General features: G+C 42.7%; 7 protein-coding genes across 33 annotated transcripts; 3 read left to right on the top strand and 4 right to left on the bottom strand.

Moving 5' to 3' along the window:
* Positions 1-54,796: 54,796 nt before the first annotated feature.
* On the bottom strand, positions 54,797-76,622 carry TAFA3 (TAFA chemokine like family member 3). Of its 6 annotated transcripts, XR_011073566.1 has the most exons (7): positions 65,129-65,476; positions 63,838-63,895; positions 61,647-61,762; positions 60,899-61,048; positions 59,850-60,013; positions 58,601-58,747; positions 54,797-54,859 (listed from the first exon to the last, which is right to left on the bottom strand). XR_011073566.1 is itself a non-coding variant. In XM_068540527.1 (6 exons), the coding sequence occupies exons 3-6, from the start codon at positions 61,759-61,761 to the stop codon at positions 58,736-58,738; spliced, it is 441 nt and encodes a 146-aa protein (XP_068396628.1). In that variant the 5' UTR covers position 61,762; positions 63,838-63,895; positions 65,129-65,476; the 3' UTR covers positions 55,151-58,735. The 6 variants fall into 6 exon arrangements, 5 of the variants coding, with proteins under 5 accessions (XP_068396628.1, XP_068396629.1, XP_068396625.1 ...); XM_068540527.1 differs by lacking the exon at positions 54,797-54,859 and having other exon boundaries at positions 55,151-58,747; XM_068540528.1 differs by lacking the exon at positions 54,797-54,859 and having other exon boundaries at positions 55,151-58,747; positions 59,850-59,974.
* PPM1J (protein phosphatase, Mg2+/Mn2+ dependent 1J) lies at positions 68,793-74,308 on the top strand. Of its 4 annotated transcripts, none has more exons than XM_068540518.1 (10): positions 68,793-69,132; positions 70,733-70,847; positions 71,311-71,598; positions 71,883-71,995; positions 72,271-72,355; positions 72,942-73,060; positions 73,264-73,327; positions 73,484-73,591; positions 73,703-73,798; positions 73,999-74,308. In XM_068540518.1, exons 1-10 carry the CDS (start codon positions 68,807-68,809, stop codon positions 74,095-74,097), a joined length of 1,413 nt encoding a protein of 470 aa, XP_068396619.1. In that variant the 5' UTR covers positions 68,793-68,806; the 3' UTR covers positions 74,098-74,308. The 4 variants fall into 4 exon arrangements, with proteins under 4 accessions (XP_068396619.1, XP_068396618.1, XP_068396620.1 ...); XM_068540517.1 differs by having other exon boundaries at positions 73,703-73,854; XM_068540519.1 differs by lacking the exon at positions 73,484-73,591 and having other exon boundaries at positions 73,703-73,854.
* RHOC (ras homolog family member C) lies at positions 76,420-83,086 on the top strand. Of its 3 annotated transcripts, none has more exons than XM_068540522.1 (5): positions 76,420-76,439; positions 80,323-80,486; positions 81,027-81,147; positions 81,482-81,612; positions 82,476-83,086. In XM_068540522.1, exons 2-5 carry the CDS (start codon positions 80,331-80,333, stop codon positions 82,647-82,649), a joined length of 582 nt encoding a protein of 193 aa, XP_068396623.1. In that variant the 5' UTR covers positions 76,420-76,439; positions 80,323-80,330; the 3' UTR covers positions 82,650-83,086. The 3 variants fall into 3 exon arrangements, with proteins under 3 accessions (XP_068396623.1, XP_068396621.1, XP_068396622.1); XM_068540520.1 differs by lacking the exon at positions 76,420-76,439 and adding an exon at positions 76,619-76,725; XM_068540521.1 differs by lacking the exon at positions 76,420-76,439 and adding an exon at positions 76,914-77,295.
* A 396-nt stretch (positions 83,087-83,482) lies between these two features.
* MOV10 (Mov10 RNA helicase) lies at positions 83,483-106,220 on the bottom strand. Of its 3 annotated transcripts, none has more exons than XM_068540512.1 (21): positions 106,173-106,220; positions 105,851-106,068; positions 93,314-93,517; positions 92,829-93,064; positions 92,375-92,633; positions 90,925-91,059; positions 90,127-90,295; positions 89,202-89,356; positions 88,768-88,944; positions 88,510-88,657; positions 87,951-88,109; positions 87,593-87,696; positions 87,282-87,379; positions 86,964-87,180; positions 86,039-86,156; positions 85,630-85,821; positions 85,328-85,402; positions 84,290-84,415; positions 84,120-84,208; positions 83,744-83,865; positions 83,483-83,665 (listed from the first exon to the last, which is right to left on the bottom strand). In XM_068540512.1, the coding sequence occupies exons 2-21, from the start codon at positions 105,985-105,987 to the stop codon at positions 83,580-83,582; spliced, it is 3,006 nt and encodes a 1,001-aa protein (XP_068396613.1). In that variant the 5' UTR covers positions 105,988-106,068; positions 106,173-106,220; the 3' UTR covers positions 83,483-83,579. The 3 variants fall into 3 exon arrangements, with proteins under 3 accessions (XP_068396613.1, XP_068396614.1, XP_068396615.1); XM_068540513.1 differs by having other exon boundaries at positions 105,851-105,998; positions 106,173-106,198; XM_068540514.1 differs by lacking the exons at positions 83,744-83,865; positions 106,173-106,220 and having other exon boundaries at positions 83,502-83,665; positions 105,851-106,166.
* Positions 106,221-110,911: 4,691 nt separating this feature from the next.
* Positions 110,912-159,529, bottom strand: CAPZA1 (capping actin protein of muscle Z-line subunit alpha 1). The gene is made up of 10 exons (XM_068540511.1): positions 158,851-159,529; positions 136,401-136,464; positions 129,028-129,079; positions 127,786-127,849; positions 122,898-123,104; positions 119,678-119,757; positions 118,639-118,717; positions 116,129-116,200; positions 113,158-113,220; positions 110,912-112,449 (listed from the first exon to the last, which is right to left on the bottom strand). The coding sequence occupies exons 1-10, from the start codon at positions 158,887-158,889 to the stop codon at positions 112,309-112,311; spliced, it is 861 nt and encodes a 286-aa protein (XP_068396612.1). The 5' UTR covers positions 158,890-159,529; the 3' UTR covers positions 110,912-112,308.
* A 45-nt stretch (positions 159,530-159,574) lies between these two features.
* Positions 159,575-250,101, top strand: ST7L (suppression of tumorigenicity 7 like). Of its 14 annotated transcripts, none has more exons than XR_011073561.1 (16): positions 159,597-159,813; positions 161,532-161,614; positions 164,724-164,886; positions 170,041-170,095; positions 172,745-172,860; positions 178,786-178,864; positions 186,505-186,659; positions 188,147-188,244; positions 188,678-188,792; positions 191,015-191,087; positions 192,022-192,124; positions 212,675-212,825; positions 215,824-215,916; positions 221,036-221,175; positions 249,883-249,965; positions 250,053-250,101. XR_011073561.1 is itself a non-coding variant. In XM_068540499.1 (16 exons), exons 1-15 carry the CDS (start codon positions 159,606-159,608, stop codon positions 227,302-227,304), a joined length of 1,668 nt encoding a protein of 555 aa, XP_068396600.1. In that variant the 5' UTR covers positions 159,597-159,605; the 3' UTR covers positions 227,305-227,331; positions 234,695-235,472. The 14 variants fall into 14 exon arrangements, 9 of the variants coding, with proteins under 9 accessions (XP_068396608.1, XP_068396600.1, XP_068396599.1 ...); XM_068540499.1 differs by lacking the exons at positions 249,883-249,965; positions 250,053-250,101 and adding exons at positions 227,269-227,331; positions 234,695-235,472; XM_068540498.1 differs by lacking the exons at positions 249,883-249,965; positions 250,053-250,101 and adding exons at positions 227,269-227,331; positions 232,677-234,607.
* On the bottom strand, positions 239,286-258,177 carry WNT2B (Wnt family member 2B). 2 transcript variants are annotated; one of them, XM_068540510.1, is made up of 5 exons: positions 258,074-258,177; positions 245,449-245,669; positions 244,143-244,420; positions 243,178-243,442; positions 239,286-240,141 (listed from the first exon to the last, which is right to left on the bottom strand). In XM_068540510.1, the coding sequence occupies exons 2-5, from the start codon at positions 245,573-245,575 to the stop codon at positions 239,912-239,914; spliced, it is 900 nt and encodes a 299-aa protein (XP_068396611.1). In that variant the 5' UTR covers positions 245,576-245,669; positions 258,074-258,177; the 3' UTR covers positions 239,286-239,911. The 2 variants fall into 2 exon arrangements, with proteins under 2 accessions (XP_068396611.1, XP_068396610.1); XM_068540509.1 differs by lacking the exon at positions 258,074-258,177 and adding an exon at positions 251,599-251,922.
* Positions 258,178-288,358: the final 30,181 nt, after the last annotated feature.

Genomic DNA, 288,358 nt, shown 5'->3' with positions numbered 1-288,358 from the left:
CCGGCCAGAACTCCCCACTAGGCAACCTGGCGTGTGGCCTCAGGTGACTGAATGATCATGTGTCTGTCAGGCTCTCAGGCTCCATTCAACCCTGGGGGACTGACAAGAACAAACCACTACAAGTTCACCGAGGTGGTGCCGCCCAAGACGGCCTCCGGGCCTGGTGACACCTCCACCTCACCATCTCCCTAATTTGATTTTGCACTGGTCACTTAAGTGTTTCTCCAGACACTGCTGAAGGGCTCCATCCCTGGGAACTGACGCGGTGCGCAGACGGCTTGGCTCTCAGCAGCCTCCCTGCCCCACACATCCCACAGCCCCAGCCTCAGGGTCACTCCCCAAGAACCTGAGCCGCTTGTGCGTCTCAGGAAGGAACAGACACCTTGGGGACCTGCTCAGGACCTGCCATGGGCATCAGCCCAGCCCACCGCCTAAAGCTCACCGGGCCTCCTCCCACATCCGGCAACACCAACACATATTCACCAGGCAAGATGGTGCAGTGGGCTCGGGGCTCAGAAAGACCTGGGTTTGGAGCCTGGCCCTACCACCCACTGGCTGTGTGGCTCTGGGAAGATCACTTTGCTTCTCTGTGCCTCGGTTTCCCCATCTGTAATATAAGGATAACAGTTGTATCAGCCAGAGTTTAGCACAGGAAACAGGAACCACTCAAGGTATTTTGAGCAGAGAGTGACTTGATACAGGGGGTTAGGTGCTAATGGGATGGTTGGATGGCTGGACGGGGGAGGGGAGGAGGTAAGGCTGAGTCTCCAGAGGGTCTGCTCCCTCGCTGTGGGCAGGAGAGGAAGGTGAGCATCTGGAGGTTGCCCTGGCACTCCTGAATTCAGGATACAAGTGTATCCTGGGGATCCAAGGAGCAGGCAGGGCCTCCACTGCTGCTGCCGGGGGTAGGGACCACACACTGGACAGCACTGCAAGAGAAGATGCACATCTGTATGACCCTGTTTGCCAGAAGGGAGCAGCCAAAGCATTAGGAAGGTGGCCTCTGGCTCCCTTCCACCTTCCAAATCCCATGTGAGGGTCTCAGCGTTGCATCACAGGATGCTTCACCCCCACCCCAACCTCCCCAAAAGGCCTCTCCCCCACCCGCGCTTCCCTCCTTTCCTGCCACCCCCCAGGCTGGATGTGGCGGTGTGGGGTGCCCTCGTGTGGTCGAGAGCGGCCCTGCAGCCCCGCCGCCAGGATCCCAGGCTGCCCTCCTTCTCCTCCTCCTGCACCCGCGCTGCCCTCCTGCCGGAGCCCCGGGCCCCGCTGTCCCACGGACATCATGGCTGTGCCACCGCCCACGCCCCCTACTCCAACTGGCCTGCCTCCAAGCTACATTCCCTCCTTCTTTTACCTCTGAATGTTTTCTCACTTATATTTTAAAATTCAATGTTCTATTCATATCAAAGAGTATGTATTAGTTATCTAACCCTATGTAACCCATTACCCTAAAATGTAGCAGCTTAAAATAGCAAACATTTATTACCTCACACAGTTTCCGATGGTCAGAAATCCAGGAGCAGCTTAGCTGGGTGGCGCTGACTCAGGGTCTCTCATGCAGGTGCTGTCAAGACACTGGCTGAGACTGTGGTCATCTGAAAGCTGGGGTGGCTCCACTTTCAAGTTCACTCACACTGGCTTCCTCGAAAGCCCTTAGTTCCTTGCCTTTGGGCCTCCCCATAAAGCTGCTGGCGACATGTCAGCTGGCTTCCCCCAGAGCAAATGCTCCCAGGGAAAGAGAGCAAGAGAAACCAAAATATTAAAACCCAACCTCAGAAGTGACCTACCAGGAGTTCCCTGGCAGTCCAGTGGTTAGGACTTGGTTCTTTCATTGCTGGGGCCGGGAACTAAGATCCTGAAAGCTGTGTGGCACTAGAACAAAGTGGGAGGGAATATGAATTCCAGGAAGTGGGGATCGCTGGGGTCCTTCTTAGAGGCTCGCTATCACAAAACTTTTTTTCTTTCTTTCTTTTTTTTTGGCCATGCAGTTTTCGGGATCTGAGTTCCCTGACCAGGGATTGAACCTGGGGCCATGGCAGTGAAAGCACCGAGTCCTAACCACTGGACCACCAGGGGACTCCCCCCCCACCAAAATTTTTTTAATGTTAAAAACAAAATTTTAAAAAACAACAAAATATGATCAACACCCATGAACCCACCACTCACACAAGAACCAGAACATCATGTCTCCTGTCATCTACCCTCTGCCTCCCTGTGTGAGAGGCTAACCCCATTTTGAATTTTGTGTCTATCATTCCTTTGCTTTTCAAAAAGTTTTGCCACATAGGCACATATGTCTAAATAATATGTTTGTTTCATTTGCTTTTTTGATCTTTATAGGAATGATTGGCTGTAAGTAGTAAGTGGTGCTCCCTCCTCCAAGATTCAAGCTTCTATAAAGCTCTTCTTTTCCCTTTTGTTCCCCTCCTCTGGAGGGGTAGCTGCTTCCTGGCATTCTTATTTCTGGGTTGCCTCAGCATTCTTTATTTATCCATTCTCCTGTGGATGGACATTTGGGTTGTTTCCACTCCTGTTTGAAAAATGATGCTGTCTCTTGGGTCCATGTCTTCTGGTACATGTGTGCAAGTTTCTCCACATTTATACGTAAGCATAGGATGCTGCGTCCTAGGATATGCAAATAAGACAACGTCAAATTATTTTCCGAGATGGTTGCACCAATTTTACACTCTCACTTGCAAGTTACACAAAATCCTATTGATCCACATGTTCTCCCTCAGGTATGTGCTGTGGGGAGGTGGACCCAGCGCCTTGGGAGAGAAGAGAGGCTCCCAGGCACTGAGACTGGCAGTGGGAGGACCCACATGCCCATGGACCCCAGCCCAACTCAGCCAGAGGAGCTTTCAGGCCCTGTGATATTGTGATTTATGATAAGAAACATATATTTGGTCTTCATACCCATCCCTTTTCCGGCACAGACCTCCTAAAACCCTTGGAATTTCCTAACTGAGGAGGGCAGACAAAGGTGTCTTTTGTTATGTTAATGAGATGACTTTTGAACAGCACCTAAGGTTGGCTGCTGGTTACCAGAGGAGCCGGCCGCGTGAATAAGGGTTGGAACTTTCAGTCCCACCCACCGACCTCCAGGGAGGGAAGAAGGATTGGAGGGAGGGTGAATCAATTACCCACAGCCAATGATTTGATCAATCATGAATGTGCAATGAAGCTCTATAAAAACCCAAAAGGAGGGACTTCCCTGGCAGTCCAGTGGTTAAGAATACTGGCTTCCAATGCAGGGGACGTGGGTTCGACCCCTGGTCGGGTAACTAGGATCCCCATATGCTGTGCAGTGCAGCCAAAAAAAAAAAAACAAAAGAGAGGGTTTAGGGAGCTCCTGGGTTGGTGAACACATAGAGAGCTGAGGAGAGTGGCACTTGGAGAGGGCATGGAAGCTTCGTGCCCTTCTGCCATACCTTCCTTGCCCTACGCATCTCTTCTATCTGGCTGTTCCTGAGTCATATCCTTTCATAATAAACTGGTAATCCAGTGAGTAAAATGTTTCTCTGAGTTCTGTGGGCCTACCTAGCAAATTAATCCAACCCAAGGAGGAAGTCTTTGGAACCTCCAGTCTATAGCTTGTTGTCAGAAGTCCAGTTAACAACCTGGGCTAGCAGCTGGTGTCTGAAGGGCAGGAGAGTGGGGTGACGTGGGGGGAAGTCATGTAGGAGCCCTTAAGCTGTGGAATCTGATGCTGTCTCTGGGTAGATAGTGTCAGAATCGAGTTCAATTGTATGTAGGACACCCACATGGCCTCGGAGAATTGCTTATTGGTTGGGAGATACCCCACACACACACAGTCCCCCACATGCTGCAATTGGGTCCAGGAACCAATTTAGGCCCCCAGGAAGCATTCGGCTGGCCCCTCTTGAGGGAAAACTCACTTAGATAGGGACACCTTTGTGCTCAGCTGCTCAGCTGCTGCAGGGAAAACCGTTTACACCCTCCTTGTTGTAAGGATTCCATGTTGTAAGGACTTCATGAGAATCCTAACAAAGAGTCAGCTGCACAGCAGATGCTCACTAGAGCATCTTTCCTTCTTCCCCCTGCTCCCTCCCCTGCTGCAGCTACTTCTTCTGGAAAGTAGAAGTAAGTGAAAGAAACAAACTCCCAAGCAAATCACAGCGCTCTGACCTCCACCGTCACTAACACAGCATTGATTAATTGCTTACCCACAGAAAGGAAAAGTTAATTACCTACCAAGGAAATTTTAAAAAGAAAAAAGGAAACATGAGTTTAAATCTTAATTAGGGCCCCTGCATGGTGAGAATGGAAATGAGCTGATTTCCCTTGGATCTAATTGTTGGCAATTAAAGCGAAGGCCTCTGATCCCTGGGCAGCCTCTTGCTCCCACTGTCTCCCCCCAGACCTCCAGCCACACCTCCTCTCAGAAGAGGCGGAGAAGAGGAGCGTGGAGGGGAAGACCACTGCCTCCAGGACTCCGGCCATCGCCCGCAGGGAGATGATCCTGAGCAGAGGTTAGAAACACTGGGCAGAGTCCGTTGCCCCAAATCCACCATTCTTGCTTGGTTCACTGCTGCCTAAAATGTCACCACAGGAATAGTGGTAGATGCTGTGATGCCCTGTGGCCCAGGTTCCGCCCCAGGCATGCAGGACACTCCCCAGCTGCTGGGATGGTTACCAGCAGACAGCCTCAGCTGTCGCCCTTCTGGATTGCCCAAGGTCACACCTTGGCAGGTGTGACCAGCCAGCCTACACCCAGTGACAATTAACATGGGGTCCTAAGGCCCAGCATTCTCACCTCGATTTGGGTCACCTCTGAGAGCTTTGTCAGCTCCTGTGCTCCCGGGAGGGTTGGCCGGGCAGGTGTTCAGACTGCAGTGCGGCTCATCTCCCTCTGGTCAACCCTGTTGCCAAACCCTCCTCCACAGGTGACAGTCCCAAGAGAACTCCCTAATGAATGTCCTGCACACTTATCTCCATCTCAGAGTTCGCTTCTCGGGCATCCCAACTTGTGACAGAGATTTAAATTAAGCAAATTTAAATTTGAATGTAATTTTACAAATTAAGAATGTAAAATTTTACATTCTATAGAATCATAAACTAAAGGAACCTCAGAAGACATCTAGCTCAGCCTCGCTCCCAGCGCGGTGGTACGGTTAGCATCTGACCCGGCTGAGGCGGCCTTGGTGGAACACTGACCGTGACAGGGACTTGTCATCTCAGAGAGTGGCCCTTTCGGTGCCTGGACCGCCTAGACTGCTAGAAGGCTCTTCTCATTCTGGTCAGCTCCTGCCAGGCAGAGCCACAGAGCAAGGGTCTATGTGGTGCCAGGATGGTGCCAGGCTGTGGGGAAGACAGGATGGTGCAGACCCTGCCCCAGCACCTCAGCAGTCCTGACGACGTGTACTTGTCCCACAGCTGAAGTGCTGCACTGCCCTCTGGACAGCGGAGCACAGACACACAGTAGGACAGCCACCCGATGGCCCGGACACTCCACTTCTGTAAGCAGCCTGGTCCCCAGCTGGCTCAAGTCAGACATTTCCAGGTGCTTGCTTGCTTGCTTGCTTGCTTGCTTGCTTGCTTTTTGGCTGCATTGGGTCTTCATTGCTGCGCACGGGCTTTCTCTATTTGCGGTGAACGGGGGCTACTCTTCGTTGCGGTGCGCGGGCTTCTCATTGCAGTGGCTTCTCCTGTTGCGGAGCACGGGCTCTAGGCGCGCGGGCTTCCACCAGGGAAGTCCCTTTCCAGATGCTTTTGATAAGCCTAGTCCCCACCTGGGGCTCCTCCAAGGGTATCCTCAGTCTGACCTGGGTCCCCCTTTCAGCAGCACAGGTCCCCCAGCTGAGGACCAATTAAGCTGAGGTTGTGTCACCCCCTATATGGCAGGAAAGGCCACTGGTCTGCTAAAGAATTGGCCAGTGCCCAAGGATTCCCTGGAGGACGTCGCTTGACTGAGCCAACTCTAGGACCCTGTTGTTGCTCTGGTCCCAGGTGCAGCTAGATGGCACTGTCCCTTCATGGTGGCACCTGCCCTGGCCTGACCAGCCAGCTCACCCAGCACACACCCACATGACTGCATGGATGCAGAGGGGTCCACACAGTTCCTGGACCCCAGCCCTAGGCCTTTATGGAGGCCATGGTCACAGCCCATTGGAGACACTGCCCACTCCTTCCTCCAGGGCTCAGAGCAATAATTGTTCATTCAACAAGTATTGGTTGAGGGGCCGGGGGGGGGTGGGAGACACCCAGAAGAGGTTTTGGGGAGGGAGGAGGGGTGTGGGGTGGGCAGACCAAAGCCTTCTGCAGGCTGGGCCCCGGCAAGTTGGGGTGGAGAGGAGGGCTGGACTCTTGGCTAGTCCAGGCAGGACCCACAAACAAAGGCGTGCCAGTGAGATGCGCAGAAGCAGGCAGGAGCCCCTTCAGCTCAGCTGGACTCTCCTGAGCCCACACAGCACAGCCCTTCATCCTCTGGGTCCCGGCGCCGGAGGGCTTTCCCTTCCTGACCCCACCCCACAATGGTTCTCCCACCCTCTCCCTAGGCTCTTCCTCTGGGGCCTCTAAACAACCAGCACCTTCCAGATAGTCCACACAGAAGTTTCCCCAGGACTGATGCGGACACCCAAGCATTAACCCTCTGGGCCTTAATTCCCTGGGCAGGAGATAGGGGTGGGAGTCGGGGCAAGACAGAGCTGCAGTTAACAACTGTCTACGCATCTGTCTGCACCAGCCTGAGAGCAGAAGGGACAGAATGGCCTCCTGGGGAGCCTTCTAGCCCCAGGACTGCCATGGGCTGGCTGGGAGAAGGGTATTAGATATTCAGCGAGTTCTCGGCAGGCAGGGATAGATGGAAGAGCTCAGGCCAAGGGACGAGTTCAGGGCTGGGCTGAGAGCCGGGCCTGTTCCCGAATTAGGACCCAGGTGGAGTCCATCACCATGATCCGCAGCCAAGGGGAACGTGGAGATGAGCCTTCTCCACGGTGTTCTGGTCTCTGAACAGGGACAATAAGGAAACGCTGTCTCCTAAGCCAAGGCCCAGGCCTATTGAAAGGTTTAATGTTGTCAAAGGTCTGGGGCTGGGTTGGGCAGGAGAGCTCAGTAATTCGGGGAGCAAGTGGAGGAGTGACTTGCTGATGCCGATCGAGGTGGGCGCCTGGCCGCACTCCGAGCATCGCCCTTGGCCTCCTGGTGGTGACTTCGGGGCAGGCAGAGGAGGCAGTGAGCACAAAGCCAGCCTTTCATGCAGTTTTGTTAGGGGAACCACTGACAGAACCTGCCCACCCGGGCCAGGCACCACAGTAACCGTTTGCATGAGTTTTCTCGTGACAGGAGGTCCTGGTAAGGAACGCGGAACTAACAAGCCACCACCAACCGGAAGAATTCAGGAAAGGTCAATAAGAGAGAGGAGACTCCAGGCCGTATGTCCTACCAACCTCCCAGAATCCTTCTCTCTGGAATCCATCTTGGCTGAGCGATGTGCGCGCCATTGGGAAGGACCCCGAGTCAGAATGATTGGCCAGAGACAACCCGGAAACTAATCCCATTACCATAAAATCCAAGACAGCGAGTCACGTGACAGAGCAGTCCTCCTGGGTTCCCTTACCCTCCTGCTCTCCACCGGGCGCCCCTTCCCAGTAAAGTCTCTTGCTTTGTCAGCACGTGTGTCTCCTCGGACAATTCATTTCCAAGTGTCAGACGAGAGCCCACTCTCGGGCCCTGGAAGGGGTCCCCCTTCCTGCAACAGTTTGATGGGCTTTTTTTCTTAAGGCACTTTCACAAGTCTCCTTTCTCACCTCACGCCCTCTTCCCCAGGACCCTGTGAGGTAAGCGGGGCAGGTCATGAGACTCAAGGGGGCCGAATGAGCTGGCCATGCTCGCATGCCTGGTAGGTGAGGCTGGAACCCAGGAGACTCCTGAACCTCCTCTCTCCACCCCCCATCCTCACCCCCAGACAGGAACCCCTCACCTCTGCGTGGAGTGTCTCGCTTTTCACACCACTTTATCTTCTCTCTTTCACTTTCTAAGGTCCCATGATAATCCTTCGAGGTACATCAAGGATCACTGAGCCTTGACCAACCAAAAAAGACCTGGGTTCTGAGCACGGCTTTGGTACAGCTGAACTGTGTGACTTTGGGCAAGTTCCATCCCCTCTCTGGGCCTCCATAGCTGTATGTTTTCCTCTATAGGGTAAAGGTGTAGGCATCGATACACCTGAGGTCCCTTTTAGCTCTGACATTCTTAGGTTCTAAGCTCCATATAACGGATAAGAAAATCGAGGCTTAGTATGTGGTTGGTGTGCATGGGAGAAAGCCCTCCTCCTGTTGTCCCACGGGGACCTGCCTTTCCTCTCCCCTCAGCTCAACCCAGGAACAGGCGAGGGAAGCACCTGCATCCCAGGGACTCATTTAAAGGAGAATCCAGTTTTTTGGCTCCTTTTCTGGTCTGGACCCAGAAGCAGGAAGCTTATCAGTGTTTAATGAAGCCAGGACCAACCTAATTATCAAAGGCACTTTCAATAAGCAACTTTCACTCCATGTAGGGAGCTAGCACACTCAGAATAAAAAGAGAAGGAAAGCCATTATCTTGAAATGCCTGGGCGCCTACCTGGGCTGAGCCCTGTGAAGTCATTATGAGTAATTACGGGCTATCGTCCCAGCACAGCACACAGTCCTAGCTGGTACAAGTAATGAGAGGGAGCACGAGACCCCTGACAGGCAGGGAGGCTGAGGTCATCCAAAAGGGCAACTTTCCCTTTTTAGTTTCATTCCATCCCACTTCTTACGAGTGTCCCCTCCCGGCCCCTTCATTTCATAGTTCTGGTTTCACTCCCAACAGATTTGTTATCCCAAGTTTCTTTTCATTCAGGGAGAAAGTCACTGTGCCCTGAGACTCTATAACTGTGCACTCTAGAAGCTTTACTGCAAGAGCTTTCCTAATTTTCTACCCAGCTCACTCTGAGCTGAGGCTTGCTTATACTGGGGTGATGTAGTGAAGGTGGTGACGTGTGGTCAGTTGAGATGAGGTGGACAAAAGGAGAAGCTTGTTTGGAAGAGAAGAAATTTAAAATTATGCTTGGACATTTAAATTGAAGATGCAGACTACACATCTAACTTAAATGTTAGACTTACACATCTAACATTTCAAATATGGAGTATAGGGAAGGGTCAGTGCTAGAGATACAGATTTGAGAGTCATCAGAATATCTGGCACATAAATCCATAAACCAGCTGAAATCATTCACGGAGAATGTGTTCACAGAAAATGATGGGCATGCAGGACTGGACCCCTGAACCTGGAGCACCCAACGTTTAGAAGGTGAACAGAGGAGGAGCAATTGCAAATTGGAACCAACGGCTGCTACTGAAAGAACTGCCTCAGCTGCTGTGAAAAAGCAAGACTAGGTGATGCTGACAGAAACAGGAAACAGAGGAAAATTATATCCTTTCTGCCTTCCAGTCTACCTCTGGCGAGCCCTACTGGCAGAACCTAACAGGGTGCTAGATAGTTGAGCAGAAAAGTAGTTTTCACAGTTCTTGCCCCAGCATCACAAAGTAAAGGACAGAAGGATAGGATTGAAGCTGAGAGACAATAGCTGAATAACTGGCACGCATTATGGTTCTTGCCTACTGTCTAAGGCCAGTCCAACTACTGCTTTCTCTCATATTCACCTCACGGTCTCTGAGAGATAAGAGGTGGTTGAGTAAAGCAAAGATCGGGGGAGCCGGCATCAGCTGAGAGAGCTGCCATATTGGGGAAAGTAGATCGGCCTATTAGCATCGAGATCAGAATGGAGCTGCTGGGAGCTGGCAGTGTCAGAAACCCATAGCACTTGAGTGACCTAAGCTGATGGAAGGATGGGAGGAGAGGCAAGAGTGAGGGGAGGTCAGTATTCCCTAGGAATAAGGATGAGAAAACGGGCTTTCAGCTGGGATTCAGAGAGTAGAGCTGGGAGAGCTAATTCTACCTCTGAAGCCTCCTTTCCCCACATCCATCTCTGTTCGGGGTAGGGAGGAGCAGGGAACACTTAGTGGAACTAAATAACCCTGTCCTTCCTTTCAGATCACTTTGGATTAGGTTCTTAATGGACTTCACCAGGGGTGGGGCAGGGTGGGAAACCAGAGGTCTGAGAAGGGTGTGGAGATATTGGTGTCGGGGGCACCTAGGCAATTCCGTTTTCTGTCTGGAGAGCTCTCCCATGCCAACAATTCTTTACCTCTAATTTAATGTCCTAAAAATTAACAAGAGAGGCAGGAAGTACTGCTGCCCCACTAGGTCCTGACTGACTCACTTCTGTCACCTCACCCTTCAGATTCCTCCCATGCTCACCACCTGCTAAGCAGGACCACAGCTCCAAAGCAAACATGATTTATAGACCTGTCAACCATCTCCATATTGACAGGATATCTGAGCTTAACCTTCTGAAATCTCTGGCTATCCAAAGTTTCCTGTGGAGGTCCTAACGCTTGGTGATTTGAGTCCCACTCCCAATCTATGTGGTTATATAGACTCCCCCTCTCTCCCATGTTCCCTCTACTGCCTCAGGAGACAGAAGGCATTTTAAGTGCTTACAATCAAGGACTGGGGAAGACATCCTATAATGCTCCAATCTGGCTTCCCACGACCCCATGATGACCAGTATGATTCCCATGACCCCAGTATGATGACATTGAAATCCTGATGGAGTAATCATAGTTCAGGCATCAAAAATGGAGTTGGGTGGCCATGGAGGATCTGGTCTGACATGTCCCTGCACCACTAAGAACTTGAACTTTCTGTGAACTGTACCAAACCGAAGAACACCAGCCATTTTACAACATCTGCTAGCTGCAACCTTGTGTCCCAAGGTTGTTCCCCTTTGTAACTATGCAACCATTTCAAACCCCAACCATCCTTGCTAAATAAGCACCCTTACTTCTTGCCAGCTCCAATTATACTTCTTGATAAACAACTCATGTAACTAACTGTGACCTTGAGGCTTTTGCCCTTATAAACTTTCTCCATTTTGTAGTCTAGCAGAACACAATTCAAGTGCTGCTTGAATCTGTGTCTCCCGGGCTGCGGTCCTAACAAATCCAAAATAAATGCCTCTTTATTTCAATCAGGTCCCTGCTTCTGAAATTTTGGTTAACAAGTCCTTCAGTGCAGCCAGGCTAGGACAGGAGTCCTGAACCCCAAGCAAGGATTCTGGCCGTTCCCCCATCACATCTTCTTGCACTGCATAGCCCCCTACCTTCTGCAGAGGTTTGGCTCCTTGGTGCCTTTTCCTGGAACCCTCAGCCTACACTCTACATCTGATCTCTGCAGAAAAAGATGATAGAACCTAAGCTCACCACTGATTTGGACCAAAGCCCTGGTGATGATTTAAACTGAAATGCATTAATAGCTCTGAATATTTCATACCAGGTACATTAGAACAACCAGCATTATTTATTGGATGCTGATCACCCATCATGGGTATTAATACATTTTGCTTCACAGTGTCAGCCAAAGGGAAATTAGCTGCAGGAAATAAGGTAGGAGGCTTTTGGTAGGAGGTTTTTGCCTCAGGAAATAAAAAAATAAATCTTGCATGGATGGAAGGTGTGGCCTAGTGGTGTTATCCAACCTCACCCTGGCTTCTAGCAAAACTTCTGCAAGGCTCACAAAGAGGGTTTTTAAACCACCATGTGAGTAGTAGTCCCACCATCATATCCCAGACAAAACCAGACTGGGCTGAGCCTCCGCTTTCTCCAGCAGATATTAATTTCCCAATGTCTGAAATGGAGCCCAATGTCTAGCGCTTCTGGTTTTCTGCGGAGGATGATAAAGGAGTAAATGGGCTTAATTGATTAAGTTGATCTGAGAGAGAAGCTCACAGCAAAGGGCAGCTCTATTCTCTCATGCAAGATGCAGTTTTCATCATATCGAGTCTCTGGCACTGCTCCCTTTGACCTGTGCTCTCAAACCCATTTATCAGTCCGGGTCTGCCCAAGAAACAAACCACTCTAGCTATTTTAAGCAGCGAGAAATTTAATACAGAGAATGAGGTGCTTATACACCTGCTGGAAGGTTTGGAAGAGTGAGCTCTAGACTAAGCCTCCAAGGGTAACTCATGGAATTTCACCCAGCCGACCCACCAGAAGTATTAGTCTAGCCTTATCTTTTCCTTATTTTATGGTCACGCTGATGTTAATTCACTGTTAAAGAAATAAACTATAAAGAAAATATATTTCATTTCTAAAGCAATGTAAAACACTTTAGTTTATTTAAAATTTTTTTGTCATAAGTATATGGCTCTTCAAGCCTATTGGGGGTGTGGGGAGCCAATTAGAAAAAATTTCCTAGGAGCATTTTATGGGATCTTTCACTCACAGGACAATTTCACTTGTATATTGCACCCTGCCTGTTTACCTGGCCTTGCTCTGATCATGTCCCCGTTCTCCTTCCCTCAGCATTCAGCCTCTCCATCAGATCCAGCCTGTTAACATCAACAAGGATGGGGCCCCATGTTCAAAAAGCAGGGAAAAAGTGCCATTAAAATTACTAAAATATGAAGCCCTTTTCTTTTTTCCCTTCCTTTCTCTCTTGATTTGTTATGGTGTTTATTTGTTATTTAACGTCATTCTAAGTAAAAAAAAAAAAAAAAACTTTAAAAAATTTTGAATTATTAACATAAATTTTACTGTTCATCTTTATTTTGCACAACTCCAGTTTAAAATGCAGATGTAAGGTCATTTAGTTCATATGCAGAATCACCAAAGTTACATAATTCACATTTCATAGTTTGTACATCTACACATATTTTTTTCTTACCAAAAGAGTAGAAAGGCATAAAACTAACTCAGCTGTTTTCATTTGACTTCCTGATATGTGCACATCCTACCAACACTTCCTACTTACAGCTTGTCGATGACTAAAGAAGGACAAAAAGTGAAAGGCACTATGAGTGGTCCTGTTTTACCCTTTCCTTCTGTGTCATCATTTTCAGTATTAGAGGCTGGCTAATTCAAGAAAGTCAAAGAAGAAAGAAAATGGCATTAAGTAGCAAATAAACATTGTAACAAGTCAAGAGAGAAAGGAAAGAAAGAAAGATAAGGGCTTTCTATTTTAGTAACTTTAATGGTACTTTTCCCTGCTTTCTGAACAAGGGGCCCCATCCTTGAGGAACATCCGATGTCAAAGGTGGGGGAATTGTCACCACACTGACTTAGCAGGGCTCCTTGCTAAGACTGGGCTAGGCAGGGCCACAGGGCAGGACACAAGATGGGGGCCAAGGTCAAGGCCTAGTTGAGAAAAGGCTTAGAGGAGCCTGACTAAAGTTTGGTCGAGAGAGCCTTTGTCAGTTCTCAGCACTGTGCACATCTGTTTATTGCTGAGGCTGTAAGAATTTCTTTGGGTACAGGGAGGGACGTGTGTGGGTGGCAGGAGGAGGGGTAATTCAAAAACACACAGGCCCCAGGGCTGGGGATCTGGTTCCAGGCCCTTAACCTTCAACTGTAAGAATTTCTTCTGCCTTGGGACGGGTGGCAGAAACCCTCACTCTACTGAAGCAGGGGGCTTATTTGTGCCCCAGTGTGAAGCCAGCAAAAGCTACAGGGTTCCCATCCTGGCCTCAATATCTCGATGTCCTACAGTCTCATTTCCAGTGACTGAGTGTAGGTGTGGGATGCAAGAGCTGGGAGGACTAGGACAGAGAGAGGGTCTAGGTGAACCTCGTGCCTGGAATCTTTTGTAGCCCACACTCCCACCCTGCTCACTCAGAGAGATACCAGCCAAGTAACTGAACTATAAAACTATGGTGGGGTTGGAGTGTGCTTCGGGGTGTTAAGAAAAATTATCCAAAACTTGTAAATAAGGCAAAAATATTGCTGCATACAGTGGTTAAGAATCTGCCTGCCAGTGCAAGGGACATGGGTTCGAGCCTTGGCCAGGGAAGATCCCACATGCCGTGGAGCAACTAAGGCCGTGTGCCACAACTACTGAGCCTGAGCCCTAGAGCCCGCAAGCCACAACTACTGAGCCCACGTGCCACAGCTACTGAAGTCTGCATGCCTAGAGCCCATGGTCGCAACAAGAGAAGCCATGACAATAAGAAGCCCGTGCACCACAACAAAGAGTAGCCCTGGCTCACCGCAACTAGAGAAAGCCTGCACACAACAACGAAAACCCAACACAGCCAAAGCTAAAAAATAAAATAAATAAATTTATAAAATATATATATATATTGCTGCATACACTTTCAAATTTATACTAGAGCATTTACCAGCAAGCCTGCCTATGCATCTCCTGACTCCCGAGGGACTATACCTTTGTCTGATGTTGATAGGGACCCACACTCTGTAAAGTTAGATGTTAACTTTTACATGATTGATAAGTTGTAAATGATTTTTTTTTTTTTTTGTCCAGTAGAGGCTCAAATATATTCTATCCAGTAGAAAAGATAGGTCCAAACATTACAGTATTCTTGCCCTGAGGAAATTAACCAAGTTTTGTAGTTAACTTAGCAATCTTTCTTTCTCTTGCTATATTTACTGCCTCACATACTTTCCTTTGAAATGGCTTTACCATTCTGCTCCTTCCCTCATTAATGAATTAAATCAATGCTCACTATATATTTACATGAGAGTCATGTCTTACTTTTTGAAAATTATATTTTGACAAGGGGAACTTCTCCTGACCTGCAGTTTCTATCCCCTCTAAGACTCCCCCATAGATAACCACATCATCTAAATACAACCAGGGAGAGAGACCACAGGATGCCTGAGTGATGATAGTAGTGGTGGTGGTGGGGGGGGGGTTCCTAAGGAGGGCTCCTCTCATTTTCCCAGGGGATAGGACGTCTTCCCGCATTTATCTCACAGCAACCATTTCACTCTGGAGTCTCTGAATCCCACAGGCCTGAGCCTGGGCACACGAGATGAGTAAGATGCCCACCCCCTCTAGCCACACACACAGCAGGCTCTATAGGTCCCTGCTCCACTTTTCTCTCTTCCCCACCTCCTCCCAAATGCTCCTCCTCTTTTTTTCCTAAATGCATTAAAGGACTTGGAGTTAGAATGAGAAAGATAAATGGCAAGGACCCACAGCCAATTTGTTTTAATATGCTATTGAAGCATGTGCTGAAACGTATTATTTTTGCATACATTACTTTGAAATGCAAATTACAAGATCTGTCAGTAACTATCTCGATAATCTCCTGGGGTTAAAGGACAAAGGGGAGAAAATTACTTGAAAACTCATTTGCCAACACTTTTGTTAACAGAGAAACCTCTGCCATTCCCCAGGGCTGTCTTCTACTCCTACTAAACAGAGTGAAACCCTAGAGGTCTCTTCACACTAAAGTGAATGTGTTACTTTCACAGCCAGTGGCCTTGCAGGTAACTACCAGCCTGGGGGACAGATCTGATAGTCAGAATGTAAACATAGTCACCTTGTTTCAGTTATATTTTCCTCTCTATAACTCCGAAAGGAAAGGGACCAAGAAGAGTCAGTGAAGGGTGTTGATGAATTAAACTCTCCTAGCAAAGCTGATTAGAACTCCAAATTCAGAGCCCAGGCTAACTCATTCACAGCTCAGGCCTCCTGTTTCTAACCTTAACATACACTGGCCCAGCTTTATAGTCACAGAAACATTGCTGGTCTGACATTCCTTTATCAGGTACCTTCTGAGGAGTCGGACTCCTGGTTAAAAACCCACGTGTGATTTTTCAGGCCTGAACTTGGGCAGTTACAAAGGCTTTACCTGGCAGGTCTACGGGAGAGGCTGCCCTGCTCACAGCAGACTTGGCCCAGTCAGTGTGTTACACTGAAACTCTAAGGGGAGTTTCAGTCAAGGACTCCGGCCCCTGGCCGGTCACGCTCTTTCACACATTCACATTCCTCATCCAGTAACTTCATTCCCAGGTCTCTTTATCTGAGGCCTTGGGCCAGGTCCTCTTCAGGCTCTTCTGCCCAGGTCTCCTTGTAGGGGAGGAGGGGAAACCTTAAGACTCTTTTCCCTACCCTGGCTCAGTGCTCAGGACTTTTACACTCTTCATACTTCCTCCTTGCTCCCCTCCCCCTACCTCTCAACAGTGAGATGACTCCACACCTGTGCTGAGCCACCTTTCCCTCCACTGGTGGCTCCACAGGGGAAAATGGAACAGAGGGAGTCAGCACTTCCTCAGTTTTGTTACTGAACCTGATGCACAGAAAGGTTTATTGCAGAGCCAAACAAGGAGAATGGGTGGCTTGTGCTCAAAAACCCTGAGCACCCCAGAAGGGTTTCAGGAAAGCATTTTTAAAGGCAACGTGAGGGAGACGCATCCCAGGGTATGTGATCAGCTTGGTGTGCACAATTCTCTGACTGGTTGGTGGTGATCAATCCTTAGGCACCAGAAGGTCATGATCATCACGTAGTTAATTACTTCCTTTTGGTGGTGGTTTTAGCACCTGAAAACTCAGGAAATATGCATCAGATACCATTATCTAGGTACTTCAGAGAGGAGCTACAGCAGAGGATATGGGGGAGGAGTCTGTCCCGGGAAGGCCCCATAGGGTCCTGCTCAGTTACAGTTTTAGCCTCTTCTGCCATCATAGTAAGTGGTTAGAGGCTTAAGGTTTTCATTTTTGGCTGGTTATATAGGAGGGCAAAACTTGCCACCCCAAAATGTCTCTTCAGCATGCAGATTATTTTGAGCTGAAAACAATCAAGGCCCAAAAGCCTCAGGAAGAAACTTTGAACTTCCCCCTAACTGCCTAAAGAATATAGATAGAGGACCTGTTCCAGAAAGGCAGCCATCACCACAGATAACTGTAGCATGATCTAGGTGTGTAGACTGGGAGAAACCTAGAGAAATCTGTTAAAATTCTGTGTCCCATTGCCTCTGCATGGCTCAGCAAACAATTGTTTACCAAACTTTTTCTTTTCCAACTCCATGTCAATTGCCTTGCTTACCTTCAAAATCCCAAACCCCTACCCCCAACGTTCTCTTTTGTCTTTAGCTGAAGATGGTATTTAAGGTGAGAGTCTGGGCCATTTGGGCCAGTTACTCAGTTTTTCTGGGTCTCTCCCATGCATACATGCTATTAAACTTTTGAGTGATTTTCTCCTGTTAATCTGTTAATCTTCTTAGACCAGCCAGAAGAACCTAGAAGGGTAGAGGAAAATTTCTTCTTTCCTGACAGTTGTGTTAGGGGAACCACTGACTGAAACCGCCCACCTGGGCCAGGCCCGATAGTAACCACTTGCATGAGTTATCTTAACAACAGGAGATCCTGGTACGGAACACGGAACTAACAAGCCACCACCAGCTGGAAGAATCTGGGAAAGGTCAAAAGGAGAGAGGAGACACCAGTTCACGTGTCCTACCAACCTCCCAGAATCCTCCTCGTTGGAATCCATCTTGGCCGAGTGATGCGCATGCCACCAGGAAGGACCCTGAGTCAGAATGATTGACCAGAGACAACCCAGAAACTAACCCCATCACCATAAAACCTGAGACTGTGAGCCACGTGACAGAGCAGTCCTTCTGGCTTCCCTTACCCTCCTGCTCTCTGCCTGGGCACCCCTTCCCAATAAAGCCTCCTGCTTTGTCAGCACATGTGTCTCCTCAGACAATTCATTTCCGAGTGTTAGACAAGACCCCACTCTCGGGCCTGGAAGGGGTCCCCCTTCCTGCAACAGCTGCTACACACATAACTGACTGCTTAGCTACCGCTCTGTCTCTTGTCTGTCTCTATCTATTCCAGCTCAGCTGAGCTCCTAACACCCTTGCTGTTTTCATAACCATTAGACTAGGGTACCTTAAGCTCAAAAGTATTTTTTTCCTGATGATAACAGGTAACATTTTTTTTAGCATTTGCTGTATGCTAGACACAATGCTATGCACTTTATATGCGTTATCTTCACTAATCCTCATGAGAACTGCCTTTATTATTGATGATTGTGTGCCAGACACACTCTTCTACTTTTTTGTAAGATGAGAAAACTGTGGCTTAAAAACATCAAATGATTTGCCCAAGGTCCCACAGCTAGTAAGTGGCAAAGTGGGAACTGGGACATGGATCTGTATGATCTAAAGTCCGAGCATTAATCACCCCACTTTCTGACTGTGCTCCCAGGCACCTCTCCACCTGGCACTTACCTGAACTCCTGGCATGTAACAGGGGCTCACTAAAGGTTCCTTATGTGAATAATTCTCAATTCTCTATCTCTGCCCTAAATGCTCAGTCCTATGCCAACCTTTAGTGCGGGACGTTTCAGTTAGTTGCCCCAAAGCCACTTCTCAGTGTGCCCAACCCTGAGTTAATCATATTCTCACCTAAATGTTCCTCCTTCCCAATGGTTCCATTTCTCATAATACCACCATTTCCCCCTCCCCAAGCTAACAACCCTACAGTCATTTTAGACATATCATTCCCCAATACCCCCAGCCCCATACCAGATCTGATATCAACTTTGATTATTTTTCTCTTTGCAGCAAATCTTAACCTCTCTGAAAGCACTCTGGCCTTAGCTCTCCTCACCCCGGCTGATGACCAATACAGCCCCCTGTCTCAGAGCCCTGCCCCTGAGGACACTTTTCCCCCTGGCTTCTCAGATCCAAACTGCACACGTGCACACATTCCCAGATGATGATGTTGGTGAAACTGAGCAGGACCCTGTGTGGGCAGGGGTGGGGGCTCCTGGGCACAAAGGTCTTTGTGTCCCCCATTTTCTTGTTAGCAGGAAGCAGGCTTCATTCAGCCTCCATGACCTTCCCTGAATTCCAATGGGCACGTTCAAACAGTTGCTGATTAAGGAAGGGAGGGGATGCAGAAACATGGGTGGAAGAGTCAAGAAACAATAGTGCGGCCTTGGGGCAGGGTCCCGGTTCCACCTCAAGGGATATACATTACAGTATCTTTGAGCTGTTTTGCAGATACTAAAACCCCCACCAGGTGGGAGAAGTTAACTGTGTGCTGCCCACAAGCACATAGACCCCAGACTGGTTGGAACCGGAAGGTTGATGATGCAGACTCCCACTTACCTCACCACCAACCAATCAGAAGAATGTCCACGAGCTGATCACACCTTCTTTGAACCATTACTCTAAAACTCCTCACTACCCCCTCCAAGTCGGGGCACACAGTTTTGAGGGCATTAGCCAAGTGTGGTCCCCTTTGCCTGGCAAAGCAATAAAGCTATTCTCTTCTACCTCACCCAAAACTCTGTCTCTGAGATTTAATTTGGTGTCGGGGTACAGAGAGGCCAGATTCAGCTTTAATGAGCCACAGAGAATTGCATTTTATAGTAAAATATTTAGGCTTGGTTTTGATTGGAGTTGGGGGTCTGTGTTTTTGTTTGAGGAAAGGAGATTGGTAGTTTCATGTCATCATAAATAAAATATGAATTCATGCCCTCCAGACCTTGTCATGCTACAAGGAGCACAAGTTGCCCCAGTTGTCCTCCCAGATCCTAGTTTTCCCCTTTCACCTCTAACTTCCCACTATTTGCTCCAAGAATCCAGTTCCCATTGTTATAAGCAAACAAAAAAATACCAACTATTTCTAAGAGGGATAGCTCATGTTTATTACGCTTATTCTATTTATTATAGTTGTTACTCATGGCAAGTTTTCTAGGCATGAAAAAGTGCATAGAATAAGTATTTTTATGTCTTTAAAATAAAACAGAAATAATTTTATTAGTAATTGGAAAATTATAAAAATACTGGTAAGAATCAAGTTTGCTGCTACAGGGACTGCAAAACAAAGATTTTTAAAGGCAATACTCTTGGCTGCTTAGATCAGGAATCACTGGACAATTAGACCTGGGGACAGGGGGAGTAACTACCCTCTTATCCTTAAGATACCCCTGCTCCAGGCCACTATCAGTCCCACTCACCAATGGGACCCTATCAGCTTTGGAGCCAGTCGATGAGGAAGGGGTAGAGTGAAGGCCTGAGAGTGGGGGTCCAGAGAAAAAAGCAGGTCTGTGCACCTCTTTGGTCGCTAAAACCAAGGTCCTCAACAGCCCACAGTCTCTCCTCTCCTATCCTGAGATGATAGCACAGGCATTTTAAAGACCATATCTGTCAAGAGATATGAAGCTTTTGCAGACTATTATGAAAGTTTACACAAATCTGATTATCCCCCCAGTGAACCAAATTACAGTAAATTCTTCCAACAAGATTAGCATCAAATAGATTTGCTGAGTTTATTGCCAGCAGCCTTGGCCAGTAATGGAGAAAGAGCAGAATAAACAGAGACCTCTGTTTCTTTTTTTAGTCCTTTCCTTCATTCTCCTTTCCTTTCCCCACTCTCTGAAACTTCTAGATCTTCAAGGGTAAGAGCATGTAAATCATACATGCCATTCATTCAATGATCTGCATCCATTGGGGCAGCCCCTCTTTATCTCAGTAGCTTTGTCTCTCTTCTCTGGCATTTTCTGCCCACTGGGGAGTACTAACTGAGCCAAGAATTGAAGCTGAGGACTTCCCTGGTGGCACAGTGGTTAAGAATTTGCCTGCCAATGCAGGGGACACAGGTTCGATCCCTGGTCCGGGAAGATCCCACATGCCGCGGAGCAACTAAGCCTGTGCGCCACAACTACTGAGCCTGTGCTCTAGAGCCCGCGGGCCAAAACTACTGAGCCCGCGTGCTGCAACTACTGAAGCCCGCACACCTAGAGCCTGTGCTCCACAACAAGAGAAGCCACCGCAATGAGAAGCCCTTGCACCACAATGAAGAGTAGAGAACTAGAGAAAGCCCGCGTGCAGCAACGAAGACCCAACGCAGCCAAAAATAAATAAAATTAAAAAAAAAAAAAAGAATTGGAGCTGAGATGAAAGTGATTTTTTCCTCCCAGATGTCTGAGTATGGGTTGGGTGTGAATTGACCAGTAATTGGGCACAGCCTGGGGTGGTCCTGCCTCCGTCATTACACGACTCAGAAATTTAATCAAGATCTAAATCTAAAGCCATCCCCCCCTTGGAGTGACCTGCCCAGCTTTCGCTTTGGCATTTGATTTCTAAATCTTTCTTTAATGTACTAGAAGAGCAGGACTTGTCATTAGTCATAACTGTCGATCATCACCTTGTAAGTGATGTCACATAACTTCATCTCCTCTAACTTCACCACAGCCCAGCTGGGGAGGTGGGTTGTTACCTCGATTTTACAGAAGATTAGGATGAGGCTCAAAGGACACCAAGCCAGGCTGGGAGCCTGATGAGACCTCAGTGGGCTCTGCCCACATACCCTTAGCATTCACCTCCATACTCCAAGGCTGCCACTTAGAACATCTGCATGCCTGGCAAACCAGAAGTACCAGAGAGTTGAAGGAGCACCCCTTCACAAATGACAGCAGGGTCGGGCATAAGCACGTAGCTTCCTCGCCCTCAGTTGAGATGACTCTAAGGCATGTCTCACGCCACCTCCTAAGGCTCCCTGGCAGGACAGGGCTCCAGTTGTCCACAGTGGTAGCTGGCTTGATAACATCTCTTTATTGGCTTTCTTTTTTTCCCTATCTCACTTTCCCACCCCCATGAATGTTTCCTGGGATCACTCCCAAAACACTCTGCATTCACATCTATGTCTCAGGGTCTTGCTTCAGGAAAACCCAAGCCAAGACAAGTCACTTCAATTTTTGTTGCTCTAACTTCTAGCCCTGCAGTGGTAGCAATAATAGCAGTAGTTGATGGGCTTCCCTGGAACATCCAGCTAGGGTTTACATGGTGGGCTCCAGGTAGAATGACCTGCCCTCACCAGGAGGTTCAAATCCCACTACTGGACAGCATGGGATGGGTGAGGTGCACTCATGAGAGGGCAACGGAGAGAACGTAGCACTGGAAGTCAGGACAACTGGTATAAGATAGTGGAAAATACTTAGCAAAAACCTGAGTTCATAGCGTATTTATTCAACTTTCTAAAAATGTTTTGCTTTTCAGTTGATAATCCTTAGCTGAGTGACCTCAGGCAAACCACTTAACCACTCTGCATTGTTCATCCATCCATTAATTCCTCAGACATTTCTAAAGCTGTGTGCCAGGTACAGTGCTAGGTGCACAGATGCAGAGATGCCCCTGCCCTCTGGGAGCTTCTAGTCTGGAAGGGCAGACCCACACCGGGTCTGTGCTATGAGATTACTGGATCTGTAAACTCAAGATGCAGTGAGGAGTGCATGGAGGGTCTTCCCATAAATCAGACAGAGCAGCATTAAACATAATCCTGTGTAATGGTATTCGACAGCTGATGAGACACAGTTACAATGATTTATTCAGCATGTGTTTATTGAGCTCCCATGCTAGGCACTCTTCCAGGTGCTGGGAACACAATAATTAAGAGGTAAGACATACTTCTGTCCTGTGGAGCATGGAATGCGTAGGTCAGACAAGTAAACAGGAAATTTCCACAATCACATCTCACCCTCACAACACCCATGTGAAGTAGACAAGGCTGAGATTCTGTTCCCAATTTATAATTTAGGAAACTGAGTTCCGGAGAAGAGTGATGACTTGCCCAAAGTCATAGTTAGATCATGGTGGAACCAGGACCCACACAAAGGTTCCACCCTGACTCGAAGCCATAGTCTTTCCACAGAGACAAATGTTACACCATCTCTGGGCTGGTGAGAGTTAGAATAAAGGAAGCCAACTGGGCCTCAGAAGGTGTGAGGTAGATGGGAGAGGTGGTCCTGAATGCCCCAGCAATGCCCCCCAAGCAGCAGAGGTGGAGCAAATAGACAACTGAGCTTGGAACTCTCTAGGCCAAATTCAGGAGGGTCTTCGTTTTTCACATTAAGTCCCTTCCACTGTCTCCAGCCCTTCCAGTAAGGCTTGACTCAGGCTTCTTCAGACACTAATTAATTTGTTCTGAGAGGAAATAACCCAACCTTGGACCCCCTTTGTGATCCTGCCTCCCTCCATGGCTCCCATCTGCTTCCTTCATGCCTAGAAATAAGAAGACTGAGGGGATAAAAACAAGCCTGCAGATAGGCTGCCGATGATCTGAAAGTCCCATATTGAAATCTTCCCTCTAAACATGGCTTTGGGGGCAGTGGAGAAAGGTTGACAAAGCCTCTGATGAAAACACAAACAGCTGTGGGATGTGGCTTTAACCAGAAATGCTGAATGGGAGTCAGAATAATCTGGCTTTTCACCAGGCAGAGCCAGATGTTGGAGCTGGTGGAGGGGGGCTGGTGAGGAGCAGGAATGATAGATTAGCAATCTCTTTTCTAGGAGTGGGAGGCACAGGTTTCCAGGTACAAAGGGAAGATCTCAGGCCAGGTTCAGGGGAATGACCTCGGGTACCCTCTGTCCAGACAGCCAAAGTCCTTGGCTAGAGAAGCTCAATAACCTGCTAAGGGGCTCTGAACCCAATTCTACTCTGTGTGTGTGTGTTGTGGGGGGGGGGGGTGGATCTCCCCACACCAGCAAACAATAGAGTCTTTGCAAATATAATCAAGTTAAAATGAAGTCATACTGGATTAAGGTGGACCTTAATCCAATGACCAGTGTCCTTATAAGAGGGAAATGTAGACACAGAGACAGAGAACCCCAGGCCATGTGATGACAGAGGCAGAGATTGGAGTAATGCAGCTCCAAGCCAAAGAATGCCAAGGATTCCACCACCAGAAGCTAGGAACAGTCAAGGAAGGGCTCTTCCTTGGAGAAATCAGAGGAAGCACGGCCCTGCCAACACTTAGATTTCAGACTTCTAGCCTCCAGAATTGTGAAAGGATAAACAAATTTCTAAGCCACTCAGTTTGCGGTACACTTTGTCACAGCAAACCTAGGAAAGTAATACAGAGATATGAATACATATATATATAATGGCTTATGTTTTCAAAACAAAATAATGGAACCATATAGCTGTTGGCTGATCTAGGAATGACTTCTTGGAATGACTGGGGGGACTTGGCTCTGCTCCACGTGTCTCTAGCAGGCTTGACCAGGCATGTTCCCAGGCACAAATGAGTAAGCAGAAATAGCTAAGGAGCCTTAATGTCTGGGCCTGGAACTGGCATACCATCACTTCCGCTTCATTCTATTGGTCAAAGATAGGCACAAGACCAGCCCAGATTCAAAGAGTGGTAAAACAGACTGAACTTCTTTAGGGAAAGACTGAAAAAGACACGTGGCAAGCGGTGTGTATGCAGAAACACATAGAGTGAAAAATTCGAGCCACTAATGCAGCCTACCGTGCATATAGATAGATATAGATAGATAAAGCAAATGAGTCATTATATTCAGTTTTTTAAAAATTTTTATTTATTTATTTATTTTTGGCTGCCTTGGGTCTTCGTTGCTGCCCACGGGCTTTCTCTAGCTGTGGCGAGCGGGGGCTACTCTTCTCTGCTGTGCACTGTCTTCTTATTGCTGTGGCTTCTCTTGTTGTGAAGCATGGGCTCTAGGTGTGTGGACTTCAGTATTTGTGGCATGTGGGCTCAGTAATTGTGGCTCCCAGGCTCTAGAGCGCAGGCTCAGTAGTTGTGGCGCACGGGCTTAGTTGCTCCGCGGCATGTGGGATCTTCCCGGACCAGGGCTTGAACCTGTGTCCCCTGCATTGGCATAGGATTCCCAACCACTGCGCCACCAGGGAAGTCCCTATATTCATGTTTTTCAGATAGAAAATTTTCAGAATAAGAGACGAGAGATACAAACCCAATGAGATGCAAAAACAAAAATCCAGGAAGTTAAGGGCAAGCTCTGTCATATATATTTTGAGTCAGAAATAACAGTATAAACTCTAATATAGAGAAAAAAATAGATTTTATTTTTTAATTTAATTTTTAAGAAATATTATATTTTTTCTTTTCTAAGAAATACGTATTTCTCAGCTCTGTTCAAAAAGACGTAGAAGAAATGACAAGTCGGTAGCACGGAGCACTGCTACATGCTGTGTTCTCAAATACCATTTCCTACTAAAAGGAACCAGAATTAATTGGAGAAATGGCTAATGCAGTCTGGAGCTGGAAATGTACAAGATAAGCCCAAGTCTTCTTGTCTTGCCTGAAATCAAGTCTTGAAGACTTCAGGGGTTATGTCAAAATGACACAGCAGTCAACTTGATCAGGCCCCACTAGCCAAAGTTGAGAAAATATAAGCATCAAAAAAAAAATAGTGACAGAAGTGGATAATAACATGTCAAAAGTTTAAAAATCAAAGAGTTCATAATTATACTTTAAAATAAAAAACTCATCATTTGTCACCGTTGAAGGTTTCTGGGACACTAAATCATTTTTCTAGAAACTGATAAAAAGAAAAATGTCAGGGACTTCCTTCGTGGTCCAGTGGCTAAGACTGCAAACTCCCAATGCAGGGGGCCCGGGGTTCGATCCCTGGTCAGGGAACTAGAATGCCACAACTAAGAGTTCGCATGCCGCGGCTAAAGATTCCGCATGCCGCAACTAAGACCAGACGCAGCCAAATAAATAAATAAATATTTAAAAAAAGAAGAAAAGTCAATGAAACATTTATCCTGCATTTCTTGTAAAAATTGTATTCAGGAAAATTCCCTGGCTGTCCAGTGGTTAGGACTCCATGCTTTCACTGCCCAGGGGCGCAGGTTCAATCCCTGGTCAGGGAACTAATATCCCTCAAGCCACACAGCATGCCAGAAAAAAAAAAGAAAGAATCTAATTGTCTTGATTTGTGTAGCCCTAGAAGCAGACCCTGAGACTAGGATTCAATTTAAGGAGTTTAGTTGGGAGATGTCTCCAGAAAATGCCAATAGGGGAGAGAGAAAGTGAGAGAGGTACAGCTCAACCTCACTGGAGAACGTGGACAGCAAAGAACAAATTTCAGAGTTATCCCAACTGAGGGATGAGGAAGCTGGGGACTTCATTCACCAACTCTTGGTTCATTGGTTGAAGGTTGCTACTGTGGACATTGATTCTCCTGCATTCCTGACTTGCCCAGAGCACAGGTAAGCGTGCTTCACAGTGAGACAAAAAGTCCTTAGGCAGCAAGATGCCAACCTTTGACACATAGTGATCTCGGGTGGCCTCGGCCTTCAGTGTCTTGAAGCAGGGTTTCAGTTCCTGGCCAGTGATTGAGGTCGGGTTGTAGCGGTGAAAGCACCGAATTCTAGCCACTAGACCAGCAGTCAGTGACAAGGCCCTGGCCCTACGGCTTTGCAGAAAAAGAATTTCCACAAAGACGGAAAGTAGTGAAACAAGTATTTATTAGGAGAAAAAAAGAGTACAGTATGTGTGGACAGACACATGGGCGGCTCAGAGAGTGAGTCGTGTCCCCGTGGCAGTTTAAGTCACTTATATGGGGCATTTCTTCTGGGTTTCCTTTGGCCAATCATTTTGATTTGCCTGGTTCAAAGTCTGTATTTGGTAATTCTCGGGATTTTCCCAGGTGTGCGTGCACATCACTTAGCCAAGATGGATTCTATGGCAGAGGCCTATGGGTAGATTTAGTCGCTTGGCATCACTCCCCTTTGGACCTCCAAGGAGCCTTTCTGCGCATGTGTAGTCCGAGAGGTCTCCTGACTTCCAAGAATGAGGAATATGTGGTCTCTTATCTTCTATCTATCTGGGCAGGGCCCAGCCTCCTCTCTCAATTGTCCTGTTATTCTTGTCTCAGAGTATGGGTCCACAGGAACGAACTCAAACCATTTGCCCTGGGGGCCCATCTACCTCCTGACTCAATAGGAATGAATGCTAAGGGGAGTGGAGAAGCACCCGCAGCTGTGCTACAGTAAGCAGTGTGCCAGATCTAACTTCTGGTTTACAGCACAGTAACACGTTAAACAACACCACCAGAACATGATCAGCAAATCCAGAATATGGGAAATACTGTGGGGAAAATGACTGTGTTTCTTCTACAAGTTAATGGCTTTAAAAAACGGGGCAAGAGATATGGGAACATATGTATATGTATAGCTGATTCACTTCGTTATAAAGCAGAAACTAACACACGATTGTAAAGCAATTATACTCCAATAAAGATGTTAAAAAAACAAAAAACGGGGGAGTGCTATTAATTAAAAGAGACTTACACTGATGTGTATAAAATTGATGACTAATAAGGACCTGCTGTATAAAAAAAATAAAATTCAAAAAAACAAACAAACAAAAAAAACAAAACAAAAAAATAAAATAAAAGAGACTCAAGACTTGTATCAACCAAATGCAATGTGTAAACTCTGGATCCTTATTTACATAAAAGAACTGTAAAAAAGACATTTTTGCTAGGATCAGAAAAAAATTGAGCATGGGCTGAGTATTAGATAATATGAAGTCATTACTGTTATAATTCAGTCGAGTGTGATTATGGTGTTGTGGCAATGTTAATTTTTTAAGTCCTTGTCTATTAGAGGTTTTAAAAATAGCTGAAGCAAATATGGCAAAATGTTAGCAGTTGGTTAAAAATAGGTGATGAGTGTATGGAAATTCATTATACCAGTCTGCCAAACTTTCTGCCTGTTTAAAACTTTAAAAGAGAGGAAAAGGGTGATAAATGGAATATTGCTGCCGTATCAGTAAACAAAGGATGTCACAGTCATCAGCAGTTACAACCACTGCCTGTGGTGAGCTGGTGAGCCCTGAGGGAACTCAGAAAGGCAAAGAATACCTGCCATCTAGCAGCCATCAGACTGCAGTCACTTCCTATGGTGAGCCCTAAGGAAACTCGGGATGTAAAAACAGAGGATACCGGCCCCAGATAGCTGAGGTGCATTTCAAAGGACTGATTTCAGTGAGCCCAGACTCTTGCATCTTCCCATACATAGAAAAGCACTAAATTCCTTAAACTTAGCATATCTGGTTTCTTTAATTAACAGTAATCTTTTGATGTTCCCGACTACCTGCCCTTTGTTGCAAAACTCCTATATATCCTAAGCTCCCCCCTCGCCTCTTCGGACCAGTTTCTCAGAGCTATCTGAAATGCTGTCTCCCAGGCTGCAGTCCTCATTTTGCCCCAAATAAAACTTAACTCGAAACTCTCACGTTGTGCATTTTTTTCTAAGTCAACCAGGGGAAAGAGGAGGGGGAGAAGGAGTGAGGAGGGAGGGGGATGCCAGACTACCTGGGTTTGAATATTGGCTCTGCTACTTTCCAGCTGAGTAAAGTTGAACACATTACATAAACTCTCTGCCTGTTTTTTCATCTGCAAATTAGGCTAATAACAGTGCCTAATTCATAAGATTGAAATTCATAAGGATTAAGCAGTTAATATCAGTAAAGTGTTTAGAACAGTGCTCAGTAAATATTAGCTATTATTAGTACTCCATCAAGAGAGAATTCTAATGTACTACATGCCGGGAAAGCTGACCTCTGGACCAATCAAATCTGCCTGGGAGTGTGGCTCAGTAAACAGGTGGCAGCTCTCCCTGGAAAGGCTGAGTGAAGGGGAAGCAGTGTTCAGGGAATAGTTATCTCAAGAGAAGGAAAGTGCAGTACTGCACAGACAAAACATTTGGAGAGGAGGTGCATTTCACCACCAGGAAAAAGGTAGCGTCATACTCACAAAATGCATTGTGGGAGGGAGAGTGAAGCAAAGCCCCAAGATTTCTGGAGTGTCCCTGGGAGGACACCAGGGAGAGCAGTGGGGGAGCAGTTGCTGATATTTCTTCCACTTTGACTGCCACAGGGGACCCAAGGGGCTGGAACAGGGAGCATCAGGTGCAGCATATGCCCATTAATGAGGCCCTGCGGGTGACTGTTGTTGTGAATGCCCATAAGTGAGGCCCGTCATGCGTCTTCTAATGCTTCATTCTGCAAGATGAGTGGAATACAAATTTCAAAAAGCTTATAAGGCCAACTTTATATCTTCCTGCCTCAACTCAAGCCTCTGAAACCAAAGGAAGCATTAATGCCCCACCCTGAAAAAGAGGTTTATGTTTTAGTTCCTCCCCAGCAGACTAAAGACCCTTAGCCCAAGTGAAAATAGCTTTTGCAGAATGGCTTGAGAGTAATCTGGTCTCCTCTCCCTCTCTCAGAGCTCCTGGCAGGTGGAAAGCCCTCCTGACTCCTGGAAGGAGTCCTGGGTTTGCTAGGTTCTGGCGAGAAAACTTACTAACACTCCCCAAACAGCCTGCTGGGCCCTTCAGAGAATTCTCAGGCTGGAGGAGGCAACTGCTGATGCTTCCTCCCACCCTCCACCCAAAACTGACCACTTTCAGTCTGTCTTGGACTTGAGTGCCTTCTGGGTGAGCACCAGCCTTGATGCACACATTCCCAGGAGCTTGGGAATGAATAGAGAGGACAGCGTGGTATAATGGCAAGAAGTTTGACTTTGCAGTTGGGAGAACTGGTTTCAAGTCCCAGCTCTGCCTCCTAATTGCTTATTTATTCACTTGTTTATTTATTTATTTTCCTTGGGAAAGTTAGTTAACTTCTCTGAGCCTCTGTTTCCTGATTTGTAAAATGGGAATAATAATGAAACCTTGACTATCCATGGCTGCTGTGAGATCAAATGAGATAATGGGAGAGCAGAGGAACTCTTTTCAAAATTTAATTTCATGCAGAGCCCCAATATATAAAACATTGATATGAATTTATACTTTCATATTTTATAAGAATACATGTGCTTTATAAGTTAAGATTTATAATATTAACACACACTTATGGTCAATTAATCTACAACAAAGGAAGCAAGAATATACAAAGAAGAAAAGACAGTCTCTTCAGTGAGTGGTGCTGGGATAACTGGACAGCTACATGTAAAAGAATGAAATCAGAACATTCTCTAACACCATATATAAAATAAACTCAAAATGGGTTAAAGACCTAAATGTAAGGCCAGATACTATAAAACTCCTAGAGGAAAACATAGGAAGAACACTCTTTGACATAAATCGAAGCAATATTTTTTTGGATCCCTTTCCTAAAGTAAAAGAAATAAAAGCAAAAATAAACAAATAGAACCTAATTAAACTTACAAGCTTTTGCACAGCAAAGGAAACCATCGACAAAACCAAAAGACAACCTACTGATTGGGAGGAAATATTTGCAAATGATATGACTGATAGGGATTAATATCCAACATATATAAACAGCTCATACAACTCAATATTAAAAAAAACCAAACAACCCAATTTTAAAATGGGCAAGAAGAACTGAATAGACATTTTTCCAAAGAAGAAATGCAGATGGCCAACAGGCAAATGAAAAGATGCTCAACATAGCTTAATCATCAGGGAAATGTAAATCAAAACCACAGTGAGATATCACCTCACACTTGTCAGAATGGCTATCGTCAAAAAGTCTACAAATAACAAAATGTTGGCAAGGATGTGGAGAAAAGGGAACCCTTCCACACTCTTGGTGGGTATGTATATTGGTGCAGCCACTGTGGAAAACAGTATGGAAGTTTCTCAAAAAACTAAAAATACAACTGCCATAGACCCAGCAATTCCATTTCTGGGTATATATCCAAAAAAACCCTCAAAACTACTAATTCGAAAAGATACATACACCCCAATGTTCCTAGCAGCATTATTTACAATTGCCAAGGCATGGAAACAACCTAAGTGTCCATCAACAGCTGAATGGATAAAGAAGGTGTAGTGTATATAGATACAATGGAATACTACTCAGCTATAAAAAAGGACAAAATTTTGCCATTTGTTGCAACATGGATGGACTTAGAGGGCATTATGCTAAGTGAAATAAGTCAGAGAAAGACACATACTGTATGATACCACCTATATGTGGAATCTAAAAAATACAACAAACTAGTGAATATACCATAAAAGATGCAAAACTCACAGATATAGAGAACAAACTAGTGGTTACCAATGGGGGGGGGAGGAGCAACATAAGGGTGGGGCAGTGAGAGGTACAAACTATTGGGTGTAAGAATAGGCTCAAGGATGTATTGTAGGGACTTCCCTGGTGGTCCAGCGGTAATGAATTCTCCTTCCAAGGCAGGGGACGCAGGTTTGATCCCTGGTTGGGGAACAAAGATCCCACATGCCACGGGACAACTAAGCCTGCGTGCCGCAAACTACAGAGCCTATGTGCTCTGGAGCCTGCGCGCCACAATTAGAGTGAGAAAAGTTGCATGCCACAACTAGAGGGAAGCCTGTGTGCTGCAACTAAGACCCAACGCAGCCAAAAATAGAAAAAATAAATAAATATATTTTTTAAATGATGTATTGTACAGCATGGGGAATATAGCCAACATTTTGTAATAACTGTTAGTGGAACGTAACCTTTAAAAATCATATAAAAATTTAAAAGTCAAAAAAAGATTATAACATTAACTTACTAAAGGCAATAACTGTAATAATCAAGAGATTGCTTTGATGAATAGAAAGATTTGAAATTGAGATATTGGCTGATAGTTGCAATCTCATGTATCCTGTTTATTTCTCAACTTTATTTTGGATACACAGAATAAAAATCCTGATTCACAAAAATTAATAGTTGTAAATAGCAGCAGTGTTTTAAGCCTTACAATCTTAGGGTCCTCTTTAATCCTCTTAATTCCAGAAGTCTCAAAGAAGAATAGAGGGGATTTCCCCTCAAACAGAATCAATATAACAATTTCCAACAGCAACTTAAATTGATTGGTGGGCTCAGTCTGTTCTAAGGAAGCCAGTAGGCAGCTGTGGTGCGGTGAAAAGAGCAGTAAACTCAGAATAAGGAGACCCTTAGCTCAGAATTACTGGCTAAGGGAGACACCTGGCCTCTTAGACCCTCAGTTTCCTCATCTGTAAATGGACACAGTACCTTGCAGGGTTGCGGTGAGGATTTTGCAAACCTTATGTGGAGCACCTAACACTGAACCTCAAAAATTATAACTTAATCCCAAGTTTGGGGTTAGCAGATGCAAACTATTATATATAGAATGGATAAACAACACAGTCATAGTATATAGTACAGGGAACTATATTCAATATCCTGTGATAAACCACAATGGAAAAGAATATAAAAAAGAATGTATATATATGTTTAACTGAATCACTTTGCTGTACAGTAGAAATTAACATAACATTGTAAATGAACTATACTTCAATAAAAAATTATTACTTATATCTAGATATAATTAATAACATACCTCAATAGGACACAAAGCCTTTAAAATATGCTAACAGTTACCAGGAGTAGGGGAAGGAGGAAAGTGTGAGGAAGTATATAAGAAGACTAAGGTCACTATCTAAGACATCTTAGGTATCCAGTCAATAGGATCTAGTATTATTTCACCTTTGAGAGTTGAAACGGACCTGAGGAGTTATCTAAGCGGCCCAGGACAGAAGAACTGCTCAAATGACCACAGAATTGTGAGGAATTGTGTGCTTATGTTTAGCTGCTAAGCTTGAGGGTGAATTTGCTGTACAGAAAAAGTTAACTGATACAAAATATAATGGGCATCTTTCATTCTTGCCTCCCTAGCGTCCATTTTCCTTTTATGTTTACAAGCACCCATTTTTCTTCCACCAGTTGTGGTCCATGTGATTGTGGGAAGGCAGTCTTTTGTAGCTCCACCGGTGGACATGTGAACCAGGCCTGGCCAATCAGAGCATTGCATCTGTGGCAGACACCATTGATTGGTGAAACCCAACTCCCATTCCCAAGCCCCTTCTCCCTAACCCACTTAGAGAGTCTCGAAGAACAAATTGTTCTTCCCTAGCCTCCCTTAAAAGTAGGAGTAGTTTTGTGACCCAGTTATGGTCCATAGGTTGTAAACAGAAGAAATCTGCCAGGAACTTTTGGGAAAGCCTTTTCTTTTCTCATAAAGAAACAGATGATGCTAGTGCCTTGCCTTCTCTTCTTATTGCCTTGAACCTGCCTGTGATTTTTGGAGCTGCAGCAGCCATTTTGTAATCATGAGGCAAAGGCTAAGAACATTTTCAAATGTCAATCCGCTGCTGAACCACTAAATCAACAGTGGCAATTGTTCAGACTTCCTAATATACAACAAACAAATAAAAAACCTCTTTTTAAACACATCTTTGTGCTGGTAGTCAAGTTGTCTGTTTCTTACAGCTGAAAGCATTTCTAACAGAGCATCTTACTAGTGACAATAATTATCAAAGCCACAAAGAAAATAAAAAGAAAATAGAGATCACTATGGAGTACTAATTATTTTTATATTCTTTTTTGTAAGTTTCAGTATTTTAAAAATGCTTTTAGTAAGCATGTATTTACTTGGTAATCAGAGGGAAAATGAAGATTGAAACAATTAGATAGCAACAAACCAAACTTTCAAGACCCAAAGGCTAGAAGCAGCCTGATCCACTGTCGGGAGTCAGACCCAGGTGTGACCTTTTGATATTCAATTTCCTTATCTATAAAGTGGAGATAATATTTCCTAAGTATCTACTTCATATGGATATGTTAGAATTAAATAAGATAGTATTTATAAATGTACCTGGTGCTAAATAAAGATTCATTTTTTTGTGCTTTCTATTAAAGCAGGAGTTCAGATATAAGTGACTGGGGATTAGTGGGTATAGGAATGAAGGACTGGGGATGAGAGCCTGAACAGGTACCCTCAGATCACACCCCATACTCCTAGTGCCTATCGCACCCGATTCTGGGCGGTCTCTGCTGTCTTTGTGAAGGGGACAGCCCAGCCCACTTCATGAGCCTCTTTGAAAAGGGAAATTCCATTCCAGCTCCATCTCTGGTCTTACTTACTCATCTCTGGGATCAGATCCTTTTGTTGTTGATACTTGGCCTTTTTCACCTTCATGAGGCATGTGTATCCTTAAGGTAATTTTACAGAATTCAAGGAGTTACTCCCTTTCCCCCTGCTGTCCCTGCAGCAACTTTCTGGCCTTCTACAGCAACTTTCTGGCCTTCTACAGCTCTGTGTCTATGTCTCTCTTCCATCCTCTTCTTTCTCCCTCTCTGGAGGCTAATTAGCATTCACAGATATGTTCTTTATAGTTTTGTCTTCGATGTTTAAAAAATGTGAATGGCAAGTGAGGTTTCTAGTCTGAAGTTTCTCCTTTCAAGCCTTTTAACAAGTCACCGGGGACTGATGAAGGCGTAGAAGTGATGTCTAGACTACAGGATCTGAGAGCTGGTGCTGCTGCAAGGAAGGGGGTGTCGTGCCCCACAAGCCTCAGACAACCCTTAAGCAACCCCCTCTGAGGTTTCCACCCAAGCTTGTCTGGAGACCTCTACAAGAAGGATGGAGAATGCGGACCTCATCACCTACAGAGAGATCACGGCCACCCAGATGCGCAGACCTCCATTGACACAGAGCTGCACTCCACACACTCCCCCTCCCGCGTGGTGCACTTACCCCACCCGCACACAGGTCATATACTCTGCTCCACACACTCACATATCGGTCTGTGCTCACACTCAGCCCACAAACCAGAGATACACACTAGCTATTCGTTGCATGCTACACGTTGCTCTTGGATCATTGTATGAATTGTATACAGTAGGAGTTATTAACTACCATTTCATGGGTGAGGAAACTGGCTCAGAAATGTGAAGTCACTTGCCTGAAGCCACAGAGCTGGTAAGTGGCAGCACCAGATTCTAATCTCAAGTCGGTCTGGTCCTTCTGCTGTGGGACCAAAGTTGAGCCCTAACATGGATTAGTTAGTGTAAAGAACACTCAGGCTGATGGATCTTGATGGGAAGAAGCTATTTTTCTGTCAAGCAATTTGATTTTCTGCAGAAAGGAAGCATGGTGCTTAAATAAGCTTCATCAGTGTTTTCTCTCTCTCCCTCCTCCTCTTACTATTTGCTGGAATTGAATTTTGATTGAAAAAGAAGCTTTAACCGTTCACTTAATTAGACCGTAGAAATCATTTCAGTCAAATGGCAGAGAAAATATCCGAAGAGAAATGCGGAGCTGAGCCACTTCCTTCGGCGCCTTGTCCAGCCCAGGAGCAGCTCCTACAGCATCCATGGAGCAGGGAACTTCACGACCTCAGAGGAGGCACAGCCTTCACCAGCTGGCAGCAGCTACATTAAATCTAAGCAAATGTTTCCTCTAGCTCCAGACTGGGGAAAGTCATGTTTCAGAGGTGAAGGAATAGACATAATTATTTGATTCATTTTCTAATAAAATGAAGTTTAAAAACTAGCAGAGAAAGGAGAAGCACAACTAACTTTTTTTTTTTAATATAAATTTATTTTTGGCTGAGTTGGTTCTTTGTTGCTGCACGCGGGCTTTCTCTAGTTGCGGTGAGCGGGGGCTACTCTTCGTTGTGGTGCGCGGGCTTCTCATACTGGTGGCTTCTCTAGTTGCAGAGCACGGGCTCTAGGCATGCGGGCTTCAGTAGTTGTGGCATGTGGGCTTCAGTAGTTGTGGCTCACGGGCTTTGCTGCTCCGTGGCATGTGGGATCTTCCCGGACCAGGGCTCGAACCCGTGTCCCCTGCATTGGCAGACGGATTCTTAACCACTGCGCCACCAGGGTAGTCCCCTAACATGTTTTTAACACCTAGTCTTCCACAGCTGCCACTCCATAAATCGTAGAATGAAAGAAATGGAAAGGCATCTATCAACGAGGGCTGTTAGAAGAAGGTCTCCTGTGATGTTAAATACACTCATCACCTGCAGACCTGTGTGCACGTGCAACACACGCACACAGACACACACACTTCAGAAAGACACGCAGAGCCTTGGGTATATTCCTCAAAACATGGTAGTGATTCAGCAAGCATTTATAGGATTAGACTCTGTCTGTAAGGAAGACAAAAAGTAGAATGAAAGCAAACAAAAATCCATTCTTTGTTGAATAAACAAATAAATGATCAAATAAATATTTGTTCCTGTAACAGATATGCATTCAGCAACTATTACATGCCAGGCACAGTGTTTGGGGCTGGAGCTATGACAGCAAACAATAAATGGTAAATAAAGCACAGCCCCCGGCCTCAATGTGTTTACAGCCTGTTGGGAGAGAAAAACAGTAAACAGGCAACTTCAAACCCCTGTGATAAATGCTGTAATATCAACTCCGTTCCGGCTTACATTCCACCTACTTGTCCCCAAATTGATTTACAAATCACACACAATCCCAATCAAAATCCCAGCAGGGCTTTTTGTAGAAATTGACAAGCCAAATTACAAAATTCATCTGGAAATGTAAAGGACCTGGAATAGACAAACAACTTTAAAAAGAAGAACTAAATTGAAAAACCAACTCTATCTGATTTCAATACTTATTATAAAGCTAAGGCAATCAAGACACTGTGGTCTTGGCATAAAGTGTGCCTGGGGGGTGGAATATGAGTGGTTATGGAGAGAAGAGAGATGACATAGGCAAGCCGTGCCACAGTCTGGGATTCAGTCCTGTTTCTATCTCCAGCTAGCTGTGGTCTCTGGGCTTCAGGAGCAGGGGGTAATTAGATGACAGCTAGGTTTTCTTACAGCTCTGAGAGGCCGTGTCTCTGAATCGGGCCAAGTGTAAGGGGGTACAACTACAGTCTACACTTGAATTGAGAAGCTGTGTATTTCACAAATGACTTGAGAACAACTCTGGGCAGTCACAAACAGGGGAAGGAGTCTACACATTTCGCCTAGCAGATAGAGGTGAGAGAAGGGAAAAGGAAGTGGGTGGTTTCACAGTGTTCACATCACCACTTGCTCACACACACTCACACTCAGAGCCCTGAAAACGAGGCGGGTAGTAGACTAACCCTTGCTCAGACCAACAGGAATTGGCCAGTTCCTTCCTCCTCACCTGCTGCTTCTGGTCAGAACAGCCAGCTGCCAATGCAGTAATCCCCAGGGCCCTCTCCATGTGAACTTTCCCTCCTCCCCATCAAGCCACAGGCTTCCCTCCCATAAGCTTTGAGGGCTGCTTTGGGGAGAGATGGAGTCGGCCTGCTCCCAAACCGCTGCTTCTCATCGTGTGAACTTGGGCAAGTCCCTCAACCTCTCTGTGCCGCCACCGTGTCGTCTCCTGGGCAGTGGGGATAAGCGTCGTACCTCCTGGGGTTGGGTGGTGGTGGGGATTAAACAGTCACTGCAAGTAAAGTGCCTAGAACAGCACCTAACAGATGGTAGGCACTCTGCAAGTGTTGCTATTATTACTAATTGGCTTATTTTATTTTCCCAGACTGGGTGCGGCAGAGACCACTGTTTCTCTCTGAGAGCCAAGGAACCCACTGGGAGGGACCAAAATAAGAGACAGGCTCACCAACCTTCTCACTCCCATCCCATCTGCTGCGAATCCATCTTTCCTCTCTTCCACTCTGCCCAGTGCCCCAGCCCTCTCCACCCTGACTCATCTTTCTCTTCCCTCTGAGTTAGGAATCAAGGGGAAGGGGAGGGAGAGGAGGAGGGATTGAGGAAGGGGAAAGAAAAGGGGAGGAAGGGAGATTTCCTTTCTTTTTCTTTCCTTTCGCTTTTTTTTGGGGGGGGCGGGCGGGGTGGTGGGCAGACTTCCAAACAGGGGCCTAGATCCATTCCAGCCCTACACTTTGGTGAAAAGAAATGTTACTGTGTTGTAATCCTTCTGTATTAGGCAGGTTCCTCGTCCTCAAGGTCAGGCCGCCAGATGCTAGCCCAGGTCAGCCTTACTCTGAAGTCAAAACTCTTTCTACCTGGGACTTCCCTGGTGGCGCAGTGGTTAAGCAACCTCCTGCCAGTGCAGGGGACATGGGTTCGAGCCCTGGTCTGGGAAGATCCCACATGCCGTGGAGCAACTCAGCCCGTGCGCCACAACTACTGAGCCTGCGCTCTAGAGCCTGCGAACCACAACTACTGAGCCCACACACCTAGAGCCCGTGCTCCGCAACAAGAGAAGCCACCGCAATGAGAAGCCCACGCACCGCAACTAGAGAAAGTCCGCACGCAGCAACGAAGATCCAACACGGCCAAAAATAAATTAAAAATAAGTAAATAAATAAATTTTTTTAAAAAAAGCTCTTTCTACCTCCCCACACTGAGAACCAGCTGGGAGTGTCCACCCCACCCAACTCCCTTGGGAGAGCATGTGTCCTGACGCCAGCCCCAGGCAGGGAGCCCTCCCCACTTTCTCTTTATCCTCTGCTCCCCACCCCCATCTGCCCCCAGCAGCCTGCCAAACCTGTCCTCTCCACTAAAGCAGCTTGGCTTGCTCCACTCCTCCTCCCCCCCATTTCTGTCAACTTGTCTGCATCCAACGTTTGACATTCTCAGATGTTTTCTGACCTTAAGACAAGGATTAAAATTTTAATCGGCAAATTACAGCAGTCACTGAGTTCCTGACTTTGGTGAATGTCAGCCATGGAGCCCACCCCCCCTCCCCTCCGGTCCCTACCCCAGATTAATAAAGCCTGTGTCAGTGGGGGAGAGAAGGACTGGGGTGGGACTTCCCATCAGCTGGAGAGGTTGTATGCCTCAGGTGCCTTCCCTGAGCCCAGGGCTGTGTGCAGCCCCTATGAGCAGAGGCACCTGGTGCTCTGTGTGTCCTGTGTTACCTGTCGTTACAGGCGCAGTGACATTTCAGGGCCTGAGTCTGCCTGTCTACCTCTTTCAGTTTTAATGTTCTACATCTTCCCACCAGAGCTCACTTTCTCCTCTCCTCTCTTCTGTCTGGGTCAGAATCATATGATGGCTCTCTCTCTCTCACACACACACACACACGCACACGCACACACACACACACACACACTCCCCAACCCCGAGCACATAGAAGCCCAGAACAGGGAGTGGAGTGGGAGAGCTGAGAAGTAACAGAGATGATTCCTATGCTCCCATGAGCACCCCTCCCCCCATGCCATGTGAGTGAACTTGGGGAGGGAAAACAAGAGGCTGTTCTTCCCAGGGTCCTCCTGGTCTGACAGGGGATAAATCCTCACCTCTAAGCACACATCTAATGCCCCAGAGGCCATGCAGGAATGTATACAGTAGATATTGGGCCAGCATGTGTTGGAGGGCTGCATCAACCCAGGACATTAGCCTGAAGGTTGGGGGTCAGGAGAAAGAGGGGGCATTGCTTCAGAGGAGACACCCGGGGACACAAGTGGGCCAGGGGAACGAGGAGGAGGCTTAGGCAGGAGCAGCTGGGTAGCCCTGCTGCTTCTGCATCTCCCTTAATGAAATGTTTGCCACAGACTAATTTCTCCTCAAAGGAAACTCATTCTTAGACCCTTCATCTGTGTATTATTTCAGAGCAATTTAGTTTTCCCTGATCCAGGGACAGGAGGAAATACTGCAGAACAGCAACCCAGATGTGGTATTTATTCTTTGGTGGGATAGCATGCTCCCTTCAGCCCACGTCCCCATCCCTACCCTCTCCCATCCCAGGAGAGCAGAACAGCAAATGCTTATTTCATGCCAATTGCGCTTCATGGACTCATGTGTTCCTTGTAACACCATTGTGAACATACCGTTATTAACTCTACTTTAGCAAAGAGAAAACAGACACACTGAGGTTAAATAATTTTCCTAAAGGCACTCAGCTAATAAGTGGTGTGACCTGGGTTCAAAGCCTAGTGACCTTTTTCCAAGGCCACAGTCCGAACCACTGTGCATCACTGCCTCTTGGATAAGCCACAGTCTACTTCCTCTATATAGAGGTCACAGCAAAGCCCTCTCTGGAAGCCTGGGGCCTTGGCAGTTCCAGAAGCCCTTGTCAGGGGCTGAGGGAGGCCAGGACTTGGTTTGAGGCACATTGAGTGACAGGTACAAGAGTTGAGGGGGACCTGGAGAAAGCGGACTCAGAACTACCAGCAGCCGTGAGGTACCGACCACGGGACGTCAGCCTAGAGGAACCATGGGAGCCATTCCCTCTAGCTCTCGCTTCTCAGACAAGGACTCCCAGTCCAGGGCACAGCTGACCTACCCAAGGCTGCCAAACACAGGGACAAGGGAAGACTCCAGGCAGCGTGGCTCCCAAGAGAGGCTGCTATGATCCTCTTTGACTCTTGGTCTCATTCCCACTGCTCTCTCTGCCCCTCTTGGTACTTCTCCTCCCTAGGCAGTAGCTCTGCCAACATGGGACAGCTGTCCTTCCTACCCACCAGTCTCCACTTTGACTGCTCAGGGTGAGGAGGCTGGCTGAGATCTGAGATGCCAGGCAGGCTAGGAGGTTGAGGGAGAGACAAGCTGCAGCCAGACCAACCTACTGAGAGACTTGGTAGGCCCTCAGCCCGCGAGGCCCTGGAACTTGCGGATCAGAGAGAGAATCACATGCTAAGTGGGATACCTTGGGTTCCTTAGTCTATGTTGACTTAAATTTCAGGTCTGTGTTTTTTTTGTTTTTTTTTTAAAGAGCTAAGGGTCTGGCTTTTTTTTTTTTTTAATTTATTTATGGCTGTGCTGGGTCTTCGTTTCTGTGCGAGGGTTTTCTCTAGTTGCGGCAAGTGGGGGCCACTCTTCATTGCGGTGCACGGGCCTCTCACTATCGCGGCCTCTGTTGTTGCGGAGAACAGGCTCCAGACGCGCAGGCTCAGCAATTGTGGCTCACGGGCCTAGTTGCTCCGCGGCATATGGGATCCTCCCAGACCAGGGCTCAAACCCGTGTCCCCTGCATTGGCAGGCAGACTCCCAACCACTGCACCACCAGGGAAGCCCAGGTCTGTGGTTTTCACAAGACTCAGGTGTGCAGCAATGCCCAAGGCCCTGATGGCTGAGCACCAGGTTATGGGTCCAGCCACTTAGTAGCTATGTGGTTTGTGAACAAGTCCTATTCCTTTATCTGAAGAATAGGATTATAATAACCCTTTCCTCAAAGAAAAATAGGTGCTGACACTGATTTTGGAAAATCACAAATCCCCTCCTTTCCATCTTTCTCCATGTCAGTCCCCCTCTCGCCTTCCTTATTCCCACTGGCCTGTCAACTAAGAGGCAGTCAGGTTGTGATCCTTTATACCCAAGTATAAAGCATGTCCTCAGCCCACTGCTCCCTCTCCCTGCCCCACATTGTTGTAAAGACCTAAAAGACAAAGCATATAGAAATGCTTTGACAATGGCCAAATGTTTTGCAAGCAATAAACATGTCCAAGTTTTTGCAAAGCCTTTTCTACAGTGTCAGGAAGTCAGTGAGTTCTCAAGTCTTTGTCTTCTCTGCCAGAGGAGGGGGAAGGAGATTGTAGACCTCCTGCTATGGACTGAATTGTACCCCCCCTAAAATTCATATGTTAAAACTTTCCACAGAGTGGCTTAAGTATCCAGCTGGCTTCCCCTAGGTGAGTGATCCAAGAGAGTAAGGTGAAAGCCAATGCTTTTATGACCTCGCATTGTAAGGTATACTCCCTGATTTCTGCAATACTGCTATGAACTGTGTCCCCGTAAAATTTATATATTGAAGCCATACTCCTCAACATGATGGTATTTGGAGGTGGAGCCTTTGGGAGGTAATTCAGTCCTGAGGGTGGAGCCCTCATGAAAGAGATTAGGGCCCTGAAACGAAGAGACACAAGAGAGATGATACGTTTCTCCATCACATGAGGATACAGCAAGAAGGCATCCTTCTTCAAACCAGGAAGAGGGTCTGCACCAGAAACTAAACTGGCTGGCACGTTTATCTTGGACTACCCAGCCTCCAAAACTGTGAGAAATAAATGTCTGCTGTTTAAGCCACACAGTCTATGGTATTTTTGTTATAGCAGCCCAAACTAAGACAAGCATGATATTGGTTGAACAGATCAGCCATATTCTGTGTGAAAGAGGAGTATACAGGAGCCTGAATAAGGAAGATTTTCATTAGGTGCCATCTCAAAGGCTAGATCCCACAAGTGCCAAGGTAATTTAATAGGAAAAGGTTAGTCTATGCAACAAATGGTACTGGAATAATGGGATATCCATATAGAAAAAAATGAACCTCAACTCCTCACACCATATTTAACTTGAAATGGATCACAGAGCTAAAACTCTTATGTTTAGGATAGGAAAACAAAGGAGAAAATCTGTGCAGCCTTGCATAAGGCAAACATTTCTTAGATAAGACCCCAAAATCACAAGCCATAAAAGAAAATATTGATCATTGAACTTCATCAAAAGGAGAACACTCTTTGAAACACAGAGTTAAGAAAATGTAAAGACAAGCCACAGATTGTGAGAAAATACATGCAAAACATATCAGATAAAGGATTTATGTCTGAAATACATAAAGAACTTTTACAGCTCAATAATATAAAGCAAATAACCTGATAAAAATGAACAAAAGATTTGAACAGACATTGCACTAAAGAAGGTATATGAATATTTAAAAACATGAACACATGAAAAGATGTTCAGCATCATAAGTTATTACAGAAATGAAATTTAAAAATACAATGAGATACAGCTGGACCTCTACTAGAATAACTAAAATTTAAAACACTAGCAATACCAAATGTTGGTGAATATGTGGAGGTGACTGGAACTTTCATATACTACTGATGAGAGTGTAAAATGGTTCAACCACTTTGGAAAAACAGTTTGGCAGTTTTTTTTGTTTTTTTTTAAATTTATTTATTTATTTATTTATTTTGGCTGCACTGGGTCTTAGCTGCGGCACACGGGATCTTCGTTAAGGCATGCAGGATCTTTAGTTGCGGCATGCGTGTGGGATCTAGTTCCCTGACCAGGGATTGAACCCAGGCCCCTGCATTGGGAGCGCAGAATCTTACCCACTGGACCACCAGGGAAATCCCCGGCAGTTTCTTATAAAATTAAAAATTCATTTTTCATGTAACCCAGCAATTCCATGTATAGATATTTACCTGACAGAAGTGAAATCATATGTCCACACAGACTTGTTCAAATGTTCATAACAGCTTAATTCAAAATAGCCAAAAACTGGGGAAAAGTCCAAATGTCCATGGACAAGAGAAAGGATAAACAAATTGCAGTGTAACCAGATAATGCAAAATTGCTCCGCAATAAAAAGGAGTAAACTACTGATCCTTCCAACAATATGGATGATTCTGAACAACATTATGCTAAGACACATTTTGTGTCTGAAAGAAGTCAGACACAAAAGAGTTCATACTGTATGATTCCATGTACATGAAATTCTAGAAAATACGAAAATATAATATGTGGTGACAGAAAGCAGTCCAGGGGTTGCCTGGAGCCCAGGCGTGGGGATGGGGGCGAGGGTGGGAGCGGGATGAGGTGTGGCGGAGAAGGTAGCCTGGAACAAGGCACAAAGGCACTTTGGAGGAGATGGAAATTTTCTGTATCTTGATCATGGTAAGGGGGGTACAAATGTGTCAGACTGCATCAAAATGTCCACTTTAAGTGGGTATTTTATTGTATATAAACTACCTCAGTAAAGTTGATTTTTTTTTTTAATAAATCCATTTATTTTTGGCTGCGTTGGGTCTTCGTTGCTGCGCGCAGGCTTTCTCTAGTTGTGGTGAGCGGGGGCTACTCTTCGTGGCGGTGCGCGGGCTTCTCACTGCGGTGGCTTCTCTTGTTGCGGAGCACGGGCTCTAGGCGCGCGGGCTTCAGTAGTTGTGGCACGTGGGCTCAGTAGTTGTGGCTCATGGGCTTAGTTGCTCCATGGCAGGTGGGATCCTCCCGGACCAGGGCTTGAAACCGTGTCCCCTGCATTGGCAGGCAGATTCTCAACCACTGCGCCACCAGGGAAACCCCAATAGAGTTGATTCTTAAAGGTAAGGAGGCACAGCATTTAATTGGGCTCCAATTTGCACAGACAATATCTGCACCCTTCGTACCTCTCCATTTGCACCCACAAGGCCCTGGTCCTTCTGCCGGTAGACTTTCCACGAGTGCCTCACCTCCGGCCACCGACAGGAATCCAAGAGTTAACATCTTCAGCAGCTCTGGGGTACTCCTGGGCCGGGGGAGGTGGTGCGCGAGGGCCTTCACTGTCGCAGCCTCGTCGGATGTGGGGCTAGGGGTGCGGAGGCCAATCCTGCCGCGAGTGCGGAGGGGGTGTTGCGCGCCCAGCCGGAGCCCCAGACCACTCAGCCGAAACGGTGACGTCTCCCGGCACCTGCCCCCGCGAAGGCGAGCGGACACGGGCTGAACCCAGAGGACTCCGAGCGCGCGTCCGCTCGGCGGGGACCCTTGCGTTCTCGAGGCCTCGGGATTGCACCGTCGCTTCCCGAGACCTAGGGTGACCTGACTCGGCGGGACGCGAGCAGGATGCCATCCACCGCGGGCCACCCGGCGCCGGGGGCAGGCGGGAGTGGGGCGGGCGTGCGCGCCCCACTTAACCAGGGCGCCGAGGGAGGTCGTCCGGGCAGGGTAGAAAGGAGACGCCTCTGCCTTGCGGGGGGTACCTGAGGGGGAAGAGCCCAGCCTGGGGATGACCCGCTCTGACCCGTGGAGCCCCGCTAATCGGCGTTGGGGCTCAGCCCTCCGCCTTCCGCGGTGAAGTCGCTTCTCCGCGGGCCCCCTTCCCGAAGGCAAAGCCCTCACTCGGGACCCGACCCGCTGCTGGGACTGGCCAGCAGCCTTCCGGGCCCACTGATCGCCCACTGAGGCGCATCTCGGCGATGCAGGGGGCTCGCTCTCTCGGAGTCGCTACCTGCAGCCCTCCTCCTCCAGGTTCAAGGGCTCCAGCTGGGGCACCGACAGACCCTTCCCATCCCGCCACCGCTGCCCGCAGAGACACACCTCCCTCCGCAAATCTTGCACACACAACCTTCAGTCTCCCGGACTCAACACACACACACGCACACGACCCGGGACCCCACTCTACCTTTCGCTCCCTCTCCCTCTCTTACATCTTTTTTTTTTTTTTTTAATTTTCCTTTTTTTAAAATACAGCAGGTTCTCATTAGTTATCTATTTTATACATATTAGTGTATATATGTCAGTGCGAATCTCCCAGTTCATCCCACCACCCCGCCCCCTGCTTTCCCCCCTTGGTGTCAACACGTTTGTTCTCTACATCTGTGTCTCTATTTCTGTCTTGCAAACCAGTTCATCTGTACCATTTTTCTAGATTCCACATATAGGCGTTAATATATGATATTTGTTTTTCTCCTTCTGACTTACTTTACTCTCTATGACAGCCTCTAGGTCCATCCACATCTCTACAAATGACCCAATTTCGTTCCTTTTTATGGCTGAGTAATATTCCATTGTATATATGTGCCTCATCCTCTTTATCCATTCATCTGTCGACGGGCATTTAGGTTGCTTCCATGATCTGGCTATTGTAAATAGTTACATCTTCTAATTGACTAATGTCTACAATTGTAGACATTTGCTCCTGTGTAAACTTAATTAAAAGATTTTCCTGGAAAGATTGTTGATGTTCACTCGGCTTACTAGCAAGCAGTTTAACCTTTAAAAATCGGCGACTAAAAGCCAACAGCATTTGCGCATCTCACTGACTGGTGGCCGGCTACCCAGCGGGTGCTCGTGCAGGCAGCATGGTAAACTCGACTTCCCTGTGCTGAGCGACAGAGCGAACCTCCAACCTCCAGCCTTGAGGACTGTCCTGGGTATCACTCCCAAGGAGAAAAATTCAGCGTTCCTATCCCCTCGGCCATTGATCCCTCTTGGGAAGTCCTTGGCTAGCGCTTAGGGATGGTGCAAGGCGGGACTTGGGGGGCAGCTACGCTGCTCCTGCAATTTGGTCTGTCAGCTTCCGGAGCTCTGAGGGGCCCGGGGCTGCCTTGGTGGCGCTTGCAAGTCTTCACCTGTTAAGAACAGCTTTTCAGGGACTTCCCTGGTGGCGCAGTGGTTAAGAATCCGCCTGCCAATGCAGGGGACACAGGTTCAAGCCCTGGTCCGGGAAGATCCCATATGCCACGGAGCAACTAAGCCTGTGCACCACAACTACTGAGCCTGTGCTCTAGAGCCTGTGAGCCACAACTACTGAGCCTGTGTGCCACAACTACTGAAGCCTGTGTGCCCAGAGCCCGTGCTCCACAACAAGAGAAGCCACAGCAATGAGAAGCCCGAGCACCACAAGGAAGAGTAGCCCCCGCTCACCGCAACTAGAGAAAGCCCGCGTGCAACGACAAAGACCCAATGCAGTCAAAAATAAAAAAATAAAAATAAAAAAAAAGAACAGCTTTTCAGCGTCCACCTCCCAATCGTCCTTCAAAAACACATCAGAGAAGGTGCTGCATCAGGTGCCTTCTTGGCTTGGCCTAGGCTCTGGTTGGTACAGACCAAGCTAGGTCTGGGAATCCATATGCATAAAGAGAAGTTAAAGAGAAACTTGACCTGTACCAGAGTGAAAGGGAAGACCAATGCCCTAAACTTCCTGAGAGCTAAAGGACAGGAATTCCTTATGGCAGGGACTCCCTGTCCCAACCCAGCAGCCCATCCCTCCTGGGCAGTGTACCCTCCTCTCTTACCCTAGAATTCCTGGGCATGGTCCCCTGGACTTGCCACAGTCCATGTCCAAATTCCTCTTCCAGCCTTGCCTTGAAATTAGCTAAGTTTCAAATTGTGATCCCTTAAAATGTCATTAACCAAAAGCACCAACTAGTGCTTAGTAAATGTTTGTTTTATAACATATGAATACAGCCCCCAAAAGGGACTCCAGTGGAGGGGTTACAGGCCCTGGAGAAGGCTGCATGTTGGGATGCTGGGCTTTTCGTGTCTTTCAAGCAGCATATAGGCAGTCAATTGTCTTGTGAGTGGGGTCAGTGCTGGCACTCAGACCTCTGCGATGGTGGAAGAGGAAAAGCAAGCATCCATTAGGGAATGGAGAGAGATTTCAGAGTTTGAAAATATACTCATCTTCCTCCCCTCTCCCCTCTCTGCACTCCCAGGCAACCACTGCTTTTGGTTCAAGGCCTTATTATTTCTTACCTGGATTGTTGCTAAAACTGGAAACTAGTTTCCCTGTCTGCATAGTCACACTGTCATCTGGTCTTACAGCTGTCTAAAGTGGCAACCTGCCTCTTCCCTTGCCCCTGGGCCCTTGTAAGGTCCTCCATTGTCTTGAAATAGAACTCAAACCACACGGTGTCCAGCTTCTTTCTGAGCTCGCTCTTGACTGACTTTCAGCCTCATCTCTCACCATCTCTCCTTATCCCTTATATTCCAGCCACAGCTAGCTATTTACTTGAACTTGTCTCAAGCCTTCCTCCTTTGCAAATGCTTTTCCTCAGCCTTTATGCCTCCTTTCCTTCCAACACACACACACACACACGCGCGCGCGCGCGCGCGCGCCCCTTTCACATGGTTGATTCCCACTCAACTTTAAAGACTTGGTCCTCAGAATGCCTTCCCTATGCTGGATTTAGTTTCTTTTCTAGATAGTTCCTCCTGTAGCACAGAGGACCCACCTCTACCATGGCGCTTATTACCCAGTCCATCCTCTGGCCCCTCTCACCTTCCCTAAGCATTAATTGTAAGGTATTTGGAGTCTGAGCAGCTCAGTCCCTGAGGAGATGACCAGAATACAGTTCATGTGTGGTGAAAGGATATGAGCTTTAGAAGTAAGCAGACCTGGGTTCAAACTTCTGCTTTTTTGCTGTGTAATCTTTAGCAATTTACTTAACCTCTCTTAGATTCCTTGTCTGTAAAATCGGAATAGTAATACCTACCTTATGGAATTGTTGTGAGGATTAAATGAGACAATTCACATAAAAAAATGTCTGCTCCTCGATTCTCACTTACCATGTGCTTTTTCCTGGTCCTGACCTCCCAGCTAGTGAGACAGCTATTGAAGGCCCTCAGACTTTTTATTCCTCTCTGAGCATCTGCATCTATAAACTGCTGTTAATAACATTTACCTCACAGGGTTTTATGGAGATGAGATGAGTCAAGGTATGTGAAACCAGTTTATTGAATTAAAATGATGTGGTAGGGCTCAAGCAGGAAACACTTTTATTCTTTATCATACCTTAACCTTTAACATCAACATACGGATTGATTTTTGTGGTTCTGGATGAAATCTCAGGCAGTTTCTAAATAGTTTCCTGTTTGCCTTCAAGTAGTAAATAGTCCTGATCACTTTCATGAGTGGGAAAATGGAAGACAATAATTGGTTAATATTTAAATTAATACATTCATATTAACGTAAGGCAGAAATACTTGTAACTACTACAGTCTTCATTTCTATAACTGGTCATGTAGTCAAAGTTGGTTTTTTTTTTTAAATTTTTATTTATTTATTTATTTATGGCTGCGTTGGGTCCTCATCGCTGTGCACGGGCTTTCTCTAGTTGTGGCGATCGGGGGCTACTCTTCATTGAAGTTCGCAGGTTTCTCATTGCGGTGGCTTCTCTTGTTGCGGAGCACGGGCTTTAGGCGTGCGAGCTTCAGTAGTTGTGGCATGTGGGCTCAGTAGTTGTGGCTCACGGGCTCTAGAGCGCAGGCTCAGTAGTTGTGGCGCAGGGGCTTAGTTGCTCCACGGCATGTGGGATCTTCCCAGACCAGGGCTCGAACCCATGTCCCCTGCATTGGCAGGCGGATTCTTAACAACTGCGCCACCAGGGAAGTCCCAAAGTTGGTATTTTAAACTTCTTTCTCTGCTATTCATTCCATATTCCCTTTGCTTTCAGGAAATACCTCACCTAGTACAGTCACTGAAAAGTATATATATTAACATATTTTACTTATATATAACTAACCTAGGCAGACAAATTATTTTCTAAACCAGCAGAGCCCAAAGTTGGGTCTGGGAAGCAAAAATTCCCCTAGTGGATCACTAGGAGTTACAATTGAGGAGCCATTTCCATTTCAACCCCTTGATTTTCAGATTCATGAATCCTGGCTATGGGAGGACTACAGCACTACATATTGGTCACTGATTCAGGGCACATACAGCATCCTAGGGACATTACCCAAGCCCTGCCCAGTGCTGGTGCTCAGCTAGTGCTGTAACTGAATTGCAAAAAAAATCATTCTACCATTCTTTCATGCCATTTAATTCAAGGTGATCAGGCATATTATAAGACCGGTGAATTCTATGTTCATGAGCACATTATTTCATTTGCTGTTAAATGAGTTCCTTGGTCAGAAGCTATGTTTGGTGGAATACTGTGAGAATGAATAAGATATTCTAGAAGTCCATAGGTAGTAGTTTTGGCAGAAGCATGTGAGCAGGGAAGGAAAATTCATGTCCAGAGTTAAGTATTTACTAGTGAGAAGAAGCTTTGCCCATTCCATGATGGCCTGTGGCTGGCTGTTCACCCTGGGAAATGGTGCCACACTTACGGTTCAGTGTTGGTCTCTGCTGGTGGTGGGCTGGGCACTCAGCAGTGGCTGTAACCATATCAGACTTGATGAATGGAAGCTCATGTTGCTGAGCCATGCGTAACTTCTATTCTTGCCACCATGTACACTTTGTTTTCTGAGACAAACTTGGCGATCAATATTTATTTAATACAACAGGATAAAAACAACTAAGACAGGGAATGCCCTGGAGGTCCAGTGGTTAGGACTTGGCGCTTTCACTGCTGTGGCCCAGGTTCAATCCCTGGCTGGGAAACTAAGATCCGGCAAGCCGTGCAGCTCAGTCAGAAAAAAACAAAAAACAAAAAAAACTAAGACATTGAAAAGTTTCTAATTTTAAAATCTTAGACTGTGTACACTTTGATCACCAGCCATTGGGCCAAGACAGGGATGACTGGAGAAAATGGTTGGTGAAAGAATGTGGCATCTTGGTGTCCTGACTATTAAGATCCTCTTCTTATGAGGTTGCCCTTCGGTGAACATTCACATAGGACATGAGTATCTTCACAATTTGTGTCAGTTTAGAGTGGTTCATCCACATACCTCTTCTGCAGACTTCCTTATCACCAATTTTCCAAACACATTCTCTCCAGTACCCTGAACATCAAGTCAAATTTTTAGCCACAGCACGCACACGCGCTCACACACACACACACACACTTTTTTTAGTGTATGTCTATACCTCTGGCCATCTCTCCCTCCAGGCAAGATGAGCAACCATGTGTACTGCTCAAAGGTTTACACACTGGATGATTTTCCTTTACCATTATTCTTTAGGGCACAGGTCCCCAACCCCTGGGGCCACACAACAGGAGGTGAGTGGTGGGCGAGCAAGCGAAGCTTCATCTGCCGCTCCCCATCGCTCGCATACGGCCTAAACCATCCCCCATCCCCCACCGTCCGTGGAAAAATTGTTTTCCACGAAACGGTTCCTGGTGCCAAAATGGTTGGGGACTGCTGCTTTAGGGTCCTCTCTGAGCGGGGCAGCAGTGCTGCAACTTTCCCTCTGGTAGAAATAATTCAAATCCTGCAGAACCAACTCATACCATGCAGAACCAGCAGTCAAGCAGGTCAGAATTTTTTCATTCCTCAGTCAGCTGGTCATAGAGAACTTCTCATGAGGCCATAGGTGTGAGAAAGAGGAGGCAGTTTTGCAGGAATAGGGGCCATGGGAACCTGAGACACTTGTTCCTGCAACTTACTTTTGCCTTTAGGTCTTGCTCAAGTCCAATCATGTATGAAGTCCACTTCCACCTGATAACAGAATACTGCTGTGAATGCCCATGTTTATGCCTTTATAGCCAAATAACACCCTGTTTATGATGGGCAGCTCAGGTCACCCGGTAACTTGGTGATTCACGGTCAAACATCCAGTATGTAGTAGAGCCCAATAAAATTGGAAGCTATCTGTCAAAAGGAAAATAGTTATCCGAGGAGAATGGCATAGTTTGATCCAAAATCCTAAGGGTTTGCTCTGTGATTCATCTTCAGAGGCTGCCGAAAGCTCCACACAATGCAGACACTGTGAGAGTTCACGTGGCCTGTGGGGCAGATAAGTTTGCACGACAGCCCATACCTACTGTAGAGCCTTCTCTTGTTCTGGGTCCTACTCAAAACTTGCAGACATTTGACTTTTCTGATAAATGAGAGCAGCATGTCCAAATGAAGTTTAGGATATTTTCAAATTTGAAGAGGCTTGCTAAGCACTTAAGCTCTTTTTTTCTGGTAAGAGAAGCCATAGGCAGCAACTTGTCTTTCACTGTAGAAGGGGTATTTTGACATAGCCTCAGATCACTGGGTCCCTAGAAAATTTACCAGGGTGGCAAGCTCCTAAATTTCTGTGGGATTTATTTCTCACCATCTGGCATGCGTGTGTCTTGCCACAGTGTTTAGAGTACTAACAACCTTCTACTCACCAGATCCATCTAGCATGATAGCATCCGTGTAGTTGATAAAGCCTTGAGGAGGGAGAGTAAAAGTGTATTGCTGGCCCTGCCAGTTGAAAGTAAACCGCTTTGGGTGATCTTTATTAACAGGTGTTGGGGAGGAAGGAATTTTCCTCTACCGTTCTGCCTTCTTCTGGCTCATCTAAGAATTAAATTGACATGAGACAGATTAACAGGAGAAAATCACACAAAAGTTTAATAACATGTATACATGAGAGAGACTCGGGAAAACTGAGTAACTCACCAAAATGGCTGAAACCCTCACCTTAAATACCATCTTCAGCTAAAGACAAAAGAGGGTGTTGGGGATAATGGTTTGGAACTTCAAAGGGGAGGAAGGAGATGGAAAAGCAAATGTTTGGTAAACAAAAGTTTGCTGCCCTCTGCAGAGAATATGAGACTCTGATCTCTAAGAGTTTCCTCCACCATCCCTAGCCCACGTTCTCTGCAGACGTCTCAGTGATAACTCTATTCCTATAACAGGCCCTCTATCTAAATTGTTCAGGCAGTTAGGGGGAAGGTCAAAGATTCTTCCTGAGTTTTTTGGGCATAGATTGTTTTTAGCTGGAAATAATCCACATGCCAAAGAGATATTTTAGGGTTCAGATTTTGTTCCCCTACACAGGTATAAAGAAAAAACATTTGCCAGGTCAATAGCTGCCTACCAGGTGCCAAGGGATGTCTTCTCCAGTAAAGAAACCATGTCTGGAACAGAAGCTGAAAACGGAGTCTGCCTGGTTATGATAACTCACTGTCATTGCCTAAGATCTGTCTGTTTTCTGCAAAGAACAAATAGGCAAGTTGAAAGAGGTAAGAATCACCACTACTACATCCTTCAAGTTCTGAAGGTGATACTAATCTTTGCAATCCCTCTAGGAATGAAATTGCCTTGAGCTTACCATTTTGGTAGGCCATTCTAGAGGTTTCCACTTGACATTGCCTACCATAATAGCCCTCATTGTGTGTGCTGGTGAACCAGCATGGGGTAAGTGGGAGTGGCTCTTCTCATTCCTATCTCTAATGATTCACTAGCCAAATGTTATTTCCTGTTCCTAAAACTTTGGGCATGGCTGGTTTAAAGGTGTTAGTCCTCAAGGGAAGAATGTCTCCACCAGGGGACACAACAATGATTTTACTAAAATGAAAGTAGAGACTGCCACCTGACTACTTTGAGTTTGGGTTTCAAAAATCTCAACCCTGCAGCTATAGGAAATAGGGTTTCTTTTCAGGTAATCGTAGAACTATCCTACTCCTTTACCCAGGACTTCAACTGGGAATTTAAAGACCTGAGCTCATAATTTTCTTTCAGAGTTCTTGGGTGCACTTACAAGAAACCAACTAACCCCGTTATACTCTTTATTTCCATTAAATTGTTCGGTGGCAGCAACTACTTGGTTACCCAAAGCCTTGCCTCCTATAGGTATTTGATTATCGTTGTCTACAGGTGATAATTAATGTATCTGTCTTGCCGCTGCTGGCCATGGTCTACCAGTGTCACTTTTACCATTAGCAACAGGGTCATTAATGCCTTTAAACAGATCAATTTCAAGAGTCCTATCCTTAAAGTTCTGTTCCTCTGGAACAATTTCCAGTACCTATAACGGTATCTGATACTGATTTGATACTGATACTAATGATATTAGAAAGGGTTCAGTCAGGGAAGGAGAGACACTAAGAATATGATGAAACAAGGGATTTATTTTAGGAACAAGGCTTACACATTTTTGGAATAACTGGGGAAATCAGAGTCTGAATGGAGAAGTTGGAGGATCAAATAATAGTCACTCATCAACCCTTCTAAAGTCAGGCATGCCCAGTTGTTAGAGCAGGATCCTAGAGAGTTGGTGAAGTTTACATGGAAGCCTGTTGCCTCTGCATCTGGGGGTTGGCCTGGGGTTGCTCTTGGTCAGAAGGCCTGGGGGTTGCTAAGAAAGCATGTTGTGGAACGAGGGAGAATGAGTACAGCCTGGAACCTGGTGGCACTTCTAACCATGACAACCTTCAGAGAGTAATTACTACCACTGCACTTCTCTCTTCTAAATCATTCACAAATTAATCTTTTGGCCAACTGTGATCAGAAACCATCAGGGAAGAGGATTCTGGAAAATGTAGTTCTAGCTTACCCAAGTCAACACAGTATAAAACCACCACCTGCCATTTATTAGCTGCTTGATCCTGAGCAAATTATTTAATGTTTATGAGTCTAAATCTCTTTCCATCTCAGGTTTGGACATTGTCATCTAGGACATTTTCCTGGGTTTCTGGAAGATGCCCTGTTGCTGGGGATCCCCCACTTACCGGTACGTCCTCTCTCTGGCCACTTGTGATTCCCTCTCAGCCTCATGGCTTCTGGTAGTCTTTCCCTACGTGGGGCACCTATCCATTCCAGGCAACCCTCTTGGGCAGTCCACATCTGGCCCTTGGAAAACATACAAACACCCATGCTCTGCTAAGCTCTGGAGGTACAGCTCACACCCAAGGCAGTTTTTTAGACTCACTATCCAGGCCCACAAGCCAGCCACAATCACTGCTAGATTATTTTCAGGCCTGAGTCCCTCTGTCCCTCATACTCCAATAGCTCTTGGAGTTCTTTTCTGCAATTCCCCTCTTAAATGGGTGTAAGAGAGAATCGACACCTAAACCTTCCCCTTGGCTGGGGGAGGAAGGAAGTGACAACTTACTCCAGACAGACCTTCAATACCACCTGCCTTTCAGCCTCAGCTCTTAGCCCTCTGTTATACAGTTTGGAGGGGAGTAAAGGCCTATGGACCATCCGTTTTACAAATCTGAGGTATAGTCTAACATCTTTTTTACTTATTTATTTATTTTTGGCTGCATTGGGTTTTCGTTGCTGCGTGCAGGCTTTCTCTAGTTGTGGCGAGCAGGGGCTACTCTTTGCTGCGGTGTTTGGGCTTCTCATTGCGGTGGCTTCTCTTGTTGCAGAGCACAGGCTCTAGGCACGTGGGCTTCAGTAGTTGTGGTGCGTAGGCTCAGTAGTTTTGGCTCGCGGGCTCTAGAGCGCAGGCTCAGTAGTCGTGGTGCACGGGCTTAGCTGCTCCGCGGCATGTGGGATCTTCCCAGACCAGGGCTCGAACCCATGTCCCCTGCATTGGCAGGCAGATTCTTAACCACTGTGCCACCAGGGAAGTCCCTAGTCTAGCATCTTGATTTAGAATGTGGTAGCTGATAATAGCTGATCCCTATTATTCTTTTCCTCACCTTTGAGGCCTCTGCCCAAATCTTGAGATGGAAAGAGTCCCATTTAATATACTGTTACCTATATAAAGAGCCTAATGTGCTTGACACAAGGTAGACATTCACTAGTAGAAGTGATTGTGTACTGCCAATCACCCAGCATGGAAGTCAATCCAGCCTTTGAAAATGGTTGGAATCCTATCCCTCGAAGCCAGACTAAAGGGGAGTGTGTACCCTTATGTAAGGCTTGAAAGGCAGTTGCCTGTTCTTCCTTATGCCCAGTCTATATGTCTATTCCAAATACAATGTTTATAGCCATCTGAGTCCAGTAGCCTCTGGACCCAGACTCACCCTCAGTGACACATCACAAGACCAAGGAAATCAAGAACCAGCTTAGCTGCTCCCCTACTCTGAAGTCCCATCTCAGCCACAGCAGGTGGAATGGAAACGCGCTGGGCTTTGTGCAGTTAGCGTGCCCTGGTCTGACGTACAGGTTGGCATTTGCCTTGATTAGTCAGTCTCTGTGGTGAGCTAGTTTTTATATATTTTGAATATCAGCCTTGCTTTTGAGCATGGAGTTGCTCAAATCCACAGATGCACAGAAACACCAGCAGCATACATGCGTACACAATTACATCTTTACACATGGGTGCACTTGCAGTTATTTCCCTGAGGTTTAAAAGTAGAAGTTACATGACCTTGGGAAATGTGAACTTTGCTGATCTGGGGTGTGACAACATATCAGGGAAGCTTCCATCTGTTCCAAGTCTTTTTCTTGGCCTCTGTCTTAGTCGTTGTTTCTTCGTTTCTTTGGTTGTTAGAGCTCACAAGTGGCACTGGAAGGGGTTAAAGGGGACACAAGCACAGACTCAAAAAAAAAAAAAAACCAAAAAAAAAAAATCCAAACCTAGAAATTCAACATACAGTCATCATTTTCCAAATTGTCAGCGTGTATTGAGAAAGACTTGATAAAAACGCCAGGGCAGGGGTTGGCAAAAGTTTTCTACAAAGGGTCCAACAGTAAATATTTTAAGCCTTGTAGGCCATATGGTTTCTCTGCAATGACTTAGCTCTGCTATCTCATAGTAGGAAAGTAGTCACAGACAATAATAAACAAATAAGCACGGTTACATTCCAATGCAACTTTATTTACAAAGACAGGTGGTGGACCAAATTTGGCCCATGGGCCTTGGTTTGCAGCCCCTTGCACTAGGCTCTAAAGAATCCTGAAACCATCAAAACTGCTGCACAGGTTTCCCAAAGATTGACAGGAGCTCCATTCTGTCTCTTCCAAGAAGGACAAAAATCAAGTTTTATTCTAATTATTTTGTGTGGTGCTTTGGTGTTTTGATGTTCTTCTGAGTGATCTCAATTCCCCCCTTTTGTCCCTTCTCCCCTCTTTCTGTGTATCTATCTCTAAAAGCTTCCCATTCTTCTTTATTCTGTCCTTTGGAACTCACAGGGTTGGGTGATTTTAGAGTGAGGCTCTTTCACATTCATCCTTGCTGAAATTCTGGCTTCTTTTCAGGGCTCTCATCTATACTAGAGTAAGAGGCAATGCGCAGTAGCGTAAAGAGCACTTGTCTGGATTACTGGGCAGCACATGCCACCAGCTTGCTGTGTGACTTTGAGCAAATTACCTAACCTCTCTGAGCCTTCCTTTTCACATCTGTCAAATGAGGGAATTGGTTAAGGTCTCTTAAATCCTTTCTAGCTCTAAGCTTGTGATTTTAGGAAGCTGCGGCTTCAACTCTAGCCAACTGTCTGGAGCCATTAATTAGGATGTCACTCACAGACCTTAATGAAACTGCCAGGAGGCCACAGAAAGTAGCCACATGATCTTCTGCAGTTGGCAACCTTCCGAAGCTGGTTGGGTAGGGTTACCAGCTAACCTCAGGAAATCTGAGAGCCCATCCCACTAAGGGGAGAAAAGGAACACAAACGATCCAGGACCCCTATGCTCCAAGAAAATTAATTTGCATTCCTATACTGCCATTGAAGCAGCTACAACATGTGTACAAATGTTGACTTAGTTGGAAGCAGGACCTGAGGGAGCTTCTGTTGGGAGGTGAGACGCTTTCCCTTCTCCATCAGATCCTCTCGTGTGGGGCTCTCCTGGCCATATAAAGAATACCCCTCAAAGCCCACCAAATAAATATATGATTAGGTCAGAGGAAATGGAGGCTTTGAGGAGTTAAAAAAATGAATTAGCAAATTCCAGCATGTGCCAAAGGAAGGAGGTCTTCTCTGAAGCAGGGATGAGGGAAGTCAGGGAGGATCAAGGAGCCTGGCTGGGGCAGGGGCGGGCGGTGGTTGGCAGCTTGGGGGGAGTTTGTACAGCATAATCCCCCAGCTCACAGCCCACTGGCTATGGATGCAGCAGATGTGCAGGGGGCTGGAGCCCTCTCCCTCCCTCCTGGACATAGTCTTGAGGGATGGGGAGGGAGTAGAGAAGCCTGCATCCTGGCTTGAAGGAGAGCAGGCTCTTATTGTCCGACTCTGCTAAAGCTGTCTCATTTGTAGCCTAAATAATTCACTCACCAGTCTCTCAAGGAACATTAGAAGAAAAACAAAACCCGACCCACCCCTCACGCTCAGGTTCCCACTGCACCAAAGGCAGGCTGGGAGGCAGACCCAAGCTGCAGAGATGGCCTGCTTTCAAAGGTTTATTGGGGTTGGCAACCTTCCAAAAATTGCCTGGGGCCTGGTTTTGTACAGCCCTTGAGCTAAGAATGGTTTTTACATTTTAAAAGGTTTTTTAAAACAACATGAAACAAAATCAACAACAACAAAAACAAAGAATATACCAGAGACTGTATGTGGCCTGCAAATATTTACTATCCTTTCCAGAAAGAGTGCCAATCCCTTAATCCACTCCCCAACCTTGAAGGAGGTGATGACAACCTTTGACCTACTCCTTGACTACCCCACCCTGTGACCCCACTATGTGCAGAGATTCGAAGTTGTCAGAGTTCTGACATCTACAGTCTAGTGCGAAGCCGGCATCATTGGTCACCCTGTTACCAAAAACAACAAAAAGGCAAACAAGAAGATAAACCCTGGAGTGGGGTGAACGGTCTTGATTCTACTGCATGGGGAGGGAGGGAGAGAAACAGGAAGGGACTGAGACTCAGCCTCAACCCGTCATCTGATCTATCTTCTCTGAGGGTCAGAATTCAGCATTGTCCCAGTTGGTCTCTACTGACACCCCTCCCCTCAAGGCCCCATCACACCCTGCAGTCCTGGCAATCCCAGCTGATCCTAGCTGATCCCAGCTGATGCCAGCAGTCACTGAGGCTGTAATTCTCTTATCGATGAGACATCCAAGTAATTCGCGTCTCTGAGTCCCTGAGGCCTGTGTGTCATCCGCAAACCACCTAGGGTGCCAGCCTGACTGGCTGACCTTCAGTCCTGGACAGAGGCTCCATCCAGCCCAGCAGGGGCTCCCCTGTTGCCTAGCAGGGGCTCCCCTGCTGCCTAGCACGGCCTTTGAAGGAAGAGGAATCTGACTAGCCCTGGACGCCACCCAGACTCTCTGTTGGAGCCAGAGCCTCTGAGAGGCACAGCCTAAGGACTCCGGAAGAGACGGGTTAGAGTGGACAAGGCTTCCAGCTCAGAGTGCTCAGCTGTAACTGGGCTGAGTGACCTCTGGGCTGTCATGGGTTCTGTATGGAAGTTTTGGGGCTGAGGGCAGAGTGGAGACCCAGTGGTCCTGCATCCTGGTGGGTAGGTATTCTGGATTATTTCAGATAGGAGTGAACTTTGTAAAAGTTCTTGCTCAAAATCATTGAGCTGTCCATCCAGTTCTTTGCAGGTTCCTGTTCTTGAGATAAAAACAGCATGGAAGGCCCAGGCTGGAATCCCAACATCCAGGCTAAGTGAAAGGTCAGCTGTCTTAGAGATTTGGGAGCCCAAGCTGTGACACCTTGGGCAAGTCACCTCATTTCTCTGGGACTCAGTTTCCTCATCTGTTAAAACAAGCAAGCAAACAAAAACCTGGGGTGTTTGGGTGGGGGTGATTTTACAGTCCTGTCCAGCCCATACCCAGTGTGTCCAAAGCAGGCAAGGCCTCTGCAGAAGCTTTTCTGGAAAGTTGTTTGGCTTCATCTCTACTTTCCTTCCCCAAGTCAATTCAGCCCCATCCAAATGAGATACAGCCGGTCTGGCATCAGGGGAGAGTGTTTTCCTTCAGTAGGTCAGCAGCTTGCCGGCGATTCGGACCTATGTGAGGTCCCACTGAAGTAGTGGGTGGTGAATATGACCTACTGTCTTTGTGCCCTGTGGCCAGAGGGTGGCTGAAGGGCTATGGGAGTCTCCTCAACTGGAGTGGGGTGAACGGTCCCCAACATGCTCACAGCATATGGGCCAGAAACCAGTCTGATACTACACACTTTAATCTAAATTACCCAGATGGCCTTTCGTCAGCTCTTCAACTTGACTGAACATTCCTTACGGGTAGGGATTCTATCTTGACCTTCTTCTGTGTCCCCCAGGGAGAGCCCAGCACCACAGGTATGTGGCTAGAGATTGGCCTGGAGATATGAGGACATATCTGCTGAGAAGCTTAACTGCAATACCTCTGGAAAGAGTGCTGCTGCACTTTGCACAGGGTGTGGGTCCAGGGAAGTGAATCTCCATATTTGCCAGCTGGTAACTGGACACCATTCTCCAGTGGGTGGCTCAATCAAGCTGTCAGGTCATGACCCCAAGAGCTATCGTGTGACCTACAGAGCAAGTGATGCGGGAAGGTTAGAGAAGGGAATGCCTGTCCCATGCCAGTGTGCCCGAGATTCCCCAGGATATGCAGGTCACTTTCCCCTAAAGCAGTCCAGACTGGGAAAGTGTGGCTGGGTGGCCCATGCAAACATAAATCAGCCTTGCGTCACCGCTGTTTGCTTCAGAGTAGCTACCAAATTGCAAGCACAGTGATCTACAGGCTACAAATCCAAACCCATACAAGAGTGACAAACGTCAGAAGCTCTGGGGTGGGTCTCTTCTAGTCTTAAATATACTCAGAATGGCTGTGTCCCTTGCCTGCCTGCAGATAGGAAGCTCTACTTTAAATCCAGCCACACTTTTTCTTGTTGTAGCTCCTGTTTTGTGCCTTATGAAAATGTTCTCTTCAGAACTCCAGAGCCCGCCTTTCCTTCTGTATTGTTTTCTTTGCTTGTTTGTTTGCTGGGTGTGATGGTGGGGAGGGAAGGCCGGAGGCAGAGTTCTGGCTTGCCCCACAGTGTCACCCATCTGTACAAACGGCTGTGACAGAGCAATACAACTGATTAACCGTGACACACATGGAACTGCTAACGAGTTCGATACAATTTTGATTATCCCTTGTTCTGTGGGGCAGGCAGCAAACCATGGAAATAATAATCCTCTCGGCTGGTGTCAGCACAGCAATTCAACCAGAGAAAGGCAGGTGTGAGCTACAGGGAGTAAATCGTGGGAGTGTGGGGTGGGCCTGCAGCAGGGGTGGGAGGGCAGAATGGCTATTGCAGAGATTCCCCTCTCAATTATCTAGATAATTCCCTCAATTCTCTACGTTCTTCTATGGACCTGACATGTTCTGGAAGGCAAACTCACTCTTGGCAGAGAAGGAAACTAAGGGCTCAGGAGCATCAGGAATTTGCCCAGAAGGACACCTTGGATTTCAGTCCCCAGAGTCTAGACAAACCCAGGGGAGACTGTCCGGGGATGAGCCCACATGGCTTGCAGATCTCACCCTGGGAAACCGGCATCCTAGACCCCAGGGTTCCTGTGCCCGCTTTTCCACCCCCAGCGAAGGGGGAAGAGTAGGGCTGGGATGAAGTGTCTCTCCCTGGATACCTTGGTGGTTTTGACTTTGTGTCCGTTGCTGCAGCTCCATCCCGAGAGGTCCGGGAGCACTTTACACTCCTCGCCCAGCAGGCAGGGCTCCATCTGGCACCACCACTTCTGCAGGATGATGGAGGCTGTGGGAGCAGGAAGCAGTGAGGGCAGCTCTAAGTTCTCTGCAAGTACAGCATGCAGTTGTGGGCGTGGGAGTGGTCTGTGCAGAATAAGGGCATGTTTCCACACACCCTGGCTTTGAGCCCTGCATTTCCCTTGTCTTTTTCCTACTCCAGGCTGCCCGGAAGGGCAGTACTCAGGCTGAGGCCTTGGGACACAACCATACCAACCTCAACCCCACTGACCCCTACATCTCACCAAAGACAGAGAGGGGTGAAGGCAGGGGAAGTTGTCTCTAAGGCAACCCTTGAGTTGAGCCACCACGTCATTAGCAGAGAGGCACAGTCTTCAACATACCCCTTGGTGTACGTGAGCAAGCGTGCAGGCCATTTGAGTGCACAAGCAGGTGTGTGCGTGTGAGCACAAGTGGGCACGTTTATGGCGCTGCCATGTGACAGTAAGAAAATAAGCATGGGCGGGGCCGTGGGAAAGGGGTGGATACGAAGGAATTCATGGCCAAGCGATACACGTGTGTCCATGTGAGGGGAGGGTAAAAGCCGGCTTGAGAACGAGAGGAGGGGATGTGTAAGAGGCCTGGGAAGGAGCTGCAGGTGAAGAAGTCAACGTCTGGAGGAGTGGGTGTGAGGTGATGAGGCTGACGGGAGGCCTGAGAAGATCGTGGGAGGAAATGAATCCTCGTATGTGCCAGGCAGTAGGTGTGGCCAGGAGGGAGGGCGTGTGCTTGTGACAGAGCTTTCCTCATCTATGGGATGGGGATGGTCACATCTGTGCCCCTCCTCCCAGAGGTGGCCCCATCATTTGAGACTCCAACAGTGAAAGCCCTGAGCTGGGCATGAAATTGTATCCCCAGCAGATGGTGAAGCCTGGACAGACCTTCTTATCTCTCTGACCAAGCCCTCCCTGCCGGGTCCCAGCCTCTCACTCACCATCCACGCAGGAGGGCTTTGCCCGGGTGGTGCCGGCCACCTGGCCAGAGAAGCAAGAGCATTTGACAGTCTGGGAGCGCTCCTCGATGCGATTCCGGTTACAGCAGCGGTGAGCAGCAATCACCTCGCAGGTGCCCTGCTTCACGGGGACTGAAAGGGCCAGCACACCATCAGATGCCCGGCCCAGGCCAGCACCCCTGCTCCCCTCCCACCCACCCTAGTTGTCCTCCAGCCCCTCCTCCCAGCTCAGGGCAGGGGGAGGTAAGAGATTTCCAATTGCAGGGGAGGAGGAGACGGATGACATCTTCCTGCCACATCAGTGTTCCTATCCTTCCTTCCTCCCCAGTGAGGCCACACTCATCACCCTGGCAGAGTCTGGCCCTTGGGCAGGAGAAAGATGGAGTCCACACCATCCCCCATCTCCTGGCTTCCTCTGGGTGAGGCCAAGGGCCCCGAGGGCTTACAATGCGTGGGGAGGATCATCCGATTACACCGGCTTTAGCCATCCCAGAAGGAAAACCACAGAATTAGGCCAGGAGGCTAGACTTAAGCCCTGACCCGGGGGGCTCCTCTCCCTGCAGAACACCTTCCGGCATGGAAGGGAAGGTGAGAATGGGTCTGCCCTTGAATCTGTGGGTTTTACTCTGCCTCAGAGATCTGCCTGCTGTGGAACGGGGTGCAGTGGTGTCCAGCTTTCCAGGCATCCTGGAAAACCGCCCGCCCCAGGGCCCCACCATCTCCCCTAGACCTGTAGGAGTTGGAGGCTGCAAGGAAGCCGAGGCCAGGTGGGTCCACAGCCAGACCAGGCCAAGTGCCAGCAGCCAGCCGCCCGTGCTCCAGTTCTGTGTGGCCCTCTCACGCATCCTGCAGAGAGAAGCACACACCCTGCTTGACTCCAGGCAGGAGCCCTCCCAGTGCCCAGTGCCAGCACCACTGTGCCACGTGCTCTGGGGGGCACAGAGGTGGGCAGGGTGCACGACTTGTCCCCAGGCAGCTCTCGGCCTGGCACAGACTCACTGTAGAAAGTGGTGAGTACTACAGTCAGAAAGGGGAGCAGGAAGGGAGACTGTTCTGCTGGGAAAAACATGGAAAGCTTTGTGGAGGAGATGACATTTAGGAGGGGTCTTAAAGAACGAACCGGGCATGGTCCCATGGAGGGCTGTGACATGGAAGGAACAATAATGCTGACTGCCATGTTTTGAGCACTTGACCCTGCAAACATACTCTTGAATCCTTCACGACTGTCCTACAAAGTAGGATTATTTGTACCCATTTTACAAATGAGCAAACTGATACTCAAAAAGCCTGGACACAACCTAAACAACCCTGAGTAAAGGGCTGGCTAAATACACTGTGGGCCATCTGTGCAATGCCCATCCAGACAGCTGTAACAGAATGAGGAAATGCTTTATGTACTGAGGCATGCAGTGATCTCCAACGATAATCCATCATTTAGGGAAAAAAGGCAAAGTGCCGGGTGATGTGTATTCAATGTGTAAAAGGGAGGGATTATATATGTTGCTCAAATATGGGTTAAGCTAGCTCTGGAAAATGTACCAAAAGACCCTAATAACATTGTTGGCCACCAAGAAGGGAAACTAGTTGGCTGGGAGTGGGAAACTGGTTGGCTGGGATACAGAGGTAGAAGGGAGACATTTTTCTCCCTATTGCTCTTTTTTTTTTTTTTTTTTAAGATTTTTTTTGACGTGGACCATTTTTTTTTTAACATCTTTATTGGAGTATAACTGCCTTACAATGTTGTGTTAGTTGCTGCTGTATAACAAAATGAATCAGCTATAGGTATACATATATCCCCATAACCCCTCCCTCTTGTGTCTCCCTCCCACCCTCACTATCCCACCCCTCTAGGGGGACACAAAGCACCGAGCTGATCTCCCTGTGCTATGCAGCTGCTTCCCACTAGCTAGCTATTTTACATTTGGTACTGTGTATATATGTCGATGCTACTCTCTCACTTCATCCCAGCTTATCCTTCCCCCTCCCTGTGTCCTCAAGTCCATTCTCTACATCTGCGTCTTTATTCCTGTACTGCCCCTAGGTTCTTCAGAACCATTTTTTTTTTTTTTAGATTCCATATATATGTGTTAGCATATGGTATTTGTTTTTCTCTCTCTGACTTACTTCACTCTGTATGACAGTCTCTAAGTCCATCCACCTCACTGCAAATAACTCAATTTTGTTTCTTTTTATGGCTGAGTAATATTCGATGTGGACCATTTTTAAAGTCTTTATTGAATTTGTTACAATATTGCTTCTGTTTTATGTTTTGGCTTTTTGGCCGTGAGGCATGTGGGATCTTAGCTCCCCAAGCAGGGATCGAACCCGCACCCCCTGCATTAGAAGGCAAAGTCTTAACCACTGGACTGCCAGGGAAATCCCTCTCCCTATTGCTCTTTAATCTTTTGGGATTTGAACCACGGGAAGGTACTAGCAATTCAACTTAAACAAAATTTAAATATAAAAAGGAAGAAATGAAATGGAGGCTAATAGAAGTCAAATGACTTGCCCAAGGCCAGGCAGCATGTGGGTAGAAGACCCTGAGCCCAGAAACCTGCCCTGTTCCCACTGGACCACCTTGCTTCTGCTCTCTTCCCCTTTCCTTCTCCTCCTTCATCCTTGATGGTTCGAATCTCCCAAATCTATCCCAGAGAGTGGACTAGAAATGGAGGGAACCCCAGTAAAGCAGAGGCACAGAGCAGCTGGGAGCCACCCAAGCACAGAAGGGGCATGAACCACCCCCTCTGCTGCACTGCTACCCCTTGGGGCATCACTGGGCTCCCTCAGGTGCCAGCTTAGTGCTGGGAACACTAGAGGCCAAACTAAATGCCAGGACCCGGCTGCTCCCTTGGAGAGGGTGCTTGATCTCTGTCTACGCACCCCTCCCCCAACTCCCCCTCTTCAACTGCCTCCTCACTCACCTTTTTTGGAATCTTTTATCTTCTGTCAGTTCATCCACTGGGCTCAGACTCACTCTTCCTAGACAAATAGTAGAGATTCTTATGGTTTGCAAGGGACAGAGGGAGCCCATGGCCCTGCAAGGGGTGGAGGAGGGCCTGGGTGAGGGCAAGTGGGTGGACTGGGCACTGAAGTAGTGCCTAATTCTGAGGTTGTTCCCCAAGGTGCCAGGACAGGGGGCAGAGTCCCTCCTCTGCCCTGGGAATTCGCAGAGGTCCTTGCAGACTCTGGGAACATGTAGGTTGGTAGGCCTGAGAAGAGAAGCCGGAGGGAGCTTCTCTGTGCCGGGAGTGAAGCAGGGTTGATGGTAGGAGGTGTCTAAGAACCCACACTGTCATCTCTCTGGCCTTGGGAAGGGGCTGAAGGCCGGGGAAGAGTTCCTGAGCAGAATCTGACAGCCGCTGCTGGGAAGAGGCGCCTGAGAATAATAACCCTTGAGGTCCCGAATCCTCTTTGACTCCTCTCCTCCTAGCCCCATCACACCTGCTTCCTGGACTGGCCAGAAGCTGGCTCAACTCTGCCGCCCTCACCCCCATTCCCACTCTAGAGGGCTAGAACGGGAGTCCTCCAGGTCTCTAAGCCTCAGCGGCCTCAGCCCCAAAGCATCTCCATTTTTCCCAAGACCTCCCCTCCCTCAGCCTCCAAAGGGAGGTGGAACTGAGGCAGGTAGGATGGTGGGGCTCCAGAAGGACCAAGAGCCATGTGTCCTAGCTCCCCAGCGTGAGAGCCCAGAAAAGACTGAGGGGGCAGATGGAGGAAGTGATGCCAAAACCCCTGGGATGGGTGTGCTCCACGGGCAGAGAGCTTCTAGAAGTACCTCTTTTCTGAGTAGGTATCTCCTCTCCCTGCCCCCTTCAGGAAACTTTGCTTTGATCATTACAAAGGCAGCTGTGCCTTTTCTCTGGCAGTCTCCCAACCCATTTCTCTCTGAGCTGCCACACCTCCAACCCAACTCTCCCATCTCTCCTATGAACCCCAAGACCCAAAACACCCGGGAGTGGGCATTTGGGGTGCCTTCTCTGGCATTCTATTCCTTCCCTCAGAGAGAGCTTGAGAAAGAAGCTTCTGGGGTTTGTTCTCAGGCTGCCACACTCCTGCCTCAGTTTCCCAGGCTGTTTTCCCCAAACCCCTGCCTACTAGCATGGGGTTGAGAATGTGAACCACAAGATCTTTTAACCTTTCCCTGCCTTCTCCCGCCCCTGCCCCGCGCCCACTCAGTCCTCCCAATTCTGAGCTCCCACGCCTGGGACCTACCTGCCCCACGGCGGTACCCACGGGTTCCACCCGCCGGCCTGAGGTTCTCCTCGCCTCTGAGCCCGGGATCGAGACTCCGAAAGGCGGACTGCAGGCGGGAGCGGTCAGCTCCGGTGCTGTCTAGTCCGGAGTCCTGTCCGCCTCACCAAGTTGCTGCGTCCCCGAGGCGGAGGGGCTGTGGCCAAACTGGCATCACGGTCGTGCGGGGCCCGCCCTGGGCACCGGGGAGCTCCGGGCCCGCTCGGCCAGCTCTGCAGAGCTCAGCCGGAGTCCCTCCGAGGCTCCCGCCCGCAGGCCTGGGAGCTCGCGGCTGCTGCCGCCGCCGCCTCCTCCTCCTAGCCCGGGGCCGCCCCCGCTTCCCCAGCCCCGCGCGGGCGTCGCCGCCGCCGCCTCCCGGACAGCGCCGGGCACCGCGCGCAGCGCTCCGCCGACCCCGCGGACACAGCGACCCCTGGCGCTCGAGGCAAGACCGGGGAAGAGAGGATAGCCAGACCTCGCGATGTGGTCCCTGGTATAGGCAGGTAATTCAGAGAGGTCCCTCAAGACTCTGGAGGTCTTGGGGCTTGGGGTGGGGTGCTGAGTGTGAGGAGTGATAGCCCAGACCCTCACGGGTTTTGAGCCTTGAAGATTCCCAAACTGCACTGTCCAATACGGTAAATAACATCTTAAATTAAGTTTCTCATTTACACTCACAACATTTCAAGTGCTCAATCACCACATGCAGCTAGGGACTACTGTATTGGGCAGAAAAGATATAGAACATTCCCACATTGCACAAAATCCTATTTGACAATGCTCTTTTAGATTGCTATGGTAGCCCTTCAGTGTTAAAATGTTAAAATCCAAGAGGAAATAGCAAATGATCTCTACCCCAGGAGTGGTGTCCTCTGGGGCAGGAAGGACCAGGGGAGGCATGTGGGTAGGGGCCTGGCAGGCAGGAGGGCTTTGGTAGGCCTGTGGATGATGGGTATGAACCCCAACTTGGGAACAAAACTCTGAGACCCAGTTTCTTCACCATAAAAATTGCAATGTAATTGCAATTGTATATGTGTAATTTTTTACAGGGTGAGATTCTGGATGTGAAAGTATTAGACAAATGAGAGAGGAAGTGGTGGTCTGTGAATGTCTCTTGATTGAAGGACACTCCTCTTAGTTTAAGAAGGCTTTGGGAATGGAGTAATGGGGAGGGGAGAGGCAAAGGGAAGAAGCCCAGTTCCTGGCTCTGAGCCACTGCATGTGGCCCAGGATAAAGGGACTTCTCTCTCTCTGTCTTTTTAAAATTAATTAATTAATTAATTAATTAATTAATTAATTTTGGCTGTGCCCGGTCTTAGTTGTGGCATGCGGGATCTTTTTTATTTGCAGTATGAGAACTCTTAGTTGCGGCATGCATGCGGGATCTAGTTGCCCCACCAGGGATCAAACTCGGACCCCCTGCATTGGGAGAGTGAAGTCTTACCCACTGGACCACCAGGGAAGTCCCTAAAGGGATTTCTCTTGAGGATGCCCATTTCCCACCCTTAGCTGAGGCCTCACACACTCCTGGCAGGACCAGCCTCTGAGCAGTTCTCAGCAAAGAATATCCTACAAGGCTGCTTCTTCCCACTCCATCTCCCTTTTGCCTCTCACTCTGTGCTGCCTCAGGGATGAGTAGAGGTGGTGACCTTCTCACCAGGTTCTGGGGCAGTCTGAGGATGGAGGAGGTGTGATGATGCCAGGAATAGGAGGTGAGAGGTTCAGGGAGAGGAGAGTCTTAGGATTTGGGTATGGTCAGAGGGCTGTTCTAGAGCCCAAGGGAGCTGTTGACATCCCTGCTGACCATCTGTTGCTGGAACTAGGGGGTCTCTGGGCCCTGGCTCTGTGGCCCTCTTGCAGTCACACCATGATGGGTGTTGTGAAGAGCAGGGATTATGGAGCTGGATGACACGGAGAAGTGGTAAGCAAACTGTCCCAGAAACACTGAATAATAAAAATAGCCAGGATGTTATATTTTTTCTTCTGTCTATGGCTTGCTGCTGCTGTTTATGCCATTTATCTGTGAGCTGGTTCCAGTTTTTCTCAAACAGGAGGGAAATACCCATAGCAGCAGCATGTTCTTTATCTCCCTGTCTGCCTTGCCACTCTATGTGCCTTTGGGTCTGACTGTTTCTGGTTTTCTTTTCTTTTCTTCTTTTTCCTTCTCTCTGCCCAAAGTGCAGGCATAATTATAGAAGTCTACAAACCTGAATGACCATTGTGAGATTTTTATTTGGAAGCTACCAGAAAAGACACCCCTTCTGGGGGTACAGTCTAGCCAGGAACAGAGAGGGTCATGGTCAGGAAGCACCCAGCTGACAGAGTCCAGAGGTGGAATCCCCACCATGAACTGGGTGCCAGTCCCTGAGGACTACCCTGACTTGCATTAGAACCATAAGGGCCTTGTCCCCATTTGAACCATGTGTGGGGTAGGAGGTGTCTCTGGAGGCCTAACAATCAATTCCCAGGCTTAGGAACATAGCTGTTCCAGCATCAGGTCAGTACCACCCTCCCCTCTCAGGCAGGGACTTAGCCTGGCCTCTGTCTCCCCCCGGTGGCAGCCACAGTTGTTCACCTGGACTGTTCTCAGCCTTTGCCTTAAGAGGAGGAGGGTGGGAGAGGAGGAATCCCCCCCCCCCCCCCCCCCCCGCCTTCTATTCACCTACCTCTTAACCCTTCCTCTCTGATCTAGATAAATCAGCTTGGTTCTTAAGATAGAATCAGTGTGGGTGGCTGGGGAACGGACATGGGCATGAATTTCCCACTGGCTGTTGACCTCCTGGAACAAGTCATGTAAAATGACAGGAGCGTCCAGTCCTGCGTCATCCATAAAACGAACATAATAAAACCTACCTTGCAGGGTTAGTGTGCAGTGTAAAGGGCCTAAAGTATAGAAAGTGCCTTGTAGAGGGCCTATTATTAGTAAGTCCTCAATAAATGTAGTTATTGTTATCCTTACTAACAGTTCTGCTGTGGTCAGGGGAGGTCCAAATATGGGCGGAAATTGGGTCCTGAAAAAAAAAAAAAAGTGGAGTCGGAGTGGTAACTGTTCTGCCGGATCTAGCGGTGGTCTTCACGGGGCACAGCGCCCTAGGGAATCCAGGAACTTACCCAGCTCCCTAATTCAGGATGATTGGCTCCAGCCTGCCTTGTTACCACTTCCACACCACCCCCAGCACCAGCTCGCTGGCCCTCACTCTCATTCCGGCAGCCCCAGCCAGAGGTGTTACCACACCTGGAGCTTCACACCCAGCGGTCGCTAACGGAGATCATCAGCTCCATCACCCTCTGGGCAGGCTAGCCACAACGAACCCAGGGCGAGGAGACACCACCCTCCCGTCACAATGGGGAAGTTCTAGCTGATGAATATAGAGCAAGGCTGAAATAAGATTTCTGTCCCCTTCCTACAACAGCAGACCCTTCTTCCCCCCAAAAAGCGGAGGCGGGAGAAGTCGGAACGGGGAGGGGGAGAGGCCGCAAGCCGGCGGGGCTGTTCCCGGGGTAGCCCAGAGCCGCAGGTAGTTTTCCCGGGGACCGGCCCTGGGGGCCGGGAGCCTATGGTGGGGCCGAACTGACCGGAGCGAGCACCGCCCCTCCAGAGCCCTAGGGGGCGGGGCCTGTCCGGGGGCGGGGCCACGGCTGAGGGCGGGGCAGGGAGGCAGCATGCTAAACCGGGTGCGCTCGGCCGTGGCGCACCTGGTGAGCTCTGGGGGCGCCCCGCCTCCGCGCCCCAAGTCGCCGGACCTGCCCAACTCGACCTCGGCGCCACCCGCCGCCCCTCCACAAGCTCCCAGAAGCCCTCCGGCTAGGGCTGGGAGCGGGAGTGCGGCGCCCGCGAAGACAGTGGAGGTTCGAGCAAGCTTCTCCCGACCGACCTTTCTGCAGCTGAGCCCTGGGGGCCTGCGACGCGCCGATGACCACGCTGGCCGGGCTGTGCAAAGCCCCCCGGACACCGGCCGTCGCCTGCCTTGGAGCACGGGCTACGCCGAGTGAGCGTCCCCGGGGGGCACCCTAACCAGGATGGGACTCCCATTCCCAACCTCCTCCCCACCTCGGCATCCCGGGCGCTGGGACGCATCCCCTCTCGCCGCTTTTGGTGCCGGGAGTTCTTTTTTCCCAGGACCGTTGCTGTCCTCTGGGCCTCGGGCCGCAGCCACTCCCAGCCCTTTCTCAAGTCGGGTGCAGCTTTTCTCAGGACTTTCTAGCTCGCTGACTATCCTCACCCGCACCGCTTCAGGACCTTGTTCTCTCCCAGAGCCCGGAGAGTGGAGGGCCCGTGAACGATGAGTTGGCCAGTTCTCCGTCGCGGCCCGGTAGTTTAATGGCTAAGGGAGGAGAGGTTTCAAGGAGCGGGGGTCCCTTTTAATATAGGAGATGGCGGCTGGAAAAACTCCTTGGGCTTCCCGACGCCAGCGCCCCAGTTCCCTGTCCTCTTACCGTTCCCCTCCCCCTCCACACCCAGAAATAGCCCGCGACACCAGGCGGCCGCCGGCTTCCCCAGGGGCGGGGGAGGGGGCCGCCAGGGGAAGCGGGAGGGCCCCCTTTGAACACCCCTTGGTGGGTGGACTTGCCCCGGCCAGGCAAGGAAGTGGACCTCCGGGCCAGAGCGGTGGGAGTGGCGGCAGCAGCCGGCTTGCTCCAAGCTGCGTGAATTTTTTTTTTTTTTTTTTTTTTTGCTTGTTTGGTTGTTTGTTGGCAGTGCAGGATCTTAGTTCCCTGACCCGGGGACCCGGCAGTGAGAGCGCGGAGTCCTAACCACCGGACCACTAGGGAATTCCTACAGGGCCGGTGGATTTTCAATGCATCTGCTGGGAGAGCAGAGCACTGAGGGAGATGAGGCCACTGAGGGGCTGAGGGTGGTGGCTGGTGGACCCGCGGCCCCACTACCGGCTCCTTTAACTTCCTGTTTGGGAAGAGTTTGGGGTTATGTGGCTCCTGCGCAGTCCAGGGAGGCTTCCACTCCTACCCTATTTCAATTCCTCTTTCCTGATCTGTGCCGGAGCACTTACTCATTGCCAAACAGCAGAAACTGGGACTTCCCTGGCGGTCCAATGGTCCATGCTTCCAATGCAGGGGACGCGGGTTCGATCCCTGGGGAGGGGGGAACTAAGATCCCACATGAGGCCAAAAAAGAAAAAAAAAAAAAAAAGGCAGCAGAAACTTTCACTGGATGATTTTAGGATAAAGGTGGGTGTGCTCATGAGGGTGGGGTGGGGTGTTGTGGACAAGGCGCTAGAAGAGTTTTTTGGGGGTCAGAGTGGATACAGGGTCTTGGCAAGCCAGGAATTAAAACCTCCTTCCCTCCATCCAGGTCCTCCCCCAGTGGCACCATTAGGGAAGGGATGGGAGACCTGAGGTGGGAGAGTGCTGCTGTGGCCTTCCTAGGAGGTGGTGGAGCCCAACACCCAGGCAGTACTCCTTGTGCCTTGCCCTGCCTCCCTTCTCCTCCTCCCTCTGGCCTGGTTCCCAGGTGGCTGTGACCTTTCTCAGCTTGGCCAGCAGGCCAGAGACGGTATGTGCGTCTCAGGTGGGAGTTATTCCAGGACCTGGTCTGGTGTCCAACCTGATGTGGTCACTTTGGCCTGACAGGGTCATCAACGCTGGCAAGAGCCGGCACAATGAGGACCAGGCTTGCTGTGAAGTGGTGTATGTGGAGGGTCGGAGGAGTGTTTCAGGGGCACCTAGGGAGCCTAGCCGAGGCCAGGTAAGCTCCCCACCCCCTTTCCTAGCCTTCACAGGAGACAACTATCCCCAGGGATTCTAGGCATTCAGTTTTAATCTGAGCCATGTGATAGACCTAACTCCTAACTCACTAGCTTTCTACCTTAATGGCACAGAACCTTTATCTGGCATTGATCAGGTAGATTCTACCATGTCAGTATGAATATTTAGTTTTCCACTTAAAATGGAGATGCTCATGTATTTATTGATGATTTAATAACTACCATTGCTTATTTTTGCATCTTTTATCCTCTGAGTTTGACTTTTTTGATGCTTTGCTTTCAGACAAATAGTATGCCTTTGGTGAATGAGTGAATAAATCTAATTTGCCTTAAATACCAAAATCTAATCTCCTCTCTATAATGTTTATATGGATGCCCAGAGTCTTGCTCTTCTCCCTGCATAACACACACACACACACTTACCTCCAACTTTTCCTCCACCAGGGACTCTGCTTCTACTACTGGGGCCTGTTTGATGGGCACGCAGGGGGCAGAGCTGCCGAAATGGCCTCTAGGCTCCTGCATCGCCACGTTCGGGAGCAGCTAAAGGACCTGGTGGAGATACTCCAGGACCCCTCGCCACCTCCCCTCTGCCTCCCGTCCACCCCGGGGGCTCCAGGTTCCTCTGATTCCTCTCACTTGGTTGGTCCTCAGTCCTGCTGGTCTTCGCAGAAGGAAGTGACTCATGAGAGCCTGGTAGTGGGTGCCATTGAGAATGCCTTCCAGCTCATGGTAAGTGGGTGGCCCGGGCCAAGGTCCTGCCAGGCAGACACTTTGGTCAACTGTATGGGAGTCAGGTGGCCTGAGGAGGTGACGCTGAGAACCCATAACAGCTTTGAGAACCTGAGCAGAACTTGGTTCAGAGGGAGGGAGAAGTGGGTGTTATACCGATATCTTCCCTACTGTCCACCAGTGTGGCTTGCTGGGCCAGTTTATTTCTGCACATGTGGGGCGGGTGGCTGTGTGTCTGGAGCCTCTTCTTCATCCACCCCCTTTGACCCTTCCTCATATGGCAGGATGAGCAGATGGCCCGGGAGCGGCGTGGCCACCAAGTGGAGGGGGGCTGCTGTGCACTGGTTGTGGTCTACCTGCTAGGCAAGGTGTACGTAGCCAATGCAGGTGACAGCAGGTATGGGGTGGGAGCTTTGAAAAAGGCTGTGCGGGGGAGGGGTCAAGCTTCTGGGATGGGGGAATAGAAGAGAGTGACGTGGTGGGGGTTAAAATTCAGAGACTGGAAGGGGTCAGGAGGGATCAGAGACATAAGGAAGGGCCTGAAATAGCTATGAGGGGAGGAAAACTGGGGGTCTGGGTGAGGGACTCTGAGGGAGGGCCTTGTCTTTTTGGAACTCTTTATGTGAGGGGGTTGCAGAGAGCTGAGCCCAAACCTTTTGTTTCTCTGGGCAGAGCCATCATTGTCCGGAATGGAGAAATCATTCCAATGTCGCGGGAGTTCACCCCGGAGACTGAGCGCCAGCGTCTTCAGACGCTTGTAAGTAGGAACTAAACTCCCTACTCCCATTCCTTACTAATCTTGTGCCTCTCTGTACCCTGTGTCCCAAGGACTCTCCGACCCTCACCACACAGACAGACCGCTCCTTACTGGGAGCTTACTGGGAAGGCCACTCCACAGACTATGGAGTGCAGGGCTGAGCTGGTGTGGAGGATGTGGCAGGAAAGAGCGTGGGCTGCTCCAGTGCCTCCCACTGTGGCCCCAACTGAGGAAGGAAGTGCGGTCAGAGTGTGGGAAGGAAACAGCAAAGGCCCCTAAGGGGCAGGATAGCTTAGTGCTTTAAAGCAATGGCTCTGGAGCTGGGCTGCCTGGGATTGAATCCTGGTTTGAGTACTTTGTGTGATCTTCAACAGTTCCCTGAACTTCTCCATAAATCAAGAGTTCCTGCCTTAAAAGTTGTTGTGAGGATTAAATGAGCTAATATATGTTAATATTAGAACAGTGCATGGTACACAGTAGACTCCATTTAAGGGTCTGCTATAATTAACATCACCTCTACACCAGGGTGTACTGTAAACCTAATGCCCCCTGGCCCTCTGCTCTGTCTGGCCGCTCCCAACCCCAGGGCTTCCTGAAACCAGAGCTGCTGGGTGGTGAATTCACCCACCTTGAGTTCCCCCGCAGAGTTCAGCCTAAGGAGCTGGGGCAGAGGATGCTGTACCGGGACCAGAACATGACTGGCTGGTAACACTTCCCTCAGAGCTGGGGCCCGTTTCCATGGCAACACAACCAGTCCCTCGCCAGCAGCAAGGTGGAAGCTGGAGGCTGGGCCAGGCTGGGAGCTGGGGGAATGTGGCCCTTCTAAGGGGTTTGTGTAAGGGGTGTGGCTCCTAGGGGAGAGGGACTTTCATGCCTGGGTGATGCCTCCTCTACTCCCCCCTCCCCAGGGCCTACAAAAAGATCGAGCTGGAGGATCTCAGGTTTCCTCTGGTCTGTGGGGAGGGCAAAAAGGTAAACTCCATGGTAGAGGTGGGAGAGGGCAGGAGGACCCACCACAACTTGTCTAGGGAGGTGGAGGTTCTACCCGAGGGTAGGGGTGGAAAGGGTCCACGGTCCCAGAGAGACTGGAAGAAGGCTATAGTAGTGCCCCCTCCTCATTTCCTTTAGGCTCGAATGATGGCCACCATTGGGGTGACCCGGGGCTTGGGAGACCACAGCCTAAGGGTCTGCAGTTCTACCCTGCCCATCAAGCCCTTCCTCTCCTCTTTCCCTGAGGTGAGCCACATGGGAGCCTCCTTAGCCTTCCCTGCTCTGGGGGTCTCAGGCCAGCTTTCTCCCAAGGTCGCTTCATCCCCAAGCTCCCTCTGCACCCTCTCTCCCCACCAGGTACGAGTGTATGACCTGACGCAGTATGAGCACTGCCCAGATGACGTGCTAGTCCTGGGAACAGATGGGCTGTGGGATGTCACCAGTGACTGTGAGGTAGCTGCCACTGTGGACAGGGTGCTGTCAGCCTATGAGCCCAATGACCCCAGCAGGTAGGGGTTGTGTGGCGGCAAGGGGATGACGATGGGGAAGGAAGGGACACAGGGAAGAAATGCTTGGGGACCCACATGAGGGCCTGTGTATCCATCTTCCCATATACATGTTGGTACATGAATGTGCACATGTGCTCCTGACAGGTACACAGCTCTGGCCCAAGCTCTGGTCCTGGGGGCCCGGGGCACCCCCCGGGACCGTGGTTGGCGTCTCCCCAACAACAAGCTGGGTTCCGGGGATGACATCTCGGTCTTCGTCATTCCCCTGGGAGGGCCAGGCAGCTACTCCTGAGGGGCTCAGCCCCGAACCTCCCACCACCATCCCAGCCTCTCCATGCTTACCCCTCTCCCAACCCAAATTCTGAAGTTGTCTCCTTGACCTTCTTTAGTGGCAATTTAACTGAAGAAGGGGTGCCAGTTAGATCCAAAATTTTAGCTCTTGGCAAATAAACCAGATGGATAAATATGTGTGTCTTTATTTACTTTGACTAAAAACTGTCCCAGTTGTCTCCCGAACATCTCCTAGACATCTCACAGGCACTTCAACTCAACATTCCTCCAACTGAATTCATTACTTCCCCCACAAATATGTCCTCTCCCTGCTCATCATCTCAGGGGGCACCAGCTCAGCTTCTCAAGTTAGAATTCTTGGAGTTGAGCACCTTTGGCTTCCGTTTCTTCCTCATCAAGCTAATCAATCACTAAGTATTGTTGATTATATATTTTTAAATATATTTCTTTAAAAACAATTTTTTTTTTAGCTTTTGGCCACGCTGCATGCGGATCCTAGTTCCCCGGGGGACCAGGGATCGAACCTGTGCCCCCTGCATTGGAAGCGCGGAGTCTTAACTACTGGACCGCCAGGGAAGTCCCTTAAATATATTTCTATCTGTCCATCCCTACAGTCACTACCTTAGTCCTTCAGTATATTAGCCTCCTAATTGTCTCCAAGCCACTCCCCTGCTTTCCCCAATATACAATATACACAGCAGCCAGGGAGCCCTTTCCACAGGGTGAATCTGAGTTGGTGATTCCTCTGAGAAAATACTTTGGTGGCTCCTTGCTGCACCTAGACCAAAATTGACACTCAACTCTTGAGCGTGGCATATAAGGACCTTCATGATCTGGCCACTGCTTCCTTCTCCGGCCCTGTCTTCTGCCCCACCCCGCCTTGTGGTTTCCACAACTCTGTGGGTCTGGAGTAGCTCCAACTCATTTAAAATCTACACATCACCTCATCCTGAACACTTCACCTGTCTTTCCACAGCCCACGCATGCCCCCACTACAGCGCTCGCCTCTTGTACTGCAACTGTCTGTATGAGGAGTTGGTGCGGAGTAGCAGTCAAGGAACAGGGGCTTGAAGGTCCTGCTGTTTGGGTCCTGGTGCCAAACCCAGCACTAGGTTTGCAATCTCTCTGAGCCTCAATTTGCTTTTTGGAAAAATGGAGATAACAGTACTACCTCAGGAGGTAGTTGTAGGACTAAAGTAGTTTATGTATGTAGAGCCAGGTCCATGTAATAAGGGTTCAATAACTATTACCTATCTTTACGTTGTCTGCATTTGGAATTTAGATTGTAAGTTCTTTGAAGGCAGAAACTGATCTGAACTGAGCACATAGCTCAGTTTATTGAGCCAGTTAAGAGGCCTGGGACCAAACCGCACTGGACCTCAGTTTCGTCATTTAGCAAATGTGTGGGTTGCTCTTCAGATCTTTAAAGTCTGTATGACTTCTAACATTCATTCATTCAGCAAATTATTTGTTGAAAATCTATTATGTGCCACACACTGTGCCAGACAGTGGGAAGGGACAGGTTGGAGGATCACAGTGGGCAGCAGGGAGAGAGGCCAGCTTTGGAGCCAGACAGGCCTGACTATTAGAGTTCTTGCTCTGCCACATACAAATGGCAAAAGTAAGCCACTTAAGTTAAGCCACTTAATTTCCCCCGAGCCTCAGTTTCCTTACAGGCAAAAGGGGATGGGTACACTTAACCTAGAGATCTGTGATGACTATTAAAAGCTATGTAGTGTGCCCTGCACAAGCTAATAAAATGTGAGTAGACTTCCTCATCCTCCATCCACCTCCTCAGGTACCTTTCAGGGAAGAAGATACACGTGTTGGTAAATACCCAAAGCACAAGTCAGGCCCGGCTAGGTGTCCCTAGAGGCACAGAAATAATACAACGGGGGTGGCAACTGAATTCCCAGCTGGGGATCCAGAAAGATTTCCAGGATGGAAGGGTGGGTAGGAGTTGGAAATTCCAGCTAGGGGGAAGGAAGGGAATTGTGAGGTGGAACCAAGTGCCCTGAATCTCAAAGGTTCTGAAAGGTCTCCAGGCCTGGGGGGATGATGGTGGGTTGTACTTACTCCGCAATGATCCTAGGAGCAGAGGGTGGGCATCTTCCGCGGCCTCCTCCTCGGGCGTCCCCGAAGCCGCCTTTTCCAGTCCCGCCTCCCGCGAAGCCCCAGGTGATGTAGGCGCGGGTGGCCGGTTGGCCACGCGAGGGCAGCAGCGGCCCTTTCCTGACCCCACCCCGGGCGCCTCTCAACTTTCCCGACGCCGGTCCGCCACTAGGAGCTGGAAGGTGGGGCAGAGGCAGAGTCCTCAGGGGTCCCGTTCGCCGCGCCTCCCCCCGCTGCCCACTCCTCCACAGTCCCGGCATCTCCCCCAGACGCCGGGGGCTCTCGCTGGGCGACCCTCTGGGGCCGTGAGCGGGGGCCGCGGGCGGGCGGAGCCAAGGGCCGCCCGGCCCGCCCCTCCCGGCGAGTCGCCCCTCCCCGCCGCGGCGCTGGAGGAGGGCGGGGCGGTGCCCCTCGGGTCAGTCTCTGCCTCCGGCACCGGCCGCGCAGCTGGAAGCGGCGGAGCGGAAGGTATCCCGGGTTGGGGCTCTGGGCGGCGGGGTCGTCCTGGGAACTCATCCCCAGGAGAGCACTTCCCCCCTTCTCCGCCTGGCAGGAGCTCGGGGCGCCGGCCGGGGAGGGGCTTTGGTCCGAGCGCGGGCCGCCTGTCCTCCCTCGTACGCGGCGTCTAGGCGGTGCGGGGGTCGGGCCGGCTCGGCCCCTCCCTGCCCTCCTGGGCTGCAGTGAGGGGCCCCGGGAATTGCCCCGCAGGGCCTCTCGCCTCTTGGTGTCCGAGTCGGAGTCAGTTCCCTTCTCCTCCCGGCTTCCCGGAACCTGCCCGGCCGGGCGACGGGAGAGACGGCAACTTGGGTCTCGGCGAGGGAGCCCCAGCGCAGACGCTCTAGCTCCCAGGCCTGGCGGCCCGCTGTGGACCTGGGCTTGGGTGTGGGTCGGGGCCCGAGTCCGGGTTGAGGTGGGAATCCCCCCCGCCGGGCCGGTGGAGTGGCGGGAATAGGGGCGGGGTGTGACCGCGGGGGCTGCCACTGCCCCGGGGTTCTGGACGTCGCCCTAGATGGTTTCTGGAGCCGGCCTGGAGTGGAGGTACGGGAGACTGGGAAGGATCCAACGTGTGTGTGTGTGTGTGTGTGTGTGTGTGTGTGTGTGTGTGTGTGTGTGTGTGTGTGTGTGTGTGTGTGTGTGTGTGTGTGTGTGTGTGTGTGTGTGTGTGTGTGTGTGTGTGTGTGTGTGTGTGTGTGTGTGTGTGTGTGTGTGGTTTTCAAGTTGAGGAGGAGGTATCTGATTTCTTCCCTAGACCTCAGGGGTGGTGGGCAGGGTACAGCAGAACCTGGTTCATCCGGAAATCTAGAGAATGATTGAGGAGACGGCAGCTGTTTTATTACAGGGAAGATCCCAGAAGTTCATTCCAGGCCCCGTGTGGGGTTTGGTTGCCCCTCTTAGGGTCAGTGGGGCAGTTCCTCAGGGGCTGCCTCTCACAGGGAGCTGTTGTTCTTGCCATCTTGGCGTTGGGCCTGGTGGCCTGGCCTGGCCTGGGCCAGCTACTCTTCTGAGCCTGAAGGGAACGTCTTCTAACTGAGCTCTGGGGCTCTAGGTCATTTAATGCATGCCCTTGCCCTGAAGTTCTGGCCTCTGCCCACCACCGTCTGGTGCCACCTAAACTGCCTTGCCTGGGGTGGGGAAGGGCAGCGGCATACTCATGCCTAAGCCTTTGGTATTCACCCCAGTGGTGAATGCTCTCCATCCCTCCATCCACACTGCCCATCCCAGGTTGAGGCTACCCCAGCCTGTCTTCCCACAGTTGGACCAATGGAACCTGTGGGAGTAGGTCAGGGAGCTGGTCACCTGGGTGGAATTTCCAGGGGACCCCCTTTTTTTTTTTTTAATTAACGTATTTTATTTATTTTTGGCCACGTTGGGTCTTCGTTGCTGCGCGGGGGCTTTCTCTAGTTGCGGTGAGCGGGGACTACTCTTCGTTGCGGTGCGCAGGCTTCTCATTGCAGTGGCTTCTCCTGTTGCAGAGCACGGGCTCTAGGGCGCATGGGCTTCAGTAGTTGTGGCACAGGGACTCAGTAGTTGTGGCTCGTGGGCTCTAGAGCACAGGCTCAGTTGTTGTGGTGCACGGGCTTAGTTGCTCCATGGCATGTAGGATCTTCCCGGACCACGGCTCGAACCCGTCTCCTGCATTGGCAGGCAGATTCTTAAGCACTGCGCCACCAGGGAAGCCTGAGACCCCCTTTTCTGAAGGGTGGTTTCTGTTTTTGGAGGGGATCTGCTGGCAGGGTGAATGCCTTCTTGCCTGTTTTTGGGGTATCAGAGAGAGCCCCTGTTGTGATGGGGAGAGTGTGGCCGTGCCCTCAACTCCTATAAATTCCCTCTGATTCATATCCACTTGCCCTCATCCCACTGTTGTGCATGTGTGTGTGGAGGGGAGGGAGGCCACCCGGAATCCCACTGCTGAAGAGAGCTTGCCTTGGGCTGGAGTATTCGCTCCCTAAAAGGCAGACCAAGGCAGGGCTGTGAGGTGGTGGTGGTGTGTGGGGAGTAAAGGAGTTCAGCCTAGTTTGACAGGATGTGGGACTGAGAAAAAGCCAGGTTTGGGGCAGAGATCAGGTTACCATCCCCTTCTTTTTTAACTACTCCCTGTGTGGTTGGTGCTGGGACTGGCCCTCATTTGTCTCTTTTTTTGGGGCTCCTCCCAGCACCGGCTCCAGCCCCCGCTTCTCCCAACAGCCTCGACTTCATCTCAGGCCCAGAGCCCGCCCTCTCTTCCTCCTGGGCTGTAGGCCTGGGAACTCCAGCCGGCTGGAGGTCAGCTTCTCTCCCCAGGGAAGGAGGAAGTGAGGCTCAGCTTAGGCGCGGGGAAGCTGGGAAGGTGTGATGCACTGTGCAGATGCTCTTTGGTGTGTGTTGGGGGCAGGGGACACATGGAAACCCTGGGAAGCTGACTCCTTGCCCTGAGTCACAGGGAGGGGTGGGCAGGGCCTCAGGGTGAGCTGGACAGAGTGGAGGAAGGGGCTGTTCCAGGGAGTGGGTGGAGGTGATTCCCTGGTGGATTATTCTCAGTTGCTCTGCTGTGGTGGATGTGTGGCTCCCTACAGTGTGGTCATTGTCCCCTGCCTGGGGCTGAGTGACTCAGTGTAGCTGCCAGGCCCAGGAGGAAGCAGGGGGAGGAAGGCAGGCTGCCCGAGTGTGGGCTGTGGGCACTGCCTGGACTGAGCCTCCTTTGTGTGACTCGGGGCTCTGGGGACCGGGCCAGGGTGGGCCAGGGAAGCCTGCTGGCTGCTGCCGCTGCCCTCTGTCTGGGTTTCCCTCCCTCTGCTCTCCTTCCCACCTCTGGGGTGATATGTAGAAAAGCAACAGACTCTAGAGTCACACAGCCCTGCTTTGAGTGCCATCCCTGCCACAACTCTGAATTCGTGTCTTAACCTCAATGAATCTCACTTTCCTAGTTTGTCAAAATGGGGAGCTCACTACCGACCTTCCAGGCTTCTGGGGACTGAGGGAGGTGATTTTTGACCAAATGCCCACCATAGTGCCTGGCACCTAGGGGTGTGATAAATATTCTTTCCCTTACCCACCCTTATGGGTAGGGACTCTTCGTTTTTCGCTGGGCAGGCATGACTTGTTCTGACTGAGGGACAATGTGTTCCAGATTGGACCTTCACAATTATTAAACTTTAAAAAGTATCGAAATTCTGGTAACAGATACATCTGACTTGAAACCCTGATATGTAGAATAGATAAAAGCTTGCTCTTCTCGACACGTCACTGGTCCCTGAGCACCCCTCTAGGTGTCCAGGGGCCCACAGTTGGTGAGTGGATTAGATTAGAACTCATGCTTTCTGTCTCCCAAGTGGGTGGTTCTTCCACCTCCCATTTCTGTATTCTAACCCATGGGGGAGACCTGTCCCTGACCTTGAGATTAGGAATTTCAAACTCAGTTGCCCGAACAATTGGTTCTTGGCAAGAACTTGCCTGAGCAAGCCCCTTTCCCTCCCTCTTCTCCCTTCACTGGATGCCTCGGTTTCCAGGGAGGTCTTGGGGGCCCCAGAGAAGTGTTTGTGGACTTACTGGCTTTTCCCAACATCCCCACTGCCTCTTCCCTACCAGCCCCAGCCATGGCTGCCATTCGAAAGAAGCTGGTGATCGTGGGGGATGGGGCCTGTGGGAAGACCTGCCTCCTCATCGTCTTCAGCAAGGATCAATTCCCAGAAGTCTATGTCCCTACTGTCTTTGAGAACTACATCGCAGACATAGAGGTGGACGGCAAGCAGGTAAAGGCGAAGAGCCCCTTGGAACCATGCCTGCCCCCATCACTTATGGACCTGGGATGTCCGTGCTCACCATCCACCCATGTCCTTGCTTCACTCTCCCTGCTGGAACCAGTGGAAGTTAGGAAGTAAAACTGCAGTCTTAGGAAATCTGGATAACCTCCTGGTTTTTTACACGCTGGCTCTGTAATCTGGGCCCAGTCCCTTTGCCTCTGGGCTTAAGCTCCCCAAGCTGTGAAATGGAAATAATGGTAAGGCCTCCTTCGAAGGGTTTTTATGAGTATTAAATAAAATAGTGGCGCTCCCAGTGGCAGCTCAAACTGCACAAAGATCAAACGCTGTTGTCTCAGAATTTAAGAAACTCACCTTAGTTTATGTTGTGTGACAATGATTAGCAGTATCCCTGGCACATAGTAGGTGCTCAATAAGTAGATGTTCAGTGAACCTAAGGGACCAGGATTTCAGAGAGGACCTCTGGGTGGCAGGGTGTGGGGTGTGTAACTGGGGCCCTCAGGCTAGCTAAGCACTGGCCCTGTGTGTCAGGTGGAGCTGGCTCTGTGGGACACAGCAGGGCAGGAAGACTATGATCGCCTGCGGCCTCTCTCCTACCCGGACACTGACGTCATCCTCATGTGCTTCTCCATCGACAGCCCTGACAGCCTGGGTGAGGGGGTTGGAGGGAGGGGGTTGAGAATCCCTTGGAATCAACCAACCAGAGGGAGCTCTTGCCTTGGCTCCTTTCAACCATCTTCAGAAGCTGTGTGGGAGGGTGCCGGGGAGCCCCGTTAGCCTCCTTCCCTGTGGTGACTCTGGCCCTCGGAGGGCTCAGGGGAGGGTGTGTACTGTGAGCGGGGTGGGGGGGGGCGGTGGGTTGACCTGTGAAGGGACTATCATGCTGAATAGCCTCTAAGACTCTGCCCTGGGGAGACAAGGGGACCCAGGGGAAGCCTTCTAGCCTAAGTGGAGGCACCAACACCTGTTGGGACATGTCTGTGCAGAAAACATTCCTGAGAAGTGGACCCCAGAGGTGAAGCACTTCTGCCCCAATGTGCCCATCATCCTAGTGGGGAATAAGAAGGACCTGAGGCAAGACGAACATACCCGGAGAGAGCTGGCCAAGATGAAGCAGGTGGGTGCAGCCTCCGGGCTGGGAGGCCTTGGGGAGGCAGGTGCCCTCTGAGGGCTTGCAGGCTGGTGAAGGAGCCTCCCTCCTACTGACTCCCCGTGTTAGAAGTGACAGTAGCGTCCACCTCCTACCCCCTGGGGGCCCTTAGGGTCTGACCCAATATTTGATGAAACTGTCAGAGTACGGTGACTTGTCCAAGGTCACTTGGCATTTTAATTTGTCTATTGTCCACGGTTTGGCATTGGGGCTATTAAGATGAATAAGAAAATCCTTGCCCTCAGGGAACCGGGTTCTTACAGTAGATGTTTTGCTTGAGGTATGCAGGTGGAGCCATCAGAGTATACCTGGGGAGGTGTGTGGGCTGCTGTGGATGTGGAACGGAGGGTATTCTGAGTGGCTGGGAAAAGGCCCAGAGTGAGGGAGCTGGCTTATTTGGGGACCTGGTAAGTGGCTTTCTAGCCAGAGGATGAGTTGATTAGGGAGAGCTGCCAGGATAAGGAATCTAGACTATTCTTTGAGGATAATTATGGCGAAGTTTTAAACTGGGGACAGATATGGTCAGAGTCAGCATGTTAGAAAAATGATTCTGGCAGCCATAGAGGATGGATTGGAAGAAAGTGAGAACAGAGGATGGTAGATCCTCACTCAGGCAAGAGAAGAGTGTACGGTGGGGTATAGGGCTGATGGAGAGAATTTTGAAGGTAAATTTGAGTCTTGGGTCTCTAGCCCAGAAGCTATCCACAGTGGCCGGGGCTTGGATGCTTTGTGGGGTCAGGGCTGGAGGAGATATTTGTTCTCGTTACAAATATGGGTGAGGTGCACCTAACCAGCAGCTTCCTTTGACCACTCTCCTTCTACCTTCCCAGGAGCCTGTTCGATCTGAGGAAGGCCGGGACATGGCAAACCGGATCAGTGCCTTTGGCTACCTTGAGTGCTCAGCCAAGACCAAGGAGGGGGTGCGGGAGGTGTTTGAGATGGCCACTCGGGCTGGCCTCCAGGTCCGCAAGAATAAGCGCCGGAGGGGCTGCCCCATTCTCTGAGACCCCCAAGGCCTCCCCTCCTCTCCCACCTCCCTTCACAGGGGTGCAGAAACTCCCCCTGCCCCCAGCAGCCCCACCCTATTAGGGATCCCTGCTGAAGGCTCCCTTTCCCAATTCCCTCCTGCCCAGGACTGCATCGCACTTCCCCAGCCCTGATGGTGGTGGCCGTAGGCCCCGTCTCAGCACTCTGGGAACCAGAGCACAGTCCCTCCTCCTGTTGCCTTGGTCCAGGGGTGGGGCTCTTGATCCCTTTGGTCTTCCCCAGAGGATCATCACACCAGCACTTTATACACTTCTGGCTCACAGGAGAGTATCTGGGGTAGGGAACTTGGAGGGTGTAACCCAGAGTCCCGGGCCCCTGGTGTTTCTGCTTTGGGCAGGGGCCTTGCATCTGGCTGTACTTGGTGTGGGGCATGAATAAAGGCCACAGGCTCCAACATGTGTGTGGCTTCCTTTCTCTCCTGGTCCCTGTGAGCCTGGAGTCCCATCTCTCCAGGGTGCTTGCCAGGCTGGCCCCCTGTCTGCAAAGGCAGGACTCCCAGGCAGGCAGGGTGGAGTCTTGGAGAAAAGGATGAGGTCATGCCTGGCTCTGGGCCTTGGAGGCGGGTGAGGGGAGTGGTCTGGAGCACTGGGCTAAACTTAGAAGCCTGTGGGTGGCTTCCCTGCCACCTCCCACTAGGTTTCCTCCCCTGGACATGGGGGTTGGGTTCCTTTGGCGGGGGAGGGGTATGGCCCTGGGCTGGTGTGACGGTCCCACCCTCCCCTGTGAGGTCATCTTGGGAGTTCAGGAAGCTGGGGCCAGGCTGAAGAGACAAGGAGGCTTTTGCATAGAATAAGCTTTTTTTTTTTTTTCAGTTTTACTTCCTCCCCCTTCCCCCAATTGTTAGCAGCTTGATGTTAGCAGCAGGGGAAGGGTCGGGTGGGCGGTCCTCAGAGCTCATTCCTCCACTCCGGCTCCACTTGCAGGGGCAGGCCCCCTTCACCCTCCCGCTCCTGGTAGTCGTGACTTTTGGGTCCTATAAAGAGAGGAGGCCAGCTTTGTTAGTAACTTCACATCCTCCCTCAGCACTGTCCCCCACCTAGCCCAGCCATACCTGAGGTAGAGGGGCTGAGTTTGCTCAGATCCTGGAGTAAGTTCTGCCCCTGCTGCAGGTCCAGTTTGGCAGGGAAGGGGCACCCGGTATACCCCCCGTTTTCTTTACAGAACTCTAGGAATCTGTGGGGTACAGGGACATTCACACACACAGCTGCACAAGGCTGGCCGAGTACCAGCAGAGGCTGGAGGCCCAGCCTTGGTCCTGCACAAGGGGCCTGTGCCTTGGGGCAAGTTACTTAACCTTGGCAAATGGGGATATTGTTAAGATAAATAGATTGGAAGATTCACTGAGCCCCAAGGGTGCTTCATAAAACTACAGCTGTCCTAGGCTGGGGGCTGTGGGCACCAAGAGGGATTGCGGGTGGGATGCTCACACTTTCCAGTCGGGGTCGTGGCCCAGCAGGAGCGGGTTGCCCACCACGATGAGCAAAGCCTTGGCCCGGGTCACAGCCACGTTGAACCTCTGATGAGAAGAAGTGCTGGGGTCACGGCAGGGAAGGGCCCTCAGGAAGGAGGAGTCCCTGCCACCCCCCAGCCCCTGAACCTTGGGGTTCTTGAGGAAACCCAGGTTAAAGTCCAGATCCAGCTGCACAAAGCTCTGGCTGCTCCGCACGGTGGAGATGAGGATGACACTGCGCTCCTGGCCTTGAAACTCTTCCACGGAGCCCACCTAGAGGGGAGGGGTGGCCTTGAAACTCTTCCACCGGGCCCACCTAGAGAGGAGGGAGGCAGTGGGGGACCCAGGGACCAGCCCCGCCTCGCCTCAGTGAGCCTGAGGGCAATTGTCACAGTGGAGTGAGCCAGTGTCCTGCTGGGCAGGAAAGAGGACAGGACGGTGCCATGGAAGCTGAAACCTGAAGGCTGAATCCAGTTAAAGGGGTGGGGGCTCGAAAGGGTTCTAAGCAAAGAACACAGGACTGCAAAGAACAGTAACTCAGCAGTGTTTTTCAAACTTTCCTGAAGATAATCACTCAGTACTTGTTTATGTAACCTTAGGCCCTAACCCAGACCTCCAGAATCAGAATTTCCATGGGAGAGGCCTCTAACTCTTAAAGCCCTGGGTGTCAACCCTGGCTGCACGGGAGATCACCTGAGGAGCCCGTAAAAAAACCTGATGCCCTGGCTCTGCCCCCAGATAGCTGTGTTAATTGGTTGGGTGGAGCCCTGGCGCTGGCAGCACTAAAAGCTCTCCAGGTGATTCTTATCTGAGAAAGAACTGAGCTGCCGACTGACTCAGAGGGTGGGAGAGGTGAGTGGGGACATCATCACATGACAGGTCAGGCAGGCTGGGGAGTCTGGACTTTCTCCTTAGGGCAGAGACCTTAAACCAGCCTGATCATAAGAATCATGTGAGGTGCTTGCTAAACACGCGGGCTTCCGGGTCCCATCCCAGACCTACAAGTTGGGATCTCCAGGAGTGAGAGGCTTGGGGAAAGCCCAAGTTTGTCTCAGGCAGCGAGGGTGGAGCAGGGACTTGGGCTGGCCTGCAGCAGTGGGGCAGGGACCCGAGGAGGTGTCTGGAAGTGGGGAAGCGAGGGGGACAGAAGTCAGGGAGGGAATGTGAAACAGTGGTGAGGGTCACCTTCAAGTCCTTGATGTCATCCAGTCCCCGAAGCTCCTTGTCAAGTTTGGTGATGCAGTAACGAATTTTTTCCACCTGGAAGATGGGGACAGGTGCCTTTCTCTCATGCCATTACACCAGTGCAAGAGGGTGCCAGGCAGGAGGCCAGGGAGCTGGGGGGCAAAGAGGGAGATGCAGCTGACCTCTGCACTCTTTTGAGATATGGGGCCAGCGGAGGCCTGAGCTGGACCCTCTGCCTAGTGGTCTGGCTAAGGAGGTACCATCTGGGGGGACCCACCCCTGATGGGAACTGAGGACCTGACCTGCTTCCGGTATGGGGAGATGACGCCCACGCTTCGGGGGCTCAGACGGGCTTTGCCCTTCTTGGAGGAGGGGGCCAGGAGCTGCTTCAGGTAGGAAGTCACCGTGGCAGCCTCTTCGGGGTTGAAGAAGGACGGGCTGTTACCTTCACGCTCATCCTTGCCCATTACGCCGTGAAAGATGATGGGAAAGTCCTGGACACGGAGTCAGGGGAAACCCTCAGCTGGACCTCCCTGCCTCCCTTCCCTCCCACCCTCAAACCCTTCCAGGGAGTGGGGGATCCCAGGCCTAGGTGACAAAGGGAGGGGCTCATGGCTTCTACTCAGAGCCTCCTGCTACCCAGCACCCTCAATAAGAGGGAGGCTGGGGTACAGGGGTAGGAGCCTGAGCCCCAGCCCCGCTCAGCCTCACCTGTCGAGGCAGACCCTCCCAGCGGCAGAAGCGCTCTCGGTCCACAACGTCCGCACAGGCCTGCAGCTCCCCTTCATAATACAGCTGGTTAGGAATGTCCAGGATGGTGGGGTGAGACCTGGAAGGCAGAAGGAAGGAAGAGCAAGACCAGGGGGGCGGATTAGTTCTGCCCCACCCTCAGGGACCTCCGCTCCACCTGCTTGGAGCTCACACACACTATCCTCCTGTCTTCCTGCCCACTGCATAGCAGACTCATTCAGCTACAGTTTTTGCTGCTGGGCACTGTTAACCACAGAAAGCAGAACCAAATGTGGCTCCTGAGAACATCCAATCCACAGATTTCATAGACCAGTCAAATTTAAATGAAAACACCAAGAAATTAGGGGCCCATTCTCAAGTTTCAATTTTGCCAAGGAAGGACAATACAAAAGCAAGAATCACCTACTGTCGCCACTATTGGATGAGATAATGTGCTAAATCCAAAAATATCAGCAGTACTAACACAACAGCTAACATTTATTGAATTCCTAGTGGACTCATCTAAGGAACTAAAGATGCAGGAACTCATCTGAGCATTTTAGATATATGAACTCACTGACTAAAGGAAGCATAGCTCTTTAACTTGAATAACCATTAGGTTTATGAAAAAATACATTGTCCCTGTTTTTCTCATTTCTCCTTGGACGCCTAGAAACTTCACCTGGGACCAGCATCAGATATATTCCGGTGTCTAGGAACCACTGACCATCCCCTGAGGTACAGATAAGCAACTGGAGGAGCAGTGACGGGACTGGAGAGAAGAACTCCCACCTTCCAGCTGATAGTCTTTCTGCATCACGCAGCCTCTGAGGACTGTGGGATGGAGCCGCCAGCTGGGCTTGCAGAGGGTGTGAAGGCAGGGGATGACACAGAGGGTGCGGGATACCTGTAGTTGCGTAGCAGCTTGGTTATGAACTGGGGGTTATAGCCATCAGGGCCCTTCTTGTACAGGGCATTGTAGGTGAGCAGCCGCTCCAGCAGTGAGTACCCCAGCCCATGCTTCTGGGTCAGCGGGCAACGCAGCACAGGCCCCAGCTGCCGAGGGTCTCCTGCCAGCACCAGCTGCCCTCCTGGATTGTCTGCTTCCTTGACTTCCATCAGCCCTGGGAGATGGGTAGCGTGAGGAGAAAGGTGTGTGGTGGGACCTCCCCGATGCCACGTGGGGTGACACACTCGCAGCCCCCCCCGCCCCCGAACCCCTCACCTGCTATGGCCACCAGGCTCTCTGGCTCCATGGAGTGGCCAGCCTCATCGATGAAGATGTGTGTGAAGTGATCGATGGGAAACTGGGCCGAGACCAACCTGGGAGGTGTCAGGCCAGGCAGGGGTCACATCCAGGCACGCGACTACCAAACCTGAATGCTCCCCCAAGCTGGCCCTCCCCCCAACTCCCCAGGCATCATTCTTCCCCATTTCCCCAGCCCGCTACCTCTTAACACACAATTTAAGAGATGCACACACACACACACACACACACACACACACACACACACACACACACACACAACTTCCCACCTGCTGGCAGTGATGAGCGTGGTAATTAAGACACGATATTCCTGCAGCTTCTTCTTGGAAGGAAACACGTAATCCCCCTTCTTTGCATCCCAGTTACAGCAGGGCTGAGGGTTGTGCAGGGAGGGGAGTCAGCTTGGCTCCATCTCCATTCTCACCCTTGCTCTGGGTCTGGGCCCCCCCAGGCAATTTTATTTACCTCTCTCACTTTACATACAGGGAAACTGAAGCCCAGAGAGCAGTCCTGACCCACCCAAGGTCACACAGCGAGTATCAGAATCCAGGTCTCCTAGTTTCCTGGCCCCAGCGCCTACCCAGAGCAGCACCCGCCACCCCTTGGTCCCCTGCCTTCCCCAAGTACCTTGATGTCCTCAGGCACCATGCGGATATCCCTGCTGGGAGCCAGGAGGCGGTAGATGGAGCTGGGCAGGTGGACCCGGAGGCGCTGACAGAGGAGGTCGGCCCCCGAGTTGGACGGAGCACAGGCCAGGATGTGGGCTTTGGGCAAGTGCTTCACCACCTGGGGTGGGGATGAGCACAGTGTGGGAAGCAGCTTCTGGTCTCCAGGGGGAGGGGAGAGGGAGAAACGTGCCTGTGACTCAGGCTGGCGCAGTGTGGCATTTGCCTCCCATTGCTGAGGGAGGGAGTAACTCAAAAGGCAAGTTCAGATCAGCAGCCCCCTGCTAGTCCAGCAGTCCTTTAATGCTGGAAAACTGTTGCCGTAATTATACAAGGCTACGGGGATTGAGACGTGCAGTACCCAAGCTGCACGCAGTGCTCGACAGCCACACTGGCCCTCGAGGCCAGTTCGGGGGCGTGCGTTCAGGGAGCCGGAAGGAACCAGAACCTGGGGACAACTGCTTTGTCCCGGGGAGGGGGGGAGTCAGAGTGTAGGCCACAGGTCTACGCTCAGGCCCCACCTGCTTGATGGCTTCCACTAAGGTGACAGTCTTGCCAGTGCCTGGAGGCCCAAAGATGATGTAGGGGGCGGGGCGGGTGGTACCCATAACAATGTGCTTCATGGCCTGCAGCTGCTCCGGGTTGGACTCCAGACTCCGGTCGTACAGCCTAGCGGAGGGGCCACAAACACGATATTGTCCGCGTCCCAGAGGCCTCCCTGACCCCGTCCCCTACACCCACACTCCAAGTGGCCCCAGAGCCCCTGCCCACAGTCTCACTTGAGCTTCACATCTGAGGGCAGCAGCGGGACCCCACGAGAGGCCACAGGGAAAAGCAGGGGACACAGCGGCCAGCGCCCCGTCAGCTCCAGGGCACGGTGCTGCACCCGCAGGGGCTGGCGGTTGAAGGTGAAGTTCACCTTGAAGGTCAGCCCATCCACAAAGCGGCTCAGGAGGCTTTGGGAAGGGGGAGAGAGAGGGGGAAGAATTCCAATTGGGGGGGTGGGCAATAAAAGGCCAGGACTCTCTCCATCTACTCCACTCCCTTTCCCAGACCTCCAAGCAATCCTCCAGGAGAAGAAGATGGTGAGGCGTCTCAGGGTCCCTTGCCCTGTCCCTGGGGTCCCACTCACTCTGGGGAGAAACACCCTCCTCCCTTGGCCTCCGGGACACCTGGAGACCTTCCTGCAGCTCAGGGTTCCCCCAACACCTACCTTGTGGAAAAACTTAGCTTGACCCGGTCCAGTTCCACCTTGTGCACAAAGCCCTTGTAGGTGACGGGGTCCTCCTGGTGTGTCTCAGAGGACAAAAGGGCAAATAGGTGGTCACCCCGCAGCACTGAGGGGCGGCTCTCGGCCACCCCGGGAACCTATGGGGCACAAACACCAGCAAGCTTCTAGCCCGGAGATGGCCAGTGGAGGGCCCACTCCAGACCCCAACTGAGACACAAGTTCTGAGGATCTACCCTGTACCCCAGGTTCAGGGAGCTTTGCCTCTTTCCTCTTCTGCCAGACAGGGCAAGAGTCAGGGGAGATGAGGAAGGGACAAGTCTGCTCAAGGTGCTCAGAGATGCTGAGCCCAGGAATCCTGGAAACCCTCCAGGGCATGATTTCAAGACTTGGAGGCCAGCTTCCCAGAAAGTCCGGTTGCCCTCTTGGCCAGCTCTGTTCCTACTCTGCCTTTAAAATCTTGTTCAAAACTCAATTCCTTTAGGAAACTTTCCCTGATCATCCTCACCTGCCGTCCCTTCTCACTGAGCGCCTTTCTCAGCACAAGTGTGCAGGGATCCATTCTCGTGTGTAATTCCGGGCTTAGATGTACACATTCAACATCTGAGAGCTGGAGAGGGCTCTAAGAATTATCTAGTCCAGCTTCATGCTTTTCAGGTGAGGGAACTAAGGCCCAGAGATAGCAAAAGACTTGCCCAAGGTCACACAGCCAGTGGTAGCAAAGTCTAGACTAAAACCCCAGTCCTCCCTATTGCCTTGCTCTGACACCTCTTTTGGGGCCCAGATGCCCACTCGGCAACTTGCTGAGCCCTCTGGGACAGGAAAAACTTCATCTTCCTTTTGTTCTTCCCACAGCCTGTGGGTTGGCTAACTCGAGTCCATCCTCCCCGCTACCGATCCAACCCCTGACCTCCAGCGTGAGCAGCCCGGGATTCTGGTCTACGGGGTCCCAGGTCATGGGCACCGACTCCAGGTCATAGTGCCGGATGTCGTGCTCCATCTGCAGCTCCTCCAGGTGCAGCAGCAGCCGGAGCTTCACCTCGTAATTTCTCCACTTCAGGGGTGTCTCCAGCTGGGCCCTGGCAGTGATGGGTGAGGGGGTTGGAGGGAGGGGACGGGAACGGGATGGGTCAGGCAACCCCCATGTCCGGGAGCATCCACCCTCTCCCTCTGCAGCTCTGGGACTATGAAGACATCAGGAATCGGGGAAGACTAGAAGGGCAGAGAAGCAGATGGGGGTCCAAGAAGGGAGCCCCTCCCCCCCAACCTCAGACCTGACTCGCATGTGCACTGTGGAGCCTGGAGCCTGGAACATCCTTTCTCCAAGATCCTTCTATTACTCACACCCTCACCTCATTCAAATGTCATTCTCTGCTCAAGTGTCACCTCCTCAAAGAGGCCAGGACTAGCTGCCCTCTGCAAAATAGCACAGCCCACCCCTTACCCTGCTTTAGCTTCAGTTAATTCTTCATAGCACTCATCACTCCATGAAATAAGATGATAGATGCTCACTTTCCCCAACTAGGATGTCAGGGCCATCATGCGAGTGATTCACCTTGAATGGTGCCTGGCACATGGCATGTGCTCAGTAAGGGGAAGAATGAACTGAGCACAGGAGGCTGAGGACAGAGGCATGGGGCAGTGGGAAGAAGCCAGTGGAAAAGAAACATATAAAGCAGCACAAAGGGTGCAGAGGGGTGGTACTTACTTGATCTCAGCAATCTCCTTTGGGGCAGTGAAGATACTTGTTCCCTGAAGAAGGATGGGGAGCAGCTGCCGGAGGCGGGGGGGTGGGTAGTACGTTCCCAGTGCCATACTTAACTCCAGGTCATAGCTCTTAGCACTGCAGGAGGGAGAGAAGAAAAGCTATTACAAACACAGAGACCCTTCACCTTCAGAGTCTCTGAGAAGGCCCCTCCCTAGAGAAAGCACAAGGCTCTGCTTCAACACTATTGCTGAAGGGGGTCGGCAGCCTTTGCCCTAGGAGACAGGACTCACTGTCTCATGAGGCTGCTCACGCCAAGGTTGGACCATCCTCATTTTTGGAAAGCATGATACTTGGAAGCATTTAAAAATATATATATATAGGGAATTTCCTAGCGGTCCAGTGGTTAGGATTCTGTGCTTCCACTGCAGGGGGCCTGGGTTCAATCCCTGGTCAGGGAACTAGGATCCCACAATCTGCGTGGTGTGGACAAAAAAAAAAAAAAAAATGTATATACACACACATATATATGCATATAGATATGTACATAAACAATACATGTTCATCAGAGAAAAAAAATCAGAACACAGGTAATAAATAAATGAGTAAATAAACAACATTCTAACCATCCAGGGATAACCAATGTTAACCTTTTGGTATGTAGCCTTCCAGACATTTTTCTTTGTCAAATTGTATTATACACATATATTTTTACTTATGTACTTACTTACTTAATTTTTTTGCCGTGCTGCGCAGCACGCAGAATCTTAGTTCCCTGACCAGGGGTAGAACCCATGCCCCCTGCAGTGGAAGCTCGAAGCCCTAACCACTGGACTACCAGGGAATTCCCCTACACACATATTTTTAACAAAAAGAGCACAATGGTCTTACGGTTTGTTCAGTATTTTGTGAACACCTGGACATGTCAAAAAGAGCTGTTTACACATATATGATTCCATTCATATAAAATGTCAAGAGAGGGAAATCTACACAAAGTAGATGAGTAGCTGTTTAGGGCTGGGAGGGAATGGGGAGCAAAAGGGGTGATAAGTAAAGGGTACGGGCTCCTTTTTGGGGTGATGAAATGTTCTAAAACGGATTGTGGTGATGGTTGCACATATCTGTGAATGTACTAAAAAAAGCACAGAATTGTACACTTTAAATGGGTGAATCGTATGGTATATGAATTGTTTCAATAAAGCTGTTAAAAGAGAGAGAGAGAGAGAGAGACATGTGTCCACCTTGGCTGACTGATGATCCATCATACAGTCAAAAATACTTGAAATTTTTTCACATTGTCCTCATATCTGCTTTTCTTCCTAGACAGAAAAGGTCTCTGAGGTCTGGAGGAGTTAACTCACAGTTAGGAAAGGGGGCTCTGTGTTCTTCCCAAGGGCCCACACTGTGGTGTTGGGACACCCCCAGCCAGGACTGGGTTGGAGGGAGGACTTACCGGTCGGGTCTCTCTCCTTCCTCTATCCGGTTGGTCACCACAGGGTTTCTAGTGATCTGGGTCCGCTTGAAGGGAGTCGTGGGCTTCAGCTGTGCTGCCAGGGGGCTGTGGGCCACGACGGCCAAGAAGCGGGCAATGTAGAAAGTGCCAGCTCCTTCTGAGCCTGGCTCCCCAGGTCCTAGCAGCTCCCAGAGCACAGTGGCTGGGAAGTAGCCCACAAAGCTGGTCTTACAGTGGACATGGAGCTCATAGCATTCACCTGGGAGAGGATGGCTGAGTGAGTCGGGGTGGGGAAGGGATCCTCCCACCAGCACCCCAACACTGACATTCCCCCCCAGAGCCCCATCCCAAGGTAGGAGCCCACGGGCCAGCAACAGCACGTTCCTGAAGCATCAGACCTTCCTAGGGCAGGACTCTGTCCACCAGAGGCTCTTTCCTTTGGGAACCCACTCACCAGGGCCCAGTGGGCAGGGCAGCTCCCGGTCGTCATTGCAGAAGGCAAACTGGGGTGTCCGGCAGAATGGGAAGAGGTGGGTGAGGGTGACAGGCTGGGTTCCTCCATTCCGAAGCCTCAGGGTCAGCACCTCCTTGCGGTTCAAATCCAGGCGGATAAGGAGCTGCCCATCTCGGGCTTCATGGGGCCCCTGGACCTCCACGTCCACCCCATGTTTCCCGTGAAGATACTCAGCCCTGGGGAGAGTGGGAGTCAAGATCACGGCTGGGGCCGGAGCAGCCAAGCCTGGGGCTTGCCCTCCGAGAAAGTTACAGGCTTGGGGAGGCTGGCCAAGTGCCAGCTGTGCTCAGGAAACCCATCCCCTCCCCCAGGCCAATTAGCTCCTTTCCTGCCTTTACCCCAGTCCTTGCAGGATGGAGCCTTACCCCAAGCGGAGGCAACAGCCCCTCTCCCCAGCCAGACACGCCCCCCACCCCGTCACACACCTGTCATAAAAGATCGTGGCCAGCAGCGACTTGTGGTGTTTGCTGATCTCCGACCCCGGCTTCATTCTCCTCTTTTCTGGGAACCACACGTCGGCCCAACGGTCGAGCCCGAAGAACCTGACCCGGGTCTTGGTGACGTAGGCCAGATTGGCAATCTTCATTCCATACAGCATGGAGGAGAAGCCAGGGGCGGGGGTCCCAAAGCTGCCGGGAGCAGAGGAGACTGGGGAGTGAGGGACGGGGGCAGCAAGCTGGGGAGGGCATCTGAGGGCCGCTCTGTGCGGGACAGGACGGGGCTGGGGATGGCAGGAATTTTTAATGTTTTCAGGGAAGGCAATGGGACCCCCTCAAGACAAAATATGGTTGTTTTAAACAGCAGGTGGTGGACGGTGCACTTCTAAGGAGAAAAGCCCAACGATGGGCTATTTAATTGGAGGACTAAGGGAAGACAGAGAGAAAGGAAGATTTGTGGTGGGGGGCAGGGGGAATTTGGGACAGAAAAGATACAAACACTGAAGCGGAAAGAGCTAAAGCTGAGGGGGAAGCCGAAGAAGCTGATTCAGGGGTGTGGATTCGGGGTCCAGCCCGCTGGTGAGGAGTGAGAGAGGGGCAGAGAGTACAGATGTCCAGGGTGTGTGGGCAAGGTGGCTGATCAGACAGCAGTTTCCCCCTGAAGTCATAGGGTGCAGGTGGAACCCAAGCAGGAGGGAAAGGATCCTTTCTCCAGAGATCAAATAGCTTGTTTGGGCCTAGAGAAGGTGAAGACAGGGAAAACGTCAGAAGAACAACAACCTCGAGGTTCAGCGCCTGGAATTCAGTTTAGTCAGCTCAACAAACACTTACAGAGACCTGTTATGTGCCAGACACTGCGCTAGATGCTGGGGCTTCAAAGAGGCCTCAAGGAGCACAGACGGAACACATCCGTTCCAGCCCGCTGTCGGGAGCTCAGCGGGGTCGGCTCAGCCCTGGTGGCTTCCCGAAGAAACGGCATCAGAACTGAGTCCTGAAGGCTGAATGGGTGTCGTTCAGGCGCAGGGGGAGCACAGAGCGTGAGCCGAGGTGGGGGGGGGCTCTACCGAGAACACGTGCGGAGAGGCTGGGGGGACCGCCCACTCTGCCACTAGCTGAGCCATCTCGGTTACCTCGCAAAGCCTCACTTTGCTCCTCTATAAAATGGGGATAATGGCAGACTCATCTCCCGGGGTGGCTGTGAGAATTACATGAGAGACGGACACTATGGTGTCCACTTAGCCCAGTGCTTGGCACATAAGATCTCAGTAAGGTGCGCTCTGATTAGTATCACACCCAGTCTGGTTGTACTAGAGTGAAGAGTGCAAGGAAGGGATTGGCTGGAGGCAGCAGAGGTGGGCAGGGACCAGGTCTTGCATAGTTTTGCATGCCAAGCCATGAAGCCTGCACTTGACCCTGAAGGCCAGAAGCTCTCCTCCTTTACTGGCACCCAAGAGCCAGAGGACATCCCCACGTGCAACACACTTCATGGACACATTCGAGATCTGGACAGCTGACCTCCCACCCTCCATGCTTTTTAGGGAATGAAAGGAAATCCTAGCTCCTAGGAACCATGGTAATGCCTATTTAACTATGAAGGCCCAATCAGCATGGTCACTCACTAGCATATATAAGATCATTTATGGTTACAGACATTTCCCTGGTGCCCCCTGCCTATAACTCTGCCCCTCTCCCTCTCCCCAAGCAAATGAGTGATACCATTCAGAAAACTTTGAATCGGCTCTGATTTGTCTTAAAGAGATAATAAATCATTTGAAAACACAATAGAAAATGCTCAGGAAATGTTAGCTACTATTATTAGTATCCTATTAGTAGCAATAGTAGTACTAATAGTAGCAGTAGTAGTAAGAGTAGCAACTTACTTTCAGCCTGCACCAGAGGCTACACTGTGGTTACAGAACCACCCCGTTGGTGGGTTTTAAGCAGGGGAGTGGCAAGATCATATTTGCATTTCAGATCACTCAGGCATCAGGATTGGAGGATGGATTTGCTGGAGGCAAGACTGTAGGCAGGGAGACCAGTTAGAAGAAGGCCATTGCAATCGTCCAATTAAAAGGTGACAAGGGCCCAAACAAGGCAGTGGTGAGGATAGAAGAGGGGACAGATCTGATATTGAGAATATAAAATTAGCAGAATTTGGCTTTGGACAGGAGAGGGAGTGGAGGCTGGGAAGAGGGAAGGAGTCGAGGACAACACCCAAACTAATGGCTTGGCTTCAGGAACTATTCCTGAGATAGGAGGTAAAAACAAGAGGAGGAGGAGGTTGGAAGGGCCGACCACAACGTTTGGGTGTGGACATGGTCAGTCTGAGATCCCCGTGGTCCGGAGGCAGCTAGTTCCATGAATCAGAAGCTGAGAACTCAGGCCAAAGGCAAAGCAGAACTTAATATTAGGGAGACGTCAGGTAGTAGTTACAACCAGAGAGTGTGAGTAGTCTGAGAACACCTGAGGCCAGCATAACCCAGGGAGGAAGAGAAAACAGCAGCTACCACTAAGAGAGGGAGGAGAATCAGGTATCAGGCTCAAACGCTGCTGAGGGGTCCAGGCAAAGGGACTGAAATCAGGGCGTCATCAGAAACTTTCACCCGGGCCCCCTGGTCAGTGAGTCACTAAATTCCATGGATCAGGCACACACTCAAATGCCGACAGATGCCAGACTCCACAGGTATCTGATACCTGCAGCTGTCTCAGGCACCTGTACAGTCCCATTTTTGAGTCCTTAGTGTAAGAAGGACATGTGTAATCCTACACATGTCCTTCTTACACTAATATACTATAATCTACTATAAGAAAAGTGCAGGTGCTCTGAAATGCCCTGGAGCTCTCAGCTTAGTGCTGGGGAGGAAACGTAACCCTGAGGGGACTGGGCAAACCCCGGAGCACAAGTCCTGTCTAAAGGGGGGAACTGTTACTCATCTCCAGACAGACGTTGCCAGCAGGGAATGCAGGCCCAAGATGGCCAGATCTGGCTTTTAAGAGAAGCCCAAAGCACAGTTTTAAGGTGAAATCTCCTATCTTTGGGAGCTTCTGCATGGACACATGGGCAGGAGGAACTCAACTTTGCAAGTTTTGCAACTTCTACTATAGGTGCTACCACCTAAGTAGCTTTCAAATTATACCTCACATCTATTACTACTACCCAAATTCACTTGGTCTAAGGTGACAGTCATAGAAAATTAAAAAAAAATTTTTTTTTAAAAATCACAAACTTAGTACATACTAGTTGAAAAAAGCACCAGTTCTTTTACACATCTAGTCACCTAGATTTCTAGGGGAAAAAAAGATGAACAATAGAAAAACTGAATATTCAACTTAAAGAGCAAACTCCAATGACCCAGAAGTATGAAAAGATGCTCTAAAAGTAGAGAAATGCAAACTACAGTAAAAACGAGGTATCATTTTATTTCCATTAGACTGATAAAAAAGGAAAATAGGCACAACACGTATTGCTATGTGGAAAAGAAAACTCTCATACACTGCTGGTAGAAAGGTGAAGTATTACAACCTTTTGGAAAACAATCTGGCAATATCTCCAAACATCTGATATACAGATATCCTTTAATTCATGAGAATGTATCCCACGGAAAAGAAAAGTACCAACATATAAGAACATATGTTCAAGGATGCTTACTGTAGAGTCATTCTCAGTGGCCAAGAATTGAAAACGAAACAAACGCCCATAAATAGGGAGATAGCTGAATAAGTTGTAAACACCCACACTATAGAATATTACACAACCATTAAAAAGAATGCATCACACCCATTCAAATGACTAAAATTTAAAAGGCTGTCAACAACAAACGCTGACAAGGATACAAAAACACCAGAACGCTCGTGCACTGTTGGTTGGAATATAAAATGGTATAATCACTTTAGAAAAAGGTCTGATAGTTTCTTGTAAAACCAAACATATAACATCATGTTCTGATTTTTAATGAAAAGAATATATTACTATATTATGCATGGACTAAAAATTCATTAAGAAAGTAATGTGACTATAACATCTAGTGTAGACCTAGCACTGGTATTTATTCAATAAGTACTTGCCGGGAGAATGGGTGAAAGAAGTATCAAATAATTCCAGACTGTTATTTTATAGATGAAATAGATAACAATGCAAACATTGAACCTCTGGCTGCCACACAGCACTGCTGTGCAATGGCTTGGAATGTTAAGTGTCAGGTTATATATGTTGTCCGAACTTGGACAGCCTAACCCCAGGCAAGGTCACACCAGAAGACCAGTCCAGAAGACTTTGCTGTCACCACCAAAATAGGTTAAGCAACTTGCCCAAGATTAAAAAAAAAGTAAATATTATCTATCCTACGACCCAACAATTCCACCCCTAGGTATATCCCAGGAGAAATGAAAATATATGCCCACAAAATGACTTGTACAAGAATGTGCATAGCAGTTTTATTCAAAATAGCCCCAAACTGAAAACACTGTCCTTCAAACTATGATTTACACACACACACACACACACACACACACACACACACACAATTTTGGCTGCACTGTGCAGCATGTGGGATCTTAGTTCCCCGACCAGGGATCGAACCCGGGCCCCCTGCGTTGAAAGCATGGAGTCTTAACCATTGGAACGCCAGGGAAGTCCCTGTGATTTATATTCGGTGGTAAAAAGCAACTACTGATACAACAACATGGGTGAATCTCAAACACATTATGCTGAGTGAAAGATGCCTTACACAAAAGAGTACATACTACATACTATCTGATTCCATTACATAAAGTTCTAGAACAGGTACTATCTCAGAAAAAAAAAAAGATCAGAGCAGTGGTTGCCTCTGGGTGGGTAAGGGTGAGGACTAAATAGGACAGGAGATGAGGGAACTTTCTGGGGTGACGTCACATATCTTGATAGGGGGTTGCACACAGGTATATGGATTTGTTAAAACTCACAGAACGGTACACTTGAAATTTGTCTATTTCACTGTAGGTAAATTTTACTTTAAAAAAATCATAAACATGGGAATTCCCTGGTGGTCCAGTGGTTAGGACTCCGCACTTTCACTGCCAAGGGCGTGGGTTCAATCCCTGGTTGGGGAACTAAGATCCCAAAAGCTGTGAGGTGCAGCCAAAAAAAAAAAATAATAATAAAATAAATAAATAAATAAATAAATAAATATATATGTATGTATATCGTAAACAAATTTTGAACTGTTATAGTTAATAATAATCATGGTGACGTGTTTAGGGGTGAATTGTACTGATGTCTGTAACTTACTTTGAAATGCATCAAAAAATTAATATAGCTAGATGGGGAATTCCCTGGTGGTCCAGTGGTTAAGGCTCCCGCTTCCACTGCAGGGGCACGGGTTCATCCCTGGTCAGGGAACTAAGATCCCCGTATGCTGGGGATATATCTGTCTAACTATCTGGATGGATAGATCGATGGGCAGGCATGTGTCAAATACAAATTAAGAAGTCCAGGTGAGGTGAAACCAAGCAGGATCCTGTGGCACAAAAGCCTTTCTGTGCCCCTTGTTTCTTGTTTGTAGAAATAAGCTTCATTCAGCCTCCTTTACCTTCCCAGAGTTCCAGAAGGCAGATTCAAACCGTTGCTAATCAGGGTCCTTCCCTGATTAGCAGAAACAAGGGAATGCAGAAACAAGGGGATTGAAGTCAAGAAACAATAGTGCAGCCTTGGGGCAGGGTCCTAGTTCCTCCTCAAGTAATATACAGAACAATACCTTGGAGTTCTGTAGGAACTTAGGCCACCACCCAGGTGGATGACAGTAACTTCAGGCTGACCAAAAGATTCCTGGAGCACCGCCCTGTTACCTCACCACCAACCAATCAGAAGAAAGTCACACAACCAGAAACTCTCATCCCAGATTTTGCCTATTAAAACTTCTCCCTAAAAACATCGGGGAGCTGCACAAGCCACCTGTTTTCCTTGCTTGGCCCTGTAATAAACCTTTCTCTCCTCCAGACTCCGACAGTTCGGTTTGTTTGGCCTCACTGTGCGTGGGGCACACCAACTTGTGTTCAGTAACAAGGGTATAAGATTGTTCACTGTCAAATTATTTCAACTTTTCTTTATGTTTGAAATTTGTCATAACAAAATGCTGGCAAAAAAACCAACAATGCATTAGAAAAATATACCAGACAATTAGGAGTCATTTCCACGATGTATTGATGAATAAAAAAATCAGGATATGGAAAATGTGTATAACATGATCTTTTAAAAATAAAACAATAACAAACAAACAAACCCTGATTGATATGAGTTACCTGAGTGTGGAGCAGAATGTGGAAATGGGGGTGGGATGCTGATATGAGAGGGGTCCACGACAAAAAGGATTAGATCATCATGATCCCATGTTGGTAAACTTACATAGGTGTGATGTAACTAGAGTCGGGCCTGCCTTATCCAGGGGTTCTGTATCTGAGAATTTAACCAACCACAGACCAAAAATATTTGGAAAAAAAGTTTCCAGAAAGTTGGAAAAAGCAAAAATTGAATTTGTTGCACACCAGAAACTATTTACGTAGCAGTTACATTGTATTTACAACTATTTACCTAACATTTACATTGTATTAGGTATTATAAGCAATCTAGAGGTGATTAAAGTAACCCGGAAGAATATGCTGCATAGGTTATATGCAAATACCACACTATTTTATGTCAGAGACTAGAGCACCCTCAAATTTTGGAATCGGCAGGGCGGGGTGCGTGCGTGCGTGCGTGCGTGTGTGTGTGTGTGTGTGTGTGTGTGTGTGTGTGTGTAGGGGGTGTGGTTCTGGAACCAATCCCTTTCGAATATCAAGGGATGACAGTATGCATGCGTAAAGAGATGTCAAAGAGTGGTTACCAAAAGTATTAAAAAATATTTAAACATGACGACTACCTAGCATAAAACATTAAGGGCTCCCACTTCCTCACTCCCAACTACCTGCTTAACTGTTCGATACATATATTTTCCAGGCCCTTTTCTCTGAATTAAAAAAAATACATTTTTAATTACACATATTTTTTGTGTGCTACACATACTATTCTGCAACAGACTTCTTTCACCACCATGGACAGCCTTCCATGACAACATTTTACCAAGCCACCTCTTTTGAATGGCTGCAAAGGATAGCACAGTATGAATGCATTGTGGTGTGCTTAACTATTTGTTCAGTGATAGACAGGCTGCCTACAATTTTTGGCTATTTCAAACGTTACAATAACCATCCTTCTGGGTCAAAGAGAATAATGAACCTTTACTTTGATAAGTTTTGCCAAACTGTCCTCCAAACAAGTTGTACAAACTTACATTCTCACTAATAATCATTTGAGAGAACCCTTTCCCAGACCCTAACATCAGAAATCTTCAATCCTTTAAATTTTTGACAATCTGATAAGGAAAAGAATGGTATCTTGTTTAAATCTGCATTTCCCTGATCATTAATATAATCAAGTATCCTTCCTTCTGTTTATTAGTCATTTATATTTCTTCTGTGAACTGCTTGATGATCTTATCATTTTGCCAAGCCCTATGAACTGTTCCTCCTGCTTCTGACTTCACACCCCCTCTCCTGGTCCATCCCCTAAGAGTCTGCAGGAGTTTTCAACAAACACAAATCAGATAATGTCTCCCAATTTATGACTCCACGGTTTACAGGACTAAGTCTAACCCTTTAATATGGCCCACTCGGACGCACCACAATTAACAATGACACATCAACAACACAATAACATCATCAACAATAGAAAACATTTATTGAGCACTTACTTTGTGCTGTTCTAAGTAGCTACTTGCATTATCTCATTTACTCCTCACAACAACCCTTTGAGGTAGCAACTATTATCCCCCCATTTCAGAGAAGAAACCGAAGAACAGGTCCACCTCACATCCATTCTAAATGGCACCTCAGCCATTCCCAGCTATTGTACTGCTGCACCTCCTTCCAGACTTTTCTGCCACCGTTGGACAGCCTTGGTCTGTAAAGCCCTGCCCCCTGTTGTTTGTTGGGTGAAAAATGACTAATCGTTTAGACCCAGTTCAGGAAAGCCTACTAGCCCGAGGAATGGTATTTCAGAACACAATACCAGATTGTTACCGGTAGAACGGCCATTCCTCAGTTCTTGTCCTCTTGAGGGAAAGAATTCAATCGAGAGACAGAGAAGTTTCAAGCAGCAGAAGTTTTTAGGCGAAGCAAAAGTACCCTCTCAAGAAGGGAGGAGAGCGGGCTGTCTGGGAACCAGAAGCAGCCCTGCAGTGAGCATAAGGTCGGTTTTTCAGAGAGTGGCGAAAAGTCCCTCCCTGTGTCGTGCGTCATTTGATTGACAAGTTGATTGACAGCTTTAGCTTACGTAACTTTTCTCCTTGCGCACAGGGGCTTACGCATAAACTGCCACGCCCCACCCACAGGGGGGTGGGGGTGGGGCAAAAATTGCAACGCTGATTTATTATAAATACAGCATAACGAATCCTGGGTTACTCTGAGTCATCTCTTAGGTCTTGGTGCCCCTGCGCCAACCGGTGATGGCAGTTTGGAAAGCCCATTGGGTTTTTGATATCTTGCTTGGTCGTGAAACTGGCTGGAAGCTTAGCGGTCCTTAACCAAAAAAGGGAGGGTCTCTGGGTGTGTTCTTGTCACCAGTGGTGGGGGGTGGGGGGAGGGAAAGATGACCCTGTCCAGGATGGGGCAGGACCACTCATGTCTGACTAGCTACCTAACAACATTTGGAAGCCATCTTAAAGGGACATATAGTTCTGGGATTTACAAACTGTGGGTTGCAACTCTCATTTGTGGGTCAAGACCAGGACTTGCAAAACTGGAGTAAAATAGAATAAAAAATATCAGAGGGCAGCGAGTGAAGGTAAGTACTCTTTCAAGGACACAAACTGTTCTATGAAAGCTGTGTATACCAGACCCCAAAGTAAATGTATTTTTTACTGTGGATAGAGGTCCAGAATGATCTTTCTAAAAACCCTGATTCTGTCAGTTTCCTACTTTGAAAATTTTTGTGCTTTCCTGTTTCTGTTAAGATTAAAAACAAAACAAAACAAAGAAAAACCCACAACGCCTCCCCACGGCCCACAAGGTCCTGCCCAGTTCAGCCCCTGCCTCCCTGTGGCCTCTTGTCCCCCATTCTCGCGAGTTCACCCACAGCCTTTTAAGGTGCTACTCTCTCAGTCTGGACTGCTCTCCCCTTGCTTTACATCTGCTAACTCCATTTATCATTCGAGATTCTGCTCAAACATCATTTTCTCCCAGAAACCTTTGGTTCCTAGACTAGGTCAGGTCTCCACGTTATATGCTCTCAAGCATCCTAGACTTTTTCTCACAAGCACTTATCACAACAGAAATTAAATAAGTATTTGGTTTTAATTGCCTCCACCTTCCTTAGGTTCCTTCTGTGTATCTACAGCAATTCACACAGTTTTGCTTTGCTCATAGGAGGCATTCAGCCAATATTTGTTGAATAAGAGAATGAGTCTCTTGCCCAAGGCAAGAATCATCTTCTCTAAGAAACTTTTCACGATGCCAGTACTTATTCCATAACGGACTCCTAACCAGCACTGTTAATGATAGCTACCACTTCCAAAGCCCATGCACTCTGTTACCCAGGGGAAATGCTTTACCTATGATAGCTTATTTTGGCCTCACACAACCCTGAGAGAAAGGCAGTATTTTAAACACTTAACAGTTAGGGAAATTTGGTCAAAATCAAATGCAACTAGTAAGTGGCAGAGTCAGGATTTGAACTCCAGCTATCAAAACACGATACTAGCTCCTGCAGTACTGAATGACACGTTTGTCTACACATCTGCCACTCCCTACTAGACTACACTCTAGGGGCAGGAACCAAGGCCCAAGAAAACAGTAGATTAATTAAATATAAATTAAATATATTTGCTAAGTGAAAAACGAGAGATGGGAAAAGTTAAGCGTTGGGAGCAGGGCACTTCATAACATCATAAAATAACCTAGTTGGAAGGCTCTATGCTGGGGACTGAGGGAAGGCGCCAACATGACAAAAGGCCTGTCCCTGCCTTCAGAGGCTCTACAGTCTGGTGGGGAGACAGCCACATACTAGCTCTAACACAAGGCAGGGTGTCATCTGGCTATAACCAAGAATGAAGCATAAGCTATGAGAGCCCAGAGGAAGAAGCAATGAATTCCCATTGGGTGGATGAGGGTTGAGGTCATAGCGTAAGAAAGTTCTCTCTAATCAGAACTGAAATCTCTTCCACCCGGTGGAGGGTGAGAGGGCCTTTTTTTTTTGGCTGCGTCACTCGGTTTGCTCAGTTTGCGGGGATCTCAGTTCCCCGACCAGGGACTAAACCCAGGCCAGGGCAGTGAAAGCCCGGAATCCTAACCACTAGGCCACCAGGAAACTCCCCAAGGGGGCCATGTTGAGTGAACCCAGTTCTGCCTTCTGGAGTGACACCAAAGTATAATCCTTTCCTCCAGGACAGTCTTTAAAATATTCAGGGATAACTACCTTGTCCTCTCCAATTTTCCTCTTCTCAAGGCAAACATTTCTCCCTTTCTTTGACGGGGTTTCACAAAAGAATGAATCAACATGTTAGTCTTTCCTCCTCCTCCAAGTACTAAGATATCTAGCCTTCAAGGCCAAGGCCAAGGTCAATGCCACCTTCTCCATCGAATTCCCTAATAATTTCACGGGACTGGTATCTTACTTGCCTAAAAACAAGTACATACCAAAAAATGACTTCTGAAATCCTTTAAATTCACCCATAATGTACAGTAAATGTAGTTTTCTATATGCCTGTTTGTGGTTATCTGACATAGCCTGTTTTCCCCCAGTATTGGAAGATATTGTGTAACTTTGATTTAGATATGACAAAGACTCTCTCTTTGACTAAACTTTAGTCAGGCCCCTCTGAACCCTCTTCTGCATTAGGCCTCAACTTTGCCCCGCCCCCAGCCCCTTACTGTCTCCTCTTAGTGATTTTCCATCCATGACCCCCTCACTCTGCTCTTGGTTATACATTCCCAGCTGTCTTTGCTGTATTGAGAATTGAGCTAGATCTCTCTCCCCATTGCAATACCCCTACTGCAACAGAATCAAATAGAGTCTTCCTCACCATTTAAACAAGTATCAGAATAATAACCTCTTTCACAGAGCCAAAAGAAGTCGTAGACTTTTGTTCAGAGCCACGTTGTACTGATTTTTTTGGACATAGGTGAATTCATGGATGTGAAGTGTTGATGATGTGACTCCACGGTAATTGTTCTTTCTGTACTTTCCTCCAGCATTTTTCTTATTATCTCTATTATAATCGTCATGCTATTTTACCATTTATTATAGTATATTGTATGCATATCATAGCCTCTTCTGCTCCCCTGGGATTGTGTATTTTTCCTTATATTCCCCACAGTGCCCAGCACAGTGTGAGGACACAAAACAGATCATCTTTGCTCCTTCTTCAGATGTTGCTCAAGCTCGTTAATGTCCCTTTTAAAACGTGACACTCATTACTGAAAACAATATTCCAGAAATGATCTGGTCAATCTGGAGAATCACTTACCTCCTGCCCCTCACCCCAAACCACACTTCTATTAACACAGTCTAACACTTCTTTGGCTCTTTTAACAGCCATATCCGCCTTTTGGTGTGCGAAAACCCACGGTCTTTTTCAAGAGGTTTGTTAGTAAGCCTAAATTCCCGTCACCCAGTATTTATTTCTGTAAGTCTTTACATTTATCCCTTTAAAATTGTTCCTTGGTCTTCGGCCCAAGACTGCAGCCTGTTGATAGAGGTTTTTTGAAGCACAATTCTGTGGTTTGAGAAAGAGAAGTCTCTTTGATTTTCACTTGGATGGGAACAGGCAAGGGGGACCAAACAGCCTTTAGCCACAGGATGAGAAGGGGCCTCCAGGAGACTGGCCCCAGCCCGGGTCTCCATGGAGAAGCCACAGGTGCTAATGGAGGTTTGGTACGTATGCAGTTTGTGCCCTTTTCTTCTTCCCCGAGCTCCCTGAGACTCTCCCTGCTACACGGCGTCTCTTCAGCTCTCTGGGACAGTGAACCACCGAGGAAGCAGCCCCTCGACGAGGGGGCGGGGGTCCCCGTAAAGCTTGCGCAACCGGGGGTAGCCACCAGCAGGCAGCTCGCTCCCCGCGCTTCCGCAAAGCATGGGCCCCCTCCCGAGCTCCCCTCCCCCACGCCGAGCGCTGCCCCCCCACAACCCGCTCCCGCGGGCGGCGCGTGGGCGCAGCACCCGGCTCCCCGGACTGGTCCCGCGCCGCCGGGGGAGCGGGATGCCGGGGAGGCTCTCCACGGGGACTCGGCGCAGGGGCCCGGCCCGGGCAGAGCGGGCGGGCTGCGGGCGGCGCTGGCGGCGCGGGCGGGGCGTGGGCACTGAGCGGGAGGGGGGACTGCGCGGCCCCGGGACCGGCCGGAGCCACTGGGGGAGCTGCGTCCCTCCGCGCCCCGGGGCGGGAAGGGTGGCCCCGCCGCCGGGGTCTTGGCGGCAAGCTGGGCCCGCGATTTGGGGCCGGGGAGTGGGCCGGCCCGTACCTGGTCTTGAAGTCCTGGTTATAAATGGTCCGCAACCGCTCGCGATCTGTCTCCCTGTCCAGTCCCCGATCGACCAGGAAATTCTCGAATCTCTGGCCAGTCTCCCGAAGCTGCCGGCAGCTGAACTTACTGGGCATCGCGGCGGCGACTGCGGCCCAGGCAGGAGGGTTCGTAGAAATGAAACTGAAAGTCGCCGCCGCGGCGGGAAGTTGGCGGCCCTAGGATGAGGGTGCAGCAGGGGAGAAACCCCCTAACTCTGACCCCTGATCCTGCAGGCTCCCTTCTCCCCCCACCAGGCTTCCCTCCTTCGTTCTTTTCCTACCTGAGCCTTCCCTTCGGTCTCTTCGTCCTATCCCCTCCCCCTCTTCCCATTAACTCTTTCCTAAGGAGTCTGACCCCTCCCTCAGGGCCCTCCCCTTACCCCAAGCTCCCTCCCCTGGCTTCCAGCCAGAATCCGAACGTGGCTATCGCCTGGGGCCCCCTGAACCGTCCGGGAGGACTTCCTAGCCTCAGCTTGGGCAACTCCCACGCCCACCTCCCAGGACTTCGGGACTTATTGAAAAGCAGGGGAGCAAAGGGCAGGGACTGGGACCTGGGTCGGCTGCAGCTGGACTGGGGCGGCTTGTCCAACACCTCCCCCAGACAGCCTGGGACACAGGCAAGTACGGAAGCGAGCGGCACGCCCCCCCCTTCCCTCCCCCATTTTCCCTTCTCGGGGTTTCAGACGCTTGGAGGAAGGCGTAAGAGCCAAGAAGTTTGGGGGGAAAGAACCAAGTGTCTCTGATAAAGGTGAGTACGCGTGGGAGGGAGGGACAAGGGGCTCCGCTGGGACGAAGAGTCATTACTTTTCTCTGTCACATAGGCTTCGTTATGTGGAGAGGCTTAAGCCACATATTTGGGCACTTAATTGCACTCCAGTCTGTATTACTCTTTAATTGTTACTAGTATTTAGCTAAGGGTTGCCCTAGTCATCAAAATATTAGCTTCTTGAGAGCAAGAGACTGTTACGTCAGGCAATAAATGGTTAATAGCTACAGCATCAGTACCAGGAAGAGAAGTAAAAGAAGTTTCAGAAGACGGACTGTTAAGACAAACTAAAGGGGGTAGGGCTACAACAACAAACCTGAAACAAGCCTCAGCATCTATTTATCTTCTGAATAACAAAAACACATACACTAGGATGGAGCAAAGATAATAAAAGTTACAGTAAAAAAATCTTTAAACAAAAATACCAGAGTTCCAAATATATCCAAGGTGGTGCTGTTCTCCGAAGTAATTCCCTGTAGGAAGCCACACGCTCTTTCTAACCTAGTGTGAAGAATGCCCAGAACCCAGATCATGCTCCAGTTGGGCTACCCCTGTACCTTTTCCCAGGCCAACAACCAACTAAAGCCAAGAAAAACAGGCTTTAGCAACAGGAAATTCAATGTCAGTGGGAACCAAAGCTACAGGGAGGGGGGAAAACAGAACAGGGGAAAATCTTGTCTTAGAAATTGCTTATGCAAAGTAGGGGGAAATACTAGGAATGTAGCCAAAGATTTTATCTTTTTTCTCCCCCAATTATCTGGTGAGGCCTGAGTATTAAAGAGAGTGAACTCCTCAGAACTGCATTGTTACTTACCATTTCAAAAACCTATCACCCACCATACCCAAACTGAATGTCTGGCTCCATTCTTTTTTTTTTTTTTTTAACATCTTTATTGGAGTATAATTGCTTTACAATGTTGTGTTAGTTTCAGCTGTATAACAAAGTGAATCAGCTATATGTATACATATATCCCCATATCCTGGCTCCATTCTGATCCACAAATCTAAGCCCCCATTATTCCTGAGTACATAACCTCCCCCTTCTCTATTTATGCCTGTCTCCTGGATGTTCACAAAACATACACAAATAGCTGTAGTATAGTAAAAAATGGGTGAAAATGTGATATTATGTGGCTTTTGTTACAAGGGAAACTCTCTAAACCAGTTTCGTCTGTAAAAATCCACTTCTCTTGGAGTTGTAATCGTTATTTTCACATGTGACTGTCTAGATGGCTAGAATGGTCTTCCTTCCCACCTTTCACAACCAGCTCAGGTCTCACTTTCCTGAAGCCTCCCCAAATCTATCTGTACTTATAAGTATCTGACTTTAAAGTAGTGAGGTTGATTTTAGTTTGGGACTAAATAAGCACTGAAGGCAATCTGAAAGTTAACTCTGGCCAATGACATTACTGGAACAAACCTAGAGCCTCCGAAGATAACCATACTTTGGAGAAGAATGTTAAAAGCCCTGTTTTTTTCAAAATTCTCATTACTCTATAGTTACTTGGAGTCTACAATTCAGCATTTGAACTGTCTCTAACTTTATGTATTCCAGTAAGACTGTACTCTAAGGCAACTAGAAACAGCCCTTAAACTGAGATGCTGAAATTGGTCAGTCTACCACAGACCAAAGGAATGGCTGTGGCAGGTACAGTTGAGCCTCGTTATTTGCAGATTTTGTATTGGCAAATTCACCTACTCACTAAAATTAGGAACCCCCCAATCAATATTTGTGTCACTTTTGTAGTCGTCTGTGGATGTGCAGTGGCAAAAAAAATTTGAGTTGCCCAATGTGCATGTTCCCAGCTTAAGTGGAACAAGGCCATGTCCTGCTTTCTTGTTTTAGGCTCATATAATAAAAATCCTTTTCGTGGTCTATTTTGTGGTCACGTTTTTTGTGCTTTTTTGTTGATTTCACTGCTTAAAATGGTCCCCAAGCCTACGTAGTGCTGAAATGCTGCCTAGTATTCTTAAGAAGGCTGTGATGTCCCTTACAGAGAAAATTCCCATGTTAAGTTCCTATGATAGCATTAGCTGTCAGCGTGAGTTCAATGTTAATGAATAAAAATGAATATTAAATAAGGTGATTTAAATAAAAACAAATAAACCAAGATTATGTATTGATCGGTTGACAAAAATGTTGTGACCAGAAGCTTGCAGGAACCTAACTCTGTATCTCCTCTAGGAGCAATGTTTCAATATGTGCTAATTCAGTGTTTGCTGGCAACTTTACAGAACATAACCACAGTAAATGAGTCAACATACGTTAAGAATGCTTTTTGATACATTTGGTTTCTGCCCTCAGAGGGCTTAGATCTACCCTGTTTTTTTTTGTTTTGCTTTTGGCTGCACTGCACGGCTTTTGGAATCTTAGTTCCTGGAACAGGGAATGGACCGGTGCCCCCTGCAGTGGAAGCATGCAGTCCTAACAGCTGGACCACCAGGGAATTTCCTACTCTGTTTTTTAATATATACTGTGTTCGAGCGAGAATTTTAGTTAGCTCAGCTTATCTTATGGGACCAGCCAGTTTTGTTCTATATTTACCAGTCTTCTTTTCTTTGATTTCCCAAGTAGTAAGTCGCTTGGTAGTTCTATTTAAATTATGAATTTATAAATTGGCATTCAGATTGTATCAGTCTTTTGTGAATTTGGAGAAAATGTGCCAAGGTTTGCTAAGTATCTCATGAATCTAGATGAGTTCTAGTTTATAAAAAAGAACAGGCAGGGCTTCCCTGGTGGCACAGTGGTTAAGAATCCGCCTGCCAATGCAGGAGACAGGGGTTCGAGCCCTGGTCCGGGAAGATCCCACATGCCGTGGAGCAACTGAGCCCGTGCGCCACAACTACTGAGCCTGTGCTCTAGAGCCCGCGAGCCACAACTACTGAAGCCCATGCACCCAGAGTCCGTGCTCCAAAATAAGAGAGGCCACCGTGATGAGAGGCCCACGCACCGCAACTAGAGAAAGCCCGCGTGCAGCAACGAAGACCCAACGCAGCCAAAAATAAATAAATAAATAAATTTATTAAAAAAAAAAAAAAGAACAGGCACTAGAACTCGGCAACTAACAGAAGCACAACCATCCAGGCAGAAATGAAACAGTAATTTCAAAATTTCAGCAGTGTAATTTCAAAATTTCAAATATAGGAGTGAGGCCTCACAGAAATCTCCTCTCCCTCTGGCTGGGAAACTTTTGCCCTAGGATACCATAGGCTGATTTCAGCAGTGGGATAAAATAGACACAATTCAAGCAAATACTCTGCTGAAGGAGGTTAAGGAAATCAGGAGGTCTGTGTAGGACTTGGCAAGGAGAGTTGACTTCCTCCCAGTTATAAGAAACCAAGGGCTTTAGATGGCCAAGAGATTGAGTCTTTACAAAAGTCTGTATGGACTAAGGAAATCAATGGGGCAGGCTGATGGGGTTAGTAAGTTAAAGGCAAAGGCCAGAATGCTTGAACCTGTACTACAAGTACATAGTGTAGTATACCTAAATGTCCCTCAAAGGGGTGGGAATTTGAACTGGCCTTGAATGGAAGGTGAAGCATTGAAACGCCTCTGGTTCCATTTTGGGAAACAGGACAGAAGCCTTTCCCACATGTCTGTAAGCAAGTTAAACTCATATGGAAAGAAAGCAGCATTTAGAGTTAAGTCGATGTGAAATATTACCCAAGTTCACAGTGCAGGGATTCTTTCACTTCTACTTCCTACCTAGTAACTATAATTACTTGGGCCTTGTTTTCTGAGTGATAGGTAGAGAAGATAACTAGATTTTTCTTTTTGACAGAAATGGAAACCCCAAAACAAAGCCTTTGAAACACCAGTAGCCACTGAGTGTAAAGCAGTATGATCCACAGAGAAACTGCTCAAACTTTAAAAAAGAAAAAGAGGTGGGGGAGAACTTCTCTGGTGGTCCAGTGGTTAAGACTCCACGCTCCCCACTGCAGGGGGCATGGGTTCAATCCCTGGTCATGGAACTGTGGTCCACATGGCATGGCCACCAAAAAAAAAAAAAAAAAAGCTGTTCTTTCCAAGTCTTTGGATAGTCACTGAATTTATACTAGTTGAAGGTAGAAACCAATTTCAGAAACCCTGAACATTCTCATCAAATAAGATCAATTCCAAATCTTACCTTGAGAACAAGGGCTGAAGAGACTGGCTCAAAAAGGAGAGACTCAGACAATTTAAGAACAAAACAGGTATATTTCTATTGGACTACCTGATACAGAGGATAGTGTGGTATGGATGGATAGTATGAATGACAAATAATACAAATATATTTTATTTGAAATAAACAAAAATGCTTACACAGCTCAATGGGTCACTTGGAAATAAACTCTTGCTTGACTGTATTACCAAGCAGAAACAAAGCTGAAACACAAACCCTTCTTTTGACATGTATTTGGAGGAAGACACTACTTGGTTTTTAAAAAACTGACCTTCCCTTAAGGCCTGGTCATAGAAGTGTAAACAATGTAAATGAATCCACCATTACCAGTTGTTATATCATATCTATGTTACCTGTGTATTCTGAGATCACACCTGTACCTGCCAATAAACCTGGGAAGGGTTGCTATATCACAGTTACATTTGAGTTGGCAGGCAGGACTGAGGAAGTAATTTGGAAAAAGTTTTACATCCTATTTAGAACAAATCACTAGTATTCCCTTAAATAACAGGTTACAATAGAAAGATACTGTCTGAACTTTGTCCTTCTCACTTTGGTTCATTTTTAGTTTTTGTGATTAACATAGTTGTTTGATTCATTCGCTTATAGTACAATTCTGCCACAAAGTATTAAAGCACAAGATACCTATTATTCCTTCAACATCTGCATTTTTTCAAGTTTTATACTCTACTATATCCCTAGTATGTCAGCAGTTTTTGAATATTAAAAAAATAATAATAAGTGGGTAAAACTCTTCTAAAAATGCACATGTCTATAACTATAATGGTACTAGATGGGAAAGAAACAATGATGGAAGGGAAAAAAGCAAACACGTTCATTTGTAGGGAATGTGGTTCAAGTCTTTGGATTTAAAAACAACTTCCCCAGAGAAGCTGGCTATAATGGAATTTCCAGAAAACTTCCTTTGCCTCCAAAAAGGACCTGAAAAACCCCAATCCAGATGTTTGAAACTATAGTTATGAGATGCTATAAATGATGATCAAAGCAACTGGAGGGAGAAGGATGAATGTGTCTTCCATTCAGCTGTAGTTTGTAGCATAGCCTCTTTAGCTGTTGGTTGATCAGTAAAAACCACTGAAGTACCAGAAGTGCTTTGAAGGACTGGGTAGAAAAGTACTGAACATATTACCTGTCTATGTCAGTAACAGGGCTTCATGGCTAGGAAAATTTTCTAAACAGTAAAATGACTCCAGGATAGATATCTCTCTCCATCATTAAATGTGGCAGAATTAAAAAAAAAAAAAAAGATTTACAAGTAGATATAGTGAAAACAGAAAATTACCAGGCAGAAAACACAGAAGAATCAAGACAATGCTATAGGTTCAACAGTATTCCATGAGGCTAGAAAACCTGTTAACTTTGAAAGCCCTAGCAAAATATCACTCTTGTTTATAAATCACTTATTTATCATATGACCACACATTGCATCCTTTCTTTCCATGTATTGAAGAATCCTACATTCAGCCTTTAAGCATTCTGCATTTCTTTGCCAATCTTGTAGCTGAGTATCTTGTTCCAGTCGATTTTGGTGCGGGTAACTGGAAGTTGCCGGCGCAAGGCCTTGAACGTGGTGTCTGACATTGTTTGATAGTTTTCACTAATTGCTGTCTGCAATAGATAATTGAAAATAAGTTGCTTGAACAGAAACCAGATGTAGTCAAAGGACATGCTTGAGTCCCCTAAGGACATACAGGCTGTAAGATTTCTAGTGAGCACTTCTCCAATCTCTGAAGCAGGTTAAGAAGCCCACCTATGTTATTTCTAAAGCAAGGGCTATACAGGTATCCCCCGCTTTTCCAAAGTTTGCTTTATGTCACTTTGCTTTTACCAAAGCAAAAAGCAAAAACAGCGTTCAGCATTTGTTTTGCAGTGAGGCTGTTACAGGGGCAGGGTGCACCATGAGCAGTAACAGTGACCCCACCAAGCTCCTTCCTCAGGAATTACACTCAGCAGCTCAGCATCAAGCAAGCTGGAGCTGTGAACTGCGTCTGTGAGCATCTGTGCTGTACCTCAATTATTTGTGCATCTGATAGCAAGATGTGTTCTAAGGTAATTGCTTCTCTGCTTTATGCCATTTGGACTTAGGAAAGGTTTCATAGGAACGCTCTACTTTGGGATAGTAAGGGAAATCTGTAGTACCTTCCAATGCCAAAACCTTGATTGTAAGCAGAATGCAAGAAGGTCTGCAAAGTCTCCACTCTTACTAACACTGAACAACATGTATATTTATGTTCAAAGGAGAGAGAAGTCTAACAAAATATGTTAAAAGCAAAATAAGGCATTAGACCTAGAAAAATCAGTTTCAAATCATCTTACCTGATACTCATTTTCTGCATGCTCTATAATTTTAATAAACTCCTTAGCAGTTTGGACTTCATTCTAATAGAGAGAGGAAAAGGGGGAAATAAGAATTTTAAAAATTCTTAAGCAGTGAATATAATTCAGTAAGCAGTGAATAAAAAAATACTAAAAAGTAAGTCCATCTAAACTAACATTTGTATAAAAATTTAGTTTTTCAAGCTTTCCCATTCACATTATCTTTGGTTCTCACAACAACCCTGTGAAATAGATGTTATTATTACCACCTCCATTTTGCAGATGAGAAAACAGAATCCTCTTAAGTGACTTGACCAAAATTATACAGCCTTTGAATGATAAAGATGGGATCCAAATCCAGGTCCTCATCAAAAAAACCCACACTTCTTTCCAATCTACTACAGTATGCCCAAAAGACATCATGATGTCTTGAAATTTTTATGCCTTGAAAATATCTCTGGTTTAAGATGATATAAACAGTGCCCTCAGACATATCAGTCATATATTCTAAGCTCAGAGGCTCCTCTAAGCCAATCAATCACATTTTGCTTTACATGATTTGGGTACAAAATGAGTTGAATCTCTCTCTTTCACAATTAAGTAAAACAGAATTAAAGAGGGTGAGATTTAATGCCCAGGGCAGCATCCCAAGATCCTTTCAAAGAGTCAAAACTACTTTCTATTCATAATAATACTAAGACAGTTAATTGCCTTTTCCACGCTCACTCTCATGTGTGTACAGTGTAGTTTCATAGAAGCTATGAATGTGTGATGACTTCATTACTTTTTTTCTTAAAATAAATTTATTTATTTATTTTTGGCTGCGTTGGGTCTTCATTGCTGTGCACGGGCTTTCTCTAGTTGTGGTGAGCGGGGGTACTCTTTGTTGTGGTGCGTTGGTTTCTCATTGCGGTGGCTTAGGCTCTAGGCACTTGGGCTTCAGTAGTTGTGGCTCGCGGGCTCCAGAGCGCAGGCTCAGTAGTTGTGGCGCATGGGCTTAGTTGCTCCACGGCATGTGGGATCTTCCTGGACCAGGGCTCGAACCCGTGTCCCCTGCATTGGCAGGCGGATTCTTAACCACTGCGCCACCAGGGAAGTCCCGACTTCATTACTTTTTTTTTTTTTTTAAATGGATTCACTTGTCAAGGTTTTTTTTTTTTTTTTTTTTTTAAAGATTTATTTATTTATTGATTGATTGATTGATTGCTATGTTGGGTCTTCGTTTCTGTGCTAGGGCTTTCTCTAGCTGTGGCAAGTGGGGGCCACTCTTCATCACGGTGCGCAGGCCTCTCACTATCGTGGCTCCAGACGCGCAGGCTCAGTAGTTCCCAGACCAGTAGTTCCCAGTAGGGCTCGAACCTGTGTCCCCTGTCAGGGCTTCCCAGACCAGGGCTCGAACCTGTGTCCCCTGCATTAGCAGGCAGATTCTCAACCACTGCACCACCAGGGAAGCCCCAACTTCATTACTTTTTGAGGGCTAATGTGTGAAGCACATATGAGAATCCAGTTGTCTTTTATTAAGTCAGACATTACACACTTTGTGAAAATGTAAATCAATGACATTCTTTTCACTAATTTTTTTTTAACTTGGAAAATACAGCTGTTTATTGTGAAAGTGAAGGTTAACAAGTAATGGGTTTGTTATTTTTGCTTTAGATTTTTTTTTTTGGCCATGCCACGTGGTGTGGCATGTGGGAACTTAATTCTCCAACAAGGTATCAAACCTGCAACCCCTGCAGTGAAAGCACAGTCTTAACCACTGGACTGCCAGGAAGTCCCTGTTATTGTTATTTTTAAATTAATAAATAAGTATTTTTAACATTTTTCGGTTTTAATTTCTACGAAGGTAGATAGATACAACACAAATAAACAAAAGCTATTTGAGAGTGCTCAGTAACTTCTAGGAATATAAAGAAGTACTGTGAATGCACGAAAAATTATGTCCCTTCTTTCCAGGTATGGAACACAATACTGTTTGATTGAATATTCCTAAAAATGTTCAGTTTCTCTAATGATATGAATGTATGAATGATAACCCCTCTAAGGTTTAGTTTGGCAAACTTTCCTTCCTCCTGGTATTTATCAGTTGAAGATATTGCTGTTCCTTGAGCAAATCTCACAACTGAGAAAGAAAAAGAAGTTTGAATTCTCTAAAGCCATTATCACTATTCTCAGTCAAAGACTGTGAACTAACGTCAAGCAACCAACAAAACGGGTTGGTTACATACTAACAATTATAAGCTGCCCAAAACAAGGACCTACTGCATAGCACAGGGAACTATACTCAGTATCTTAATAACCTATAATGGAAAAGAAGCTAAAGAAAGAATATATATATACATACATACATATATATAACTGAATCACTTTGCTGTATACCTGAAACTAACACAACATTGTAAATCAACTATATTTCAATAAAAATTTAAAAATATAAAAAAGTAGAATCTTTTATAAAGTGCTTAAAAAAAAAAGTAAAGGCTGCCAAAATCAAAGTAGTGACAACAACCTAAATTTCTAGTGGCAGAATCAGTACTCAGGGGCTTCCCTGGTGGCGCAGTGGTTAAGAATCTGCCTGCCAATGCAGGGGACACGGGTTCGAGCCCTGGCCCGGGAAGATTCTAAATGCTGCGGAGCAACTAAGCCCGTGTGCTACAACTACTGAGCCTGCACTCTAGAACCTGCAAGCCACAACTGCTGAAGCCTGTGCACCTAGAGCTTGTGCTCCGCAACGAGAGAAGCCACTGCAAGGAGAAGCCCGCGCACCACAACACAGAGTAGCCCCCGCTCACTGCAACTAAAGAAAGCCTACGTGCAGCAGCGAAGACACAACGCAGCCAAAAATAAAATAAATAAAATAAATTAAAACAAAAAAAAGAAAAAGAGAGAATCAGTACTCAGGATCAAAACTAATTTTTTTAAAAGAAAAACAAGATGAAAGTGAGACAGACATTAAATATTCCACACTCACCGAAACAGTTACTGAATCCTGTACATCTTTATGACTAACCAACTGAACATTGCCATCTTCATAATAGTGAACCTGTGTGAGACAATGTTTGAGCAAGTTATGTAGGTCACATAGAAACTTACTGCTTAGGGCACAAATCCATGCTTTCAGCCATCCCCAAACTTATCAACTCTGAGCAAATAATTAATATGACCAATGGTAATTTACAATGGTGGTTAAAATTCACAGAAGACTTAAATTTAAGAATTCTCTTTCCTTAGCAGGGAAAACTCATTATTAATTAATAAACAACATTTATTATGGGCTTATTGCTTTCCAGACACTGTGCTACGCATTGTGAATACAAAGATCTTAAATAAGATTTCACTCTTAAAAGTATTAAAATAAAATCAATTAACATTAGTTTTTCTCTGTGAAAACCAAGAAATTTTAATGGATCCTAATCCTTTACACATCTCTCCATATATACCATCATCGTTTTTGGTTAAGTAGATCTGACCAAGTGCAGGAAAAGCTTGATTGAGGGTTAAAGACAGGACTGAAAAATAAATATTCTGTTGGTAAATCAGGCTACAAAAATAAGTAAGGCAAAAGCAGTCCTGAGGATGTAAGGCAAAGTGGGGTACTACAATTATGATAACAATTAGCAAGAAGGAGGATTACCCAAGAGACAGACTAACCATTCAACTAGATGTAAAGGCTCAGGAAGTTTCAGCAATTTACAAGATAGGTTCAGTCACAGTCACCAAAAGTAACAAAACCTTTCCTAGGTTTCATCTGCTAATAAAAATTTCAACATGACTATCATCAATGTAAATCCTCAGAAACTGTTGCCTTCCCAGAGCTATCCTTTTGCTTATAGAATAACCAAAGGTTTAAATATCTTAATGACATTTCCAAATAACTCTCACTCTGATTTTTAAAAGATATGTAAATGAAGTAAGCTTTCCCCCAAAGGGTGATCAGCCAGTCTGTGGTAAGTTATAAATGAGGTCTGGGTACTGGGCCCTGCTGTAAAAGTCTTACCAGAAACCTCTGTGATGTGCCCTCTTAATTTATAGGTTTGCCTTGGCAAAGCTGAAACACAAGTAACTTATTTCCTTCTAGGAGGAAAAGAAATTTCCTTGCATAAATTTATAGTAAGCTGCCAGGTTAATGCTGATGCCGCAGTTACAAGAGGTCTAGAGCATAGGGCTACTCACAGACATAGTCAATAGATATAGAACAATATATTTTCTTCAGTTGGGCTCCCCCAGAAGCCGACCCCGGGATGAAGATTTGTGAGATAAAATTTATTTTGGAGGTAATCTCAGGAAGCACTAGTAAGGACTGAGGAAATGAGACACAGAAGGCAAGGAAGTGTTCTAGGTGCATTAAGGAGCACATTACAGTTGCAGGCACTGGACTCTGGAAGACTACGCAGAACATGCTTTAGAGTTGTCCCACCTGAGGGGTGAAGAAGCTGGCAGATTTACCCACCAACTTTTGAATGGCACTAAGGGCTGTGCCAGAGCTATGAATGTAATACTTCCAGTTTGCCTCATCTGAGTTGGGAATGCTCCTGCAGCTAGGAGAAGCTCCCAGGAAGAGAGGTGCAGCTACTTGCAGCAGGAAGTAATCAGTATGTACGAAAAAAGTGGTTACAGATGACATCTCCTATGTATATTTTGATTAAATTATACCATTTAAAAAGGCAACTCTTGCTAATTGTTATTAAAGCAAGACTTAACCACAGTATAATAGAGGTAAAATTAGGTACTGATCTTCTTAGATATCATTAACTATTTAATCTGACTTCAGAGTTAGTTGGGCTTAAGAATTAAATCACCATGAATTTTGAAAGTCAAACCTGTTAGGATATCAGAAGACTTCAATCCAGATAGGCATCAAATGAGTTAATAAGCTCCTTATTCACCTGCCTGTCTGTCCTGACACCAGCATTAGAAATCTACTCTGCTTGGTTTATCACATGTGGCCATTCTCTCTAGTTCCTCTGTTTTATTTACTTGGTTTAAAACCTCCTGTCATTACTGTAAAATAAATAAATAAATAAAACAAAACAACAAGTCCATTCATGTAGCTTTCTTCAGAGCTAAGAGTTAACCTTAAGTATATGTATATGTACACATTTAAATGAGATACATAAAAGACTCTATGTAAGTTCCAGTAGCTGCTATATAGTCACTTCTTAATAATTAGTTATTTTCTTCTTTCGTAGAACTGCTGTTTGATAATTCCTGGAAAGATCTTAGGTTATCTTTGAAAGAGAAAAATAACAAGCAAGAAGTACACTTCACATGACTATCCTTTATCAACCCAGAATAGCTCTGTTTAACTACAGTACTTCCCTAGGAAGGAGGCTTCAACTTCTATTTCTATTTACCATTGATCTCCTTTTGCATCTACATATAGCTGTTCCTTATTTCTAATGTCAGAACAAATATCAACCTGCATGTTTGTTTTAAAGATGTGATGTTTTAACATGGCCTATTAAAATATTGGGATCTCACCTGAATCTTAAGTACTCCAGCCACCTGGGCTGTAGATGGTGTGATGATGAACTTCCATTCTGATCTCCAACGACCATTCCTATTAAAACACACACACAACACTGTAGAATTAACAATAAGAAAGAGGTGATTTGCCACTGAGGCAGAGAACTGGGGAAATTGGAAAAAAAAGAAACAAGTCATTTCCAGTTTGACAAATCCAAGGCTCTATCCACTCAAATGTAAGTTTGTAGCCAACTGGCCTAATCATAAGCCTTTTCTAAGTTATTTTGACTTTCACTTTTCATTTTTTATCTTGGAGTAGAAAACCATGCCTATTCTGCTCATGAGAGGCTTTTCCACAAACAGATGGATGGGCCACTGAGTTATGCAGTAACTCAAGTATTATTAAACAAACTCAAGTAAAACTCAGACTTTCCACTGGGTACTTTATTAATCACTTATTCTCACTCAATGTAAGAGTAATATTTGAAAGATAGATTATAAAATCTTAGAAGAAATCTAAATGATCACATCCAAATCCCTCATTCTGCAGTAGGGAACTGAAGCCTCTAAGTCAGATAACTTATCGCAAGCTACTTAGATTAAAAACCAAGTCTCGGGCTTCCCTGGTGGCACAGTGGTTAAGAATCCGCCTGCCAATGCAGGGGACACCAGTTCGAGCCCTGGTCCAGGAAGATCCCACATGCCGTGGAGCAACTAAGCCCATGCACCACAACTACTGAGCCTGTGCTCTAGAGCCCGCGAGCCACAGCTACTGAGACCGCGCACCACAACTACTGAAGTCCCCACGCCTACAGCCCGTGCTCCTCAATGAGAGAAGCCACCGCAATGAGAAGCCCATGCGCTACAACAAAGAGCAGCCCCGCTCGCCGCAACTAGAGGAAGCCCGTGTGCAGCAACAAAGACCCAACACAGCCAAAAATAAATAAAAATAAAATAAATTTATAAAAAACAAAAAAACAATTCTCAACTGCTGGTTTGGTTTCTTTTCTATATAAATTAGATTAAAAAAAGAAGAGAACATCTACTTTCTTACCAGAAGTTTTTAGGCTGAAACTGGTGGCTTTCAATACATGCAATAATGGTCTGTTGCCCATCTATAGTTTTAGCATAAACCTATAGTTAAAAAAAAAAAAAGTTAGATTCTTGAAAACATATTTAAGCAACAAACACTATACAAAAGCAGTGTGCTAAATCCTTGGAGTAGATGAAGAGTCAAACAGGGTGAGCTTACAACTCAGAGAGTTCATGGAATATGAACACAAACCACATGTTAAGTTCTAGAGAAGACAGTGGTACAATGAATACAGAAGGAAATACTGCTTTAGGTTTAGGGTACAAGAGAGGTACCAGTTGGAATGGGCCTTACAAGACAGATGAGATTCTGATAAGTAGAGATTGAGAATAAAGATGAGTAGGCAGTTCAGGGAGGAAACGGGGGTGCTGGTCCAGTGAATGACTCAATGGTAATTAGTTCTGTCAGGTTAGAGGGTGTGCGTGAAGTGGAACTGTGGAAGATAACATAGGATGGTAGATTTGGGCCATGTAGTAGTAGATGTAAGGTAAGAAGACTGGACTTTATTCTACAGGCAACGGACAGAAACCAAAACAACATGACCAGAACTATTATTTGGGGATAATAATCAATATTGGTGTACAGAGTAAAATGGGAGAAAAGTTGAAAGTTAGGCCACATAATTAATCTAGGCAATAAAATAGGGTAGTGTCAATGGGCATAAGAATGCAGAAGCACAATCAAAAGTCTGGCAATATATTGCAAGTGAAGGGCAAGAGAAAGGAAGGGGCCAAAGTACTTGCATGCTTGGGTGACTAGAAAGACAGTGGTGTCATTAACAAATTAGAAAATTCAGATGGAAATGTCCAGCTAGGAGTTAGAAATACCAACTGTTCTGTAGTGTAGGAGAGGTGAACAAAAATGTGATCACCAAGGAAAAGAAAAAACAAAAGGCTTTACAGTCCACAAAATGTTTTTATATTTATTTTCCCTTTGCTCTAATAAATATAGTAAAACACACTGTTATTATCTATAGATGATAAAGTTGAAGTTCATAGAGCTTCTTGCCCAGGGTCATTCAGAAAGTGGTTAAGGTAGAACCCAAACCCATTGCTTTTCTGACACCAAATTCTGTAACTTCCTCTACATTAAATAAACTACGAGTTTTTGAGAGAGAGAAATACAGCAATGGGGAATGCCTACATTTACAAAAGTAGGGGAGAGGAAAAGAAATAAGCAGACACAGAGTAAGAATAATTAAAGGGTACTGACATAGCAGTCTAAGAAAAGATAATTTCTAGAAGTAGCTGGATGGCCTCAGTGTGAAATGCCATACAAAAGTCAAGGACCAAGAAAAGGACACTGGGTCAGGCAATTCAGGAATCATTAATAACCTCAGAGAGCAGTTTTTGTAGAGTAGGGACTGAAGCCACAATTCATAGGGTTAAGAAGTGGATAAGTAATGAGGAAGGCACTAGTAGGAGCAGAATGCTCCATGGTTCGGTTGTATAGCAGAGAGAGAGATGCGGGAAGGGAGAAGCAGAGGAGAGGGAGGAGGGGCAAGGTGGAAGGAGAAGAAAGAGAAGTAACTTACAGGAATTACTATCTTGACTGAAGAAATGTCCTCCCCCACCCCATACCCAACCCACTTAAGGACAGGAGAAATAAAAATATTTCTGGGTAAAGAGAACTATACATCAGAAGAGAAAACAAAGTCACAATTAGACATCTTGAAGTAGATAGGATTGTTTCAAATCAAGAATATGGATCCTTCTTCCTCAGATTCAAGTACATGGAAGAAAGGGAAGATTTCTGAGTGTGGAAAGACGAGAAATAAAAAGATCTCATGTCATTCTCAATCCTATTAAAATGTGGAGGAGTAGATGCCTAAGGACAATGGGAAAGTTTTGAAACACAGTACAGTTAATCCTTGAACAACACTAGTCTGAACTACTATTTTATTAAATAGTAAATACTACAGTGCTACATGATCCACCATTGGTTGACCCACAGTTAGATGAATCCACAGACACAGAACCATGGATACAAAAGGATCTCGGACATGGAGGGCCTATTATAAGTTATACTTGAATTTTCAACTGCACGATGGGTTGGTGTCCCTAACCCCTGCATTGTTCAAGGGTCAACTGCATATAGAAAATATCAGGGATTACTGAGATAAAATTAAGAATTACTAAGCAGAACAGCTGAGGATATAAGACACTTCAGTACAGTAGACACTGTTAGAATAATTCCATGACTTTCTGTAGCTCATTTATTAGCTAAGAGAAGTGAGAAAAAGACACAGTAGAGTTACTCAGTGTGGAAGCTCTCCAAATTAAGAATGAGTAGTGACAAATTTTGAATAGGTAATAAATGATGAATTGAAAGTATATTTAAGAATGAATAGTCAATTTCTAAAAAAGTGTGTGTATCATGTCTCCCTTTGCATTACTAGGTTCCAAAATGTAATTCTGTACTTATCCACCATAATAGGTTTTCTCCATTATTTAAAAACAAAAAAACAGGAACAAAAACAAATCAAACATACAATAATAAACAGCATTTATTCAGAGCTTACTTGGTGTCAGACACTTTCTAAGCATTAATATTCTAACACTTTAATAATGTCACAATTTTACAAAGGAGAAGTCATGATAAAACCAAAATTTATCTTTTTTTCCACCAAAACGTATTAAAAGAAAGTCAAAATTACCTTCGATTTTTAAAAAATTGTTTAGTTCAAATAGTTTTGACTTTCCAATGAAATCATTTAAACTATGCAGAAGTAGCTTTATAAAAAGCTTTTTTGATGGGTATAGGGCAATTTCTCATGAATAAATAAGACAAATGTGAAACAGGATACACTGAGATTTAAAATTTTTATGCACCAGGGAATTCCCTGGTGGTCCAGTGGTTAGGACTTGGTGCTTTCACTGCTGGGGCCTGGATTCAATCCCTGGTTGGGGAACTAAGATCCTGCAAGTCGCACGGTGCAGCCAAAAAATTTAAAAAATAATAAATAAATAAAATAAAATAAAAATTTTATGCACTGGGATTCTAAGAAAGAACTTTCAATATAAAATTTTCCATTTATACCCCTTTCAAAAATGATTTAGGGAATAAAATGCAGAGGAGACTGTAACTAAGAAGAGATGTTTGTGGCTGGCCAAAGCCTCCAAATGATAAGGTAAATATAAGAAAAACAACACTCTAATAATGAAGCAGGCAGATACTTAACAGTACAGAAGCCGTTGGAATAATGATCTTTCACATAGGCCCTTAAAGCACTGTCACAGGATTCTCTCCAAGACTTCAGACCTCCATCTACTTCCTCTGGCTGGGGGTCACTTGCTTCTTTCCGTAAGTGATCGAACTTAAAGGAAATTTTGTTTCTTGGATCTAAAAATCTGCTATTACCCAGGTCACCGTGTTCTGTAATTAAGACCTTCCAAAGAATAATTACAAATATAAGTAACTCTGTAAAAAAAGACAGTTCTTCTTGTCACATTTTACAAAACAAACAAATACAATTCTGGAGACGATTAACTTTTCATTTAGTCAGATTTCTCTTTCATAATTGATTTTTCAATCAATTCACATTTTTATTTTTATAAAAATATTATGTTTTGGGGTAAGTCAACTCTAAACTGCAACATTTCCCCCATCCTAACAATACCCTTCATTTCTTGGTTTCTGATTAATATACAACCTATGTATATATATATATAACTGTCATAACTTATATGTACACTTTTGTGTTCCTTTTTCACATATTTCATGATCTTTTTCCAGAGTCATTACACTTAGCATTTAAAATAGGTAATACAATAAATCACATGGTTCAAAAACTATATAAAGTGAAATCTTTTTCTCACCTTTATCTCCCATTCACCAAATTCCCAACATATTCCCCCTTTCCACAGAAAGGTAACTGATTTTATTAATTTAGAGCAAGAGTTGTCTTTGGCAAGCTATGCATGAGGTGGCATTTGTTTCTGTAAATAAAGTTCTGTTGAACACAGCCCCACTTGTTTGTTTTTGTATGGTCTATGGCTGCTTTCCTGCTGCAACAGCAGAGCTGAGTAGTCAAGGCTGACTCTTTGTCCCACAGGCTGATAATATTTACTATCTGACCCTTTACAGAAAAAATTTGCCGATTTCTGATTTAGATTATTCTTTGTTTTTTTTTTTTTTTTACAAATAGAATTGACTATTCGAATTCTCCACCCCTTTCTTTTACACAGAAACTAGAATACTATACTGTACTTTTTCTTTCTTTCTTTTTAAATCTGATGTATCTAGATGATCTTTCCATACTAGTGCTTAGAGAACTTCCTTGTTTATTATAGCCATGTATGACTCTATTGTACAGGTGTACAAAAATTTATTCAACCAGTCCCCTATTAATGGATAGTTCGGGTAGTTTCTAATCTTTTGCTGTTATGAACAATACTGCAACGAACGTCCTTGTATGTTCGTATGTACAAATTACGTACATGTGCCAAGCACACCTGTGGGATAAATTCCCTGAAGCAGGACAGTTGGGTCAAGGGTAAATGCACTCATAATTTTGATAGAGATCGACAAACTGCCATCTATCACAGGATGTTGTACCAAGGTACAAGCCCATTTCTTTTCACCTTAAAAAAAAAGTCATTTATATTTCCACTTTGGTGAACTATGTGTACCTAACTTGACCACTTTCCTACTGAGTCTTTGGTGTTTTTCTAGTTGAACTCCAGGGAGATTATCCTTTTGCATGTGTTTTGAGTTCCACATATTTTCCCCTAACTTGCCATTTGTCTTTTGACACAGTTACCATTTAAAATTAACTATATATGATCTCATTATATGTATATCTCATTATACAAACCATAGTATACTTAATCATTTCTGAACTGAAGGAGCTTTAAGCTAGTTACAGTTTCTACCATTGAAAGCTACTATAAGTTCTACCATAAAAAAGTCTTCTCCTTAAAAAGAATTCTTTGGAAAGAATTCCTACTTTTGAGATTTCTGTCCTTATCATCAGACTATCTTTAAAAACCTTGTTTATGGGCTTCCCTGGTGGCGCAGTGGTTGAGAATCTGCCTGCCAATGCAGGGGACACAGGTTCGAGCCCTGGTCTGGGAAGATCCCACATGCCACGGAGCAACTGGGCCCGTGAGCCACAATTACTGAGCCTGCGCGTCTGGAGCCTGTGCTCCGCAACAAGAGAGGCCGCGATGGTGAGAGGCCCGCGCACCGCGATGAAGAGTGGTCCCCACTTGCCGCAACTAGAGAAAGCCCTCGCACAGAAACGAAGACTCAACACAGTCATAAATAAATAAATAAATAAATAAATAAATAAAAGAACGTGAATTTCTTTAAAAAAAAACAAAAAACCTTGTTTATAATGACAGTAGGAAAAATACATAAAACTATTTCCTTAGTCTTACCTTCATAAAGCTTTCTCATTATAATTTTGCAACTTTTGTAACTACAAGGTAAATATATTCACATTAAAATTTTAATTTGTACTTCCTTAATTACTATTAGTAGGTGATCTAACACTTTTCAAGTTTGCTCTGTATTCTCCAATTGGGTACAGTTGGTTCATGTCTGTTGCTCATTTATCCACTGAACTCTTGGCATCACCCTTAGGTATTTGAATAACCTTTTTATTATGTTTGAGGTACATATTTTCTCCTTTTTAAATCTTATTTTTAAAATCTTTTTATTTTGCAGAAGTCACTTTCTTTGATAAACTTTTCTAATGTTTCATCATTACGCAAGTTATGAATCTCTTTCCATTTCCTACTAAAATTTTATGTTTAAAAAATAGTTAACCTTTAAACTACACTTGGAATTAATCTAGGTATACAGTTGGCTTTGGAAATCAAAATTAGATAAACTTATACATTTTATCAATTATTTCCTTTTCCCTTCTTTTTTATGTTACTTAGTTTAAGGCTCCACTATCATTGCTTTATGTCTTTATGTTTGCTAGCATTAGTCTTCCTTCATTGTTGTTTTTGATCAGAATAATCCTGTATGGTCTATTACAATTGTCATTAGGAATTATATGGAGTCTATCTGAAAAAGCTTCACATATTATTTATATTTCTAAATCGGATAAACTTTCTATATTATTTATATTCCTTATTCAGAAATGCGGCATTTACATCTATTTAATTTTCCATTCATTTCTCTGATTAAAATGTGCGTGTGGGTGGGTGTATATGAACTGTGTGACAGACTCTTGCTTGTTTCCTATCCAATATCCATTCTCTCCCTTTTCCTTACTAATAGAACCTCAAAGGTTTTCAAGAAGGCAGTATGTCCAACTAAAAAGACAACACTTCTCAGCTAGGAATGATAAAGTGATATGCATTCTGGCAACAATTTATCAGTGGAAGGTGCTTCTGGAATAGCCAATAGCACCTCTTGCATCTTCCTCCTTCTTCCTTCCTGGAACATGCATTCAGTGACCAGAGATGGATCAGCTATCTTGAGAACATGATAATGAAAACCATACATAAGGATGGCACAACAGAGAGCTAGAAGCAACTTGCGTCTCTGATGATATGGAACTGCCATAACATCCCAAAATATTACCTCTGGATTTCTTATGTGACAAAAATAGTCTCTATTTAGTTAACCCACTGTAGTTGATTTTCTGTTATATGCAGTGATGGCATCTACTTTAATAACTCAAACGTCTTTCCATATTTTCCTTTTATGTCTAGGTAATGTGTTGTTGTTGTGGCTAAGAATGTGATCTCCTTTTGACTACATTTTTAAGCTGGCTACCGCATGTATATGGGAATGTTCTTATATCATGTATCTGGACACAGACCTTATTATTTCAATAATTCCGCTGTATTAGTGAAGTATACAATATCAACTGTAAGCAATATTTATCATTTACTTTTCAGTATTTTTTTTGTCTTTTATACTTGTAATTAATCTAGTTTCATTGAGAAAATAAAGATAAGCACAAATATAAACTAAAACAAACAAAAAACAACAAACAAAACAAATTACAGTAATCCTGTAATCCCAACATAGGGAGTTAACATTTTGGTGTATATTTTCCCACATTTCCATTTCTATGCACATCTATATACTACTTTATTTCTGAGTCTAAAGATGCATACATTCCCCTCATGATTTAACATCTCATAAAATGGGATACATCTTAAACTTGACAGCATCTTAGGACTGTGTCATAGTTTAATTGACAGTGTCTTTTCTTTCTTAGTGGCACATAAAGTAAGATGTACCTTTCACAGAATTTAAGATGCAGATTCTAATATAGTATAACTGTTCATTTAAATATCTATTTAAAAAATAAACTAGCATAATGCTACATATTGCTTTATGTTTTAGCTTAATATATCATGAACATATTCCCAGTTCAATATTTCTATCAGTTTTCAATGGTTACATAGAATTTTGGCCTACAGATATTTTTATTTATTTATTTATTTATTTATTTATTTATTTATTTATTTAAAATTTTTTAACATCTTTATTGGAGTATAATTGCTTTACAGATATTTAATTTAATGTTGGACATTTAGATTGTTCCCAATTTTTCATTATCATAAACCTTGCTTCAAATAATCTTTTTACACATTTATATACTTATTTCCCTAGGATAAATTCTATGGACTTGTGGGTTCAAAGGGGATTCAGACTTTTAAAAGGCATTTGCTATTTGGTGCTATATTGCCTTTGAAGCGTACATTAATGAATTTGTAAAGCCCTTTCATATAATGTTAATAACTGTGGTAAAAATGGGAATATGTATTTGCTTTGTTCCTGTATTGGAACAGGAATTCTTGTTTTCCCGTTAAATATAATGTCTCCTGTTATTCTTACCAAGGAGAATTAGAGACAGCTGGAAAACTTGTGTAAAACTCAATTCCTTTTACTTTTACTGTTCTTGTTAGGGACAGCTCTCTCTTCAAAGAAACTCCTAGTATTTTCAGAGGGAGGAAGAATTTCCTAATATGTAGAATATTTACAAAAGCTAAGAATACTAAGACATGAATTTATTCAGCATCTTATCTTCAGACATCTGTTTTACAGTATTTCTACTACTTTCCAGGCATAGTCTATCTAATAGAAACAACTATTACCTGATCTTCATATCCTTCTATCTTCACAGGTGTGAACTGATCCATGTTATACTGCGCAAATGCACTGTTTTTTTTTAAAAAGGAAGAAGAGAGAGAGAAAAGAATTATATATAAATAAATATAAAAGGTAGTTCAGGGAATTCCCTGGTGGTCCACCAGTGGTTAGGACTGTGCACTTCCACTGCAGGGGGCACGGGTTCCATTCCTGGTTGGGGAACTACTATCCTATATGCCATGTGGCGCAGCCAAAAGAAAGAAAAAAAAGGTAGTTCACAGAACAGTGAAAGAGAATGTATAACTGGGGTATCGTTCATTATGGCAATTATAGTGATGCTGTGCAAATTTTAGGTTTGTAGGATCTGGTCCCGAAATGAGTTCTGAAAAAGCAGTATGGACAGGGCAGTAGACTTTCCCAGGCAGCAATTCTTAAAACATTTTCTACAGCTAAAATCTAAACAAATTATATATCACACCAAATGCCTTCATAATAATTATTTGTTGCTCTGCATCAAAATCCTTGTTCCATCTCCCCACCCCACACTTGCCCAGTCATTATCCAATTCTGATTTCCTCTTTACAGAGGAACTCTGGGCCAGTTGGATAGACGGTAACTGAAGGAGTACTTTGTATTGAAGAGTAAAGAACAGCAGTGATAAAACCAGAGAACAGGGGGCCTAGAAAGTTATATAGCATTTAGATTTGAAGACAAGAAAACCAACCAACCAACCAACCAACCACCAATCTAATGTTTTTGAGGACAAGGACAAAATGAAAATGATATTCTAGAAACATTAATTAGCCTGACAGTGATAAGGAGCCAATGATTGGGTAGAATAATAATGCAATTATTCTATGGTTAACTCTATTAAGGTACTTTCTGAATATCTGCTATTTTTTGGCAATTTGAGAAACATTATCACTCCTCAATAGCAGCCTAATCTTTCTATAACTGGCAGTTATAAAAAAATTCAGCCTGAACTAAAAGAACTAAACTGCTTTAACAGGGAAAATCTAGGCAAAAATAAAAATAAGTAAGACCATATAAAATAAACTTTAAGGAAGTAAACAACATTTTGGGGGAACATGTTTTCTCCAAGGGAAAAAAAAACCAACTAAAATTGTTAAAAACCAACTGCTTTATTTTGAGGTATTTTAAACTTAGCTTTCAGGGTACTAGTTTACTATCAACATAGTTTACCCAATATTAGAATAACAAGTAAGTGGATTTAGAAGGATACTTACTGTGCTGCCCCTTCCCTGAGGAGGTTGTCATTATTAAGTAGTAGCCTGACATCTGAGGAGGAAAACAATGTTAAAGATGTTAAAATTCAAATGTTCAGTAGAAGACAAACTTGGAGAAATTTTAGCGGATTTCTAGATTAGATTTTTAGAAAACCAGGCTTTGCAAGATTAGTCTTTGGATATACTGTATATGTAGAAATTCTAAAAATGTACACAAACAGATGCTAATGTTCACAGATTTACACAGAATTATTTGTGGTACAATAATCCAACAATAAATTCTCAAGGAATTTCATAGCAAATGAAAAACATGGTTTACAGAAGGTTACAGTTAGGACTATTTATTTGTATCTAAAGAATCCTTTTAAAATAGATTAAGAATTGTAGGCTTTTCTGTAACATCAGACCAAGAAAGCTGGGCACAATTCAGTCAGTGGCAGTAAAATTGCTGAACATATTTTTCTTTAGAGAATCTAATGTGGGGCCTACAATCTTTTTAAAAAGCTGTATGTCAAGAGTCTAGTCACTTTTCTTCTGGAAGAGGTGTGTCCTTGTTACTAAGAAACTACCAAGCATTAACTCCAAGAGAGAAGGCTGATTATAAGCCAAAGGCAACTGACTCTTGGAGCTTCTGAAAGAAGGGGCTGGCAGAGGCCAATGTGTAGCATGCCAATAAAAACCAGCTGTCATGTCATAAGTAGCTTGCCAACTCAATCTAATGCTTTGGTATCAATTATTCTCATGATAATCCTATAAAGTACATTCAGTTGTCAGAAATAAAACAAGGTACTTCTAACTACAAAGACCACTAATTTTTGTTAAGTCAAGGATTTATCTGAGCTAATCAGCTGGATAAAGTTCAAGTCGTAGGAGTATTTCTAAAAGCTCTGTTGTTGAAAATTTACATTTGGTCAATATGGAAGAGAGACTAGGCGATGAAAGGCTGGATTTGTTTTTCTTGCTGTTAGTGCTCAAATATCCAAAAAACAAGTCTATAAAGAAGAATGTCTTGATTTACTTCTACTGTATTATTTCACTCCTTGTAAATAACATTTATATGTTCTCCTAGTAACTTCTGCTCTGCATCATTGATTTTACCAGTGGAAATTATTGATTGTTCTACAATTTGTGGGGCTCTGAGCCAGGTGCAAATGAACATTACACAGTTCCTCTAACTAAGCATGTAACGTTCTTTTTTTTTATTATTATTTTTAAAATTTTTATTGGAGTATGGTTGCTTTACAATGTTGTGTTTGCCTCCACTGCACAACAAAATGAATCAGCCATACACATACAGATATCCTCTCCCTTTTGGACTTCCCTCCCATTTAGGTTACCACAGTGCATTAGGTAGAGTTCTCTGTGCTATACAGTATGTTCCCATCAGTTGTCTATTTTATACATAGTAACTATAATGTATATGTGTAAATCCCAGTCTCCCAATTCCTCCCTCCCCACCCCTTTCCCCCTTGGTATCCATACATTTGTTCTCTACGTCTATGCCTCTTTTTCTGCTTTGCAAATAAGATCATCTATACCATTTTTCTAGATTCCACATATATGCATTATTTTTTTTGAATTTTTTTTAATACAGCAGGTTCTTATTACTTATCTATTTTATACATATTAGTGTATATATGTCAATCCAAATCTCCCAGTTTATCCCACCACCACCACCACCACCCCTGCCACTTTGCCCCCTTGGTGTCCATACATTTGTTCTCTACATCTGTGTCTCTCTGCCCTGCAAACTGGTTCATCTGTACCATTTTTCTAGGTTCCAGTTACATGCATTAATATACAATATTTGGTTTTCTTTTCCTGACTTACTTCACTGTCTATGACAGTCTCTAGATCCATCCACATCTCTACAAATGACCCAATTTCGCTCCTTTTTATGGCTGAGTAATATTCCATTGTATATATGTACCACAACTTCTTTATCCATTCATCTGTCGATGGGCATTTAGGTTGCTTCCATGACCTGGCTATTGTAAACAGTGCTACAATGAACATTGGGGTGCATGTGTCTTTTTGAATTATGGTTTTCTCTGGGTATATCCCCAGTAGGGGGATTGCTGGGTCATATGGTAATTCTATTTTTAGTTTTTTAAGGAACCTCCATACTGTTCTCCATAGTAGTGGCTGTATCAATTTACATTCCCACCAACAGTGCAAGAGGGTTCCCTTTTCTCCACACCCTCTCCAGCATTTGTTGTTTGTAGATTTTCTGATGATGCCCATTCTAACTGGTGTGAGGTGATACCTCATTGTAGTTTTGATTTGCATTTCTCTAATAATTAGAGATGTTGAGCAGTTTTTCATGTGCTTCTTGGCCATCTGTATGTCTTCTCTGGAGAAATGTCTATTTAGGTCTTCTGCCCATTTTTGGATTGGGTTGTTTGTTTTTTTAATATTGAGCTGCATGAGCTGTTCATATATTTTGGAGACTAATCCTTTGTCTGTTGATTTGCTTACAAATATTTTCTCCCATTCTGAGTGTTGTCTTTTTGTCTTGTTTGTAGTTTCCTTTGCTTTGCAAAAGCTTTTAAGTTTAATTAGGTCCCATTTGTTTATTTTTGTTTTTATTTCCATTACTCTAGGAGGGGGATCAAAAAAGATCTTGCTGTGATTTATGTCAAAAAGTGTTCTTCCTAGGTTTCCTCTAAGAGTTTTATAGTGTCCAGTCTTACATTTAGGTCTCTAATCCATTTTGAGTTTATTTTTGTATATGGTGTTAGGGAGTGTTCTAATTTCATTCTTTTACATGTAGCTGTCCAGTTTTCCCAGCACCACTTATTGAAGAGACTGTCTTTTCTCCGCTGTATATGCTTGCCTCCTTTATCAAAGATAAGGTGACCATATGTGCGTGGGTTTATGTCTGGGCTTTCTATCCTGTTCCATTGATCTATATTTCTGTTTTTGTGCCAGTACCATGTTGTCTTGATTACTGTAGCTTTGTAGTATAGCCTGAAGCCAGGGAGTCTGATTCTTCCAGCTCCGTTTTTTTCCCTCAAGACTGCCTTGGCTATTCAGGGTCTTTTGTGTCTCCATACAAATTTTAAGATTTTTGTTCTAGTTCTGTAAAAAATGCCACTGGTAATTTGATAGGGATTGCACTGCATCTGTAGATTGCTTTGGGTAGTATAGTCATTTTCACAATATTGATTCTTCCAATCCAAGAACATGGTATATCTCTCCATCTGTTTGTGTCATCTTTGATTTCTTTCATCAGTGTGTTATAGTTTTCTGAGTACAGGTCTTTTATCTCTTTAGGTAGGTTTATGCCTAGGTATTTTATTCTTTTTGTTGCAATTGTGAATGGGACTGTTTCCTTAATTTCTCTTTCTGATCTTTGTTAGTGTATAGGAATGCAAAAGATTTCTGTGCATTAATTTTGTATCCTGCAACTTTACCAAATTCATTGATTGGCTCTAGTAGTTTTCTGGTGGCATCTTTAGGATTATCTATGTATAGTATCATGTCATCTGCAAACAGTGACAGTTTTACTTCTTCTTTTCCAATTTGTATTCCTTTTATTTCTTTCTCTTCTCTGATTGCCATGGCTAGGACTTCCAAAACTATGTTGAATAATAGTGGTGAGAGTGGACATCCTTGTCTTGTTCCTGATCTTAGAGGAAATGCTTTCAGTTTTTCACCATTGAGAATGATGTTTGCTGTGGGTTTGTCGTATATGGCCTTTATTATGTTGAGGTAGGTTCCCTCTATGCCCACTTTCTGGAGAGTTTTTATCATAAATGGGGGTTGAATTTTGTCAAAAGCTTTTTCTGTATCTATTGAGATGATCATATGGTTTTATTCTTCAATTTGTTAATATGGTGTATCACATTGATTTGCATCGCTGGGATAAATCCCACTTGATCATGGTGTATGATCCTTTTAATGTGTTGTTGGATTCTGTTTGCTAGTATTTTGTTGAGGACTTTTGCATCTATATTCATCAGTGATATTGGTCTGTAATTTTCTTTTTTTGTAGTATCTTTGTCTGTATTAGCATCAGGGTGATGGTGGCCTCGTAGAATGAGTTTGGGAGTGTTCCTTCCTCTGCAATTTTTTGGAAGAGTTTGAGAAGGATGGGTGTTAGCTCTTCTCTAAATGTTTGATAGCTTTCACCTGTGAAGCCATCTGGTCCTGGGCTTTTGTTTTTTGGAATATTTTTAATCACAGTTTCAATGTCATTACTTGTGATTGGTCTGTTCATATTTTCTATTTCTTCCTGGTTCAGTCTTGGAAGGTTATAGCTTTCTAAAAATTTGTCCATTTCTTCCAGGTTGCCCATTTTATTGGCATAGAGTTGCTTGTAGTAGTCCCTTAGGATGCTTTGTATTTCTGTGGTGCCTGTTGTAACTTCTTTTTCATTTCTAATTTTATTGAGTCCTCTCCCTCTTTTTCTTGATGAGTCTGGCTAAAGGTTTATCAATTTTGTTTATCTTCTCAAAGAACCAGCTTCTAGTTTTATTGGTCTTTGCTATTGTTTCCTTTGTTTCTATTTCATTTATTTCTGCTCTGATCTTTATGATTTCTTTCCTTCTACTAACTTTGGGCTTTGTTTCTTCTCCTTTCTCTAGTTCCTTTAGGTGTAAGGTTAGATTGTTTGAGATTTTTCTTGTTTCTTGAGGTAGGCTTGTATTGCTATAAACTTCCCTCTTAGAACTGCTTTTGCTGTACCCCATAGGTTTTGGATTGTTGTGTTTTCGTTGTAATTTGTCTCTAGGTATTTTTTGATTTCCTCTTTGAGTTCTTCAGTGATCTCTTGGTTATTTAGTAACATATTGTTTAGCCTCCATGTGTTTGTGTTTTTTATGTTTTTTTCCCTGTAATTGATTTCTAATTTCATATCGTTGTGGTCAGAAAAGATGCTTGATATGATTTCAATTTTCTTAAATTTACCGAGGCTTGATTTGTGACCTAAGATGTGATCTGTCCTGGAGAATGTTCCGTGTACACTTGAGAAGAGAGTGTAATCTGCTGTTTTCAGATGGAATGTCCTATAAATATCAATTAAAGCTATCTGGTCTAGTGTGTCATTTAAAGCTTGTGTTTCCTTATTAATTTTCTGTCTGGATGATCTGTCCATTGGTGTAAGTGAGGTGTTAAAGTCCCCCACTATTACTGTGTTACTGTCAATTTCCTCTTTTATAGCTGTTAGCATTTGCCTTAGGTATTGAGGTGCTCCTATGTTGGGTGTATATATATTTATAATTGCCGTATCTTCTCGGATTGATCCCTTGATCATTATGTAGTGTCCTTCCTTGTCTCTTGTAACATTCTTTATTTTAAAGTCTATTTTATCTGAGTATTGCTACTCCAGCTTTCTTTTGATTTCCATTTGCATGGAATATCTTTTTCCATCCCCTTTCAGTCTGTATGTGTCCCTAGGTCTGAAGTGGGTCTCTTGTAGACAGCATATATATAGGTCTTGTTTTTGTATCCATTTAGCAAGCCTGTGTCTTTTGGCTGGAGCGTTTAATCCATTCACGTTTGAAGTAATTATCAATATGTTGTTCCTATTACCATTTTCTTAATTGTTCTGGGTTTGTTTTTGTATGTCCTTTTCTTCTCTTGTGTTTCCTACTTAGAGAAGTTTGTTTAGCATTTGTTGTAGAGCTGGTTTGGTGGTGCTAAATTCTCTTAGCTTTTGCTTGTCTGTAAAGCTTTTGATTTCTCAGTCAAATCTGAATGAGATCCTTGCTGGGTAGAGTAATCTTGGTTGTAGGTTCTTCCCTTTCACCTCTTTAAATATATCGTGCCACTCCCTTCTGGCTTGTAGAGTTTCTGCTGAGAAATCAGCTGTTAACCTTATGGGAGTTCCTTGTATGTTATTTGTTGTTTTTCCCTTGTTGCTTTCAATACTTTTTCTTTGTCTTTAATTTTTGTCAATTTGATTACTATTTGTCTCGGTATGTTTCTCCTTGGGTTTATTCTGCCTGAAACTCTCTGCACTTCTTGGACTTGGGTGGCTATTTCCTTTCCCATGTTAGGGAAGTTTTCGACTATAATCTCCTCAAATATATTGTCAGGTCCTTTCTCTCTCTCTTCTCCTTCTGGGACCCCTATAATGCAAATGTTGTTGCGTTTAATGCTGCCCCAGAGGTCTCTTAGGCTGTCTTCATTTCTTCTCATTCTTTTTTCTTTATTCTGTTCTGCGGCAGTGAATTCCACCATTCTGTCTTCCAGGTCACTTATCTGTTCTTCTGCCTCAGTTATTCTGCTATTGATTCCTTCTAGTGTATTTTTCATTTCAGTGATTGTATTGTTCATCTGTTTGTTTGTTCTTTAATTCTTCTAGGTCTTTGTTAAACATTTCTTGCATCTTCTCGATCTTTGTTTCCAATCTTTTTCCGAGGTGCTGGATCATCTTCACTATCATTATTCTAAATTCTTTTTCTGGAAGGTTGCCTATCTCCACTTCATTTAGTTGTTTTTCTGGGGTTTTATCTTGTTCCCTCATCTGGTACAAAGTCCTCTGCCCTTTCATTTTGTCTGTGTTTCTGTGAATGTGGTTTTCTTTCCACAGGCTGCAGAATTGTAGGCTATATGCGTTATTATATGATATTTTAAGCAGGTAACCTTCTAATGTAAAACTAGAATTTCAAAATAAATGTTTGCTAAAATGAACCAAGATGCACAAAGATTATGATTTTACTTAAGGGGAACTTTAAGATGAATTAATTTATAACTTAAAATAGGATTATGATGATTGATATTAACACAATGTTATAATGCCTCGTCTACATTTTTCATTCTGTAAGTTGTGTTAACATAGTAAATAGAATGGAAGATTGTAAATATATAGGAATAGTGGTTCCTAAATTGGCTGTGACTCAGAATCACCTGGAGAACTTGATAAAACAGATTGCCCATTCTACCCCAGATCTAATGAATGAGAATCTTAAGAGGATAACATTGAAATCTGTATATTTAACAAGTTTCCCAGATACAGTCAGTTCAGCCCCAGCGGCTCTAGAAAATGTCCTATGCTATGGCACTTCCTGAGTAAAAGCACTGAAGAGATTTAAGCTATATTTTATAATGATAGATATAAAACTATGAAAACAATTAAACATTGTTTCTACATTTATCAACATTAAATTACTTTAAATCTTTTCTCACATAAGATAGGTACCCTAATGTATGGGTTAAGAGCATGCTTGTTACTCAGACCTGGGTTTGAATCCTTGCTCTGACACTTACCAGCTGGGTGATATTGGATAAATTATTTTAACCTTTTTGAATTTTGTTTTCCTTAGCTATAGCTATAATGTTACAAGGATTAAAAGAGATAGCAAACACTCAATAAGTGCTCGTATGTGATTAAGGAGGGTTTAAAATAAGTACTAATCTTTACTCACCGTTGAACACTTCATTAAATTCCCCTGGGGGTGCGTGAGTGATGAATTTAGCAGCTATGCGTACCTAAACAGAAATAAAATTTTTAGTAAAAGAATTATGAAGAGTAGCATATAAGAGGGGAAGGAATTAACAGATAACAAAATTTTTATCACATCCCTTGAAATATAATTTCCTGTTTAAACCTTACCGTTTAGGAGCCTTCAGATTTTCTTTTCACAAAACATCTCAAAGTGTTTATTATCAATACAGATTTGTTCTAATTTGGGGATATACATGCTGCTTTAATTTTGAATTTTTCTTTTTAAAAAGCTAAATAATCAATTTTTGGTCAAAATATACTGCAGTCACAAAAAGAGAAAGGTACGATCCTATTTCATTTATGAACACTTCAGCAAAACTAAATAAAACATTAGTTAATTGGTATTATGCCAATTTGTGTTTATGGTGTTTATCCCAATGCAAGAATGAATGATTCAATACTAATAAATCAATGTAACTTACAAACTAAAAGCAAAGCCTTGTGATCATGCTGGAAAAAAAGACAAAATTCAACACCCATCCAAATATCATAAAACAACAACAAAACTTCTAGTTTTTAGTAGAATCAACTTCCTTAACTTTATAAAGGGTTATCTACTAAAATTTTACACCTTATTCAGTAATGATGAAACATGAGCAGTGTCACTAATTTTAAAAGCAAGACAAAGATGACTCCTGTCATCTTAACTATTCAACACTGTACTAAAGGTCCTAAAAATGTCATGGAAAATATTTCTTTTGTTATTCATTCTGATTCCCTCCCCTGCCCACTACTGTCAATCTGTTTCTGGGTCTCTAATTAGAGATGGATGCCAAAATGTTATTATCTAACCTGCGTATCTAATTTTTTCTCCTATGTTTTATCTTTTTTGTCTTTTTATGCCTTGTGTAGGGAGAATTCCTCAGCTCCATTTTTCAACTCACTAACATGCTCTTCAGCTGTGCCCATTTTGTTTTCAGACAATTATTTTAACTGTTCTATTTTTAATTTCCAAGACTTTTTTTCTTTCTTGTGTGTGCAATAATCTCTTCGGTCTCCTTGGGGTTATTAACTATACTTATTTTAAAGTCTTGTTTTATCGACTATTTCTTAAGAATTTAGATATACTGTTTGTTGAGTTTGGTGCTTCCTTTCATGGTACTGGTTTTCCACAAATGTTTGTTGCTCCTCTTTGAATTTAATTTAGTTTGCCTGTTCTGTTTACTTGTAGTTTGTCTCCTTGATTGTAGGGGAGGGAAAGAGTAGACTTGCTGCTGAGAATGTGTGAGCAGATTATCTTCTGAGTGAGCCTCCTAAGGCCACAGGCTCCCTGGGGCACTGCCCTGCCGCTCTGCTCCCAGTGCTCATTCTCATTGCTATATTCTGAGGACAAATGCTATTCGTCTGCAGCTTAGCCCAAATGGGAATGAAAGGAGGAGCCAAGTGGTCCAGTAAGCTTGGAGAACAATTCCCCAACTAATCCACTCCAAGACTGTTCTGAGTTCTTCCCTTCTTGCTCCTTAAATAGATGTCCTCCCATGACACTCTTACTACTTAAATGATTACTAATTTATTTCTCTTCCCATTCCACTTTTTCCTACTTTTTCATTTTAAAAGTTTTGGCATAAAAGGTAAGGTAAAACCATGTACTCAGTCTGCCATATAAGTCAGTCTCTCATCTCTCATCAAGTAAAATATGAAATACAAAGAATATACAAACCTATATTAAAGAAAAAAAAACAATTTGGAGTATCATTTAGTTATATCTATATGTCTATATATGTAATAATGATGTTAGCAATGATAACAGGACTGACCTCAAATGGGTCTCTCAGTATAATTCTAACACACTATGAGAGAAAGGACATTGGAAATTCCCTAATATCTGATGTGATGAGTATAAAGATGATCAACTCACTGACGAGGGGCAAAGAGGAACATGGTATATCTGACAATAAAATGAGCTCTACTTTCCAGATAGGCATCCTCTGTTGACTTCTTCCATTTCCTTCAAACAATTTTAAGTTCTTATTGACCCAGTCAAATTAAGGTTATCATCAAAGTCAAACCATTCTTCAGGGGGAAAAAAAGACTTTTAAGAATCTTTGGAAAATAAAGCTGGGATTGAGAAGAGAATTAGAAAAAGATGGAAATACTTTACAACTTTAGAATCCCTAGGTTTATATGGAAGATCTTATGTGACTTTGCTCTGATTCTAAAAAGAGTAAAAGAAAAGCTGCTCCATAGCCAGACTTATCTTTTCAGTCAAGAAAGGCGTACTGATTCATGGATCAAGGCAGAATGGAAACCCTGAATTCTAATTACTGGCTCTGTTGGTCCACTAACTAACTAGATTTGTGATTCTGGAAACATTGCTAAACTTTTTTGGTTCTGAGTTTCCTCATAATAATCCTACTCCTAAAAGAGATTAGGAGATCTGCAAAATTTGCTTGAGCTATAAAATTCTGTATGACTTTTTAAGACTTAGAAGACAAAACTTTTATGTGGACCATCTGGAAGCAGGTATGAGGAATCTGTATCACAAACACCTTAGGATATTCTTACGCACATACAGTTTGAGAACCCTAATGTGACAGGGTAATTGTCGATAATATATTATTTTTCTGGGATGAAAACTGGTGGAGATTAAGAGGAAATATTCCATAAAGCCCTTAAGTTAACTGAGCAACAAAAATAAAAAGAGGGGTTCTAATTAGGAAGTAAGAAATGCTGCTCAACTCATGAGAATTATACTATACAGGGCTAATAGTTCCAATATGGATTTCCAACTGTGTATATCTGCTTTGGCATGTACACTTAATCATATTACTGTACTTGTCAACTGTTGGTGTCAATCACTTATTTAAGAAATTAGCGGGACTTCCCTGGTGGCTCAGTGGTTAGGAATCTGCCTGCCAACGCAGGGGACGCCAGTTTGAGCCCTGGTCCGGGAGGATCCCACATGCCGCGGAGCAACTAAGCCCGAGCACCATAATTAGGGAGCCTGCGCTCTAGAGCCCGCGCGCCACAACTACTGAGCCCACGTGCCACAACTACTGAAGCCCGCGCGCCTGGAGCCCGGGCTCTGCAGCGAGAGAGGCCACCACGATGAGAGGCCTGCGCACAGCAACGAAGAGTAGCCCCCTGCTCTCCGCGATTAGAGAAAGCCCGCGTGCAGCAATGAAGAACCAACGCAGCCATAAATAAATAAATAAATTTAAATTAAAAAAAAAAAAAGAAATTAGCAAACCTATTTTGAATAGCAAACCTATTTTTTTAGTCTATTTGTGTCAAGTCTGTTGAGCAGCTATGGTTTATCCCACTTTCTGTCAAGGTGCATGTCCCATAATCCTTACATAATTAAGAAACTCCCCTCGGTCAAGCAAAATTAAGTGTGTGTAGTTCAAAAATATATTCATATACTACCCCAAAAGCAACTTCCCTTAAAAGAAAAGAGCCACAGCCATATTTTACATACTACTTATTAATGTTTGAATGCATAAAAGTTACCAAATTGAAAATTCAAGTTACTAATTTTTCTGAAGCTATCCACAAATTTTCATGTTATAAAATCTGATGGAATTGCCATAACTGAAAAACAGTCATTGGGATAATGGATGAACTGACTCTGCATGTAAAAAAGTAGCAGTTCATCCATTCAGCAAACATTTACTGAGCAGCTAGGAAGAGTCAGTAAATAAAGATTTAAATACTGAATAAGACATTGTCACTATTCTCAAAGGATCTGTCACCTAGATAGTAATATAGAAAACATTAAAAGGCACAATGAGGCACAAAGGAAGGTGCAATCAACTCTACATATGTATATAAGGAGGGGTTGGGGTGACCTTCAAAGGCAGTGATGTTTGAGCTGGATTGGAGGATGAGTAGATACCAAGGACAGCATTCCCCATGGAGGGAACAATATGTATAAACTAAGACAGGGAACAATATGTATAAACTAAGACAACACAGCACAACAAACTGAATGGAGATATTTAAAAGATCTGCATAATGTAAAACAATGCTAGTTTTTCTACTGATTCTTTTTGCATTTTCAAAAAAAAAGTTTTTTTTAAAAAAACAAAATACTAATCATTTGTTAATATGCAATAAATTTATCATTATATTAAAATGAATTGTTTTAAAAATCTGTAAGTTTTAATATCTAATACAATACGTATAAGCCACATAAATAAAAACTCAATTTCTTGGAATTCCTTGGCAGTCCAGTGGTTAGGACTCCGTGCTTCCACTGCAGGGGGCACGGGTTCAATCCCTGGTCAGGGAACTAAGATCTCACATGCTACGTGGTGCAGCCAAAAAAAGAAAACAAAAAACCCAACCAACAAACAAAAACCAAAACTCAATTTCTATGAAAAAACTAAGTAGAAAAGATAAACGCAACTCTATATTCATTGAAGCATTATTTACAATAACCAAGATATGGAAGTAACCTAGATGAATGGATAATGATGTGATGTGGTGTGTGTGTGTGTACACATATATATGCAATGGAATATTAGCCATAAAAAAGAATGAAAACTTGCCATTTGCAACAACATGAATGGACCTAGAGGGTATTATGCTAAGTGAAATAAGTCAGACAAAGAAAGACAAATACTATATAATTTCACTCATATATGGAACCTAAAAAACAAATCAGAAAGAGTAAGATACAGAGAACAAACAGATGGTTGTCAGGAGGGGGTGGGGGGAGGAAAGAAATAGGTGAGGGAGATTAAGAGGTACAATTTCCAGTTGCAAAATAAATGAGTGACTGGTATGAAATGTACAGTGTGGGGAATATAATCAATAACGATGAAGGGTCATAGTTCATGCACAATCTTTATATGGTGACATACCATAACTAGATTTATTGTGGTAATCATTTTGAAATGTATAGAAATATCAAACCACTACACTGTATAACAGGAACTAACATAGCATTGTAGGTTAATTATACTTCAAAAACAAACTCATAGAAAAAGAATTCAGATTTGTGGTTACCAGAGACAGGGGTGGGGAGAGAAGGTCAAAAGGTACAAACTTCCAGTTATAAGATAAATAAGTACTAGGGATGTAATGTACAAAATAATATAGTTAACACTGCTGTATTTTATATATGAAAGCTGTTGAGAGAGTAGGTCCTAAGAGTTCTCACCGTAAGCAAACTTTTTTTTTTAACTATTTCTTTACTTTTGTATCTATGAGATGATGGATGTTCACTAAACTTACTGTGATAATCATTTCATGATGTATGTAAGTCAAATCATATGCTGTACACCTTAAACTTATAGTGCTATATGTCAATTATATGTCAATAAAACTGGGGGAAAAAAAAACTGGATTTCTAAGAGTGTAAATGGGTCCTGAAAGCGAAAGAGTTTGAGAAGTGTTCTGTTGTTAACATGGGTTGATATTTATCATGCTGTTGAGTGAAAAGGGCTGCAAAATGATGTATTCCTGTTTTTTTTTTAAGTATATATATTTACATATATGTATAGCTACTAACTTTTAACTGGGACTACCTCTGATGGTAGTATTACAAAAGATATTTTTCATCTATTTTTTGGCTTATCTCTATGTTCAAAAAGTTGTACAAGGAATATAAATTATTTGTATGAAAATTTTTTTTAAATTTTTTAAAAAGCAAAAAAGGGGCATGCCATCATTCCCCATACAATAAATAATTTTTAGAAAATTATCTGAGAATATCAAGAACCAGAGAAATGTCCAATTAAAGAAAACAAAACATCTAGTTTTTAAATGAAAGTGGGGAGATTTGAAGATATATACACTTGGCAAGGGTGAAGTTCTAAATGAACAGTTAAAAGAAATGTAGTCATCATTAGATGCCAACATGGGGTCCTAAAACACTGTCATGGTTGGACTTCCCCGGTGGCACAGTGGTTAAGAATCCGCCTGCCAATGCAGGGGACATGGGTTCGATCCCTGGTCCAGGAAGATCCCACATGCTGTGGAGCAACTAAGCCCTTGCACCACAACTACCAGCCCACATGCCGCCAACTACTGAAGCCCGTGCGCCTAGAGCCCGTGCTCTGCAACAAGAGAAGCCACTGCAGGGAGAAGCCCACGCATGGCGACGAAGATTCAATGCAGCCAGAAATAAAAACAAACCAAAAAAACACTGTCATGGTAAGCAGTCCCCATGTTACCTTCTGAGAGAAAAGATGGATTACAGTCGACCCTCTGTATTTATGGGTTCTGCATCCAAGGATCGAAGATATTCAGAGGAAAAAAAATTCCATAAAGTTCCAAAAGTCAAAACTTGAATCTGCCATACACTAGTAACTATTTACATAGCATTTACATTGTATTAGGTATTACAAGTAATCTAGAGATGATTTAAAATATATGGCAGGATGTGCGTAAGTTATATGCAAATACTGTACCATTTTACGTAAGGGACTTGAGCATCCTCAGATTTTGATATCTTCGGGGGTCCCTGAACCAATCCCCCTCCATGGGACGACCATACTTAGTATTAGATAAACATCTGACAGTCTTTGAAGACAGGCTTTGAAGTGTTAAGTCGATTTGTCACTATAATAATACCATAAAAATACCTTGAAGGAATACCTGTAATAGAAATCGTAATGATATATTTATATAATCACTTTAAAATCTAAAGTGTGCTCCATGGTCTCTTTTACAATTTGGTTCACCCTCTCTCATTCTCCTATTGTTTAGCTCCTAGACCTATAGCTACACTCCCACCTCAGGGCTATTGCAATTTTTATTCCTTTTGCCAGAAATGCTCTTCTATCAGAGAGTTCACTTCCCTCTTCATTCAAGTCTCTGTTCAAATATCACCTACTGAAGTACCCTTCTCTGACTTCCTGACTTCTATAAATTAGCTACTGTACCCTCCACACCCTTCATAATTCTTGCCCTTTACCTGCTTTAAATTTCTTCAAGGAACTTGCCACCACTGAACATATACTTATTTTTACTGCTCAACACCTCCAAAAGAATTCCAAGAGCACAGAGCAGGGGTCTGCAAACTGCTAAAGTAAAGGGCCAGACAGTAAATATTTTAGGGCTGTGTGGGCCACATGATCTCTGTCCCAACTGTAAACTAATGAGCATAATTGTGTTCCAGTAAGACTTTGTTTTTTAACTGAGGTACAATTGACAAAGTTATAAGATATTTAAAGTGTACGATGTGATGATTTTGATATACATACACTATTTATACAGTGTGAAAGGATTACCCTCATTGTGTTAACACATTATTTTAGACACTGCAATCTGTATTTCATGTAATTTTCACATCATGAAATATTCTTTTGATTTTTTTTCTAACCATTCAAAATACATTAGCTTGTAGGCCATATAAAAACAGGCAGTGGACCAGACCTGCCAACTCCTAGCACACAGCATAAGAATTTGTTATGTTTGTTCATTGCTGTATACCTAGGACTGAGACCTGGCACAAGCTAGGAATGTAAATGAATGAATACTATTTTATTGTTTACAAAACTCTTTCATAACCTCTCTTTTGATCTTAAAACAGCTTGTTAAAAATAGGCAGGGAAGAGACTATTATCCCCACTGTAATTGAAGGAACAGGTTCAGAAGTGCCTTGTCCAAGGTCACATACGTACAAAGGGGTGGCACTGAACTAGACAATCATCTATACTATGCAGTACTAATAGGTATTAAAATTCAGGAGGATTATCTATAGTGTGGTCTCATGGATTTGGCCTAGCCCTTTTACAATTTTGTTTTTAAACCAGGAATTGAGACAAAGCTTTCCTTGTGAAAGCTGCAGTTGTCACAAAGTTGGGAGGGGTAAATAAAATGATAAATAATAACTTTAAAAGTCAAAATTTTATCATCCAGCTTCAAAACTGGGTCAAAACTAACAAGATGAAATTTAACAGAGGTAAACAAAATCACTGGCACAAGCAAAAGGGGAAAGAGAAATGGCTAAGCAGCTAGTGATTGCAAAAATATTTTTGCTGCAATACAAATGAGGGATGACACAGTAACAGTAATTTAGTCAATCATTCTCAAGATTGGGATGGAGAAAGAAAGGCGACAGCAGGTATATCCTATGGAGGGGAGGCATGTCACCCCCCTCCTAATTGAGAATCACTGATATGGACGTTTTATTTGAACAAAAACTTCACTCTGCTTAAAAAAAAAAAAGTCCCTATTTCATAAAGTAACAGGGTCACTGTACACAGCATTCATATGATAGTGTCTGCGGTAAAGGGTATAACTCCACGTATATTTTAAAGGGGGAGTAACTCAAGCCTTATACACAATTCTACCCCTTCATATATTTAAATATTCCAAAAATGTTAATTTCATGGAATGCATTGTATTATGTTTCTAACCTAAATAGGGGCAATTTAAAGTCTATAAGTATCAATGAAAGGTAAGTTTTCTTAGATTTCAGTTTCTTCCCATTTTCCTTATCCTCTTACCTCTCCAAAAAGGAAAATAAAGTAAAATATTCAATCCTTACAAGATTCAAAATTTCATTTTTATATTACTAATATCTGTACTGAAGTTTAAAAATGAAACTGAGAAAGTAATATATCCCATTGTTCTCTAGAAACCGCTTAATTTTGTAATTTTGTTAATTATAGTAAGAAACTTTAGAAAATGTAGTAGAAAAATAAATTTACAAAATTTTTATAAAACTCAAATCTTTTTTTTTTTTTTTTTTGTCATGCAGCTGTGCCATGCAGCTCGTGGGATCTTAGTTCCCCGACCAGGGATTGAACCCAGACCCTAGGCAATGAAAGCACCGAATCCTAATCGCTGGACCGCCGGGGAATTCCTCTAAATAATCTTTTAATAACAGACCCCACACATTTCAACATTACATCTATTCATAACTACCTTTTAAAATAGTTTCCTTAACAAAAGAATTTGAAGTTGAATATTTAACAACTGCAGCTCTTTGTGAATGCTGGGTAGATAATTCCAGACAGGCAAGGAAGAAATCTTTCACTAGATAATATCCATATTCCAATTATCAGCAAGGCCCAGGTCAGTTTATACTGCCCAAATTTTGTATACTTCATGAGCCAAATCTCTGCCAGCAAGGTATCTATGAAAATCTTTATCTCCTTCATTAGTGTATTAAAGACTTCACTTCTAGGCCTTTACTCACACTGTCCTTGAGTTTGTGCCTCTCTCATCTTTGCCTGTCTAAATCACTCCTATTTTCCAAGGTTGGGGGATCTGTTTCTTTCAAAGATATATTCCCCATTACTTAAAGTCTCAAGAATCCTCTGTTACTTCTACCATACTTTGAACATTTATCATAGCACCTAAAATATAACAGCTGTTGACAATTAGTTCTATAGGTACCATTCTGTTCCCAAAGACTTAAGTTTTCTTTGGGCAAACTGCCTTGCTTTCTTTTTCTATACTATACAGGGTCTAGCAAAGTAAACGGCACATAGGCAATTAGTAAATGTTTACAAAATCCCTTTTGAATAAAATGACACTAAGGAAGTGTACTTAGTTTTTAAGATTATTATGAGGTACTATGGCAAAATGGAAAGATAAAGACTCTGGAGTTGGACAGACCTGGATTTGAATTTCAGTCTCTTAATCTCTTTGAATCACAGCCTCTCCCTAAAGTGGGATAGTATCTACTTCTTAGAATTGCTGTGAAGGTTAAATAAGATAATATATGTCAAGTCTTTGGCAAAATATTTAAAATACAATATGGAGGCTCAGTAAATGTCAGTTATTATTAACCGGTCACAGCAAGATAATTGCTGCTTTAAATTATTAAACTGAACAAAGCCTTCAAATTATTGAGAAAATAATTCCTCCCTTCCAGAAGTTCCTTGGGTCCTAGTCACCTAATATTCTCCATCATTACAATCTTCATCAATAACTATAAACATCAACAACTTTTTTTTGACCAAAAAAAGTTTTTCAAAGTGACTCTGCTCTGCTTCCCTTTAATTTTTTTTATTTTAAATATATATTTATTTATTTATTTTGGCTGTGCCAGGTCTTAGTTGTGGCATGCGGGATCTTTAGTTGCCATGCAGACTTCTTAGTTGCAGCATGCATGCAGGATCTAGTTCCTGACCAGGGATCGAACCCGGGTTCCCTGCATTGGGAGTGCAGAATCTTACCCACTGGACCATCAGGGAAGTCCCTCTGCTTCCCTTTAAATTGATAATACATCTTTCAAAGTTTACTCATGTTTTCAACTAGGCTATACTTCAAAAAAATAGTAGTAAATCGTGCTTTCATAAATATTTATTTTACTTATTTTTATTCTACATCATTCCAGAAGTATTCAAGGATAAGCAGTTGCATTCCTCCTCCAGAAAGAGATAATACCTTATTCTTATCCTGGTAAGAAAGTTCTATTTGCACAGAATTCAATGTTATTTCTTAAGACAGTTTTTCCTATTTGAAGATATTGAGGATGTTACTGCTGTTGTTATTATTATTATTTTGTATTTTAAGACTACTTTTTCTAAGAGCAGTTTTAGGTTCACAACAACATTGAGAGGAACATACAGAAATTTCCCATATACTCTGTCCCCCCATGTGCACAGTCTCCCCCATTATTAAAATTTCCACCAGAGCGGTACATTCGTTACAACTGATGAACTTACATTGACACATCTTTATCACCCAAAGCCCATAACTTACATTAGGGTTCACTCTTTGTGGTGCACACTCTATGGATTTGGACAAATGTATGACATGTATCCACCATTACAGTACCATACAGAGTATTTTCACTGCCCTAAAAAACCTCTGTGCTTTGCCCATTCATCTCTCTCTCCCCCTAGGATGCTATCTGTTTTTTGTTTTTTGTTTTTTAAATACATATTGCCTCAATGTAGTTCATTTTTCTGGTCTGCTTCTAAGGCTTTCAGTATATCAACAATAAACTGCCTGGGGCAATAATTTAATAGATGGTTCCAAGCTGCTGACATGCATGTATTTCAGTATCAAACTAGCTCTAGAATTCCAGTTTCAGTGCCTTTATCAAACAAAATCCCTGCTGGCAGAGAGTTCTCAGAGGCTAGTGAGAATTTAATTTGGGGCTATAATTTCAGAAAAAAATACATTTTCAGTGATCTCCAAGGCCATATGGAATAAAGCTTTCACTAAATAAAACTTACTGTTAGCTATGTTTTTTTAAATTCCAAATAAGCTAAATATTATTTTCCCAGTTTAGACCTGGACATATTATAAAGATTCAGAATGCAATTAGGGGACTTCCCTGGCGGTCCACTGGTTAAGACTCTGCGTTCTCACTGCCAGGGGCCAGGGTTCAATACCTGGTCAGGGAAACTAAGATCTTGCAAGCCATGTGGCGTGGCCAAAAAAATAAATAAAATTTTAGATGTATATATTGATAGTTTATTTTGATTTATCATTATCAGTAAGGCCTAAGGTTTAAAAAGCATAGATATGTCTAAATTAGAATCAACATTATAAAAAAGATGGTGACACTTTCAAGTAATTGGTTTTATGTTTACTCTTTTAAAAGCCATTTCAAGTATTTCTTAGGAACTGTTCTATTAGTAACCACTTATAAGTTTTGTCAGATATAGACAAACAGGTAGTGAAGGCAGGCAAGTTTAAGTAGAGCAATTTCATTTTTAAAAAGTCTACCAATGAATGCTAAGGAAAACAGCTTGAAGATTTATTAAAGTAATAATATAACACACATGGAGTGCCAAAGACTTTCTCCTTGTCCAAACTTTAGTCAGCCTTCTCTGAGCCCTCTTCTCAGTTAGGTCTTTATCTTGGCCCCATCCTGTCCATGGCCTGCCTAGCCCAGTCTTAGCAAGAATCCTGCTCTCAGTTTAAAGAGAATTCCCCCACTCTTGATATCTGATCAAGTTCCTTGTCCCCAACCTTTGATGTATAAGTCCTCGATCTTCTGTTAGCAAGAATCCTTCTACCCCTGATGTCTCCTGTTAGTAATTTTCCACCTACTAACCCGCTCACTTGCTTGTTGGCTATTCATGCCCAGCAGTCTTTGCTTATTTGGACCTGAACTCAATCTCTCTCCCCTAAAACGAAAGTATTGAATAAACTCATCATTTTAACAAGTGTCAGATTAATCTTCTTTAACAGAAGTCAGCATTGTATTTTATGCTGTATAACAGTATATAAAAACAACATACTTAACCATAAAATTTACAACATTTAAGAACCAAAAAATAGCTCCTATTTTGTTTTCTAGTTATCTTTCCCAACCATTCCCTTTTAATTTACAACTTCTCTATGCACCGAGTTAGAAGGAAATCATGCCTCAGTCCTCACTCTGGACTATCCTAATATAATACATCCAAAATGTCGGTAAAAAGATTTCCAAGTATTTTATCTTTAGTGTTCATTTTAGAAGTTCAAAGTGACAAAGCCTTAAGTCAAAAAAAAAAAAAAAAAGTACTGGCTCAATCTCAGTAAAAATAAAAAAGGTGTCTTATCTTAAATATAAAACAGCATTGATATACATATGAAAGGAGGGAAAGGACCCTATTTGGCTTAATTAGAGGATTTACCTAAATGTCTAGATCAAGAACTGAGGAAATATAAAAGTCTGAGATATAGTGTTCTAATGGGTTAGGAAAAAGATTAAAGTGAGTGAAAAGATCACATAAGCGACTTGTTAAAATACACATTCTCACCCCCAATCCTAGGTGAGTGGGCAGATAGGTAAAAAGTTCCAAGCGGCCAAATACAATGAGTATTGTTTTGGAAATAATCAGGACCAAATTAAGAAATTAGGGGAAAATCCACACCAAACGCCTTGAGATTCATGTGCCAGAAAGCAATGATGCAAATGCCAAGTCCAAACAGGCAGAGTTCAGCAGTGAGGGCCTATGCTGGCTTGGAAACAGATGCAGTGGGAAGCAAGAAGTATTTTGCCTTTAAGATCTGGTGCATATCTGGCACGTTATGGTATTTCTAACTTAAAGGTGTTATCTTTTTACCAAATTTACTTTTTTTTTTCAAAATCATTGGGAGTCAGATCTGGTTTCACATGCCAGCTTTAGCACTTAATTACTTGGGTCTTAGTTTCTTCATCTGTGAGTATAATTCCTGCTCATATATCTAGCACTACTTTAAGAATCCAATGAGGTAACATGAGACGGACTCAGACATAGCAGATACTTAACTTTCTTTCCCTAAGCAAATGCTTAGATGTTACTGAATCTTTGTGTTTACCAATTTGTTCATTCACTCAAAACAAAACAAACTATAATTTATTGGGTCCCAGGCACTGAGGTGAGCTGAGTATTAAAGATAAAGACAAAAAAGGAGATTGGCAGGGACTTCCCTGGTAGTCCAGTGGGTAAGACTCTGAGCTCCCAATGCAGGGGGCCTGGGTCCGTTCCCTGGTCGGGGAACTAGATCCCGCATGCCGCAACTAAGACCCGGCGCAGCCAAAAAAAAATAAAATAGAAAAGGAGAATGGCAAAAGAAGTAAGCCAACAAATTCCCTTTTGCCTTAAGCCTTGGTTCTGAAGAACAGCTATACAATTAGAACCACACGGGGAGCTTTAAAATTACTGATGCCTGGGTTCCACCCACAGAGCTTCTGATGTAATAGACCTGGGGTAGAGCTTGGGCACCAGAATTTTTAAAAGCTTCCTCGGGTGATTCTCACGTGCTGCCAAGGTTGAAAGCCACTACCTTAAGCTAATATTAAGTGCAAATCTTCATGGTGGATACAAATAACATAAGACAAGCATACAGTCAGCATCCTGGCTTTTCAAATCTTTGTATACTTTACCACTGTTAGCAAAACAACTTATACAAACAATAGCCCTCAGAAAAGATGTGTCAATCATTTAAAAATAACTAATTCAAAGCAGCAAAACTGCCAAATGAGTATTACAGACAATACACAACATGGAACTCTTAGGAAGGAGATGGATATGGGTTGGGTTGGTTAAAGACAACTACAAGGAAGGGGATCTAAGCTGGGCTCTACAAAGTGCTTTAAATAGTAGGGGGGTGGGAGAAAGAGGGAGGGCATTACAAATAAGGGAACTAGTAAGAATAAAAAAAGGTAGGGAAAAAACAGTGTTTCGTAAGCAGACCAGTTTGGCAGAAACAGATTTATTTGGCGAAAATAAAAGCGGAAGGAAGAGTAAAATGAGTCAGATGGCAGTAGTTATGCTAACAACAATTCTGGTTTTATTCTGTAGGTAATGGAGAACTGCCAAAGCCTTCTGTGTGGGAAGTTCCATTAACAAAAATTAATCTGGAAGTACTGGAGTCCTCAATATGGCTTCACAAAACCTGGAAATCAGTCTGCCCTCTAAGCGTTAGTTAACTATGAAATTAAGAATACTATCAAAGCAAGATTCATTCACTCATTCATTCAACAAATATCTGAAGGCCTACTATGAAAGCACTGTTTTAGGCAATGGTGATTCAACAGTATATGGTCCTTACAGAGCTTACATTATAGTGGGTAGAGAGACAATAGGTAAGATTTTTTAAATATTTATTTTATTTATGATCATTTATTTTTGGCTGCATTGGGTCTTTGTTGCTGTGCACGGGCTTTCTCTAGTTGTGGTGAGCGGAGGCTACCCTTCATTGGGGTGCACGGGCTTCTCATTGCGGTGGCTTCTCTTGTTGCAGAGCACAGGCTCTAGGCACGAAGTCTTCAGTAGTTGTGGCATGTGGGCTCAGTAGTTGTGGCTCACGGGTTCTAGAGAGCAGGCTCAGTAGCTGTGGTGCACGGGCTTAGTTGCTCTGTGGTATGTGGGATCTTCCTGGACCAGGGCTCGAACCCGTGTCCCCTGCACTGGCAGGTGGATTCTTAACCACTGTGCCACCAGGGAAGCCCAACAATAGATGAGATTAAACAACTAAACTACATGGTATGCTAGCTAGTGATAAATGCTAAGGAGTAATAATAAAGCAGGGAAAGAGGATATAAAACGGTAGATTGGAACTGGACAGGATGATCACAGAGGGCTTCACTGAGAAGGTAATTTCTGATTAAATATCTGAAGGAAGTGAGGGATATAGAAGGAAGAGAACTCCAAAGAACAGATCAAATGCAAAGACCCATTAAGTGAGGATGTGTGGCTAGAGAGGACCAGGAGAGAATAGGTAGGAGATAAGGTCAGAGACGTAAGTGGTAAAGAGGTAAAATCCCAGATCATGTAGGAACTTGTAGTCAGAGTAAAAACTTTTATTCTGAAAAAGATGGGAAGCCACTGGAGGATTCTGAGCAGAGGAGTGACATATTCTGACTTACATTTTTTAACCAGATCACTCTGGGTGCTTCATTGAGGACAGACTGCCTATGGAGAGACAAAAGCAGAAGCAGCGAGACCAGAGAGAAGGCCAGTGCAATAATCTACATGGGAAATCATGGTGGCTTCTTCCAGAGTGGTTGAAATAGGGGTATGGTGAGAAACAGCCAAGTTCTAGGTATGTTTTGAAGGCATAGCCTATAGGATTTGTTAATGGACAGTATGTGTATTGTGAGAGAAGCAGGAATCAAAGATGACACTAAACTTTTTGGCCTGAGCAACTAAAGAATGAAGGTGCCATTAACTAAGAGGGTAAAGACTGCAGGAGAAACTGCGATATGCAAATTTTTGATATATAAGGACTTCCTTCCAGCCTTGTAAAATTTGTCTAGAGAAAGAAAGTCCACTGCTGTTAAGAGTTAGAAGGTGCACTATGCAAAGATCTGACTTGGTCTTGGTGTTGGATATATATCCCTACTATGGAGGAAAACACCATTAAAATGTTAGACTGTATAGTTAACTTCTCTGGTTCTGACTCCATGCTTAAACTGAAAAAATTATAACTTGATTTCCTATGTATCTGATCTACTTGAAAAAAGGAATTTAATCCCTCCTGTATTTATTAAATTAGTTGCTATCCTCCTTTTATACACTAGTTTCATCAGCCTAGCGAATATGAGTTTGTCCCTTACTATCCTGATGAATCAAGCTTCTGAACTTAACAGGCAGAGGATTACAATATGGATGGTGGTTCTTGAGTTGCACAATAATTATTGGGAAGCTTATTAAAAACAGATTCCTGAGCACTGGTCCCCCCAAATTCTGATTCAGCTGGTCTAGGAAAGAACCCAGAAATCTTGCTTTTGAAAGAAACATATAAGCAATTCTGCTGTAGGCAATAATGTTCTGAGGTTCTTAAGAAGACAAACAGTGCTCTTGACCTTGTCATGAGGACTTTTTAAACTTCTGAAGTCATGTTTCTCAATACCTTGAGTTTATAACACATTTTAAATACTAGAATTCTTAGTGGCATATTTGTAGAAGCTCAAAAGAGCACCATGCAAATTTGGTAGTAATTTTTTTTTCCCTCACTGCAAGGCTTGCGGGATCTTAGTTCCTGGACCAGGGATTGAACCCCGGCCCATGGCAGTGAAAGTGCAGAGTCCTAATCACTGGACCGCCAGGGCATTCCCCAAATTTGGTAGTAATTATAATGCAGTCATGACCAGAAAATATCAATATTTCAGTGTCTATACAAGCATCCACATCACTATACCATTAAACTTGATTGCAGTTTAGGATTATGTCATTATTTCAGTAAAATTGTTTGCTATCTCAATTCACTACCTACCATCTACTCAAAGGAATCAAAGTGGGTAAAGGCACAGGTCTGGAAGTAGATTACCAGCAGATTGCATCTGCTCTACTATTACTGGTTCTGGACACTTGGTTATATTTTTTTTAACCTGAAATGTGCCTCAGTTTACTCAACTTAAAATGGGGTAAGCAGCCTACAGGGATATTTTGAGATGAATACATTTTAATGCAAAGTATCTAGCACATTATAAGCACTTAAATGTAGCCTAGATGCAAAACAAAGAATTCACAAGGCAAAGTTCTCTCATGTTCCGATAAACCCACCACCTTTCTTTAGTGCAGCCTGGTATCACGCTGTCTTCCTGTTTATACATTATATGTATCACAACCTACACTTCAAATGATCCACTCAAATGAACATTCCATCTCCAGAGACACTGCCCTAACAGTATGCATGTGCAGTTATATAGCAAAGATAAATTTTACATGCTGCTCAAAATTTAGTGGTATGAAGAACTGTGGTAAATAAGTGAAAATATAGAAAGAAAAGGGGAGGCTGGAGGCAAAGAGAACAATTAAGAATGTTGTTAAAAATAATCCAAGCATAAGAAAAGGTCCTGTATGAAGAAAACGGTAAAAGGAATGTGGACAGGTTAGACATATTGTTCAATGAAAAGTATACTTACCTATTTGAAAATAATAAAATAGAAATACATAAAATAAAATAGAAAATAGAAAAGAAACTGGTAATATTGGCTGCCGCTCAAGGGAACTGGGTGGCTGGAAAATGGGTGGGAGGGGACTTTTTACTCATGTCCTTTCCTACCATTTTAAGCATGTGATTATAGTTCCTATATACTCAAATTTTTTTTTAAAAAGGACTAATGGAAATGGAGGAAGAGAACCTAATGACAGGAAGAAGAATTTACAGGACTGAAATACTAATTGAACATGAGAGGAGAGGTTAAGGATGAAAAAGATGATGCCAGTGTTCCGACCTTATGTAACTAAAAGAGAATAATGGTGGGATGAGCAGAAATGCAGAGGTTGGCAGGAGGTTCTGATAAAGGGAGAAGGGAAAATAATAGTAAGTACATATTAAAATTATCACCTAGTTCAGAAATCCGTAAGTAGTCAAACTGTCTATCAAAAATTATCACGACTAGTTTCCCCTATCCAGGGTTTTTATTTTCAGGAGCTGATCCATATAAGGACTTTAACTTTTTTATTTTTTTCAAAAAGATGAAGGAGTTTGTGCACTGGAGACAGAAAAGAACAATGACACCTGATCCTACAGTGTGTGTTTTTCTGAGCTCTAAAGGGGAGAACTTATAGAAGATGAAGGAAATACTTTTATCAGGGGTTTTTCAAGGCTCAAAGTATACATAGTCGGCCCTCCGGATCCATGGATGCCGAAACATTGGGCTGACTATACTACAACGTTTTATATAAGGGACTTAAGCATCCCTGGATTTTGGTATGGGGGGGTGGGGTGGGTCCTGGAACCACTACCCCACAGATACCTAGGGACAACAGTATACATACTGATTTTGATATGCAATAAGGCTTCGGAACTTTATGGAATTTACTAGGAAAATGCTCCCAGGGGATCAAATGTTCTTAGCAGTGCCATGACAGAGCATCAGTAACGGCAGTAGATGCTCAGGCACAATGAATGCTGGAAGAGGCACCCAGAGTGTGGACACATTCTTGAACACAAGAAATACCTACAGATTACCAGAAATAATTGGGGAGGGAGAATGAGGGAGCATGAGCTGGGAAAATATAAGAACGAATGAACCTGTGATTGATTGGTCTCTTTCATACCAATAGCTTGTGCCTACACTATGTACTTGGTAGTATGCTAGTCACTAGATAAAAAGACTTGGTTGCAGTAACCAAGAATTTCACAGGTCTGTTATGGGGCAAATGTGCCAAAGTAAACAATGACAGAAACTCCTGGAACGTTTTAATGTTTCAGTTTCTTAAATAGAGTTGTGGTTTTTTTTTTTAAATTAGAGTTTGAAAAAGTTCATTAAACTTTGTTCTGTCAGTCTGATCCAATTTCTCTTACCTATTTTAGAAGAAAACTTTCGAGGCCCACAGAGGTATGTGATTTTTCAAAAATCACACTGGTGACCAAAAGCACAGCAAGGAGAGGCCAAATCTACTGAGGTTCAGAATCATTCCTTCCCACTACCCCACAATACCTCATTTATAATTCATTAAATGGATGACTCTTCTGATTTCTTCATTCACGGATACATGTTAAAAACAGTATAGTGAAAAAAGCATGGCTTCTGAATTAGACCAACCTGGGGTCTGAATTTTTTGACAAATTACACTGCTTTGCTTAGCATTAAGGCTGGTCCTAATAAAACAGCTAAATGTTCTAGAAGAAATTATAATGAACCTACGCTCCTCACCAAAGATTGGGCATCTGAGTTTGTACCTGCTTAGGCTTTATGCTCCTGTCCAAGGATTTTGTAACAGATTATATGAATACTACTCAGCAAAGCTAACAGAAAAGAAGATTTAAAAATGGTAGTATTAATTCTAGGCAACGACTTATTACAAAATAGCCATGGCAATTAAGCTTTAGGGTTTATTTCGCCCTATAAGGGTAATAACTCACCTACTAAGTTAAGGGGGTAACACATAATCAAGGAAATCCACTTTAGAAGTATAAATATCTTTCATGAGCTCTAACAGAGCCCTCAAATTTCAGTATCTATTTATAACATTTTCCACATCTCTCCTAAATAATTTTGATAAACCCATTTCTCAAAAAGTGCCTTAAAGACGGTATTGTCTAAACTAAAAGCAAAGGGATCCATTTTTCAGTTATGGTACTTTTGAAGTTGTACACAAATATTCTACTAGTTAGGCTGAAGGGAAAAAAATGTGCTAGTAGCACTTTTTTCAGCCCTAAAATTCTGTCGGCATTTATGTTTTAAAAATGCTGAATCATGAAATAAAGGAAACAGTCAGTGCAAAGAATCCAAACACGTAGTTCATCTCATACCTCAAGTTTCCTAATTATGGCATCTTTTCATTTTGGAACCAAGTAACTGAAGAGTCTAAGTAACTAGAGGAATAGAGCTCATTCTCAGAAACTGAACTTGAGGATAAAACTAAAAGTATTTATTTCTGCAAGTTATTATACTTTCAACTTCCTGTTTTATTTAGGCAGCTCATCATGACCATTTCAGGTAACAATGCAGAAGTTAAAAAACCCAACTTCCTCTTTATAAAGTGATAAAAACTTCAGCAGTTAGTTATGAGAATGGTTGACCTTACTAGCTTTTATAGAAATACTTGCAAGGAAATCGGAGACCATCACCACCAAATTCACCTCTGGGTTCACTGCTTTCAGAAAATGTAAAAAGATAAAAAGCAGTATTAAAATATATTTGGCATGACACACATGTGTTAAAAAAATCAAATCAAATGCAGTTGAGGTCTTAGTTAAAATAAGAAAAAAATGAAAACTTCACGGTTCCTTCGAGGAAGAATCAATATACAAACTAAGCCTGAAAATATCTTGTTTGTAATAGTGTCTTGGTTATGAAAGTTTTGTACAACAAGAATCTCGTTTAAGGGTCACTTATTGTTTATGAATGCTAAGATATTCATATCAACAAGTCTTTTTGGAAAAATACTTTTTCAATTCTTGAATTCAGTTAAAAGGCATCAGAAGCCTGGAGGAAAAGGGGTCAAGGTAGGTATAAAATTGAAGGAGAATTTAAGTAATCTTACAAGTCAAAGCCCTTTCTTTTTACTTATTGATCCACAACAGAGAAACACAGATCAGTTCATCTCTGGGAATAAAAATTGAACAAAATTTCAGTAATCCCAAATCATATGGATTTATTATATGAGATTTTTTATATCAGCTATTCTTAATTATCTACACTAATGAAAACAATGTAGTTAATCTAAAACCTGTTCACTGAATATAAAATTCATCAACATTTTTTGGCAGTAGATTTACCTTACTAATTATGATTTGCTTGCTTCGTCATTATTAAAATTAAACAGCAAAAGAAGTATGCTGGAAGATAAGAGAAAACTGGTCAGAGATCTGCTATTACAAAATCAAGGCTATTAATGTTACTAATTTGAACACTGTCAATATCCAAAGACATCTTAACTTACACTTTGAAATACATATTTTCCCCCAAGTTTAATTAGAAAGGCATTCTAACCCTGTGTCAAAAACAAAAACCCAACACTGGTAAACTTCAAAATTTATTACCTTAAATTCTTAGTGAAATTTTGCTGTAACAGTATTTTTGCTTTAAGTAAGTGGACCATCAGTTGGGCTAACAAATGTTTTGTTATCCCACGATTGTCACTGTAACTTAATTTCATGTGAATCATAACTGTTTGCCTTAGAATAAACATCTTACTATAGTTTTCTCTCTAGCATAAGTTCACATACAGTGTAAAATGCCCTTTCCCCCCCTAAATCTTACACATTTATGAGAATCAATTTCCAAGTGAGAGAAAATCTAACGCTGAAGTGTTGTTAAACGGCATGTGAATGTTTAGCACTCTCTTCAGCGTTTCAAAATGGCATGGCATATGTACGATATATCAAATTATTCTGTACAGAGGACTCTTGGATCATAAACAGTCCCCTTTGCCATCCCAATCTCTTTTATTAAAAGAGGAAAACCCCAGATACATTTACAGAGCATTCAAGGGTGTACGTTTTGTAAAAGCCACTGTGGAAAACAAAAGACATAATTCTTGTCCTATTACGAGTTATGTAATGAAACTACTGTAATTTCCACGGACTCTGAAGTCTTTAACATATTTACTGAAAAGCCTGACAAACTGTTAAGAAAGGTGTGCAGTTGTCAGGAAAAAAGTTATTCCACCTAAGGTGAAATATTCTCTTGTATTTAAGACACTTTTAAAGAAATAAGTATACAAATTACTCAGTGGCAAGGTCAACTATAATCAAAAAGATACCACACTGGAGCACCAAAGAAGGCAAGATGCTTTGTCCAGACTTGAATGTGTTAACATGAAGTTTATGTGCTACATAAAACCTTTCTGGAGTTAAAAAGAAAAAATCATTGGCTAGTCTTGTTAACAAGAAATGGAAAACTATTTTTCAAAAATTATCGTTAAAAGATTGTAAGATGGAAGGGATGGAGTCACCGTGGGCGCCGTATACATACAATCAAGGGAGTGTCTACAGAGAAAAGAGTGGTGTTCAAATCCTGAAGCAAATGTCCCTGAGGCTTACACATTTATTACTGCGAATTAGTTCAGCGGACAGCATGTGGGAAAAGAGGTGTGTGTGGATAGGCGGCCAACACCTTAGGGACCTCTCCCTGTCGAGAAGTCGTGACAGCAAAATCACTTCCTGAGAAAGGAGGAGCAAAAGGGAAGTTAAGAGGCCACCCTGACCAGGAAGTGACTCGCCCTAAGCTAGCCCCAATCATATCTAAAGATGGGGGGATGGGGTGAGCCCCAGCAACTAAAGGCGGTAAAATAACTGCTTCTTGATACGTCGCGACATCATCGTCGCCCCCTCTCTTAAATACAAAAAGAGTCCACAGTCACGATTCAATAAGGGAAAGTCTCTTCTCTCGCAGGAAGGCCACTGGGCTGTGCGTCAGGCCCGGGGGGAAAAGAGAGTTGAGGAATGGGGAACTGGGGCCACCGTGAGGCAGAGGAAAGCCCCTCAAGAGGGAAGCATCCCGACTGCGGAGAGCGTATGCCAGCACAGGCCAAGAAGCTTCTTTCTTCCGGGGGTACTGCCGGGGTTCCCACCGCAGCCGAGTCGGGCCCCCGTTCCCTGTCTCGGGAAGAGGTAAGAGAGAGAGGCGGACCCCTTACCTTCTCCTCATCCGACACCCGATCCTCGAAGTCGGCCATCTTGGGCTGTTCTGGCCCAGCCCGGCCCTGGCGCGAGGCAGGCCGGGAAGGAGGCCGAATGATGGAATCACAGCGAGGGCCCTCTGAAGGACCCGCCCGGAAACGCCGACCGCTAGGGTGCCATGTCAGTTACGGGCGGGGGTGATGGGCCCAGGCGCCGACGCCCCAATAAGTCGGCGTGACTTAAATGATTTTAAGTCTAATATTTTTCTCGCTGAGTTACATTAATTTCCCCATTCATCTATGGGACGTTGGGAGCGTGCTTCGGCTGGTATTGGCGTCCGAGCTCCGGCCGACCAAATTGTAGTCGCTACTCCTGTAGATTTTCCGAGTACCAGTGCTCTCCATGGCAGCCGAGTCCGAAGGGCTAAGTGCTGCTCGGACTCTGGAACGGTCGGTGGCTTTTTCAACCCCAGGAATGGGGTGGAAGGTGACCCTCACGCGTATGGAGGCTAAAACACTTCACGCCGGGGTCACATCTTAGACCAGTTCCTCCAGAATAGGTGCTGCTATCCGCCCCTTCCCTCCCTCGGAAGGTATAGGTAGCCCCAGTCCTGGGGCACTCCTCCACCTTCCAAATCTTCTCGGTCCCCGTTCCCTGGGACTCTCAGCCTTCACAGAGGCCAACTTCAGGTCCGCCACTATCCCAGGATTCCCGACTCCCGGTTTCCTGCCCTTCTCCCCTCCCAACTCCCGGCGCCACCGGGAGCGGCAAGATGGCGGACGGTGACGGGTTAGGTGAAGCAGCGACAGCTGCGGCGTCTTTTCCTGCCCCTGCTCCTGGCCTGAGCCCGCCGCTAGGCTGGAGGGAGCGGCTGCGGGCCGGGCTGGCGGGCACTGGGGCCTCGCTGTGGTTCGTGGCGGGGCTGGGGCTGCTTTACGCTCTGAGGGTCCCGCTGAGGCTGTGTGAGAATTTGGCAGCGGGTGAGAGGCCCAGAGCTCCCGAGGGACGGGCGGGCGGGCGAGGGGGACTGAGGGGCAGGAGAGGTGCCGGGGGCAAGGGCCAAAGGGCAGAGATTCTCAGTATCACTGGAGGGCTTCGCAGAATGAGTCGGTGTGTGCTACCGAGTGGGTTCTTTTTCTCTTGGGCCGCTATTTCGCAGCTCATTGCCAAACCTGAGCTGCAACTACCGGCTCCTCCCTAAAGCTCTTAAGGTCCGCCCTCTCTTTTCTGTCCTCCTTCACCCGAGGAGAAGCCACCTGATAAGCTGGAAGCTTCAGGTGGTAGGGCAGATGAGAGCATTTTCAGACTTGAATGCAGAATTTATACACACCTTTTGATTCTCCCCCCACTCAGCGGAGAGAACCCTCACCCAGACAATAAAAATCTGAAAGAAACCAACACAATCTTAGCCAGCCATTCTCATGTTTTAAAATAGTTTTGTCAGGAAATAGTTTTCATGATATTTTTGTCCGTTCTCTGTTTTAGGCTTTATCTTGAGTAATAAAATAGAACAGTACAGGAAGTAAAGAGAAAGCCACAAACAGCAGTGGATTCTTTCCTTAGTTCTTTCTTTCAACATTTGTAGAGAGCTTGCTGTGTAGTGTGGGCTGAAGTTTCAAAGACGTATAAGAGGTGATGATTCCCTTGGATTCTGCAAATATTATTCTTTAGCTGTAGCCAGGAGAGAGTGGATGGGAGCCAGGGCCTCTTACCATGTCATTACAAATTGGCAGCCTCAGATTAAAATGGAAGTATTTCTGTTATGGGATGATTATGACTGTCAGTACTGTGTTTTATTTTTCTGTAACAAGAGAAGGCAAATGTCCCCTTTTCTATTCTGTGAAATGACATGAAAGACTGTGAGATAATGTTCTGAAATGTTTTGGACTTTTTAAGAACATAGTATGTAAATTCAGATGCAACTAACACACTAAAATAAGCTAGATAAATTGGCCTTCCTAGACTGTTTGAAAAGCTAATTTGGTGTTTCTGTTACAGGTTAATGAAGTGACTACTAATGGTTTGTATGCTCAGTGAAATGTTATTAATTGAGTTTATCATTTTTTTTTTTTACATATTAACTAGATACACCATTTAGATGGGAGTCAGTGACTTTACAGATTTTTATTTCTTTCTAAAACCCAAAGTATTTATGAGACAATTGTTTGAAGTGAAGAATCTGGTCTAGGTTTTCAGTGAATCAGGTTTAGGGAGCTCTTAGTTTGCTCTTCTTTTTGGGTTATTTTGCCTTTGTAGCTGACATACCAAATACACACACTGGTTCCTTCCCTCTAATTTGAAACACTGGTTTGTATCTCACCAAAATAATTAGGAAGTAGTTTTAATCCTCCTTTGTAACAGTATGTTTGTTTAGATTATCCTTATGGAATTGCAAAAGTTCTTGTCTAAATTATGATATTCCTGGTTTCATTCTCAACAGCAAGCTAAATGATCTCATTTTGATTTGCTTATTTAACAAATCAGCAGTGTAAAATCCTACCTTTACATATGTGAAGGCATTTTAAAGATATGATACAATGAGAATTTAAAGTAGCTTTTTAAAAATTACAACTTTCTCAAATGAATCTCATACTAGATATTAATACTACTTATGTCCCTCCACTCATAAAGACACCTGCATATTTGTAACTTGGGTACTTATTTTTGTTAACTTTGATTTTTTTATTCTTTTTGGCAGTGACAGTATTTTTAAATTCATTGACGCCCAAATTCTATGTGGCACTTACAGGGACATCTTCTTTGATATCAGGACTAATATTTGTAAGTAGTTTCCATTTCCTTCGTGCTTTGGTGTTTATCTAAATATCAAACCTCTTTAAATAGTTATTATAATAATTACAAATACTTATAGATCAGCATTCTCAAAATTTTTCACATTCTCAAAATGTGAAAAAACATTTAAAAAAACACTGCAACTTCTCCACTTTTAGAGATTGATAGTATTCATTTGCGTATAAAAGACTATTGTATGTTGGGGGGGGTGGTGGGAGGTGGGTTGTGATCTAAATGCTTGCAGGCTCGGCTTAGTAACAAAAGTGAGTAAAATTGGCAGAGTGTAAAAATTGAAATTTTTATTTACTTTGAAGACTGGGTAATCTGGACAGTACATGCTCCTTCTAGAAAAGACTAAAGCTAATTGTTGCCATGTAGACTTGCAGACCAGTATTACCAGGTCTTCCAATTTTTTCAGACGATTTCAAGAGAACCTGGATATAAAGTTTTTATATAAAATCTTCCAGTACTTTAATGTTGGCAACATCGGGCAGACTAAAAATTTATCTGTCTTGAATTAGGCTTATAGGCTGCCAGTTACCTTCTCTAGAGTGTTTAAGAGCAGAGTTTGGGAGACAGGCTAACCATCACTTTAGCTGTATGACTTCAAGAAAGTGAATTAACTTTTTTCTAAAGCTCCAATTTCCTCATCTGTACACTGGAGATAATAATAGTATCAACTTGGAAATTCCTTGGTGGTCTAGTGGTTTAAGACTCAACTCAATTTTTTTAAAAATTAATTAATTAATTAATTTTTGGCTGCACTGGGTCTTCGTTACTGCGCGCGGGTTTTCTCTAGTTGTGGTGAGTGGGGGCTACTCTTCCTTGCGGTGCACAGGCTTCTCATTTCGGTGGTTTCTCTTGTTGTGGAGCACGGGCTCTAGGGCACGCAGGCTTCAGTAGTTGTGGCTCATAGGCTCTAGAGCGCAGGCTCAGTAGTTGTGGCGCACGGGCTCAGTTGCTCCTCAGCGTGTGGGATCTTCCTGGACCAGGGCTTGAACCTGTGTCTCCTGCATTGGCAGGAGGATTCTCAACCACTGAGCCACCAGGGAAGCCCCAGAGGACTCCGCACTTTTCACTGCTGAGGCCTGGGTTGGATCCCTGGTCAGGGAATTAAGATCCCATGAGCCACCCGGTGTAGCCAAAAAAAAAAAAAAAATGTATCAACTTCATAGTTATGAGGAGTAAATGAGATAGTGTGTGTGAAAGCTTGCAACAACATGACATACACTAATGAATTTTGGCCACGTTATTCTAAGAAGTGCCACAATAAAGAAACCTGTTTAATTCAGCTTTCCCTTGCTTTATTTAACCAAGCTATCATTTTTATTTTAAAAAGATTTTAAAAAATTTTATAATCTTTATTAACATCCCTGAGAACTAGTGTTTCATAGTATAAACTTTGGAAAAATACTGCTACAGATAAAAATCTTAGGAAGTATTATGGCATGCATGGCCAATGAAATTTTTCTGTATTTTTTTCTCATCTCTAGGTGGTGCTCTATAACTATAGTAGAAATGTAAAAATAATAACATTTATATTGGAGTAGTTTTTTGTTTTGTTTTTTTAAATAGGGACGAACTCTTGACCATTTTGTTGAAGTGAAATACCAGATGAGAAAGAAATTTTTCTCTTGACTGAAAAAAAATTATTGAGGAATTCTGGGTGAAAACTCTGTTATTAAAAACCTCGAAATTTATTGATGTATAAAGCCTACTCATAATTTAGCATATTTTGTCATAGCATATAAAAATCTAAATAAATAAGATAAACTATCTTTAAACAGCTGATGTAGTAGAAAAAGCATTGTTCTTGGAACCAGCAGATGTAGTTTTGAGTCTTGACTCTGCCATTTACTATCTGATAACTTTGGGCAAGTCACATGAATTCTGAGTCTTAATTTCCTCATTTATAAGGCGGGGAGAAAACTTACATATATATAATATACAACTTACGTATGTAATATGTAAAAGTTTTTAAAATTTGTTGTTACTTTTTTTAAACCAGCATTTTAAATTTACAAAAATTAAGAATTCAAATAACATTTTAAAGGTTAAACTGTGTCATTACCCTTGAAATATTGATGAGTTTTTATCAGCAAAGTTTATTTATAATTTCTTTTACCACCTGAAATGAGAAAGCTAGTTGTGCTGCTTGTGTTATTTCTGCCTGAAGAGGTAATGTGCTTGGAAGCTTGAAGAATAGCAACAAAGCCAGTTGTTTAATTATTACGAGTAAAAAGATTACTCTGAAAGGAGAATAAAAGAGCCAATGGGAGTGCATAACATAGCTTTCTGGTCTGTGGAGTCAGGAAAAGTTCCCTTGGACATGTCATTTAAGCTCAGACCCAAAGGAGCCAGCAAAGGGAGTTGAAAAGGCTGGAGTATCCGAACATGAAACATTCTGCTCATTCAACACAGAGAGCTGCTTTTGATTCCTCTTCTTATAACAATGATAAACCATGGAAACAGAAAGATATGAATATCCTGATTTTTAAATGGTTCAATATGGGAATCAACTTGACTCTTAACCTACATTAATAATACTACCAAATACTGGAGTAGTACTTTATTGTTTAAAAGCACTTACAATTCTTGTTAACCATATTTACTAGATAGGACATTGAGGCTCTGAGAGGTTAGAAGTTAACTTGCCCAAAACACACAGCTAATATATGGCTGAATTGGGAGTCAAATGTGGGCATTCTAACCCTAGTCTAGTGGTTAATCCACCATGCTAGTTGTTTCAAAATTGTTTTTCTTTTAATTATGCTACAGATAGACTAAAATGACATCGTAATGTAAGTTACATTATTTATAGCTTAAACACTTCTGTTTTTTTAATGCTTTATTTACAGACGTATTTCTTCTAGTGTTGCCTAAGCTTGTCTGAATTTCATTACAGTTGTAAAACGGCATTCTACCTTGGCTTGGCATGTGTTATCAGGGAATCTTGTGTTTGGCTTATTTTTTGGAAGGAGGGCACGTTTCAAATGCTGAATTAAACAGGAACATCTTGAGAGAATGTTTTGATTTGAGCTCATATATCTGCTGATTAATTCTATCTTAAGTGAAAGATGCTTTCTGTTTGTCACAGATATTTGAATGGTGGTACTTCCATAAGCATGGCACATCTTTTATTGAGCAAGTATCTGTAAGCCATTTGCGACCACTGATGGGAGGAACAGAAGGCAGCATTTCAGAGCCAGGTTCTCCTTCCAGCAGCAGAGAAAGTGAAACCAGCAGACAGAATTTGTCAGGTGACTACTACTGACTTAATGTGTATTCAGAGCTGTATTGTTAAGATTGTGTTTGGCTGTGGCAGATAGAAAACTCATAACAGTAGAGAGCAGTTTGTCTTTCCTTTAAATATAGGTAACCTGTGGCTGATATGGAGAGCAATGATCATCAGAGACCTAAACTCCTTCTATTTTGTTTGCGACCATCTCCAATGCAGTTTTTCCTTGTGATTCCAGACAGTTGCTCTGGCTTCAGCCATCATGTCCACAGTCTAGTCATCAGGAAGGAGAATAAGCCAGGAGAAGACGCTTTCCCCACACCCCACCCCACAGCAGCCAAGGACACTTCCAAGCAGTGTCACATACTATTTCAACTTACTTTCTACTGGTCAGACCTTTGTCATATAGCCAGAACTAGCTGTAAGGGAGACTAGAAATTGTAATCATTTTCTCAGTGTATATATGCACAGGTGATAAGGGGATCTTATTGCTGATAAAGGAGAGAACAGAGACAATTAGCCATCTCTTCCAAGAGAGCAAAGTTAGGAAAAATAGTTTTTCTTCTCAGTATATTTACAAAGATATCAAAATCTGTTATTCATGTATGGATAATCTGTTGTCATACATAAACTGTAGACTATTCCTCTATATGTATCTAGTAATTACGCAATTAGGAAAGTAAAATATTTGAAGCCAGATAGAAATGACATTTTTGGATTATTGTTTCTTTCATTTGGTATAGGTTATAATCATACAGTTAACTCATACAAATGAGTTAATTCTGCAGAATGTCATAATGTCTCATTTGTTCAATAAACCTAACCACTAGAGTTATATTAATTTAGTAGAAAAATATTACCTGAGTGCAGTTGCTGGCACTTTTTAGGTGTGGTCAGGGAAAGTCTGTAAGAAAGAACTGTTTAAACTGAGCCCTAAAGCTTGAGTGGGGGACTTCCCCGGTGGCGCAGTGGTTAAGAATCCGCCTGCCAATGCAGGGGACGTAGGTTTGAGCCCTGGTCCGGGAAGATCCCACATGCCGTGGACCAACAAAGCCTGTGCACCACAACTACTGAACCTGTGCTCTAGAGCCCGGAAGCCACAACTACTGAGCCCTCGCACCACAACTACTGAAACCTGCACACCTAGAGCCCATGCTCCGCAGCTAGAGAAGCCACCACAATGAGAAGACCACACACCGCAACGAAGAGTAGCCTCCACTCACCGCAACTAGAGAAAGCCCACGTGAAGCAACGAAGACCCAATGCAGCCATAAATAAGTAAATAAATTAAAAAAAAAAAAAAAAAAGCTTGAGTGGGTGTTGACCAGGATTAGAAGGGATGAGGTTGGCAGCCATTCAGGACTACAGGAAGGAATAATGGTAATTTTCTCTCCCCTACTCCTTTCTCCCCTTTCATAGAATAATTACAGAACTCTTAAGAATAAGGCATATTAAGATGAATATGAGGGACTTCCCTGGAGGTCCAGTGGTAAAGAATCCACCTTACAATGCAGGGGACACAGGTTCGATCCCTGGTCAGGGAACTAAGATCCTACATGCCATGGGGCAACTAAGACCGTGTGCCACAACTACTGAACTTGTGCACCTCAACTAGAGCTTGCATGCTGCAAACTACAGAGCTCACACGCTCTGGAACCCGTGCACCACAACTACAGGGCCCATGTGCCCTGGAGCCTGTGCACCACAACTAGAGAAGAGAAAACCTGCACGCTGCAACTAGAGAGAAGCCCGCGCACCACAATGAAGATCCTGCGTGCTGCAACTAAGACCCCGCGCAGCCAAAAAATAAATAAATAAATAAACAAATAATAAATCTTAAAAAAAAAAAAATGAATATGACATAGATCTGTCCTCAAGAAGCTCAGAGTCCAGTACGTAAATAATTATAACAATAATGCATTATACAATCTTATTCCCTATTGTGAGATTGAGTATACCATTGCATAATGAAAGTGAAGATAACCTTAGGAACATTACAGCTTAGTACAGGATACAGACATATAAATAAGTGATGGCAAAAGATACAAAAGATACTTTTATATAGTGTATAGAAGATACTATGGTGATGAAAAGAGGGAATGGTCAGTTATTCTTGGAAGGAAGGCCACAAAATGTTTCACAGAAGAGATGCATGAATTGACCTCAGAAGTGAGTCACAGTTCTCCTTTGGTTCCACTTTCTCTCCCTGGGTAACTGCATCTCCTTCTATAATATTATCTTCCACAGAGATATATATTGGGAGAACCAATGTTAACTTTCTGCCCCCAAGCTCTCTTTTATGTTCTAGACCCACATTTCTAACTCTTTGCTAGAAATCTCCACCTTTGATGGCCCTAAGCAACCCTAAACTCATTCTGTCCAAAGTGAAACTACTAATTATCTTCTTTCAGTAGGTACCTTCCATAATCCTAAAATCTATTAATTTCCAAAATAGAAACCTTTGAGTTGTTTTAGATTATATCTCTTTTATTTCTCCTTCCTTCTCCAGACTATTGACCCTCATCGTATGCTATTGATTCCCCTCAAAAATTACCTTGACTCTATTTTACCTTCTTTTATTTCAACATTCAGTGTCCCATATGTAGGCCTTAGATATCTCTTTCCTGGACTATTGCTGTATATCCTAACTGGTTTCCCTGCCTATGATAATTCTTCTTTTAGTACCTTCTCTCCCCTTACTATGTACAAAAGTGGTTCTCAAATTTTTTAGATTCAGGAATCGTTTATACTCCTAAAAATTATTGAAGACCTCAGAGAGCTTTTGTTTATATATTGATTATATCCCCAATATTTACCATATTAGAAATTAAAACAAATTTAAAAAATATTTATTAGTTATTTTTAAAATAACAGGAAACCCATTGCATGTTAACATTGTTCTATGAACTGAACTGTGTCTCTCCCCCACCTCAAATTCATATGTTGAAGCTGTAACCTCTAATGTAACTATATTTGGAGGCAGGACTTTTAGGAGACAATTAAGGTTAAATGAGGTTGTAAGGGTGGGGTTCTAATGTGATAGGATTGGTAGCCTTAGGAGAAAAAGAGAGATTAATTTCTCTCTCCACTATGGGAGGAGACATGTGAGGACACAGGAAGAAGGCAGCCATCTGTAAGCCAGGAAGAGAGCTCTCACCAGAACCTAACCATGCTGGCACCCTGATTTCAGACTTCCAGACTTCAGAACTGTGAGAAAATAAATTTCTGTTGTTTAAGTCATCCAATCTATGGTATTTAGTTATGGCAGCCTGAGCTAATACACGTATCATGAAAAATAATTATATTTTCCAAAACAAGAAAATTTTAATCAGAAGACTGCCATTTCTTTACATTTACTTAAATCTCTTTAATATCTAGCTTAGTAAAAAATTGCTTATTCTCATATCTGCTTCTGCATTGTCTGTTGTGAAATATTGTTTTGCTTGACATCTATGAAGAAAATCTGTTCTCACAGAGATATGTAGTTGGAAAAGGAAAAAGTATTTTAATAACCTTTTCAGAAGGTTGTGGATATTCATTTTCAATACAACACCAAAATTTACTGAGGTACTTTCTTAAAGTTTAGTTGCAATGTGGAATCTGAAGCTATACCAGTTAACTTTTCATGTTCTGTACATTAGAATCCCTTGGTGTCCCATTTTGAATGGGTCTTTTACTTATGAATAATTTTATAAATCATGCATTGGCCACTTGGAAAATACTCGTTCCCTGAGTTATACATGTCTTCCAAATATTGACATATTGTATAATTTTTAAAAATGACATTTGTTAATACCACTAATCTCACAGGAAAGCCTTTAAGTTGAGAAATGGTCAAGCTCATGGTAACTGATACAAGTTTTTCAAAATTCTAATATGTACTTGAAAGCTCAAGTTTTATCGTTGGCAGCAAATACTGTTTTTTCTTCCTTGAATTTGACAGACTCAGTTTGTTCAACTTTGAGAAAATGTTTGCCAGGTATCTGTCTGAATAATCATAAATTTGTCTGTTAGTGACTCTTTCAAGTAAAAGTGAGATTCCATGAAAAAAAAAAAAAGGTCAGTCCAGCTCAAAAAACAATTGCTTATACTGGAGACAACCATCATATTTGGTTGCCTTGTTTACTGGGATTGGGGTGAGGAATCCAATGACCACTACTTTAAAGTACCAGAAGTTTTACCAACCATTGATTTTGTACCATTAGCCCAACTTTGAAGGACTGGGACTAGTGTGAGGCAAGTCAGGTGCTTGGGGCACAAAATTTAAGGACGCCCTTACTCTCAGGGTTGAGTTCAAGTCAACAAGTTAAAAAGGCAAACAATGTCTTAGCATTTATTACGAAACGAGTTGTTACTTTGCAGTTCCATGAATCATACTTTGAGAACTGCTGATCTAAACAAAGTCCTGATATTTGTTATTTTTCTGTTTATAAACCTTTGATGGCTTCTGATTGACTAAGGATAATGTCTAAACTCTTTACATGGTATGTAAGCCCCTTCATCAATTTCCCCCAGTCTATTTTCTAGCCTCATTTACAGCTCTCCCTCTCACCTTCTACCATGTACTCTAACCTAAGTATGCTGTGTGGTTTTCTGATACTTCCTCTGCTTAGAATGTTCTTCATCTGGCAACCTTCTACTCATTTTTACAGCGGTTCAAGTTTAAATGTCACAACCTTTCTAAAGTCTCCCCTAATTTCTCCAGAACAAACTTAATCACTTCCTTTTTATCTCTTGGAACAAAATATATCTCTATCATAGCACTTACCACACAGTGTAGGTGATAGTTTACATAACTTAATTCTCATGCTACATTTAATTCAGTTAAGTTAGTTCCAAATGCTGTGGTAGGTTCCAGAAGTACAAAATGAGCAGAGTTTTAAAAGCTCATATTTTAAAGGAAAAACTGAAAACCAGATAGTCACATTGTAATATGGTAAGTGCTGTACTTGGATTGTGAACCAAATGCTATGGAGACAGAAATAAGGGAATGACTAGATTTGGTTGTACACTGTGTGACAGCAGGGGTGATCCATGCCTTATTCATCTTTGTGCTATATGTGGCTAGCACTGTACTTAGCATACAGTGACTATACAATACATGTTGACCAAATTAAGATTTAACTACATTTGATTAAACTGTCTTATTTTCCCCCTTTTTCTCTTTGTTTTTTAGAATGCAAGGTATGGAGAAATCCTCTAAATCTTTTCAGAGGAGCAGAATATAGGAGGTATTACATTTTGCTTTCAGTATAATTATGGCATTGGTTTTAGAATAAAAGTATTATGGAAAAATTTATTTTTACAAATACATCACAGCTCTTCTAGTTGGAGATACTGATATAAGGTAAAATGATTAGCCCAAGGTTTAATTGTCAGCATCTTTACTATATTTACTTTTATAATCATGAGAAACATTGCTTCAAACCATATGTTTGTGATATAAGTATATATTTGGCTCTTGGTTTATGGCAGAAAGCCTTTTCAAAGAATTCATGAGATTGAGGAAAAATTGCAAATGTCAACATATTCCTGTGCACATGTGCTCAATTGCAAACTCTATTTGACGATTCATTAGAAAATATCAATCTGAATGTGAATATAAATTTCATTTGTGCAACAGTACAGGGCATAGTATTTTTGTATTGTATTTTATATTGCCATTCCCTAGCTACACTATTGTATCCATTTCTCTTCTGGTTTTTATTCTAAATGAGAAAACGACTTTTGGAACTTATGACCAAAGATACTTTACTTTTGTTTTGGAAAGGGCTGTGTTTTACCTGGAGGTAGACTGGGGCATGTTGTTTAATTCATTGAACAAGAAACAGTTTATGTCTACTATGTATTGGCACTATGCAAAATGATGGGGATACAAATAATTTAGCAGTAATCCCTGTGCGTAAGTACTTGATAGTGTAGGACAGTCACATCCTGGGAAGCCAAAGCTAGGCTTTTATGATAGATGCCATTAGCCTATATTAAGGGATTCTGCAAGAAACAGGTCCTTGAACTTCTCACTGTGTTTATTGAAAAGTTTTTAGGCTATTCTTGTTATCTTATAGTATCTACTTCATGAAAATCTTAAAGAGAAATTTCTTATCTTAGTATAAGGAACACTTAATGCTTCTTTTTTGAATGATTAGTTTATCTTAACGTAAAAGTCTAAATTGCACTGGTAATCATTGTGTGGTTCTAGGAAGCTTAGAATCATATCGTAGCCAACCTTTAGCAAGTGTATGGAACTCTTTGGTATGAGCCATTTTATGGCCCAATCCTTGTTTTACTTTACTGAGTCTTTTAAAATTTACTTCTAATTTAAGTTATTGATACTGTACATGTGTTTTTTAGCTGCTTTAAATCATTTTGGGATTAATGTAGATCGTTGATTTTTTTTTTATGATTTCAGAAAGTATACCAAACTTTGCTAAGGGAACAAGGATTCGCTTTTTCCTTTTTCTTCATGATAATTTCTCCTAAAATAGCTAAAAACTTTAAATAGCAACTTTAAAGGCAACTTATACTATTAAGTAACAAAATCTTTGATCATGTATGTAAATAACACAATGTGCTTTTAAGATGCTTTTTCTGATTATAAAATATATACATATTCATTGTAGAAAGTTGGAAAATAAAAAGATGTATAAAAAAGAAAGTAAAAAATCACCTTTTTCTACCACTAAGTGATAACTGCTATTAGTATTTCCATCCAGTCTCTCTTCTATATGCATATATAGAAACAAAACTTGAACATCATAATATATAAAATTCATTATGTGTGAATTTACCACAGAATTTCTTCAAAACATGAATTTCTTCAAAAACATGATTTTTAATAGTTGTACTGTATTCTATTATATGGAGGTACCATACATAACTTACCTACTGCTCCCCTATCCAGATCACAGGTTATATTTCACTGTTAACATTTACTCTAGAGCGATAGCTTTATACATAAATCTTTAGCCACATATATGATTATTTCCTTAGGGTTGATTTGTAGCACTGGAATTACTGAATCAAAAGGTGTGAACAGTTTTTTTTCCCCCCTTTAATTTTTTCTTCTTTTAATGGTGGAAAATTTCAAAAATAAGCAAAAGTAGAGAGAGTGGTATAATGGAATTCCATATACCCATCGTCTAACTAGGTGTGAATATTTTTAAGACTCTTGATAGATATTATCTAATTGATTTCTGGAAAAAGAAATGTAAATACCAATTTATATTTATAACAGCAATATGTGTGAGTCCCACCTCACCCTTGACAATATATATTTGCCAATTTTATAGGTGAATAGTAAAAATTGTTATTTTAATTTGCTATTTGTTAATTACCAATGAGATTGGATATTTTGAAATGTATTTATTAGACAGTTTGTTACCTGCTATTAATTATTGAGGGTTTTAGGAAGAAATGAAAGGTAAAATTTCTAATTTAGTAAAATCTGAAAAAAGTTTTTTTTGCTTTTACGCTTTGAAAACCCTTTATCATCTTGACATCTAGTAAAAATTCACTTGTGTTTTCTTCTAGTTTCTTTGTAGTTTTACTTTTAATACTTAATTCTAATTCACTGAGAATTTATTTAAGTATACTTAAAAAAGTATATATTTAAGTCAAATTGTTTTATCCCTTCAAATTCAACTTTGAAGCACTGTTTGTTGAATAATCTAGCCTTTTCCCTTTTGGTTTTTGATGTTTTATTATTGTACTCTAAGTAGTTTGGATAGGTTATCTCTTTTGTTTTATTGATTATAATAAGCTTTTGAACATCCTGAAATAAGACTTGTAGCAGTATATTTTTGAATTTTAAAAAGTGTCTGTTGTAGCAGACAGATGCTCTCTCATGTTCAATTTACATATTTTATTGTGTTTTGGTAAAGATACACTTGGGTGACTGGTAAAGAGCCACTTACATACTATGACATGAATTTGTCAGCTCAGGACCATCAGACCTTTTTCACCTGTGACACAGACTTTTTACGTCCTTCAGACACAGGTATGTGTCATATCTGTTCTTGGGGTAAACAGTAGTCATAAAAATTATTTTAAAAGTTTTTTAGAGTTATTTATTATACAAAGTTATTTGGCTTGGAGTTGTTTGCATCATTGATAAGAAACCCAGATTAAATTGAAACTAATTATGATTGTAAACTAGGTTATCGTACTTTTTTGTCTTTTATAAGATAAAATTTAAATCTTTATAGAATTTAAAGTATTTTACAAAAATTAATTAAATTGCTTCTTTTATTACTTAAAAAGCCTTTCAGATCGAATACAGCAATTGCTTATACAGAGAACAGTGTACCCAGTTTTGGTTGGGGAAGTTAACACCTATAATTACACATATAAAAAAAAAAGAGTAAGGCAAAGTTAAACATTGGGGCACAGCATGTAGAGAAAAATGGGGTATATTTTATTCCAGTCATAAGTCAGGGATGCATGTAAAGTGGTGGAAGATCATAGAAATGTCTGTGTTTAGTTCTGTCTAATCTTCTCTGTAGAAGTGAGTATAGAAACTCTTAAATGTTTGGCTTAAAGACAGGGATCTTTATCACAACTATTTTGACTGCCCTCTCCCACCTTATCTATGCTTCTACTTTTATCCTTCAAAATTAAAAGTCTCATTCTCTGGGAAGCCTTCCCTGATCTTCTCTATAGTTCTGCAGTACTTAGTCCAAACCTCACTTTTATAATAATTTTAGTTAATTTATTCAACCGTAAACACTTATTTGTTAATTTATCATGTTGTTTTAATGTTTGTCCTCCCTAATAATGTGTGAAACTGTGGAAATTAGGGACTATACTTGTCATCTTTGAGTCCCTATCACCTAGCACACTGCCTGATATACTGTAAATATTAATATTTATTCTTTGATGGAAGTATGAATGAATGAATAGCCTTGGTGTCACAGATGTCTTAAGCAATTTCAGTAATAATAGCTAACACTTGTATAACACTTATTATGCTCCAAGCACTGTTCTAAGCAATTTATATAAAGATACTAATTTAATCTTCCCAATCACTTCATGATATAGGTACTATTATCAGCCACATTTTAAATATAAAGAAACTGAGGCAAAGGGGAAACAAGTAACACGCCCTAAATCACCTAGCTAATAAATGAAAAAGCTGGGTTTCAAGCTCAAGTTTGGCTCTTAACCCCTATACTATTAACTGCTTCTACTCATCACATTGATAGGCAGAAGAAAATCACCAACAATTAGGGTCTGAAAAACAGCCAGTTTTCCAACATTGAAGTGAGTTCATTGTGATATATCTCTGCTGCATTAAATATATTCAGCATGTATGGTAGCAGGAAACCCAAGGATCTTTGGTATGATTACATAAAATGGTTTAACTGCAAATCAGAGAAAAAGGAATTGCTTTATGTTTATATGCTTAATGTTTACATTAATGGCAAAAGTATAATGTTAAGGAAATAACAGCAGTGGAAAATCAGTATTGTATTGTTAACTATGAGGACTGAGGTGACTCTGGATATTAAGGCTTCACCTCCTTCTCATGGGCAGAATTGCAAACCTTGGCAGGCTTTTCAAATAGCAACCATGGCCATCCACTAAAGCTATGGTCTTAAAACATTTTTGTTCACATACCTCCTAAAAGAATTTTGAAAAACTATGTATCCCTTCACACATTTTTAACTTGACATTGTAAGGTTAAATAATTGCAAAGAATGTAATTTTTAACATATTATAAATACAGACATTTAAAAATAAAACTAAAATACTCTATATTTGAATGTATTTCAAGCAATCTAATGACTTGATATCCACCATGATCCATTGAAAAATACATGAACAAATACTCTAACAGTAGTAAATTTTATGTAAGTACTTTTTCTTGTTGAACTCATATCCATTCCACATCTCTATATGATTTTATTATAATTATGTTTGAGAGTTTTTTAATCACACTTAAATGCTTTTCCACAATAAACAGTTTTTGTATAAATTTTTTTAAATTTAAGTTTCTTTTGATCATAAAGTTCTAAATGGAATCATGTACTTTATATTTTTGTCAAATCCTTGGAGCTACATATTTGGCTCTTCCAACTTTGGAAAGAGTCCTCCATATAACCTAATTGGCTGGGTGAGTTCTCATTGTCATGCCTGTCAACTAAATCAGACTTACTTTCTGACAGAGAAGTCTGACTTCATTTTTTAATTCAAATAAACATGTTAACATGCATCCCTATGACAACCATCTCTCTTCTGAATTCAGATTCTAAGATAGGAAGATAGATAAGTCTTAAAACCTTGCCGTGAGCTTATCACTTGGCCAAAACAAGATTCCACTGCCTTTATTATCCCTTACTAATGCTTTCTTTGCCTTACTATGAGGGTACCTTCCCTTAGGAGCAATGCATGCTTTGATAGTAAGGGGAGAAAGGGTGCTGATAAATGGAACTGATAAAAATTATCACTCCCTCCCCACTCTACAATATACTTGAATTCAGAAATTCCAGGGGCCAGAATACTCTATTTCTAATGCTGAGCTTCACTGTTAAATAAGTAAATGGCACAAATCCCTATTATAGGTTCCTTGATTAAAAATGGTTCCTCCCAAGCCCAAACTTTGAATTGTCCCCTGAGGCACATGGAAATCTTTACACTGTAGGGCAGTGCACCTTGGAAAGATTCAGGATGGGTGAAAAGTAAGCTTTTCTTTTGTAAAGTAGGAAAAGGTAATATATCTTTAGGGGACGCAGTGAGGCGGGGAGCGTATGTTGGCTAGGAAAGGAAAACCAGCATGACATAGACCAATCAGAGGAACATTCTTCAGGTAGATCAGTTATAGGAAAGAGTCATAGATAGTTGAAGCTTTAGAAATTGATTCACTTAAAACTGTGTGTCCCATTTTGGTCCTTGCAAAGTTCCATGTAGTACTTCTAGAGGTATGCATAATCCCAGTTAAAGACTGAACTAAACCTTATCCACGAATGATAATCCAGAAATGGACTGTTGGTTCCATATTGATCTTTTCAGATACTCACATAAAGATAATGATTTATGTCTATAGTTTTATATTAAAAAAAGACAAACGTGCCTATATGTGTGATGTGACAAATTCCTCTTGACTATTGTCATCAGTAATTACTAAATTAGTAGATTTTTTTAAATAAATGTATTTATTTTATTTTATTTATTTTTGGCTGCGTTGGGTCTTTGTTGCTGCGTGCAGGTTTTTCTCTAGTTGAGGAAAGCTGGGGCTACTCTTCATTGTGGTGTGCGGGCTTCTCATTGCGGTGGCTTCTCTTGTTGCAGAGCACGGGCTCTAGGCGCTTGGGCTTCAGTAGTTGTGGCTCGCAGGCTCTGGAGCGCAGGCTCAGTAGTTGTGGTGCACGGGCTTAGTTGCCTCATGGCATGTGGGATCTTCCCGGACCAGGTCTCGAACCCATGTCCCCTGCATTGGCAGGCGGATTCTTAACCACTGCGCCACCAGGGAAGCCCTAAATTAGTACATTTTTGTTCTTATTCTGTTGATTTGTTTTTTTAGGACAGTGAACAAACATATCCTCAGGGCCAACCAGCAGTGTTTTTTGGATAATTTGTTTTCACGTTTTTTTTTTTTTCAACATTTAAAAAAATCAGGAGATTTAACATTAAACTCCAGATTTACAATTTTAAGTTGGGAAATATGGACCTGCATTTCCACTTGGCAGTAATTTGTTAGACCTGAGCTGTGACTCTCTTAGACAGTGCATGTGCTTTTAGTTCACTCATTTATGTTTTCTGCCTGGTCTCAAGGCATTTATATTTGTGACCCATGGTCTTGGGTTGAATGGTAGTCTCTTCTGCTGGTTAGCATATTAGAATAGTATTTAACTAGAAAAATAGATAAATTTGAATTGTTAACTGCTTGTGTTATTTTTAAAGCATATACAGTATTCTTAAAGAGGACAGTTGAATACTAAATGAGCATATTGCTTTAAATTATTCCTAAACCTTGTTTTAGAGGGAAGTATATTCCTTCCTCTACTTTATTTCCCCTTTCCTCATTGGCTTAGAACTGCATTGGTTGTGAGGAATAATAAGGCTGGATAGAGCATTTGAAAACATGAGAATAAGAAAAAATGCTTAATGGTGGATTAGATGACCTTACTAGAAATAGAAGAAATGCAAATGCAAATGAGATAAGTTTTCATGTTTTAAATTAGCAAAGATTGATACTACTCAGTGTTGTTAAGGGAGTGGGGAAATAGTCACTCTCCTGCACTGCCTGAAAAAATGTAAATTAATACAGTCTCATTGAGAGGAGTTTGGAAATATATATCCAAAATCTTTTAAAAGATGCATACATATTTTAACCAACCATTCCACTTCTAAAAATGAAATATTTGGTCAGGTTTGCAAAGATAGATGTTGAAAGATGGTTATCACAATATTTCTGTATTAGCAAAATATTAATTATCCATCAAAAGAGAACTGGTTAAATAAATTACTGTATATACTTAATATGCTAGAGTACCAAATAACCATTTAAACTGTTAATAAAGATTCAGTGTCAAAATGTAACGTGAAAATATCATGTAACTTATAGAAGAGAGCCTCATCATCAAAAATGGCAAGTCAAATATTATACTTGATTTTTATGTAATATTTTAATGTTTAAGCAAAATGTTATTCTTTACCTGGTTATTATCAAATGGGTGCTGACTTGCATCAATTTGTCAAGTTCAGGAAGCATTAGCTGTCAGCTAGTGGTGACATGTTTGATATGAGAAATGTATTTTTGTTACGCAAGTAGAAATATATTGTCTCCTTTTCTAAGCCAAGACTAATATTTTGTTTCCAAAGGAAAACTCAAACATTTTCCACATTATTCTTTCTGGACAGTTGTAGGTTTTGTTCCAAAAGCAACATTCATAGATTCTTTATTTTTCTTATCAAACTTGAAATAGGCCAGATAGTTTCATGGATCTACTTTGTTTATTTGTTTGTTTAGTTTTTTAAAAATTATTTATTTATGTATTTGGCTGCGTCGGGTCGGGTCTTAGTTGTGGCACATGGGATCTTTGTTGCGGCACACGGGCTTCTCTCTAGTTGTGGTGCGCAGGTTCCAGAGTGTGCGGGTTCTCTAGTTGTAGCATGTGGGCTCCAGAACGCGTGGGCTCAGTAGTTGCGGCACACGGGCTTAGTTGCCCCGCGGCATGTGGGATCTTAGTTCCCTGACCAAGGATCAAACCTGCGTCCCCTGCATTGGAAGGTGGATTCTTAACCACTGGACCACCAGGGAAGTCCCTGTTTGTTTAATTTTTAAGAAACTTTGCTTAGTGTGAAATTTTCATTTTGGTGCAGTAAATGATAACAAAACAAATATTGTTATACCAGAGAGATCCTAATTCAGTCTTTTCTTGACTCTTAGTAGAGACTGACATTTCCCATAAATATACTATAGTCTAAGTTAATTCCTTTTTACCCCCCTTTTTATACAAAATGCAAATTCAAACATTCTTCATGGATTGAATCATTGATTAAATAAGTACTGTGTTTTTTAATTTTTTTTTGTATATTTTTAACAGTTCCATAGAACCTTTTCAAGAGGATAAAGGAACTAGAATATTTCATAGATTATAATCTGATATCAATTTTAATATGCATTTAGATATATAAATGTTCATGTATAATGATGTAATTAACTTGATTAAGTACCATCTATGTTATTATTCATATAAATCAGAGAAATAATATTTAAATTTCTACTTTATGTGAAGCTTCCAAATTTAATGTAAATTTCTCATGAGGTTAATGTGAGCCATCACCACAATTTCTTGTTTCTTATGTTTAAGAACATGTTATTTAAATCTTTGTTTACTCTTCTAACTCATTCTTCATACGTTTTGCATAAGATAATTTATGTTTACCATATCATCTACTTTTTGAAATGTTTTTCCTACAGTTATGCAGAAGGCATGGAGGGAAAGAAATCCTCCAGCTCGAATCAAAGCAGCCTATCAAGCTTTAGAATTAAACAATGAGTAAGTTTGAAATATATGGAAAATAAGTTTGTTTTGAAGGAAACCCAGGCAAGTGATTTTGTTTCCTTTTTTCTGTTCCTAAGACACCTGGAGTCATTAATAGTCCCCTTTCTCTTTTTGCATACTAGAGACAAAATTTGCAGTGTTCATTGACATTTGTGTTTTGCTTCTGAAATTGTAAACTTATCTATGCTTTTGAATAGAAATTATGCTAGAAATACTTTATAAAAGGGAGAATGCTGATCTGATTGGTGATAATACTTGATAATTAAAGAGTACTAAAATACTTAAGCCACCTGTTTTAATTTTGTTTTTCATTTAAGTCATTTATTTAAAGCATTCATTCAGTCCTGAGAACTGTAGTTGCTAGTAGGATTGGAGGCATGGGAAGGGAATTCAACATAAGTAAAACATGGCTCTAATTTAATTTTTTTTAATGTTAGCAGCTTTATTTTTTTATAGCTCCTCTTATCAACTTTATATTTTGAAAAAACAAAATGTAGAATCATAAGTGGGCTTAATATTTAAATGGGACAGATCAATAAGTATTAATCTAATATTAAATAAGTGCCAAGAGTAAAAATATGGTTCCAGTTGGGATTAATCAAGGAATGCCTCCTGAATAATGTGAACTTAGCATTGTCCCTGTACCCCTCCTTACTCCCCTACCACAGATATACTAATCCTTATTAAGAAGACTTACCCAAGGTGGAACAAAACTGGCAGTGTAGGGAACTCAGCAAGCAGTGAATGAATTTTATTGAAACTCTGAAAACTAATCAAAGTTTATTGCAACCTGGAGAATGCTTAATCAGTTTTAAAAAATAGCTGAATTTCTGTAAGAGAGCTTTGTGGTGTTTTAACTTAACACTGACCCCATCCTCCACTCCCTAGCTCAGTGGCAGCCTTGAAGACAACAGTCTGTCTTCTGGGTATAATTCCTACTATCAAAGGAAGCAGAATGGACCTTTTTCTCAAAGAATTATCATTGTTTATTTTGACCTGTCTGGTTACTCTCTGAAGGACCAGCTCAAAGGGCTAGCCTATATTTTGGTTAATTCGAAACTCTCCCAGCACTGACACAGCTACACTGTGAGGGCATTGTTGAAAGTATATAAAGGCAACTGTATTAGCCAGTGCTGCCAGGATCAAGGGATAACAACTAGGGCAAACAATAGACAAACTAGAAAGCTTGGGAGGAAAGGCTGGGGAATGAGAAATTTTGGGAAATAAACGCTTTTCAAAGCTTCCACATATTCCTGGGAATCTCAAAGGCTCCACACATGCCCAAAGTTGGGCACCTGCTCAGAAAAGATTTGAGAAGACCCTAAGCTCTCATGTGTGTCTGACATTCAGGTTCTGCACAAACAGAAAGTGAAAGCTAAGGCAGAGTTGTAAACTGCCTGACTGAATGTTGAAGGTATGCCCCAGTACACACACAGAACCCATCTGCAAAGACTTGCTTTTTGTTTTGTTTTTGGTTTCAGGTGTTTAGGGCAATCTCTATCAAATCACTGACTAACCATTAAGCTAAAGGAGCAGACACTTCACTGGTCACTCATGACAGAATACAAACTTTACAAAATCAGTTCAGAAAAGTCACAACTGTAAGCAACAACAATAATCTCTGGGGAGGAGGGGAAATCTGACTTCTGGAGTTGCTAGATTATAATATTTAAAATTTCAAGTTTTCAACAAAAAAATTATAAGACATGCAAAGAAGCAAAATATGCCCTACACAGAGAATAGAAGAAAATGAATAAAAACTGTCCTTGAGGAAGCCCAGACTTTGGACTTTCTAGATAAAAACTTTAAATCAACTATTTAAAATATGCTCGAAGAGGTAAAGGAAACCATGTATAAAGAACTAAAGGAAACCATGAGAATTATGTCTCACCATTATAGAATGTCAGTAAAGAGATAGAAATAATAAAAAAAGAACTAAATAGAAATTCTAGAGTTGAAAAGTATAACTGAAATTTAAAATTTCCTGTAGACGTTCAGCAGCAGATATGAACAGGCAGAAGAAGGAATCAGCAGCAAACTTGATTTAGGTAAAAAATAAAAGAATGAAGGAAAGTGAACAGAGCCTAAGAAACCTGTGGAACACTGTTAAACATACCTGTGCATAATGGAGTCCCAGAAAGAGAGGAGAGAGAGAGCAAAAGGGGCAAAAAGACTATTTAAATAAATAATGGCTGAAAAGATCCCAAATTTGATGAAAGATATGGATCTACACATCCAGGAAGCTCAATGTACCCCAAGTATGACATACTCAAAAAGACATCCACAATGAGACACATTATAATCAAGCTTTCGAAAGCCAAAGGTAAGGAGAGATGCCTGAAAGCAGCAAGGAGAAGCAACTCATCACATATAAGTGATCCTGAAAACGATTAAGAGCTGCTTTCTCATCAGAAACCATGTAAGGCAGTGGGATAACGTAGTCAAAGTTCAAACAAAACAAAACAAAACTGTCAGCTTAGGATTCTATGCCCAGCAGCCCTATCCTTCAAAATAAATGGAGAAATTAAGACATTCCCAGATAAACAAAAACAGAGTTCAGTGCTAGTAGACTTGTCCTACAAGAAATGCTACAAGGAGTCCTTCAGGCTGAAATAAAAGGATACTAGACAGTCTTGACTCCACACTAAACAATAAAGAATGCCAGTAAAAGTAACTACATAGGCAAATTAAAAAGTCAATACTGGGGCTTCCCTGGTGGCGCAGTGGTTGAGAATCTGCCTGCCAATGCAGGGCACATGGGTTCAAGCCCTGGTCTGGGAGGATCCCACATGCCGCGGAGCAACTAGGCCCATGAGCCACAACTACTGAGCCTGCGCAACTGGATCCTGTGCTCCGCAACAAGAGAGGCAGCGATAGTGAGAGACCCGCGCACCACGATGAAGAGAGTGGCCCCCGCTTGCCACAACCAGAGAAAGGCCTCGCACAGAAACGAAGACCCAACACAGCCAAAAAATAAATAAATAAATAAATAATAAAAGTGTTAAAAAAAAGTCAATATTAATTTTGGGGGGGTTTGCAGTTCTTTTTATTATATGATTTAAAAGACAGCTATGTAAAACAGTCATTATAAATCTATGTTGATGGACATACAGTTTATAATAAAGTTGCAATTTGTGACCATAACAACATAAGTGATAGGGGGAAGAGCTATATAGGGGCAAAGTTTTGTATACTATTGAAACTAAATTAGTATTAATTCATACTAGATTGTTATCAGTTAAGATGTTAAATGTAATTGTTAACTGTTAACCACTAAGAAATAAAAAAAAAATGTGATAAGTAATAAGGGAATCAAAATGGTATACTAGAAGATATGTATCTAACACAAAAGAAGACAATAATGTAGGAATTGAGAACAAAAAAAAAGGACATACAGAAAACAAATAGGAAAATGGCAGAAACATTTCCTTCCTTATCACTAAGTACTCAAACAGGTAAATAGATTAAACTCTTCAATTAAAAGGCATTGATTAGCAGAATGAATAGGGAAAAAAAAGTAGTCCAACTATATGCTGTCTACAAGAGATTCTTTAGATACAAAGACACAAAGAAGTACAAAGTAAAAGTGTGTAAAAAAGTATTCCATGCAAATAGTAATCAAAGAGAGCTGGCGTGGCTAAACTGGTATCAGACAAAATAGACTTTAAGACAAAAACTTTTTACAAGACAAAGAATGACATTATATAATGATAAAAGAGGTTCAATTCATCAAGAAGATATAATAATTATAAACTTATATATGTCTAATAACAAAATGTATGAAGCAAAAACTGACAGACTTGAAGGGAGAAATAAAGAATTCAACAATAATAGTTGGAGACATCAACACCTTATTTTCAATATTGGATAGAATAACTAGACAAAAGATACACAAGGAAATAGAAGACTTGAACAACACTATAAACCAACTGGACCTAACACATCTATATAACATTCTACCCAACAACATCTCAAGTGTACATGGAACATTCTCCAGGATAAATCATAATTAGGACATAAACAATTGTCAGTAAACTTAAAATGACTGAAATCATATAAACTACCCACCCTCACTACAGTGGAATGAAATTAGAAGTCAATAACAGAAGGAAATCTCGAAATTTCACAATATTGGAATATGTGGAAATTAAACAACTCTTAAACAACCAATGAGCGAAAGAAGAAATCACAAGATAAATTAGAAAAATTCTTTGGAATGAGTGAAAATGAAGACATAACATACCAAAAAATTATGAAATACAGCAAAAGCTGTGAGTGATCAGAGGAAAATTTATAGCTGTAAATACCTTCATTAATAAAAAAGAAAGATCTCAAATCAAAAACTTAACTTTATACCTTAAGGAACTAGAAAATGGAGAGCCAACTAAACTCCAAGCAGAAGGGAGGGAGTAATAAAGATTAGAGTGATATAAACAAAACAGAGAATAGAAAAACAATAGAGAGAATCAGTGAAACTAAAGGTTGGTTTTTTTTTAAAAAAGATCAACAAACTTGACAGACTTTAAGCTAGACTGACCAGTTAAAAAAGAGAGAAACTCAGCTTACTTAAAATCAAGAATGAAACTGGGGACATTACTACTGACCTTAAAGAAATTAAAAATACTATAAGAGAATACTATGAACAATTGTATGCCAAATTGGCTAACTTGGATGAAATGGGCAAATTCCCAGAAATGCACAAACTACCAAAACTGACTCAAGAAGAAATAGAAAATCTGAATAGACCTATAACAAATGAAGAGATTAAGTCAGTAATTTTAAAAATTCCAAACAAAGAAAGCTCAGGACTAGGTTGCTTCACCACTGAATTCTACCAAACTCTTAAAGAAGAATTAACACCAGTCCTTCTCAAACTCTTCAAAGGAATAGAAGAGGAAGCAATTCTTCCTAACTTATTCTGTGAGGCCAGTATTACTCTCATACCAAAACCAAAGAAAGACATGATAAGAAACAAAAACTACAGACTAATATTCACTATGAATATAGATGCAGAAATTCTCAACAAAATACTAGCACACCAAATCCAGCAGCAGATTAAAAGGATTATACACCATGACCAAGTGGGATTATCCCAGGAAGGCAAGGGTGGTTTAACATGTGAAAATCAGTCAGTGTAAGACATCACATTAATAGAACAAAGGACAAGACCCACACAATCATCTCTGTTGATGCTGAAAAAGTATTTGACAAAATCCAACACCATTTTATTATAAAAACAAATAAGGAATGTAAGGAAACGTCCTCAAACTGATAAAGGACATCTATGAAAAACCTACAGCTAACTATGTACTTAAGACTGAAAGTCTGAAAGCTTGCTAAGATCAAGAATAAGGCAAGAAAGTCTGCTCTTGCCACTTCTATTTATTTTTTTAAAGTAATTATTTATTTTTGGCTGCGTTGGGTCTTTGTTCCTGTGTGTGGGCTTTCTCTAGTTATGGTGAGCAGGGGCAACTCTTCGTTGCAGTGCATGGGCTGCTCATTGAGGTGGCTTCTCTTGTTGCAGAGCACAGGCTCTAGGCATGCGGGCTTCAGTAGTTGTGGCTTGCGGGTTCTAGAGCACAGGCTCAGTAGTTGTGGGGGCAGGGGCTTAGTTGCTCTGCGGCATGTGGGATCTTCCCGGACCAGGGCTCGAACCCGTGTCCCCTGCCTTGGCAGGCGGATTCTTAACCACTGCACTACCAGGGAATCCCACCACCTCTATTTAACATTGTACTGGAGGTGCTAGCCAATGCACTTAGGCAAGAAGAGGGGGAAAATGGCTTTCGTATGGGAGAGGAAGAAATAAAACTCTCTCTCTTCACAGTTGACATGATCTTATATATAGAAAACCTTAAAGAATCCACAAAAAAACTATTGGAGCTAGTAAAAGTTCAGTAAAGTTGCAGGAGACAAGATCAACCTAAAATCAGCTGTTTATTTATACAGTAGCAATGAACAATCTGAAAAGGAAATTAAGAAAACAGTTCCATTTACAATAGCATCAAAAATGTTAGAACACTTAAGAATAAATTTAACCAAGGAGGTGCAAGACTTGTACACTGAAAACTACAAAGTATTATCAAAAGAAGTTAAAGAAGACCTAAATAAATGGAAAGACATCTTGTGTTCATGGATTGGAAGACTTATTATTGTTAAGATATCAGTACTTCTCAAGTTGATCTACAAATTCAGTGCAGTCTCCATCAAAATTTCAATTGACTGTTTTGCAGAAATGGACAAACTGATCCTAAAATATGGAATTACAGGAGACCTCAAGTAGCCAAAACAATCTTGAAAAAGAATAAAGTAGGAGGACTCACTTCCTGATTTCAAAACTTACTATGAACCTACAGTAATTAAATAATAAGAGTAGCCATCTCGATTAATGGAATCAAATTTAGAGTCCAGAAATAAACCCATACATCTATGGTCGATTGATTTTTGACAAGGGTGCCAAGACCATTCAGTGGGGGAAAGAATAGTCTTTTCAACAAATGGTAACAGCTAGATAACCACATACAAAAGTATGAAGTTAGACCCTTAACACACACCATACACAATTAATTAAAAATTAAAGACCTAAATTTAAGAGCTAAAACTATAAAACTCTTAGAAGAAAACATAGGAGCAAATTTTCATGACTGTCAATTTGGCAGTGGTTTCTTAGATATGACACCAAAAGCACAAGCAAAAAAGGAAAATTAGATAAATTAGACTTCATCAAAATTAAAAGCTTTTGTGCATCAAAGGATACTGTCAAGAAAGTGAAAACGCAACCCACAGGATGAGAGAAAATATTTGCAAGTCATATTTGATAAGGGGCTAGTTATCCAGAATATATAAAGAACTCTTACAACTCAATGACAGAAAGACAACCAACTAAAAATGGGCAAAGGACTTGGAATGTCTATTTCTTCAAGGAAGACATACAAATGACCGAAAAGTACATAAAAAGATGCTCAGTGTCATTCATCATAAGGGAAATGAAAATGAAAAACACAATGAGATACCCCTTCACAAGAGGCGTTTAACAGCAATAACAGAACAAAACAAAAACAAAAAATAGAAAGTGTTTATGAATAACCAAAATTTCTTACCAAGTTTAAGCTCGTACTGCTTGCCACACGACAGGCCAATAATCAAGAGATGAGTTGTTGGGCAAGGAATAATGACTTAATTCGGAAAGGCAGCAAACCGAGAAGATGGTGGGCTCATGCCCCAAAGAACCATCTTGCCTGAGTTGGAATTCAGTCTTCTTTTATACTAAAAGGAGAGGGAGTAAAATCAAACATTTTCTGGTTCCCATCAGCCTCCAGAGGGGATGTGTTAATTTCTTCCTCCCTGCAGTCATTCACAGGTGGGCCTGGTCAAGATGTTTCCTGTGAGCTAAACAGAAGTATTTTAGCATAATGCTCATTACCTGGGAGGCAGGGTTCTGAGAGATGGGTCATTATATATAACAAGCTTATAGGCAACATCCCTATAGTGATTAATTTGTAATAAAATACAAATGTTCTTCCCTATTACAGAAAGTATAGGGAAAGATACGGAAATGTGATGTAAAGGGACATACTCCAAAGAAAATACTTGTTTTACCATTTTACTTAAAATTGCCTTGCTTGCTTTCTTTATAGCTGTGCTACTGCATATGTTCTACTGGCTGAGGAAGAAGCAACAACTATTGTAGATGCTGAAAGGTTATTTAAACAGGCACTCAAGGCAGGAGAAACAATTTACAGGCGGTCACAACAGTGCCAGCACCAAAGTCCTCAGCATGAAGCTCAACTGAGTAAGCGAATTTGAACTAATTTTCCCGTCTTTTAGTTCCTGCAACTGCCTGTTTTATGTGTAAAACACAAAACAAAAATTTTAAAAAACTTAATACTTTAAAGTTAGCTACTTTTCATAAGAGATAACACATTTATTCAAATCAGCAAGACAGAAATGTATATTAGCTAGAGAATGCTTGTGGAAGGGAACAGATCTGCTCTGGTTATTGAGAGATGTGCTGCTCTGAAACTTAACAATAATTTATTTCATGCGAGAATTGGGCTGGTCATTGGAGAAACACAACTCAAAAATATTCAAGATTCAAGAGAACCTTCTAGTGATGATAAGCAGCTATTACCTTTATCCTCACCCTTACCCAAGCAATAGTAGAGGTATATCATTTGGTTTGCTCTTCAGACAGTATATATCTCCATACAGTGCCAGGGAGTGGCCCTTCAGCACAAAACCAGCCTTACACTTGATATTGACTATTTCTTTGGTGGTTTTTTCTCTATGATGTGTTTGAGACCATATGGGTCATAGCAACTGAGGTCCTTTCTTTCCACTCTCAGGCATACTCTCCCAGTTGTGATCGAGACACTTTTACCAAAGATGTTAGAATCTGTAATGCTGCTGCTTCCTGCTATTTTGTGTGGCCAGAGGGCTTTAGTTTCATGATTTTGGCAGATAGTGGGCAATAAATTGAAATATGTTTATATAATGCATTATCTGCTGGGAGTTAAGTTCTAAATCTTTTGTTTGTGTAAATTAAAATTAGGATAATGTTTTCTCTCTAAACTAAATATTGATGTATATAGTATGTTTCATTAATGCGTGTTGTTATAACACACAACTGTGGGAATATGTAATTTTGCATTCTGGAACTAATGAAACTACATCTGTAAAAAAGTCATGCCATTTGTCCTTATATAATCTCAGATATAGTTATGAGATAGTTCCAGAAATATTTGTTAGCCCTTTCTAGAAGTAGTTTTGTAGTTTGTTAGTTACTTGCTGTTGACCAAAAATTTACGCTAGCATGGAAATTTTGTTTTGAATATCTTTTGTTTGTCAGCTAAGATAATAGAGAATATTAAAATAGTAGATTGTTCATGCAGAAACTTAATAATGTTATTTCTTCCTATTAATGTATGTCTTTTATTTTAATAGTAAAATCTACTTGCCAAGTATACACAAATTACTTTATATATACTGTACTCAGATTACTTAATGTTAGAGGCAAAAGTAATTCTATATATATATATTTTTAAGCTTTTAATATAAAAAACTTCAAACATCTATAAAAATAGAGCAGTATAATGAACCTTCATTCATTGTTCATCACCCAAATTCAACAATTATTAATATTCTTCCATTCTGACACAATTTAATTTTAATTGAACCTCCCAAAGTAAGCAAATAAAATTAACGGATAATATGTTAATGAAGTAACAGGTCATAATATAAAAGTGATAGCTTGGTGTCATTTGTTGTTTTTCTAAATAGGGAGAGATACCAATGTACTAGTGTATATTAAAAGAAGACTGGCAATGTGTGCAAGAAAATTAGGAAGAATAAGAGAAGCAGTAAAAATAATGAGAGATGTAAGTAAATTTGATGACTCAACCTTTATCTTTATTCCTTCAAAAACAAAATGTGTTTTAAGTTGCCAGTTAAGTTAATGCAGAATCACTATGTGTTTTCCTTTTTTTTTTTTTTTTTAACATTGATTGATTGATTGATTGGCCGTGCTGCCCAGCTTGCGGGATCTTAGTTCCCTGACCAGGGATCGAACCCCGGGCTCCAGCAGAGAAAGTGCCGAATCCCAACCACTGGACCGCCAGGAAATTGCCCAGAATCACTGGTTTTTTTAATTGATAGTTTTATAACAAGATATTTATTTAATATACATAGATTTCTTAGAGGTTGAGTCTCCACAGTTTTAAGAAACAAAAGAATTTCTACCTCAGTGAATCTGATTCAGCTCTATTGAGTTCCTTTTGTATAATTTTAATCTTTTTTCTTTTTAATATACAGTTGATGAAAGAATTTCCTCCTCTTACCATGTTGAACATCCATGAAAATCTCCTAGAATCACTTTTAGAATTACAGGCCTATGCAGATGTCCAAGCAGTTCTAGCAAAATATGATGGTGAGTGATAATTCTCTTAGTTGATAGCATGGTTAAAGTATTTTTTTTCTATTAAGTAATCATAAATGTGATCCTACTCTGGTATTTCTGTGATTTTCTCTTTGCATTCTTACCAGTCAGTATCTAGTATCTGTGGATACAAGTTGCTATTAAGTATCTTCTTTTTCAGTACTTTTGGTAGCAAAAGTCTGCAAGGAGGAACTTTCCTTCTCTCAAGATGTATTCATTTGTTTATTGAGCGCCTAATGTGAGTGAGGCGCTTGGAATACAGTGGTGAATAAGAAGACATGGACTTAGCCCTCGTAGAATTTACCATTTAGTGGAACATACAGACAAATGAATAGTAGTTATATTGAGGCATAGCGTGTTAGGTGAGGTAATAGAAAAGTATGGGGTGCTATGCACTTCATTTGTTTTGGAGTGACAGGGAAGGCTAACAGAAGTTGCTTAGAGTATATATAAGAGTAACTCAGAATAACATTTTACAATGCTTTTTAGTTACAAAGTGTAATTTATTATCTCATCTGATCCTTATAACAATCTTGTGAGGTGGTAGGACAAGTACAATATTTTTACTGTTTCCGGTTAGTAAATAAGAAAACTGGAGTAGAAGAAGGTTAAGTGATTGGGTAAGGTCTTCTAGCCAGTAAGGGGCAAGCTTGAACTTAAATTTAGGTATTCCATTTGTTTGTTTACTAGTTTCCCAACAGTAAGTAAGAAGTCAGTATATGTTGGCTATTTTTATTATTATACGATAACAGTGCCAGTTTACCACAAATGGAGTTGGGAGAATTTTTGAGAAGCATAGCCTTTCTCCTCATTCTGAGTGAGGCATCAGCTTTTAACCCCAAGCTGAAAACATCCTAACTAGCATAATATTTCTAGTCATATCTTTCACTGTATTAGAACACATATAAGTCACTTATTCACACTCTCCTGTTGTAAGCTCCTACCCATTAGCTTGGGAATCTCCATGACTTGGAAAGTTTGAAATGTGTTACAATTGGAAAGAGAAGTTTATTTCTTTTAAACATCTGGAATTCTTAGGAAGTGCTTTAGAGTAGTATAGGCTCATGGAGAAATTTGTGAGAAATTCTTTCCATATGTTACTTATCAGATGCATGGCCTGCTTATGATACTTACGATGAACAAGCTTAGGGACTGAATATGAAAAATCAGATAGGACCTATTCATTGAAAATAAAATAAAACTAGCAACTTGGATATGCTTCTGTGTTTTCAGTTATTTTTATGAGTCCCCAGTTTTTACCCTTCTAGAATCCTGAAAAAGTTAAAAGCAAGTTTACTTCTTTAGTTCTCCATTTGCTGGTATAACTCTGGAATCTGGAAAGAGAGTTCTGTAGTCTCACTCTCCCAATAACATTATTTTGGTCATTCTTTAAGAAAGAACTTATATAATTAATTTCATTGTAGTTCTCAATTTCTTTTTATTTTATAAAAAATCATCATTTAAGAAAATGTAGAAAATGCAAAAACATCGGAAGAAGAAAAAAATGAAAACCACCCATAATTATATCACCTGGATTTAACTACTATTAATTTTTTTAAACATTTATTTATTTATTTATTTAGGCTGCGCTGGGTCTTAGTCACGGCATGTGGGATCTTCGTTTTGTCACGCAGGATCTTTAGTTGTGGCATGTGGGCTTCTTAGTTGCGACATGCGCACTCTTAGTTGTGGCAAGCATGTGGGATCTAGTTCCCCAACCAGGGATTGAACCCGGGCCCCCTGCATTGGGAGCGTGGAGTCTTACGCACTGGGCCACCAGGGAAGTCCCATTAATTTTTTTTTTTTTAATCTTAGTTTTTCTCTGTGAACAGGTGGAGTTTTTACATAGTTCTATCTATGCAATGGCTTTTTCCTTGGATAGTATTATTATAAGCAGCTTCTTATAAGCATTTGTTGAGTACTTTTTACCATTGTTTGAGGGCTTTCACAGACATGGTTTAATTTAATCTGTGCTAGAAAAGTACCATTTCTCTATTTTGGGAAAACTGAGGTTAAAGAAGTTGCTGCTAGTTCAAGGATGCATAGCTGGTAAATAGTAGAATCAAGATTCAAACTCAGGTTTTCCAATTATATGTCCATGTGCTTTTACTACTAAATTATATCCATTAAATTTGACCTATGAATTATTCTTATTAGAAATTGTCTTAAGATATTTTTGTGATTCTTACCTAAATTAAAAATTATTATTATAGATATAAGCCTTCCAAAGTCAGCAGCCATCTGTTATACAGCAGCACTATTGAAGACAAGGACTGTTTCAGATAAGTAAGTAGTTATGAAAACTATAATAGTTTAGAAAGACTGCTAAACTCAATATTGTTTTTCATCCACTGACTTTAAACAATGCTTTTGTTTTTCCCTACTTCCTGCTGAATAACCCTTGATCTTATGGGGCTTAGAAGCTTCTTACTATGTGTTGTGGAAAGAGCAAGGTTTTTAGAGCTAAGTAAACTTGGGTTCAAATTCAAAGTCTACAGCATACCAGCTGTGGAACTTTGGTCAAGTTAATCAGTTTGAGTTTCTTCGTTATCTGTAAAATGAGAATAATAATACTGTATGGTGGTTGTGTGAGGATTATATGTGTTAAATGACCAAAGCAATGCTAGATATAAAGTACATCCAGTACATAGTAGCTCTGATGGTAATGATAAGGTGTGTGTGGTAGGGAAATAGGTTTCATGTTATCTGTTTTGAGATTATAATTTTGAGTTATTCTGATTTCCCTGTATTTTTGGCTGTCCTTAATGAATTTCTCTTTATTCTACAGGTAAGTGATTCAGAAACCAACCAAATGGCAACTGCTTTCTTTCACCTTAGATTACTGTGGCTTGATATGAATTGGAATGGACTGTTCACAGTCTGTGAACAGTGAAAATTTGATAAGAATGTACTTCTATTTCATGAGATTCTCTAGATGTCCCTGTGTAGCATTTCTTATTTTATTACTTTGCCCAAAGTGTGCCTTTAATGGACTTCTGAAGGCTTTCTTCACCTTAACTTGAAGATTTCCATTTCTTATGCTGCCTTCCTTTATATGTTGAACCAAAGGCTTTACTCTTATGTTTAGTAGCTATTTGGCTTTGACTTTGGCCATCACCAGAAACCTCTGATTTAGGGGGCAAGATTATGATCTCAATTAATTAATTGATTAAAATATTTATTTAAATATTTATTTCTTCATTTTGTGGTTTTCTTATAGATTCTCTCCAGAAACAGCCTCCAGAAGAGGGTTAAGCACAGCAGAAATTAATGCTGTGGAAGCAATTCATAGAGCTGTGGAATTTAATCCTCATGTTCCAAAAGTAAGAAACTTTATGATAGAACTATTTTTATTTAAGTTAATCAAATTGACAACAGCGTATAGACCAAAGTTTGGGTCTCCGTAATTTGAGGCAGAATTGTTTTAGTCTGCTATATTTTGATGCTTAGTGTTTGCCCTGAAGGGGATGTTAAAAAGAATTTAGAAAGGTGGATAGGAGCAGTATTTCAGTATAGGCTTTATAATTGCTGTCAAAATAAAATTTGATGTACAATATGTTCACTTAGCTGTTCCTTTTACTATAGTTATAGAGAAGAAATAAAATGGCTTGGTCCTAATAAAAGATCATTCATATTTCAGACCATTAAATCAAATTTCCTGTTACTATAAAAGGTTTTTACACTAGACAGATGCTTTTGAATGAGGGCTGGGTAGACAAAGACTGAAGACAAATAGATTAAAATAATCAGTGTTAGGAAACAGATGTGAAAGTTCCCAGAAAAACTGCTGAGTTGATGTTTATTTAGTCCCAGATGAACTGTACTCATCTCATTTGTCTTAATGTTGTACACCTTGCAGACATACAGATCATTGGTTAATCTTTGTGTGTTATAACCCAAGGTGAAATTTTGGGTTTTAAAAACAATGCCCCAAGTTAGGGAGTATAGAATATTCAAGAATATGCCTTTATTTAAAAGAGTAATTGTAACTGTTGATTCCAGTATAATATGTTAGTGGAATTTGGAAACTAGTAAACATTAAAGGATTAACCTCTAAAAAATAATCTCGAAGAAATTCAAGTTGTAAGTCTGTTAGAGTAAGTAAAGACAGAGTCAAGAATATTACTGAAATCTAAGGATGAGAGTCAACAAATATTTATGCCATTCTCTCATTAAGTGAAACTGGTCCCATAAATTTCAATAAAAATTTTAGTGTGAATTGTAATACATATACAGCAAAGTGTAAAAAACAGAAATGTGTATCTTAATGATTTATTTTAAAGCAAATGAGTGGAAACTACCACTGAGGTCAAGAAACAACATTGTCAGCCCCCAGAAACCCACCTGCCCTTTCCCAATTACAACTTCTTCCCTCCTACCTAAACGTAACCACCATTCTGACATTAATTATGTTTATTAATTCTGTTTTTCCTTCTTTTCTTATATTTTTAGTCTATACTTTCCCTTTATTGCTGGCTTTATAAAACAAGTTAAGGAATTGTCCCTCTTTTATCATTCTCTGGAATAATTTGTGTAAAAATTAGAATTATTTCTGCCTTCAATGATTGGAAGAATTTGCTGATAAAGCCGTCTGATTTTGGATTTTTCTTTGTGAGAAGAATTTTCATTACAAATTTCATATCTTTAATAGTTTAATTACAAATTCAATTTCTTTAACCATTCCATAACTATTCACATTTCTTGTTTCTTCTTGTGTTAGTGTTTGGTAAGTTGTATTTTTCTAGGAATTTATTACGTCAAAATTTTCAAATTTATTGGCATAAAGATTTCATAAAATCCTTTTATTAGCTTGTTAATATGTGCAGAATCAGTTGTAACATCCATTTTTTAATTCATAACACTGGCTACCTTTTTTTTTCTTTGCCCCTCTATTGGATTCCTCAGGGATTTATCAATTTTATTAGTCTTTGTGAAGAACCAACCTCTGGCTTTGTTGATCTTCTTTGCAATTTGTTTTCTGGTTCATTCATTTCTGCTCTTTACGGCCTTCTTTCAACTTTCTTTGGCCCCATTTTATTTTTTTTATTTCTTGTATCTTCTTTTTTTTTTTAATTAATTATTTTTGGCTGCGTTGGGTCTTCGTTGCGGTGTGCGGGCTTCTCATTGCAGTGGCTTCTCTTGTTGCAGAGCACGGGCTCTGGGTGCACAGGCCTCAGTAGTTGTGGCACGTGGGCTCAGTAGTTGTGGCTCGCAGGCTCTAGAGCACAGGCTCAGTAGTTGTGGCACACGGGCTTAGTTGCTCCGTGGCATGTGGGATCTTCCCGGACCAGGGCGTGAACCTGTGTCCCCTGCTTTGGCAGGCAGATTCTTAACCACTGAACCACCAGGGAAGTCCCTCTTGTATCTTCTTATAAAGGTATTTAACTCATTAATTTTTAGTCTTTCTTTTTCTAACATATCCATTTAAGTCTATAAACCTCTCTCTAAGTACAATTTTGACTGCATACTATAGCGTTATTTTTTTTATAATTTAGTTCAAAAATATTTTCTAATTTCCACTATGGCTTCCTCTTTGATTTAGAGGTATATTTATTCCATTTAGACGTGTATTTCTTAATTTTAAAACATATGAAAATTGTCTTTTTATCAGTGATTTCTGACATAATTGCATTGTGGCCAGAGAACATACTCTGTGTGATTTCACCCCTTTGAAACATTTTTTAATTCTTGAACTTCTATTTATTTTTCACATCTCTCATATTATTTATAGGTTTGAATTCTCTGCCAAAAGTTTAAATATAATCTATTATCTCTTTGAAAATAAAGTAGCTATCTTAAAGTCTTTCTCTGATAATCCCAATATCTAGAACGTCTCTGTATCTGTTTTTAATATCTGTTTTTTTCTGCTGCATCATGTTCATATTGTCTTTTCTCTTATGCCTGATTTTCTTTCACTATGTGCCAGATATTTTATTTGAAAAATTGTAGAAATAGCTTAAAATCTCAGATAATATTATATTCCTTCATAGAGGATTTTCCTTGCCCTTAGATGCTTGGAAGAAGCATTGGTAGGACAGGATCACCTTAATTCAGTTTCAGGGATTGAAACTTTCTGATCTACCCGGATGACTTGAAACTGGACTGCAGTCCATGAAAGTTTCAGTTTATTTCTGGTTCACCCTTATTCCTAAAATGCAGCCTTTCAGAGTCCCAGTCCAATCCTGAGGGTTTTGCTAGGCTCTCACTCTTGACAGGTCTTGGACTTCAACTTTTGTTCCTGTAGCCTTATGAAACTGGCAGAAATACTGAACAGCCTCCTAGCTATCTTTTCCAGAATTGTCAAATGTCCCTATAGTGAAAGAAGCCCCAGGTGTGGCTTACTTCTCTGCTTTCTGCCGTCTTTGGACTGTGGCCTGGTAATTCTCTACCCTTTGTTAATTCTCTGATGTATTTGATTCAATTTTTAAAAATTGACGGCTTTTCTAGCTGTCTGGGAGGGTTCATCTGAGTTACCCAGTCTTCCATTACTGGAAGCAGAGGTCTAAAAATACTTGTATATGAAATGCTCTGCTCTCTCATGCTGCAGAGTGGTTAAGAGAACGGATTCAGCAACTAAACTGCCTACATTTGAATTCTGGCTCCACTACTTCCTAGCCGTATTACCTTGGACAAGTTACTTAACTTCTCTAGACTTGAGTTTCCTCATGTGTAAACTGGGGATAATATTCCCTACCTTTTAGAGTTGTTATTAAGATTAAATGAGTGCATATCTTTAAAGTGCTTAGAAGAGTGCCTAACACGTAATAAGCTTTACAGAAGTGGTTGTTATTGTTATTACCCAGGATGGGGTGGAAATCTGTTCCTTGTGTGAGAAGATAAACAGCAGTTATTAATCAGAACTATTCAAATTAAATACACCATTGATATCTAAAAATTTTATTTAATTCCCACTCAAAATAGCAAAATAGGGATTGTCTCTTCCCTGTGGTGGTTCTTTTCTGCTTTAAAAACCCTCTTACGTAAAATGTATTCTCAGCAGTAACAATTCTTTTTTTTTTTTTTAACATCTTTATTGGAGTATAATTGCTTTACATTGGTGTGTTAGTTTCTGTTGTATAACAAAGTGAATCAGCTATACATATACATATATCCCCATATCCCCTCCCTCTTGCATCTCCCTCCCACCCTCCCTATCGCACCCCTCTAGGGGGACACAAAGCACCGAGCTGATCTCCCTGTGCTATGCAGCTGCTTCCTACTAGCTAGCTATTTTACATTTGGTAGTGTATATATGTCCATGCCACTCTCTCACTTTGTCCCAGCTTACCCTTCCCCCTCCCTGTGTCCTCAAGTCCATTCTCTACGTCTGCATCTTTATTCCTGTTCTGCCCCTAGGTTCTTCAGAACCATTTTTTTTCTTTTAGATTCCATATATATGTGTTAGCATATGGTATCTGTTTTTCTCTTTCTGACTTACTTCACTCTGTATGACAGTCTCTAGGCCTGTCCACCTCACTACAAATAACTCAATTTCGTTCCTTTTTATGGCTGAGTAATAGTCCATTGTATATATGTGCCACATCTTCTCTATCCATTCATCTGTCGATGGACACTTAGGTTGCTTCCATGTCCTGGCTATTGTAAATAGAGTTGCAATGAACATTGTGGTACATGACTTTTTTTGAATTATGGTTTTCGCAGGGTATATGCCCAGTAGTGGGATTGCTGGGTCGTATGGTAGTTCTATTTTTAGTTTTTTGAGGAACCTCCATACTGTTCTCCATAGTGGCTGTATCAGTTACATTCCCACCAGCATTGCAAGAGGGTTCCCTTTTCCCCACACCCTTTCCAGCATTTATTGTTCATAGATTTCTTGATGATGGCCATTCTGACTGGTGTGAGGTGATACTTCATTGTAGTTTTGATTTACATTTCTCTAATGTTAGTGATGTTGAGCATCCTTTAATGTGTTTGTTGGCAATCTGTATATCTTCTTTGGAGAAATGTCTGTTTAGGTCTTCGGCCCATTTTTGGATAGGGTTATTTGTTTTTTTTGATATTGAGCTGCATGAGCTGCTTGTGTATTTTGGAGATTAGTCCTTTGTCAGTTTCAGCGGTAACAATTCTGATGGTGTGCATTGTGCATTGGTTTTCAAAAGTACTGCCAGAGCCACATGGGTGAGGGGAGGGTAGCAGAAATCCCAGGCATTGCCCAAATTATAAAAATAAATTGTTGGATATGTAATATATATTAAGCTTCATATTGAATCTGTCTAAATAATCTGTGATGCTTTTAGTGATACTTGTTTTGAGTTTAAAAACCTACACACACATATAGTGAAATACTCCAAAATACTTCTGAGAGAAATTAAAGAAGACCTAAATAAATGGAGATATATACCATGTTTGTGGATTAGAGGACTAATTATTGTTAAGATCACAGTTCTCCCTAAATTGATCTATAGATTAAATGCAATTCCTATTAAAATCCTAGTAGACTCGTTTGTAAAAACTGACAAGCTCATTCTAAAATTTATATGGAAATGCAAAGGATCTAGAATAGCCAAAACCATTTTGAGAAAGAACAGTAAGGTTAGAGGGACTTATACTACCCAATTTCAAGACATTTTTAAAGCTACAGTAATTAAAATAGTATAATATTGGCATGAAGGTTGAAATGTAGATCAATGAAAGACAATAGAGAATCCTGAAATAAACTCACATAATTTTGGTCAGTTGATTTTCAACAAGAGTTCCAATGCAATTCAATGGGGAAAGGATAATCTTTTCAACAAATGGTGCTGGAAAAATCAGGTGTCTATATGAAAAACAAACAAACAACCTAGACCCTCTCCTCATGCCAAATAAAAAATTAACTCAAAATGGATCAAAGATCTAAATGTAAGAAGTAAAATTATAAAACTTCTAGAAGGAAACAGAACTTGGGTTAGGCAAAGATTTCTTCAAAAGCATGATCAATAAAAGAAAAAAACTGATAGATTGGACTTCTTAAAATGTTTGCTCTTCAAAAGTTATCATTAACAAAATGGAAAGATAAGCCAAATGACTGCAGGTCATTTATCTCTTAAAGTTTGGTATCCAGAACTTATAAAGAACTCTTATAACTCAGTAATAATAGGACAAAGAACTCAATTAAAACATGGACAAAGGATTTGAAGAGTCACTTCCTCAAAGAAGGTTTATGAATTAGCTATCAAAGAAGGCACATGAAAAGATACTCAACATCATTAGTCATTGGGAAAACCCAAATTAGAACCACAGTGTGATACTACTTTATATCCACTAGAATGGCTATACTCATATAGACTGACAATATCAGGTGTTGGCAAGAATGTAGAGAAAATGCGTATATTGCTACCAGGCATTTAAAATAGTATAGCTACTTTGGAAAACAGTTGTGTAGTTAAACATATACTTACCACATGATCCATCAATTCCATTCCTAGGTATTTACCCAAGAGCAATGGAAATGTATGTCTATACAAAGACTTGTATGAAAGTGTTCGTAGCAATATTATTCACAATAGCAAAAAATTTGAAACAGTCCAAAGATAGGTGAATGAATAAATAAACTGTGATATATCCACATAATGGAACACTTCTTAGCACTAAAAAGGAACAAAGTATAAGTACATGCAACAACATAAATGAACCTCAAATACTTTATGCCAAGTGCAAGAAACCAGACGCAAAAGACAACATATTGGGGACTTCCTTGGTGGCACAGTGGTTAAGAATCCGCCTGCCAATGCAGGGGATATGGGTTTGAGCCCTGGTCCGGGAAGATCCCACATGCCGCGGAGCAACTAAACCTGTGCGCCACAACTACTGAGCCTGCGCTCTAGAACCTGTGAGCCACAACTACTGAAGTCCGCGTGCCTAGAGCCCATGCTCTGCAACAAAGAGAAGCCACTGCAATGTGAAGCCCGCGCACTGCAACAAAGAGTAGCCCCCGCTTGCCACTAGAGAAAGCCCACGTGCAGCAACGAAGACCCAACACAGCCAAAAAATAAATTAAAAAAAAAAAAAAAGACGACATACTGGGGACTGCCCTAGTTGCGCAGTGGTTAAGACTCTGCACTCCCAATGCAGGCGGCCCGGGTTCAATCCCTAGCCAGGGAACTAGATCCCATACACATGCCGCAACTAAGAGTTTGCATGCCACAACTAAGGAGCCGACAAGTCGCAACTAAGGAGCCTGCCTGCCGCAACTAAAGGAGCCCACCTGCCACAACTAAGACCTGGCACAACCAAATAAATAAATAAATATTTAAAAAAATAAATTATCATCAATACTTACAGTTGAGCCAAGGAGTGTATTATATTTCCTTAAAAAAAAAAAGCATATTGTATGATTCCATTTATATGAAATTTATGAAATAGGTAAAACTATAGACACAAAAGGCAGATCAGTGGTTCCCTGGGGCTGTGGGTAGGAGTGGAGATTGACTGCAAACAGGCGTGAGGGAACTTTTTATGGTGATGGTTGCACAACTGTATAAATTTAGTAAAAATCATTGAACTGTATACTTAAAATGGTAAATTTTGTGATATATAAAGTATACGTCAGTAAAACTGTAAAATATATTATTTAATTAAATATAAATATACATTTAATAAGTATGTAATATGTATATACTGCAATATTTGCAAATCATTTTTAGCCCCAGTAAAGCCTTGCCTGAAAAACAATCATTTTTACTTATAGGTAGAAATTTATATATTTTCCCCTCACCTAAATATCAAAACCAGTTGACAATTCAACTCTATCAAAATATCCAACTGAGTAGAATGGCTGTGTAACCTTACATTATTGTTTGTGGATAGGCAGTTTAAGCTGGGTGTTACCAAACAGGATAAAAATTAAGGTTTTAGGGGGGAAATTTTATGCTCCAACAATTTGGATAATATCCCACTTAAATAACATTAGTGTTATATGAATTGGGAGAGCGCTGGAATTTGTGGCTGTTTTTGCTAGGGTTTTACAAGTGATGAAGGTTATGTACAGATATTCTCTCTCCGTCTCTCTGTTACAGTCTCTATTTGTGATTCTCTCAGCTGGAGCCAGCAAACATAAAGGGCTTTAGGGGTTTTCTTCCTCAGACTTCAACAATGTGTCTTGATAACTTACTTAACCTAATGAACAGTGACACTTAAATATATATATATATTTTTAAACCTTCTTTTATTCTTACAAATTTATTATGCAAATTTTCAAATGTTGTATGAATCTTACCAGTAAAATGACAAATTGTAAAGCTGTTTTAGCAGGAACTATTTTGGCTACTTTCCACATAACTACAACAGGAATGGCTGTAGGTCTAGAGCTGTGCAATTTGTTAAAGCTGGAAGCTATTAGAAGTGCAGTAGAAAAAGATCACATAAATCTCTTCAGGCTATGAATTTGCTTTAGATGTTTCATCAGTATTGATTGCTTTTACAGATTTTTTTAATCTACTGAATGAATTCAGTATACAGTAACTGTGATAGTAATAGTAAAAAATTAGAACAGCATGTTTTCATGATTTTTGACTTGTTCTTCATTACCTAGGTGTAGCTTTGGTTCAATAAACATTTTGTTTTAGTCACCAAACAAGAAAAAGATTGTGTATCTTTCATCTACTATAGAAATTGTTGGTTTTTAAATTTTTATGATAGAAAATATTTCATACCTTTTAAATATTCCATAGCATCCTGTTTCAGTCATTCTTGTGTCTCACATTTGTTTATTATCCATCAAGAAGTTTTATAGAAAGTATTTTTTTTTTTTTAAACAATGGAGATGTTGCTCTGTTTTTAAATTTTATTTATTTATTTATGGCTGTGTTGGGTCTTCGTCTCCGTGCGAGGGCTTTCTCTAGCTGTGGCAAGTGGGGGCCACTCTTCACCGCGGTGCGCGGGCCTCTCACTATCGCGGCCTCTCTTGTTGCGGAGCACAGGCTCCAGACGCGCAGGCTCAGTAATTGTGGCTCACGGGCCTAGTTGCTCCGCGGCATGTGGGATCTTCCCAGACCAGGGCTCGAACCCGTGTCCCCTGCATTAGCAGGCAGATTCTCAACCACTGCGCCACCAGGGAAGCCCCCACATCTTCTTTATCCATTCATCTGTCAGTGGACATTTAGGTTGCTTCCATGTCTTGGCTATTGTAAATAGTGCTGCAATGAATGTTGGGGTGCATGGATCTTTTCTAATTATGGTTTTCTCTGGATATATGCCCAGGAGTGGGATTGTATATCTTCTTTGGATAAATATTCAAGTCCTTTGCACATTTTTAAATTCATCTTTTTATTATAAAAAGTATTCTTTAACATTATTATTATAGTTAGCCACTGATATTCTTGATTAATATGGTCCAAAACCATTGTGAATCTCCATGGGTTGAGAAATACCAGTATAACATATAATTTTACTCCTGAAATGAGAACATGAGGATGGGTCGTGAACGTTGCTGAGATATGGATGCTGAAGAGTCAACTAGGGTTATTCATTTGGTAAGTTACTCACATGTGTGCACAAGCCTCAGAGCACAAATGATTGAAATTTGTGCCTTAGCAAAATTATGGCTTTATAAATCATGGATGTTTAGAGATAGCACAGATGATTGAAATCATAAATATTAAATCCAAAAATATCAGTGATTTACTATAGATGTAATTGTTCTTAGTATGACACTTTACACATCAGTTAGAATAGTATTATCTAACTTTAGTTTAGGATCTAGCAATAGCTTGCTGCAATATTTCATTGAAGGTTATTTTTATTAGCATACTACCACCAAATTCTTCTAAATTTTATTATTTTTAGATTTAAATTTGAGATACTTGCCTTAAAAACAAAATCACAGAATAGAAAGTGCAGAAATATATCTATATGTATTTTGTCATTTGGTTTTTGACAAAAGCACCAATGCAGTTCAGTGGGGAAAGGAAACTCTTTTCAGCAAATGGTGCTGGAACATCTAGATGTATGAATGGGGGGAAAAATTATGAAATATTCTCATAGCATACATAAACATTAATTTGAGATAGATCATTTACCTAAATGTAAGAGCTAAAACTATTCATCTAGAAGAAAACATCTAAGAATATCTTTGAAATTTTGGGGTAGACAGAGATTTCCTAGGGCACAACAGGCACTTAACTGTAAGAGAAAAAATTCTTAATTGGCCTTTTCAAAAATTTAAAATTCTTCTCACTGATGACAGTGTTAAGAAAAATGAAAAGGCAGGCAATTCCCCAGCCGTCCAGTGGTTAGGACTCCGTGCTTTCACTGCCGTGGGCACAGGTCCGATCCCTGGTTGGGGAACTAAGATCCCGCAAGCTGTGTGGTGTGGCAAAAATAAATAAATAAATAAAAATAAAATCATCATCATTTTAAAAATAATGAAAAGGCAAACCACAAATAGGAAAAAAAATATTTCCAGTTTGTTTGGCAAAGGACTCAAATCCAGAATATATAAATATAAAATGACAACTTTAATGTAAAACATGGTCAAAAGCCTTGAACAGATACTTCAGAAAAGAAGATATTGGAATGTCCAATAAACACATAAAGAGGTGCTCACCATCGTTGGTTATCAGGGAAATGCATTATAAAATTACAAGGTATCATGCCTATCAGAATGGCTGTAATTAAAAATACTGATAGGCTTCCCTGGTGGCGCAGTGGTTGAGAATCTGCCTGCCAATGCAGGGGACACGGGTTCGAGCCCTGGTCTGGGAAGATCCCACATGCCACGGAGCAACTAGGCCCGTGAGCCACAATTACTGAGCCTGCGCGTCTGGAGCCTGTGCTCTGCAACAAGAGAGGCCGCGACAGTGAGAGGCCCGCGCACCGCGATGAAGAGCGGCCCCCACTTGCCGCGACTAGAGAAAGCCCTCGCACAGAAATGAAGACCCAACACAGCCATAAATAAATAAATAAATAAATAAAATTAAAAAAAAAAAAAAGTTAGCTGCAGGGAGGTGACATAACTATGGTTGTTAAGAATAAAACATTTCTGGTTTAAAAAAAAATACTGATAAAATATTGGTAAGAATGTGGAACATTTAGAACTCTAATACATTGCTGCTAAGAGTATATAAAATGATACAACTACTTTGTCAATTTCTTATAAAATTGAACATACACCTCACCCTATGACCCAGTTCTACTCCAACGTATACATCCAAGAGAAAAAAAATGTGTTTAGCAATAAAAAGAAAAGAACTACTGATAGAGCAAAACATGGATGAATCTTAAAAATATAGCATTGTCCAAAAGAATATATACTGAATGATTCCATTTATGTGATATTCAAGAAAAGGCAAAAGTGATCTATCGTGGTAGAAATTAGAACGGTGGTTGCCTCAGGTGGTCAGGATAGAGGTATTAACTGGAAAGGAGAACTTTCTGGGGTGATGGTGTTGCTTGTCTACTTTCTTTTCTTTTCTTTTTTTTTTAAATTTATTTTTGTCTGTGTCAGGTCTTAGTTGCGGCACCCAGGATCTTTCATTGCAGCACTTGGGCTTCTCTCTAGTTGTGGTGCACGGGTTCCAGAGCGCGCGGGCTCTGTAGTTGTGGCACTCGGGCTCAGTATTTGAAGCTCGCGGGCTTAGTTGCCCTGCGGCATATGCGATCTTAGTTCCCTGACCAGGGATCGAACCCGCATCCCCTGCATTGGAAGGAGGATTCTTAACCACTGGACCACCAGGGAAGTCCCTTGTCTATGTTTTTTAAAACTCACTGAACTGAATACTTAAGACCTGTGCATTTTACTGTTTTTAAATTATACCTCAATAAAGAAAAAAGAATCTGACTCAACATGGAAAGCACTGTTAACGTATCATGCCTCCTGATTAAATGAGATGATATATGTGAAGTTCTCAACACAATGTCTGAGTGTCAGGCAACAGCATTGATTATTATGGCCATCACTGCTTTATTATACTCTGTTACCATTTTCTCCTCCTGTTTAAGCTGTTCCAGTGTGTCCTCTTTCCTTGTAAATATTAGTTTAGTGCTTTAGAGTGTATAAGATTTGGGGATTCCTTTGTTGAGATGGGGTGAAGGTGAAGATGGTTAGGTGAGACAGTTAGGAATTAACTAATTTGAATTACTTAATACCCTGAGGACAGTTTGTGTCTTCCAGAAGAAGCCCTTGAGGGAAGAGTGGCGTAGAACATTTAAAAACAAAACAAAACCTTGTTTAGTAAATCTCTACAACTTGAGTACATGTTTAGGAATATGCTATCTGTAGCTTTTTAAAATTATTATTTCTTATTTTACAGTAAAACTGGTTTTGGTATTGTGCTGCTAAGAAAGTAGACCATGCCAGGAGGCCTTTACAAGTGCAAGGGGAATTTTAAAAATAAATCGATACATAAAAGGTAAAATCCATTCTGGCTGATCAGAAATTGAAGCCCGTAGGATGTTATGAGTCCCATCCATCAGAGAAGGTACTAGGTCTTTAGCAGCAGGCTTACATTTCTTTGGCCAGACTACTTACATTATAGCAGCATAAGTAAAAGATGAGGGAGATGGGCACTCAGTTGAGATTCTGAGTGGCATAGCAGGAGTACAGGGAGAAAAGGGAAGTGGTGTTAAAGTCTGTGACCCATACTTAGAGCACAGTGAGGCCTTTGCCTTTCCATTATATTGTACTGTGGCCCAGGTGGAAGGGTTGAGATATGAAATGCTTATCTCTTGAGGTGCTGCTCTGTAGGATGATTTGGAAAGTCATTTTCCTGAAGCACATGCCCTGTTTAGCCTCCCGTCCCTCTCCTTTTAATATAAGATCACTTTCCCTTTGCTCCTGAGGCTGCTAGGTAGTATCATGTTTTCTTTCAGTTTATTCATACAGCAGTTGTTTACTTTCTATCTGGGAACTTTCTTTAGTCTCCCTTATAATACACCTCCATGTGGAATCTTTGCATTCGGCCTGCCTGTCCAATCTCATAGAATGTGCACTGAGAAAACTAATTGGAGAGATAAATTGGTCTTGATGTGCATGACTGATCAAGAGCAAAGTACCTTAATTTCAGATGCCTACAGAGAGATTTTTCTTTAACCTCTGCTTTTAAGAGGAAGATTATAAAGCATTATCGTTACTTCAGGTCAGAATTATATTGCTTTTGGTCAAAAGCTGTTGTAAGATTTGCAAAGTAATAGAAACAAAGTAATCTAGAGATAAATTATAAAGATCAAAGCAATTCAAAATTAAAGTGAATTTGAGCGTAAGCATAGGTATGAATTTAGAGTTATAAAAGATACCATCAGACCATACATCATTATGTCTTTTTAACTATAGCTTCCAAAGTAGCTTTAATTTTTAATGTTTTTAGTGAAAAGCAAGAGACTTTGAGTAATTATTTGAGTATATTGTCCATAGTTGAATACTAGTTAAAATTGGCCCAGGCAATTTCCAGATATATCAAGAAGGTGATTCGGAGGTAATATGGAAGATCCTGCAGCACATACTAGGTACCAGCCTTGGTTTATGTCTTTGACTATATTTTATTTGCCAGTTGTTTCCAAATATGTTAACTCTGGCTTCCTTCCTTGTCTTTAGACTTGCATTTCTATCTAGTTGTGGAAATTTTTACCTGGGTATCTAATAAGTACTTCAGACACTTTAATGTGTCTCAAACTGATTTTTTTAAATTTATTTTTTAGTCTCTTCTCCAACTTACCTCTCTATCCTTATTTCTATATTTTGACTTATGGCTTTATTATTATCTTCTCTAATTAACCTTTACTCTGCTCTTTCCAAATTACCAACTCGTATTATGACCTATGAAATCTCTTTTAGATCTAGCCATCCACTCCATCCCCACTGTCACTGCTCACTGTGCACCTTCACTATCTATTCTTTTAAAAATTATTATTGTTATAAAAGTAATGAATGCTTTAAAAAAAATTCAGACCCTTTAGAAGTTTATAAAGTAAAAAATCCCGTTTCTTCTCTCCCAATTCTACTTCTCTCGCGTAACCACTGTTTCTGTGTGGTGTATATGTTGCAGGACATTTTCTATGCATTTTTAAACATACAGATATGTATGTGTAGAAATACAGGAATCTCAAATACTCTACCATCTTTTGTTTGGACCATTAAAAGAGATTCCTCAGTGGTCTCCCTGCCATCAACCCCTCTCTACTCTGGCCGTTGCCAGAGTTATCTACCTAAATAGCAAATCTTACTCTGCCTAAAGAGCTCTGCTTGTTCCCTATTGCCTATACGATAAGGACCAACCCCTTAGTATTGCGTGTATAGAAACCCTTCATAGTCTGGGCCCAGTATCTGTCTCCAACCTCGCTCCTCACCACTTCTGCCTTGTTCCTTACCTCCAGTGCTACTATTCCCTGGATTGACCAGGTCTCATGACTCCCTACCGTTGTACATATGCTCAATCTCTTCTCTACCTGACAAGTTTCTACTCATTCTTCAAGATCCTGCTCATCTGTTGCTTCCTTTGTAGAGGTGTCTTTCCCACTTTTCCCAAGCAGAGATAATGGCTCTTTCTTCTGTTTCTTTAGTACCTTAATCATATCTTTTTTTTTTTTTTTCTTTTGGTCTGTTTGTATGTCTCTCCCTTAGTTATTTGTGAGCTTTTTAAAAAGCAGGACTCTTGTCTTAGCATCATTTTATGTCTGATATTCTACTTAGCACATAACAGGCATTCAATAAATGTTTGGTAAATAGACATGTTTGTAATTTAGATCTGCATTACTATAAAGACCTATCTAAGGTAAAGAAAATAAAATTTTAGATCCCATCAAATTTTTAAGCCATTTAATATTTTGTGGGTTTTGCTACATTATGTCACTTTGGGCCTTTTAAGGACAGTAGTACAATTTCAGCATGGCCTTATTTCTTTTTTTTTTTTTTTTTTTTTTAAAGTTTAATTTTTATTTATTTATTTATTTATGGCTGTGTTGGGTCTTCGTTTCTGTGCGAGGGCTTTCTCTAGTTGTGGCAAGCGGGGGCCACTCTTCATCGCGGTGCGCGGGCCTCTCACTATCGCGGCCTCTCTTCTTGCGGAGCACAGGCTCCAGACGCGCAGGCTCAGTAGTTGTGGCTCACGGGCCTAGTTGCTCCGTGGCATGTGGGATCTTCCCAGACCAGGGCTCGAACCCGTGTCCCCTGCATTGGCAGGCAGATTCTCAACCACTGCGCCACCAGTGAAGCCCAGCATGGCCTTATTTCTTAACTGATAAAAGAACTCAGCTTTTAATGGAATACTATACTATATTTTAAATGAGTTAGATCTATATAGAGATGGGAAGAGATATACAAGATATATTGTGAAGTAAAAAGTGAGTTGTGTAACAGTTTGATACTATATTTAAGAAAAGTAGAATCAGTATGTTATGCTTAAAAAATAGAAATCCAGACAAACATAAATCAGATTATTATCTTTATTTCCTTTTTGCTTTTATTCTCCAATCTTGTAATAGATGCTTTTCTGTGTAACTCTGCAATGTTTGCATTTTTGTACTGTGAGCATGTACTTTTATAAGCAAAAAAAAAAAAAAGAGACCAAAACGAAACAAATTGCCTGTCAGTTTTTAACCTTTCATATTCTTCTTCATACAGAAGTAAAGTCTTGATAGCAGAATTTTTTTGTTTTCATTTTGTTTTGTTTTTAGTTTGCCCAGAAAGTTAGAAAATATCTTTAAGTAAAACTGAAATGTAGGTATGAGTTTGAAGACATTTTAGCTATATATGTCAGATCCAGTCAGTTACTTAGTTTAGGACCTGCTTTGGATAGTGTAATATACTAGGTGCTGAAGTAGAATATGAAGCATATGGTTTCTATTGTGTAGTGACTACAGCTTATTCTGAGTAGCAGAAATTCTTGAGTAGCACTTTGTGGAGGAGATAAAATGAATAATAATCCTATAATTACATATTTTAAGCATATTTTCTTTTTTTTTTTTTTTTTTTGTCTTTTTAGTTTATTTTATTTTTGGTTGTGTTGGGTCTTCGTTGCTGCACGCGGGCTTTCTCTAGTTGCCGTGAGCGGGGGCTCCTCTTCATTGTGGCGCACAGGCTTCTCATTGCGGTGGCTTCTCTTGTTGCGGAGCACAGGCTCTAGGCGCGTGGGCTTCAGTAATTGTGGCGCTCCGGCTCAGCAGTTGTGACTTGCGGGCTTTAGAGCACAGGCTCAGTAGTTGTGGTGCACGGGCTTAGTTGCTCTGCAGCACGTGGGATCCTCCCGGACCAGGGCTCGAACCCGTGTCCCCTGCGCTGGCAGGCAGATTCTCAACCACTGCGCCACCAGGGAAGTCCCTAAGTATATTTTCTTTAAACTGAAAATTTTTCTTTATATTTTGCGGGTGAAATTTTATTTCAGTGTCCTATTTTCAGAAACTGAAAAATAAGAATTTCTTTGAAGTCAAATTGTAGAGGACATTTGCTGGTAGGTAAGACATGATAATAAAAAATAAGGCAGCATAAGGAAACAATTTTTTAATGATTAAATAGTGAAGATTTTTAATATAAAATCCTGAAGTATTATTTCCTAATAAACGTACCGTATCTGTTTCTGAATTGTCACTTAGATTATTACTCAGTGAAAGTATAGATATATAGTTGCTATTCACAAAAGTATTTTTAGATATATTAAGTTGATACTTTTTATAATATAAGTTTTACTCAATAATTGTTAACTTAATATCTTTGCTTACCATTTGCTAAGTGGCTACCAAGATAGGGTTTAGTCTAAAGCTTCAGGGTTCTAAAACACATTGAAAATAATTTGAGATGTTTTTATCTGTAAAATAAAACAGAACACTAATCGAAAGGACTTGGTTTAAGTATTAAACCTCTCTGAAAATAAGATATTCTTTTTATGATAGAGATTCCACTGTGTTTGCTTCATTTTCTTTGCTTCCTACTGAAGAAGCTCTTAGTGCACTTGCAAAGAGCATAAGGAGTCGTGTCAGAGGTCAGCTATTTGAGTCCATTTTCCCACAGTCGCCTGGTGCGAGTGATCTTTTACTGTGTTTTAAAAAATGGACAAGGATTAAAGAGGATTAGAAAGAATATTACCCTCCTGAATATAGGCCCAAGGCACTAAGGGTAGAGAACCCAGCCAGGCAGCAAATGGGCTTTGCTTGACCAGGACACAACCTCTGCTGCATTCCTTTAAGAAACTGAATGGGAAATGTTAAGTCCCCAAACTGGATTAGTAAATAATCTCATAGCTTGTGACATCTGCTAAAATAAATTGATAAGCAGACTGCATTCTTACACTTTGAGGAGAGAGCTAGAGACATCAAGGCTAAGAGTAATTATTCTTTTTATCTTTTTGTTTTTTAATTTCAGCTTTATTGGGGTATAGGAATAAGAGTAATTCAAGATGAGCATTAAGCTCAGTAAGTGTTGGAAAGGCACATTCCATAAACAAAAAAGAAAAATTACTTTAGATGTATTAATACCATGAGTACATATGTATTGATTAATAACCTAAGGCTTAAAATTTAAAACCACTTCAATTATTTTTAGAATTCTTCCTGTTTGTAGTAGTTTTACGAAGTGTTTCACAAATTCAACTGTTTAATTTATGTTATCTTACTAGCTTGTGTAACAACCTGAGGAACTTAGAATTTGAAATGTGAGAATATATCTTTTAAGATACCTTTGGAATGTTTCTCTTTTTATATCTTATAATAGATGTTAATGTGGTTTGGACCATATGACACATAATTTGGTATCAAATTATTGAAAACCAAAGAGGTGGTTTCACACCTAGTCTAGTGGGGGAGGTGTACTCTGGCCTCAGTCTTTGGAAGACTAACTAAATATTTTTTAAAAGATTTTGTTTTAAGTTGACCACTTTAATAATAAAGATGATGTACAAGTGTAATTTGGCATCTTTCTTCATGTAATTAGTATATTTGATTAGTGCGGTAACTAATTATGCTGCTTTTGTTATGGATTATAATATTAAGGCAAGTATTTTCTTCAAGAGTTTAGAATTTAATTTCATATGTGAATAAGAATTGTTAGGTTATAACTTCTTTAACAGGCACACTCACTTATCCTTCTTTAACAGGCACACTCACTCATCTTGTACTATGCTCTCAAGTCTCAAGAGTTAAAATTGTTCAAGTTGGCCCTGTACATTGAATATGTCCTCCTATTCTTCTCCCCACCATACCCCCCAACCTGCTCATCCACATTCCACCTGTCTTTATATATCAGCTCAAATCCCAAATTCTATCAAGTGGTTTAAATCATAATTAATACCGCTTAAACACAGAATTACCATATAGCCTAGCAATTCCACTCCTAGGTAACCCAAGAGAGATGAAAACATTTGTTCACATGAAAATTCATACACAAATGTTTATTGCGGCATTATTCATAATAGCCAAAAGATGAAAACCAAATGTCCATCAGATGAAGAATGGATAAACAAATGTGGTCTGTCCATACAATGGAATATTATTCAGCCACAAAAAAGAATGGGGTACTGATACATGCTACAACATGGGTGTATGCTAAGTGAAATAAACCAGTCACAAAAGACCCTATATTATGTGATTCTGTTTGTATGAAATATCTGGAATAGGCAAATCTGTAGAGACAGAAAGTATATTAGTGGTTGCTTAGAGCTTAGGGGGATTGTGGGTGTAGAGGGAGATAACTAAAGAGTATGGGGTTTCCTTATTTTAAAATTTTTATTGAAGTATTGTTGATTTACATTGTTGTGTCAATTTCTACTGTAAAGTGATTCAGTTATACACGTATATACATTCTTTTTCATATTCTTTTCCATTATGGTTTATCACAGGATATTAAATATAGTTCCCTGTGCTATATAGTAGAAACTTGTTGTTTATCCATTCTCTATATAATAGTTTGCATCTGCTAATCCCAAACTTCCAGTTCATCCCTCCCCCACCCCCTCTCCCCTTGGCAACCATAAGTCTGTTCTCTATGTCCATGAGTCTGTTTCTGTTTCATAAAAGTTCACTTGGGTCATATTTTATTTTATTTTATTTTTATTTATTATTTTTTAAAATTTATTTTAGTTTTGGCTGTGTCGGGTCTTAGTTACGGCATGGGGGGGGATCTTTCGTTGCGGCATGCGGGCTTCTCTCTAGTTGTGGCACGCAGGCTCCAGAGCGCGTAGGCTCTGTAGTTGTGGCACGCAGGCTTAGTTTCCCCACGGCACGTGGGATCTTAGTTCCCCGACAAGGGATAGAACCCGCGTCCCCTGCATTGGAAGGCGGATTCTTAACCGCTGGACCACGAGGGAAGTCCCTGGGTCATATTTTAGATTACACATATAAGTGATATCATATGGTATTTGTCTTTCTCTTTCTGACTTACTTCACTTAGTATGATTATCTCCGGGTCCATCTATGTTGCTGCAAATGGCATTATTTCATTCTTTTTTATGGCTGAGTAGTATTCGATTGTATATATGTATAACATCTTTATCCATTCATCTGTCAGTGGACTTTTAGGTTGGCTATTGTAAATAGTGCTGCAGTGAACATTGGGATGCATGAATCTTTTCGAATTATAGTTTTCTCCAGATATATGCCCAGGAATGGGATTGCTGGATCATATGGTAACTCTATTTTTAGTTTTTTTGAGGAACCTCCATACTGTTTTCCATAGAGGCTGCACCAATATACATTTGGGGTTTCCTTTTGAAGTGATGAAAATGTTCTAAAATTGTGGTGATGGTTGCACATATCTGTGAACATACTAAAAACCATTGAATTGTGGACTTTAAATGGGTGAACTGTAAAGCATGTGAATTATATCTCAATAAAGCTGTTATTAAAAATTAAATTAAAAAATTAATACCTCCTATCCATATTCCTATATACATCTATACCTGTAGTGAAGTACTTACCATAGTCTGGTTATAATTTTTTTTTTTTTTTAATTTGGCTGCGTAGGGTCTTAGCTGCATCACATGGGATCTTCATTGCAGCATGTGGGATCTTTCCTTGTGGTGTGCAGGCCCTTCATTGTGGTGCGCGGGCTCCAGAGTGCATGGGCTCAGTAGTTGCAGCATGTGGGCTCTCTAGTTGTGATGCATGGGCTCTAGAGCACGCAGGCTCAGTAGTTGTGGCACGCGGGCTTAGTTGCCCTGAGGCATGTGGGATCTTAGTCCCCGCCCAGGGATCAAACCTGCGTCCCCTGCCTTGGAAGGTGGATTCTTAACCACTGGACCACAGGGAAGTCCCAGTATGGTTACAATTTTTAACTTAAGAAATCTGTCTTTCTCGGGAGTTCCCTGGCGGTCCAGTGATTGGGACTCTGCGCTTTCAACTGCCAGGGGCCCAGGTTCAATCCCAGGTCGGGGAACTAAGATCCCACAAGCCGCGCAGTGCGGCCGAGAAAATAGAAAAAGAAATCTGTCTTTCTCATTACCTTAGGAAGCTCTAGAGAATAGTGTTTTGGCATTCCCTGACAAGCATAGTGATTTGCACTCAGTAAATATTAATTTAATTGAACTTCTTAACAGTTAAATTCCTTCACTATAGAAGGGGAATAAAGAAAAAAAAATTGAATGTTGCCACAACATGTTATTCCAAAATTGTGTTTTATAATTTTTTACAATTATTCTTTTTTGGAAAAGTAAATAATTTCCTCCAACATAATTTCCTCAGCTTGAGTTTCCATTTGTGTTTAGTAAAGTCACACATAAGCCATTTATTACCTTATTTTTACCTATAGGAATGTTCTGATCTTTGGAATTTGCATTTATATAAGCATTTTGTCAGTAGGACCTTCATGTCATTTCACCTAGCTTAATGTTTGTTTGTTTTTTAAATCAAATTAACTTTATAAAATTTGAATCTACCCTTCTGTGGATGTTTGAATTTAGCATACTTTTTCTTTTTTTCTGTGGTGTGTCTATGTGTGTGTGTTATTTTTCTAGTATTTACTAGAGATGAAAAGTCTCATTTTACCTCCAGAACACATTCTGAAACGGGGCGATAGTGAAGCAATTGCCTATGCTTTCTTTCATCTTCAGCACTGGAAGCGAATAGAAGGTGCTCTTAATCTGTTACAGTGTACATGGGAAGGCAGTAAGTATTCTTTTCCAAATGCAACACTAATCTTTCTGACTAATTATTCCATTCACAGGCAGTCTTTTTGTAATGAGATTGTCTGAGTTTCTTTAAGGACTTGTTCAGATTGGTTTCAAAGTGAACTCAGTGGTGTTTATTGGTATACTGGTAGAAGAAACGTGTAATGTGCTTATATTAATGCCACATTTAGGAAAAGCAGAATGAGAAACTGTTTGGGTATTCTGCTATATGTTCACTTAATTTAAATATTTATAAGGAAAGAATGGAAACTTATATCCCTTCATTTATAAGTTTTTTAATGTGGCTAGCTATTGTTCTAATATTTTAAAAATTGGACTTTTTTTTTTTTTTGGTTTTGTTTTGAGATGTGTACAACATGAAACTATTTTCCTCATTACTGATATCAACTCGATTCTTTAAAATTTTTTTTAAATTGTGGTAAAATACATATAACATTAAAATTACCATTTTAAACATTTTAAAATGTACAGTTCAGTGACATACATGTACATTGTTATGCAACCATCACCATTATCCATCCCCCGAATTTTTTCATCACCCCAAAATGAAATTCTGTACCCATTAAACAATAACTCCCCATTCTTCCCTCCTCCCCAGTCCCCTGGTAACCATTCTATTTTCTGTCTCTATGAGTTTGACTACTCTAGGTATCTCATATCAGTGGAATCATACAATATTTAAGGCCGAGTAATAGTCCATCATAAGTTGTATGCAAAATTTTGTTTATCCATTCATCCATCAATGGACATTTGGGCTGTTTCTACCTTTTGACTATTGTGAATAATGCTGCTATGAACGTGGGTGCATAAATATCTGTAAAAGTTCCTGCTTTCTGTTCTTTTGGGTGTATACCTAGAAGTGGAATTGCTAGATCATATAATTTTGTGTTTAATTTTTTGAGGAACCACCATACTGTTTTCTATAGCAGCTGAACCATTTTACATTCCACTAGCAATGCACAGGGGTTTCACTTTCTTTACATCCTTGCCAATACTTGTTATTTCCTGTTTTTTTTGGTAAGAGCATCCTAATGGGTGTGGAATAGTATCTCATTTTGATTTTGATTTGCATTTCCCTAATAATTAGTAATGTTGAACATCTTTTTACGTGTTAATTGGCCATTCGTACATTTCTTTGGAGAAGTGGATTATTTTCCACTAACTACCAGATCTCTCATTTGTAACTTCTTAAAATCACCTGTCAATGAAAATTCAAAAATAAATTCAACGTTCATTCACTAAAATTGGTTAACCTCCTCAAAGTTTGCACTGAGGCACCTTTGGGTATTATAGCAAATTCACAAGAGTGCCATGGGATATTTTAAATTTTTAGTAGAAACATAACAATACACCATTCAGACTGTAGCTCTAGATAGTTCATGGTTTCAACATTAGATAGCTCTCCATTCTCTATTTTTTTCAGTGTTGTCATAGCTTTGCAAAGCTTGGTTTTGTTAGTTGCTGTGATTAAAAGCAGTACCACACAAAAGTCAGTGTGGAACAGGAAATGAGGATAGTGGTGTCCAATGTGATTCCAAGGTTCGAGAAATTATGCAGTGCCCAACAGGCTCATATATCCCATTAGGAAGAAATGATGGTTATTTAAATATAAAATAACTATTTTTTCGTTAATTTATGTGTATTTTTTTTTTTCAAATCGCTGCTAAGTTGTTAGAACAAAAACTTTTGAAGTTGATCAGACCCACTACTTAATAAGTGGAATTGTTAGATATTTCTTTCAGTGTAGGGACATTAATAGCAAATTACTGAGACACGAAGGACACCACATGTCCTTGAACCAAGAAAATTTGGGAACCTCTGCATTAACATCTTGCTGAGGGTCAGACACTGTGCTTGATACTGACAATATAAAGATTAATGAAAGCGGGACTACTAAAACTGAGGAGCTGGATGTTTTGGGGTAATTAGACTTTCTTTGGCTTTTTCTCCAGTAGTCTGTACGCTTCTCAGAACCAGGTGCTCTATCTCATTCACCTTGTATGTGTCTTCAGTGCCTAGTGTTCTGCTTGGCACATAGGAAGTTTTCAATAAGTATATGATTTATTCTGTATTTCATGAATAATCATCTTGATAAATGATTTCCTAGTGCCACTGATTTGCTCTGTGACTTTGGAAAAATCACTATATTTTATTGTAGCAAAACAAAATCCATATTTTAACAAAAGTTTTTAGAGCCAAGGACTAAGGGAAAAACAAAAACCTTATCTCAACTTTGATGGTTGAGTAGGTCAATAAGGATTTCTTCTTTAAGAAGTTTGTAGGAGTTGATGATAATCTAGATGAGAGATGGGTAAACTTTTTCTGTAAAGGGCCAGACAGTAAATATTTAGTTTTTGTGAGCCATAGTCTCTGTCACAACTACCCAACTCTTATAGCATGGAAGCAGCCTTATATAATATATAAACGAACAGGCATGGCTGTATTCTAATAAAATTTTATTTACAAAAACAGTGGGCCAGGTCTGGCCAAAGGTGATCCCTTTAGGTACTTAATTTAGATACTTTGGTGACCCCTGATCTAAATTAAGCTCACAGAAAACTTGGTGACAGCTCACATATGAAGTTAGGAGCCATTGAGAACTCTTAGGTTGCCAGTAGTTATGACTACAACAGTTATGTGATTTCCCTAAGAAGTGGAATTCACACGTGGAGAATTAAGTCTGTTGTGTTTGTGATGAGGAGACTGAGGTAAGAAGGACACAGCTAGTCTTATCATCCATTACTCCCTTTAGTTTTATTTCAGCCAGACCATTCATGATTCTCTATATGGATCTTCTCCTTATTTGTTCCTTTGCGTACTTTGTTTCTTTCATCTAAAATATCTCTCTAAAAAAGAAAATAAAACTCTGTGTGAAAATTTAATAAAAATACGTCTCCAAAATAGCTTTGATTGTAGTAGAGGATGAAAGTGAGATTGAATTGAATGTCAACATATGTATTTTATTTTTCACTCAGCTTTTAGAATGATTCCATACCCACTAGAGAAAGGCCATCTATTTTATCCTTATCCCAGCTGCACAGAGACTGCTGATAGAGAGCTATTACCTCGTAAGTAAATATTCAAGTTTTCCTAAACTTAAAATTAGTTGTGAGATTGTTTTTCATAGTATTTTCCCATTTTAAAAGTACCTCTGGTTGAAATTCAGGATGCTGTATAAATACTATTTTAGCCACTTCTTGGATATAGTTGCATAATTTAGTTCATTCCTGAATATTTTTTGGGTAAAACCCTTCATTTTTTGGGTAAAACCCTTCATTGCTAGATGCAATGAAGGACACAAAGATTAAAGATATTAGAAAAAAAAAAGCAGTCATCTTACAAACAATTAAAGAAGAAATAATACCAATCCTTCACAAACTCTTTTTAAGAAATAAAGGAGGAACACTCCCCAACTCATTCTGTGAGACCAGCATTACCCTGACACCAAAATCAGACAAAAAGCATTACAAGAAAGCTATAGAACGATATCTCTCATGAATATAGACACAAACATCTTCAACAAAATGTTAACAAACTGAATCCACCAACATGTAAAAAGGTTTATATTCCATGACCAATTGGGATTTACCTCACAAATGCAAGGTTGCTTTAACATCTGAAAATGTGATAGAATAAAGGACAATAGATGCAGAAAAGCATTTGACAAAAATCTAACACCCATTCATGATAAAAATTCTGAACAAACTGGGAATAAAAGGGAACTTCCTCAACCTGATAAAGAGCATCTATGAAAAACCCACAGCTAAGATCATACTTAATGGTGAAAGACTGAATGCTTTCCCGCTAAGATCAGGAACAAGACAAGGGTGTCTGCTTTCTTCTATTCAGCATTGTACTAGAGGTTCTAGTTAATGCCGTCAAGCAAGAAAAAGAAATAAAAGGCATTCATGTTCAAAAGAAAGAAGTAAAACTGTCTTTATTCACAGGTGACATGACCTTCTGTGCAAGAAATCCTAAGAAATCCATAAAAATACTATTAGGACTAATAAACAAGTTCAGCAAGGTTGCAGGATGTAATTATACAAAACTCAGTCATTTATTTATATACCAGCAATGAACAATCCAAAATGAAAATTAGAAAACAGTTCCAATCACAGTAGCATCAAAAAGAACAAACAATTTAGGAATAAATTGAACAAAAGAAGTGTGAGACTTGTATACTAAAATCCACTAAATACTGCTGAGAAAATCTAAATAAATTGAGAGACAGTCCACGTTTATGGATTGGAAGACCCAATATTATTCATATGACAGTTCTCTTCAAATTGATCTATAAATTCAATACAATTCCTACAAGTTGACAAGCTGATCCCAAAACTTATATGGCAAAGTAAAGGACCCAGAACAGTCAAAACAATCTTTACAAAGAAGAGTGAAGTTGGAGGGACTATACTTCCCAGTTTTGAAAAGAGCAGTCAAAGAGTCAGGAGGAGAACCAGAAATACATAGGGTTATGATTGCTGAGAGCGTTTTCGTCTAGTTCCTGCTTTCAGGAACCCAAACTTTTGAAAGAATAGTCTGTACTTTTTGTCTCAGCTGCCTTAGCATCCACTCACTCTTTTTCTCTGTGAGCTGGTAAATTTCTGTTTAATTTTCCTTCTTTTAAATTTAACTGATAGGTAAGTATGCTGAAAGTTATAAACGCTAGTTTCCTCTTATGATATCAATCTATACCACAGTTTTTACAATTCTGGGTCCTTTAGAACTGAAGTCTAGGAAGGAAAGTTGCATTTTTACAACATCAGACTTAATGAGCTGAAAAGTTCAAACAGATAGATAAAAATTTAGGAGAGATTATGGAAGTTGAGTATGCTGATATTTTTCTCCCAGGGTTTTTTATTTTTGAGTATGTTGCACACATCCGTGTGTGTGTATGTAGGTGTGTATATGCTTAAATATTTTATTATTTAATCTATTTAACATATACATACATAGCCTTTATATTTTGTATGTCTACATATATGGGGCTAAGATATATTTGTAAGTTATATATAATATGTATATTATTAAATATATATGTTATATAAATAGTAAATGTTGCAGGCATTCTTTGGGTATAAGAGAGCCACTTGAAACTAGCTTTAAAATAAAGAGAATTTGTTGGAAGAAGACTGGATTATCTCAAGGAACCCAAAGGCAACAATTATAGTTGCACCTCAGAAGAGACTAGAATCAGAAACTAGAAGGCTATCAGGATTTCCAGGAGTCAGTTGTCTGTATATCTCTGTCGCTGACTGCCTTTTTCAGCCTCTCCTATTCTCACTTTCTTTTTTTTTCATTCTCCAACTCCATCTTTTCTTTGTATGAGCTCTCATTTCTGCTTCTCTCAGTGTATGCTTCATTTTTATATCTTAATCTTTGCAGTTCGGCTTTCCCTTCTTAGACACTCATGTAGCCAAACTTGATACCCCCGTGCAGCCCTAAGTTTACATGTCATCAGTTCAGGCAAATAATACAGAATGAAGAATATCTCAATCCCACTTCTAAAACTTCTGGGAGAGTAAATCACATTTACCAGGTGTTCATCCCTGATCCAATCAGCTGTGGCGCAGGGACAGGATCAGGTCATGTAAACAAAATTGCCAAAAATATCTCATTCCCTCTGCATCTCTCTGCATCACAAAACTGACTTGGGAGTCATCATTTTCTAGGCATGAATGAGATCACTAAGGGAAACTGTAAAGAGTGTGAGAAGTAAACTAAGGGTGAACCATGATGAAAATGTCTAAGGGATGGGTGGCCAATAAGGAGTCAGAAGATTCAGTGAAGGAGTGGTCAGAGAGACAGGACAAGAACCAGAACTAGATATCCTAGAAACTAAGAGGAGGAAAAAATTTCCAAGTGAGGAGGAGTATCCGAGGTATTTATAGTAAGATAATTACTGAGAAGAATCCATTGACTTCAGCAGTTAGAAGGTCATTAGTGTTAGAAATTTTTCCTTTCCTATTACGGTGGTGATAGTAGGTATTGTTTTTCCATTTTAATGGGAACAAGGATATTTAAGGCAAAGGAACGAATCTTTAATTGCGGAACATCAGTATACAAGAGTGTATTATGTTAGGCTAATACATTTAGCCTAAAATTATGCCCCCCCCCCAATCGTTACAGAGGTTGCCTGATATAAGGCCGTCTTTCATAGTTAATGTGAATAAAATCAAGGTTGTTATTGTTATGTATTGTCAGAGCCATAGGCTATAAGAAGAGAGCTTGCTTTTTGGCAGGGCTTTATTATTTCTAGGGTTCTACTCATTTGCAAATTCTAGAAGGTAGGAGAGGAGGGATATTCTGGGGGTTTTAGTTTGATTATATTGTATATTCTTAGAGTATTTTTTCTGTCTCTGACTATGATAGAATGAACAAATTTTTAATAATGTGGAGTTTTAATACCCAGGAGTACTTAATGTTTTTTGTTTTCAATTCTCCTTCAACCTTGGTATGACTTACAGCATTCTGGAATTTGCTTATGAACCTCATAAGTTCAGACTTGAACTATTCCCTTAGTTCACATAGCTATTTAGTTGTCTTTTATGCCTCCTGATAAATTTTTCTCTACAAGCCAGTGATGAAATTTGAACTTTACTTCGAAGGGAGTGTTTCTGTACTAGTCATCCATTATTTTGATGTATTAGCCAAACATTGACTGACAAATGAATCTACAGAAAGCAATCCAAAAAGAAATAATTGGATCTCTCCTACAGTATAAAAATTTCACATTTTAGAAAATTATCCTATTAAAGCTATATAGTTTTCTACCTTATAAAATAAGAATAATACTATCTCCTAGAGTTATTGAAAAAAATTAAACTAATATAAATTAAAGCACTTTGTGAGCCACAAAATGCTACAGTTTAATTAATATTATTAATTGTGCTGTCTCTCACATGAAAGCAATTATAGTAACCATTGGCACATATAAGTATTTGTTCCCTGTCTTTGCAAATATGGTTTGTATCTTTTGATTTGCTGGAAGAAGTTGGCCTCTAATGGCTGAGGGACAGAGCAGGAGGAACTGCTGCTTTTTTGGGTGCTGAAAGCACAATGTTGTCCACAGCTTCTAATGTTTCTAATTTAAAAAAATTCAGACTTGGTGTGCTTTTACTTTAAACATGACTCAAGGCTCTGGAAACTTTCTGGATTTTTAATGAGTTTGCTTTTTGGTATATACTTTCTGAAGATAGTGTAACACTTAAAAAAAATTCCTGGCTACTGAAGGAAACTTAGGTGTAATCTTCCCTGTGAATCATTATGTTTTAAAAAGTTAAATTTATAGCTGACCTCGATTCAGCACTGAATTAGTCATTCCTTACTTATGCAGGATATTACATCAGGAATTCCTAGGTTTGTGTCCAACCCTAAGCAGTCAACTGAAGTCCCAGAATAACTCTCAGTTTAACAGACATTTATTGAGTACCTACTGTCTGCCAGTCACTGTAATAGGCTCCTCTCAGCATTGTTATTCAAGTATTTTCAAATTTCAAATAACATAAAACTACCTGAATACTATTGGTAATGAAATATCCAATCATTAGAAAAATAATACCTGAGTAAATGTGTGAATGTGGTAAAATAAGACAAGGGACTCCATTTATGTTCAGAATCCTAGGGCTTTGGTGTTCTGGTTAGATTTTTACAGTGCTCAATGAAATGCCACATATAGGACACTTATTAATAACTGGGTAAAATTGTTAACTGATTGTTCTGGTAAATCTCCAACCACATGTCTGTCTCTTGATCTCTATACTTATCTCTGAGCTCCCAAAGATCAAAATTATAACAACACCTTTATAAAGGGCTTACAGTGTTCAACATAACAACTCCATAGCAACTACTAGAGGGTTTAGCAACTTATTCAAGATCACACAGCTAATAAGTGACAAAGCTCTTTTTCAAAACCACCTCAGCATGACTACAATTACTGTTCTTTCCCACAGTGCCATCCTATTCCCAGTTCCTGACAGTCGTCTGGCTATGTAGGTGTGCTGTTGATGCTAGAGAAAATAATGGATAATAATTTCCTTCTCCCTTGCTTGACCAGAGACTTCTTGTTCTTTTTTTAAAAAACATTTTCCTTTTTAGTTTTTATACATGGATTTCATTTGAAAATATTAAAACTGGCTTACACTGTATTCTGAAATAAAATCCATTTCTGTCTTTTCTCCCTTGCAGCGTTTCATCATGTTTCTGTTTACCCAAAGAAGGAGCTTCCTTTTTTCATCCATTTCACAGCAGGACTGTGTTCTTCTACAGCAATGATAGCTCTTCTCACACACCAGTTTCCTGAAATCATGGGTGTTTTTGCTAAAGCTGTAAGTATGATCTCAAGGACTTGTGCAGAGTATTTGTAAAACACACAAGAAACCATCTCTGATCTGTTTGTGCTAAACCAGCTGAGCAGTGAAGATATTTGTTATAGTAAATTACAGGAATTGATTTGTAAAGTTGCTGCCATAAATATGTTAAACATAAGATTTTGGTGATTTGAGCTGTATTTTTGTTGCTTAGAAGTTTAGAGAATACAATGGCATAACATTATAAAGTTGGTCTTTGTAGATCACTTTTGGTGGTAAGCATAGCCCTTGTTACTAGCTAAAGAATAATCCACCCCTTTTAAATGCATTTTCTTTGGCATTTAAAAAAAATCCCTTGTTTTGTACAGAAGCCTTTTGATTTTTCCATTTAAATGAAATCATTAATTCTCAGGATTTGGTGAATGTTAAATTCAAGAGTGCAACTAGGATGAAGAATAAGTAGGTAAGGTGGGACAGTTGTGACATTTGCCCTGGGTTCAGAATGTGCCTCTTTACTCAAAATTTCTCCCTGTTTTTATATCTACATGTTCTTATTGATCTCCCAACCTTGGGTGCAGAACCATGTACAGACCTTTATTTTAATTTTTACCCTTTAGTTTTGAACTGCTTCCCCATTTCCGGACCCAGGTCCAGAAAGTATTTGAGGACTGATATTAGAGAGAGTATCCCATGATTATTTACTTTTCTACATAAACCTGTTAATTAATATCACTGGCTCAAAGCAAAATTACCAAAGATAAGTCCCTGTAAGTCTCCAAGCCTTTTAAAAAATGTGTCTTGTATATCTTTGTATTTTTACCAACTAATAAGAATTCAAACCCAAAAAGAAAATGTTAATTCATTATATTTCCAAATAGAAAAGCACTGAGAACCATAGAAATACTAGGCCTTACTTGGTAATGTAATTTCTATATTTTTGTCTATGTGCCTCCATTCTAACTCCCTGTTGCCTCACACTTTCTTTTCCTGCATTAAGAGTTTATTTTGTGCCTTAAAGATTAGTTGGTTTTCTTCTGACACCAGTAGTAAGAGCACTGGTTTCTTTTTTTCCCTGAAGGTCAATTGTATAATGTGTTAAGTTGCCACTGGCTGTAGGCCTAGGAGTCTGAGACTACACTTGATTCTGGGTTAGGCTTCAAGAAGGATGACTTTTTACTGTTGTTCAGGGAGCATAGATATTTGGGTTGGAAACTGACTCTTCTGCTTCCTTTTAGCATAAGAAGAAAGCTTAGTGATCATACCATAACTCTGTTGCTTGCAATGGTGCTGACTGGGGAGCGAGTGTGTCTCAAACTGAAATGACTTCACAGTGTAATCTGGCATGGAAAAAAATGGACTAGACAGAGAATCTTGTCAATTTAACAACCGGAAAAAAATATGCAGCTGTGTATTTGAGATCACAGGAAAGCAATGGGAGAGATGGTCCTTGGGTTTCTCTCAGGGCAGTGGGAAGGAGATAAAACAGAGAGAGGAGGAAGATCTAGAATCTGGAGTAGAGATGTAGTCATTGTTAGTAGTGTACTTCCATGAGGTACTGGCTAAAATTAATGTGGCGTGTACTCACTGTTTGCTCTATTCATCAGTGTTAGTATATATATAGTGTCTGCCTTTACCTAAGAGATCTCTGATGCACCCGAAGAGCCTTTAAGATTGCATAGCACAAGCTCCTAGCAGTGTCCGAGAATGAATAATTATACATTTGAAAGTGGAAGCTTCTTTTTTAGACCAAAAGTTATTAATTTACTGTGATTCTAGTTGATGAACAATAAACAGGCATTTGTTTACTATCTTTTGGTATTTGTTGGTAGTGTATAGTGTTTAAAATGTGCCTGACAGCAAACTTTTACAGCCACGTTTTATCCCTGTGGCCTTTACATGTACATTTTAAATTCCTAAAAGTTAAGTATTTACTGAAAGTACCTGCAGACCGATATTTGTTATGCAGCAGTTCCAAGGGCAGTTTCCATTTAAGAATTAATGGGAAATGATTATAGTATAGGCAGGCTCCAGCTTATAAACTCAATATACAAATACCTCAACAGACAGACAGCAAGAAAACTAGAGGCTCAAATTCTGCTTCTTCACCATTTAATATAGTGTGGTCTCTGCCCCAGGAGCATTACCATCACCCAGGAACTTGTTAGAAATGCAGAACCACAGGCACCACTCCAGCCTTCCTGAATCTGCATTTTAACAAGATCCTCAGGTGATCCTATGTACACATTTAAAACTTGAGAAGTCCTGCTTTACTCTACCTGCAATAAGAAGAATTTAGAATTCCTGGATAGTGCCACCTTATCAAGGTGGAGAAGGGGTAGGATTGTAGAGTCGTTATGAACATAGGCTCTGGAGCCAGACTGCTTTGCTTTGGATTCCAGCCCTGACACTTATTGGCTGTGCCACCTTGGGTAAGTTGCTTAACCTTCCCCCGCCACCCCGCATTGTAAAATGAGAATAGTACTACCTCATGGGTTTCTGTGAGGGTTAAATGAGTTTAAAATTTATCCAGTGTTTAGAACTGTGTCTGCTGACAGTAAAAACTAGGTGTTAGCTGTTGTTGCCATCGTCGTCATCATCATCACCAAAGTGCAGCTATAGTGGGAAGCCCTACCCCCTTCATGTTTGGAGGAGCCATGTTCTACTAGTAAAATCAAAATGCATTTTTCCATAGAAATGGTGGTTAAGTATCATTTAAACAATACTATTAGTACTATACTTCTGGTACATTATGTGTACCAGAAAGTGGAGAAATGTTTCAAATTCTAGGCACTAGGCACTAGCAAAGTGCCTTATAGAGCAGAACCAATTGATAAGTTGCAAATTGCCTGTGTTAAAATTTTCAGTTAGGTCAGATATTTGATAGTCAGGTACAGTATCAATGAAGTACAGAAATCAATGAAGAATCTTTGAAACATATTTGTTCTTCTATTTAGTAAGGTAAAGCAATTTAAGAAAATTTCCTAAGTTCCTTCCATTGTTGCCATTGTCTCTTCCTCATCTAATATCTTTTTGTATTAGCTCACATGCTAGAGTAAATTCAGTTTGAATTTGTTAAAATGCATTTGTTACAAAAATTGCCTTTTTGTGAAGCAAGGCACTAGGGATTAATGATTTTTAATAATCCTCACTGAACATCAGGTTTAGATAAATGGAAGGGAATGCACTAGAATGGTCCGTGGTTTTAGTGCCCCTTCTTCTTTTGCATGATATTAAGCTATATGGAGGAAGACTTCATTTTCAGCAAGTTAGGACTTTTTCCTGATTTTTCTCCTCGCCGGACATTAGACATAGAGCAATGAAAAAAAAAATTGTATAAATTCCTGGAGATGTGGAATGTGCTGATATCAGAGCTGATATTCTCTAAGACCAGAATTCCTGAAAAAGGAAAAATTGCTTTTAAGTGGTAGGTCACTTTCTCACCTGCTTTGAAGCCTGCCGGGTTAAATATGAGAGTTCAAAGTAAGGGTAGCCAGCAAACCAATGAACTGGAATCTGATTCTGCTTATCTGAAAGGCGCTTCTTTATTTAAGAGCAGCACTGCCCTCTCCTTAGAGAACCAATCTTCATCTACTCTGGCCTCTTTCATTTCTCTCTTGCAAGAAAAGCTTTCTTCTTAGTAAGCCTTGGGAGGGCATATTACAACAGTGAAAAGACTGAAGATGGTCTTTGGGAATTTCATTAACTTACTGATAAATTCAGGCTTCTGGCATGTGACTTTTTAGTGCTTTGAATTCACAAGTGTGTTTGAATATAAAAATCCCTAGTTGCGTTTTAACTAAATGGGGCAGCCTTTGCAATGTTGGCAGAAAAGATGTTATGGGTAAAGACAGAAATCAGAAAGATTCCCAAATAAATTGTTTGTTTCACTAAGGCAAAACTTGGTTAAAATTTGTTTCACTGAACACATATTGTAGCTGTGCTGGGGTGGGAATGGGCCCAGTTTCCACATATTTCTACTAATCTTTATGTGGGAAAATGTGGTTAGACATGCCAGTGATGAATTTCTGAGCAACTCATAATTGGCTGGCTCCACTGTAACTAGGGCCTAACAATCTGCTTGATTAATTCTTTAAGTACTACATTAGCCAAGTTTGCATGATTTCCAAAGATATAGAAGGTCAGATGTTATACTAACAAAAGACCTCTCTACAGAATGTCTCACTGGGATTTCTTCAGTCCCTTCCCAAAAATAATTAACATTTTTCTCCCCAGATTAAATTTTAAAAAATAATAAGCAGATATAAATGCTTATTGTCTTTTATTGAACAGCGACCAGAACTTTTGAGAAGGTTTGTCCACAATTATCATTTTTTGCAGGGCAAAGATTGTCTTCATAACTAGGGGAGTTGATAGACAATTGTAACCATATATTGATATATACCAGTAGAAAAAAATATATATATATATTAATTTAATTAATTTAATTTATTTATTTTTGACTACATTGGGTCTTCGTTGCTGCGCGTGGGCTTTCTCTGGTTGGGGCGAGTGGGGGCTACTCTTCGTTGCGGTGCATGGGCTTCTCATTGCGGTGGCTTCTCTTGTTGCGGAGCACGGACTCTAGGCGCATGGGCTTTAGTAGTTGTGGCGTGCAGGCTCAGTAGTTGTGGCTTGCAGGCTCTAGAGTGCAGGCTCAGTAGTTGTGGCACACGGGCTTAGTTGCTCCGCAGCATGTGGGATCTTCCCAGACCAGGACTCGAACCTGTGTCCCCTGCATTGGCAGGCAGATTCTTAACCACTGAGCCACCAGGGAAGCCCGAAAAAAAATATTTTTAAAGGTTCCTAATTTTCCATTGTCATAACCAGTGATGTGAAATCTGTTCATAGGTAAAAGATTTTTTTAATATTCTTCATCTGACTTTATTAATACTAAAAACCTATGAGAGTTACATTCTTCTTTATTAAATACATAGGGCCCCATTTAGAAATTAAACTGACAATTAAAATGTTGCTTTACTTTGTTTGAAAATGGATTATTTTCAAGAACTAATATAGTTTTAAAAACATTCTGAATTGTAACTAAACTTAAATTCCTGTAAAATACTCTTCTATAACCATGCTGTTTCCACAGTAATATAGCTGAGGTATTTCCCAGAGAGTATCCTGATAATAAAATGAGCCTATTGTGACAGGTCAAAAATTTTAAATGTTTACACTTTTGTTCCGTTGTTAGTGCTGCTAAAGTCTTTATTTGGGCAGTCTGGCATATTCCAATTTTGATTTTCTGAATTAACTGGGATATTTGTAGCAAGAGAAAAGTTGTTCTCTACTCTTTATAAGGGTAATTTCTCATGCTTCATCCTCATTGTTCTCCTTCAAAAAGAACCAGAATGAGAAATTTATGAAATTGCTAATGTTCTTCTTTATCCAAATTTTCTAAGTACTGAACTCTTCAAAGGCAAAAGTAATAATAATAATAATAATAAAAGTTAGGGCAATGCACTTTTTAATGCATGTCTGTATCCCTTCCCCAGGATTTAATTCAGTTTTGAAGTTTGTGGAAAGCACCCTCTTTCCCTATTAAACATGTGCTTGACAAGTATGAAGTTCACAAAATCTCTCCCTGAATTTATTTGGCAGTATATTTAATCATCTTTTCCCCCCTCAAAGTGAAAGTCTCAGTGCCAAAGTCTAAGATATCCTGTCACTAATTTCTACTAATATATTTATTGTTAATTATTAGCACTTGAGGCAAATGGACTGCATAGCAGTTTTTAGAAGAGCTGTGCCCAGATATTGATGTAAATCACTCATTCCAAACCCATTACACTAGTGGTATTAGAATTCATATTAGGAAACCTACTGGGTTTTGTTTTAGAAAACATCTTTGTGTTTTGCAGACCCAGCATAATCCTCTAAATGGAGAGAATAATGGGTACAGAGGAAAATTTAAATCGCAAGGAATAGTTATTTTGGCTTTTTTCTTGAGTGGAATTTTGCTCCTTCCCCCACCAATCAAATTTCTAATGCTCAAAAGAACTAAATTAGTGCAACTACTTAATATATTACAATTCTAAACCAAGTAACATGGACTTCATTAGTTTTCTTTTTTTAAGAGTTTATACTTACACTGTCATTTATTCTTACCAGAAGCATTGGAGGACAGACTATGATCTTCCAATGTAATAGATGAGGAAGTTTGAGCCGTTAAAGGTAAGAGAGTTCCTTGAAATCACACAATAGATAGCCCGTTAGTCATATATATGCTTGGTTTCAAAAATATGTCACCTTACAACGTATACTAAAACAAGGACAAAAGAATAAATTTCAAACCAAATACAGTAATGCTGAGGGAATATAGACTGATGGAGTGATGATAGTAAATTGGCTTTGCTAGTGTCTTCCCATAGGAGATGAATTTGGAGAAGAGTTTTTTTGTTTTTTTTTTTTTTAATGTTTAACCCCACTTCTGGGCTGGGTTTTGTTTTTTGTTTTTTTTTTTAATTAATTAATTAATTAATTAATTTTTGGCTGTGTTGGGTCTTCGTTTCTGTGCGAGGGCTTTCTCTAGTTGTGGCGAGCGGGGACCACTCTTCATCGCGGTGCAGGGGCCTCTCACTGTCGCGGCCTCTCTTGTTGCGGAGCACAGGCTCCAGACGCGCAAGCTCAGTAGTTGTGGCTCACGGGCCTAGTTGCTCCGTGGCATGTGGGATCTTCCCAGACCAGGGCTCGAACCCGTGTCCCCTGCATTGGCAGGCAGATTCTCAACCACTGCGCCACCAGGGAAGCCCTGGAGAAGAGTTTTAAATAAAGAGGCAATGTGGATTGTCAGAAAATAGAAAAGGCACTTAGATTGCAGAAGTGCTTAACTGCAAAGGTAGAAGTAGACAAATAAGCTGCCTGGAAAATTCTTCATAGTATAAGCCTATTTGATGAACTCTGATGTTTTAAAATAAAGAATGCACATTTGCTTTTCTGTCTTCAAACTGATTCACTTTAATTTCATTCCTGTTCTGGCTAGTAAACCACTTAAGAAAGAACACTGATCATTTATACCACATACTCACACAACTGTATAAAGAACTTCAGCCTTTCTAACTGTCTGAAATGTGCAGTAATACTGAAGAAACAGTAGGCACTCATTTGTAGTGATTCAGAGGGAATTTAATTAACTCTTTGAAATGGTAAAAAAAAAAAAGTCTTAATATAAACTACAAATCTATATCTTATGTTTCAACATCACTCTTCTTTCAAAATCAAAGGTGAAGTTTGTGAAGGACTGTGAGGGGAAGTTTAACTGAACAGAATAAACTTTTGGTCTAAAATAACATAACTCGTGGGGCTTTTTTGTTTGTTTTGTTTTGTTTTGCTAAAGTGGGATTTTTAGGTAGCAGATGTACTTCTAGCAGTTGTAACAATACATCGGAAACTTCGATGTGTTCCTTAATGTCGATGAGGCCTCAATGAAAGATTGGGTGTTAATGGTAGTCTATCTGAATTTGAGGAAAAAATAATCTTAGTTCTGTAATAATATTAAGATTGCCTTATGTCCATCTCGACAGCCAGCTTCAAGAAAAGAAATTATTTGGGCTTCAGGTGATGCTCAACAAAATTAAGAGAACTGATATTCAGAGAATTCAGACCACGTAATCACCCTTTAACCTCATCCTGTAATTTCAAGCGTTCTGGAAATGAAATGTATATGTACTATTCAAAGTGTAGAAAAGAGCTATATTCCCATTGAGCACTCTTGCATATTACAAATAGGATATACAGAGAAAGAAGCAGTTTGGGGAAGAATTTAAGAAGGGAACATACTCTCATACTCTGTTAGGAACATGCCAGCTCTTGTTTTCATCTATTCAGTATGCTGGAGTCCCAGTTTCTTTCTGATGCCAGAGTTCAAGCTTTTACTCCCAGGTAGCAGCAGGTTTACAATTAAATTTTAATCCCTCAGTGTTGTTAAACTCCTACCTAGAGTATAGCCACAACTATTCTTGGCAGACAAATACACTGCTGTTTTTCCTTCAGTCACAGTGAGATAGAAGAATGTTCTCTGGTTGGGGCGTGGATGAAGGCACTTTACTAATCTTATACATAATTCATCCTTGGTTGCTGGGGATTCAAAGTTGAAACTCTGCCCTCTGATAAAATTCAGATGGATTTTTTTATTTACTTGACTGTGATCCCTTTGGGATTTAGTCCTTATTGGGAGCCCAGGGATTCTAATTCAACAAAGCCCTAGCTGTGTAGACTTTTCTTATTAATTTGCTCTTGGTGTATTTTAGCTTTTATAATACTGACTCTAAAAAAATCCAAAACCAAAAACCTGCACTAGAACATGCAGTTCAGAATCCTGGATACCCTGAAAAGATTCTTGTTTCAGTACTGGCTTATTGAATGAAAAGACTCCAGTAGGGCTTATCTTAATTTGTTTTCAAAGTTTAGTTTTTAAAGAGCCTCAGCATTTAAAAATATGTTAACTATTATTCTTTAACATGCTATAGTATGGTAATGATTATCCTGTAAAATACTGTAAGTTTTTGATGTTTGAATTCATTATATTCAGATGTTACTACCAATGAATTTGTTCATCATTCATTCATTCATTCAAGGAGCAGATATTTATTGGGCACCTTTATGAAATATGAAATGCAATCCCTGTTCACAAATAACGCATAGTCTATTGGTAGAGGGTTTAAGGTAGGCAAGACATGTATTAGTGTAAGACAGAGGCTACTGCCATAACAGTAGATTAGGTCATCCTTGCGGATTTATTCATTTGACTAGAAGTGACTGATGAGTTATTTTCACATGCCTCACATAAGATTTAGTGACCCAAAAAAGTCAATCTAGACTGATAGAGGCTTTTTCCTTTCAGTCAAACAAGAGGAAATAGAAGGAGGTCTCTTTATTTTATTCTTTTTCAGATATCAGACATGAAAGACTTTCATCTTTACACATAAATGATGAAGTTTGTGTTTTTGTAAACAGCAGTATTCATTATGTTCATCTGAATAGTTTAGAATTTATTAAAAAGTGAAGTGCTCCACAACTCAAGATTGAAATAAGAAATGTCACCCCTCAGATTCATATAGTAGCTGCCGTAAGACTAAAGCCTACTATACTCATTCATTTTTATCTTTGTCTTTTATATCCTCTCATTCCTAATAATGACAGATTAATAAGGGCTAAGGACCATCCTGGTTTAGAAAATGAAAGTGTGATGTCAGAAGCAGAATGGGACAGCAAAGAGTTAGGACTAAAATCATGTACCTCTGTGGACATGTGAGAAAGAAAGGGAAAGAACCACTCAGAATTTCCCAGAGCCCACTGTTCATGTCAAAGCTGTACCCTGCAGTGACTGATTCTGAAAATATATCAGGTTAATTAAGAAAAATAATAAAAGGATATTGGATTAAGGTACTAAAATAAGCTGCCTTTTCCCTCTCTTCCAAGCTGAATTTTGCTGATCAATTCTGAATCCTGGATAATTCTACATTTTGACAGGGGGAACTGCCAAGATTTTCTCTCTAAACAACTGAAAAAGATTTCCTGTCTTTATTGGGCTCAGTCAAGTATACGTACTGACTGGATCATTGGGGATATGACCTTGAAATACATATTAAAATATTTTTTAAAAATAGGTACAGAACCTGTCCTTGGGGAATTTATACTGTTAGGCATGTAATCATTAGATATGGTAAAATGATGAAAGTATATTTAGTAGAAGAGTAGGCCCAAGGCTGTACTAGAGGGTTGAAGAATATACTGATTTAACGCATTGTGGCAGCAGAAGAAAGAAAGTGGGATGATTTGAACACAGACTTACAGGCAGAAGACTGCAGATCAGGCTCTGGAGTTAACTGGTAATTGTTACTTCTCTAGCAATTTATCTGAGCTTGCTATATTTTCTGGAATAAGTGGAAATTATTATTCTTTGGGTAGATGAACAGAACATACATCTCCAAATAATGAATTAGATGCATGATGCTATCTTCCATTTCAGAAGTCTGATTAGTAACATGCTGGTAAGGAGGCGCATTCATATTTCTGGGTTGTAAGGAGCCCACTCTCATCCATTCACCTGTGTTCCCGTTTATACTAGGCTGTGTCTGCTAACATTAGGTCTCTAAAGAAAGACTTAGGTAAACTCCAGACCCCCTAAGTTCCTGTGAACTACCTCCTACTCCCATAGGACTTCAACAAAGATAATGAACACTGTTTTTTTAACTTTTATCTTTCACATGGCATTTAGAGTAGTGATACCTCATTTGGTCTCAAGCTCCATATTGAATTATTTTTAAAAAAATTGCTTTGGAGCAGTAACTTTTCCCTGGTTGCTTAACCAGTCATACAAGTTGAGACTTCTGTCTCTATGCCTGTTTTATAATAGCTGCTCTGGGAGAACAGATGAAAAATAATAAGTTAGTAAGATATTTTATGAGTATTGAGATCCCTTCCATTCAGAAATGTAAATAAAATAACCAGCATGAGCAATCAGCTTATGTCAGATTCCATGGGTTTATGTTACATAGGGAAATTATAGTGCAACCTGAAACATGCTTCTTAATGAATTCATAGTGGTGTCACAGTTGAATGTAAACCCTTGAGCTTTTCTATTGTGAAGGGTTTCAGAAATCACCTTTTATAAACTGCCTAGGGGAGGAGGAAAAAACCAAGATGATACCAACAAATGCTATCACTTAAATGGTTGCCTCCCTTCCAGCACTAACTAAATTGTGCCAGTTAAGTAAAGCAGAAATTTAAGATACTGCTCACCTTTTGGCTTATTCAGTGTTCATAAATATAATTTATATATATACATATATATGTATAAACGCATATATGTATATATACACACACACATACATTTCAATATTCTGTTTTTGAAAGTGGCACCAGGAAAATGCCGTGGAAGAACAGGGTTGCCCTTGCAGTTTTTGTCATCAGAGGTTAGGAAAGTTCAGTTAGGAAACTTGGCAGAAGCCCGATAAATAGCTCTGTTTTTACCTCCAACAAGTGCAAGAAGCCAGAGACCTAATTCGAAGTTTATGAAATCAGAATTTGTATCTTGTCTTTGGCTGTTGTTCTAGCACCCTGTAGTACACCAGAACTATCCTCTCACTTATTAGTAAACTGATTTTGCAGTCCCTAAAGCTCTTTCATAGCTCTCTTCCTATTCAGTATGACCGCAGCTACGGTGAATGTGCTAGCCTCAAAAGTCCAGTATGCCAAACAGGATATAGGGGACCAGTCAAGTTTTAAGTTTGAGAGTCAGGGAAAGAAACATGTATTTTCTATTTTAAAGAATTCCTTTTTTACATTCTAATTTCTTAAGAGTTTGGCTTGATTTGTGTCAGGTTCTGGGCCTGTAAGCCTACATTAATGCATCACAGTTCTGGATAGGATATTTGATATCTCTTATTTACCCCAGAATCTCAAATGATAGGGAACTGTGATTAATGATACTTAGCATTTTGTGGGTTTTACAGTGTAGCTCTCTTCTAGTCCCAGTATCTGTAACAAATGGACTCATCCTTGTGTTTTTCCCATAGGTGCCTTGGTGTTTACTGACATAGATCAAGATGCTGTGTGGCTCTATAGGGGACTCTGAGCCATTTGACAGTCTGGGCACATGCAGTCACCTCACATTATTTAAGCCCTGATCTCAGCATTCTAATTTCTCTGTATTCTCCAGTGTATATAATATGTACTTGCTTGAAATTCCTTATATATTGCTTGCACATTCTTGCTTCTAAGTTTCAGCATAAACCAGTTCCTTCTATTTAGAATGCCTTCCTCTGTCCACTCTCAACCAGGACATTCCTTATCTTTTAAAAATCCAGCTCAAAAGCCACCTCCTATAGAAAGCCTGATTAATCTCATTCACCTGATTCCTTTATTCTGAGACTTCTGTTTCTCAGTGTTAAACTGTTTTGTCTCTTTGTAATTATTGCTTCTGTACATTGTCACCCAGCAAACATAACAGTTCTAGGAATGATGATCCTCCTGCATCCCCATCTTTGTGTGTCACACACACAAACATTTTGAAGGCCTACTGACAACCTTTTCAATTTCCCCTGAGTTCTCATCCACCTTCCGTACCCTTTCCCTTTATTCATAGTTACATTCCTGGAGAAACGGGGCATGTGTTCAGGGTTTGGCCTCCACCTTAGCATGTGTATGGCAGCCTGCTGAATAGGTCCCTACAGTTGGGCAGGATTTAACCCTTTGGTTTGACAGTCTCTGCATTCTATTCAGACACCTTCAAGAAGTAGACATGAGACCAGGAGTAGAGATATTTCCACTGAAAGCTCAGTTAGCTTTTTATACAAGACCTCTGAAGCTGCTGTCGTCAGCAGCTCACTCGACACTCTCCTGCTCTGCCTCTTTTCCAGGAGTCAGGGTTAGTTTAAGAAAAAGCCTCTTGCTAGAAGCCATGACCTCGTACTTTTATCCCCTCCATCTGGTGTGCGGCCTCATGGGGCTGTGCTGCTATGCAGGAGGTGAGCAGTGGAATTCTTTAGATGATGACTTCTGAGCCCACATGCGGAGGCAGTGGGGGTGGGAAGCAAGGAGAACAGTGAGAGCCAAGATCGATGGACCAAAAAGTAAGGTTTGTTCTGGGAGAAATCCTAACTATAGGTAGACTGTTTTCATGAGGTGTTCTTCCCCTAGCTCAAATGGGGGCTCAGGTCAGGGAGCTGTAGCATCCCAGATCTATGATTGATGAACATGGTGTTCCTGCAGTTTTCCTTTCTGCCTTCACAGTTGGGGTTCAGGAGTGGGATAGGTAGGATATGTGAGGGCTTATGCTGTCTCTAATGGAATGCATTCCAGGGTTGAACAGGGAAGGGTTCCCCTTACACACATCATCTCTTGGAGCTGCTTTGTCTCACTGTCTCGGACCTAAACAGAAGTCCAGATTTTGAATGAGGGTGGGAGGAGGGGTTGAGAGCAGCAAAAGTTTTTGATCAAGTGAAAATCTGCTGTCTGCCTCATCTTGCACGGGTTTCTCTGCAGGGTAGATACTCCTTGCCTTGGTGTAGATAAATAGCTTGTCTTGGCTAGAGGTCCCAGGACTTTTACTAGGCTGTGAGTAGGCATCTGGCCTGGGATAGGACAGTTTTTTTTAAGCGCTCTCATTCCCTGTTCTTACTTTCCTAGCCGAGGAGTTGACAGCATTTTTAAAAAGATTGAACTCTCAAAGGGAATTCTGATACATACTTTAAAAGCCCAAAGCTTTAATAACTTCCTCTCATGGCTTCTCATGACTACTTCTGCTCTGTCTACACATTTAGCATCCCTTTAAAAGGACTAGATAAAACTAAAACAAAAATTTAACTGTTAATCTGAAAAAGAAAAAAGGAATAGAAAGAATTAGGAACCAGAGCTGATTAAACATGGACCACTAAATGTAGTATAGTGATCGTTTGGTGGTGGTGGTATTAGTGGCAGAAATGGCAAAAAGGGGGTGCATTGATGAGGTTAAGGAAGGCCTAAGCTGTTCCTTTTGTAAATTCTGTTCATGTATACTCTCCTAGGATATTTTGTATCAATTTCTGTCCTAAAGGTGCTGGGATTCTTGTGCCTCCAGCCCTAGGCACCCTCAGTCTTTGAGGAGAACACACAGGATTTGAAGTCAGAAGCCCTTGGTTTGAGTTCTGGCTGAGCCACTCAACATCCACAGGACTTTGGACAAATCACAGAGCCTCTCTGAGCGGCACCTGTACAATGAGCGTAATTCCTATCACAGGGTTGGTGAGACAATTACATATAAGCTAAAGTGTTTATACATGAAAAGCCTTTTTATAAATATCACAGTTATTCTTGGGGAAGCCCCACCTTGAAAGTTGTCAAATAGAACAGCTGTGGATTAAACTATCTTTCTTATTCACTCAGCTTAGCTTTTCTGTTTGGTCAAGTCTGCTTACTGGGGTTGATGGTGTTGAAGTAAAGTCACCCAATTTTGGCTTCTTTTGGCCACAGAGAGAGAACTCCCATGCCCAGCTGCTCTATCCATAGACTCGTAGGCAGAATGGAAGTGAGCAAAGGCAAATTTTAAGCCAGAACACTTCAGAGTTAGGGGACAAAAGGGAGAATGCTTACCTTGCTTTCTCAAATCCAGGATGACTAAAACATCTTAAGTAAATGAGGAAGGACCACAAAGTTGCTCAGAGATCATTTAAGCCATAAATGGGAAGTGGAAAAACGTACCTATACCCTCTCTTTTATCACTTTGACCTTTGGGGTCAGGGACAGGTATAGTACTGACACCCCACTGGCCGTTACCTGAAACCTGCCAATCACCAGCTTCTGGGAAAGCTCAGTCTAGTGCAGCAACTGTGACATATTTACCCTTGTAAAGCCACTGCTTGCTCCCCTCTAGTGCCTTTCTCTTGTGGAGATCATCTCTGGAACCTAAAGCTATCCTGTTTTCTAACCTAGTAAGAGTTAAAAACAACAACAGGTGATGAGCAGGAGGCCTGATAATCGTACCTCGTGCAGTCATAGGAGACTGCCCTATCATTGATAGCATGTAGGACACGAAATTGCACTCTCTCCAGCGTGAACCAGCCATGAGGAGTTCTACAGTCTCAGCCACTCTGCCTGGGTGGGAATTGTCCACTGTTGATCTCTTCTCTCCATGCCCTTTCTGTATCCTTCCCCTGCCACCTCCCAGAGGGGTGCCAGTCCCCAAACCAACAGCTGCCTGCATGTTAATAGTTTTATAATATTCCTCGGTTATAGCTGAACCCCTGTTATTGGTATGAGTTTTGAAGTGTTTGATTGAAATCTAGTTGCTTTTTTCTTTTCTTTTTTTTTTGTTGGGGAGAAGGAGGATGACTAGAACCCGTATGCAGCCTGAGATATTTGTGTATATATATCCTCACGGTTGTGCACAGGCTGATAGGGAGGGCGGAGTGAAAAGGAAACATCTCTTTCTTGTTTTCCAACATTGCTTCAAAGATGCCCAACCCCCATAGTAGCAGGCAGTTCCCAAGTGGAGGGTGGGGGCAGAGGCCTCCACCAAGGCCATCAATAACCAGGTGTGAGCTACAGGTCTCTGCGTAATGTGAAGCTCTCCCGTATTTCATTTCTGAACCAGGGGGCGGCTCTGCAGGATTGCTTACGGAGAGCTCTGTGTCTGGCACCTCTCTCCACAAGGCCCAGGCGCCCAGGGTCCCACCGACCTTCCCAGGAATGCATTACATTGTTCTCCGGTGCTGTAATTTGGCTGCAGGAGCTAGGCCTCCCAGGGATGAGAAACATACTCTCCCTACTCTCCCTGCCTTCCTCCCTTGGGTTTCTGCCCTGTGACCACTGAGGGCATTTAAATGAAACCTCAGAAAGGCTGAGGGAAAAAAAATCCTTGTTATCTTTCTTATATTAAGCCATGGAGAAATCAAGGTCCTGAGTGGGTCTGAGAATTTGGCGAAGGACTTAGTGGTTGGTGTGCTTGCTAAGGGAGGTGAGAGAAAGGGAAGAAATTACTCTCTGTAACAGGGAGGAAGAAGACTGAGGCAGTGAGTGGTCAGGATTCAGACCTACAAGACTTTGCAGACAGACCCTCAGGGCCAGGCAATGTTTGATTCTTTTAAATAATCTGAAGTCCCTGATTTCATTTTTCTAGCGTCACTCTAAGGAAGAGTATGGATTCATGCTATTATTCAAGGCCAGCAATAATACAAGTTGGCTTTTATCTGCAGGACTATGTTAAGGCTGGCATTCTTACTTTTACATAAGAGGAACTGGCTATAGGCTGTGAAGCTGAGGTATTTAAGTCTTGTGCCTTCTCTAAAAGATTCTAAGATCCTTAAAGGATAATGTCTTTTAACTTAATTTGTATCCAAATAGCATTTTCTGCAATGCATTATACATAAATATTAAAAGCTAAAAGAAATGAAGACCAACAGGAAGGAGTGAAACAGGTGGCAGGCTAAGAGACTGCTGATCTGAGGAACAGGCCTCTAGTGAACAGAGGAGAGATGGGCAAGGGGGAGATTAGAGGCAGTGAGTGAGTAGCAGCAGAACTAAATGGGGCCCTGACTGCACCAAATAAAGTTCTCGTTTTGCTGCTTGTTCCAAATAAATTAGTTTCTGTTTGTATAGTGCAGAATGGACGCCAGTTGTGTAAAGCCAGTCGGAATGCAGAGGCAAGCTAAGGAATAAGAGGAAAAATTAATTGCTTGGCCATTATTCTTTTTTGGAGCCACATAGCCTCTGTAATAGGGCTTACATGGACCTCTTTTCTCTCACTATCCACCTCACTTTTCAGACCTCTCACTCTCTGGACAGCTTGCTGTTCTCTTAACCATTTATAGGAAATTGCAAAACTTGGTCTTTATGAACTAGAACTTGGAGCCCAGGGAAAAGCACAGAGCAGTATGAGATGCCAGAAGAGGCCCGCTTCCTTCCACAGGGTAAGAACCAAAAAAGAATAAGATAACAGAACACAGGTAGATTTAGCTCAGGTTGATTTGCCATGGAAGGCCTAGGCTATCATTTATGTGGTAACCTGGATAACCTTGTGAGAGCTGAAGCTAACTGGGACCTGAGAGCTCTTCCCAGTGGCCCAGCATACAAGACAGCACCCTTTTGTAATTCATTCAACTCTATTCTTGAGTTCAGACTGACTATGAGCCCCTTACCCTTCCACTACCTTAGAGCTTTCCTCCTCTTAATCCTAGCTCAAGACGTCAGAAACTCTTCTTTTCCCCTCCCATTTCCCCCCTCCCTAATCCCACCATTGGCTCATCAGTTATCCAGTTGACTCCACTCTGCAAGGAAGACATTCCCCTGGCCTGACTCACTCAGTCCTATTTCTCCACAGGAATCCCCTCACCGCAGACCACAAGGGCCCTGACTAGTTCATGTTTTGTGTTAATGGATGTGAAACTGGAGCAAACCCCCTCACCAAAAGAAAAACCACCCTAAACTCTCCCACATGGGTCTCAGCAGGTTACACAAATATTAGTCCTATCATCCAAATAAATCTGCCCCCACGGCCCAGAGCTATGGCACCCCCATCCTCTTGCTGCCTGTGCGGAGTAAAGCTGCTCCACAAACATGGGAGGACCCCAAGGGGTGCTGGAGAGGAACTCGGGAAAGGAAAGTGGCCTATGTTCAGAACTCCTTGTGTAGGCTCCTTAATATACAGCCTGCTGTCAATACCTTACAGTCCTGAACTGAAGATTCTGAGAGAAGTCAGGATGGGCTAGACCAGTTAGAGGCTTTGGTAAGAGGGTCTATTGGCTGGAGTTTGAGGCATAATTAAAACTCAATATCTGAGATAAGTCTGTACCCTCATTTTAGAGATGAGAAGATAGAGGCTCAGAGAATTTGGGTATCTTTCTCAAAATATCAAAAACAGTAACTGGCACAGCTGAGATTTCAACCCAGTCTGTCACAACTGCAAATTTCTGTACCACTCTGCTCCTTTAAAATATCAACAGGCAAGAGATAAGCACTGTCTAAGTCACATAAAAATAGGACATCATGATTTTGGGGACTCTGTGTCCTGCCCTCTAGCTTACTGAGCCTGCTACCTCTGGAGACTCTACCACTACAAGCTTAGTTAGGCAGTGGGTAGTAGCATAGAAGGAACTCCCCAATTTAAGCCAGACGTGGATTGAAGGATAATAATCACCAGGACTTGGAGAGTCACTAAATAAAGATTTGTTGAAAAAATGAGGAAAGGTTGCTTTCTAAGCTGTTTACCACTTTGGCCCCAAGACCCAGCTCTCCTTCCTTCTGTAACCACGGGTTCCTGCTCCCAGCTTTAAAGGCTAGAATCCTCTCCTAAAAATTGCCAAAGCCAGAGATCTCTACCTGCCTAGTATACACTAATGCCTCATGTGGGCCTTTGAGATCAGGCTTGTTACCCTCTCCCACGCTCCGTGAGTCACATATCTTTTACTTGGTGTTTCCCAAACCTGGCTGCCCACCAGGATGATGCGTGGAAAGTTTAAAAAAGTAAAAATCCCAAGGCCTAGGCAGACCTACTAAATTACTCTTTCTTAGGAGTGTTCTACGGTATTCTAATGATCTGTTTGTTAGGCATGGCATGGCACTGCATGCCACTCAGTTTGTACAGTCAGCAAGTGAGCAAAAGAGGCAGTGCTGGCTGATATAGGTTGAAAAGGAGAGATTAGAAGAGAATGTATGTTGTATAGTTATATAATTCTTTTCTCCTACAAAACACAGCAGTTTATAAACATAATAGCATGAGAATGGAACTTGTCTGCTATGGCTAACTCTTATCTAGCAATCCCAGGCTCTTGATAATGGAAGAATGTTTCAGCCTAAGAGTTTCTTTTGGGGTACCAGGCAGTTAGCTCACACTGACCCAGGGAAGAGATATGTGGTTTCATCTCTGTCCCATCTACCCTCAGCCAGGTAGGAAAAAAAGAAGTTCTCTCCAGGTACCCTTTCTCTTGCACACACAAGATGTGTCAGGAAGCCAATGCAAGGGGAAGGAAAAATGAACCTTGACCATGTGCTTTAGTGCAACTCATATCGCTCTGAAGACTCCTACCTCTTCCACTCTGCCTTCTAACCTCCAGAGTGGGGAGTCGGGGAGCCGCTCGGTTTTTTACATCCCCTGTCAACTCCTTCCCAGGGCTAAGGAACCAGCTACGACACCAGAGTCCCTCTGGAGTACTTTCCAAGTCCTTAAATAGAAGCTGTAGCAGCCCAGGGTTGAGGGTGGAGGAAGGTGTGCATGCAAAGATCTTGTGCTTTTGAGTCAGGAGGTTTGAAGTGAGGGATGAGTGAGGTATTTATATGTTCAGGTCTGATCCAGCCACTCTGCCTTCTTGGGGGCCTTGCAAGTATGGACATCCACAGTGTTTCTGCACTCCTTGCACCGCACAGCACAGCACCAGTGGAATTTGCACTCACACTGGGTGACACGGGTAACTCGAGTTGTGTCATACCCTCGACCGCAGCACATGATTTCACAACCGTCTGTCCCTTTAGATGTCTTGCTACAGACTCGGCCTGCAGTGCCTAGGGAACCTGGGTTGGGGAAGAGAGAGAGTGAGAACCAAGTTACCTCTTACTTCAGCCACTCTGGGTTCCCTTACCCACATCCTCATGAGGAAACCATAAAGAATCCCTTTTTCTGAAAATACACCCACTAGCCAAAATGATCATCTCCTTACTGCCCTCTGTACCAGGCTTGTTTCTTCCCACTATCAAGGCTCCCCAAAGACCATCGACTTTTCCTGCAATGCCCTCCCTGCCAATACACATCTCCATATCCCCTTCAAAAGTTAGCCTTAAAGTGTCATAATTGTTAAAGCTGGGTGAAGGTTCTCTACTTTATGTTTGAAAGTTTCTATAATAAAAAGTTAAAATAAAAAACTTAGCCTATAATTTACCTTTTCTAAGAAGCCTCGTTACAACTCTGATCCAGCTACCATTTGTTAGTATTTCGGTCCTTAGTTTATATTTCATTAAGTTGTACTATACAAGAAAGTAGTACAGCATGGCCATTAAAAATTAAATGCATGTGCCTGATGTCAAATTGTCTAGGATTAAAACCTAATTCTACACTTCTTAGTTGTGTGATCTAGCAAGTTAGTTGATCTCTCTGGGCTTTAGTTTTCTTATAATAGCACCTAACTCAGTAGATAGTTATATCTATAATCTCTGATCAACTGAGGGGGCGAACTGATAAGCATTACTGGCAGGAGGCTTCTCCCTAAGGAATTCCTAAAGAATATCCCTTGCCTTACCCCTTATGGTAGGAACCCTTGAAGGATAGGGATTGTGTTATTCCCCCTGCACAGAGAATGCTCACAACCTCATTCTGACTGATTTTTGCAAAAGAGATGCTGCCAACAGATCACAAAATCATAGAATTTTAGATGGGATGGATCCTAGAGCACATCTACTTCACCTCTTTCCCAGAGATGGGAACATAACTAGCCTGGGGGTTCAAGAAGGGTATGAATAAATTAACTGATTTCTATAGCAGTAGTCTCCACATTCCACTGAATATGCATAGAAAATGCTAGTACTTCTATATTTGTTTTTGAGCTCATCAATTTAAAATATCTACTTTGTATGTATGTTTTATAATGTACATTTTAGTACAGTGAAACAGATATAATTCATAAGTAAATATACATATATTGGAGGCACATGTTCAGATTTTTTTTTTAATGATAGGAGTATACAAGCCAAAATGTTAAGAGACCACTGCTCTATAGAGACCACTGCTCTATACAAGCCAAAATGTTAAGAGACCACTGTTCTATAGAGTGTAGGCTGACTAGGTCTACTATATATGTTATCCGCCTAATTTCAAGGGCTAGGTCTTAACGTCATTCTCTTGTGCACCAGAAGCCTCTTCTACACTCTGGAGCCAAGCAGTCCAATGGTAGTAGCCACTAGCCAAATGTGGTCATTTAGATTAAGTTAATGAAAATTAAATAAATTTTAATACTTAGCTCCTCAGTCACAGTAGCTGTATTTCAAGTGCTGAATAATCACATGTAACTAAGTGGCTACTGTATTGGAGAGCACAGATGTAGAACATTTCTATCATCACAGAAAGTTCAGTGGGGCAGTACTGCTTTGGAGGGAATTCCTGGCTCCATACTCCCTTCTGGGATGACTTGTATGTACCCTTTGAATTCCAGGCTCCACTGTGGGTTTTATGAGACCTATTTTATGCCTCTGAGAACAACCAACAAACATATGACTCATCCTCCCTCCTAACTCCAAAGATCCTTCCCCAAAGGTGCATTTTAGGATGACAGCATAGGCTTACACCCTGGATGTTGTGGAATTATTTCTAGGCATTTAGAGAGTAGCCCTCTGAATTATACCACGTGGCAAGAAAACAAATTTAGTGGCAGGAAATCACCAGGAGAATCAGAAGTGCTTTCTCAACCTTTTTTCTCCTAGCACCCTTCAAAGTACACAAACTACTTTCTGTGTGTCTTGGGTAGAGCCCCACCCTGTTTCTGTGCCCAGTTTTGCTCCAAGCTAATTGCTTCTCCAGGAATGACAGTGATAGGTGAAAACAAATAGTATGGAAGACAGCTGAGGGTTTTGGCTTCCCCTCACCGAGGTCCTGACTGCTGAGACTACAGAGAAGAGTCTGGGAGCCCATAACAATAACCAGGGGAAGAGCAGTTCTGTTGCATAGCAGGTTGTTCCTAGTCTAACCTATCTGAACCTGAAATATGAGCCAAGACGGTTAGCTTCCACTCTTTTAGGGGAACACCACGTCACCGTCCAGCATTCCCAAGAATTCCACCACAAATATATGGAACACATTCAAGAATGATTTGCTGCTTTCTGCTGATGGTTAGCCTTGGGTAGGGATCTCCTCTCTCCTTGCTTCCCCAACTCCATTTTAGAATTTTCAGTGGCAGCACACTGGATAAGCCCTTTCAAGGTCATTCGTGGTGTATTTCCTACTACCTTTCTGTCTTTAATCTCCCTTACCCAAAACCTTCACTCAGTCAGATTAATCTGCTCTCTGTCCCTAGAACAGATCATGTGCTTTCCCACCTACCACTCTACTCATGTGTAGAGAATATCCACCTGTTCTTCTCTGTAGCTATCCAGATGATCCCCACACTTTAAGAAACAGCTTAAATTCCACATTTTCAAGTAAACTTTTCTTAATTTCTCTCTTTTGCAGTTGCATTTGTCTACCTGTTATATCTCATTTCTTTAGCTAGATTGTAAAGAGCCAAAACTTAGTCTGTATCTTATGCTTCTGTATAGCCCATACATTGTTTGGTACTGAAATGGGTGATTCACTTAAACATTCACTTAGTAGTACCTACTATATCCCAGATGCTGGGAATATAAAGGATAGATGACCTCAGGCCTCAAGGATTTCGGTGTCCTCTCCTCTCTAGGCAGCTTTGGGCCTGGCAGACTGAGGCATAAATCAACAATCTTATTACAAGGTTTTCACATCTGACTGGCTCCTCCAACCTCCTTCCCTAACTCCTGAGACCATGATTAACTAGAGGTGCCTGCACTAAAAACCAGGGCTCCATGTCTCTACCTACTTTCTTTACTCACCTGCAGCCTTGTCCAAGACGCAGTAGTCTGGGGAGTTGTCAAAGTAGACAAGGTCGGTCCGGGTAGCACGGCGATAGCCTTGGCGGGCTGCCGTGAAGTTCGCGCCATCCTGGGTGGCCGTTACCTGCACAGCCCCATCATAGCGCCGCCGCAGGTAATCACCTGTGCGGCGGAAGTCTGAGAGTGCACGCCAGCAGGTGCGCAGAGTACAGGAGCCACTCACGCCATGGCACTTACACTCCAGCTTCAGAAACCGCCGCACAGCCTGGGAGGTGGGGAGGCAGGCAAGGGAAAGGCAGCCAGTCAGGGTACTTTATGGTCATCCCTAGGACTAAAAGCATGAGTGCCCTGAGGTCTGCTGGCCCTGGCCCTGTTTGGCTAGCGGAGCCATCGGTTGTCCTCTCCCCAGTCAGATTCCACCCATTCTTCCCGATCAAATTCAAGAACCTCTTTTTCCAGGAAACCTTCCTAGACCAACAGTGCTTTCCTTTTCATGATAGCCCACTTGAACTTTAAAGCCCCAGGATTCTGTTCATAATTATGGCACATCCTCTATTTTTCATGTGTTTTAGAGTTCAAGGTACCATGCCTTCTGCTTTTGTTGCATGTCATTTTCCAGCACAGTACTAGGCCTATAGGAAGTGCTCAAAGACCAGTGCACTGACTAGAACAAGCTTTTATCCTCCTCAGACTTTAGGAGGTGATTCTTTTCTTTCTTAAAAAGTTATTTCCCTTCTTTTCTCCACCTTTCCCTAATTTCCACCTATGTGAAGACTCTTTATGCTCCAGGTTGAACCTAGGCATTCCTAAGGTCCCTTGCATTTACTGCTCCTGTTCCAGGGGTTGGGGCTTTTGGAAGTAATCTAGAAGCCTTCAGTGCTTCCACCTTCACATTTACTCCATGATCATACATATTGGCCACTCCCAGCCAATATGAATGTACATGCACAGACATGAGTACTGACCGTGCGACCACAGCGATTGTTATGTAAGTTCATGAGAGCCCGTGCATCCTTAAGCCTCTTCTCCTTGGCATCCACAAAGGCTTTGGCAAAACGAACACCATAGTGGATGTTGTCACTGCAGCCACCCCAGTCAAAGTCCCCACGTTGGTCATGATGTCGGCCACGGGTGTAGGGGTCACAGCTGCACACACTCAGTTCACCCTGGCTACAGGCACGAGTGATAGCATGGACCACCCCTGCTGATGAGATGGCATATACAAATGCTGCCTCCCGGCTACCTAGAGAGAGAAAGGTAGAAGTGTGTTTCAGGAAAGAGGCCCTTGTCTGTCCCCTTCTTTAGCCCACACAACCTTCAACTCTGAAACCTCTTCTCCTTTTCTTTCCCAGGGCAACCCCTGTACCTCCTTTATTCAAGGTACCCTTCCCTTCCAAGAGCATTCCCCAGTGAATCTGACCTCTTCCCCTCAGCCCTCACAACTCTCTACCCACTTCTTTGTATGTCTGACCTCTTGGGCTGACCTGTACTCCTGTTTCCTTCCAAACTCCCTGGGTCCATCCATTGAAAAGTTTCACAGTGAATCATTCCCTCCCACTGAGTGCCAACCCTGGCTTAGCAAAGCCAGCCTTAGTCCACATTCCAGGCCTTTTCAGGCCCACTCTGCTGGACAGTTCCCCTACAATGGAGACCCCAGCCCAGGGGTCATCCTATTTGAAGAGATATGCTACTTTCCCCAGCCTGCTTTCTTCCTTCCCTGCTCTTGGGGATTGATGAATCATCACTCTTGTCCCTCTGACACCTCCACATTCTCATCTCATTCCCTTTCTGCTAGCTTACTGTTTAGCTCTGCTTAGCTCTTTTGCTGACTCTCCAAATATTTACATATCACCTTTCTGTTTTTCCCTTGCTCCCATTATTACAGTGTTGGGAGTGTTGGGGTGAGGGTAGTGATGGTGTCGGTAAGAACAGAGCAGCCATTTCCAGTCCTCAGCCTTACAGTGCATGGATGTCCGCAGGCTGGGGGTTGGGGAGGGGAAGGAAAAGGGAGGAAGAAGGATGGAGGTACCAGGGAATGCTGTTCCTTTGACGCATCATCCCAGAACACTGGGATTTAAAGGGGCCACTGCCTAGATATCTAAGGTACTGAGGGTCTGTTTCCAACTGTATCCTGGGCTCTGCCCACAGTTCTTACTCTGATTAATGAAGTAGTGTGCAGGAGAGGAGAGAGGGGCTCATGCCTATCCTACCCACTCACCACCCCAAGCATAGAAAGAGAAGGAGCTGGGGCAGGGTGGAAGAGGCCCCTACTTCTGAGCATGACACGGCCAAAGACAGTGTGGTCCCGGTCCAGGGTGGTGCAGTTCCAGCGATGGTGGCGGAACTGGTGCTGACACTCTCGGATCCATTCTCGGGCACCCTCGCCCACCGAGCGCATGATGTCTGGGTAACGCTGGCACAGCTGACGCTGCCGGCTCACCAGACCAGGGATATTGTCACAGATCACTCGGGCCCCCAGCGCCCCGATGTACCTGCAAGGTGGAGATGGCCCTGTCAGAGCATCCTGGCTTTATTCTGCATTAGGAGGGGAATAAGGAGGGGAAAGGTTTGGCATTCAAACCTTGAGAGGTTCCTTCCCCTTCCTCCAACCAAGGCCGATATTCCCCAAGGCCGATGGGGAGAACCGATCCTCACAAGCTCTGGAGAAATAATTAAGCAGTTGCAGAGAGAGTAATTGAGTGGTCTCCCACCATTACCAGCTCCCCAGCCAAAGGCAAAAATGACACACACTCCCAGAACACAGGCTAGGCATGTGTCACATACACAGAAGCTGTGGGCATGTCACACAAACCCCATTGCCTGTTTATTTAATAAACATTAAGAGCCTCATGGAAAAATAAACTTAATAAAACTAGAGTCTGATACAACATTGTTACACCCACGTGTCAGAGGCACGTCCTGCGTTGCTGGTCCATAAAGACATGGTATGGGAGAAGGATGGAGACAGGGAGGAGTCAGTGGGAAGAGATACAGTGGGCAATTTTGAGTGACGTTTACAGCTCTAGTCAGACCCGTGTAGCTAAGAGTCCTCATTCCCAATCCCGAGGTCTGGGGAGGAAGACCCCCCCACCCCAACTCTCCTCCCCACACCCTTTGTTTCAAGGTCCCATGACCTTTCTTAACTAATGAGTCTTTCAAAATCATCCTTCCCAACTTACAGGGCATAATGTCCTGGATGAATCTGCATGGGCAGAGGGCTGTTTGCAGTGGGAAACCAAAGACCAATATTAAGCAACAGGGTGACACTCCCCATATTCCAGTCCCCAATCTGCCCAATGTGAACAATTATAAGAAGATCAATTGGGTGAGCTAATAAAAGATAGGTGAGTTGCTAGAGTCATTATCAATTCTCTCAAGGAAGTAGTTTTTCTTCATTCAGACACTTTTTAGCCCTGGACTCCACCACAAGCCTCAGGAAGAACATTTCAGAGAGAGGACAGGAGTTCATCATCACCTTTTCTCCCCACAAGGCCACCAAATGAGATCTGACCCATACACCCACTTCTCACTCCCTTTCCATCTCTCCAGCACCCAGCACATACATGCCTTGATTTGCTGGGAATTCTCTATTCTCCTGTCCTAACACATCAAAGGGACGCCTTCTCTCCCCTTTTCTAAACAGGTGGGGACCATGGAGGGCAGTTGCTGCTACAGACAGAAAAGATTTGGTTTGGGCTGTGAATGAGCCTGTGGTTTGGGAAGGGCCCCAAAGTGGGCCTAGAAGTGGGTGAGGAGAAGGGAGGGCAGCCAGTGGGGACAAGGGAAAAGCTGGATTGCCCTGGGCTCTATGTTCTCTACAACGCTCCCCCCGCCGCCCCCTGCATTCGCAAACCCGGCCCTCACCCACAGACTGGATCACCACTGGTGATACCAACTCAAACACAAGGAGGGCTGATGTTTGCCTCTTCTGGAATTCAGCAGGGCTGATGGGGCCCATCTGTCCCAGGGAGGGGTGAGAGGGCTGGTCCACCACTAACAAATCCCATGGAATCAGCGTCCCCAGCACTGTCCATCAGGGCAACAGCTTCCAGGAACAAACAAAATAAACACCCTGGGCTGGGCCAGGCCGGAAAGGGCTGCCTGACGCACAGCCGGGAGTTACACCCACTGCTGCGGTGCTTTGTTTGGAGAATCAGGACCGTTGGAGTTGGAGCCCGTCCCTGTCTCACCACCATTCTGCTTCCTCGGTTCACCCCGGAGTACTGCTCTACGCAATGGGTGTTTGTTGTTTTGTTTTTTTTTTTACTGGGGCTTGGGAAGACGGGGGTTGGATGGGAATGGGAGACCAGTAATCCAGCCCTCATGAGACAGTGTGGAGTGGGGCAGGCCAAACCCTGGTAAAAAGTCCTTCCTGTGGTCTGACTTAACTCCATTCTGCTGCAGCCCACATCGGTCCTTCTTGTTACATCCTCACTGAGCGTGGGAACATCTGTTCAGTAAGACGGGAAGATAATTTTCTTTACTACCACCCTTATCCCACTAAGTAGCTGCTTCAAGATTCTGCAGAGCAGGGCACTTGCCTCCTGACCAGTGGTCAGCACCTTGCAGTCAGTGTGGGGGCCCCCAGCAAGGCAGCCAGAGGCCCAGGCCATCCCCCTCTCAATTCAGCACGTGCCTACAAAATGCCTACCATGTGCCGAGCACTGAGCTCATCTGTTAGGGGCACAAAGATATTTAAGGCATCTCCCAGCTGATGGGCTGGTAGAAGGGTGAGATGCCCCTGACTCTGTAGCTCTGTTTCCCTTCCAGAGGTTTTTACTTCCTTCCCAGCTTCCTGCTCCAGAATGCTCTCTTTACCTGCTTTTGACCAATTCATACCCCTTCCTTTGACAAAGTGACTCATGCCCTGTTCTAGCTCCTTGCTACTCAGAGTGTGGTCCCCAGAACAGCAGTATCAGCATCTCCTGGGAATCTGTTAGAAATGCAGAGCCTCAGGCCCCATTCCAGCCCTACTGAACTGGCATTATACCAACCTCCTCAGGTGATTAGGACATGCTGCTCTATGAAGGCAGGGAGTTTTGTCTGTTTTGTTCACTTCAGTATCCCCAGTACCTAGAACAATGTCTGGCACAAAGCAGGTACTTAATAACTATTTGGTGAAAAAAACAAAACCTGACCGCTCTGATTTATCCCCAACTCCCCTCTCCTCCTAGCTAGCCATAAGCTTCATTTCAATTATAGCTTTATTCCTTGTGGACATTGCAGATGTTTTAGGTTTGTGTCTTTTTAATGAGGCTAGGGGTCCTCTTTTTTATTTACCCCCTTTCTTTTACAGTCCTTAGTGCATGTACATGGTTTAGCTCAGCCCATATAGGACTTTGAACACAAGGATAAAACTATTATTCTCCCTAAATATCTTAATACAATATCATTTATATGATACTTTACAGTTCACAAAACATTTTTCTTCACAAAAATCCTATGAGAGAGAGAGAGAGATCTCCATTTTACAGGTGAAGAAACTGAGGTCACTAAGATTAACAATACCCAGCTCTGTCCATCAGGGCTAGTCAGAGGAGAACTGGGGTGAACCAAGGACATCTGACGCCAAAGTCCAAGCTCATTTTCAATTCCAAGCGTAAGAGAGGCACACAATGCTTATTAACCAGGAGTAGACCAATCTGGCTCCAAAATTGGTGTGAACTTGAATTTCGTACTATGCCCTTCCTATCCTTTACTTTCTTCATGTGTGAAATGGGGATAATAATATTATCTGCCTCACTGGATTATTTTGGGGATTGAAAAAGATGATGCTTATAGGTGCTTAGCCATAGTGTCTGGAGCTTAGGAAGGGCTCATTAAATGGCAGCTGTGGTTGATAACAATAATGTTAATGTCGGGGAATTCCCCGGCGGTCCAGGTCGCTCCAGGTCTGGGAACTAAGATCCCATAAGCTCTGGGCATGGCCAAAAAACAAAAAAACCAATAATGTTAATGTCATGATATCACTTTGTTCCTCCTTCTGTAAATCCACAGTCCTGAACACAGTCCTGCTCTTGTGATTCCCTACATCCCAGCCCCTGCAGAATACAAAATAGTACAGGGAGGCACATGCCAGGAGACCCCTATTTCTTGTTCTGTTTTTCATAGATTAAGAAGAGACCGTTTCCTCCTTCAGTTAAAGGTCGGGAGAGGAAGGGAGTGGTTGGAGAGTAAGGGGAAGCGCTGCGAGGAAGATCAGACTGTTAGCTGGTGATAGTGATGACATTCTGCTCCTGAGTGGAACATGGACACAAACAGAGTCAACAGGCATCTCTTCAGGGGGTTGTACAGAATATCAATCTTGCTGGGGTTTTTTCCTAAGAGAAAGAGAGATAATCACCTTGGGGCCTGACCTGCTTTTGGAAAGCAGCTTTCTACTTTATCCCAGAAGTGACTGACCACTGAGGCAGGCATCTGGGGCCCGCAGCTATGACCCCTGTGAGGCAAGGAGACTGAAATGACCTGTGCACTCACTGCCCATCCTGGCCCTGTTGCTGCCTTCCTCCATTTCACAGGGACTGCTGAATCCCTCTGTATCACCCGCCCGCCTCCCTCCCTAGCTAGCTCTTCCACCCAGGAGTTTTTCCAAAATCTTTAATATGAACCACATGGGGGAGAGTAGTAGAGGGAGAAAGGAAAAGGGAGAAGGAGTAGCCAAGGGGACAAAATGGGGACTAGGAAGAACCCCAATTGGCTTTTTAGGAACCACTACCAGGATGCTGAAATTACCAGAGTGACACTTCCTCACCTAAACACCATGTGGACCAAGACTGCCTCCCAAATTGGTAAGAAGCAATCAAGAGTCACTAAAAGCAAATTGTCATCTGGAATGGATAAAGATGCACAGTGGTCACTTCATCCTTTCTCTACAGGGCCTCTGAAGACACAAGTCCCCAGCCAGACTGAGACCATGAAGGTAAAGGGTGGCTTTAATCTCACTCTGAAGTTTGAAAGGCTTTTCTCCTCATCCCCATCTTCCTTTTCCCTTTCTAAAGGAATGTTTCAAGCCAGATGTAAGATATGGGCCTCCCTGCTCCCCCATCCAGAACCCCCCCTCCTTGCCTTCCCCAACACTGCAGAGATAAAAAAGATCCAAAGGAGAGATTTTCCTGAAACAGGAAAAACGGGGGGTGTGGGGGGGCGGTGATGGGGATGGAGAAAGTTGCATCTTGAAATGATAGGAATCTGCAGCCCAAGCTCGCTGGCCCCTCAGCCAGCTACCCCTCACCCTTCCAGCCAAGATTCCAAATCCGGAGGAGAGAAGCCACAGGGTGCAAGGGGAAAAGAGACCACACTTTGTGGAGAAGGGGAGGATTGGGGGGAGGGGCAAAGTAAGGAAAGGAACGGGGGCACTGCATGGGTAGAGAGGGGCAATAGCCCAGTCCAAGCGGCCAGTTTAGTTGGGGGGTGAAGAGGAAAGACAAGAGGACTGAGTCATTTCTCAGTCCCACTCTCCCCCTACTCAGCCCCCAGAAGGTGGGGGAGGAGAGAGAGCAGCTCTTTTCTTCTGGGAGAAAACGATGAGTGCCATCCAGAGCTTTCGTGGGGAAGGGAATCAGAAAAGAATAGATATCCAGTGGATTTTTAATTCCTTTTGCCTCATCTGCCGTCTTGTGAAGTGTCCGGACTCTTACGGCCTGCAGGAAATCTGAGGAGAGGATCTCTTAATGCTTTGGGACTCTAGAAGCCGCTAGGTCTTGGAGGGGAAAAATGGGAGATGGGACCATCTGGGGAAGGAAAAGAAGGAAGAAGGGAGGGAGATATCAAGGTTCGAAGTGAGATCCTCAAAACAGAGACTGAATGTCTAAAGTATGCAAACCCAAGTGTTTTGTTTGTTTTAGTTGTGGGAGTTAATGGGGGTAGTTTTTGCCTCAATTCCATTTCTAAACCTTGCGCTGGGTGCTCCTGCCTCACCAAAGCCTTACTGCATTATGGGGTGAGGGTAGACTAACGAGAGGCTCGTCCGCCCTTGCCAGCTGCCCCTTTCTCCACTCCCCCGGGTGGGGGGCCAACCTTAGGGGATCAGGAGGCCCTCTTGGACGGCCACCGCGGCCCCATATGGGCGATTGGTTCCTTGAATCCATCCTGAGAGAAACTCGTAAGGTAGCTTTAGCCCTAAGAGGATTGAGCTGAAATAAAGGGGGTCTGGGAAGCCTCGATTACCGGGCGTCCTTTTTCCAAATACCCAGCGCCCTCATCACCGGACGGGGAAGGAGCGGCGCCCCCTTACCCACTCCCCGCCCCCCCTGCGCCCCTCCGCGACTTCAGTGACAGCCCTGCACGGATCGTCTCAGACTCCGTCAAAGCGACAACCTGGTCTCCTGAGCAGCGGGTGCTGGGAGCTGTATATTCCCTTTGGGCGCGTCCGGCCTCTCTAACCCAGCACCTCACCCTCCCAACTCTGAGAGCCACACTCACCACCAGGACGTGTCTACGCGGGCCGGCAGCGTCAGCAGCAGCAGCAGTAGCAGAAGGCAAGCAAGACTTAGGCGGGCCGAAGCCCGAGAGCCGTCGGGGCCCGTGGGTCTAGGCGCGGGCGCGGAGACAGGGGCGCGGACGCGCCGAAAGGGGAGCTGCGCGGCTTCCTCCGCACCACCCGGCCTCAGCATAGCTCCCCGAAGCCTCCCGCCACGCGGCCCGGAGGGGCGTGGACGGGGCACCGGCTGAGGGTACTCAGGCTGCTCCCACTTCACCCCCCTGGGGGGCCATAAGTCTCGCCGGCGGCTGGGGACCTAAGGGCACCTAGAGTCCAGAAGCCGGGGCGCCAGGTCCCGGAGAGGGGCGCAGGGAGCGGTATCCGGAAGCCTACGACGCCGCGCCGAGCTCGGGACCTGGGGCACGCTGCCTGGGCTGAGATGCAGTGGCAGGGGGTCGGCGGCGCGGAGTGGGGCTGCGGACAGAGTGTGCCGACAGCTCCTCCGGCCGCGGGCTCTCATTGGACGGCGCGGGGCGGGGCCGAGGCCGGGGACACGCGCGGCCCTCAGGACGGCTCCGCCCGCGCCAGCCCTGGGCGCCCCGCAGCGCCCTAGGTGTGGCGGCCGCCTCCGCCCCTCGGCGCCCCTAGCACTGCGCCGCGCCCCCACCTGCTCGGGCGGGACGCGACGGGGCGCAGCGGCGCCCTTCGCCGCCCGGAGCGCCCAGTCCCTGCCCACGCCGCGCCACCGGGTCCTAGCGCCCTTCATTCGTCAACCCCAACCTCCGTGGGTGATGGCCTGGAGGGCCGAGTGAGGGGGGCTGCAGACACTTTCCCCTGTCATCTAACCTACAGTGACACTGAAGTGAGCCACAGAGGACTCAGTCATTTCCTCGGGTTCTCTCTCCGTTCTTGCGCTTCTGTGAAATGGGTAGAATCTCTGCCACGGGGAGTTGCGGGAGAATCTTAACTCCCTTTCCAACGCTGCCAACGGGGGGCGCCACGGGCAGCAGACTTCAGGTAGGGGCTTCTCTCATCTACGGCTCGCTGCCCCTGGTTCCTCCGACCCGCTGCCCACCGCATTCCCACCCCCCACCCCCAGGCCCCCGCACACAATGTTTAGACATAGCTCTCGCCCGCCTGCCCGGACCCGACGCTTCCCTCCGGCCTGTGGACCGGGAATCGATGGCCAAAGCGGAGTGGCACACCTGAGGACCCGACGCGGACTCCCCGCCCTTGGCCGCCCGGGCTCGGCAGAGCCTACTCTCTCCCAGCTTTCCCGATGCTTCGGTCCCCCACCCCTTCGGGCGGGGCTGCGAGTACGAAAGAATCAGAAACAGCTGGGCAGCTTTCCCGAACCAGAGGCCAGGGTGGGGGTCCTGCTGAGAGAGTGGAAGCCCCGGAGCCATTTCTCTCCTTCGCCTTTCCACCCTTCCTCTTTCCCACTGCTCCCTTCCCTCCCTCCGCCAGCACCCCAACCGCCTGGAGGCGTGGTAAATTGGGAAGGGGTGGGGAGGTTCTGGTTGTAGAAATTGACTCCCCTCTTCCGTCCGCACTTCCCAGGCCGGCAGGTAGAGCTTCTGGAGGCAGGGTGGCCCTTACTGAGACCTAAAAATTCTTTTTAAAAAACCCTGGATCTTCCAACTTCCAGAGTCCGCCTGGCGTCCGGCCCCAACCGCTTCTCCAGACTCAGTTTCTCTTGCCTAGCCTCTCATTCCCAGGTGTCTTTCGTGCCTCTCCCCGTGATTTATCTATACTATAAAGCCCTGGTGTAAACAACGCCCTGGAAACTGCCCAGCCCCTTCAACCCCAGACATTGTCAGTTCTTGGGGGTGGGGGTCGCTGTTAGAGACTCCGGAGTGTGAGCGACAGGGCGCAGCTCGCTGCAGACGTCCCCGAGGCAGATGTGAGGGAGAAGGGCTGAGAGAGACCTTTATCCCCTCTCCACATCTCTCACCCCTTTATCTCACTTTCTGTAGCAGGGGGCGAAGTGAATTCATTCATTCAACAAATATTTATTCCCTACCATGTTCCAGACTGTGCTAGGCACATTAGTGAACAAAGCAAAACGAACAATTTCTGCCTGTGTGGAGTTTAACTTATATTGGGAGAAGATAGATAATAAGCAGTAAACATCATAAGTAAAACATATAGCATCTTAGAAAGTGATAAGTACAGTGGGAAACAATGGAGTTGTAACTAGAATGATCAGGGTAGGCCCCATTAAGGACATTCAAGCAAAGACTTGAAGGAAGTGAGAGAACAAGCCAGGTAGATTCTTGGTGAAGAGGATGCCAAGCAGAGGGAACAGCCAGCACAGAGGCCCTCAGTTGGGAGTGGGCTGGTGTGCAGAGTGAGCTAGGGAGGAGGAGAGGAGTCCAGACAGGTAACAGCGGTAGTCTAGGTCATGCAGGAGAGAAGGTGCCCACCCTTGGGGGGGAGGTAGAAAATGGGGGCTGGATTGGAGTTGGATGGGAGTGAGTGAGGGGCGAATACAGAGACCAGGCAGGGTCCACATGCTGGCCATATCCTCCCTGCCAACCTTCCCCTTCCCCTCCCCTTCTCTCTCTCAGTCTGGGAGGCTCCAGTTGGCCCTTCCGTTTGCTTAAAAGAAGCAGACTCTGTACTGAGCTTCCCTGAGAGGGTCAGGTGAAAGAGGAATGGGCCCAGGCTCATTCCTGGCCAAGCCCCTTTCCTGGGACCATTCTGTCACCTCCTCCCAGCCCAGCCCCACCCTGATGCTGGGCAGCAGTCTATAAGCTCTGCAAGCTCTGGCAGCCTCTCTCAGACTCCCCTGTGTGCGCAGGCCTGGGTGTGACTCTGGCCCTGTGTTTATTCCTACATCTGGGCCTGAGGTTGCAGGGTGGGGAGCTAGAGATGATCACATCAGCCCTAACCTTGGGTGGACTCGCCCACATGGGCCCCAAACTCACTTATGAGGCCCCTTGTTTGGCTTCAGCTGTCTTCATAGTCAAGTGGGACGGTGTCTTGGCATAACATAGATGCTCAACTATTAAAGCATGTTGCTGAGCTAAGGGGGCCCCCAGAAACATCAGCAGATCCAGGAGGGAGGGAAGTGGGTGAGGGAACAAGACTTTTCCCCAATGCTTACAGGCTACCTCTGCCCTAGAGTGGACAACCCAGTATAGCGCTTTGCTCCTTCTTCTTCCCCTCCCCTCTGAGCCCCCAGCTGCACAGGAGGAAGCCCAGGCTGCAGGAGCCAGCTGACTGCAAGAGCTGCACTCAACCACTTAACTAGAGAACAAATACGGAGCCAGAGAAGAGGTTTTCTGGGATCTGCCACTTTGGACTTCAAATCTCAAAATAAACTTCCAGTCTCAGGGTCCTAGACTCTACTGGAGAGCTCGGCTCCTCACGCAAGGGCCTGTTGTGGGGCTTCCAGGCAGAGGGTCAAGGCCAGAGGCTCAGGCTTAGTTCCTGACCTGCTTCTCCCTCCCATCCCCCACCCCTACTCCACCCGAAATGGGAGCTGGGGGAGGAGTCACTGACTTGGGAGTCAAGTTCTGGTCTGAAGGGCCCTGCCTGGAGTCAGGTCACTTACCCCGGTCCCGCTGTGTGCCCAGCGCTGGCCAGGGCATCCTAAATGACACAGAAGGAGTGAAAGGGTCTTACCCCCAAGGCATTTTCATGCAAATACAATAAAGCCATCTGAGGGCTGGGATGATGGGCTTTGCTGTTTGCTGCACACCTCCCCTTCACCCAGGCCTCTAGACTCCCTGGGGCCGCCAGCAGGACAACTTCCACCCAGCCGTCAGAGGCACACCTTCCTCCTCCCTCAAGGTGCACCACAGCCTCCTGCCCTCTCAAAAGTGGGTGCCCCAAAGAAAAGGGTCTCCCTCACCCCTGTACCTCACCTCATGCTCTGCTCCCTCATGGGGCCACTCAGAGCTAAGATTCATCTTTTTTCACTCTATTCTCAGCTGTGTGTGGCTGAATGATTTTGAATTTTTACTGGCCCTTGGATGGGAGTGGAGATGAGCTAAGGGGAGCTTGGGTGTGAGTAAACAGCTCTTACTCCACCCGGGTCTACCCCCCCTTATAGGTCCCCCTTCCCTAGGCCCCTTTGGCGATGACCTTCTCTCTTTCCCGGTGGGTGGGAGGTGGTGTGGATGGTAACGAGCAGAGAGAAAGGCCAGAGAAAGGCCGAGAAGGGGCTGGGGGGAGGTTTGGATAGGAGTCAAGGAATTCCTGAGCCTGCTGCTTGCACAAGGGGCCCTGAGACGCCTTTCCTGAGATTTCTTTGCAAACCTAGAAAAGTCTCATTTGAAATGGGGCCAGGTTCACCCAGGCCCCTAGTGCCCCCCGCTCCTGTTTCTTCCTCTCCAGCCACCCCAGGCAGGTGTCTGGGGAAGAGTAGGGAGATTGGGAAGAACCCAGGGGCTTTTAAGTCGTGTGGGGTGGGGATCTATGCTTTGTACACAGCCTGACCCGGCCTCTCCTTGGTATTTATGAGCTCCCAGGCGAGGCATGGAACGTGTCTCAAAGAGGCCAGGCCAAGAGGGCTTTGGAGGAAGGAGCATCCAGCCCCAAACCAGGGAAGGGGGCTTGGTGGGGCGGGGCTAGAGACAGAGACCCTCTTCTTCCCAGCCAGTGGCCAAACAGGGGAGTAGACTTTTCCCCTATGGGGCCTGGAGAAAGGAAAAGAGAGAGCTAAGGGAGAAGGGGGAAGAGGAGGCCTGGGGAGGCGGGACCGTAGAGGCGGGGCCTGGGGGTCTGGAGCCTTTTAGCACTTTGGCTGTAATCAGACTGGAGCCAGGCGGTGGGCGGGCTGACAGCCATCCTGGGCGGGTGGCCCAGGTTTTGTGTGAGGCCAGTGGGTGTGCTGCTGGGATCCTGGGTGGTCACTGACCAGCCTAACCCCAGGGGAGGGTGGTCCCACGTTGCCCCAGCCCCCCCAACAATCTGCCTATGTCAGATAGGCTACACACTGAACTCTCTTTCTCTCCCCACCACCTGTTTTGGGCCCCAGAACAATCTGGAAGTGAGATTTGCTTCCAGTGGAACAATCTGCAGAGCCCACTATCTGCCTCCCTCCCACTCTGCCTTCCTTGGTTCACTCTGCCTCTCTCTCTTCCGTGTCTCCATCTCTCTGGGTCTGTCTCTGGCTCATATTTCTGTCATTCTGTGTCTATTCCTCTTGGTGTTTGTCTTTCTGTCTTCATTTGCCTTTCTGTGTGTCTGTATCTGACAGCCTTTCCTCCTCTGTTGGAACCTCTGTCTCTCTTTCAATCTCTGTCACTCCTTGTCTCTTGGTGTGTATCTCTGTCTCTTCATCTTTCTCTCTATGAATCTGTATGACTGTCTCTCATTCTTCTTTCACTCTCCTCATCTCTCTTTCCGTGTCTTTTCTGACTGTGTGTGTGTGTGTGTGTGTGTGTGTGTGTTCCTCTCTATATTTTTCTCGGTGTGTATCTTTGTTTCTCTTTGTGTCTGTTTCTCTCTTTCTCTTGCCCTCTGTCTCACACCTTCTGCAGTCCCTCCAACACAGTACAAAGTGCATTGGACTGAAAGAACTCAGAGTTTTTTCTCCCCAGCTCAACCACACATGATTTGCATGACCCTATAAGTCACTTTCCCACTCCTGGCCTCAATTTCCTCGCTGGTGAAACAAGTAAGGTGGATATCTACTTCCCTCGGTCAGGGCCTCTTTCTGCCTTTATCTCTTTTTTCTTGTAGCATAGTCCATCCTGTCTTCTGAGGGTTCTGCTTCTCTGCTCTCTAAATTCCACCCTGAAGTTAGGACTCCAGCCTCCTTCAGACCTCAATGGGAAGGAGTCTTGGATACTGTCAGCCTGCAGGCCCCAAAAGGAGGACCCCCTCACTCCTTTACCCTCTTAAACATCAGGGTAGACAAGGTCCCTTTCTGGGGCCATGTCTGGGATACAAACCAGATTAGCTCATCTCTCTAATCCTCTTTGTGCTGGGGCCTCTGCCAGGAAGGGACACCCACAGAGCAAGCAGAGCAAGAGGGTGTGTGTGTGTGTGTGTGCGCGCGTGCAGATTCTTGGAGAAGGCAGGACCAAGGTTCTCCTCCCTCTGTTACCCCCTCCTGCCCCAAAAGCCCAAATCAAGCCCTCACTGTATACGAAACCTCATCACGCTTGAACCAAATCAGGGTTTTCATAATCCCAGTCTGTTCCTCCCCCTTCCCCCACCCCCCGTCCGCTTTTCTACAGCTTCTCTAGGGCTGGAGAAATCATTCCAGCCATCCCCCTGTTCCCGAACAGCCCAGAAGCAACCCCTTCTCCATGCATATTTTCTTCTCCAGTCATTTTCAGAGAAGGGTCTTTCCATCCCTTCCGGAAAAGCCTTAGTGTCAGGCAGGGAGCAGGGATATGGGGGAGGAGGGGAGAGCAAGCAGGCAGTCCCTGAATTTCGCACTTCAAGTTAGAGGCCTTCAAGTTGGAGAGGTCTTTCTTGGCTGATAAGATCAAAGCATTCCCTCTGCCAGATCATTACCTTATTTTCGAGGCAATTGTAGAACTTATTGTATCAATTAGTCTGGTCTCCAGCTGCAGCCGTTTATCTCTGTCTATCGTTGTGCGCTTGCAGAAGAAAGGCCCAGCTCAGCCAGCCCGGCCAGCGAGGGGAGGGTGGGGAGCTGTCCGGCTGCTTTCGGCGGGGATTGGGCAGGTAGAGGGCATAGGGGGTGCGCTTTTGAAGTTTGGAGATCCCGCCAGCTCCTCCTTGCGCACCCCGCCACTGCCGCAGGAGCGCTCTTTTCCACTGGCGCCACACCTACACGCCCGTTGTGCCCCAGGAGGGCGAGCCTACAGAGCCTGGCGTGGGGAGGAGACCCATCAGGCCAGGCCAAGGCGCGGACTCCGCGTAGGAAAACTCTTGAGCCTGAGCCAAGATGCCTGCCCCTTCCTGACTCTCTGGTGGGTGACTCACTCTGTGGGACGTGCGCCCCGCAGTGGCGTTTCCTAGAAAGGCATGGCAGCGTGAGCTTCGAAAACCTTAGGAGGGAGTGGGTGGCACTGAGAAGTGGATGTCCCCGTGGGTGCGGGGAGTGTGGCCTGCTTTGCTTCTGCCCTGTCTGCAGCCTCTTCCTGCAGAAGAACCACGCCCACACCTGGTGTTGGGGTCAGGTGGGGGTCCGGTAGGGCAGAGTTTCTGAAACTTCCGGGGTCTCAGTATCCCTTTACACTCTTAAAACTTATCAAGGACCCCAAAGAGCTTTTATTTATATGGGTTATATCTATCCATGCTGAAAATGAAAACGAACGCAAGAGCCAAAGTGAAAGTGCTCCCAGTGGCCAAAGCTGGACAATTTGAGCAACAAAATAGTTTTGAATTATAACCCAAAGTATAGTGTAAATGTGCTTGAGTCCATAATGATATAAATAAATGATTGAATAAACAAATATATAGGGAGAAGAGACAGATCTCCCATACAGAACAATTCCAAATAATTGACTTCGCCCTTGAGGAGGTGGAGTATAACTCTCCATTCCTTAGGTGAGGGCTGCAGGTTGTGACTTCCAGAGTACAAAACTGTGTGAAGAGAAAAGAGTGTGAGGGGGAGAGGGGAGTAACTTTACAGTGGAGAAACCTGACAGACCTCAGTCAGGGGATCAAGGTGAGCACCAACAGTGATAAGTCGTGTTGTTAGTGTGTACACTTAATACGATGTGATGAAAATGACACCACCTCTGTGGTTTTCCTCCCCATAACCCAAGCCTAACTATAAGAAAAACATCAGACCAATTCCCTCAGAGGGACATTCTACAAAATACCTGACTAGTAATCACTCCACAAAACTGTCAAGGTCATTCAAAACCAAGCAAAGTCTGAGAAACTGTCATGGCCAAGAGGCACCTAAGGAGTCATGACAACTAAATGTAATGTTGTATCCTGGAGGGGATCCTGGAAAAGATAAAGGACATTAGGGGAAAACTGAGGAGATCTGAATAACATATGGATTTTATTAAATAATAATAATGTCAATATTGGTTCATTAATTTTGGCAAATGCGCCACACATTTGTAATGAAAGTAAGATGTTAAAAATAGGGGAAACTGGGTGTGAGGTACCTGGGCACTCTCTGTACTATCTTTGTAATTTTTCTATAAATCTAAAACTGTTCTAAAAATTAAAGTTTGTTTTAAAAGATTAAAATCTTTTAAAATATTTATATATTTTAATTAACTTAAAATTAACAATAGTAGGGAATTCCCTGGTGGTACAGAGGTTAAGAAGCCGCCTTCCAATGCAGGCAACGCGGGTTCAATCCCTGGTGGGGGAACTAAGATCCCACGTGCTGCAGCGAAGATCCTGTGTGCCGCAACTAAGACCCGAAGCAGCCAAATAAATAAATGAGTAAATATTTAAAAAAAATAAAATTAACAATAATAAACTCAATACTTGCTAATATTAATGTCATGTTCTATGAAAAATAACTATAATTTCCAAAACAAAAACAGTGAGAAGAATGGCATTATGTAACATTTTTGCAAATATCTTTAAGGTCTGGCTTAATAGCAGGATTCTCATATTTGCTTCTACATTCAACCTGTTGTGATATTGCATGTCTTATAGCTCTGGAAAACTCCACTCTACACTCAAGAGGGAATGAGTGTGAGAAGGTCAAATGACATCTTAGTATTATTATGAAACTTTTTGAGAACTGCTGCCTTAGTGATCTCATCCATTACTGTGATTCTAGATTCCCAATTCGAAATCCTTAGCTTTGAAACATCTCTACTGAGTTCTCTGGTCATGTTTGTCATCATACCCTTGCCTTCCCCCCACCCCCAATCATCTATGCTTTCAACACTTCCCAGTCCGTGTCAGCATGATCATCATTCCGCAAGTCATAGTAGCTCTGTGAAGTTAATGTGCAAAGTTCTGTGCTTCCTTCCTGTGGTGCAAAATCATTTAGCAATGGGAGAGTTACCTGTCTCATTTTTCGTAAACAGCTGAGAAGTGTCACAAACCCTAAAATATCAAATGCATAATAAATGATTGTTGGACGACTATAGACAATTCTGGAATCAGAGCTCTTTCTTTCTGATGAAATCTCCCTCTTGCCCCTGCATATCAGCCTGAGTTTCTACTGTGACTAAGTCTGTGATTTAGTAAGTTTGATATTTGCTTTGCTTTAGCAAAGATTAATTTCTCTTATTGCCATAGCCAGGTAAACCCAATTTGGCCAAGAGATACACATTTAGGGCAGCTTCCTGACTTTAGAAATTAGGTTTGCAGTGGTTAAGAATCCACCTGCCAATGCAGGGGACACGGGTTCGAGCCCTGGTCCGGGAAGATCCCACGTGCCGCAGAGCAACTAAGCCCGTGCGCCACAACTACTGAGCCCGCATGCTGCAACTGCTGAAGCCCCCGTGCCTAGAGCCTGTGCTCCACAACAAGAGAAGCCACTGCAATGAGAAGCCTGCGCTCTGCAATGAAGACCCAACACAGCCATAAATAAATAAACAAACAAACAAACAAACAAATAAATAAATAAAAGAACTTAGGTTTGGGGCTTTCAATTTCAGTAGAGATGTTTCCATCCATAGAATGCTACTCAGAAACCACAAGGGCTGCTATCCTGTCAACCAAATAATGAACATTGTTGGTCCACTCTGGGCAAGTAGCTCTTGGAGCTTCGGTCTCCCAAATGATCCAGATACCACTGTCATTTTCTGAGTCATCTTGTATACTTTTGTGCCTCATCTTTTATTATGTCATTTTTTTTTTCAAAGTCTCTCCCATCTGCTATTCTGTTCCCAGAGACAGTACCCTCAAGCAGTCCTTAGACCCTCATACCTGAGCTATCAAAGAAAGCCCCACTGGATCTGCTCAACCTGCAGTCAGACTCTTTTCCCCAAATGTCTGGCTTTATTATTTTATTTTATTTTATTTTATTTTATTTTATTTATTTATTTATGTATGTATGTATGTATGTATGTATGTATGTATGTATGTATGTATGTATGTATTGGCTATGTTGGGTCTTCATTGCTGCGCGTAGGCTTTCTCTAGTTGTGGCGAGCGGGGCCTACTTTTTGTTGCAGTGGGCGGGCTTCTCATTGCGGTGGCTTCTCGTCACAGAGCACAGGCTCTAGCTGCATGGGCTTCAGTGGTTGTGGCACGCGGGCTCAGTAGTTGTGGCTCGCGGGCTCTAGAGTGCAGGCTCAGTGGTCATGGCGCATGGGCTTAGTTGCTCCTCAGCATGTGGGATCTTCCTGGACCAGAGCGCAAACCCATGTCCCCTGCATTGGCAGGAGGATTCTTAACCACTGCGCCACCAGGGAAGTCCCCCAAATGTCTGCCTTTATCACACTGCTCCATCATTAAAAACCTTCTGTAGTTCCCCACTGCCTGAATAATGACACAGAAACTCCTTAGCCTGTAATCCAAGCCCTAAGACAATCAGGCTTCACTTAACAGTTTTGTCTGTCACCCCTCTGTAAAGATTCTGCTTCAGTTAGAAAGGCATTCATTCTGTGGGGTTTTTAAAATTGAGTTATACTTGATGAATAAAATTGCATATATTTAAAGTGTAAAACATAATGATTTGATATACATACACATTATGAAATGATTCCCACAATTAAGTTAATTAACACTTCCATCACCTCATACAGTTACTTCTTTTTTTTTTTTTTTGGCAAGAATGCTTAAGATCTACTTTCTCAGCAAATTTCAAGTATACATTACAGTATTATTAACTATCTTCACCATGCTGAACATTAGACCCTCCAAATTTATTCATGTTATAACTGACAGTTTGTACCCTTTGACCAAACTTTTCCCATTTCCCCTACCCACCAGCCCCTGGTAACCACCATTCTACTCTCTGTTTCTATAAGTTTGACTTTTTTCTTAGATTCCACATGTAAGTGATACCATAGAGTATTTGTCTTTCTCTGTCTGGCTTATTTCACTTAGCATAATGCCCTCAAGTTTCATCTGTGTCGTCACAAATGGCAGGATTTCTTCTTTTTTATGGCTGAATAATATTCCATTGTATACTACATTTTCTTTATCCATTCATTTGTCAATGGACACTTAGGTTGTTTTCATATCTTGGCTATCACGAATAATGCTGCAGTGGACATGGTAGTGCAGATATCTCTTTGGGATACTGATTTTGCTTTCTTCAGATATATTCCCAGAAGTGGGATTGCTGGAGAACATGGTAGTTCTATTTTTACTTTTTTGAGGAAATTCCATACTGTTTTCCATAGCGGCTGTACCAGTTTACTTTTCCATCAGCAGTGTACAGGGTACCCCTTTCTTCACATCCTTGCCAACATTTCTTATCTATTGTCTTTTTGATGATAGCCATTCTAACAGGTGTGAAGTGGTGTCTCTGCACTTTGCCAATGATTAATGATGTTGAGCACCTTTTCATGTACCTGTTGGCCACTTGTATGTCTTTTTTGGAAAAATGTCTATTCAGTTCTCTTGCCCATTTTTAAATTGGATTATTTGTTTTTTGTTTTTGTTATTGAGTTACGAGCTCCTAGATATTAACCCCTGGTCAGATACATGGATTCCAAATACTATCTCCCATTCTGTAGATAGCCTTTTCATTTTTTTGACTGTTTCCTTTGCTGTGCAGAAAAGGTTTTTCAGTTGATGTAGTATCACTTGTATAATTTTGCTTTTGTTGCCTATGCTTTCGGCATCTTATCCAAATATCATTGCCAAGACCATGTCGAAGAGATTTTTCCCTATGTTTTTTTCTAGGAGTTTTACAGTTTCAGATCTTACATTTAAGTCTTTAATCCATTTTGAGTTAATTTTTGTGAGTGGGTAAGATAGGGGTCCAATTTCATTCCTTTTCCAAAAAAAAATTTATTTATTTGGCTGTGCCAGGTCTTTTTTTTTTTTTTTTTGCCTGCATTGGGTCTTTGTTGCTGTGCATGGGCTTTCTCTAGTTGTGGCGAGTGGGGACTACTCTTCGTTGGGGTGCACAGGCTTCTCATTGTGGTGGCTTCTCTTGTTGCAGAGCATGGGCTCTAAGCCTTTAGTAGTTGCAGCTCGCATGTTCAGTAGTTGTGGCACGCAGGCTCTAGGGCACGTGGGCTTCAGTGGTTGTGGTGCACGGGCTTAGTTGCTCCGCAGGATGTGGGATCTTCCTGGACCAGGGATCAAACCTGTGTCCCCTGCATTGGAAGGCAGATTCTTAACCACTGCACCACCAGGGAAGTCCCTGTGCCGGGTCTTAGTTGTGCCATGCAGGATCGTTTTTAGTTGCGACATGTGGAATCTTTTTTTTAAATTGTGACATGTGGGATCTTCATTGCAGCAAGCAGGATCTTTAGTTGTGGCATGTGGGATATTTAGCTGCGACATGCAAACTCTTAGTTGTGTTATGTGGGATCTAGTTCCCTGACCAAGGATCGAACCCGGGGCCCCTGCATTGGGAGTGCAGAGTCTTAGCCACTTGACCACCAGGGAAGTCCCCAGTTTCATTCTTTTGCATGTGAATATCCAGTTTTCCTATCACCATTTGTTGATGAGACTATCGTTTCTGCATTGTGTGTTCTTGGTGCCCTCGTCAAAGATTAGTTGACTGTATATGTGTGGGGTTTATTTCTGGACTCTCTGTTTTGTTCCATTGATTTACATGTCTGTTTTTATGCCAGTACCATACTGTTTTGATTATTATAGCTTTATAATATAGTTGGAAGTCAGGAAGTGTAATGGCTCCATCTTTGTTTTTCTCAAAATTACTTTGGCTATTCGGGGTCTTTCGTGGTTTCGTACCTTTTAGCATTGTTTTTTCTATTTCTATGAAAAAGGCAGCTGGAATTTTGATAGGGATTGCACTGAATCTGTAGATCACCTCTGGTAGTAAGGACATTTTAACAATATTAATTCTTCCAATCCAAGAACATGGGATATCTATCTATTTATTTGTGTCTTCTTCAATTTCTTTCCTCAATGTTTTATAGTTTTCAGTGGATAGGTCTTACACCTCCTTGGTTAAATTTATTTCTAATTTTGTTTTTGATACTACTGTAAATGGGATTGCCTTCTTACTTTCTCATTGTTTTCTGGCTGTTTTGTAGTCCCTCTATTTCTTCCTCTATTCATATCTTCCTTTGTGATTTGATGATTTTCTGTAGTGGTATGCTTTGATTCCTTTCTCTTTATCTTTTGTGTATTTACTATAGGTTTTTGCTTTGTGCTTACCATGAGGCTTACATAAAATATCTTATAGTTGTAACAGTCTATTTTAAGCTGATAACAACTTTGATCACATACAAAAATTCTACCCTTTTACTCCTCCCTCATTTCATGTTTTTGATGCAACAATTTACATCTTTTTATATTGTGTACCATTAACAAATTATTGTAGCTATATTTATTTTTAATACTTTTGTCTTTTAATCTTTATAGTGGAGTTAAGTGATTTACACACCACCATTACAGTAGAGTATTCTTAACTTGATAATATACTTACATTTACCAGAGAGTTTTATACTTTCATATGTTTTTTCACATTACTAATCCATATTTCTTTCGTTTCAGCTTAAAGAACCCCCTTTAATATTTCTTATAAGGCAGGTCTAGTGGTGATGAATTCCCTCAGCTTTTGTTTGTCTTGGGAAGTCTTATCTCTCCTTCATTTCTGAAGGACCCAGCTTTGCTGGGTAAAACTTTTTGGTTGGAAGTTTTTAATATCAGTACTTTGAATATATTGTTACACTCTCTCCTAGTCTGCAAGGTTTCTGCTGAGAGCCCCACTGATAGCCTTATGGGGGTTCCTTTGTATGAGATGAAGTTTTTTTTTTTTTTTCTCACTGCTTTCAAAATTATCTTTGTATCTGATTTTTGAAAGTTTTATTATAATGTGTTTTGGTGAAGTCATCTTTGAGTTGAATCTATATGGGGACCTGTGAGCTAAATGTACTTCAATGTCCATATGCCTCCCAGATTTGGGAAGTTTTCAATTATTTTTTCTTTAAATAAACTTTCTGTCCCTTTCTCTCTCTCTCTTCTCCTTCTGGAACTCCTGTAATGCAACACTGTTTTACATTGTTTTACTTTATGGTGCCCCATAATTCATGTAGTCTTTCTTCATTCTTTTTCATTCTTTTTTCTTCTCTAACTGGATGATTTCAAATGACCCATCTTTGAGTTTATAGATTCATTCTTCTGCTTGATCAAGTCTGTTGTTGATCTTTTGATTGCATTTTTTATTTTATTCATTGTATTTTTCAGCTCCAGAATTTTTTTTGTTTTTTTTTACAATTTTTAGCTCTTGTTGAACTTCTTTTTTTTTTTTGCCACACTGCATGGCATGTGGGATTTTAGTTCCCCAACCAGGGATCAAACCCATACCCCCTGTGGTGGAAGCATGGAGTCTTAACCACTGGACCACCAGGGAAGTCCCTCTTGTTGAACATCTTGTTTGGTTCATATATTGTTTTCCTGATTTTATTGAATTATCTGTCTGTAGTCTCTTGTAGCTTGCTGAGCGTCCTTAAAACAATTATTTTGAATTCCTTGTCCAGTTCTTTGTCTTGCACAGTGTTAAAGTGGTGTGTGTAGGGGAGAAACGGGGGCTGGAAGCCCTGGTCCTAGGGCAGTGCAACAGCAGCTCCTTCTGATGGAGACGTATGGCAGCGTCTTCCTCCCTGGGGGTCTGTAGTGGCAATGGCTGTTGATTACCTCAGTAGTGAAAGCTTCCAGTGTCCTCTGTGGAGCAGACCACTGGGATCTTCACTGTCAAACACTACAGAGTCTTGCACTGTGAAAGCTGCATGGAGTCCATGGCTGTCATGAGGGTTGTTGAGGTCCTCAGCTGCAAAGCAGAGCAGGCTGCTGCTCTGGGACTATGTATCTGCTGCCTGGCTTATACTGATAACCCCTGACTTTATTCTTTATTCCTAGCTGTTTCCAGATATTCTCTGCTAAGCCAATCTGCCTAGCAATTCTTTCTGTGTGGTTATTGTCCATTTTTTGCTCCACTATGTGGCTGGAGGTTCTTTTTTTTTTTTTTTTTTAATAGATTATTTCCAATCTTTTTTTCTTAGAATATCTTTATTTCCCCTGTATTTTTTCTAGTTACATTGAGATATAATTGTCATACAATACTGCATAAGTTTAAGGTGCAGAGGTTCTTAATTGAATGCTTGGGCTTTCCCAGGTCTGTTTTAGTTCAGGGATAGATGTTTAATTTTTTTAAAGTTAATTACTTTATTTATTTATGGCTGCATTGGCTCTTCGTTGCTGTGCATGGGCTTTCTCTAGTTGTGGCGAGCAGGGGCTGCTCTTCTTTGAGGTGCGCAGGCTTCTCATTGCAGTGGCTTCTCTTGTTGTGGAGCACAGACTCTAGGCATGCAGTCTTCAGTAGTTGTGGCACGTGGGCTTCAGTAGTTGTGGCACGTGGGTTCTAGAGCGCAGGCTCAATAGTTGTGGTTCAGAGGCTTAGCTGCTGCGTGGCATGTGGGATCTTCCCAGACCAGGTCTCGAACCGGTGTCCCCTACATTGGCAGGTGGATTCTTAACCACTGTGCCACCAGGGAAGTCCAAACAAGTGGTATTTGAAATTAAAGACACAATGCCATTTACATTAGCATCCCCCCAAAGTGAAATATTTAGGGATAAATCTAACAAAATATGTACAAGATCCATATGTGGAAAACTACAAAACTGTGATGAATGAAATCAATAACTAAATAAATGGAGAGATAGTCCATGTTCATGGATAGGAAGACTCAATATTGTCAAAATGCCCATTCTTCCCACTTGATCTTCCAAAACTTGGAAGAAACCAATTGTCCGTCAACAAGTGACTCAGTAAACAAACTGTGGTGCATTTAGACAATGGAATATTATTCAGCACTAAAAAGAAATGAGCTATCAAGACATAGAGGAACCTTAAATGCATATTACTACGTGAAATAAGCCAGGCTGAAAAGCATACGTACTATATGATTTCAATTATATAATTACAATTATATTACATTTTGGGAAAAGTAAAATATGGAGACAATAAAAGCATCAGTGGTTACCAGGTGTTTGGGGGGAGGGAGTGATATAAGGCAGAGCACAGAGGATTTTTAAGATGTAGAAACTATTCCATATGATACTATAATGGTGGATACATATCATTGTATATTTGTCAAAACCCATAAAATGTACAACACCAAGAATAAACATTAATGTAAACTATGGACTTTGGGTGATAATGATGTGTCAATGTAGGTTCATAGATTGTAAGAAATGTACCACTCTGATGTCAGATTTTGATAGTGGGGGAAACTGTGCATATGTAGGGGTAAGGTATATATGGGAAATCTATGCACCTTCCTCTCAATTTTGCTGTGAACCTAAAACTGCTCTAAAAAACAGCCTAATTTTTTTTAAAAGGACACTAAAAATGGGCAAAGCCTATGAATAGACAATTCTCAGAACTACAAATGTTTATTGAGCATTGGTAATCAGGGAAATATGGAATAAAACAATAAGATACCACTTATTTACCCATCAAACTGGAAAAAAATTAAAATACTTATGTCCAAATTTGGTAAGGGTATAGGGAAATTGGCAATAATATATTGTTGTTAAAAGTGTAAAGTGGTAAAATCTTTTTAAAGGACATTGTGGTAATATGTATCAAAATTGAAAACAGGCATGCCCTTTGACCTAGCAGTTTCACTTCAAGAGAAATACTCACATATTTCTCCAAGATATATGTGTAATACTGATTGTACCATAAATCTGGACATAACCTAGATGTTCATCAATAGGAGAACAGTTAAGTAAATTATGATATATGCACAGCTTGGGATATTACATGGCAACTACAAAGAATAGCAAATAACCTGAGTATGTTGTTAAGAGTATAATGTGAGTAGTTGATGCCAATTCTATTAAAATAATTATGTATACTTTATGACAGCAAGTTCATAACAGTATCTGGAAGGAAATAAGTAATTATGCTTAACTCTAAGAAGGAGTATGGAGGGACTTCCCTGGTGGTCCAGTGGGTAAGACTCTGCGCTCTCAATGCAGGGGATCCGGGTTCGATCCCTGGTTGGGGAACTAGATCCTGCATGCATGCCTCAACTAAGAGTTTGCATGCCACAACTAAGACCTGGCACAGCCAAAATAAATAAATAAATATTTTAAAAAATAAGAAGGGGTATGGAATGGGGGATATGGTGGTAGAGGGATTTTCACTTTTTACATAGTAATTCAGATACATATATATATCTGAATTTTCAGATTCTTTTCCCGTATAAGTTACTGCAAAATATTGAGTATGGTTCCCTGTGCTATACAGTAGGTCCTTGTTGGTCATCTATTTTATATATAATAGTGTACATATGTTAATCCCAAACTCCTAATTTATCTCCCTCCCCCCCCTTTCCCCTTTGGTAACCATAATTTTGTTTTCTATGTCTGTGAGTCTGTTTCTGTTTTGTAAATAAGTTCGTTTGTATCTTTTTTTTTTTTTTTTTAGATTCCACATATAAGCAATATCATATGCTATTTGTCTTTATTTGTCTTTCTCTGTCTGGCTTACTTCATTTAGTATGGTAATCTGTAGGTCCATCCATGTTGCTGCAAATGGTATTATTTCATTCTTTTTTATGGCTGAGTAGTATTCCATTTCATATATGTACAATATTGTCTTTATCCATTCAGCTGTTGATGGACATTTAGGTTGCTTCCATGTCTTGGCTGTTGTAAATAATGCTGCTATAAACAGCGGGGTGCATGTTTCTTTTCGAATTAGAGTTTTCTCTGGATATATGCCCAGGAGTGGGATTGCAGGAGCATATGGTAACCCTAGTTTTAGTTTTTTAAGGAACCTCCATCCTGTTCTCCACAGTGGCTGTACCAATTTACATTCCCACCAACAGTGTAGGAGGGTTTCTTTTTCTCCACACCCTCTCCAGCATTTATTACTTGTAGACTTTTTGATGATGGCTGTTCTGACCGGAGAGAGGTGATACCTCATTGTACGATTTTCTATATTGATTTCCTGTTTTCAATTTCATTGATTTCTTTCTTTTTAAAAATAAATTCTTTTTTTAAAACATATTTATTTATTTATTTATTTTGGCTGTGTTGGGTCTTAGTTGTGGCATGCGGGATCTTCATTGTGGCATATTTAGTTGCGGCATGCGAACTCTTAGTGTGGCATGCATGTGGGATCCCCAACCAGGGATCAAACCCATGCCCTCTGCATTGGGAGTGTGGAGTCTTACCCACTGGACCACCAGGGAAGTCCCATTTTCATTGATTTCTGCTCTAATTTTTATTATTTCTTTTCTTCTGCTTACTTATAGTTGATGTGCTCTTCTTTTTCTAGCTCCCTAAGGTGGAAGCTTACATTATTAATTTTAGATTTTTTTTTCTAATATGTGCATTCAGTGTTATAACTTTCCCTCTAAGGATTGTTTTTGCTGCATTTCATAAAATTTGATAAGTTGTATTTTCACTTTTATTTAGTTTAAAATATTTTAAAATTTTGTCTTGTGATTTCTCCCTTGACCCAACTGTTTAGAAGTGTGTTGTTTAATCTCCAAGTATTTGGGGATTTTCCAGCTATCTTTCTGTCATTGATTTCTGGATTTTTTTAAAAAATGTTTATTTATGTATTTGTTTGGCTGTGCTGGTTCTTAGTTGCAGCACGTGGGATCTTTGCTGCGGCATGTGGGATCTTCCTTGTGGCACGCGGATCTTTGTTGCAGCATGCAGGCTCTTTAGTTGTGGCATGCATGTGGGATCTAGTTCCCTGACCAGGGATTGAACCTGGGCCCCCTGCACTGGAAGTGCAGAGTCTTACCCACTGGACGACCAGGGAAGTCCCTGATTTTTGGATTAATTCCACTGTGGTCTGCGAACAGACATTGTATGATTTCTATTCCTTTAAATTTGTCAAGGTGTGTTTTCTGGCCCAGGATGTGGTCTGTCTTGGTGAATGTTTCATGTGAGCTTGAGAAGAATATGTATTCTGCTGTTGTTGGATGAAGTGGTCAGTAGATGTCAAATGCAACCAGTTAATCGATAGTGCTGTTGAGTTCAATTATGTTCTTACTGATTTTCTGCCTGCTAGATTTGGCCATTTCTGATAGAGGGGTGTTGAAGTCTTCAACTGTAATGGTGGATCCATGTATTTCTCTTTGCTGTTCTATCCATTTTTCCCTCATGTATTTTGATGCTCTCTTGTTAGGTATACACATTAAAGATTGATAAGTCTTCTTGGAAAATCGACTCCTTTATCATTGTGTAATACCCCTCTTTATCCCTGATAATTTTCCTTACTTTGAAGTCTGCTTTGTCTGAAATTAATATAGCTACTCCTTTCCTTTTTTTATTTTAAAAGCTTTTTATTGAAGTATACTTGACTTGCAATATTATGTTAATTCCCCATGTGTAACATAGTACTCCTGCTTTCTTTTTCTTTTTTAAAGTTATTTATTATTTATTTATTTATTTTTGGCTCATGCTGGATCTTTAGTTGTGGTATGAGGGATCTTCACTGCGGCATGTGGGATCTTTAGTTGCGGCATGTGGACTCAGTTGTGGCATGTAAATTCTTTAGTTGCAGCATGCATGGGGGATCTAGTTCCCCAACCAGTGATCAAACCTGGGCCCCCTGCATTGGGAGCACAGAGCCTTACCCACTGGACCACCAGGGAAGTCCCCACTCCTGCTTTCTTTTGATTAATATTAGCATGATATATCTTTCTCTGTTCATTTACTTTTGATCTGTATGTTTCTTTATATTTAAAATGGGTTTTGTGTAGACAACATACAGGTTGCATTTTGTTTTTTGATCCACTCTTACAGTCTCTGTCTTTTAATTGGCATATTTAGACCATTGACTTTAAAATGATTACTGACATAGTTGGATTGATATCTACCATATTCGTTTCTGTTTTCTATTCATTGCCCTTGTTCGTTGCTCCTGTTTTTGTCTTTCATTCTTTTTCTGCCTTTTATGGTTTTAATTGAGCATTTTACGTGAACCCTTTTTCTCTCTTTAGCATATCAATTATAATTCTTTTTTACAAATTGAAGGTTTATGGCAACCCTGCGTTATCAGATGATGGTTTGCATTTTTTTAGCAATAAATTATTTTTAAATTAAGGTATGTACATTGTTTTTTTAGACCTAATGTTATTGCACACTTAATAGACTACAGTATAGTATAAACATAACTTTTATATGTCCTAGGAAACCAAAACATTCATGCGACTCACTTTGTTGAAATATTTGTTTTATTGAGGTGGTCTGGAACCAAACCCTCAATATCTCCTAGATATGCCTGTATAGATATATTTATATTTATACTGCTTGGTGTTCTCTGAGCTTCTTGGATCTGTGGCTTGGTATCTGATATTAATTTGGGGAAATTCTCAGTTATTATTGCTTCCAGTATTCTGTTCCTTTCTCTCTTTCTGGTGTTCCTCTTACATGTATGTTACACTTCTTGTAGTTGTCCCACATTTCTTGGATATTCTTTTCTGTTTTATTCTCCATCTTTTTTTCTCTTTGCTTTTCAGTTTTGGAAATTTCTATTGAGATATCCTCAAGTTCAGAGATTCTTTCCTCAGTTGTATGCCATCTACTAAATGTGCTCATCAAAGACATTCTTTATTTCTGTCACAGTGTCTTTGATCTCTAATATTTCTCTTTGATTCTGTCTTAGAATTTCCAGCTCTCTGCTTACATTACATTGTCTGTTCTTGCATGCTGTCTATTTTGTCCATTAGAGTGCTTAGTTCTTAGTCATAGTTGTTTTAAATTCCTGGTCTGATATTCCCAACATATCTGCCATATTTGAGTCTGTTTTTGATGCTTGCCCTGTCTCTTCAAACTGCTTTTTTACCCTTTAGAGTGCCTTGTAATTTTTTCTTGATAGCTGAACATTATGTACTGGGTAAAAGGAACTTCAGTAAATAGACTTTTAGCAATGTGGTGGTAAGATGTGGGAGGAGAGGAAGCATTCTATAGCCCTTGATTAGGTCTCAGTTTTCTTAATGAGCCTATTCTTCTGAACTATGAACTTCCCAAGTGCTTCTCAGACCACCCCACTCCCCAACCCACCCAGTTACAAGGGAAAAAATGAATAGAGGGGGCTAGAGTTGGGTATTCCTCTTTTTCCATATGGAAGACTAGAGTGTATTGGAGTTGCATATTTCCCTTTCCCCTGTTCAGTTAGGCTCTGAAAAACACCAGTGTTTAGGCTCAAGTGAAATAGTTTTCTCTTGAGGGCAGGCCTTGTTAAAAGTGCTCTTAAGTGTGAGGTCAAGATGGTAAAGTAGGAAGACCCTGAGCTCACCTCCTCCCATGGGCACACCAAAATTACAACTATTTACAGAGCAACTGTCAATGAGAATGACCTGAAGACTAGCAGAAAAGATCTTCTGCAACTAAAGATATAAAGAAGGAACCACAGTGAGATGTAGGAGGGGCAGAGACACAGTATAGTCAAGACCCACACCCCCAGGTAGGTGATCCACAAGTAGGAAGATAATCACAATTGCAGAGATTCTCTCTAAGGAATGAGGGGTCTAAACACCATATCAGGCTCCCCAACCTGGGGAGTCCTGCACCGGAAAGATGAACCCCAGAACGTTTGGGTTTGAGGGCCAGTGGGGCTTGATTTTGGGGAAGCCAGGGGGCTGTAGGAAACAGAATTCTCTCTTAAAGAGCACACACAATGTCTCACATACTCCAAGACCAAGGGCAGAAGCAGTAATTTGAAAGAAGGGTCAGACACACTTGCTGATCTTGGAAAGCCTCCTGAAGAGGCAGGAGGGAACTGGAGCTGACTATGGGGACATAGATACTGGTAGCAGCCATTTTTGGGAGCTCATTCTATTATGAGGACACTGGAGCTGGCAAGCACCATTTTGGAGTCCTCCCTCTAAGATTTTGTTTTTGTTTTTTTAAAATTAATTAATTATATTTATTTTTTGGCTGCGTTGGGTCTTCTGTTGCTGCGTGTGGGCTTTCCCTAATTGCGGTGAGTGGGGGCTACTCTTCATTTCGGTGCACGGGCTTCTCATTGCAGTGGCTTCTCTTGTTGCAGAGCATGGGCTCTAGGCACGCAGGCTTCAGTAGTTGTGGCATGTGGGCTCAGTAGTTGTGGCTCACGGACTCTAGAGCACAGGCTCAGTAGTTGTGGCGCATGGGCTTAGTTGCTCTGCGGCATGTGGGATCTTCCCAGACCAGGGCTCGAATTGTGTCCCCCTGCATTGGCAGGTGGATTCTTAACTACTGTGCCACCAGGGGAGTCCCCTCCCTCTAGCTTATTAATGCAGGGACCTGGCCCCACCCATCAGCCTGTTGGCTCTAGTCCTGGGAAATGGGACAATCAGCTAGCTGGGTGGGGACACAGTCCCGCCCACAAGCAGGCAGGCTGCCCTAGACCACCTTGAGCCTGCAGCCATCCCAGGACCCAGCCACACCTACCAGCGGACCCAGGACATGGTCCCACCCACCAGTGGGCTGGCACTAGCCCTGGGACCCCTGGGACTTTGCAGCCACCTCTTGGGATCTGGCCCTGCCCACCAGCGGGCTGACACTAGCTCTGAGGCCCAGCCTCACCCACCAGTGGGTGAACACCAGCCCTGGGACCTCCTGGGTCCATACCACCAGCAGGTCCATACCAGCAGGTCCATACCAACTTCAGGACCCCCCCAAGACCCCTGCAGTCAGAGATCCTGGGACCTGGGCCCACCCACCAGTGGTCCGGCCCTGGCCTCGGGACCCCCTGGGCCTCTACAGCCAGCCACCTTGTGACCTGGTCCTGCCACCAGTGGGCCAGCACCAGGACTGGGACTCCCCAGGCCATACAGCTAGCTGGGCTAGGACCGAGCCCTGCCCATCAGCAGCTGGAAACCTCTGCACTAGGCAAGACCTGACAATCAACTGGGTCAGGATCCAGCCATGCCTACAAGCACACCTACAGTAGTCAGTCCATCACAACAGAAGGGCCCACGCAGCTCATATAGGGGACACCCCTAGAGCATATTGCTCTGCAGATCAGAAGGGAGTGGCACGATACATTTAAAGGGATGAAAGGGAAAACCTACAACCAAGAATATTCTACCTGGCAAGGCTATGATTCAGATTTGAAGGAGCGAACAAGTTTTACAGATAAGCAAAAGCTAAAAGAATTCAGCACCTAAATATAAGACTGGAAACTGTAAAGCTCTTAGAAGAAGCATAGGCAGAACACTCTTTGACATAAAATGTAGCAGTATTATTTTGGATCTGTCTCCTAAGGCAAAGGAAACAAAAACAAAAAAACCAAATGGGACCTAATTAAACTTAAAAGTTTTTGCACAGCAAAGGAAACCATTGACAAAACTAAAAGACAACCTACGGAATGGGAGAAAATATTTACAAATGATATGACTAATAAGGGGTTAATACCCAGTATATATAAACAGCTCATACAACTCAAAATAAAAAAAACAAACAACCTGATTAAAAAAATGGGCAGAAGACCTGAAGAGACATTTTCCCAAAGGAGACATATAGATGCCCAACAGGCTCATGAAAAGATGCTCAACATCATTAATCATCAGACAAATGCAAATCAAACCACAATGAGATATCACCTCACACCCACCAGAATGGCTGTCATCAAAAAGACCACAAATAACAAATGTTGGTGAGGATGTGGCGAAAAGAGAACCCTTGTACACTGTTGTTGGGAATGTAAATTGGTGCAGCCACTATGGAAAACAGTATGGAGTTTTCTCAAAAAAACTAAAACTAGAACTACCATACAATCTAACAATTCCATTCCTAGGTATTTATCCAAAAAAGACAAAAACACTAATTCAAAAAAACATGTGCATCCTTATATTCATTGCAGCATTATTTACAGTAGCCAAATATTGTATGATATCACTTATATGTGAAATCTAAAATCAAAACTAATGAACAAACATAAGAAAACAGAAACAGAATCATAGGTACAGAGAGCAAATGGGTGGTTGCCTGAGGGGAGAGGAGTGGGGGAATGAGAGAAATAGGGAGATTAAGAGGTACTAACTTTCAGTTACAAAATAAACAAGTGTGGGTATGAAATGTACAGTGTTGGGAACACAGTCAATAATTATGCAATATTTTGTATGGTGACAGATGGTAACTAGACTTATTGTGATGATCAGTTTCTAACATACAGAAACATCTAATCACTACGTTGTGCACCAGGAACTAATAGAGTGTTGTAGGTCAATTATACTTCAAAAACAAACAAACAAGCAAACTCCTAGAAAAAGAGATCAGAATTGTGGTTACCAGAGGTATATGGTGGAGGGAATTGGATGAAGGTGGTCAAAAGGTACAAGCTTCCAGTTATAAGATAGATAGTAGGGATGTAATCTACAACAGGATAAATTAACACTGCTGTGTGTTATATATGAAAGTTGTTAAGAGTGTAAATAATAAGAGTTCTCATCACCAGGAAAAAATTTTTTTCTCTATTTCTTTAATTTTCTGTCTATATGAGATGACGGATGTTCATTAACCTTATTGTGGTAATCATTTCATGATGTATGTAAGTCAGATCATTATGCTGTACACCTTAAACTTATATGGTGCTGTATGTCAATTATATCTCAATAAAACTGGAAGAAAAAAACAACAAAACCCAAAACCAAAAAGCAGACAAAACCCCAGAATGGTCTGGGGTATTTCAAAACAGTTACTTTTTTCCTCCCCCTGCTGGAAGCATGAGAAGATTTTTCGCCGATAATCACTGTAAGAATCTGGTGGAGCTCCTAAAAATAAAACTCACAAAAGTGTAAGAGGGTCCCTCAGACTGGGTCCCCCCAGAGTCTTTAATTCCCATACTTGTTTCAGGACCCCGTTTCCACCTGGTTTTCTCTCTTTTTTTTAACCTGTTTTTTTTTCATTCAACATAATTATTTTGAGATTCATTCATATTGTTGCACGTGTTGATAGTTCATTCTTTTTATGGCTGAGTGGTATTGTATGGATATACCACAGTTTATTCATCCATTCACTTGTTGGTAGATATTAGGGTAATTTCTAGTTTTTTGCTATTACACATTGAACATTATTTTACAATTTTTGCATAGACGTGTACTTATATTTCTTTGGGATAAATACCTAGAAGTAGAATGGCTGAATCATATGGTAGGTAAGTGTATATTTAACTCGTAAGGAAACTACCAAACTATTTTTCAAATCGGTTGTACCATTTATACTCCTATGAGCAGTTCCAGTTGCTCCACTTCCTCATCAACACTTAATACGGAAAGTCATTTTAATTTTAGCCCTTCTAATAGGTGTGTAGTGATATCTCATTGTGGTTTTAATTTACATTTTCCTAATGACTAACAATGTTGAGTATCTATCCAATCACTTATTTGCCTCTTGTATGTCTTCTTTTTTGAAGTATCTTGTAGAACATTTTCCCCATTTTTACTGGGTTGTTTTCTTACTGTAGAGTTTTGAGAGTTCGTTGTATATTTAGGATGTCAGTCCTTTATGTGATATGTGATTTGAAAATATATTTTTCTAGTCAATGACTTTCTTTCCATTCTCTTAATAGTGTCTTTCAAAGAGCAGAAGTTTTTAATTTTGATAATGTTCCAACTTATCAATTTGTTCTTTATGGATGGTACTTTTGACATCATACTAAGAAATCTTTGCCTAGCCTGAGGTCACAAAAAGATATTATCCTATGTTTTTTCTACAGATTTTATAGTTGTAGGTTTTACATTTAGATGTACAATATATCTTGAGATAATTTATATATATGGTATGAGGTATGGATCAAATTTTAGTTTTTGCATGTGGATGGATATCCAATTGCTCCAGAACCATTCGTTGAAAAGACTATACTTTCTTTATTGAATTGCTTTTGCACCTTTGTCAGAATCACCTGATTACATATTCAAGGGTCTACTTCTAGACTTTCTATTCTGTTCCATTGATCTGCTTATTTTTATGCCAGTACCACTCTGTCTTAATTAATGTAGTTTTATAAGAAATCTTAAAGTCAGGTAGTGACATTTTCCAGTTTTGCTCTTACCATTCAAAGTTGTTTTGACTATGTTAGTTTCTTTGTATTTCTGTAAAAATTTTAGAATTATCACTTTTTACAAAAAAGCCTGTTGAGATTTTGATTGGGATTGCATTAAATCTATTGATCAATTTGGGGAGAACTGGCATCTTAGCAGCATTGTCTTCTGATTCATGAAAACAGTATGTCTCTCCGTTTATTTAGGCCTTTTTCAACTTCTCTCATTGAGCAATGTTTTGTCATTTTCAGTGTATAAGTCTTGTGCATTTTTTGTCAGCTTTATCCTTAAGTATTTCATATTGTTGATGCTATTATAAATGGTACTGTTTATTACTATTTCCATTGCTAGTAAAAAGGCAATTGATCTCTTCTGTAACCTTGATAAATTCACTTATTAGTTCTGGTAGCTTTTTTAAGAAAAATAGATTCCATTAGATTTTCTACTTAGACAATTATATTTTCTGCAAAGACAGTTTTACTCCTCCCTTTCTAATCTGAATACCTTTATTTCTTTTTCTTGCTTTACTGCACTGGCTAATACCTCCAATATAATATTTGAATAGAAAAGTGGTAAAAGTGGATATTAATGCCCTATTCCTAATCTTAGGGGAAAGTGTTTAGTCTTTTATGATTAAATTTGATATAAACTGTAGGTTTTTTCTTTGATGTCCACTATCAGGTCAAGGAAGTTCCCTTCTATTTCTGGTTTGCTGAGTTTTTATCTGAAATGTATGTTCGATTTTGTCAAATGCTTTCTTTTTGAATCTATTATTTTCACTAAAGATCTGCATTTATTTTCCTCAAAGCCAAATGCTTTGACATTTTACCAGTTGTCTCAGACATTGGATTTGATGGATAATTACAATAGCCACATTTCAAAAATCTGTTTTTTTTTCCCTTGAGAGTAAACTGTATTAAAGTTACTTTCCAGAAAATATATTCAGTAAATATGATAATGTAGTAACAAACTTGGGCTCATAAGCCTTTGAAAATTTTGAGTAATCTTCAATGATGTTGATCAGGAAATTCTTTCACTGATGGAATCACTTCTCTCATCTCCAGAACTGTATCACCTGGGAATATTGACATGATCATATAGTTTTTCTTTTTTGAATTGTTAATATGGTGAATTACATTGGTTGGTTTTCAAATGTCACACCAACCTTGAATTCCTGAGATAAACCCAAGTTGGTCATTATGTACAATCTTTTTATGTATTATTGGATTTGATTTGTTAAAATGTTGTTAAGATTTTTTGGCATGTTTGTTCATGAGGGAAGTTGGTTTGTATCTTTCTTTGTCATGTTACTGCTTGGCCTTATAGAATGAGTTGGGAAGTGATCCAATTTCTTCAGTATTCTGGAGAAGTTTCTGTAGAATTAGTATTTTGTTTCTTTGAATGTTTGTAGGATTCATTAATGAAACCATCTGCGCCTGGAGTTTCTTCTGTGGGAAAGTTTTAAACTAAGAAGTCAATTTCTTTAATATGTGCGGGGCTATTCAGATTACCTATTTCTTCTTGAGTGAGCTTTGCTAATTTGTGTCTTTCAAGGAATTTGTTCATTTCATATGTTCTTAAATTTATTGATATAAAATTATTTACAATATTCCCTTTAATAACTGTGCAATCTGTAGTGATGGCACCTCTCCTTCCTGATATTGGCCATTTGTGTCTTTTCTATTTTATTCCTAATTATTCTGGTTAGAGGTTTGTCAATTTTATTGATCTTAAAGAACTGGCTTCTGGTTTCATTGATTTTTCCCTATTGTTTTTGTTTTCCATTTCATTGATTTCTGTTCTGATCTTTGTAATTCCTTTTCCTCTGCTTACTTATTTCTGCTTTCTTAATTGACTTTAATCCTTTTTTTCTTTTTTAATGTAGACTTTTAATGTTATAAATTTCCCTATAAGTGCTGCTTTATCTGTATCCCACAAATATTGATATGTTGTGTTTTCATTTTCATTCATATGCAAACATTTTCTAATTTCCTCTTTGATTTCTTTATTGACCCATGGACTATTTAGAACTGTGTTATTTTCCGAATATTTGGGGATTCCCCAGAGACCTTTCTGTTATTAATTTCTAATTTAATTCCATTGTAGTCAGAGAACATGCTTTCTATGACATAAATCCTTTTAAACTTACTGAGACATTTTATTTTTTTAAATTATTTTTAAAAAATTTATTTATTTAATTTATTTATTTTTGGCTGTGTTGGGTCTTCATTGCTGCACACGGGCTTTCTCTAGTTGTGGCTACTCTTCTTTGTGGTGCGTGGGCTTCTCATTGTGGTGGCTTCTCTTGTTGTGGAGCACAGGCTCTAGGCATGCAGGCTCCAGTAGTTGTGGCACATGGGCTCAGTAGTTGTGGCTCACGGGCTCCAGAGCACAGGCTCAGTAGTTGTGGTGCACGGGCTTAGTTGCTCTGTGGCATGTGGGATCTTCCCAGACCAGGGCTTGAACCCATGTCCCCTGCATTGGCAGGTGGATTCTTAACCACAGTACCACCAGGGAAGCCCTACTGAGACATTTTAATGGTCTATCATAGTGAATGTTCTTGTGCACTAACAAAAAAAATACATGTATTCTGCTCCATTTGGTAGGAGTATTCTATAAAAATTTACCTTATTTCTGTCTTTCTATTTAAAGTGGATTTCTTGTAGGCAGCATATATTTGGGTCTTGCTTTTTTTATACAACATGACAATCTTTGCCTTTAATTGGGTTGTTCAGACCATTTACATTTTAGGTGGTTATTGAGATTGTTGGTTTTCAATCAACAATCTTACTATTCTTCTATCATTTGTTCTTTGCTCTCCTATCCCCTTTTTCTTTGTTTTGGATTATTTTTTATGATTCCATTTTTTTTCACTGATAACAATTTATTATAATCCATTGGCAGCACACAGATAGATATTAATGAAACCAGAACTATGTCTACCTAGAAGTGGGCAATGATATGTAGCCATTCTATGGGGAACTGTGTATACTTAATCATCATCACATTTTATTAATTTCTTGATCCCTTGCTTGTGCTGCTCAGTATCTTTCCACAGGGGCTAAATCTCCTTTATGTGATGAGTGATCTCATCTTCATGGTGTTTCTTCGAGGTTGACAATTGTTCTCTAGTCTGTGCGTGGAGTTATCCTTCCTCTTCAGCCTGTTCTCTTTCCAAAGGCCCCAAGGGTCTCCTGGATGGCATCCGCACCAGGGTGGAAATTCTCTGACCCTTTGGGGCTGAGACCGTTGAGAGCTGAAGTCTAGGGCTTGCATAGTTCTGACGTTCCACGTGCCGAGCAGCATCTGCGTCCATACCGCCATGACTGACCTTATTGTCAGCGCAGCACCTCTCCAGTCACGCTATGATTTCGTTTTTATGTCCTTTGTTTTGTTTTGTTTCTTGGCAGTTGCTTTAGGGCTTACAGTATATAACTTTAACTTATCATGTACTTCCTTCATATATTATACTGATTCACGATAGTATAAGAATCTTACTTCCATTTCTTCTCTCTCAGCCTTTGTGCTATTGTTGTCATACATTTTACTTCTACATATTTTATACACCCCACAATTCATTGTTATAAAATTGTAAAGAGATTTAAAGACTAAGAAAAACAATCTTTCAAATTTACCTACATAGTTACCATTTCTAGTGCTCTTCATTTTCCCTTCCTTGTACAGCTAATGGAATTTGTATTTCTGTACTGCAGGTTTGCTGGTGATAAGTTCTTTCAGATTGTGCATGTTTGAGAAAAATCTCTATTTTGCCTTTGTTTTGAAAGGTATTTTCACCAGGTATAGAATTCTAGGTTGACAGTTCTTTCCTCAGTACTCTAAAGCTATCACTCCACTGTCTTCAGGATTGTATTGTTATCAAAGAGAATTCTGCTGTAATTCTTATCCTTGTTCATCTGTACAGAATATGGTCTTTTCCCTCTGCTTGTTTTGAAGGTTTTCTCTTTATCACTGGTTTTAAACAATTTGATTATGATATTCCTTGGTGTACTTTCCTTCGTGTTACCTGTGCTTGGGGTTCTCATTTTCATCAAATTTGGAAAAATTTGGCCGTTATTTGTTCAAATATTTTCCTTCAGGGACTTCAGTTATATTATGTGACTTGAATTTGTCCCAAAGCTCACTGATGTTCTGTTCACTGTTAAAAATTTTTATGTTCTGTGTTTCATTATGAATGGTTTTTACTGGTATTTTTTCAACTATTCCTTCCATACTGTGTAATCTGCTATTAATACCATCCAATGTTTTTTTCCATCTCAGATAGTGTGGTTTTCATTTCTAGAAGTTTATGTATTTGCTTTATCTTTCATGTCTCAAATTAACAAACTCAATCTTTCCTCTATCTCCTTGAACATAAGGAATACAGTTATAATAGCTGTTTTAATATAATTATCTACTAATTCTACTATTGTGTCATTTTTCATTAATTTTCAATTGATTGCTTTTTCTCCTAATTATGGGCCAAATTTTTCTGCTTCTTTGTGTGCCTGGTAATTTTTGATTAGATGCTAGATATTGTGATTTGAACTTCTTTTTTAATAGAATTTTTAAAAAAAATTATTTATTTTTGGCTGTGTTGGGTCTTTGTTGCTGCATGCGGGCTTTCTCTAGCTGTGGCAAGCGGGGGCTGCTCTTCATTGCGGTGTGTGCTCTTCTCATCACGGTGGCTTCTCTTGTTGTGGAGCACAGGCCCTAGGCGTGTGGGCTTCGGTAGTTGTGGCTTGCGGGCTCTAGCACACAGGCTCAGTGGTTGTGGCACACAGGCTTAGTTGCTCCTCGGCATGTGGGATCTTCCTGGACCAGGGCTCGAACCCGTTTCCCCTGCATTGGCAGGTGATTCTTAACCACTGTGCCACCAGGGAAATCCCTTTTTTTTTTTTTTTTTTTGTAGCCATGCTGTGTGGCATGTGGAATCTTATTTCCCTGACCAGGGATTGAACCCGTGCTCCTTGTAGTGGAAGCGTGGAGTCTTAACCACTGGACCACCAGGGAATTCCCTGATTTTAGCTTTTTGGGTACAGATATTTTTGTTTTCCTATACAAATTCTTGAGCTTTGTTCTGGGATGCAGTCATTTGCAAATAGTTTGACCCTTTTTTAGTTTTTCTTTTAAACTTTTTTTTTAAGGTGGGAGCAGAGCAGCACTTAGGCTAATTTTGGCCCACTATAGAGACAAAGCCTTCTGAATGAATACTCTATCCCATGTTCCGTGAATTATGAGATTTGTCATTCTGGTTAATGAGAATGAAAACTACGCACAGTCCCATGAGAGCTCTGAGTATTGTTCCCTCTAATCCTTTCGGGTGGCTCTCATCGGCTTTTGGGCATTTCCTCATATGCATATGTTGATTAGTACTTAGTTGAAGACCCCAGAGGAATCCTTTGAGGATCTCAGGACCTCTCTCTCATTGCATCTCTCTTGTCTACAATACCCTTCTCTTCCAACTCTCAGCTTTATCTCCTGTACTTAGGGAGATTGCCAGGCCTACCTTGATTCCCCTTTCACTGCTGGGTCAATCATAGGACTCACTTCATTTGTTTTCCATCTCTATCCTTTGTTGCCTGATGTCCAATCTCTTGAAAATTGTTGTTTAATATATTCTGCTCAGTGTTTAGTTGTTTTAGATGGGAGAACAAATCCAGTCCCTATTATTCCATCTTGGTCAGAAGCAGAATTCTCTAAAATTTTAAAAAACGTATCTTTTGACTCCATACTCTAATCTTTGTATTTATGGTGCATTTATAATTGTGTATACTGCATTATTGAATATTTTCCTGACAAAAGAGAAATTTTGTTTTGACTAGCATTGATGAGAAATTAATTACCCACTTATAATTTTACACATCTAGTAATTGGAAGAATTTTCTAGAGACCAGCTTCTGGCTTCATACATTTAAAACATTGTCCTCCATTTCCCATTTTACTTTTAGGGCCAGGTTCTATAAGGTATATTTATATCAATACAAACTTTGGTGCTTCTCCTTCATGTCATTATGCAAGGTGAGGCAGCACAATGCTTGATAGGACCACTCCTGGAAGCCATTTCTACACCGGGATGGCTAGCAAAAACTCAGCTATACACGAAAGTGACTGCAAACCACATAAATATATTTTACTCAAAAGATAACCCCTTATTCAATTTACCTTTAGCTAAGCTCCCAAAATGCTGTGGCCACCACTCCAAGGTCACCCAATATGGGGGAAAGTGTGATATAGATGCCACCGTGAAAAGAGACAGCAGTCTTAACTGACTACAGTTAAAATACTTACTTTTGCAAATTTTATAAAAACATATGACCATATGAACACATTGCTTGGGCCCTTCATGTTTGGAAGGGGCTGTGCCAAACATGGTCCTTGAAGCTTAAGTTCATGGTAAATCTGCCTCTGCTCAAGATGCCTCTTCAGTTCAGGCTCCCAGTGACCCACCAAATAGAGTCCAAATTCTTTTTTTTTTTTTTTTAAAGATTTATTGATTGATTGATTGATTAATTGATTGATTGCTCTGTTGGGTCTTCGTTTCTGTGCGAGGGCTTTCTCTAGTTGCGGCAAGCGGGAGCCACTCTTCATCGCGATGCGCGGGCCTCTCACTATCGTGGCCTCTCTTGCTGCGGAGCACAGGCTCCAGACGCGCAGGCTCAGTAGTTGTGGCTCACGGGCCTAGCTGCTCCGCGGCATGTGGGATCTTCCCAGACCAGGGCTCGAACCCGTGTCCCCTGCATTGGCAGGCAGATTCTCAGCCACTGCGCCACCAGGGAAGCCCCCAAATTCTTCTCCTGGGCAGACTGGGCCCTTTCCTGAACCCATTTACTTCTCCAGATCCACACTCCCACCCAGACTTCTCACCATGCTGGTTGGCAACTCGGTGCATTGCATACATTTTTCTCATTACCTGGAATACCCTTCATTGCCTTCTTTTCCTGGGAGCATCTACCCCTCCTTCAAGAGCAGATTGAGTGTCATTTCCTCCGTGAGACCATTCCTGACTCCACTGGGGATTAATTGTGTCACTACATCTTATTCCTATTTTTATCTTTTTGATTTTTCACTCTTTTCAGAAGCAGAGGAAAGCTTCATTCTTTGATCAAAGGATGGAGAGGTGTGAGTTAGTGCTCCTGAGCACAAGATCTCCCTGAAAGGCCGTCAGCAGGGCTGTTTTATAAGGATCTAGTCAGAGGCAGGAGGATGGAATTCTGGCCAGTCTGGCGCAGCTCTGCTGCTCCTGGCACTCACTCCAGATCACAGTGCGGGGTGTGTGTGTGTCCCTGCACACAGCCTGCCGCCGCCATCTTGAATCGCAGTGTGTGCGGGGCATCTCTGCACACGACCCGCCGAGCTGAAGTGTCGGGCACAGCCATTTTGCTGAAGTGCTGGGGGACAAGGCCTCTGCACTCGGCACCCTATGAGCAAGTGAAACTGGTGTCAGGACTTACTGAAGCTCTGGTTCTTTATGCCTCATGAAGAAGGAATTCGGCGAGAGGCAAAGTGACAGGTAAGAAGTAGATTTGCTAAGGGGACACGCTCCATAGAGTGTAGGCCATCTCAGAAGGCAAGAGGCCCTGGGAGGTACACATTCCATAGAATGTGGTCCGTCTCAAAAGGCTTGAGAGCGGCCTCCTATTTTCATTACAGTCCGCATGATACCGTGTTTCGCATTGTCTCTCCCACCAGCATTTGAAGCCCCTAAGGCCCTGTAACTTATTTATTTCTCTACCCCAGTGCCTAAGTCGGTGAGTTGCACCTAGTAGGAGCTAATGTATGCATGTTTGAATGAATGAAATCTCTTTGTTTTCCTCCCACAGAGTGCTGGCTTTTGCTCACGTATTTGTCTTTTTAAGGCTTTTGTTTGTTTCAGCATAAACAGTATAGGAGGAGCAAGACATTTTGAAGCATACGTAAATGAACGAATGAATGTATAAATAAATGTTGATAGAGTCATCCTGACCCCTGTGTAACAAATAGTTATGGACCACCTACTATTAGGAGCTGCATAATACTAGTAGCTATCGCTTTCTGAGTGCTTACTTATGCCCTAACTAGTTTGGAGTCTTAGATTTGCTCAGTTAAGGCTCACAATCCTATGAAGCGGTTTCCGGTATGCTCTCCCCTTCTACTAGTTTGGGCTTCCATCCGTGCCTAAGGCAGGGACTGTGGCTGAGCTCCCGACTAGGCCAGCAGGGAGGTGGCAGAGCGCGGATGTGGGGAAGGGACGCACCCCGCCCGCGCCAGCCGGGCTGAAGCGGGTCCCTTCCACACCGCTGACCCGTCCTTTTCTAAGGAGGTGGGTGTGCGGCCGCACCTCGGTGTAGAGAGCATCTTAGCGACTGAAACACCAGGGGGCGCTAGCAATTCAGCTTTCTGATGAAGGGCGGGGCTGCCCGTGGCAACCTCTCAGCTTCCCCTCTGGACTCGCAGGCCTGGAGCCGCCCTTTCGCCCGCTGCTTCTTTTCACAAAGGCTGCAAATCTGCAGACTTCTCACCATGTCCTACGTACTTGCCTGTTTTATCTCATTTAATTCTCACAAAACCCTAAGAGCAAGGTTCTCATATCTTCATTACGTTGATGCTGAAATGAAGGCTAGCGAGGTTAATTGACTCGCTCAGGGTTACACAGAGGATGGCAAAGTCCTTGTTCTGAACGACTTTTCTTGCTCCTCCAACTTCTGCATCCCCACGTCCTACATACATAGATTATACACATACCCCTATCAACGCAAACCAGGATCCTTCTCCCTTCTGTTTATTTAAATCCGATGTCTCTAGACCCACAGATTTCCCTGCTCTACTGAACTTCATAGGCACTTGGGACCTCATCACCCACTTGGGGCACCTGCTGCCCAGCACTGCCCTGAGATGTCACATCTGCAAGGCTTGTTCCCCTGTCAGTGTGTAAATTCCAGCCTTTAGCATGAGGCTTCACACAGAGTCAGTGCTTAATAAACATAACCTGAATAAGTGACAGGCAGGCACAGCAAATGTGTGTGTGTGTGTGTGTGTGTGTGTGTGTGTGTGTGTCCTTCTCAATATAGCTCAGGGTCTGCAGAGACAGCAACAACAAACACCAGTTGAAAATATGTGAATGAGGATTTAATAGTTTAACATTACTATATTGCTCTACCTCCTTTATGTTTGTATCCAGCTGGGACTGAAAACCCCCAGAAGGTAAGGATGAGGAATGTTGGCATGCGTGCGTGTGTGTGTGTGCGTGCGTGCGTGTGTGTGCGTGTGTGTGTGTGTGTGGAGGGGGGTTACTGGGGGAAACCGAGGAGACCGGGGCAGGGAGCAGAGCTTTCCCATGGTGAGAATAAGGCTCACATAGAGTATGTGTGTGTGTGTGTGAGAGAGAGAGATGCCAAGATCTGAGTTAGAGCAGAAGGAAAATGAGCCCTGAATAGGAGCCTTGTGTGTGGCCCTGTGGTGCTGACTCACCAAGACTCAGGAGAGGAAAACACTAGGGATGAAGAAGGGGCCTGTATGTTGTGGCCACCACCGTACCACCCTGAGGACACCCTGTCTGCTCTGAGGCCCAAAAGGTCTTGAAAGGCTTTGTGTTAGGGGGGCTGGGAGTGGGGAGTGGGCACTACAGAGAACGGAGATGGGTAAGTCTTTTGAGAATGCAAAAGACCCTTCCTGGGAGAGCTATGGGTTTGAGCTCAGGTGGGAAAGCAGGAGCACGACGAGGAGGTGTCTCTCCCCATGTATTCAGTTGCCCTCTCCTCCACAGGCAGGTGTGGCAGGTCAGATTCATAAGCGGGGAGGGATAGATGCTCATGGCCTCAGTGGCTTCTTGTCCACACCTCAGGAACAAGACATGCCTTATGAGTGCGTGCTTCCCAGAGCTGATGCTACAGATGGAGGCATGGCCTGGGAGTAGAAGCTCCACAATCCTCCCCACTCCCAGCCTCACCTCAGCCGTCAAACTGGTTGAGAGACATGAGGACAGGATTTTTGTGGCAACCAGGATGGCAAGCAGCCCTAGGCCAGAAGGCAGAGGACAAAGCCCAGGTGAACAGGATCAAAGGTCAGACACTGTAGAGCAACAGGAGAGAGGAGGAAGGAGTGCCCGAGGGAGCAGCTAGGGAGGGAAGGATTGGGTGGCTGAAGCAGAAAGAGGGAGCCAGCCAGACTGACTTTTCAACCCAGGCCTCATTCTCCTCATCTGTAGAACGAGGGAGCTAGAATCAAGGGTCTCTAAGCTTCCTTCTCGCTCTAACATTTGATGACTCCATGTGTGTAGACGATCATCCCCCTCCTTTCTCCCTACCAAAGCCCCCACTCCTTCAGTGTCCTGTTCCTAGCTCAAAGTCTCAAAAGAAAGTCTCAAAAGAAATCTAGTGAACCAGTGGATTCATACTTAGGTGTATGACTGACCATAAGCTAATATTCTGAACTCCCCAAATGTATTACATAGTTTTGACTATAGTGTGGCCACTGGAAGAAGAGTGGACTTGAAGGCCAAATGGATGAAGGTTTGAATCCCAGCTGTGCCGCTGAATCTCAGCCCTGCTCTGCTGTAGGACCTTGAGCAATGTACTGTGCCTCAGTAGGTATTCATTACTTTATGGGTCAAGCAGGAATAACCTGCCTCTTTTAGTAGTTGAGAAAATGAAGTAACATATGTAATATACCTGATTGAGAGCTTGGCACCAAATAAAATACTCAGAAAATGTGTCCACCCACTTTTAGAGGACTTAACCATGACAGAAAGAACAGAGTCTGAGAGATTAAGGTG

This window comes from Eschrichtius robustus, chromosome 3 (assembly GCF_028021215.1).
Source record: "Eschrichtius robustus isolate mEscRob2 chromosome 3, mEscRob2.pri, whole genome shotgun sequence".
Taxonomy (NCBI): Eukaryota; Metazoa; Chordata; class Mammalia; order Artiodactyla; family Eschrichtiidae; genus Eschrichtius; species Eschrichtius robustus.
Note: the sequence above shows the minus strand (reverse complement) of the source record. Positions and strands in the feature narration are given on the sequence as shown.

Coding starts and splice junctions, on each gene's coding strand:
- CAPZA1 (XM_068540511.1), bottom strand. CDS start 158,889: ATGGCCGACTTCGAGGATCGGGTGTCGGATGAGGAGAAG. Junction 129,080..136,400: donor ATTTAATGAAGTGTTCAACG/GTGAGTAAAGAT, acceptor TTTCCTCCTCAG/ATGTCAGGCTACTACTTAAT. Junction 112,450..113,157: donor ATGCAGAAAATGAGTATCAG/GTAAGATGATTT, acceptor TATCTATTGCAG/ACAGCAATTAGTGAAAACTA.
- MOV10 (XM_068540512.1), bottom strand. CDS start 105,987: ATGCCCAGTAAGTTCAGCTGCCGGCAGCTTCGGGAGACTGGCCAGAGA. Junction 93,065..93,313: donor GCCACGATCTTTTATGACAG/GTGTGTGACGGG, acceptor CACTCTCCCCAG/GGCTGAGTATCTTCACGGGA. Junction 92,634..92,828: donor GCCCTGCCCACTGGGCCCTG/GTGAGTGGGTTC, acceptor ATCCTCTCCCAG/GTGAATGCTATGAGCTCCAT.
- WNT2B (XM_068540509.1), bottom strand. CDS start 251,789: ATGCTGAGGCCGGGTGGTGCGGAGGAAGCCGCGCAGCTCCCCTTTCGG. Junction 245,670..251,598: donor CGCGTAGACACGTCCTGGTG/GTGAGTGTGGCT, acceptor TCCACCTTGCAG/GTACATCGGGGCGCTGGGGG. Junction 244,421..245,448: donor TGGCCGTGTCATGCTCAGAA/GTAGGGGCCTCT, acceptor TTCTCTCTCTAG/GTAGCCGGGAGGCAGCATTT.
- ST7L (XM_068540507.1), top strand. CDS start 159,606: ATGGCGGACGGTGACGGGTTAGGTGAAGCAGCGACAGCTGCGGCGTCT. Junction 159,814..161,531: donor GTGTGAGAATTTGGCAGCGG/GTGAGAGGCCCA, acceptor TCTTTTTGGCAG/TGACAGTATTTTTAAATTCA. Junction 215,917..221,035: donor TGATAGAGAGCTATTACCTC/GTAAGTAAATAT, acceptor TCTCCCTTGCAG/CGTTTCATCATGTTTCTGTT.
- RHOC (XM_068540522.1), top strand. CDS start 80,331: ATGGCTGCCATTCGAAAGAAGCTGGTGATCGTGGGGGATGGGGCCTGT. Junction 80,487..81,026: donor TAGAGGTGGACGGCAAGCAG/GTAAAGGCGAAG, acceptor CCTGTGTGTCAG/GTGGAGCTGGCTCTGTGGGA. Junction 81,613..82,475: donor AGCTGGCCAAGATGAAGCAG/GTGGGTGCAGCC, acceptor CTACCTTCCCAG/GAGCCTGTTCGATCTGAGGA.
- TAFA3 (XM_068540524.1), bottom strand. CDS start 61,761: ATGCGTGAGAGGGCCACACAGAACTGGAGCACGGGCGGCTGGCTGCTG. Junction 61,049..61,646: donor GCAGCCTCCAACTCCTACAG/GTCTAGGGGAGA, acceptor TGGCCCTTTCAG/TCCCCGTGAAGCAGGGCACC. Junction 60,014..60,898: donor AAAGCCCTCCTGCGTGGATG/GTGAGTGAGAGG, acceptor CTGTACTTGCAG/AGAACTTAGAGCTGCCCTCA.
- PPM1J (XM_068540515.1), top strand. CDS start 68,807: ATGCTAAACCGGGTGCGCTCGGCCGTGGCGCACCTGGTGAGCTCTGGG. Junction 71,599..71,882: donor AGAATGCCTTCCAGCTCATG/GTAAGTGGGTGG, acceptor CTCATATGGCAG/GATGAGCAGATGGCCCGGGA. Junction 73,328..73,483: donor TCTGTGGGGAGGGCAAAAAG/GTAAACTCCATG, acceptor CATTTCCTTTAG/GCTCGAATGATGGCCACCAT.